At 44.1% G+C, this 227,367-nt stretch overlaps 1 protein-coding gene across 6 annotated transcripts; it reads left to right on the top strand.

Annotated features, from left to right (window-relative positions):
• Nucleotides 1-34,542: 34,542 nt before the first annotated feature.
• On the top strand, nucleotides 34,543-221,203 carry LOC137563688 (suppressor of tumorigenicity 7 protein homolog). Of its 6 annotated transcripts, none has more exons than XM_068276445.1 (15): nucleotides 34,543-34,742; nucleotides 142,806-142,888; nucleotides 153,026-153,185; nucleotides 155,979-156,033; nucleotides 164,864-164,979; nucleotides 169,393-169,468; nucleotides 170,737-170,891; nucleotides 174,784-174,881; nucleotides 186,871-186,985; nucleotides 189,848-189,920; nucleotides 191,214-191,316; nucleotides 194,194-194,329; nucleotides 210,069-210,161; nucleotides 214,374-214,513; nucleotides 220,876-221,203. In XM_068276445.1, the coding sequence occupies exons 1-15, from the start codon at nucleotides 34,592-34,594 to the stop codon at nucleotides 220,969-220,971; spliced, it is 1,650 nt and encodes a 549-aa protein (XP_068132546.1). In that variant the 5' UTR covers nucleotides 34,543-34,591; the 3' UTR covers nucleotides 220,972-221,203. The 6 variants fall into 6 exon arrangements, with proteins under 6 accessions (XP_068132546.1, XP_068132544.1, XP_068132548.1 ...); XM_068276443.1 differs by having other exon boundaries at nucleotides 34,544-34,742; nucleotides 194,194-194,344; XM_068276447.1 differs by lacking the exon at nucleotides 34,543-34,742 and adding an exon at nucleotides 89,237-89,563 and having other exon boundaries at nucleotides 194,194-194,344.
• Nucleotides 221,204-227,367: the final 6,164 nt, after the last annotated feature.

Here is a 227,367-nt window from a genome sequence, read left to right as displayed (position 1 = left end):
AACCAATAACTTACGCAACATCCATCACCATATAACCAGCGAAGAGAAAAACAATTCCAAGAAATAGGCCAGAAAACCATACAGCAAAGTGGGCTGAAGGAGAAAATCCCACCAAACTAAGCACTTCATATAAGAACCAAGCCACATTACCCAGTGTAGAATTGGCGATATTCTACTAATGGCTTCACCAGGTGCCCCAATTTTCGAGTGCATTTTTCCCAGAGAGGGCTTTTAAAAATAAAGGAATTCCTGAGAATCCCCCATGAAGAGGTGACCTAGTGCAAAACCTGTCAGATTGCTTCCCCTCTGGAGTGAGAACCATCATCACATCTAGAGATGGTCCAAACTGTTTGATCACAAACTTATTTGCGCAAACATTTCTGGTTTGCGTCAAAACGTGAACTTTATGGCGAGTTCGACCAGCCCCTATACTACATCATTAGGCTCAACTTTGACCCTCTACATCAGTCAGCAGACACATGGTAGCCAATCAGGCTACACCCTCCTGGAGCCCCCTCCTTATTTAAAGGAGAACTGTAGTGAGAAGTATATAGAGGCTGCCATATTGATTTCATTTTAAGCAATACCAGTTACCTGGCAGCCCTGCTGAGCTATCTGCCTGCAGAATCACACCAGAAACAAGCATGCAGCTAATCTTGTCAGATCTGACAAAAATGTCAGAAATGCCTGATCTACTGCATGCTTGTTCAGGGTCTAGGGCAAAACGTATTAGAGGCAGAGGATCAGCAGCATAGCCAGGCAACTGGTATTGCTTAAAAGGAATCCAATATTGCAGCCTCTATATACCTCTCACTACAGTTCTTCTATAAGGCAGCTGCGTCGGCCATTATCCTCACTCTGGCCTGGTGCACACCAAAAACCGCTAGCAGATTTTGAAACGCTTTTTTTTTTTAAAGATTCTTTATTTATAATTTTCAAAAAGAAATAAGACAATAATACAGCATAACAAGTATAAAGGATATAACCCATCTAAATGTTGCATTGTTTACAAGATGAAGTGCTAATAAAGAATTATCATAGGAACCCCACAGTGGGTCCCTATTTGGAGCCAGTGCTATAACAATGGAGGGAAGGACCAACGTACTATCCTTAAGGCAGAGAAGCCTATGGCACATACGAGAGGTATATACAGATATAGAAAAAGAACATATTCTACTTTCTCTTTTGATTAGATGTAAACACATAGCTGCCCCTATGTGTAGGGAGGTCAGACCTCAGCCCATCACAAAAGAGTAAATTCCGAGGTGGAGGTGGGAGCACCAGGGCCCATAGGGAACATACACCTAGCGAGCCCGCCTCCACCCTCCTATAGATGGAGGTCCAGAGTATGTTCAGAGAGAGCAGTAGAGACATTAGTACTCAATCGAAAGGGTGTATTTATAAAAAAAAATAACAAAAGAAGACACTACAGAGTAAATAAAAGAAGAAGGAGACCAGGAGCAGGGAGGAAAGGAAAAAAAAGGGGGGGGGGGGGGGAGGGAAATATAGAAAAGAGAGAGGAAGAGGAAGAAAAGAGAAGCAATCCGGACAAAGCACCCAGGGCCTTTAGGAGGGAAAGGGAATGCTCCCTTCCTCCCCTTGGGAGGTCAGCAATAGATCTAGAGAAGAATCAGCACCATTTCATAGAGGGGTATCAACGTCAGGGAGACCAGAAATTGTTAAGCTAGGTTAGGGGTCATTAAATTTTTATATAGATCAGTTTCTTCAAACTCCCACCATGGTGTCCAGGTACGATTAAATTGTTCGAATCTGTCATGGAGGGAATGTGTGAGGTCCTCCATATATTTGGTAGATTGTATCTCTCTTAGCCACTCTACGATGGGGGGAGCTTGAGTTGACTTCCAGTGGCGTGCAATAATTAGTCTAGCGGCATTAATTAGGTGTTTTGAGAGGGATTTTTTATACTTGCCCAATCTTCTCGGAGTGTTGTGCAGCAGGTAGTATGAGGGGTCATCTGATGCCTCCATGTCTGTGATTTTAGTAATGATAGACTTCACAGCATTCCAAAAGGGCACAATGACTGGGCAGCTCCAAAAAATATGGAGCATAGTCCCCTTGTGTGCAGAGCAATGCCAACATAGAGGGCTAGAGTTAGAGAACATCTTGTGAAGTCTATCTGGAGTGTGGAACCATTGTGTTAGCATCTTTTACCCAGATTCTTGAATGCGCGCCGATATGGAAGATTTCTGGGACAGTATTAAAATCTTTTGCCACTGGGGGTCAGTAAAAGTTTTACCTAGGGTGGATTCCCATTTAGAGCGCAGGGAAGAGGACAGTCCCGAGTCATTAAGGAGCATTAGGTAAATTTGTGAAATTCCTCGTGTGACATGGCCCTCCCCGCTGCACAATCTCTCAAAGGGAGATAACGCTCTGGAAAAACATCTAGCATTACCCAAACCTGATAAAAAATGTATAAACTGTAGATGGGACCAGGCATCCAAGGAAGGGGACCGAAGTCGATCCCTCAGAAAAGATAGCTCGGCCCACCTAGAGTTCTCAAGAAAGTGGAGTGCTCTAAAAGGGCTTAAGTTTCTCCAATGTTTGTATGCCCCTTTGTGCATGCTCGGAGGAAAGTCAGGGTTATCAAGTAGTGGGATCAACGGAGAAGGTCGAGAAAATAGGTGAGCAGATCTATTCATTTTGTTGAGAATCTTTACAGTGCTCTCAGTCAATGGAGAGGCCCTAACCCGGGGGGGGGGGGGGGGGGGGGGGGGTAATGCTCCCGTAGACCAAGGCAAATACTGCAAATTAAGGGCAACTAGGTCACTCTCCATACCAACCCTTGAGAGCACCATGGCGATGCCAGTCAATAATTCGTACTAGGGTCAAGGCCCCATGGTAGAGAGAAAGGTCTGGGATCGACATGCCTCCCTGGTTTTTAGGCAAAATTGTTAGTGTATATTTAAGTCTAGGGGGTCTGTTTTTCCAGATGAATTTCTAGGGGGTCTGTTTTTCCAGATGAATTTCTGAAATAGTTTCCTAATTTCTTTGAAGTATGACGCGGGTGCGGATACAGGGAGGGCCTAAAAGACATAGAGGAACCGTGGTAAAACATTCATTTTAATGATGTTTGTTCTGCCAAACCAAGAGAATTTTGCAACGTCCCATCTCCTCAGATCCGCCTTAATCTTGGAAAGCAGAGGGGCGTAGTTAAGGGTAAAGACTTCACCAAGATTATTTGGTATTTTAGTGCCCAGGTAGGAAATTGCTTGTGGTGACCAAGTAAAAGGGAAGTTGGATTCTAATTGTGCTTGTAAATTAGGAGGGAGGCCGACATTTAACGCCTCACATTTGCTGGAATTTGCTGTAATTTATTTTGAAATTGGACAGGTCACCATATTTGGCAAATTCTTGCATAAGGTTAGGAAGTGATATGTGTGGATTCGCTATATAGAAAAGGAGGTCGTCTGCATAAGCAGCCAATTTGTGCTCAGCAGATGGAAAATGGAGTCCACTGATATCGGGGTTGGCTCGGATGGTACGTAATAAGGGCTCCAATGCCAGAGCGAAGATAAAAGGGGAGAGGGGACAACCCTGGCGGGTGCCATTAGCTATGGAGAATGGGTCTTTACCTTAACCCTAGCCGAGGGGGATCCATAGAGAGCCATAATATGGTCTAACATATTTTTAGGAAGGCCGATGTATTGTAAGGTGGTTCTGATAAAATCCCAGTGGACACGAAGGCCTTCTCCGCATCTGTAGAGAGGAGCATCATAGGCGAGGCCTTCGACCGTGCCCAGTGGACCGCCAACAAGGTTCTAAGGGTGTTGTCCCTGGCTTCACGGGTGGGTATAAAGCCAACCTGGTCAAAATGGATCAGGTTAGTCATCCAGGGAGAAAGCCGATTCGCAAGAATCTTAGCATAGAGTTTCAGATCAACGTTAAGTAAGGATATGGGCCTATAATTAGAACAAAGGGAAGGGTCCTTACCTGCTTTATGAATAACTGTGACGTGAGATAATAACATATCATTAGGAACGGTGTTGGAGAATCAGTGTCTGCAGTGGAATTGAGGGCCCTGAGTAGAGAGGGGTGTAGTAAAGACAGAAATTGCTTATAGTAATCTAGAGAAAAGCCATCAGGGCCCGGGGCTTTACCTGAAGGGGTCTGGGCAAGAGCAAGTTTAAGCTCTGATAGGGATATAGGGTCCTCCAGTTCCTCCATAGCTTCCTGAGGGAGTCTAGGGAGACCTGACTGCCTGATATATTCCTGTATGTTCTGCAATGAACTGTGGTTTGTCTGATTGGGTCTCTTACCTGGGAGATTATATAATGATTTATAAAAGTCCCGGAACACCCGGGCAATAGAGGATGATCTGTGATGTTTTGTGGCAGTGGCATCATTTATATGGGGGATATAATTGGCATTCTGTTGGATCCGAAGGGCTCTAGCAAGGAGGTGACTGCATTTGTTACCAAATTCGTAATAATGTCGTTTACAACGGGAGGCAGCATATCTAGCCTTAAAATATAAAAGGGATTTTAATTTTTCCCGCTCATTAGTAAGTGCCTCTAAATCTGCTCAAGACATGGAACCCCTGTGGAGCGCCTTAAGCCTGTGAATTTCCCCTAGAGCCCTAACGATTGCCTCATTTTTTTCCTTTTTTAGCCTGCTACCTTCTTGTATCAGTACACCCCGGATTAGGCACTTGTGGGCAGCCCATAGGGTCATAGGAGACGTTCCCTCTGTGTCATTGGTTTGAAAATAATTAGTGATAGCAGTGGCTACTCTATTTGCTATGTCTTTATTCTTAAGGAGAGAAGCGTTAAGTCGCCAGGAGAATGAGCCCCGTCTACCCTCAAGGACATCAATCAAGTCCGACACGAAGGAGTGGTCTGAGAAAGGGCAAGTATTAATCTGGGCTGCTGAGGCAAGTGACAAAAGGTTGTGGGACACATAAATATGGTCAATACGGGAATAAGTCCCATGGGGAGAAGAAAAAGTGTTATCTTTGACTGAGGGATTAAATATGCGCCAGATGTCAACCAATTGCCTGGAACGAAGTGAATTTTTACATTTATGGACTAGTCTGTATGGGAGGGCTGTCCTACCGGATGAGGTGTCAAGGGCAGGATCCAAAGCCACATTCAGATCACCACCGATGATTAAACTCCCCTCAGCAAATGAGTCCAACTCTCGCAAAAAACGCTCCAGGAAACTCTGTTGACCCGAGTTTGGCGCATAATATGATCCAAACGTAAACATTTGGTTATTAATTTGACCTTTTACCATAATAAACCTGCCCTCATTGTCTTTGCAAACCTGGATCTGGGATATAGGGACATCTTTAGATAATAATATCGCAACCCCTTTGGATTTAGAGTTGGGGGAATTACTCAGAAAAGCATTAGGGAAATATTTATTGTCTATCCTGGGGTGGTCAGTTCCGTGTAGATGCGTCTCTTGTAGGAAAGCTACATGTGTCTTAGTCCTACGGAGTTCAGAAAGCATGGCGGATCTCAGCTCAGGGATGTTTAGTCCCCTAACGTTAAGCGTCTGTATTTTAAGTGATGCCATTAGTTGGTTTTGGTGTTGAGTATACATGACCATCCCAGGCCCCCGATGCTAACCCAGACCGCTTAGAGGAGAAAGAGATAGAGAATAAAGAGAAACGAGGAGAAGAGGAAATAGAATAAACATAGAGATAAGGGGAAAATCCCCATAACCGTGTTGCGTAGAGAAAAATCTCCACACACCACGTCACTCTCATTAGGCCAGACCTCTCCTTCAAAATTGAAGAGAGGAGAAACGGTGTACTGGCCAGAGAGAAAGGGAAGGAGAAACGAACCACCATCACGGATGGAGTCCATTACTCCCGACCACACAGTTAGAAGTGACATATAATAACAATGTTGGTTATAAACAGACAGATATGATATTGGTAGTGTCCCCCAGCTAAAAAGGAAAAAGATTATCCTATGAGAGACACAGCATATATCAAGTACGACCCCGTCTACAACTATAATTAAAGTTAAGCTATGCGGGTAGTCCCATAGGGTGCCCCCCCCATCTCAGGTCCCCACCGTTATCTAATGTCCCCCATATCCTAAGTTAGAGCTAACTAAAGTTCACCCATTCCTCCCTCCACCCACAGCGATCTCTCAACCTCACCCTTGCTTTAAAGGTGGGAATATAAACAGCTGTATAACTTTGGTAGTATGAACTATACTATCAATATAAACATGTAAAAAAACATAACATCTTTCAACGGTAATAAGCCATGTGTAAAGGGGGGTCGCATATTGTACATCAAGGGTAATAACAGGGGGGAGAGAGAGGCTCCGAGTGAGATCCAGAATAAGGAGGAAAGTGAGTACATATCTCCGGAGGGGGAGAGGTAGGTGCCCCCACCAAGTCTTTCAATAGTTTTTTATTAAGGATTTTCAAAGGAAATACAGTCACAGTAATGACATTTAGTAAGCTTAGTGAAGCAGTGAATCTAACATTGGGTATATACAGACCCATACATTGTGTATAGATGAACTAGTAAACAGCATAATAGACAATAATAATAATAAACATTAATTAATAATGCACAGAACATGCGTATTTGCAGTAATCTGTGTTAACAACTTATGTCCATTTTTCTCGAACTAGTTGCGCAGTGACTTAGTTATAAATGATAATTATAGAACAAAACAAAAATAGGTCTATGTGTGTTGATTAGGTAATGAATATATGTTAGTGTATGGAGATACCATACATCTACACATATCTGTTCATTTGGTGTTGCTCTGTTGCATCATGACATTATAATTGTATAATGTAAGGATCCTCTCGACCTGGAAAATGGGGACTGAAAAGCCTCCCGACAGAGATTCCAGGGAGCGGTTCCATGTTATTATCTATCATTCATGACCATTCGTTATAGTAGCTTCAGGTAATTAATGAGCTTCAAAATCCTTTGGAATCCTTTAGGAATATATAGTATGGTAGTAATATTTAACCATATAAGGTAATTAACCAACCAACAAACAAACTAGTCTAATCTAACTAATCTATACTACTTGCGATGATCGAGTTGTGAGGTTCTCAGGTGTCATAATAGAATCTTCGTGTTTATTAGTAGGCATCCATCAGGTTTTTGTACTTATAAAATTGTCATAGGTTGTATTTTGATTTTTTCCCTGGTAAGAGGTCTAGGTATTTTTAATTCTTGGTATGTGTGTATATGAGTATCCTCTCAAGGTATGGAGATAAGGTGTTTCTAAATTCTTAAAATTCTTTTAATGCAGATTTGGGGTATAAAGTGGGCCATAAACTTGCCCTGCTCATAAACGACCAAACATTACCACACCTGATAGCCCATGATTTTTCCGCTAAAAGATTGGATTCTACCGTTTTTAGTATTTCATTGATTTTGGGGACGTATAAGGATTTCCAATTACTTGCTATCATATGTCTGGTGGCGATGAATATATGGTTCATTAATAGTCGTTCACAAGGGGGCAAGTCCAGGGTTCCCAGATGGAAAAGGAACATAGCAGGGGGAATAGTATCTAATGAAACAGGAAGTTTTTTGAGACAAGTTTCTATATCTGACCTCATATTTTTAAGCTTGGGGCATTCCCAAAAAATATGGAGTAGTGAGCCGGTTTGATTGCAGCCTCTCCAACATAGGGAAGAAGTTGTGTGGTCAAATTTACTAATTTTTTCTGGTGACATGTACCATTGCCAGACGCACTTCACATAGGCCTCCTGGTGGGTAACACAGTGGGAGGATTTCCTTAATGATTTACAGGCTAATTCCCAATCTTCTTGTTCGATATCTAGTTGAAGGAGCTCTTGCCAAGATTTAAGTTGCCATTTAGGTATTTCATCTTTAAATTCTAATAGGGTCTTGTATATAGTGGGTATGCCTTTTAAATTTGTTTTTTCGGGGGAAAGTAGTTTTTTTATTTGTGATGGTAGCACTAGTGGGGTAAGGGGATGTTTAATTAAAAATCTATGTATTTTGCGATATATGGGTTCATCTGATTTCGGGATGTTATAATTTTTCATTAGTTCGTCAAAGGAGAGAAGTTTGGAGTTAATTAATAAATCTTCTATGTTAATAATGCCGCATGAGGACCAGTATTCCAGAGTTGTTTCTATATTCCTAACAACCGCATTTAACGTTGATAAAGGGGTAGGAACTTCAACAGCTAATGAATCTTTCTTAAATGTTTTCAACATTCCTTTCCAGATTCGAGTCATATTGGCTGAGACTGGATTTTTTATTTTCTGTTGTACTTTCCAAACTAATCTGGATGTAAGAAATGATTTATATGATGTAACTGGCAATTGTTGTTCTTCTATTTTTCACCACTGTTTGGAGAAGTCATTCATCCACACTGTTCTGGATTGGTCTATTATGGTCGCTTGGTAGTATTTCTCCAGATCTGGGGAGCCAAGGCCAAGGTTGGAGATGGGAAGAGATAAAATTTTATTAGAAAATCTAGAATGTTTATTCATCATGATAAATTTGTTTAATAATTTTTGTAAGCTGCTGAAAAATTTTTAGGGATTCTGATAGGGAGATTTCTAAAAAGATAGAGTAGCTGAGGGAGTATCATCATTTTGAATGCGTTAACTCTGCCTAACCATGAAAATTCTAATTTGGCGAGGTTATCTAATTGGGTTTTTACTTTGCAGAGCAATGGGTTATAATTTTCTTTATATAATTGGGCAATTGTAGGGGTAATTTGAATACCTAAGTACTTGATAGATTTGTCTGTCCAGGTGTATTGGCAAGAGCTTTTTAGTTTACCTAATGTGGATTTTGATACATGGCAAGGGAGGATGACTGTCTTGTTGTGGTTCAATTTATAATAGGAGACCTTTGAGAAAAGCTCTAGTTCTTTGTTTAAGTTGGGGAGAGAGGTGAGGGGCTTCTGTAAATAGAGTAGGATATCATCGGCGTATAGGCCGAGCTTGGTATTGGATGTTTTGAGGGCAAAACCATGAATTGAGGGGTTGTCCCTAATCTTCTGAGCTAGAGGTTCAAGGGTTAAGATAAATATTAAAGGTGAAAGTGGGCATCCTTGACGGGTGCCGTTGCTTATATTGAAAGCTGGAGACACCGAACCCGAGGAGGATACTCTGGCAGAGGGTTAACCGTATAATGCTGAAATAGCCTTGTGTAGAAAGCCTGATACACCAAATTTTGATAATACCTTTGACAAATATACCCAATTGACTCTGTCGAACGCCTTTTCTGCGTCTAAGGATACGAAGAGGGTAGGCGTCCGACAGAGTCCCAGTTCATGCAACAGAGCAAGTACTTTTCTTGTACCATCGTTGGTTGACCTGCCTTTGACAAAACCCACTTGGTCTGGGTGGATTAACTGTGGTATCAGGGGGGAAAGTCTGTTTGCAATGACTCTTGCATAAATTTTGATGTCCGTGTTCAGGAGTGATATTGGCCTGTAATTTCCCGGGTCTGTAGGGTCCTTTCCTACTTTAGGTATTGTAGATATCATGGCAGAAAGGTTTTCTTTGGGGAAGGCACCAAGGGTTGCTACCTCATTGAACATGTCAGTAAGCGGTCTGACAAGGGTGTCTATGAATTTCTTATAGTAAGTATTGGTGAAGCCATCAACCCCCGGTGCCTTATCTCTTTTTAAGGATTTTATGGCTGATTCAATTTCTTGTTGGTGGAAAGGTACTCCTGTATATTTCTGCTCAAATTCAGATAGAGATGGTAGACTAACACTTTTAAGGTAATTGTCTATTTCTATTGGGGAGGGTACATGGGTGTTGGAGTCTAAATCAAGATTGTATAGGGATTCATAATAGGAGGATAAGGCTTCTACGATGTCTTGTGGGTGGTGTACTACGATGTTAGATTTGGGATGTTTTATTTTAATTATACGCTGATATATTCTTTTGCCTTTGATTTTTCTGGCCATAGCTTTGCCTGCCTTGTTTCTCTCATAGTAAGAGGTTTCCTTTAATATCGTTTGCCATTTATCATAATATGAATATAAACAGTCAGCTAACTCAAGGCGTGTTTCTTCTAGGGTTGGGATTAGTTCTTTTTTCTTTTGGTTGTAAATTTCAGCTTCTAAGGATTTGATTTTCCCGAGTAATTTGTCTGTTTTTTCCCTATATTTTTTCTTTTGTAGGGCACTATGTTTAATAAATACTCCTCTCATGAATGCCTTATGGGCGTTCCAGAGGGTTAAACGAGAAATTTGTTGAGTGTCGTTAAAATGAAAATATTCTAAGAGTTCTGATTTAATTTGGGGGAATGAATGTTCTGAATTTAGAGTATAATTATTCATTCTCCAATTTCTGAAAGAATGAGGGGAATTTTGTAATTGAATTTTCATTAAAAGAGGAGAGTGGTCTGACCAAATTCTAGGACCTATATCTATACTTTTAATTAACGATAATGAGAACCTGTCCACCAAGCAATAATCAATCCTAGAGAAAGTTTTATGAATGTGGGAGTAAAAAGTGTAATGTTTCTCCATAGGGTGGAGACATCTCCACACATCAAAGAGCTCTGCTTTAACTAAAGTAGGTTGTATAGTAGCTGGGGGTCTCTTTCTATTGGATGTGGAATCAGCTTGTAAGTCAGCCACTGCATTAAGGTCGCCCGTAATGAACAGATGGCCTTTTTTGACTTTATTTATTTTGGAAAGTTTCTTATTCAAAAAATTCACTTGGTGAGAATTAGGTGCATAGATGTTAGCTATGGTTATTTCTTGTGAATTAATTTGTCCGTTTATAATTACCATTCTACCATCATTAGATGTGTGTACTTTTTCGACCACTAATCCTACTGAATCCTTAACAGCAATAAAGACTCCACGTTTTTTCTTTTTTAAGAGGTTGGAGTGATGGATTTGTGAGAATTGGAATAACTTAAATTTTTCTACTCCTAGCTTATTTAAGTGGGTTTCTTGGACACATAATATATCAGTGTGTTCTTCTTTGGTCAATTTTTGTAATAGGAATCGCTTCCTATGGGAGTTTAAGCCTCTTACGTTTAGGGATAAAATGTTAAGGTCTAGTGACATGGGTGAAGAATAAGATTCGCTTAGAAATTAATACAATAAACCTGTGGACAGTAAAACTGAGACATATAATAACATTAATTTTAAAGAACTTTGTATAATAACCTTTCTCCAGGTACCTGTCCCGGAGAAAGGAGAACGAAGAATGAGACACCTGTGAAACATCGCAATAGAACCAAAAACTTAAGTCCGAATATGTACCTGTAGAAATGAGAAGTGAGGTTAACAAAGGGAAAACAACAAAAGTAGCGACAGCAGTGTCATTCATGATGACACTGTCACTTAGGAAGTTTAAACAGTTCAGGACCTAATCTGGAGTAATACTAGTCCAGATAAGTATGATCTAGTAGACCTTGACCACCAAAGTGGATCAGATCAAAAAACAGTTCTCCTCAGGGGGAATAAGATGATGGGACTCCCTAAGGAAAAAAGTTTCTGTGGGGGGAAAAAGAAAGTCTGTGGCTAAATACCCATCTGTTTAAGAAGAAGAGGTAGCTACTCCGGAGTTTTCTTCATCTCCTTGTGTTGGAGACTGAGTGGTGTCCATCTGTTGATGTGTGACATTCCTGGGAACTTGTCTTGGTGACGACAGTTGTTTAGACATGGTAACCTGGTAGATAGGTTTGTCTTTCCTGGGGTCCCTCGGGATGAAAATCGGAATTTTCCACTTAGCCAAGAGGTCACTTGCTTCTTCTGGACTTCTGGCAACATATGTCTTTCCATTATCCAGGATCAAGAGCTTCGTTGGGAATCCCCAGGAGTAATCTATTTTGTTGTGCCTTAGTGTGGTGGTGACTTGGGAGTAATTTCTCCTAGCCTGAAGGGTTGCCTGTGAAAGATCTTGATAGAGCGCAAGATCCTGGTAGGGTTGGGGGAGCTTCTTCCCTCCTCTGGTGGCAGATAACATTTTTTCTTTTGCGTGGAAGAAGTGCACGCGGGTGATGACATCGCGTGGTGTTTGGGGATGTGAGCGGGTTTTGGTAGGCGATGAGCCCTATCTATGGTTAGTTCGCTATCAGTCAGCTCAGGGTGAGTAGTTTTAATGATGTCTTTTACATACTCTTTCAAATCATTATTTCCCACTGATTCCGGAACCCCTCTAATTTTCACGTTGTTCCTACGATTCCTATCTTCATTATCAGCGATCTTGTCCTTCATCCATTTGTTTTGGTTCAGGATTTCTTTGTTTTGGTTCCGGAGATTTTTGTGTGCATCAATGAGGTGGTTGTGGGCTATTGCCATTTCATCCATACGCTTTTCTAAGTGGATGATTCTAGAATCTGTCTCTCCAGCGAACTGTGATACATTTCCTGCCAATGACTGCATATCACTTCTAACCGCCCCGATATTTGCCGTAATGTTGTCCTGTATCACCGATCTGAAAGAAAGCATAAAATCCTTGAAGAATTGTTGGGTGATAGGCTGATCTGTCGCGGGGAATGTTGATAAGGGGTCTGGAATCTGGTTGGCAGATGAGAGTTGAGTAGAGGGTTGAAACAGAGGAATTACGCATTGGGATGCATATTGTACGCCTTGAGAGTGCAGCAGTTCATTATGTACGCTTTGGGTCAATGCGTCCGTTTTTACGCGTTGTTCAGGGTGTTGTACGCATACGGTAGCGGGCAATGCGTAATTATGTACGCGTTGGGTAGCGGGATGTACGCGATCACCTACCCGGGCGTCTTGGTTCTCCTGATCGGGCTGAGGCGCTACTGTGGGTCCCGGCTTCAATGGGCTCCGCTCCCGCGATTTTTTGGCCTGCTGCTGGCGCTGAAATTCTTCTTCATCACTATCTTCCTCATAAGTTGCCTGATGTCCCCTGGGGTATGGGGTCTGTAGAAGGGCAAACCTGTTCCTCTGTTCTAGTGGAGAAGGAGTGTGGAAGGGAGAAGCTTCCCTGTCCTCAGAGCGGTGGCCATCTTGTCCATCTGCAGCATATAAGGTGGACAGCTTTTTCAGGGCTGGGGAGCTGTAATTCCTCCCAGGTTTTGTCCTCCTGTGCTGCCAGTCGTTCTCTAGATGTTCAGCCATCTCTCAGTATAAGAATGGAGGCTCCTCAAACTGCTTTTTGTAGCTTTCCAGGGTATTCAGGCAGAGAGCTCTGGTCTCAAGCAGCCATTAAGCTCAGCAGCCAGCCACGCCCCCCCAAGTCTATCACTCTCAACACCCGTGAGCATATAGAGCCAAGTATATGTTATAAGATCAGTAGTCTTATGTGTGAGCCACATGGTGAAAAAGCGAAAAATGAGTGTCCGAGGGATAAAGGATGGCTATAAGGGGACAGCTTCCAGGGGGATTGCTGAGTGAGAAAACAGTATGGGGGGATGGGGGAAACCCGTGCTCTTGGAAAGGGTCATCAAACACTGTGGCCCGGGGGTCTTACCAGACATTGTTCATATTGGAGGAGAATGAAGATCTCTGCACTGTTCATGATGCTGTGTCGTTCGCAGAGGAGGTAGAGGGTCTACGTCGCCTCACACGAGGTGGCTTAGGCACAAAGATGGCGTCTGGATCCCATTCAGGTACAGCGACCTGAGCAATATCAAGGGTCGAGAAGAACTCTGGGAGATCCCTAGGGTGTCGTAGCGTAAAAGAGGCATCACCCAGGCTTGCGTAGAGGTAGAAAGGGAAGCCCCAGCGGTAAGTGGCTCCTGCTTGATGAAGGGCCGAGATGATTGGCTTCAGGGCGCGGCGCTGGGCCAGCGTGGAGGGCGCCAGGTCTTGGTAGAAAGTGATAGTCGCCCCATCGAAATCATACGAGCCCGCCGAGCGTGCTGCTGTCATGATCGCGTCTTTGACAGGAAAGTCATGTATCCGGCAGATCACATCACGGGGGGGATCGGCGCCACGAGGTATGGGACGCAGCGCCCGATGCGCCCTGTCCATTTTTATAAGGGTATCAGCCGGTCTATTTAGTAAGCCATTAAAAATGGCCTGCAGAGAGGGTTGAAGATCGTCCTGTCTTGTAGCTTCTGGAAGTCCGCGTACTCTCACATTATTGCAGCGGCTACGATTCTGGAGGTCTTCCAGCTGGGCTCGTGCGTAACTCTGTTGCAGGGTCTGTTTGTCTCGTGATGCTTTTAACCACTTGCCGACCGCGCACTCATAACGCGCGTCGGCAAAGTGGCAGCTGCAGGACCAGCGACGCAGTACTGCGTCGCCAGCTGCAGGCTGATTAATCAGGAAGCAGCCGCTCGCGCGGCTGCTTCCTGTCAATTCACGGCGGGGGGCTCAGTGAATAGCCTGCGGGCCGCCGATGGCGGCTCGCAGGCTAAATGTAAACACAAGCGGAAATAATCCGCTTTGTTTACATTGTACGGCGCTGCTGCGCAGCAGCGCCGTAAGTCAGATCGGCGATCCCCGGCCAATCAGCGGCCGGGGATCGCCGCCATGTGACAGGGGACAGCCTGTCACTGGCTGCACAGGACGGATAGCGTCCTGTGCAGCCCCGATCTCCGGGGGGGGGGGGAGCAGGTAGGAGAGGGAGGGGGGAATTTCGCCGCGGAGGGGGGCTTTGAGGTGCCCCCCCCGCCAGCCACACGCAGGCAGGAGAGATCGGACCCCCCCAGCACATCATCCCCCTAGTGGGGAAAAAAGGGGGGCAATCTGATCTCTCTGCCTGCTACCTGATCTGTGCTGGGGGCTGCAGAGCCCACCCAGCACAGATCACTAAACACAGCGCTGGTCCTTAAGGGGGGGTAAAGGGTGGGTCATCAAGTGGTTAAGGAAGCCACCTCTGTCTGCAGTGTTTGCACTATGGCCTCCAGGCCTGAGACACGTTGTGTCGTAGCGGCAATGTCCGTGCGCAAGGCGGTGATTTCTTCCCTGGTGGAGCGCACTATTTGCTCTGTCTGCTGAAGCATATCAACTTTAGTTGGCATACCTCTCAGGTAGTCCCATATGTCTTCTAGTGCGGACTTCCTATCTGAAGTGCCCGGAGAGCTAGCCGGGGAAGTGCCCGAGGCCGGCGTGTCAGCCATCTTGCGGGAGCTGCTCCGAGTGACTCGCTGGGGGGAAAAGTTGTCTAGGGGTCCTCTCGTTGTCCTCTGAGTATTCCAACGTCTGCCTTGTCGTTTGGGCTTACTTGCCATACCCCGTTGGGCCGAAAAGGTAGTGTTTTATGGAGGCAAAACCGGTTAGAAAGTAGCATGTGGCCGGGAGCTCTGAGTCCACACGTCCTCACGCGTCCATGGCTCGCTCCGCCCCTTGAAATGCTTTTTCTTATTTTTCTGTAGCGTTTCACCTAGCATTTTGCGGTTTTGGGAAGTGTTTTTGGTGTAGTAGATTTCATATATTGTTACAGTAAAGCTGTTACTAAACAGCTTCTGTAACAAACGCCTGCAAAATGCTCTGAACTGCCGTTTTTCAGAGCGGTTTGCGGTTTTCCTATACTTTACATTGGAGGCAGAAACGCCTCCGCAATCCAAAAAATGCCTCACCCCGGAAGTATGCGTTTTAGCAAAACGCCTCCCGCTCTGGTCTGAACCACCCCAATGAGATACATTGACCAAGCGTATCCGCAGCCGCAAGCGCCAAAACACTCGCTCGGTGTGCACCAGCCCTCTGTGTGGCTGCAGTAATTAGAGAAGGGTCAGTTTGCTGCAGAGACATAGGGAAAGCTTAGTTAGGCTTGTTAACTTGCTCCTTGCTGATACTTATTGCTAAAAAGCACCCCACAACAGCCCTTTTGAGAGCTAATGTTCTTGTGATCTGTTTTTTTTTGTGTGTGGCCCACTGACACTTGCATATACAGCCCTGTCAGTCAGTTGCAGCTGGCCCTTGCTAATTCCTATACTGTGCAAGGTCCAGCACATTGTGACTACCTTTTCACTACACGTGTGTCACAGCTGCACATTTGTAATACCAATCCGACCGTGCATACCTGTTCACGGTACCTGTGTGTGTGTGACAGGCAGCTGCACATTGTATTGATACCAGTCACTGCATACCTGTTCAGTGCACCTGCGTGACAGCACGCAGTGTTATATAGCAGTCACTGCATACCTGTTCACGGTACCTGTGTATGTGACAGCTGCACATTTGTAATACTAGTCACTGCATATCTGTTCATTGCACCTGTGTGACTGCACATTGTATTAGTCAAGTCAGTGCATACCTTTCACTTCATCCCCCACCCAATATGGGCAAAACAGGCAGAGACAGGCCACGCGGCAGGTCTGTTCGAGGTCGTGATTTCGTGCAGCCCTGGACCAAAGTACAGTGTTCAGAAGGCACGTGCCATCAACTTCCAAGATTGTCAGGACGTAGTTGACTATTTAACACAGAACACCTCATCTTCCTCACGGAACTGTGACATATCTTCCTCCTCCTGCTCTGATTCTGGCACCCCACTTAACACTCAGTCGGCCGCCACCAACAAAGTGCCATCATCCCAGGGCTCAGCGGTGTGGAAATTTTGTGTGTGTCTGCCTCAGATGAGAACAATGCCATCTGTACTCTGCCACTAAAAATTGAGCTGTGGAAGGACCAAGACCCGCGTAGGGACAACTTCCTTAGGAAGGCACATGATGACAAAGCACAAACTGCAATGGGATGACCACCTGAGGAAAAGCCGCACACAAAAGCAAAGCTACACATCGCAGTGGAAGATACCAGGCCGCAATTATTTCTCAAAAAAGGGGATACCCAAACTGTACCGTCATGTTGAAAGGCAAGTGGTGTCATCTCTGGCACACAGCGTTGGGTCAAGGGTCCATCTGACCACGTGGTCTGCAAAGCACGGTCAGGCCTGCCCGAAGACTAAGTCAGTCCCCACACACAGCATCTCTGCCTGCACGCCGTGTGACTGCCTGCCCCAAGACTTAAGCTACGTACACACATGCGACAACGATAGTTCGTTGTGAACGATGAACAAACTTTTAATTGACGAAAGAACGACCTAAGTAAAGTTAGTTTTTAAAGGTGTGTAACGATGTGATCGTTAGAACGAACGTTACATCATGTAAAGCAACTATTGCGCTTGCGCATAAAAATGAAAAGTTCCATGGAGAAATAGTGAAATGCGCATGTCAAGCCTAGTACGAACAACCGTTTCTAACGGTATACTACTTTTGCAAACGATCATCGTTGGAAAAAATCCGCCAAGATAGATCGTTCGTTTTTAACGATCTAGCTCGTCCGTCGTTAGACTTAATGGTCGTTGGCTGCTTTTTTTTTTTTAAACGATCGTTGTTTGAAATGATCGGGGAACGATCGTTTCAAACGACTATAGTCGCATGTGTGTACGCATCTTAAGTCAGTCCCCAGTCCCCCAAACAGCATCTCTGCCTCCAGGCCACTTGACTGCCTTCTCAGCCGCCACCAACAGGGTCCAAGACTCCAGGAATCCCTTTCTAGGGCACAATTATTTGCTCAAATACCGTGAGGCAGTAAGATCAAGTTTGCAGGAAGGAACTGTTAAACTGGCATAATGCAAGATCATTCAGTTTCATGGAAATTACTATCCTCCATTTTAACAACTTTGGTAGTGATTTACGGCAATCACAAAGCACCTGCGATTTGCTAAATTGCAGAAGTGCCTCGATTTCACGGTGTGATCGAGATTTGATTACTGTAGCCACTGACATGATTGCCCGAGGATCGCTTTGTGATCACAACAATGCTACAGAAACCAACCCTATAGCGATCTACTGGCGAAGCACTTTGCGGATCAGCAAGTGCTGCCAAAGCACTCTTACTGGACCCCAGCTCTTAGGGCTCATTCACACTGCAGGCATTTTTGAAAAAAAAATGTAAGCGCCTATGATTTTTCAAAATCTCCCTGAAAGTGCTTACACCATGCAAGGCTTACACTATGCTACGCTAGTTCAGATTAGGGCAATCCATCCACTTTACGCTCAGAGAAGTGCCGCATGGACCGTTTTCGGGGCAATTTTGCTATAATGGAAGGTATAGGAAAAACACAAAAAAAACTCACAAAATTGCTTTGTGCAGCGCTTGCGTCAAGAATACATTGTATTTATTCTTCTATGGATCAAAGAATCGCTCTGCAAAAGCGCCTACAAAAACGCTTACCAAAAACATCCAACAAACAGAAATCGCTGGGAAAAATAAAATAAAATCGCTTCAAAAACCGTCCAACGCTAACGCGATCTGAACAAGGCCTGTGTGCTGATCTGATGACTTGTTGCCAAATACTGCTTAGAAGTACAGTAGGCTACTAACTCATGTACATGTGGATGTGAGTGGTTTTATGTGGTACTTCTTAGACCTGGAACCCACTGGAGCAATTTTGTGAGAGTTTAGTGAGCGATTCAAACTGCTAGGGATTCCCCTAAACGCTCTGCTAATGCTAATGGATGGGCCAAATTCCACTGGAGCGATTGCGATTACCAAAACGCAAAATGCAGAACATGCAGCAGTTTTAGTGTTAAGCGTTTCTGCAATGCAAAGTATATAAAAGCTGGCATAATCGCTCGTCAAAACCTACACAGAGCGATTTTGCTAGCGTTTTGAAGTTACTGCACACTGTAAAATAATTAAAATTAATTGAAAGGACCAATCAGAATTAAAAACGCTAACAGAACCTGGCACTTTAAAATCGCTGCCAAAAACGCTCATGAAATCGCTTACAAAACACTCACACAAAACGCTAGCGATTGCGATTAGCGATAGCGTTTTGTAGTGGGTTCCAGGCCTGAGAGCTGGTTCAGAACTTACTTGGCAACCACGTCTTGACATGTCAGAGCTGTATTGGTGGATATGGGCTCTTTTCCACTATGCTGCAATTTGCAATCAGATTCCAATCGCTAACAGATCACACACCGCAAGGTACAGTTAAACTAATGGAGACAACACAAATTGTTTCCATGAGTACAATCTGTATGCAGTGTGATTTTCTCCCAAGCGCAATCATCCTGCTGTGTTTTGGGTGCGATTAAGCTCTTATGCGGATTAAAGTAGCTCAGTTGCAGTACTGGAAATTAGGAAAAAAACGTTTCCTAGTGGAAAAGAGCCCTGTTTACACATTTGAGGTTTTAATGTTTTGCTGGATCAGTGTGTCACGGAATGTTGCAGTTAAATGCCAGCAGATCCTGGCCCTCATCACCCTGGATGTCCCAGACTTTTATAAATAGATAGCTAGGTTGGCTTTAGTTAACTACAGCTATAAAAAGCTGTAAGTTAAATTCCTTTAGGGGCATATTTATAATAGTTTCTGCAGCCTTAATTTTGGGAGAGTGCTGAATACCATCCAGATCGGTTGTAGATCACCTTCTGTGTCTGACAGCATGAACATTTTTATTATTAATAGCTCAGGTTCTTTTGATTCATATCGATCTGCAATATAGGTCTTTGGAAATGAACATCAACAAATGGGATACAAATTGGGACATCAAACTTGGAGCGTTAGGCCTCCTTTCCACGGACTGTTGAGCTGTGTGCTCGGCAATCAGTTACCAGGCAGCAGTGAGCAGTTACCAGGCAGCAACAAGCAGTTGTGAGGGTTTGAGAGGCATTTCACTGCCTATCAACAGTTTGTGGAAAAGAGGCCTTAGGCCTCTTTTTCACAGACAGTCAGGCCTCTTTTCCACAGGTAGTTGATAGGCAGTGAAATGCCTCTGAAATGCCTGGTAACGGTTTGCTGCTGCCTGGTAATGGCTTGCTGAGCACACAGTTCAGCTGTCATGGAAAACAGCCCTTAACCACTTGAGGACCGCCCCCAGCCGATGGGCGGTGGCAAAGACCGGGCCCAAACGACCGCAATACGCCCATCGGCAGGGGCGGCATCAGCGGTGGCTGTGCAGCGATCGCGTCATCAATGACGCGATCGCCGCCGGCAATAGGCTCCGCCCACCCTGCTCGGAAACCCACCGGCCAGTTAGCAGCGCCGGCGGGTTTCAAATGCGGCGATCCGACCAATCAAAGGAGTATAATACACTTTGTTATTGTAACAAAGTGTATTATACTGGCTGCCTCCTCCGCTGATGGTCACTCGTCGTGCGACCATCAGAGAGGACGGCAGCGATCAGGATAAGTGTAGCAAAACACTCTTTGCCCCACACAGACCACCTGATCGCCCACCCCAGCCCTCAGAACCCCCCCTGACCACCCCAGCACACCAGTATCTGCACCCCACCACCCACCTAAAAACCCATCAATCACTCCCTGTCACTATCTAGGGACGCTATCCCCTAGATTAGGTCCCTAACTGCCCCCTAGGGTCCCCTGATCACCCCCCCTACCCTCAGATCCCCCCAGACCCCCCACCCAGACCACCCCCCTGTATGCTGTATACAGCTATATAGCTGCCTTACCCACTGATCACCTGTCTATCACCCCTTGTCACCACCACCCATCAGCGCAGACCCTAAACTGTCCCTTGGGGGCACCTGATCACCCACCCAGACCCTCAGATTGCCCTCAGCCCCTCCCCCCCTCCTGATAACCTCCCCAGTGCATTGTTTACATCTATTCGCCCCTGTAATCCCTCACTGATCTCCTATCGTCACCTCCTGTGTCTGCCACCCACCAGATCAGGACCCAGTCTGCCCCGTGCGGGCACCTAATCAACCCCTACACCCTTAGATCGCCCTCAGACCCCCCCCCCCCCCCCCCCAATCACCTTCCCAGTGCATTGTATTTGATTGTGCTGCAATTGTATTTGATTGTGCTGACATTCAATTGCATTGTGCTGACATTCAATTTGATTGTGCTGTAATTGTATTTGATTGTCCCGTGATTGGCTTTGATTGTCCCGTGATTGCCCTTTGATTGGCCTGTGATCGGCTTTGATTGTCCCGTGATCGGTTTGATTGTCCCGTGATCGGCTTTGATTGTCCCGTGATCGGCTTTGATTGTCCCGTGATCGGCTTTGATTGTCCTGTGATCGGCTTTGATTGTGCCGTGATTGGTTTGATTGCCCTGTGATTGGCCTGTGATTTGCTTTGATTGGCCTGTGATCGGCTTTGATTGTGTCGTGATTGGTTTGATTGCCCTGTGATTGACTTTGATTGTCCCGGGAATTGAGTGCCCTGTGATTGGCCTGCGATTGCCCTGTGATTGCCTTTGATTGTCCTGTGATTGTTTCTGATTGCCTCCGATTCCCCACTCGCCACCACCCCCCTGTCACTATCCAAGTGATCTAAAAACAGTGAAAACTGTCACTTTTTTAGTATCACTAGTGTTAGCAGTTAGGCCAGTTAGCTAGGCCCCTTTGTAAGTGTCAGTTAGTGCTCAGCCCACTGCACCACAGTCACTAATTAGCGTCATCACTGTCGCTAATCAACATTAGTACTATATAGTATCTGTAAGTGATCATTACTGATCGCAGTCAGATCTATTAGGGTCACTAGGATCCACAAAAAAACGCAGTGTTTGCCCGATCAGGCCTGATCGTTCGCCTGCACTTGCGTTCAGCCCGCCCCACGGCAGTGACAGAATTTTTTTTTCTGATCACTGCAAAAAACACTGTACAATAGCTGTGGCACTGTAAACATCAGTTTTGATTTTTTTATCAAAACTTAGTGACCACAGCTTTCTACCTCTCAAATACTCCCTTTTGCTAGGTAGGTGCTCTTTTTTTCTAGGTAGTCTCAGAGGAATACCCACTAAATTTAGCAGCCCACCATGGCAAGAAAGGGGTATTCCGATGATGAGGTTCTCAGGTACATGGCCCAGTCGGATGAGGACGATTGGGACGCCTCATTCGACGAATCTTCCGGGTCAGAGTTTGAACCTGAATTGAGCAGTGGCTCACTGACCGATAGTGATGACGAGGTTGAGGTCCCGGCTAAAGCCAGGCGTACCACACCCCATGTTGGACCGCAGGTGGCGCAGGATCAACCTCAAGGGCAGCAGAGTGGTGTTCGTGCTGGTCTGAGATTTTATGGTGGGGCAGGCACCAGCAGCACAACATCTCCTGGACCTAGCACCAGTACTTCCGTAGACCCTGGTGAAGTGGCGAGCGCCAGCATGGAAGTTGAAACTGGTTCGGTGGCACGTGCAGTAAGATCCCAGTCGCAGCCACCAAGAAGACGGGCCCGTACTACCCCTAGTTTACCAGAGGTGCTGGCAAACCCAAATTGGCAATCCCCTGATTCCGCCGCACCCGTACTTCCCCCTTTCACCGCCCAGTCTGGAGTCCAGGTGGAGACAGATAATCTAGGATCGGCCCTAGACTTTTTCTATCTGTTCTTCACCCAGGATCTCTTAGACTTAATTGTGGCAGAGACCAACCGTAAGGCCACACAATATATAACCGCCAATCCGGAAAAGTTCCTTGCCCAGCCTTTTCGGTGGAAACCAGTCCAAGTTTCCGAAATGAACATTTTTTTGGGCCTTCTCCTTCACACGGGACTAGTAAAGCAGAATGTGTTGCGGTCTTATTGGTCTACGGACCCAGCACATCATGTTCCCCTGTACTCTGCTGCCATGTCCAGGACACGATTTGAAAACATCCTGCGCTTCCTGCACTTCAATAACAACGAAACCTGTCATCGAAGTGACCACTCTGCTTTTGACCGGCTCCACAAAATTCGACCCCTCATAGACCACCTGTCATCCAGATTTGCAGATGCTTATACCCCTGACCAGGACATCTGCGTAGACGAGTCCCTCATACGCTTTACCGGGCGCCTTCGCGTCAAACAGTACATCCCAAGCAAGCGCGCCCGGTATGGGGTGAAACTGTATAAGCTCTGTGAAAGGGCCACAGGCTATACATCTTATTTTAGGGTCTATGAGGGAAAAGACTCAAAATTGGAGCCGGTCGGATGCCCTGACTACCTGGGGAGCAGTGGAAAGGTTGTGTGGGACTTGGTGTCACCCTTGTTCCAGAAAGGGTACCATCTTTTTGTGGACAATTCTTACACAAGTGTGGCCCTCTTTCAGCACTTAAAAATAGAAAAAATCCGATGCTGTGGCACCGTGCGGCCTAGTCGCCGGGGTTTCCCCCAACGGCTCATTACCACCAGACTTGAACAGGGGCAGAGGGCCGCCTTGTGTGCTGATGACCTGCTCGCGGTGAAATGGAAGGACAAGAGGGAGGTTTACTTCCTGTCCACCATTCACGACAGTTGAAATTCAACGGCGAACTGAGGTCATTGAAAAACCCCTTGTCGTCCATGAGTATAATACTAACATGGGAGGGGTGGACTTCAATGACCAGAGGTTAGCGCCCTATTTAGTTGCCCGAAAAACAAGATGCTGGTATAAAAAAGTGTCTTTTTACCTCATTCAATTGGCAATTTACAACAGCTTTGTTCTCTACAGTAAGGCTGGGAGAACTGGATCGTTTATTCAATTTAATAAACAGATCGTGATGGAACTCCTGTATCCAGGAGGTGCCGTGGCCCAACCCCAAGATGCAACTAGCCGGCTGCATGGAAGGCATTACACTTATCCAATTCCGAGTACCCCAGGTCACCGAATCCGAAGAAAACGTTGTCGTGTCTGCAGCAGGGCTGGAATAAGGCGTGACACCACTGTTTATTGTCCCACCTGTCCTGACCAGCCTGGCCTATGCCTATAGGAGTGTTTTGAGAGGTACCACGAGTACAGGTACACTATTAGAGTGTAGGGAACTCCACACACAGCGGTAGGCACACAAGGGTCTCTCAGTGCTATTTCACACTGCTGCGATGCGTTAGGGCAAAATGCCTAGCAAAAGTCACACTTTGCGGTCCCCCCCTACGTCGGAAGTGCTTGACTCAACGCTAGTGCATGCCTACGTTACTGCGTGGCTTCTGTGGCAATATCGATCGGCCCGGAAGTCATGTTAGTCTATGGCGACGCAGTTCATTACTAGGCCGAATGCTACTCTTGTGGTATTGCCTGAAGGTCTGTTTTGGACAATATGGTGCGGCGGGCTCGACCCACCGGATATGTCAATATGCAGTGTGAAACCAAACATCGGGTTTCCAGAGACCCTAATACACAGGGCTGCCAGAAACCTCTCCTTTCACTTGGGACAAATTGCGTAATGTACTTCGCCACAACTCTGTGCGATTTGCACTTCGCACATTGTTCCATGGGGGAGGAGAGGTTTGTCCTCGGGAGGTAAGTTAAAAAAAAAAAAAAAAACAAAAAAAAAAAAACAGGTAAGCAAAGTAGTTAATGTTTGGTTTGCAATGTTAAGGTTTTTATTAAAAAAAAGTTCAAAGTTTATTAATGTTAATGAAGCAATTGCTTTGCTGCTTGCTTGTTTTTCGTTTTTTTTTTGTATTATTTTTCTCTTTTTCCATCCAATAACCTTCCAGGTGGACCGAGCGAACAACTAACCAGCTGCAGCACTGATGGTGCATCCTGACAGAACATTGCACGTCTGTCAGCTTACACACAAGTCGGTGCATGCAGCGCTGCAGGACGAGATTTCTCCTCCGCAGTCAAAAAGATACGTTTGCCGAGGCATATGGGCCGAGGAGTGGTGTTGGGGATTCATATACTTTGGCAAGCACTTTGTATCAAAAAAAAACTCTGGCAATGATTTGTTCATCCACATCGATCGGTATGAATGGATAAATCCGGTTTGCCAGGGCATACGAGCTGGTGGGTTTGGATTTTTGGGGCGGCAGCTCCTATGTCCTGGCAGACGCCTTCCCCTCTTTATTTTTTTCAAATTTTTTTGGCAGATATTTTTTCATCCACATTGATTGATTGATTGTTTGACGTTCATTTTTCCTTTCAGCCCAGAGTGCATTACCCTTATGCCCAATATAAGGAGTATAGCAGAAACTCCTAATACTGGCCATACATGTAATGATTGCAGAGACCCTAAAATGCCAGGACAGACCCCACGAATGATGCCATTTTGGAAAGAGGACACCCCAAAGTATTCCGTTAGGTGCATGGTGAGTTCATAGAATATTTTATTTTTTGTCACAAGTTAGCAGAAATTGTGGTTTGTTTGTTTTTTTCACAAAATGTCATTTTCCGCTAACTTGTGACAAAAAATAAAATTTTCGATGAACTCACCATGGCCCTCATGGACTACCTTAGCGTGTATTCTTTCCAAAATTGGGTCATTTGTGGGGTTTGTTAACTGTCCTGGCAAGTGGGGGGGGGGGTGCTAAATTGTAAGTACCCAAGTACACATACCCATGCTGGGTGGGAGAAATATCTCTGTAAATGACAATCTTTTGATTTTTTTTACACACAATTGTCCATTTACAGACATATTTCTCCCACCCAGCATGGGTATGTGTAAAAATACACCCCAAAACACATTAAACTACTTCTCCCGAGTGCGGCGATACCACATGTGTGGCACTTTTTTGCACCCTAACTGTGCTAAGGGGCCCAAAGTCCAATGAATACCTTTAGGATTTCAAGGGTCATTTTGAGACATTTGTTTTCAAGACTACTCCTCACGGTTTAGGGCCCCTAAAATGCCCGGACAGTATAGGAACCCCACAAATGACCCCATTTTAGAAAGAAGACACCCCAAGGTATTCCGTTAGGAGTACAGTGAGTTCATAGAAGATTTTATTGTTTGTCACAAGTTGGCGAAAATTGATTTTTATTGGATTTTTTCACAAAGTGTCATTTTCCGCTAACTTGTGACAAAAAATAAAATCTTCTATGAACTCACCGTACTCCTAACGGAATACCTTGGGGTGTCTTCTTTCTAAAATGGGGTCATTTGTGGGGTTCCTATACTGTCCGGGCATTTTATGGGCCCTAAACCGTGAGGAGTTGCCTTGAAAACAAATGTCTCAAAATGACCCTTGAAATCCTTAAGGTATTCATTGGACTTTGGGCCCCTTAGCGCAGTTAGGGTGCAAAAAAGTGCCACACATGTGGTATCGCCGTACTCAGGAGAAGTAGTATAATGTGTTTTGGGGTGTATTTGTACACATACTCATGCTGGGTTGGAGAAATCTCTCTGTAAATGTACAATTGTGTGTAAAAAAAATCAAAAGATTGTCATTTACAGAGATATTTCTCCCACCCAGCATGGGTATGTGTAAAAATACACCCCAAAACACATTATACTACTTCTCCTGAGTATGGCAATACCACATGTGTGACCCCTTTTTGCAGCCTAGGTGCGCTAAGGTGCCCAACGTCCAATGAGCACCTTTAGGCTTTACAGGGGTGCTTACAATTTTGAACCCCCCAAAATGCCAGGACAGTAAATACACCCCACAAATGACCCCATTTTGGAAAGTAGACACTTCAAGGTATTCAGAGAGGGCTATGGTGAGTCCGTGGCTGATTTCTTTTTTTTTTTTGTCACAAGTTAGCAGAAATGGATATTTATTTATTTTTTTCACAAAGAGTCTTTTTCCGCTAACTTGTGACAAAAAATAAAATCTTCTATGAACTCACCATGCCTCTCAGTGAATACTTTGGGATGTCTTCTTTCCAAAATGGGGTCATTTGGGGGGTATTTATACTATCCTGGAATTTAAGCACCTCATGAAACATGACAGGTGCTCAGAAAAGTCAGAGATGCTTTAAAATGGGAAAATTCACTTTTGGCACCATAGTTTGTAAACGCTATAACTTTTACCCAATCCAATAAATATACACTGAATGTTTTTTTTTTTTCAAAGACATGTACCAGAATAACTTTCACGCTCAAATGTATAGGAAATTTTACTTTATTTGAAAAATGTCAGCACAGAAAGTTAAAAAAATCATTTTTTTGACAAAATTCATGTCTTTTTTGATGAATATAATAAAAAATAAAACTCGCAGCAGCAATCAAATAGCACCAAAAGAAAGCTGTATTAGTGACAAGAAAAGGAGGTAAAATTCATTTAGGTGGTAGGTTGTATGAGCGAGCAATAAACCGTGAAAGCTGCAGTGGTCTGAATGGAGAAAAAGGCTCTGGTCCTTAAGGGGCGAAAATACTGTGGTCCTTAAGTGGTTAATAGGCAGTGAAATGCCTCTCAAACGTACACAACTGCCTGCTGCTGCCTGGTAACTGCTTGCTGAGCACACAGTTCAACTGTCCGTGGAAGAGAGGCCTAAGGCTCAGTACACACATCCAAATTTAATCTGCAGATGATGGGCCACTTTTCCACTGCCATGTAGTATGAGGGTCAACAGATTTTGAATACTATTAATAGACTGTGTAAGTATGCTCTCATACTACATGGAAGTGGTAAAATTGGCCAGTCATCTACAGATAAAAAATTGATGTGTGTATGGACATTTACTTGGGAGCACTGATGAACAACAATTAGGCCTCTTTTCCATGAACTGTTGAGCTGTGTGCCCAGCAAGCAGTTACCAGGCAGCAGTGAGCAGTTGTGAGAGTTTGAGAGGCATTTCACTGCCTGTAAAACAGTTCGTGGAAAAGAGGTCTTAATCGTATTCAATGCCAAGCAGCTGCAGCTAAAGCAAATACAATTTTGGGATGTATTAAAAGGGGGGGGGGGGGGGGAAGGACTTGGGATGGTAGCATAATACTCCCTGATTTAAAAGACAAATGTAACTATAGGTATATAGAGGCTGCCAGATTGATATCCTTTGAAACAAAACCAGTTGCCTGGCAATCCTGCTGATTTATTTGGCAGCAGTAGAGTCAGAATCATACATCTGAAACAAGCATGCAGATAATCTTGTCAGATGTGACAATAATGTCAGAAGCACCTGATCTGCATATGCTTGTTCAGGGTCTACAGCTAAAAGTATTAGAGGCAGAAGATCAGCGGGATAGGCAGGCAACTGGTATTGTTTAAAAGGAAATAAATATGGCAGCCTCTATATCCCTCTCGTTACAATTGTCCTTTAGGGCTGGAACCCACAAGAGCGTTTTTTTGAGCATTTTGGCAGCGCTGCGATACGCTAGCGTTTTGCCAAAACGCTCAGCTGATGTTAATGGATGGGGCAACTTCCACAGGAGCGTTTGCGTTTCCCAGAAACGCAAACGCAGGACATGCAGCATTTTGGGAGCGTTAGCGCTTCAATGTAAAGTATTGAACCGCTAGCGGAAACGCTCAGCAAAACCTAAACTGAGCGGTTTTGCTAGCGTTTTGCGGTTCAGCACACTAACAAAATGAAAAATAATTCACAGGACCAATCAGGATAAAAACGCAAAACGCAAAACGCTAGGCACCCGCTGGGGAAAAAAATACAATGTTGCAAAACACAACCCAAAACGCGCATGAATCCGCTTGCAAACCGCTCAGACAAAACGCTAGCGGTTGCGTTTTGCGTTTGCGGTTTTCAGTGGGTTCCAGGCCTTAAGGTGCCTTTTTCACGAGGAGTTAATAGGCAGCAAAAAGCCTCTCAAACTCTCACAACTGCTTGCTGCTGTCTGGCAACTGTTTATGGCTGCCTACTAACTCTGCTCACTGCTGCCTGGTAACTGCTTGCTGAGCACACAGATCAACTGCCCGTGGAAATGAGCTCTAGTAAACCGCATCTGGAATATGGAATTCAGTTCTGAGTGCCACATTACAGGAGGGACATCACAGTTTGAGGGCAGGTGCAGAGACGAGCAACAAAATTGACATGGATAGAAGGTCTCACCAGCAAATGTTAGATAAACTGGGCTTATTTAGTATGGAAAAAATAAGCCTTAGTCCTCTTTCACAGTGCGACATTAAAGTCGCCCGTTAGAAAATGTTTTAATGCAGACTAACGCACAGCAATACTAAGTCTGTGGGACATTCACAGTGCACACGTTGCGTTTGTGTGTAACGTGTAGCGTTATTAGAAAGTGCTGCATTCTGTGCGTTATACACATTATTAGCTACGTTAGACTGTTTGCACATGCTCAGTAATGACTTGGAAGCATACTTTTCATTGCCAGTATGCTCTACTGTATGCAACGATAACGGGGCATTAAATTGCGTTGTGACTTTTTTGGGGGGCGTTGCGTTGTGACCTTGACGTCGCATGAAAACGCAACATCCAACTGTGAAAGAGGCCTTAGAGGAGATCTAATTAACATGTATTTAAATACATCAGAGGGCAATCTAAAAGCAGGAAAGCAGGATTTTGTAAAAAGGACTAGAAGAGAATTTGCATATGGAAGAAAAAATGTTCACAATCTATTTAGGAAGGTTTTTTTTTATTACAGTAAACAGTTACAATGTGGAATATCTTACCACAGGAAGTAGCCATGTCAAATTCTACATCTGCGTTTAAAAGAGGCTTGAATGCTTTCCTTGCACTTAAGCTTCTTTCCCACGGTCTGTTAACCTGTATGCTTAGCAAGCACTTAGGGCTCATTCACAATTAAAAGCGCAAAACGCCAGCGATTTTTGCCGGCGTTTTGCGGGAGTGATTTTCCCGCAATTTCCCACGGAAAAAAAAAATCACTGAACACTGCGGCTATTTTAGCGCTTCTATAGCACTGAAACGCGATTGCTGGGAAATCGCCTGAAAATGGTGCAGGCGATGCATTTGCGTTTCACGTTTTTGGGTGATTTGTGGCGATTAGCGCAAATCGGCCAAGTAAGAACAAGCCCATAGGGTTTTATTACACTAGCACTTTTAAAAAGCTCTAGTGTTTGAGCGTTTTGCCGAAATCACAGCAAAACGCTCTAGTGTGAATGGGCCCTTACCATACAGTAGTGAGCAATTGTGACAGTTTGAGAGGCATTTTACTGCCCATCAACAGTCCGTGGAAAAGAGGCCTGAAGGACATCCATGGCTATAATTACTAATTCCTGGTGGCGTTGATCCAGGGATTTTATCTGGTTGCCTTAAGCCGCATCTACACGCGGCCGAGATGTTCCTTATCAATCGAGCCTCTGATGCGGCTCGATTGATAAGATCCGACAGGACGGATCTCCCCACGGCCGATTCCCTGCTCGCTCCCCGCGAGGGGACAATGGCAGGGAATCGAGTGGAAGATAAGCGGCGCCGGTGGGGACGAGCGGGGAATCGAATGCGGCGCACGCGGGGACGCGGAAGAGGCGATCCGGCGGCTAATCGAGCATCTACCCGTGTAGATAAGGCTTATGGCCTCCTTTCCACAAACTGTTGAGCTGTGTGCTCAGCAAGCAGTTACCAGGCAGCAGTAAGCAGTTATCATGCAGCAACAAGCAGTTACTAGGCAGCAGTGAGCAGTTGTGAGAGTTTAAGAGGCATTTTACTGCCTATCAACAGTCTATGGAAAAGAGGCCTCACTTACCTGTACTGCATGCAAGGGTAGCAAATATCACAGGACAACACAAAAAATATAAGGCGGTGGACAGGCAGTGCATTGGCCATGCAGTAGTAGCACTGCTGTGCAGCATATGAAGCTAAGCTAAAGCCGGCTCATTTACACCGTACACAGAAACATACACCCTCGTGTTAGTCCATGCTGCCAAAGGTCTGAGAAGAGCAATTTCACTATTACCATACAGCCATGGTGAAAAATCAAGACACCAGTTCACTTGTAGTACTTTGCTCGACGTATGCTGACTAGAGTGGGGCCGAACCTCCGATTTTAGGTTCGCGAACTTCCGCGTAAGGTTCGGTTCGCATAAAAGTTCGCGAACCGCCATAGACTTCAATGGGGATGCGAACTTTGAAATAAAAAATTATGCTGGCCACAAAAGTGATGGAAAAGATGTTTCAAGGGGTCTAACACCTGGACCCCCATGTGGAGGAGTGGGATACATGCCAAAAGTCCCCGGGAAAAATCTGGATTTGACGCAAAGCAGCGTTTTAAGGGCAGAAATCACATTGAATGCTAAATGACAGGCCTAAAGTGCTTTAAAACATCTTGCATGTGTATACATCAATCAGGTAGTGTAATTAAGGTACTGCTTCACACTGGCACACCAAACTCACCGTGTAACGCACCGCAAACAGCTGTTTGTGTAGTGACGGCCGTGCTGGACTGGTGCGCACCATGGCGAGAACAGGTATGCAGTGGCGGGTTCACTGAACAGAACAGGTATGCAGTGGCGGGTTCACTGAACAGAACAGGTATACAGCGGTGGGTTCACAGAACATGTATGCAGTGGCAGGTTCACTGAACAGGTATGCAGTGGTGGGTTCACTGAACAGGTATGCAGAGGTGAGTTCACTGAACAGGTATGCAGAGGTGAGTTCACAGTACAGGTATGCAGTGGTGGGTTCACAGAACAGGTATGCAGTGGTGGGTTCACAGTACAGGTATGCAGTGGTGGGTTCACAGAACAGGTATGCAGTGGTGGGTTCACAGTACAGGTATGCAGTGGTGGGTTCACAGAACAGGTATGCAGTGGTGGGTTCACAGAACAGGTATGCAGTGGCGGGTTCACTGAACAGGTATGCAGTGGCAGGTTCACTGAACAGGTATGCAGTGGCGGGTTCACTGAACAGGTATGCAGTGGTGGGTTCACTGAACAGGTATGCAGTGGTGGGTTCACTGAACAGGTATGCAGTGGTGGGTTCACTGAACAGGTATGCAGTGGTGGGTTCACTGAACAGGTATGCAGTGGTGGGTTCACTGAACAGGTATGCAGTGGTGGGTTCACAGAACAGGTATGCATTGGTGGGTTCACAGAACAGGTATGCAGTGGTGGGTTCACAGAACAGGTATGCAGTGGCGGGTTCACTGAACAGGTATGCAGTGGTGGGTTCACTGAACAGGTATGCAGTGGTGGGTTCACTGAACAGGTATGCAGTGGTGGGTTCACAGTACAGGTATGCAGTGGTGGGTTCACAGAACAGGTATGCAGTGGTGGGTTCACAGAACAGGTATGCAGTGGCAGGTTCACTGAACAGGTATGCAGGTACTGAACAGAACAGGTATGCAGCCAGGAACAAGCTAAGCCTAACTAATCTTTCCCTATGAGAGACAGTCTGCAGCAGCTCGCCCTACTCTCACTAACGCAGGCACACGAGTGAGCGTAATGGCCGCCGCTGCCTGCCTTGTATTAGGGGGGGGGGGGGGGGGGGAGTGGCTCCAGGGGCTAGTGTAGCCTAATTGGCTACACTGGGCCTGCTGACTGTGATGTAGAGGGTCAAATTTGACCCTCATGGTGCATTATGGGGCGAACCGAACTTCCGCAAAAGTTCGCCTGCGGGACGCGAACGCGAACCACTGAAGTTCGCATGGAACCGTTCGCAGGCGAACCGTTCGGCCCAACTCTAATGCTGACTACAGGAAGGGATAGTTTATATCTCACCCAGTCTGGTGTGTATACTTCACACTGGAGTTCAAGTGGTTGCTGGTCGCCACTCCAATAGGCTGTTAAACCACATGTATATCCCGGTATGGTTGGGTATTTTATCTGATTGCCATCTGGAGTCAGGAAGGAGGGTTTTCTCCTTCCTCTGGATTAATTGTGAGGGTCCGTTGCCACTAGCGTGGAAACCGGGCCGAATTCTGAAAGTTTCCACGCAGGTAAACCATGCGGGGAAACTCTGCCATAGGAAACAATGGTGCCGCCGGCCGAATCGCTCAGTCTTTAAAGGGATACTGGGGGGGGGGGGGTCAGGGGAAAATTAGTTGAACTTACCCGGGGCTTCTAATGGTCCCCGCAGACATCCTGTGCCCGCGCAGCCACTCACCGATGCTCTGGCCCCGCCTCCGGTTCACTTCTGGAATTTCAGACTTTAAAGTCTGAAAACCACTGCGCCTGCATTGCCGTGTCCTCACTCCCACTGATGTCACTAGGAGCGTACTGCGCAGACACAGACCATACTGGGCCTGCGCAGTATGCTCCTGGTGACATCAGCGGGATCGAGGACACAGCAACGTAGGCGCAGTGGTTTTCAGACTTTGAAGTCTGAATTTCCAGAAGTGAACCAGAGGCAGGGCCGGAGCATCGGTGAGTGGCTGCGTGGGCACAGGATGTCTGCGGGGGACCATTAGAAGCCCCAGGTAAGTTCAACTTATTTTCCCCCGACCCCCCTACAGTGTCCCTTTAAGCTTAGTGAATTGAGGCCATAGTAACGCAACGTGGGCACTGTGAACAGCCCATTAATTTTTCATTACTGTGCGGTGGGGCTGCGTTACAGGCTGCACTAACGTGCGCCTGTAACGTCTTAATGTGAAAGCAGCCTTAAGGTTCCCTTGAAGGACGGATGGTCATAGCACTGTAATCTTTTTTCCTTCTATTTTTAACACCGTGGGTGCTGATCTTATTCGAATTATGAGAAGGTTCATATCAGCGCGGGTCGTGCGCGGTGTGGCTGGGAAAGCGATGCATGTTCCATTTTCGGGGCAATTCCACCTCAATGGAAGATATGGTAAAATCTGCAAACGCATACAAAAACATGCATTAAGGCGATTGCGCTCGCATTGTTAAGAATAAATACTTTTTTGGGTCAAAGAGTTCACTTCCTGACTTACGTTAGGGAGTGAATTACAAAACCGCCCGGAAAGAACCCTTAGAATACCGCTAAGCACAAAAACGAATCGCCCACCCAAGTGTCAGGAATCGGGGGGGGGGGGGGGGGGGCGGGTAAAAAAAGACACCTCAAAAAAAACAAAAAACCAACGCAGACGGACACGCAGACGGAACGCAATGTGGACAAGGCCTTAGGCCCGGTTCACACTTGCGTTATTTTGCGGACCGCAGCCGGCCCGCAAACTGAACGGACGATTAAGGGTCTATTGTTAATCAATGGACCCGTGCGCACTCGGTCCGGAGTTTTCCAACATGCTCCAATTTTCCGGACCGGTCCTCCGTCCACCACCGCCGGACTGGATCCGGACAAGAAGTCCAGCACAGAGGAACTGATGAGAAACGGAAGTGCACAACACACTTCCGGATGTAAGCCGGACATCCTACCCCACTTCCTGTGGGGTTCTCTATGGTACAGGCGGCCATGTGGATGTACCCTTGCGCCGGACAGCCCCCAGCCTCTCCACAGCCACCCCAGAACACAGCGGAGGACAGGGAAGGACCCGAAAATCCAGATGCAGGGCCCCGCGGGACGAGGAGGATGATGTCCGCACAGCAGGCTCTCCCCAAGAAGGACTCCAGCGCTTTTCCAGACCTTCCAGGCCCCTCTTTGAAAACGGAAACGGATCCAGGACGCATGAAGAACGGAAGAAGATCCGGATGAAAACTGAACGTGACCTGACCGAATCCTGATGGCGAACGGATGTTCTCAGAATGGACCGGACCCGTGCCACCGGTAAGTATTTGATCAAAACACAAGTGTGAACCGGGCCTTAGCATTGCTAATAAATTTGCTAACGTGCAAGTAACGCACATGCCTATAGTGAAAGAAGCCTTAGTGCACAGGTCAACTGGTTTATTTTATTTTTTTTAACCCAAGTTTTTCAGGTACAGTTAACATTGAAATGTTGTATTTATTTCAGTGTTAACTGTGTGTATCTGAAAAACTTGGGAATAAAAAAAATAAAATAAACCAGATGACCTGTGCACTAAGGCTTCTTTCACTATAGGCATGTGCGTTACTGCATGAGAAGTGTAATCCCCCTTCCTTCCCTCTCCTATTTGCCCACCAGTAATAGGCGTGCAGAGAAAGCTGCAGTCTGTACAGCACGACAAGGAGAAGCTGGAAGATCCCCGGAATATCCAGAGAGTGAGTTTTGGATGCAGCAGCAGACCTGTCCATTGGCTGCTGTGTCTTCTTGCCTTGTAGTGGGGGGAGGGAAGGTACCTTTCTCCGAGGATTGGCTGCAATGAGTCCTCCCAGGCTGCACACACACGCAGTGCTTGGGGCAGCAGAGAGCAGCTCGCACATAAAATATGGCTGAAGCTGGGACAGGCTTCCTGGAACAGCTCAAGTCGTGCATGGTCTGGTCCTGGACCTACTTGTGGACAGTGTGGTTCTTCTTCATGCTCTTCCTGGTCTACATCCTGAGGGTCCCGCTGAAGATTAATGACAATCTGAGCACAGGTAGGAGGAGGGGAGACCCTGCCACGTTTTCCGCACAGGGAAGGGGGAGGGAGGAAAACTTTCTGCGCTATGTGGCTGGACGTCCACAGCTCTGCTGCAGTCTGCCGTGGGGCACCCGGGTTTCCCTCTGTGGGGGGCTAGCAGGGGGTCCCCACACTTTACAGCTTGCTTTCTTCATTGTTTTTTTTTATGGAGTTTAAATGGTCGGCTGCCGGGTCCTAGCGCCGCAAGGTGTCGTTTTCTTGGCTTCTGTCGGTATTCAGCAGCCTTGAGTTTAGGTTAGTGAGGCACTTTCTGCTTTTCACAAAAGTTTCAAAAATATAAAAATAAAATACAAGTACCAACCGATGTACTGTATATAAAAAAAAGTTTTTTACTACACAGAACATGACTGTCAGTGATGTCTGACCCTGTCCCCATCCTTATAGAAATTGTAAGTTTTTATTTTCCCTTGATGTTTAAAAATCAGTTTATTTATATAGCACCAACATCTTCCACAGCACTGTACAGAGTATATACAGTAGTCTGGTCATGTAACTGCCCCTCATAGAGGCTCCCAATCTAATCACTACCATAGTAATATGACTATTGTATTCTAGGGACAGTTTTATGCTGGATACACACGGTGCGTTTGCGCACTCGATTTCCCGCTTGATTCCCGTCGATTCGTTTATTTCCAACATGTCCGATTTGGATTTCGATGGATCGTTAGGTCGATTTGGCATACTTTGCATGTGAATCGATCTAACGATCCATCGAAATCCAAATCGGACATGTTGGAAATAAACGAATCGAGCGGGAAATCGAGTGCGTGAACGCACCGTGTGTATCCAGCATTAGGGGGAAGCCAATTGACCTATCTGTATGTTTTTGGGGATGTGTGGAGGAAACCCACTCAGACACAGGTAGAACATACAAACTCCTAGCAGATAGTGCCCTGCCTGGAATCCAGCACTGCAAGGCAAGAGTGCTATCCACTATGCCACTGCACATCTTTCTGTTAAAACCTGTATTTGTATAACATTGTAGTCTGAAGTTTTATCTGGATGAAGGAAGCATTATGAAAATATTGTAACAACTCTGTGTTGATGTTTCAAAAACTTTGTTACAGTGTGTAACTTGTACTATATACATGGAAAAAACATGCTTTCATTATGCAGGTATTTCTCCCAACCTTTTGAGATGAGAGACCATCCATGGCAAATGTTTTGAGGCTAATTACGCACCCACCACACCTCTAGAATAAAAGACATATGGCCCTGCTTTAAAGAGAATCTGTATTGTTAAAATCGCACAAAAGTAAACATACCAGTGCGTTAGGGGACATCTCCTATTACCCTCTGTCACAATTTCGCCGCTCCCCGCCGCATTAAAGGTGGTTAAAAACAGTTTTAAAAAGTTTGTTTATAAACAAACAAAATGGCCACCAAAACAGGAAGTAGGTTGATGTACAGTATGTCCACACATAGAAAATACATCCATACACAAGCAGGCTGTATACAGCATTCCTTTTGAATCTCAAGAGATCATTTGTGTGTTTCTTTCCCCCCTGAGGGGGGAGTGCATAGCAGAACCACAACACTGAAGAACTTGGCAGCCTTCCAGACACAGGCTGACAAGTCTGACAAGGGAAAGATACATTGATTTATTACAGAGACTGTGATAGTACAAAGTGCTGCAGTAAGCCAGAACACATTAGAATAGCTTTTGGAACTTGTAGGATGATAAAAAACAGGATGCAATTTTTGTTACAGAGTCTCTTTAACCACTTGAGGACCCACCTTTTACCCCCCCTTAAGGACCAGCGCTGTGTTGAGTGATCTGTGCTGGGTGGGCTCTGCAGCCCCCAGCACAGATCATGTAGCAGGCAGAGAGATCAGATCACCCCCCTTTTTTCCCCACTAGGGGGATGATGTGCTGGGGGGGTCCGATCTCTCCTGCCTGCATGTGGCTGGCGGGGGGGGGCACCTCAAAGCCCCCCTCCGCGGCGAAATTCCCCCCCTCCCTCTCCTACCTGCTCCCACCTGCTCCCCCCCCCCCCCCCCCCCGGAGATCAGGGCTGCACAGGACGCTATCCGTCCTGTGCAGCCAGTGACAGGACGTCCCCTGTCACATGGCGGCGATCCCCGGCCGCTGATTGGCCGGGGATCGCCGATCTGCCTTACGGCGCTGCTGCGCAGCAGCGCCGTACAATGTAAACAAAGCGGATTATTTCCGCTTGTGTTTACATTTAGCCTGCGAGCCGCCATCGGCGGCCCGCAGGCTATTCACGGAGCCCCCCGCCCGAGCGGCTGCTTCCTGATTAATCAGCCTGCAGCTGGCGACGCAATACTGCGTCGCTGGTCCTGCAGCTGCCACTTTGCCGACGCGTGGTATGAGTGCGCGGTCGGCAAGTGGTTTTAAATTGCACCAATCCTTTTCTGTCATCATTACTCTTCCTTAATATTGGCATTTGAAAATGAAAGTTCTGCACAATGTAATAGTTGACAGATTACAATAGTCCAGTTGTAATATACCATAGCTGAAGTGGGAGTTTTTCTGTTTATATTACCCCACAAAGGGTGACGCTAGTATAGCTGATGTGACCCGGGGGGTGGGGGGGGGGGGGGAGCAGCATAGCTAATTGTGGCTATAGCGGCGGCCAGGGGGTATGGTCATTTGGGTCAGTTAGGATTAAAGGGGCACTATGGAGAAAAATTCTAAAATTTTAAATATGTGCAAACATATACAAATAAGAAGTATGTTTTTTTCCAGAGTAAAATGAGCCATAAATTACTTTTCTCCTATGTTGCTGTCACTTACAGTAGGCAGTAGAAATCTGACAGAAGTGACAGGTTTTGGACTAGTCCATCTCTTCGTAAGTGATTCTCAGCAAGGCTTTTATTCTTTATAAGGGCCTGTTTCCACTGTTGCGATGCGATTCGCCGGCATTCCAACGCTTGTAAAAACGCATGCGGATGCGTTTCTGCATGCGTTTTTACCCGCGATTTCGCATGGCAGGGTGCCATGCGAAATTAACCATGACACTGCCAGGGCAAAATAACATTGGAAAAGGTGCGAAATCGCACGCGAATCGCGGGTAAAAACGCATGTAAAAAACACATGCGTTTTTACTATTAAATACATTCGCGGCAATTCGCACGGATTCCCGACGCAGGCGAAATCGTTGCCTCTTTTGTGCGTTTTTTCTCCGCAACAAAAAACGCACAACGCCACCGCAGGAGTGGAAACAGCCCCATCCACTCACATTACATGTGCGAATCCGCATGCGTTGGACGCATGCGGATTCGCCAAAGTGGGAACGAGCCCTAAAGATATTCCCTAAAAAGGATTTAAACAACGATGCTGGCAAGCCTCCCTGCTCGCTACACAGTTTTTTGGCAGTTGGACAGAGCAACTGCCATTCACTAAGTACTTTTAAAAATAAACAGATCCCTGAGAATCACTTATGAAGATATGAATTAGTCCAAAACCTGTCACTTCTGTCAGATTTCTACTACCTACTGTAAGTGACAGCAACAGAGGAGAAAATAAATTTATGGCCCATTTTACTCTGGAAAAAATGTACTTCTTATATGTATATGTTTACACATTTTAAATTGTACAGTTTTTCGCCATAGTGCCCCTTGAAGCATTGATGGGGGGGGGGGGGGGGTGTTCAAGGGACAATGGGGATTGGTTTAGCTATAGTAAAAATAACTGATGTTCTGCAATCATTTTACCCATTGCCTAATAGTAGAATATCGGTAATTTTACTGATATTCTGCTAGCAGTTATCCTTGGTGCCAAAGTTACAGCTGCACCCTTTTGAAAGAGACTCTGAAGCGAATAAAATTTTCCATTTTTACCTTGTATTTCACGTCAGAAGTCTCAGTAGAGGTAAACTGCCACGTCCCTGCCGCAAAACGAAGGCTTTAGCCCCCCCCCCCCCACCCCCCCCCCCCCAAATTTCCAGGGGTCAATTCAGACAGCACTTCCTGAAAGAGGCACAGCTACCGCAGAAAGCTCTGCCTCTTTCAATTGCCACTGATCGCCGCCTCTCCCCACCCCCTCACTCTTCCTTCACAGAAAGGGTCGGGGAGAGGCGGAGATCCGCACGGCGATTGACATCAGTAGAGGCAGAGCTGCAGCTGAAGGCTCTTCCTCTCAGGGCAGCACAATCCACAACCAAGATGGTTGTGGATGTTTGCCCAGTGATTTGGGGGGTCTAAACCCCTCGTTTTGCGGCAAGGACATGGCGGTTTACCTCTGCTGAGACTTCTGAAGCAAAATACAAGGTAAAAATGGCAAATTTTATTCGCTTCAGATTCTCTTTAAATGTATGCCAGCGGAAAATTCTGCTAACGTGATTGATTCATTTTTCAATTGTTCTCCAATGACAGCAACCTCTAAAATGTTTACGGTTCAGCGAATCGCAATGCTTGTTAAAGTAGCAACTCATCGCGTTAGCAGAATTTCCCTATGAGGTCTCCCACTGGGTCACCTCAGCCATACTAACACCCAAAGGTGTTCCATAACCGTGTCTTAAAAGTTAACCTGCACTGCTGCATTTCCAAGAAACCTTTTTTGCCTAGGTGTGATATATGCAATGCAACTTTCCCTAGACCTAGATATTGCATAGACACCCATGTTTGTAGATCTGGTCCCAGTACTTATGTCCATGCGGGCCACACATAACAGCCAGAAGAAAGATGCTACAACACTTGCGGTGTAAGGTGTTTATTATTTTTTTTTTTATTATGGCAGTAGGGTAGAGGACTTTTATATTTGGACTTTAAAACTTTCATCTTGAATGGAATATCAGGTGCATGCACAGACTGTTATGTCCTGAAGGGATGAAAACTTGACTGTCAACAGTTCAGGGGCTGAGCATTGTAAAGATGCTGGAGTTAGTATGGTTGAGGTGAGCCACTGAGAAACCGCATGGTGAAAAGTTCTCCAATCACAGCAACCTCTAAAAAGCTTTTTATTTGGCTGAATAGTGAAAGTGTGGTTATTACTACTATCTATCTGAAACCAAAAATTTCTAGGAAGTGCTGTCATTGGAGAACTGTTGATATAGCACCCAATCACCAGAACTTCCCTATGAGGTTTCCCGGTGGGCCACCTCAACCATACTAGTGCCCCGACTCCTTCCTCTACTATAGCAGAGCAATGTAACTGTCGCTGTGGAGGGGGAAGGAGGGATGGCTCATGTTGGAGTGACTTCTAGTGGAAGTGGTATGAAGGAGAAAATCATTGTGTTTGTGGGTCGCTGACGTTTAAATATTCGGCATTCCGTAACTTTAAATGAACTTGGGTGACCTCTGTACACATGCTCAATTCTCAGCGAAGGCAGCCACCTTGGTTGAGTTGCACCTAGCACGTGTACAGACCTTCAGAGCCGCTGTTCTAACTCTTCCTTGGAAAGTATCATAAAGTCTGATCAACCTGAAACTTCAGGTTCAGCACTATGGAGCATTATTAGTGGCTAAACCATAACTGCAAGAGTGCCCATGCAATACTGGATATTTTGCCCAGTTCGAACTACTAATTCAATAATTTTAGCAAATTGTAAGAGAATCAGTCCTGCAACATGTCTGCCTGATCTATTTTTCAATTAATTTTCGGCTGAAATCAGTTGAATGGAACGATTGGGAATGCTAGTAAAATCTCAATCACAAGGGCTCAAATCAGAGCCAGATTAAGACCACACAGGGCCCCAAACAGAGCAATAAATTTGGGTTCCCCCTCCTCAGCCACCCTGTTGAAAGGATGCCCCCCAGTATAGGTGACCGGATGTCCCTGCAGTATAGGTAGTTGGATGTCCCCCTACTATAGGTAGTAGCCAGATGTCACCAGCCCCCCGAATAGATAGCAAGACAACATCCCAGTAAAGGTACCCAGATGTTCTTCCAGTATAGGTAGCCAACTGCCCCCCCCCCCCCCTCCACTTTAGGTAGCCAGATGACCCCCCCAGTATATATAGCCAGCTGCCACCCCCCCCCCCCCCCCCCAGTATAGGTAGCCAGATGTCAACAGATGTATGGCCACTTTATTTCCCCAAGGCTCATTTCCCCCCCCCCCCCCCCGCACACACACACACACACACACACTTATGTCCTCCCCTTCCCCACCATCTCTACTAATCCCTCAAATATGCCCCTCTTCCATCTAGGATATCCCCTCCCTCTTTACCAAACCATCTCCTTTAGTCACGTAACACATCTTTACTGACCTCCCTTCTGGCACCATGATCCCTGCATCACTAATGCTAATTTCCGAAGTTTCTGTACCCCTCCTTCCATCATTGTTTTCACTCCAATTCTCTCCCCCCCCCCCCCCCCCCCGGCCCCTTTAAAATCCATGCCTTTTTGGTGGTCAGTGGCAGTGCATCACTGCCTGCACACAACCCACTTCACTATAGTATGAAACCCTATAGGCCACATCCATACTCAGTACTGACAGGTGGAAAAGACATTATGATTCGATCATAGTGAAAGAATCTGCCTGTAACAATTGATGCATGTATGGCCCACTCTAGATTATGTTTTCTAATAGCAAGATTGGAGAGAGGAGAGAGCAGGCAAAGCAGGTGGTTTTGGTGCACGGCGCTCAGCACCGGTTACCCAAACCAGGAGTACCATAGAAGCAATACTATGCTGTGTGGGGTGCGTAAGGGAAATTCGGGGCTCCAGTGATCGCCGTACCCCAAATTACACCTCCCTCAGAGTTGCGACGACTTGGAGGGGGAATAGTATTTAACGCCGCCGGGGAGTTTAGTGGCAGCAGGAAGAGCAGTCATTCGGCGCTCCCAGCGCCCAACTCACCCGCAGCGTACAAATACTAAGGGCTCAGACACACTATAAGCAATTTTCTGAGCGCTTTTAGACATCCGAGCTTTCTGATAGCTTTTTAAAAAAACACTGGTATTGACTTACTTTAAAATCATGGTAAATTCGCGATCGCGGTAAAAGTCGCTCAGAAAAGTGCTTCTAGTGTGTCTGAGCCATTATGCAGAGAAGGGGAGAAACGGTGAGGAGAGAAAAGCTGAAAGAGAGGGAAGAAGATATTTGCCTCACCAGGATTGCACTTTTATTTAGCTTTCCTGTATAACAAGAAGACACAGCCAGCCAGCACTAGGAGAAGAGGGAAACAAAGGTGAATGAGAGAGGGCTGGTGCACACCAAGAGCAATTTGAAAAGCGCTTGGCTAATGATACCCTATGAGGGTGTTCTCACAGCAGCATTGTGATTTTTTTTTTTTCAAAATCGCAAGCATGCTGCATGTAGCTTTTTTTTTTTTTTTTTTTTTTTTTTTTTTTTTTTTTTTTTTTTTTTGGAGCAATTTATTCAAAAATCGGTCAGAAAACCGCTTCACAAAATTGCACTCAAATTGCTAGCGATTGCTATTGCAATTTGGCGCGCACTAGCCAAGAGAGAAGGATTGGAGACTGGAGAGAAATTGAGAATAGCCTGAGATGGAGCAGAGAGCTTCTCTGTATTGCAGTCCCACATCACACAGAGGCTACTTGCCTGTCAATTTCTTGCACAAGTCAGAAAGCAGTCATCCTGGAGTCTAGGGACTGTCAAAAACTTTTCAACTTGTTTAACACCTTATCCACACATGCAGTCATTATAACAATGGGCAGAGACCAGACAGATTTTTGCCCACAGACCCTCCAGGCAAGCTCTGCATCATGCTGTGTATATTTACCAGCTTGCCTGCCCTCTAGTTGCACTTTTATCAGCTAGCCTAGTGTTTCACATTGCCTTACAACAACAAATCTGAATACACCAGACCAGCCCTAAATCACTGAATGAAAGGTCTGGGGGAAATCCCCCCCCCCCCCTTCCCCCTGTAATATATACTTTGCGCCTCTCTGCTCACACTCTGCAAATTGCATCTTTTTTGCTGCCGGGTAATGCCACAGTGTGTCAAACTATTACAATGTGTCAAGACATTTTTATTAGTGGAGAACGCTGTACAGAGATCACACAAATAACATTAGTCATTCCAGACCCCAGCCTGGTGTCTTCTTATATATGTTATGGAGAGCATTCCTGAAGACTGTTTTTAACGGACCATAAAGTGTTACATCAACAGGGGCAATAAATCTTTATTGGGGCTGACGGGCCCCTGACCTTTCAATAGATCAAAGCAACTGCTTGTGTTGCCTGGTGAATAATCCGACTCTGGCTCAAATGGGTGCATGTGGTAACATCTTTTGATGTCACAGTGCTTGACGGACCCCCGGACGCTGTTCCCTCCCCAAATGTAAAGTGAAAATTTGATTTCCTTTCACGACTATCAATAAACAGCAATGTGTCACATCTGGATCAAAGAAAGTTGAGGAGTTCCGTGTAGCTGTCAATCTGAGGATTCCATGCTTTGATTAGCAAACAAAGGCTTATCCTTCCTCTCCATACCTTTTTAAGGGTACCTGAAGTGAAAGGAACAACGAGAGGGCCATCTTTGTTCCCATATAAACCATGCCAGTAGCCAGGCTGTCATATTGAACTTTAGTCTTTTAAATGTTTTTGTTGCACACCTGCTTCAAGCATGCAGCCTGTGGAGTCAGACCGGCGTCAAAGCATCTGATCTGTATGCTCATTCCGGGCCAGTGACTCAAAGGATTAAAGCCCATAAACACACCTGACTAAGGCGGCCAGTGATGACTGATCCACCGCCTCCGCCAATAGTAAGGCTTGTGTACAACAACCGCCAACCCCCAACCTGTAAGTGGTCTGCGTGGCAGATCAACTCACCCCGCGACGGCCAGACCGCCGCTCCCCCATCACGCACTTGCCACTTCATTGTCTCTACACCCCCGCATAGCAACAGAATGCGCTGTCAGCTATATAGCTGCCATGCATCTGTACAGGCCGGCCAGCGATATCCCCCTACAGGATTCTGTAGGGCGACATTGTAGGCGAAGTCAAGAGGTACGCACCTTTAGAAGCATTAGCACAGAAGTCAGGCAGCTTGCATTGTTTTTAAGGGAATTAAGATGGCAGCCTCCGGATTCCTCTCCCTTCAAGTTCCCTTTAATGGTGAATCTCCAGCAAACAGCAGATAGAGCCCAGTATGGCACTGTTTTCCGTGGAAAGATTTGTTTGCTGTTTATGATTGAAATGCTTCCAAATGGAAGCACAAACTGCAGTTTATTTTCCAAAAATGCTGTACTGTAATCTCTTTTTACACTATCCAAGATTAAAGAAAATGTTTTGGGGATTGTGGTGGAAGCACAGTGCAGACGTAGAAGGCAGTCAGACATGAAGACAGGATCAAACCACCTTCAGGTCACTAGTGCTGGCGGCTGCCAGAGACTCGTATGAACACGCACCCTCAGCAAAGAGATTGCAAGACAGCAGGCCCTGCAGCTCAATAGCAGGTAAAATGATCCTAGCAGGCCACTTTTTCTCCAAGCTCAATAATGCCAAATTACCAGGAGATGCTGTTACAAGTACCAGATAGCTGCACAATCTAACCATACATTGAACATATGATTAAACAGTTTGCCAACCACACCGTGTGCTATTATGTATAGCAAATGACTATTATTTTACTTTCATTATCCAAAACTCTTGTTTCTACCCAGAAATCTGTACAGGAACTGATGTTTAATTCAGATGAACAACATCCTGTGGTGAGGGAATGGGGAAAGCATCACGAGGCTGTGGGCAGTAAGGCCTGAGACCCACTAGCAGCACTTTTCTAATCTGATTTGAAAAGCTCTTGCTAATGTAAGGATATGGGGGATTTTAAAAAAAAAATCACATTGCTCAAGTGGGAGCACACCCATAGCATTACATTAGCAACAGCTTTTCAAATCACAAGCGCGTACAAAAGACGTAGAAAAGCACTGCTAGTGGATTCCAGGCCTTAGGGCTCTTTCAAGCTTCCAATTGCAGAATGCTAGTGATTAGCGTTTTGTCACTGCATTTTTTTTTTTACGCAGCAGTTGTGTATTTTTCACTGTACACTTTCACAGTTTTTGAGTCATCGACCAGCGCTTTTTTAGCATTGCAATTGCGCTCACTCTAAAATTCACAAAAAATTATGCATGTAGTACATTTGTGTTTACCACTAATCGTGAATTGCCAGCGATCGTGCCAGTGAGATCATTGCCATATAGTTAACATTGCACTAGCGCTTTAAAAAGTGCTAGTGATTGCCGGCGATTAGCGGTGAATGCCCACTGCCCAGTAATCACCCAAGTCCACAAGGTAGAGAAAAGAATGTGATGGAGCATCAGTGCTGCTATTAGGGCTTATTTCCACTATTGCGGTGCGGAATTGCCACATATCACCGCTGACGAAATCGCATGCGGATGCGATTCCGCATGCCTTTTTTGCCGCGATTTCGCATAGGCAGGGTATATGCGATTTTAACCATGTCACTGCCTGTGTCAATTTACATTACTTTCAAAGCGAAATCGCACGCGAAATCCCGGGAAAAAATGCTTGTGATTTCCCTATTAAATACATTGCCTGCGATTCGCCTGCATTCCACACGCATGCGAATTCTGCGGACTCTGGCGTGCAGAAAAATCCTGCACAGAAAAACGCTGAAGAAAACTGACAAGTGGAAACAGGGCCATCCACTTGCATTGGTTATGCGAATCCGCATGCGGACAACGCATGCAAATAACGCATGCGGATTCGCTCTAGTGGAAACGGGCCCTTAAGGTTTATTGCGATCACGTAGGCATAACAAACCAGATAAATGAAGGGTGGAGGTACCGGCCTGACAGCCGATTTGCGGCTACTACCGCTTTCTCAAAGGCACAAGCGGTATCAATCATTATTGGGCAAAGCAGTCAATATACATATTGCATATAATTACTCACCACACACCCTCGTCTGTGCATAATAGATTGGTAACGCACCGCCAGTTACAGCGTCCGCATACGCTTCCGGGTAGCTGCCCGCCCGCCTCCAGGGTTACGTGACTTAATGAACCAATCGGCGCTCAGGAACGACGAGCCTATCCAAAGCCTAGGATAGGCAGCCAATCCGCGCTACGATGGCTAGACGTCACGGCGAGCGTCTATAGCAACGCCAATCACTATGCATATCAGACGATAGGGGTGTGTTCCTGCAAGAACCTTGTGGATTTAATACATCTGAAAGGTGAGCACGGTGGCTGAAGGAGCGTGCACGTGGAGTTCACTGTCAGTTAGCATCTGGTGCCAACCACACTCATCTCTTGTTTCATATAAATCGCCCAAGTGTGGCCCTTACTGTTCATCTGAGTAATGTCAGTTGCAGAGGATAAGGAACACTTTTTACAGACTTATCACTCAGATCAAGCATGAATGTTTGTTTCAGGTAACAGGAGTCTACTGTGTATATAGCCCTCGTTGTTGAATTCATAGATAAAGCCGTGTTGTAAAAAAAAAAAATTCATTACAGTAGTCCCACTCAAATAATATAGATTTATAACAGGGTTCGTTTAACTCAATTCTGCTGTAGTAAGTCTATGCAATAGTTGCAGTGGGGGCTTCTTTACTCCAGATCCATTTGGGATAGACTCTCTGTGGAGTTCTTCTAAAATTGGAACTGTGGAGTGCTGCAGTGTATAATGGACACTTAAGGTGGCGGTTATACACTGGTCGATTTGCCATCAGATTCGACCAACAGATAGATCCCTCTCTGATCGAATCTGATCAGAGAGGGATCGTATGGCCACCTTTACTGCAAACAGATTGTGAATCGATTTCAGCCTGAAACCGATCACAATCTGTGGCGCTGCCGCAACCCCTCCCCCCCCCTGCATACATTACCTGTTCCAGCCGGCGCGAGTCCCCTGATCCCCGCTATCTTCTCCGCTCCGGGCTCCAGACCGTTCCTGCAGCTACTGAACTTCCTGTCCAGGGGAAGTTTAAACAGTAGAGGGCGCTCTACTGTTTAAACTTCCTGCCGGGACAGGAAGTTCGGTCTAGCTGCAGCCAGTCCGGAACCCAACGCGGAAAGAAGACAGCGGGGACCAGGGGACTCGCACCTGCCGGAACAGGTAATGTATCGACGCACTCCCGACCCGCCGGCGATCGAGAAAAATCTTCTGCACGGACGGATCGACGGGAACGATCTATTTCGGACGGAAATGGATTGTTCTGTCAGCGGTGTGCGCGGCGATTTCACAGCCGATTCGATCACTGTGATCGAGTCGGCCAGTATCGGCGGGAAAATCATTAGGTGTATGGGCCCCTTTAGACCTGAACTTTGGATGAGTTCCCCTCACAAACACAATTCCTTACATACCCTTTTCTACAGCTGTGCTCAGAAGATTTTTTCATTTTCAACTTGCATAGTGAAAAGATGTCCCATGTCAACAATTTGGGGATATCGGTGCAGAGAGAGGGACCACGTGGTGGTTACATGTAACAGCATAATGAGGGTTAGTGTTATAGAGGAGGTTAGGAGAAGAGTTTGATGTGATCAGTACTCGATTGATAGTTTAATATCAGTAGTATAAAATTACCAAAGTTAATACTATCGGCTGCTCTCGTCAAACTCCTTAGCACCTATAGTAAATGTATGTGGACAGATATGCACTTAGCGGAACCCTTCTTATCACTCTCCACACCTCTTGATGTGTAGGCAAGTCGTAGTGAGTCTGCATTAGCTGCTTGTATCTGAATACCCATTTGTAGGTATATACAATTATAGATGAACAAAGCATTGCACAGTACTGCTAAAGGCCCATACACATGCTCAACCAAACTGCCTGATCGTGGTCTGACTTAAAGGGAACCTAAACTGAGAAGGATATGTTTTTTTTTTTCCTTTTAAAATACCAGTTTCCTGACACTCCTGCTGATCCTGTGTCTCTAATGCTTTAAGCCACAGCCCCTGAATAAGCATGCAGGTCAGGTGCTCTGACTGAAGTCAGACTGGATCAGCTGCATGCTTGTTTCAGGTGTGTGATTCAGCCACCACTGCAGCTAAAGAGATCAGCAGGACTGACAAGCAACTGGTATTGTTTAAGAGGAAACATCCATATCCCTCTCAGATTAGGTTCCCTTTAAGTCTGTTGGACGACAATCAGGCATGTGTACGTGTACAAACAACAAGATGAGCAACTGATAGTAGGCAGTTTGCCTGATCCAAATGTCGGATCTACTCACACGACTGTTGGTCAGATATTGTGCAGTTGATGGGTGTGTACAAGCTGTTTGAACGACTTGTACTTTGATTTGAATGTGTAGTCCGTCATTCCGCTTGCGTGCGCTGTTTGAAAATGAGTTAGGCTAAGTTCACAGTGGGACGTTAAAGTTGCGCGTTAAAACAGCATTTAACGCAGAATAACTCACTGCAATGAAAAATCAATGCCCTGTTCACAGTGCACACGTTGCGTTGGTGTCTAACGCTGCACGTTAAGTAAAAGTACTGCATGCAGTGCGTTATACACGTTATTAGCTGCGTTAGACTGTTTGCACATGCTCAGTAATGACTTGGAAGCATACTTTTCATTGCCTGTATTTTTTACTGTATCTGCTGTATGCGACGGTAATGCTGCGTTGCCACTTTTTGGGCGCGTTGCGTTGTAAGCTTGCGGTGCGACTTTAACGTGGCATCAAAACGCAACGTCCCACTGTGAATCTAGCCTTAGTCATTTTGCTATCTAGATGTGTGTACATACAGGTCGTGCGGTTGGTCAGGGGCATGTTGTGCACTTGTTGGAAGTGTGTACGCACCTTAAAGAGGAACTCCAGTGAAAATAATGTAATAAAAAAGGTGCTTCATTTTTACCATAATTATGTATAAATGATTTAGTCAGTGTTTGCTCATTGTAAAATCTTTCCTCTCCCAGATTCACATTCTGACATGTATTACATGGTGACATTGTTACTGTGGGCATGTTATGTAGCTGTTTCTAGCTGTTCTGGCTGTTAGACAGCTCTAAACAGCCATTTCCTGTCTGTGAACATTGTTACATTGTGGCAGTTTGCCAGGAGTACCGCGGTATTCAGAGCCTCTAGTGGGAGTGGTTTCAGCACAAAATCGGTCACACAGCGCCCCCTGATGGTCTGTTTGTGAAAATCATTCTATTTCTCATGTAAAAGGGGGTATCAGCTACTGATTGGGATAAAGGCACAAACTGTCAGATTTAACAAAAGCACTTTCATTCTCCGAGGAGCTTAAAGGCAGGAATAGCCCCTTACTATTTGAAGTACCTTTACCTTACTCTTTACTTAAGCCTCATACACATGCCCCCCCCCCCCATGCGCACGCACTGGCACGTCAGCGAGCAATACACATGGAGGATCAACTTGACCAAGTCTCCTGATAATTGAGCCCCATTGTTCTTTGTTTACCTTACCACAGAAAAAAATAGGCCTTTTATAATGTTGATACCTTGGTTAACTCTAGATATGTTTTATGTTTATGTCCACAGATTAGTGTTTATTCAAGGGACTCCATCATTGTTCCCTTACTCATCAACAGTGAGGATCAAGAAATTTTGCAAATGCTAATAATCCCCACCCACTGGAGATTGGCAATTCACAGCTTCTTGCATCTGATTCAGTTAACTAGTAGCTACCTTAGCTGTCCATTAATTTGCTATCCCCAACTAACCCCTTTCCGGTGAAGCTGATTTGCAAGTTAGACTGCTCACTGCACTTCAGCAGTCCACTGAGTTGGAAATTCCTTGGCCTACTGCTAATATGTTTCCTCCTCACAGATGCGTCCATATACATTCTCTGCTCGTAAATTTGGCTTTGACAGCTCAGCACTGTGTATTTTCATTGCAAGCTCTCAGTATTTTTCTTCTAGCATAGCATTAATGCTTTATGCTCCGTAATGCATGCGCACAGTGGCCTGTATCACAGCCTGTACTGAAAAAACAAATAGACAACCACCTGTTGGTAAAACAGAGGACATTACTCTCCCAAAGTACAGCAGTGTTTCAGAGTGTTGCCAGTTTACCATGAAATAAGTTCTGATGAACTGGTCACTTCCCATGCCTGTCAGCAAGCAATGGAATGCAAAGGGTTATAGCAAACCTGTAGTGGGGTGTACTTCAGCAGTTGGAAGCCTCTGGATAATGCAAAAACTTGCCGGACCCTCATAGAGCCCACCATTCCAGTACAGGCCCTCTTCCACTCTTGGCCAATGACCTTGGATGAGTACCTACAGGCTCACTGTGTGTGCACGAGCGCTTCTTCCTACTGGGCATGCTCAGGCCTTACTAGTGCACACCCAGTCTGGAAGGCAAGTGCTCCTTAGTGGCCAGCAGCATGGTCACATTAAACCTATCCAACAAGCTTTTGTTTGATAGGTTTAAACAGAGCCTGCGCAGTAATGGTGGGCTGTAGGAGAATCCAGGAAGCCTTTTTCCTTATAATGCAAGTTTTTATTCAAGCACGTTTCATGAACAGTAGAAAACATACCATGTTAGTTGTACAATCATAAACCAATGACAATAACATTATAAAACATGCATGTCATTTCATGAAAGATGCATGAATACTGAAACAAACATCAAGCTGTATAATAACTTTATGCAACAAACGAAGGGTCATCATCATTATTTTGATAGAAGCACATAAACCCATAGACAGAGATTTTGATAATAGATTATCCAAAATCAGATAAAACAGTAAATGGGACAAAACAAGGACATGCCGTAGGCCTGAAAGTGCCAAACCACATGCAACATCATTCAACTTGAAATGAAAGAAAACTCTAAGGCTCTATTCACACTTGCACTTTGCAAAACCAGCGTTTTGCAGGAGTGATTTTTCCGCTATTTCAGGCTGAAAAATCACTGGACGGTGCGGCGACTTTGGCGCGATCGCGTTTTGCGCTTGTATAGCACTGAAACGCGATCGCCGGGAAATCGCCTGAAAATGGGCGATTCCTGCAAATCGCCCAAGTAAGAACAGGCCCATAGAGTTTCATTACACTAGCGCTTTTAAAAAGCACTAGTGTTCGAGCGTTGTGCCAAAATCGCGGCAAAACGCTCTAGTGTGAATGGGGCCTTAGTGACAGGAGGCAGCTGAAATATGCGACAGTTTCACTGTAAGGATACTCACAATAGGTAGGGTATAGCGGGATAGAAGCGACATATCAAGAAGTTTCTTGCACGGCGGACATGATAGGCAAGTACGTTTCCTTAGATTGGAAGTCAGTCCATAAGACCCAGGTAATATGTTTATCAAAAGTTCTCTTCTGGAGATGAGTAATCTCTTCATACTTCATAATAGTTGACTGCAAGAAACCATTCTTTAATCGTGGGAATGTGGGGTGACTTTCACCGCTTTGGCAGCATTTAAGATGAATGGAACGATGGACCTCTTGTACCCCTTAATACTACAGCTAGTTTTGTGAAACAGAACGACTCATGGGGTCTGTAGGTAGAGTGGTGTCAGTGATCAGTTTATTTAAATCCAGCACCTTATTCCAATATATAGCTAACTTTGGACAATTCCACCATAAGTACAAATGTGTCCCTAACTCCCTACTCTTCCACATCCCCTCCAGCACTTATCAGAAGACTCCAGATCGAATTTAGAGAGAACATAGGGAGTGTAATACCACCGGGATAGTAACGTATAATTAGACTCTTAATTTTGAACTAATAGATGTCACATGGGCCAGCTCCAGAACCACATTTCTTTCCTCATCAGTTAGAGTGGATCTGATTTCTGATTCCCAGTTAGTGAGATAATTGGGATAGTCTTTATGTAATTGGTCAGTAATGAGATCATAAAAAAGAGGGATACCATGTTGAGGCCTAGATCCTGAAGTAATAATTTTTGTCAAGGGAGAGGGGGGCAGTTATCAAAGTTCTTGAAGCAAAAAGAGTGGAGATAAAGTGATGGAGATGACCCCCAATTCCACATTTCAAATGGGAGGATACCCGCACGAGCTCTAAAGTATGCAGTGGGTTGTCGTTTATTATCAGACGTGAGGACATCTGTCAACCTCAGTGTTCCTATCAGCTGTACCCGACCATTTTTGAAAAATCGAGTTACTATGTCCTGGGGGGACGTGCAGGAAACCAGAGAGGGGGAGCAGAGGAGATATTATTTAAAAAAAAAATAGTATGTGTTTATATTTCTTTAGCATGTGCCTTTTCTTATCTCTTCTGCAGACTGAGCTATTTTTCTTTTGTATGTATTTGTCTTACAGCTGGTGGAGTGATGTTGTTCTCTTGACTTTGTACCGTAATTGCCCATTTTTTCACTAATTGTGTAAGTGTGAGAGTCTGTTGCCCCCTTTGATGTGTGTGTGTGTGTGTGTGTGTGTGTGTGTGTGTGTGTGTGTGTGTGTGTGTGTGTGTGTGTGTGTGTGTGTGTGTGTGTGTGTGTGTGTGTGTACTTAATGTAAAGGTTCAGAACCCTGATAATGTGCATAAACATGAGAGCACTCATAGACCTAACAATCATTAGTATGCATTTATATAGATTTAACACCTTTTCAGTTCTTTACAGAGTGTGTAGTGAAATCACTGACTGTTCCTCACAGGAGCTCAGTCTAATTTCTATTATGTTCTAAAAACCATTTGGAAGTGTGTGATGGGCTTTGGCAGGGACCAATTAACTTAAAGCGGGTGTGTTACCATAAAAATCAAATTTCAACAGCAACTGTTCTGAGTGTATTAAGTGATAAAGATGCTAATCCTGCATTCAACACTTTCAAAACGTTTTCTGCTGTTATGGTTTGGAGTTATCACATACTTTAGGAGCACTGGCCCTAGTCCGTGCCAAACAGTTGCATGCTGGGGGTTCTTTTTATCTATTATTTATTTCCCTGCCTAGCTGTCTATCTGAAACAGATCCTCTGCTTACTTGTGTTTACAAACAAGGCTGTGGTGACTCATCGATTAGAGGAGAAAAGAAAAAAAAGTTAAGGGCGTAAATGACATCAGTATTTAGCCTCAAACTGTGGGCAAAAAACATGGTTCACACCAGGAACAGAATTCTCTTCATTTAAAGGGATATTGTAGGGGGGTCGGGGGAAAATGAGTTAAAGTTACCCTTAGGCTTCTAATGGTCCCCCGCAGACATCCTGTGCCCGCGCAGCCACTCCCCAATGCTCCGGCCCCGCCTCTGGTTCACTTCTGGAATTTCAGACTTTAAAGTCTGAAAACCACTGCGCCTGCGTTGCCGTGTCCTCGATTCCACTGATGGCACCAGGAGCGTACTGTGAAGGCCCAGTATGGTCTGTGTCTGCGCAGTACACTCCTGGTGACATCAGGGGGAGCGAGGACACGGCAATGCAAGCGCAGTGGTTTTCAGACTTTAAAGTCTGAAATTCCAGAAGTGAACCGGAGGCGGGGCCAGAGCATTGGTGAGTGGCTGTGCGGGCACAGGATGTCTGCGGGGGACCATTAGAAGCCCCAGGTAAGTTCAACTTATTTTCCCCCGACCCCCCCCCCCTACAGTATCCCTTTAATATATAAAATTCACTGAAATAAAAATGTGGACAGTACAATACATTTGTTATGTAAGTAGATCAAGTATTTATCTACTTTATATATGTGGGTTTTTTTTTCCCTGGCATAGTATGGCTAATCCTTCTGCTTTTAAAGAGAACCCAAGCCGAGCCTCAGGTTCACAAACGCATACCTTTGCAAATACCTCACATAACAATTAGGCAGCATGCTATCCCAGAATGTAGGAGTTAGTGCATCAAACATTACAATTAGCAGCAAGTCCCTAAGGGCCCGTTTCCACTAGTGCGGTGCGGAATCGCCGCATATCACCGCTGACAAAATCGCATGCGAATGCGATTCCGCATGCGTTTTTTGCCGCGATTTCACATAGGCAGGGTATATGCGATTTTAACCATGTCACTGCCTGTGTCAATTTACATTACTTTCAATGCGAAATCGCGGCAAAAAACGCATGCGATTTCCCTATTAAATACATTGCCTGCGATTCGCCTGCATTCCACACGCAGGCGAATTCTGCAGGGTCTACCGTGCAGAAAAATCCTGCACATAAAAACGCAAATGAAAACTGACAAGTGGAAACAGTCCCATCCACTTGTATTGCCTATGCGAATCCGCATGCGTTGTCTGCATGCGAATTCGTGCTAGTGGAAACGGGCCCTAAGAAGAAAATCCCAAACAATACTGAGCAGAGTGTTGGCTCCAATCAATATAAGGGCCAGTGTACACTTTGCAATGCATAGGTGTACCTATCACAAAATGTTGTTTATGCACCATCCCATGACTCTGAGTATCACAGACTGACATGCATTGCTTACATTTACTCAGAAATGAGACAGTTTGCTCAGACCCCTAGGCAGCAATTCTTCTCCAAACACAATTAGGTAAAGTTTTCCCAACAAAAAAAACCCTATTAGGCAGCATTTGCTCCCCACAAAATACATAATTAGGCAGTATGTCTCCAGCAAAATGCATAATTGGGCAGCATTTCGTATAAATTGGCAGTGTCCCCTAAACATAGAGTCCTTCAAAATCCTAGCTGCCACAGGAAAGTCCAGAGGCTTCCCATGTCCTTCGGTACCCTCTTGCTCTTTGTGGCGGTGCTCCAGACTGTGTTAATGCGCAGCCGTAGTGTGCAGGAGCAAGTACAGAAGCACAAAGCTGCCTGTAGAAAAGGCCATGCATGAGCAGCTTCGTGCTACTGTGCAGGCGTGGACCATACTTGAACATGCACAGTACGGCCACACTGTTACAGGGATGGCACAGTTTGTCTCATATGCTTACAGGGTCCCGGTGCTAAATCGGTGGGTTCGAGATGATGGGGGAAGCCTCTGTAGCGTCATTCTACTGAGGTATCTAACTTTTATGCTAGATGCACACAATGCAATTTCTTGTTCAATCGATGGGTAATCTGACTGGGAAATTGTATCATGTGCTCATGTCCAAACTGCTCCCCATAGATAACGGGATTGATTTTTCAATCATTACTTCACAAAATTATTCACGTTATTGATTGGAAGCAGAAATAATCACTTTGATTCTGTCGTTTGGGCGGGAAGTTGCATCGTGTGTACCCAGTGTGGTGATATATTGGGGTGCTGATGCTGTTAAGGATAATAACAGAACATATTTCTGTCCTGTTTCTGTCTAGTACTGGGTAAAACCTCAGATGTGTATTGGGCTTGGGAGTAATTGGTCACCTGGCCAGAGTAAACTGAAGTCTAATGTAATTCTGTATGTAGATGTCCATTACCTCTGCCCCATTGTCCAGCAGGGGAAACTGTGTCTACTGCTAATTAGCTGCCAATTGAGGAAGAATAGGCTGGTCGGCATGGCTTTTGAGTCTGGTGTCAGCCATTGTCCCATTATACAAGGAAAGCCTGCTAGAGTCTTGAGGAAAAGGGGAAGCTGACACCTGAATGTTTGAAATGTATTTGACAGCCTACTGGAAATTATTGAAGGGGTGAAGACCTTTTGATACCATTTTCTACCTGTGGAAATTGAATTATTGGTGGAGGTGCAAACTCCTTATCTTTGATCAGCTAGGAAGTACTGTCAACAATGGGGTTGTCACCTGTAACTTGGACTAGGGAAATCTTTTCATGTATGTGGATCTCTGGAAATCCCATTTATGTCTGAGATTTAATTAAAAACTAGTTCCTCCCCTCCCCAAGGAAGTTGCAGCCTCCAGGCGTATTTCATAGTATAAAACCGCAGCTAGGATAGCCACAACTTGAAGTTCTTGGAGGTAGCTCACACGGCTAGAACTAACCTGGTTCCTGACCAGAAGTGCGTACCCCCCGCAACAACGCCAGATCGATACGCTGGTACGTTTATTTCCCCGTTTATTTTGGTAAGCAAAATCGCTTTGTGTGTTATCTTTGTAACCTCTTATTTTTGTAACTTTTATCTTGTAACATTTTTACTTTGTCTTTTCGTAATCTTTTGTATATATTAAGTTCTGCATTGTTCTATGTTTTTATGGAATATTAAATCATTATTTAATAAGCTTGACTTCTGCTGTACTAAACTAACACTCATAGCCTAGAAGAGACTGCAGTATAGCTGTGTATAAGTCCGTGCCTAATTGTATGCTTGAGCAACACTACCATATGAAATTGTAATTGCATTGTGTGTGGGGGCGTTTGTCATACGTTGGCCTAAAGCGCGCAGCTGACCCAACGTACGAAACACCAGTGCGAGTAGCTAACAGTATCGTTCGGAACGACTGTTCGTGGTTTTGTGTCACTATAGTGTAAGATTGTAACGGTGTGTGTGTGCGTGGCGCTCTCGTATTTGGCCTAAGCGCAGAGCTGACCCAAATACGAAAACGCAGATTGCGTATTGAGCACTCGATAGCTGAGTGAACGTGTCTAGCAACGCTAGTGGTGGCAGCGGGAAGTGTTTGAGGGGTTCCAGCCTTGTTTGTAGCTTAAATAAGGCTGTTCCCCGCTTAATCTGGTCAAACCCGCAGTCGGGAACCGTATACGCAGGCGTGCCGCGGGCCGGTTCCTGACATAATTGGCTGGCAGTGGTGGGATCGTTTGGTACATTAGTACGCAGTTTAGCTCGCTATTCTGAGTACTAAAGGCTGGAAGCTTGCTAGAAGCAACTAGCCTACAGAAGTCTACTCAGTGCAGAATCTATATACGTTTTTTTTTTTTTTTTGGTTCAAAGATACACACTTGGTATTTTGCTTTCCCTCCCCCCCCCCCCCCCCCCTTTTTTCTTTTTCTTTTGCAACACGATGGCTCAGAAAGCATCCAGCTATGCAAGGCAAAGCAAAGAGATACTACTCAACCTGTGTGAGCACAAAGGCATCGAGACGGTGAGCGGCCAGACTAAGGAGCAGTTCGTGCGCTCGAGGAGTATGATGAGGCAGAGCAAGCCCGTGCTTCGACGTCAGCGGATGCAGCTCACGACACGCCAGAGGAGGAATCGCTCCCGCTGCAGAACGCGAGTGGAGACGATGTCCTGGACAATCTGCCGAACACGGAGATGACATCTCTGGAAGCCGATCTACAGCTACTGAACTCAGCGGATCCTGAACTGCGCCTAAAACTGATCCTACTGCACCGACAGGCAGAGAAGGAACAAGCGGCACAGCGACACCAGGCCGAGAGGGAAAGTGCTGAACGGAGACACCAGCTGGAGCTGGCTAAACTTCAGCAGCAGAACCGGTCTGCTGGACCCGCAGAACGCGAAGGTGAGCGAGTCCACAGAATCCCCCTGGATAAGTTCCCCGCTATGGACAAGGACTCTGACATAGACACTTTCCTACAGGGGTTTGAAAGGACTTGTCGGCAGTATGGGGTGCCCCGTGAGCAGTGGGCAAGATACCTCACACCAGGGCTGAGAGGCAAGGCCCTGGAGGCGTTTGTGAGTCTCCCCCAGGAGGAAGAAACAGACTTTGAGGCGATTAAGAAAGCCATTATTGCGCGATACCACCTCACGCCAGAGGTGTATCGCAAACGTTTCAGGACAGTGCAGCGAGGTCCTAATGACAGCTACCTGGATCACGCTTGCAACCTGCGCACTGCCTTCCAGCAGTGGGTAAAAGGACTGTTGGTTGAAACCTTTGATGCCCTGCAGGAACTGATAATAAAAGACCAGTTCCTCCACACTTGTCCTGTTGAGGTCCGGCAGTTTGTACGGGACCGAGAGCCGAAGACCGTGGATGAGGCCGCAAAAGTTGCTGATGCCTACACGTCCAATCGAGCATCTGACTTTCGAAGGACTACGGCGCCCAGCTGGAAGGGAGAAAAGCCTGCGAGACCTTCTCCTCTGAGCACCCAGCGAAGCCAAGTCCCGCAGCCGCCTGGAGGTAGAACAGCCACCGTTGACACTCGGAGATGTTTTGCCTGTAACAAACCGGGTCACATCAGTGCTACGTGCCCAGAAAAGAAGGAAGCCCCAAACTCTGGCGGGGCCCGAAATGCGTTGTGTGCCACCAGGAATGCAGGTAGCTATGCAGAGAATCTGCAACCTGTCACGGTTGGGGATACGGTTACCACCGGTCTAAGAGACACTGGAGCAGAGGTGACTCTAGTGCACCCCCAGCTTGTGAACCCTGAGGAGTACATTCCTGGCAAGACTATGGCTGTCAAAGGAGTTGGGGGTGTCACCCCCGCCATACCCACCTCCTTGGTCCACCTGGACTGGGGGGCCGGCAGCGGAATGAAAGAAGTGGGGGTAACGGATGCCATCCCCACGAACGTTTTGTTGGGTACTGACCTGGGACGGTTAGTGGCCCAGTATGAGCCTACTCCAAACCCCATGGAGCCTGCATCCCCCGCAGAAGTTCAGGACTCTTGCAAGGTACTGTGTGATAATGCTGTGCAAGCGGGGAGTGCTGGTGAGGCCCCAGGGGCTACGGACTGTGTACTAGGAGCCAGCCCTAGTGCGTCTCCAGTGCCCAGGCCTGGAGGAGGACACGTTGTTACCATGAATGCAGATAATGTTGATGTAATATGTGATGTGTTGCATGATGACATGTGTACAGTGAACGCTCCGTCAGCTGCAGTGGTGACCCGCAGTGCTCACCGGGCTGCAGCAGACGAATTGTCCACTGAAGGGGCTGATGTCACTGGGTCGGGCTCTTCCACTTCAGAGCCTGGCTCTCAGGACCCAGAGGCCTCTCAGTTTGCCACCTCCCTGGTGCCTGTGGCCGACAGCGCTGAGTTCTCCGAGGCTGTGCGACTTGATAGCAGCCTGGAAGAGCTCAGGAGTCTGGCGGACAGGGCACCGGGGGAGGGCGACAAAGTGAGGGTGTACTGGGAGCACGGCAGACTGTACAGAGAGGTTATTCCCTCTGAGCCGTCTGAAGTGGAGGAGGCCGACCGGCAGTTGATTGTCCCCCACAGGTACAGGGAGCAGCTATTAAGAATAGCACATGAGGTGCCCCTGGCTGGTCACTTGGGGATCCGCAAGACCAAATCCCGGCTTGCCCACAATTTTTATTGGCCCCACATGGGGACAGATATTGCTGATTTTTGCCGGTCTTGTGTCGCCTGTCAGCGGGTCGGCAAAGCAGGTGACACCGACAAAGCCCCACTGAGGCCCTTACCCATAATAGAGGAGCCCTTCCAAAGGGTTGCTGTTGACATAATTGGGCCTCTAGCAATACCCAGCAGCACAGGGAAACGTTTCATTCTTACGGTGGTCGATTATGCCACTCGCTACCCTGAAGCTGTAGCCCTGAGCTCCATACGGGCAGACAAGGTTGCGGACGCATTGGTGCGCATTTTCTCACGGTTCGGTTTTCCCCGTGAAATGCTCACCGATCACGGCCTGCAATTCATGTCGCGCCTAATGGAATGCCTCTGTAAACAAATGCAGGTAGAACACATCATGGCCAGCCCTTACCACCCCCAGACAAATGGGTTATGTGAGCGGTTCAATGGTACTCTGAAACAGATGCTAAGGGTGTTTGTTGAATCGCAAGGGAGAGACTGGGAGCGATACCTGCCCCACTTACTGTTTGATTATCATGAGGTGCCCCAGGCATCCACCGGGTTCTCGCCCTTTGAGCTCTTATATGGGAGGAGGGTACGCGGACCCCTAGATCTCATTCGAGAGGTCTGGGAGGGGCAGGATATGGGTCCCGGGGTCTCCATAGTGGAATACGTTCTAAAGTTCCGGGAAAAGATGGACACCCTGGTGGGGTTAGTGCGAGAGAATCTTACTCAAGCCCAGGCCACCCAGAAGCAGTGGTATGACCACGGGGCTAGGGAGAGAGTTTGAGGTAGGTCGCAAGGTATGGGTCCTAAACCCGATGCGACAGAATAAGCTGCAGGCCGCTTGGGATGGGCCCTATACCATACATAGGAAGATTAGTGATGTGACCTATGTGGTCGCGCTGGATGACCGAGGTAAGCAGCTGAAAACGTACCATGTCAATATGTTAAAGGAACATCATGATAGAACCGCTTGCGCTCTCCCTGTCTGCAGTTTGCTACCGGACGGTGAAGCAGAGGCCCTGGTTGACATCCTGGCCTCCACCCAGGAAACCGACTCTGTTACCGAGGTGCAGATCAATCCGGAGTTGACAGCAGAGCAGCAGGCTGGGCTATCTGATGTGCTGACCCTTTACCGTGGTACCTTTGCAGCCCGCCCTGGTCTGACCAGCCTGGCTGTACACCATGTTGACACCGGAAATAACAAGCCGGTTAGACAGTCAGCCTATAGAGTCTCCCCTGAGGTTCAGGCCCACATCAGCAAGGAGATTGAGGAAATGCTGTCACTAGGGGTGATCCAACGGTCGCACAGCGCATGGGCATCACCTGTAGTGCTAGTACCCAAACGGGACCAGACCACTCGGTTCTGTGTAGATTATCGAAAACTAAATTTGATAACTGCGTCAGATGCTTACCCAATGCCGAGGGTCGACGAATTGTTAGATAAGCTAGCTGGCGCGCAATATCTAACAATCGTGGATTTGAGTCGGGGATACTGGCAGGTCCCTCTAACAGCGGAGGCACGGGAGAGGTCTGCCTTTATCACCCCCTCAGGTCTGTTTGAGTTTAATGTGATGCCTTTTGGGATGAAAAACGCCCCAGCCACCTTCCAAAGGGTTGAAAATGGTCTCCTGGAAGGTTTGGAACACTGCGCTGTCGCCTACCTAGATGACATCGCCGTGTTTAGCGCCAACTGGAACGACCACTTAGCACAGCTGTCACAGGTTTTGGGGCGCATCACTGCAGCAGGACTAACAGTCAAGCCTAGCAAGTGTCAGATAGGTATGAAACAGCCAGGTACAGTACCTGGGACATGTGGGGGGGGGGGGAGAGCTTCGTCCAGATACTGGGAAGGTAGATGCCATTGTGTCCTGGCCCACCCCCCAAATGAAGAAGCAGATTCAGTCCTTCCTAGGGACTGATGGGTACTATAGAAAGTTTGTCCCCAACTACAGTGCCCTTGCCAAGCCATTGACAGATCTCACCAAAAAGAAGCTGCCCAAGCAGATTCTCTGGATGCCAGAATGTGAACAATCATTCACAGCTCTGAAGAGGGCCCTAGCCAGCCCTCCCGTGTTGCAAGCGCCAGACTTCAGCCGACGGTTTGTGGTCCAGACGGACGCCTCAGCCTTTGGCCTAGGTGCTGTGTTAAGCCAGGTAAACCAGACTGGGGAAGAACATCCGATTCTGTATTTAAGTCGGAAGCTGCTACCCCGGGAGGTAGCCTACGCCACCATAGAGAAAGAGTGCTTGGCAATTGTATGGGCCCTACAAAAGCTGCAGCACTACCTCTATGGTCGCGTATTCACGGTCGTCACCGACCACAACCCTCTTAGTTGATTACATCGGGTTTCTGGTGACAATGGAAAATTGCTGAGATGGAGCTTGGTTCTCCAATATAGCTTCACTATTCAACATAGGAAGGGGAGCAATCATGGGAATGCGGATGGGCTGTCCCGTCAAGCAGAACCAACAGTGTAGGTGCTGGCAGGATGATCTGGGAAGATCGTCTGCCTTGCACCAAGTTAACGGTGGAGGTGTGGTGATATATTGGGGTGCTGATGCTGTTAAGGATAATAACAGAACATATTTCTGTCCTGTTTCTGTCTAGTACTGGGTAAAACCTCAGATGTGTATTGGGCTTGGGAGTAATTGGTCACCTGGCCAGAGTAAACTGAAGTCTAATGTAATTCTGTATGTAGATGTCCATTACCTCTGCCCCATTGTCCAGCAGGGGAAACTGTGTCTACTGCTAATTAGCTGCCAATTGAGGAAGAATAGGCTGGTCGGCATGGCTTTTGAGTCTGGTGTCAGCCATTGTCCCATTATACCAGGAAAGCCTGCTAGAGTCTTGAGGAAAGGGGGAAGCTGACACCTGAATGTTTGAAATGTATTTGACAGCCTACTGGAAATTATTGAAGGGGTGAAGTCCTTTTGATACCATTTTCTACCTGTGGAAATTGAATTATTGGTGGAGGTGCAAACTCCTTATCTTTGATCAGCTAGGAAGTACTGTCAACAATGGGGTTGTCACCTGTAACTTGGACTAGGGAAATCTTTTCATGTATGTGGATCTCTGGAAATCCCATTTATGTCTGAGATTTAATTAAAAACTAATTCCTCCCCTCCCCAAGGAAGTTGCAGCCTCCAGGCGTATTTCATAGTATAAAACCGCAGCTAGGATAGCCACAACTTGTAGTTCTTGGAGGTAGCTCACACGGCTAGAACTAACCTGGTTCCTGAACAGAAGTGCATACCCCCTGCAACAACGCCAGATCGATACGCTGGTACGTTTATTTCCCCGTTTATTTTGGTAAGCAAAATCGCTTTGTGTGTTATCTTTGTAACCTCTTATTTTTGTAACTTTTATCTTGTAACATTTTTACTTTGTCTTTTCGTAATCTTTTGTATATATTAAGTTCTGCATTGTTCTATGTTTTTATGGAATATTAAATCATCATTTAATAAGCTTGACTTCTGCTGTACTAAACTAACACTCATAGCCTAGAAGAGACTGCAGTATAGCTGTGTATAAGTCCGTGCCTAATTGTATGCTTGAGCAACACTACCATATGAAATTGTAATTGCATTGTGTGTGGGGGCGTTTGTCATACGTTGGCCTAAAGCGCGCAGCTGACCCAACGTACGAAACGCCAGTGCGAGTAGCTAACAGTATCGTTCGGAACGACTGTTAGTGGTTTTGCGTCACTATAGTGTAAGATTGTAACGGTGTGTGTGTGCGTGGCGCTCTCGTATTTGGCCTAAGCGCAGAGCTGACCAAAATACGAAAACGCAGATTGCGTATTGAGCACTCGATATCTGAGTGAACGTGTCTAGCAACGCTAGTGGTGGCAGCGGGAAGTGTTTGAGGGGTTCCAGCCTTGTTTGTAGTTTAAATAAGGCTGTTCCCCGCTTAATCTGGTCAAACCCGCAGTCGGGAACCGTATACGCAGGCGTGCCGCGGGCCGGTTCCTGACACCCAGCATCACGGTTTTTCTTCTTACACGTTCACTTAACATAACACATTCTATGCTTTCCTCTGGCGTTTTGCACTTTGCTTATCGCCGGTGATCAGCAGAGCACTGTAGCACAGGTAATCCTATGAGATTACTCAGACTGCCGCAATTGCAATTTCCCCAATTCACAAACGCGCTACGCATTTTCCGGGCTACTGCCTTGTGATTCTCATTCTTTGGAATGGGAATCGCAATATGCAATTGCGGAAAATAGCAGTAGTAATTTTGCAATTGAGTGTGAACAGAGCCAAAGGGTGTGACAGCTGATTTATCTAGGTCTAAAATTTGTGTTTTCAGTGATTGAAAGATTGCTGAAAACAGCATATTTTTTTTTTCCCCTATGTTGCTTATACATGTGTATTTTAAATTTTTCACGATGGTGGTCCTTTTAAACGTAAAACAGCTGGGAGTGTTTGCCACAGCCATCGTCACAAAAGAGCTGACAATGATTCCTAAGCTGTAGTATAGCAGTTCACTGTGGGAGACTGCAGGGGGCATAAAACCCAAACAGCAAATGTAAGTCACTTGATAAGAAGTGCCTTAATAAGTGATCACTGTATTTGCCTTTTTTTTTATTTCTCCTGGTACATGCCTGACACGACAGAATGGGGTTTTTATCGCAGGGGTTTAAAGTCTTCATTCCTTTTTAATTGGGGCACATGAATTCCAGCTAAAACATGTTTTTAAGATTCAAAAGAGTAGAGAAGAATTGAGTATGTTTTTACCCTTGCCTATATCTCTGTTGTGTAGATGTCATGCCTCTATGACAGTGGGCATCTGGATGAACAGGGAAGTGACTGCTGATGTTGCAGAAACCTACATTTGGATTTATCACATAGAAGTGATAATTGTTTGAAATGCCAGCTGTCAAAGGGATCATTTCTGTGGATATTTTTCTGACTTCCTGTCGTGTGTCCATGGTAGGAAGGAAAGAAGAAAGTATGGATTTTAATTTTTGAAGGTATTTGACAAAGACAGCACCTTTACAATGTTTGCTGTGTATTGGGAGGCATACATATAGAATAGTCTGGGACGACTCCAGTAATGTTAAGCCTTGTACACACTCTAGATCAGGCCTGGGCAAACTTTACTCAGCCGCATGCTGCAGACCATGGGCCACATTCTTAAAATACTCTCCCTTCCTCCCGACAGAATCGTGAGCGGGCGATAAGAGTGGGTTAAAATCTATTGATCACTGATTCCAGCATCCCGTCTCCATGGCCACAGGGCGTCACGTGACATGCCGGTGTGTAATACGCTAACACGTTCTGGCGGTGTGTCATGTTACATCCTGTGGCCATGAAGGCGCTACTCTGGAATCCTCAGTCAGGTGAGTTTTAACCCACTCCTATCTCCCACTCGCCACTCTGCAGAGAGGAAGGGGATGGGGAGGAATCCAGCCACCTATTGGCAGGCCGAATTTACAACACATGTAGTTTGCCCAGCGCTGCTCTAGAGGGTTCTCGGCCATGGCGGGCAGTTGGGACCAACTCTGCTAAGCAATATACCAGCAAGATATCTGGACTGGCAGATCATCTCAGCCAAGCACAAATGGACTCTATTGTTTTCCTACTCAGCCTGCCTGCTCTGTGTCTCACCACTGAGAAGAATGGCTCAGCTGGTAGCCAAACAACCTGTTTGTACAGCAATCATTTCATAACAGATGCCTGAAATTATTTCTATAGATCATTTTGGGCAGCAGATCAATTTAGTGTGTACTTAGGTTTAGACACCGATACAGGAATTTCTATCTAGTCATTGAGCTGAGGATGATCAGGTTTAGCATGGTAGTTGGGTTGGTGGAGAGTCTGCAGACATCTGTAGACATCAGCAGAAATCTCTACTAGTACCCAGTGACCATTTGTTCAGGGATCCAACTCACACACACGCCTCACCAAGATGACAGGCTTTCTTACAAATGTGCAGCATGGCATGCTAGGTCAAGCTGCAAGTAACACAGTATTAGACTGTGGATATGCATTTCTTTCAGCATTACCCACCTGCCATTAAAGGGGCACTACAGCAAAAAACTGTAAAATTTAAAATATGTGCAAACACATACAAATAAGAAGTACATTTTTTTTCCACAGTAAAATGAGCCATAAATTACTTTTCTCCTATGTTACTGTCACTTACAGTAGGTAGTAGAAATCTGACAGAAGTGACAGAGGTTGAACTAGCCCATGTCTTCATAGGGGATTCTCAGCAAGGCTTTTATTCTCTATAAAGATATTTCCTAAAAAGGATTTAAACAATGATGCTGGCCAGGTTCCCTGCTTGCTACAGTTTTTTTGGCAGTTGGACAGAGCAACTACCATTCACTAAGTGATTTTGAAAATAAATATATCCCTGAGAATCCCATATAATGAGATGGACTAGTCCAAAACCTGTCACTTCTGTCAGATTTCTACTACCTACTGTAAGTGACAGCAACATAGGAGAAAAGTAATTTATGGCTCATTTTACTCTGGAAAAAAATGTACTTCTTATTTGTATGTGTTTGCACATATTTTAAATTTTACAGTTTTTTTTGCTGTAGTGCCCCTTTAACTAAATGAGAATGTACACAGGCAGCTGAGTTTCATAGTGGTGGGTGATGTTAACTGCACTGTATAGATTAACCTAGAAATTGACGAGTCATTATCAATTAATCAAAACAAAAGTTAATAGCCAGTAAGAACATTAACACCCAAAACATATACATTAACAGATGACCGTAACCATCCTGAGAATCAAGTATATACATCTATCAAACTACGGTATTATAAATCACCTTTTCATACAGAGTCCTACAGATAAGATACTTTCAAGGTATCCAGTCTTTGATATCTTCATAAAAATGTCTCTGCTCTGTGCTCTCTGATAGCCAGGATTGGTAATGCTATGAAGGCTGTTACAGCTGCATGCACTGTTTTAATAAAGGTGATTCAGCTCAGCCACTAGAATAGACTGTGAATATTTGGTAGGCCATATACGACCAATCTCAATATAACAGGCAAATGGATAGCTAGCAATGGCGTAACAATAGGGGACACAGAGGTAGTGACCAAATCATGGCCCTTATACCTGAGGGGGCCAAATGGGTCCATTCTCCGGTCAATGCACTCGCTTTTTATTGATGCTATAAAGGTATGATCACCAGGCACGTGCGGGGGGGAGGGGTGTGTGTGTGCTCTGGGTGCCCAGGCACCCCCAACCCATTAAAATAATGATAAAAAGGCCGCTTTTCCTGCATACAAGCCCCTCCCATATGGGAAGCTCCACCCACCACCTGTGGGAAGCCCCTCCCCATCTGGAACACTTTGGAGTAAAGAGGTCCCATACAGGAATCCTAGTGTAACCATTCCCACAGCCGTGTGGGAGCAGGTAAGATGGTGTCTCCCTCACAGCAGTGACCTCTCCCTCCCCCAGCATTCAGTGACCTCTACCTCAACCTTGCACCCCCAGTGACCTCTCCCTCCACCTAGGACCCATACTGACCTCTCCCTCCCCAGCATTAGCACTGCAGTGATCCTGCCTCCCCAAGCACCCACATTGACCTTTCCCTCCCCCAACGGCACCTTTCCTTCCCCCAGCAGCACCTAAACTGACCTCTCCCTCCCCAGCACCCCCAGTGATCTCTCCCTCCCCCAGCATCCCAAATGTCTTCCCCCTTCCTGTATCACTCACACTTACCTCTACTTCTCCCAGCATCCACCCACACCCCCCCCCCCCACACTCCCCCATAGCTGGTACCCAGTACTCACACAACACCAAGTACCTGCACTCAGGCCTGACATTGCACCCAGTACTCATACTTGCACACAGCCTCCACATGACACACACTATCTGCACAAAGCACCCACTTAAGCAGTACCTGCACCCAAAGTACCTCTATTTAAAACTCACGTGACACCCAAACCCCACCCATAGCCAGCACCTAGTACAGGCATGGCACCAAGTATTCGTATCCATGTCACACCCAGTACCTGCACCCACATGACATCCAGTACACGCATTCAGATCTCACATGTCACTAAGTGCTTGTAATCAACACCCGCATTACGCTCGCTACCCACCCATAGCCAGAACCCACATGGCACCCTGCATCTGCATTCAGCACCCACATGACAACCAATACCCACCTAGCCAGAAACATAGAGGAGGGGGAATGTGCGGCCACCGGTGACAGGTCTGGCTGACTCCACACCATTGAATGCAGCCAGCACCTCTGTGACTAAATTCATGCGCTCAGGGAGATGGTTTGGGACAGTTGGAGAGCTGGGGAGTGAGGGTGAAGGTCAAGTCACTGCAGGACAAGGGGGACGACTTGTAGGTACTACTGTGCATTTTGGGGGGAAGGCAAGACCCCTTTTTTAAATTTGAGCACCCCCCACTTAAAGATCCTCTGCATGTCCCTGATGATCACCTCTGTGTACATTGCATAGTGTTGTCCCTAGTTGGTTGTTTTGGTTGTCTTTAGTCTGTGATTAATACACAATTTGCACTGCGGCCCATGGCTCTGTATCTATGCTGCTGATAGAAAGAGCAGTTGACATACAGCAGAGAGACAGGGCTAAGAATGGAAACTTTAACCATTCATGTGAATGATCCCTTTCTCTTGATCCCCTAATTGAATGTCCTGGTTCAGTTTAAGTTATTGATATAGGATATACAGGTGCATTAAACTCTCTGTAAATGTGTTTGAATTGCTGCCAGAATCCCACATAAAACCTTATTATCTAGTAGGCTGATAATATTGTTTTAAGCTTCAAGACCTCTCACTAATAGCTCAGAACGTGGACTGACTGAGAATATGCTATAGGTTTCTTTAGTAGGTTTTGTATTGTTCTCTTGTTATTGAAAGCACTGCGAGATTACTTAAAGCATTTGAACAGATTATTAAAGCATTTAAGAGAGTGTGGTGACTGATGATGACATTAAGATGTTGATTGTCAATACAGTAGTATTTTTCTTTTGCCCCACTCAGGATTCCATCTGTTGGTTTTTGGTTTTCTTTAATGCTTGGTACACACCATGCAATTTCCTATCAGATTGGCTGGTTGAATCGATAATTTTAAACAAGTCCAATCTGTTTTCTAATCATTTTTCCAGAAAATCGAATGAATGGGATCTGTCCAATTAAAACAAAAAAAAGTGCAGTGCTGTAGCTATCTTCATTGTTCAGCTGTTACACAATAACATTGTTACAGAAATACAGGATGCCTTGGTGTCCTGAGGAGGCGTGGCATCACGCGACACAGGCGTGTTTGTAAACCTGTTGTAACCTTTTAAACCGTGCTTTAATAAATCACCTCTGCAATTGGAGTGCCGGAATCCGTCCTCTTTCTTCATATTACATGGAAATACAGGATGTGCTGATAGTTATTGCAGATAATTTTTTTGAATATCTAGTTCCCTTTACATAATAATCTGCACGATCTGAAACGGTTATCGAAGCCTGTTTCTATATTTTTCTCTGACGTAAGTTGAACGAGTAAAAGCCTGTGTACACGCTAGTGTATTGACCAGGACTGTCTCTGAGCCTTCCCTAAGGGGGTTTGTAAACTGTGTGCAATTTTTGGGGATAAAGCAGACATTTACTTTTTAGGGGACTGCTCCGTATCTCCCCTTGTCTATTCGGATGCCTCCATTCTCTCTCCTCTATACTGCAGGTACAACAGTTTTGTCCTATGTCCCCGACAGCTGTGATGCATGCTCTGAAATGTAGACCCCGTTGATTCGGTTGCACATGTATCCATATCAATGGGAACTTCATATCCCAACATGCATTGCAAGGCTGGGGACATACGAATAACCAGCAAGAACCTCACCCTGGGGAGAGAAGATGGGTGTCCAAATAAAGTGTGTTTGTGTGTGTGTGTGAGTTGGGGGGCAGCCTCAGTAATTAAATGCCTGCTTTATCCCTAAAAGCCCACATAGTTTACGTCCCTCCCTTTAGGAGGAAGTTTAAAATTATTATTTATTTATTTTTTTAAATACTGTTTAGATCTCTTTTATTATTATTATTATTATTTATTTATAAAGCGCCAACATATTCCGTGGCGCTGTACTATGTAAGAAAACAAACAAGGGATACATAATAATACAGACAATGATATACATCAAATATAAACACTGATACAAGATACAGCACTGCTGATTACAATTTGATTTAACATGATGACTAAAATGTATAAATGTCTAACAGTGTGCAAGCAATTAAATTAATAACAGTCCATGACACAAAAGGGTGAGAGCCCTGCCCTTGCGAGCTAACAATCTAAAGGAATGGGGTGGAAACAAGAGGTGGGGATGTATACAGTATATGTACAGGCAGTGCATAATTAGGTTATTTAGTGGGTGCATGGCCTAAGCTAGAGAATATGCTTGTCGGAAAAGATGGGTTTTGAGGGAGCGTTTAAAGATTTCAAAGGTGGGAGAGTGGAGGATGTGTTGTGGAAGGGCATTCCAGAGGAGGGGTGAGGCACGTGAGAAGTCTTGTACACGTGAATGTGAGGAGGTAATTGTAGAAGAGGATAGAAGAAGCTCATGTGCAGATCTGAGATTGCGGTTGGGTTGGTATCTGGAGACTAGTGAGTTGTACAGGGGAGAGAGATTGTGGAGAGCTTTGTAGGTTAGGGTTAAGAGTTTGAACTGAATCCTTTCATTAATTGGTAGCCAGTGAAGAGCTTGACAGAGAGGGTCAGCAGAGGAAGAGCGAGAGGAGAGATGAATGAGTCGAGCAGCAGAGTTCAGTACAGAATTGAGCGGTGTTAGTCGATTAGTTGGAAGTCCACCAAGCAATATATTGCAATAGTCTAATCGAGATATAAGAGCATGTACTAACATTTTGGTTGTGTCATGGGAGAGAAAAGGTTGGATACGTGCTATGTTTTTCAGTTGGAAATGGCAGGAGCTGGTTAGGGGGTGATTGTGAGGAGTAAATGAGAAAGAAGAATCAAATATTACCCCCAAGCACCGTGCTTTGGGAACTGATGTTATAGACGTGTTGTTAACATTTATTGTAATATCAGGCAAAGGGGTGGACAGGGATGGTGGAAAGACTATTAGTTCAGTTTTATTCATATTAAGTTTTAAGAAGCGAGAGGACATGAAAGAGGAAATAGCGGACAGGCAGTCAGGAACCCGTGTGAGGAGGGAGTTAAGGTCTGGGGCCGAGAGGTACAGTTGTGTATCGTCTGCATATAGGTGGTATTGGAAACCAAATGAGCTGATTAAGTTACCAAGACCGTGCATGTAGATGGAGAAGAGGAGGGGACCGAGGACAGAGCCTTGAGGTACCCCTACAGACAGAGGATGTGAAGAGGAGGCCTGATCTGAATAAGAAACAGTGAAAGACCTTCCAGAGAGGTAGGAAGATAAGGTGCCCATACACTCGTCAGATTGGCAGCAGATAGATAAGAAATGCATCTGATGATCTATCTGATGCGTTTTTAGAACATTTTTTACCAGGATAGAATTCCAATAGATTTCAGTTTGAAATCTATTGAAATTCGATCTGATGGCATTTTTTTGCCATCAGATTTCCATTAAGGCCAATGCAAACTGATAAGCAATCTCATCAGATCGACCTAAATTTTCCACCCTGCAAGTTCGATGGAAATCCATCGAAATCGATCAAAATCGGCCGTCGATCGGTCGATTGGCCAACCGATTTGCAATCGATCGATCGGGATCGATCGGTCGGCCAGAAAATCGGCTGAGTGTATGGGCTGCTATATCCAGGAGAGAGAGAGGTCCTTTATTCCTATAGATGAAAGGATCTGTAGGAGTAGTGTGGTCGACAGTGTCAAATGCTGATGACAGATCTAGAAGGATGAGTATGGAATAATAGCCTTTGGATTTAGCTGTGAGGAGATCATTAGCTACTTTGGTGAGGGCTGTTTCTGTGGAGTGGTTTGCCCGGAAGCCAGATTGGAACTGATCAAGCAAGGAATTTGCAGATAAATACTGACTTAGTTCAGCATGAATGTGGCGTTCAAGTAATTTAGATGCAAATGGAAGAAGTGACACTGGGCGGTAGTTAGGAAGTTCAGTGGGGTCTAGAGATGGTTTTTTAAGTAGTGGTGTTACAACAGGCCTCTTGAGTGAGGATGGAAAAATTCTGGTGGAGAGGAATAGGTTAAACAGCGATGTTAGGGCAGGGATGAGGGATGTGGATAGCTGTGGAATGAGATGTGATGGGATAGGATCCAAAGAACAGGTGGTTAGATGGGATTTTGAGATAAGGGAAGAGAGCGAATGTTCGGAGAGTGGAGAGAAACTGGAAAGAGAGCAGTCAACAAGAGGAGTGGAGATGGAGTTTGATGTCTGCGTGGAAAACACACTACAGATTTTTGCAATTTTATTTGTAAAATATGTTGCAAATTCTTCAGCTGATAAGCATGAAGGAGGAGGAGGGGGTGGTCGGAGAAGGGAGTTGAAAGTACTGAACAGGCGCTTTGGATTGTGCAAGTGGGAGGATATGAGGGAGGAGAAGTATGATTGTTTTGCAGGAGAGAGAGCGGTTTTAAACTTGTTCAACTCTTTTTTGTAAGTAATGAAATCCTCATTAGTATTAGTATCTCTTTAAAGTGGATCTGAACTCTTGCACAGGACTGAAGAAATACATAGAGAATTGCACCCTGTAGGTATTTAGAGAGTTTAGCCTGTGTACTTCCCCCTCATTTGTGTCTGATCACAAGTTGTAATCTAATCTCTCCCTTGTCACATGACGGCCTATGGCAGATGAGGCCATTTGAAAGCACAGGAGGTTAACAATATGTCTGCTTCCATGGAAGCAGGAAGTAGAAACCGTGCGGATTTATTTTAGGATTTGTATCAGCTGTAACAAAGAAATGGTTTTTTTTTTTTTTTTTTTTTTTTTTTTTTTTAAAGGTATTATACTGTTGTGCATCTTTTAGAGCAGAGAGGACATTCTGCGTTCAGGTCCACTTTAATCCTCCACTGGAAGCTGCTGCGGCATGCGCCATGCTGTTGTCTCTCCTCTACTCTTTTTATAGAAACAGAACCTGTTGTGAGACTATAGTCTTGTAATGGGAGTGTAAGGAACTCTGCCCTAAGCCGTCTCCGGTATTGAATCCCAATCCCTGTGGGTGACAACCTTTGTGCGTGTGTACACAGCTTAAAGTGGAACTGCAGTGAAAATAACGTAACATAAAAAAAGTGCTTACTTTTTACAATTAATATTTATAAATGATTTAGTCAGTGTTTACCCATTGTAAAATTTTTCCTCTCCCTGATTTACATTCTGACATTTATCACATGGTGACATTTTTACTGCTGGCAGGTGATGTCAGTGGAAGGAGATGATGCATTTTTGGCAGTTGGAAACAGCTGTTATTTCCCACAATGCAACAAGGCTCCAACAGTGTGATGTCAGAACCATGGTGTTTCACCACAATATCAGCCACACAAAGCCTCCTGCTGATCTGCTTGAGAAAAGGAAAAGATTTCTCATGGGACAGGGGGTATCCGCTACTGATTGGGATGAAGTTAAATCCTTGGTTACTGTTTCTCTTTAACCACTTGAGGACCCAGCCTTTACCCCCCCCCCCCCCCCTTAAGGACCAGCGCTGATTACTGAGATCTGTGCTGGGTGGGCTCTACAGCCCCCAGTACAGATCAAACATTAGGCAGAGCGACCAGATTGCCCCCCTTTTTTCCCCACCAGGGGGATGATGTGCTGGGGGGGTCTAATCGCCCCTGCCTGCGTGTGGCTGGCCGGGGGGGGGGGGGAGACCTCAAAGCCCCCTCCACCGCAGGATTCCCTCTCTCCCTCTCCTCCCTTCCTGCCCCGGAGATCGGAGGCTGCACAGGAACGGATCTGTCCTGTGCAGCCTCTAACAAGCTCCTGCCTGTCATGTGACAGCGATCCCCGGCCGCTGATTGGCCGAGGATCGCTGATCTGGTACAACGCTGCTACTGTTAGCAGTGTTGTACAAATGTAAACAAAGCGGATTATTTCCGCTTGTGTTTACATTTAGCCTGCGAGCCGCGATCGGCGGCCCGCAGGCTATTCATGGAGCCCCCCGCCGTGAAATGACAGGAAGCAGCCGCTCGCGCGAGCGGCTGTTTCCTGACTAATTAGCCTGCAGCCGGTGACGCAGATGTGCGTCGCTGGTCCTGCAGCTACCACTTTGCCGACGCGCGTTATGAGTGCGCAGTCGGCAAGTGGTTAAAGCGGGTTTGTCACCATAAAAATCAAATTTTAACAGCAACTGGTCTGAGTGTATTAAGTGATAAAGATGCTAATCATGCATTCAAAACTTTCAAAACTTTTTCTGCTGTTACGTTTTGGAGTTATCACATACATTATACTAGGTACACACTATGAGATATTCTGGCTGATTTACTGTCAGATCGATTATTTCCAACATGTCCGATTTGCTTTCCGATCGATTTCCGAGTATTTTCCGATCGATTAAAGTTAACGGAAATCGATCAGAAAATGCTCGGAAATCGATCGGAAAGCAAATCAGACATGTTGGAAATAATCGATCTGATAGTAAATTGGCCAGAAAATCTCAGTGTGTACCCAGCATTAGGAGCACTGGCCCTTTAATTGACATCGGCTGGCAAAACAGTTGCATGCTGGGGTTTTTTTTTTTTTAATCTATAATATATTCGTCCTCTTCCCTTTATTTCCCCCCTCCTTCTAATGAAATTAGACAGTGCACTTACTAGTATAGACCTCAGTGGGAGTGTCTGAAGACTCTGGGAGGAGGGCGGGTAACGAATACACAATTAGCAAGAGGAGAAAAAAGAGTGAAGGAGAAATGTCAGGATTAGCTTCATTTAAAGGTAACCAAGATGGAAATTCACAGGAATCATAACGTGGACAGAGAAAATACTAGCTCTACTTAACAGATGTATTGATCTACTTATATAGGTGTTTTTAATTTGTAGGTTAGCATTAGTGTCACTTGTTCTGTAAGACACCTGGTTATAGAAGGATGCTAAATAATTTCACATCTTTTGGAACTCTAGCTATACATATTACAATGTGAATTTATGGTTGCTTCAAATGTTTTTGTATTTCATTAATACACATAATGTGAACAAATTTTGATCTATTGCTATGTACAACCAGATCAGAATTTTAATACAGAAGTATGAATTATGAATGAGGATCGGTTAATTTTTACCCTGTATGTGACAATTTTACTTACCTATACCAATGCTTCTTGCTAGTAATGAAATCTTCAGCTTTTGTTTCCCGTCATCGCTAGACTTAAGGATAGTTAGGATGCATTTTTGACTCAAAGAAAAGCTTTGTTGCCATTTTTTTTCCAGTAAAAAAAGAACTGTTCTTTTGTGGTAATATCACAAGAACCATGTTCTCTACACCTTAGTCTATTAATGGGTGGTGACAGTTAGTGGCTTGATCTGGACTTCCTCCTGTGGTTGGTCTCTGTAAGTCAAGATGTACACTGCATTGACAGCAACTGTACTAGAAATTCAGTTACCGGTATGTTGGCTCTTACAAAAACAAATGCTGTTAATTTAAGTTTAAATTTTAATTCTTTACTTTTGTATTCAGTCAGACACTTGTTTTGTTGTGTAAATGCACAGCTCATATGCCTGCAGTAAAGAGTTGTGTACAGAGTGGAGAATAGTGAGAAACTGACATGCTGATGACATACTTATCTGACATGCTGATGGATTACCAAAGTACAAAGTATGTTAAGCCTTGTATACATGTACTAGTTATGTTGTAGGTATGTTGCCCAGAAGGAATCGTGAATCTCTCATGACATTGCAAGCGCTAGGCAGTACAGACTCGTCCTTATCCTGAAGGCTAGCATCGTGTTCTGTTACAATTGAGGGGGGGCAGCGTTTAATATAAATAACTCTCGAGGGACGCTTGAAATCGGAGAGGACAAGACCAACTACTTATATTAAAATGGCTGTTTGGAGGACAGAAGGGGAGAGTTTATGAATGTCGGGTTGACGGAGACAATGCAATTAAAAATGTATATAGTTAGAAAGGTTGAGTGGTGATTTGTGGATCCTGCCATGATGGATGATATATGGGTTGTCCTCTTTGTTCAGCAAATCTGGGGTCCTGGGTGAAAGCACCCTGATGGACACAGGACACCCAAGCCACCTATGGGTCTTTGGACATAAGGACTAATGATGTTTACACGTGATGTTTGTATACCATCATGTGATAGAGAAGGGGGATGCACTTGTCAAGTTTTATTGTTTGCTGAAATCATAACAGAAAAATGAAAACTGCAGATTACATCTTGTGCATATTTGTCTATTGATAGACATGCTGTACTTTATCCTCTGATTGTTCTCCAATAAAAATGAGTTAAAAAAACCAAAACATAACCCTCGAGCATACTGTCTGTGAACATGTATGGAGTACTGTTTCCGACTACACTTATTTTATTAGGGCATAACCTACACTTCTGTATATACTGTAATTTTGACGTTGTTGCTGACATAAATAATATACATTCATCTACTGTGTTTGTTATATGGTACGTAAACATTTCCTTATGACCTTGGTGAAAGTTGGACTGAGAGTGAGTTTATTAGCTGATATGAACCCCAGTATCACATGCCTGCTGTCCTTGCTCTACTTGGTGAACATCTTCAGAACTTTGGACTTGAGTTGAAATCTTAGGAATTTGTTATGATGGTGTGCAGAAGTGTCACAGCCCACAGAATCTATTTATTTCTACAGCTTGAATAGCACAGGGGTTTAAAATGCTTTGTTTTTCCATCAAGACAAGATGATCTCCAGGACCCTAGTGGAGAAAAATAAGAAAATGTTATGCATGTTGTGCTTGGCAAATGTATGAGTCTTTGTGTGTTTTCATGTTTGAGGTTTCACTTCAATTTTTTGGGAATCGTCCAATACTTTGTACAGATAGGCCTGGTGCACACCAAAAACCGCTAGCAGATCCGCAAAATGCTAGCAGATTTTGAAACGCTTTTTCTTCTTTTTCTGTAGCGTTTCAGCTAGCGTTTTGCGGTTTTGTGTAGCGGTTTTGGTGTAGTAGATTTAACATATTGTTACAGTAAAGCTGTTACTGAACAGCTACTGTAACAAAAAACGCCTGGCAAACCGCTCTGAAGTGCCGTTTTTCAGAGCGGTTTGCGTTTTTCCTATACTTAACATTGAGGCAGAAACGCATCCGCAATCCAAAATCTGCTGCAGCCCGGGAGTATGCGTTTCTGCAAAAAGCCTCCCGCTCTGGTGTGCACCAGCCCATTGAAATACATTACCCTAGCGGATCCGCACCCGCAGGAGGATCGCAAACCGCAGCGGAAACGCTCTGGTGTGCACTAGGCCTTACAGTGTACTGTGTGCACGGAGTACATGGGTTACTGCACATCATTGCTCTTTACTGTAACGTGATAAATACAAAAATAGCAGTCAATCAGAGATCATACAGCTTTACACCAAGTTAATTTGCAATGCAGAAACAATTTTGTGAAGTTCAAGGTACATTAACTTCATTAGTTAGTGTTCCTTAGTGTTTTGTGAGCTTTACAATTTTATATACTTTACATTTTCTAATACTGAGATATACATAAAACTTGGCACGTCCAATATAAAAGTACTGATCTTACAATTTTGTTCTTATTTATTCTTTAACCACTTGAGGACCACAGTCTTTTCGCCCCTTAAGGACCAGAGCCTTTTTCTCCATTCAGACCACTGCAGCTTTCACGGTTTATTGCTCGCTCATACAACCTACCACCTAAATGAATTTTACCTCCTTTTCTTGTCACTAATACAGCTTTCTTTTGGTGCTATTTGATTGCTGCTGCGAGTTTTAGTTTTTATTATATTCATCAAAAAAGACATGAATTTTGTCAAAAAAAATGACTTTTTTAACTTTCTGTGCTGACATTTTTCAAATAAAGTAAAATTTCCTATACATTTGAGCGCGAAAGTTATTCTGCTACGTCTTTGATAAAAAAAAAAAACATTCAGTGTATATTTATTGGATTGGGTAAAAGTTATAGCGTTTACAAACTATGGTGCCAAAAGTGAATTTTCCCATTTTCAAGCATCTCTGCTTTTTCTGAGCACCTGTCATGTTTCATGAGGTGCTAAAATTCCAGGATAGTATAAATACCCCCCAAATGACCCCATTTTGGAAAGAAGACATCCCAAAGTATTCACTGAGAGGCATGGTGAGTTCATAGAAGATTTTATTTTTTGTCACAAGTTAGCGGAAAATGACACTTTGTGAAAAAAATAAATAAATAAATATCCATTTCTGCTAACTTGTGACAAAAAAAAAAGAAATCAGCCACGGACTCACCATAGCCCTCTCTGAATACCTTGAAGTGTCTACTTTCCAAAATGGGGTCATTTGTGGGGTGTATTTACTGTCCTGGCATTTGGGGGGTTCAAAATTGTAAGCACCCCTGTAAAGCCTAAAGGTGCTCATTGGACGTTGGGCCCCTTAGCGCACCTAGGCTGCAAAAAGGGGTCACACATGTGGTATTGTCGTACTCAGGAGAAGTAGTATAATGTGTTTTGGGGTGTATTTTTACACATACCCATGCTGGGTGGGAGAAATATCTCTGTAAATGACAATCTTTTGATTTTTTTTACACACAATTGTCCATTTCCAGAGAGATACCCACCATGGGTATGTGTACAAATACACCCCAAAACACATTATACTACTTCTCCTGAGTACGGCGATACCACATGTGTGGCACTTTTTTGTACCCTAACTGCGCTAAGGGGCCCAAACTCCAATGAGTACCTTTAGGATTTCAAGGGTCATTTTGAGACATTTGTTTTCAAGACTACTCCTCACGGTTTAGGGCCCCTAAAATGCCAGGACAGTATAGGAACCCCACAAATGACCCCATTTTAGAAAGAAGACACCCCAAGGTATTCCGTTAGGAGTACGGTGAGTTCATAGAAGATTTTATTTTTTGTCACAAGTTAGCGGAAAATGACACTTTGTGAAAAATCCAATAAAAATCAATTTTCGCCAACTTGTGACAAAAAATAAAATCTTCTATGAACTCACTGTACACCTAACAGAATACCTTGGGGTGTCTTCTTTCTAAAATGGGGTCATTTGTGGGGTTCCTATACTGTCCGGGCATTTTAGGGGCCCTAAACCGTGAGGAGTAGTCTTGAAAACAAATGTCTCAAAATGACCCTTGAAATCCTAAAGGTATTCATTGGACTTTGGGCCCCTTAGCGCAGTTAGGGTGCAAAAAAGTGCTACACATGTGGTATCGCCGCACTCGGGAGAAGTAGTTTAATGTGTTTTGGGGTGTATTTTTACACATACCCATGGTACCCATGACAATCTTTTGATTTTTTTACACACAATTGTCCATTTACAGAGATATTTCTCCCACCCAGCATGGGTATGTGTACAATTTTGGAAAGAATACACGCTGAGGGCCCGTTTCCACTATAGCGTTGCGGAATCGTCGGCGAATCACCGCAGGCAAATCGCATGCGGGTGCGATTCCGCATGCGTTTTTTCCTGCGATTTCGCATGCGATTTCGCATAGGTAAGGCTGTATGCGAATTTAACCATGTCACTGCCTGTGTAAATTAACATTAATACCTATGCGAAATCGCATGCGAATTTGCGGCAAAAAACGCATGGGGAAAACGCATGCGATTTCCCTATTAAATACATTGCGTGCGATTCGCCTGCATTCCACACGCAGGCGAATTCTGAGGACCCTACCATGCAGATTTTTTCTGCACAGAAAAACGTGCGGGGAAACGCACAAGTGGAAACAGTCCCATCCACTTGTACTGACTGTGCGAATCCGCATGCGGGCAACGCATGCGGATTCGCGATAGTGTAAACGGGCCCTCAGGTATTCCATGAGGGCCATGGTGAGTTCATAGAAAATTTTATTTTTTGTCACAAGTTAGCGGAAAATGACATTTTGTGAAAAAAAAAAAAAACACAATTTCTGCTAACTTGTGACAAAAAATAAAATATTCTATGAACTTACCATGCACCTAACGGAATACTTTGGGGTGTCCTCTTTCCAAAATGGCATCATTCGTGGGGTCTGTCCTGGCATTTTAGGGTCTCTGCAATCATGACATGTATGGCCAGTATTAGGAGTTTCTGCTATACTCCTTATATTGGGCATAAGGGTAATGCACTCTGATTGTTTGACGTTCATTTTCCTTTCAGCCCAATCAATCAATCAATGTGGATGAAAAAATATCTGCCAAAAAAATTTGAAAAAAATAAAGAGGGGAAGGCGTCTGCCAGGATATAGGAGCTGCCGCCCCAAAAATCCAAACCCACCAGCTCGTATGCCCTGGCAAACCTGATTTATCCATTCACACCGATCGATGTGGATGAACAAATCATTGCCAGAGTTCTTTTTTGATACAAAGTGCTTGCCAAAGCATATGAATTCCCAACACCACTCCTCGGCCCATATGCCTCGGCAAACGTATCTTTTTGACTGCGGAGGAGAAATCTCGTCCTGCAGCGCTACATGCACCGACTTGTGTGTAAGCTGACGGACGCGCAATGTTCTGTCAGGATGCACCATCAGTGCTGCAGCTGGTTAGTCGTTCGCTCGGTCCACCTGGAAGGTTATTGGATGGAAAAAGAGATTAAAAAATACAAAAAAACCCGAAAAACAAGCAGCAAAGCAATTGCTTCATTAACATTAATAAACTTTGAACTTTTTTAATAAAAACCTTAACATTACAAACCAAACATTAACTACTTTGCTTACCTGGTTTTTTTTTTTTTGTTTTTTTTTTAACTTACCTCCCGAGGACAAACCTCTCCTCCCCCATGGAACAATGTGCGAAGTGCAAATCGCACAGAGTTGTGGCGAAGTACATTACGCAATTTGTCCCAAGTGAAAGGAGAGGTTTCTGGCAGCCCTGTGTATTAGGGCCTCTGGAAACCCGATGTTTGGTTTCACACTGCATATTGACATATCCGGTGGGTCGAGCCCGCCGCACCGTATCGTCCAAAACAGACCTTCAGGCAATACCACAAGAGTAGCATTCGGCCTAGTAATGAACTGCGTCGCCATAGACTAACATGACTTCCGGGCCGATCGATATTGCTACAGAAGCCACGCAGTAACGTAGGCATGCACTAGCGTTGAGTCAAGCACTTCCGGCGTAGGGGGGACCGCAAAGTGTGACTTTTGCTAGGCATTTTGCCCTAACGCATCGCAGCAGTGTGAAATAGCACTGAGAGACCCTTGTGTGCCTACCGCTGTGTGTGGAGTTCCCTACACTCTAATAGTGTACCAGCTCGTGGTACCTCTCAAAACACTCCCCTAGGCATAGGCCAGGCTGGTCAGGACAGGTGGGACAATAAACAATAGTGTCACGCCTTATTCCAGCCCTGCTGCAGACACGACAACGTTTTCTTCGGATTCGGTGACCTGGGGTACTCGGAATTGGATAGGCGTAATGCCTTCCATGCAGCCGGCTAGTTGCATCTTGGGGTTGGGCCACGGCACCTCCTGGATACAGGAGTTCCATCACGATCTGTTTAAATTGAATAAACAATCCAGTTCTCCCAGCCTTACTGTAGAGAACAAAGCTGTTGTAAATTGCCAATTGAATGAGGTAAAAAGACACTTTTTTTATACCAGCATCTTGTTTTTCGGGCAACTAAATAGGGCGCTAACCTCTGGTCATTGAAGTCCACCCCTCCCATGTTAGTATTATACTCATGGACGACAAGGGGTTTTTCAATGACCTCAGTTCGCCGTTGAATTTCAACTGTCGTGTCTGCGTGAATGGTGGACAGGAAGTAAACCTCCCTTTTGTCCTTACATTTCACCGCGAGCAGGTCGTCGGCACACAAGGCGGCCCTCTGTCCTCGTTCAAGTCTGGTGGTAATGAGCCGTTGGGGGAAGCCCCGGCGACTAGGCCACACGGTGCCACAGCATCGGATTTTTTCTATTTTTAAGTGCTGAAAGAGGGCCACGCTTGTGTAATAATTGTCCACAAAAAGATGGTACCCTTTCTGGAACAAGGGTGACACCAAGTCCCACACAACCTTTCCACTGCTCCCCAGGTAGTCAGGGCATCCGACCGGCTCCAATTTTGAGTCTTTTCCCTCATAGACCCTAAAATAAGATGTATAGCCTATGGCCCTTTCACAGAGCTTATACAGTTTTACCCCATACCGGGCGCGCTTGCTTGGGATGTACTGTTTGACGCGAAGGCGCCCGGTAAAGCGTATGAGGGACTCGTCTACGCAGATGTCCTGGTCAGGGGTATAAGCATCTGCAAATCTGGATGACAGGTGGTCTATGAGGGGTCGAATTTTGTGGAGCCGGTCAAAAGCAGAGTGGTCACTTCGATGACAGGTTTCGTTGTTATTGAAGTGCAGGAAGCGCAGGATGTTCTCAAATCGCGTCCTGGACATGGCAGCAGAGTACAGGGGAACATGATATGCTGGGTCCGTAGACCAATAAGACCGCAACACATTCTGCTTTACTAGTCCCGTGTGAAGGAGAAGGCCCAAAAAAATGTTCATTTCGGAAACTTGGACTGGTTTCCACCGAAAAGGCTGGGCAAGGAACTTTTCCGGATTGGCGGTTATATATTGTATGGCCTTACGGTTGGTCTCTGCCACAATTAAGTCTAAGAGATCCTGGGTGAAGAACAGATAGAAAAAGTCTAGGGCCGATCCTAGATTATCTGTCTCCACCTGGACTCCAGACTGGGCGGTGAAAGGGGGAAGTACGGGTGCGGCGGAATCAGGGGATTGCCAATTTGGGTTTGCCAGCACCTCTAGTAAACTAGGGGTAGTACGGGCCCGTCTTCTTGGTGGTTGCGACTGGGATCTTACTGCACGTGCCACCGAACCAGTTTCAACTTCCATGCTGGTGCTCGCCACTTCACCAGGGTCTACGGAAGTACTGGTGCTAGGTCCAGGAGATGTTGTGCTGCTGGTGCCTGCCCCACCATGAAATCTCAGACCAGCACGAACACCACTCTGCTGCCCTTGAGGCCGATCCTGCGCCACCTGCGGTCCAACATGGGGTGTGGTACGCCTGCCTTTAGCCGGGACCTCAACCTCGTCATCACTATCGGTCAGTGAGCCACTGCTCAATTCAGGTTCAAACTCTGACCCGGAAGATTCGTCGAATGAGGCGTCCCAATCGTCCTCATCCGACTGGGCCATGTACCTGAGAACCTGAGTACAGATACTATATAGTACTAATGTTGATTAGCGACAGTGATGACGTGGCGCAGTGAGACGAGACTGTGGTGCAGTGGGCTGAGCACTAACTGACACTTACAAAGGGGCCTAGCTAACTGGCCTAACTGCTAACACTAGTGATACTAAAAAAGTGACAGTTTTCACTGTTTTTAGATCACTTGGATAGTGACAGGGGGGTGGTGGCGAGTGGGGAATCGGAGGCAATCAGAAACAATCAAAGGACAATCAAAGGCAATCACAGGGCAATCAAACCAATCACGACACAATCAAAGCCGATCACAGGCCAATCAAAGCAAATCACAGGTCAATCACAGGCCAATCACAGGACAATCAAAGCCGATCACGGGACAATCAAAGCCGATCACGGGACAATCAAAGCCGATCACGGGACAATCAAAGCCGATCACGGGACAATCAAAGCCGATCACGGGACAATTAAAGCCAATCACGGGACAATCAAAGCCAATCACGGGACAATCAAATACAGCTACAGCACAATCAAATTGAATGTCAGCACAATCAAATACAATTGCAGCACAATCAAATACAATGCACTGGGAAGGATTGCCGCATTTGAAACCCGCCGGCGCTGCTAATTGGCCGGCGGGTTTCCGAGCAGGGTGGGCGGAGCCTATTGCCGGCGGCGATCGCGTCATTGATGACGCGATCGCCGCACAGCCACCGCTGATGCCGCCCCCGCCGATGGGCGTATTGTGGTCGTTTGGGCCCGGTCTTTGCCGCCGCCCATCGGCTGGGGGCGGGCCTCAAGTGGTTAAGCTGTCATTTCATCGAGGGCCCTTTCACACTGGCACGGTGCGTCACTGCAATTTACCGCACTGCTACCGTAGGGCAATGAAAGTCTATGGGTGTTTCATTTTATATGCGGTGCGCCGGAAGTGCTCAATTTGCCGCGTATCTGCGTCGATGTGCGGTGGACCAGAAGTCATGTAAGTCTGTGGTGACGCAGGGGTTTGAAAAATGTTGGCGGCAGCGACATTGCGATGCGCATGCGGGGAAGCGTATTTTTACAACATGCTTCCGTGTACCCGAAACAGGAAATGACTGCAAGTGTGCGTTAGTTCCTGATTGGCCAGATGCCAGAAGGGGAATACCGCATACTAACGCACTTTTCCGCGAAGGCTTGTTTTTGGCGGTGCGGCTGAATCTGCATCAGTGATTTCATAATCCCAGGGCTGTGGAGTTGGAGTTGAGGCGTCAGAGCAATTTTACGTACCCGGAGTAGAAGAGGGTAGTTTCATAAACTGAGGAGTCAGATATTTGAGTCAAAGTCGAATGATTTTTGTACATACTCCACAGCCCTGGAGAAAAGTGATTTAATGTTATGAGCTCCTACACAGCTACATCTTGAACTACTGAACTTTTTATCTGTTCCGTTTATTTAGAAGTGTTTACTTGCCATTTTGGAGATTGTTGACCTCTAATTAGTTATTCCTTAAGGTGCCCACTATCAGTACAATTTTCTTTCATTAGATGCAATCTTTCGACGCTATTTGATGCAGTACTCCTTTTTTTTTTTTTTTTTTTTTTAATATTGAAATAAAAAATTGGATTGTATAAAAAAAATCGGAATCGCATGCAGTGTGCAAGAGGCCTCATAGTTTAAATGTAGTTAACTATTGTATTTACTGTACGTTACAGCATTTTTTCATAACCGCTCAAAATGTTCTCAAAGTAAGCACACTTTCAAAAATAAAGCAATTAATCAGTATTTATAAATTAACATTACATTTAACAGAGCTGAAGCAAAAAAAAAAAGCCTGATTCAAAGGTAGGTGGTTCCAACCATCTAAAGGTGGCCATACAGTAGTCAAAACAAACCTGGCAACTCCCCTAACAAAAAAAAAATGAACAAAAGATTAAAAGTTAAACGAATGCCTCACAGAAGTGGTCTGGTAAAAACACAAAATGAGTTAGTATGTCCCTTCTGAAGTGATTAAGTACCTAGGAAATTGTGCATGGTTGGTCTTGTTTGTGAGTGTCTGTGTGAAGTCATGTGGCCTGGTTCTAGACTATTAAATTGTGTGTGTGTGTACTGAAGAAATGGCTGCCTCTGATGAAAATAGATTTCATGCATTTGCTTCTATATGGCTTCGGTAGATAACTTTTAAGAAAATATGATGAATTTGCCCATAGGTTGACATAAGTCACAAAGAAACCTTGATTCTAATGCAGGGCTTGGTAGGAGGGTTGTGGCCAGGACGAGGTCTGATGTTCAGCCACATCTCTGAGAAAATGTAGTATGTAAGGCCCCGTTCACACTTGCGGTTTTGTCAAAACCGCACCGGATGTCCGGACCGCACCGGAGCCGGACCGGACCTGATCCGTACGGTTCCTATCCGGATCCGGTCCGGATCCGGTCCGTTTGCATCCGGTTTCCGTGCGGTGTGAACACGGTTGCGGTCCGGATCCGGTTTCTTAAGGAGATACCATCCTGTAAATACCTGGGGTCTGGGAGGTCAGCAGAAGGGTCTGGGGTCATTGTTGGAGACAGGTGGACGTGTGGAGACCATCCGTGGATACAGAGACTGCAGTTGGGACCATGGATCCAGGCATTTTTTACTCGTAAACCTGGGAATTCTCTCCTTCCTGTTGTTCGCCTCCTCGTTATCAGACATCAGACATGTTGCTGCCAAAACGAGCTCCAGCATGAAATCACTGCTGCCCCACTCTTTGAACGCTTGGCCCATGTGGTCCCCATCCAAAATGCATAGGAAGTGGGGTAGAACGTCCGGTTTTTGTAGCCAGTGTGTTGTGCGCTCTCCGGCTCTCATTGCTTTGTATTGGCCGGATGGTGCAGTCCGGCTCCGCTCCGGATACGGCTGCCGGAGGAGCCGGACCAAAAAATAGCGCATGTTGGAACGGACGCCGGAGTCCGGATCCGGTCCGGATCCGGTCCGGCTCCGGTCCGGCAGAACGGACGCATGTGAACGGACGCATAGGCTTTCATTGCTATTGCCGTGCGTCCGTTCCGTCCGTTCTGCAAGCGGTCCGGCTCCGGCACGGCGATTCCGGACGGCCACCGCTAATGTGAACCGGGCCTTAGAAAGATTTTCAATGTGCATTAGTTACCATTCTGTGTCAATATGCGGTCATTAGCTTGCCTCCAACAATGCAGCTTTGTGGTCTTCAGGGGATATTGTGTTGGGCACAAACATTGACCCTCTGCACTGCGCAGGACAGGAGGAAAACTTGCAGCATGCGGCCCGATCCCGAAGAGGTGAATGATCCACAGGCTCCACCGCTTCCTAACTACCTATACTGGGTGGGTGGGGGGAGCACTCTGGCTTTGTGCACTGGGGGGGGGGGGGCCTCTTTGACTACCTATAATGGGAAAGCTTTTTCTGGCTACATAAACTGGAGGGGGGCACTACCTGGCTAACTAAAAATGTGAGGCGCTCTGCCTACCTATACTTTGGGGACCTCATTCACTATTTATACTCAAGGAGGTAGGCCACTTTCTGGCCTACCCATAATGGGAGACACACTCTGGCTACCTGTAATGGGGCTCTTTGTCTACCTAGACTAGCGGGGCACACTTTGGCTACCTACACATGGGGTTCACTCTCTGGCTGCCTAAACTGGGGGGGGGGGGGGCTCTCTGGCTGCTTATACTTAGTGGTCTGATTCTTTCCAGAGAAAACATTGCACAGCTTTACAGCTTTTAGGAAATAAACTCTGGAAAGAATCATACTGGTAAGGAGGTTAATTAAAGTAATTGTAATTAATGTAAAGTAATTGGATTGTCATCTATTTTATAAAATATTCAAATGTTCCTTATTTTTATGATTATTTTGTTTTGTCAATCACCCTATTAAATGAGTCTATGTTCAAAAATGGCTGTACTTCCTAATTTGGTCATACAATATTTTTTGTTAAAGGATACCCGAAGTGACATGTGACATGATGAGATAGACATGGGTATGTACAGTGCCTAGCACACAAATAACTATAGTGTTTCTTTTTCTGCCTGAAAGCGTTAAATATAAGGTATGTAAGTGGCTGACTCAGTCCTGACTCAGACAGGAAGTGACTACAGTATGACCCTCACTGATAAGAAATTCCCCTTTTTATCTCTTTCTTGCTCTCAGAAGCCATTTTCTGCTAGGAAAGTGGTTTATAGTTGAAATTTCTTATCAGTGAGGGTCACTGTGGTCACTTCCTGTCGGAGTCAGGACTGAGTCAGCCACTTGCATACCTGATATTTAACTCTTTCAGGCAGAGAAAGAAAAAAAAGGAACAAAGCATAGTTATTTATGTGCTAGGCACTGTACATACAAATGTCTATCTCATCATGTCGCATGTCACTTCGGGTATCCTTTAAATTCTTGAAGTCTACACTGCAATCACATTTTGGTTGCTTCAGGGGAAATCTATCATGAAAGCATGCAGAGCTAACATTAAAGCAATTGTCTATCGCAATGCCTAAGTAATAAAAGACTAATTATTGTAATGCGTACACAATTCTGCTGCTCTGGCCCATGTTGTCCTAGGAAACGCCTCGCTCACATGCTGTAATTGTTTTAAAATTCTGGGATGAGAAATGTTTTGGAAACATCTCATTACTGCTTTGCTGTGAACTATAACAAATATTAGGTCTTCAACTTGTGTAAAATGTTCTATACATGGAAGATAGATTGTTGGGGATATTACAATCAGCTGTAGCTTTATTCATAATATATCAGTGTGTGTGGAAAATCATGAGCAGGAAATGGAAAATTCAGATTGCCTTAATTTTGCAGTACTCAGAAAGTTAGATGACTCCCTGTAAGACCATGATAAGACATTGTGATCCTAACACTGATATGGGCTCTGCTTTCCTGTGGTTAGCTTTTTGCAGTATTGTTTTTCATTTTAGAATATTGTACAGGCACTTTATGCTATTATAATATGTGTGTGCTATAAGATACGGCAGTATTTTTTCCTCACACAAGAATGTACGTTAATGTGAACATACATTTTTGCTTACTAGAGCATGCCTACTCTAATGTGTACAAAACTATTTCTCCCATTTGGCTTATTGGATTGCATACTATGTGTACGCTACAATATCTGCCTGCTAAATCAATAGTATAAATGTAAAAGTTGGTGCATATAATATTTTGGAGTCAGGGACATACACTGTAAGGCTATCTTAAATCCATTGTCCTATATGATGCCACCTTTACAATGCACAATGCAGTATGTAAGTTGGTTAGTACTTACACAATAAGATGTGTACAGACCTACAATTGCTGTTGCCCACAGGGATCAGGATTCAATCCCTCGGCCAACAGTTCAGGGCCAAGATCTGTACAGAACTCTCCTTCCCCTGTGGTCCATGGAGTATAAGAATAAGTGGGTCAGCATGTGCTTGGACGAGACAATCTCCCAGTCTGGGGTTCTCATACACTCTCTAGATTCTCTGCACTCTTTAAAATAGAGTTCAGCTGACTTTGACTTGCTTCCGCTACATATATCCTGGATAATTGAGGACCTTCAAAAGTTACAACACATCCAATTTTGATTGGCCAATCACTGACCAGTTTTACCACCCCATGTAGTATGTGGGACTTTGAATACTATGAACTGTGTGTGTGCGTGCGCTTTCATACTACATGGAAGTGGTAAAATTGGCTAATCAACATTTAATGTGTGTGCTAGGCTTTAAATTTCTGCCACTGAAATATATTGCTACTATTTTTTATTTTTTTTTAGATTAAATCTATAGTTCTTGGTAGCCTCCTCTTAACCTATCGGCCCTGCTGGAAAAACCTTGGCCAGTGCTATTGTTGGACCACTGCAGGGCGCCCTCAATTTACTCCACTCCTCCTTTCTCTTTAGAACAAAGCATACTATTCAGCAAATATTTGAGTAACATGTCTGTACAACAATCCTCAACATTTGGTGGAAACAATCAGGAATAATAATTTAGGCAACAGATTTACAAGGTGGATGTACATTAATTGTTCATATCTAAGCCTGGTACACACTTTCAATTATGATTAGTCAATCACTGCCCAATTATACCACCTCTATGGAATATGATGATCAACAGTTATTGAATACTATGAGCAGAATGTGTAGATAAATCCTCATACTACATGGAGGTGGTAAAATTGGTTAGTGATTGGCCAATCATAATTGATAGTGTGTACCAGGCTTTACTCTCCTCCTGTGTGTTGGTAGATGCAGGTTAACTGAATCTCTTAGTCTTTTTGTGGCTCCATTGGTGAGAACTTCTTACTGTTTTCCAATTCTTCCATCTTCACATGAAAAACTCAACCTCAAATGTTAACTTATTCATAATAGTTCTGGCAGTTAGATAGGCCTGTAAATCCTTGTGCATGGCTCCTGCCAGCCTATAGAAGGCAGTGGGTGACAATGACAAACCACCATACATAGCAGATAAGACTTCACCGTCAGAATAATGAAAATACCTGCATGTGGCTTGTTCCCTTTAGGGTCAATAGCTTAAATATGCTGATCAACTGTAAGCCCAATCTACACGATACAATTCTATTTACGATTTGATTATGATTCTATTTACGATCCGATGAAATTCGACATGTCCGATCAGAATTCAATTCAATTCGATTTGCCATTGCAAAACAATGGCAAATCGAATTGAATCAAATCCCGATCGGACACGTCGGATTTAATCGAATCGTAAATACATTTGTAATCATACCATATAGATGGGACTTAAAGGTGGTTTTGCTGGAGGATAGGTGTGCAATCTGTAATATTTTGCAAATCTCTAGCACAGTTATCCACTGAAATCGCTACCAGCAGCCACTAGGAGCTCCGCAAACTTCTGCTGCAGCAGCCACAATTCCAAGAAGCTTCACATTGCTGCTAGCATGACTAGTATCCATTGGATAACATTAGCACCAACTGTGACAGAAAATTACTAAACAGGGGGCGGGGTTATGTCAAATATCAGCAATTGTGTGTCCTACACAGATATAACTTTTTATTTTTGCTTCAGTGAATTTAACACAGAATGTGTTTTTGTTTTATTCTTTTATTGAAGCAGTATGTATATTCTTATTTGTGATATGTATTTGCATCTTAGTAGGTTGGCTTGAAAGATCTGTGATGTGCATCATACTTTTTTTATTTTTATTTTTTTAATTAGACTTTTTAGTCCACTTAGTTTTTCATCCAAGGTGTATTCCCTGCTAATAGCATCTCATCTGCCATGGTACTTGAATGCACAAGTGCAAGGCTACTGTTGGTTCATTGCTGTCACTTAAGAAAGGGGATGTCTTATTTTTTTTTTTTTTTTTCTTTGTAGCTTTGGTGACAAAGGAATTCCTATTTGAATTACTCTGCTTTATCCACCCCCCCAGCCTTTGGTTAACAGCAGTCGGTCATTGCAGTGTCCTGACGTCATTCAGTGTGTGCATAAGCTGTGCTATTGTCTTACGAGAGTAGGGCTGTGGACTGCAGTATCTGGTTTCTGCTACCTATTTCTGCCTCGCTGCATCATACAAGAGGCACACATTGGCCTATGCTTGCCTATTGGACTGCAGATAGAAGCTCATGATTTTCTCTCTCTCTCTCCGTCAAGAGGCTTCTTTCTGTCTCAGTGAGAGTGCTCTGCAGCTTTCAGTTCTAGAGAAAGGTATCTGGCAGCTGGATTGCTGGGGCTGCATTGTCTGCATTCATGATCCCTGCTGTGTGAAAGCCTCCTATATTTCCTCCCTCATTTCTTTGTAATTTATTAAACTCCTATCTGAGGCCAGCCATGTTTGGTACAGAATCCTCATGTAAGTAAACGCATTTCTATTTCCATTTCTATGTATCCAGTGTATGTCTACAGATCTGTGCTGTGCTTAGCTTTGCTGTTCACTGTATAGGATGTACAATCTGTGATTTATTGCGTTTCTGGCAGCCGGTTTGCAAGCTTCTTGTAGGCAGACGGCTTTCATCCCTGCTTGATGCAGAGCTGGGGAGAGGAGAGAGAGGGAGAGAGAGAGCAGCAGCTCTCCCAGCATCTATTGACAGAGTGAGACATGTCAGTGATTCCTCTGTGGCAGTAATGGATACTTCTTTGGATCTGGTTTTATACCCCTGTGCTCAGAGACACACACCACCTATCCTTTGGGAGGCAAGCAGGATGAAGATGCTACTGGGGTGTAAATGTAATAGCAAAGCTGATCTTGACACCTGTCCATGGACCACTGCATCCTTCCCCCTACATATACAGATTTCTAGCTGATCATACTGATAAAAAATAAATAACACTGGCCTCAATTCACGGAGCTTTATCAAACACTTTATCAAACGTTTGATAATTTACCTCATGGGTAAAATCTAATTTTGAATTCACTAAGGTGTTATAGATTTATCGAATGTTTTATCGATGAAATGATCAATAAATATATAACACCTTAGTGAATTAAAAATTAGATTTTACCCATGAGGAAAATGATCAAACGTTTGATAAAGTGTTTGATAAAGCTCCGTGAATTGAGGCCATTGTGATCGCTAGCACTTATTTAACTTCTGTTTTTTTATAACCTTGTTATCTAGTTGTATTAATGATTTAAAGCAAACACATTTATCATCCTGTTATTAGCTTTATGTAAAGCCTTATACTGAACGACACAGGCCACAATGCTTCCTTTGCAGCTCATAACCACACAAAGCATATGCATTTTGAAACTTGTCGTGTGACACGTGTATTGGTGCACATCTTCTAGCTAGAAGTAACGTATAGGCGGGAGGTTCCTGTGTTCTATCGCTGGATTCATGGAAGAGAAGTATTTGCAGACACATGTAAGGGTTCCACTGAATAAAGCCATGATTATTCTGGTGATAGAGCCGTGTACAAGGTTCACAGTGTGGCTTGCTGCTGCAGGGACACACGCAGGTGCACACAGCCTATTGTGTGTTCCCAGCCTCAGACTTCCCATTCAGTCAGTGTGCTGTGACCTTGCCACATGTCTATCATTCTAAGAAGCCTCACACTCAGAGCAGGGACAAGGTCCTCCAGCACCCAAGGCTGAGACACCAAAGTGAGCCCCTCCATCCCTCCCACTCCAGCTGTCACACACTGATTGCTATTAGACTAAGAGGGCCACAGGGCCCACAACCTCCCCAACACCTTAATATCTAGTTATCTGGCTTGCAGTCACGGCTATGTATCCCCTTTTCTTATTTCTTTCTGCTTCATACACAATTAGGAATGACAGCTGAATGAATTCTGCGCCCCCTCCTACACTGCGCCCTGAGGCTGGAGCCTCTCCAGCCTATGCCTCGGCCCGGCCCTGCTCACACTCATGCATCCTATAGCTGCAAATCTAAACTACTGCCGCTTCTGTTTAGGGTTTACTTTAAATACGTAAAGCATCTTGCAAAGCGTAAAAGCCAAAATGTACTGCAACAATGGTTTGTTTTCAGTGTGTTCTCATAAATCAGCCAGTTTTTGACAAAATTCCCCCCAGTTTGGGTAACTATTTAAAGTACTCCTTGACTCATGCATTATAGTGGCAGCGCACATTAATATAGTGAAAAATGCTTTTAATATTCTGTAATGCAATCAACATACTTAATCTGTTTAGTTTATATATGACTTCCTATCCTATAATATTCAAAACCTATTACAATGAATTGACTGTGACAAGCACATGTACACTTTCACCCTGGATGAGAACCTAAAGTCATTAGCCGCAAGTGCAGATCAGTCATTCAGTATTTATTTTTCTTCTTTGAAACGCTATCTATGTTCTTTGCTTCATTAGTGTTCTTTTTTTTTTTTTTTTTTTTTATTCATCTATGGCTACATTTGGTGCTTAATGGCTATTATTTGTTATAATGTATGGGCCACAGTGTGGCCAATACACTATTTGCAAAGAGCAGTGTGGGAAAAGTGAAATAGTTTTCCATAGCAACAAATCTGATGATGCCTGTTATATAAAATAAGGTTTCTGATTGCTCCACGTTGCCTTTTCACTCTTTTCTCTACTTTTCTTTGCACACATGTTTTGTAGATTTGCTCTGCAATATGTTTAGAGAGTTTATTGTAAGGCTTCATTACTCACTGCATATTTCAAGTCTTATTGATTGTTGTTGTATGGAGAATTAAGTCATTGTATCATAAGTCATTGACAGGAAGTTCAAAAAAGGTATGCTTCACTGAGTCCATCTTTTGTTTGGTTATTTGTATTTTTAGTTCTGGAGAAAATAGAACGTCAATGCCTTATAAAAAAAAAAAAAAAGAGTGAGAGAGATAAGTACAGACTCTATTACCCAGTCCAATAGTAGTGATGTTTATACATTTTATTTATTTTTTTCATGAAATGTTACGGAGGTATTTCCAACAGAGTCTCTGTGTTGACTTCATGATTGCCCTCGAGAATATGTGCAACCTAAATTGTGGATAATTCCTTTGACTGTAGTTTGCCATGCGTTGCTCATTACCTTTGGAAAGGGTGTTCCCTTTATCTTTTGCACATGGTTTTGTAATAAAGCCACAGACATACTATCTGTTTTGCTCTCAGCTGCTGGCTGCTTTTGTTTCCATGGCTACCAGATTACTAATAAAAAGGAGGGGGTTGCCTTGTGCTCATTCTAGCATGGCCGCAGCAGAAGGATTGAGATTGGGTGAGAATTGAAGTGGAATACCTGCCTTTTTCACTACTGTGATTATCATCACTCCAGAAATCATAAAAACTGCTAAATATAACAATGAATCGCTATATGAAGAGAAGGCCACATTCACATTTTATATTATGTCTCATATTTTCATTCTTTTACTTAACCATTTTATTTTTACATCACTGGTATACTTTTAGCTGTTCAGAATCTGAAGTCCTACAAGAGAATGAATGTGTTACAAGGCCAGAATATAATGGGCTTGATGTATGTATCCGAGGAAAGCCAGCGTAATTGCTGCCTTTAGAAGATGATTGACTGCCGCGGATGACATTATTGGCAAAATGTGTATTCTGAAAGATGCATTAAGGCAGTCAGGATTGTTGGTCTGTATAGACAGAACACAAGGCTTAGACTATATGGCACTGTGTGAACTATTTCCAGACAGAAATCACAGAGAATGGTAGTAATAGCCCTTTGGATTTGCTTTGACTGCAGCTCCCATACCAGTGACTGTGGTCGACTCCTAACTGTTCAACTTGTGAACTTGTGGATGGGTGTTTTGAATTACGGTAGATACATGTCTGCAAATTTGAAAGCGTACCCATGTCATCTATCAAGTACTCCCCAGAACCATTTCACTCATTACCAAGTGTTAGTAATTAAGATTGTAGTGGCCTGAGATTTTAGATGTTCTCTATTTGCCGAGACAGTTTTTTTATTTTGAAATTATAACCTTGTAGTGGGGATAAACTCTGTATAAGACTGCATACTCTGCAGCCTTGCAAGCTTACCTGCAAAACAGGCTCTGGTGTGCAACCATTCCTGTGACCTGTCTGGGTAGCAAGCATACATATGGCATCTGCCCACACCATACTTTGGAATCCATACAGTGGCTTATTAGTAGGGGATGCAGAGCTTGTGACTACACCTTGGCCCCTGGACCACTGTTAGCTCTTCATCAATGCTATATTGGTAATAATCACCTTCTATATATGCTTTAAATAGTGGCACATATGGCATCTGCCCACACCATACTTTGGAATCCATACAGTGGCTTATTAGTAGGGGATGCAGAGCTTGTGACTACACCTTGGCCCCTGGACCACTGTTAGCTCTTCATCAATGCTATATTGGTAATAATCACCTTCTATATATGCTTTAGTGGTAATCATTAACTGCCCCTCCTCCCAACTCTGCTTACCCCTCTGACACTGCAGCTGTCCTTGACAGGTTTTTGCGTTCCATATCAGTTGTTGAGTATTGAGTGCTTGGGTGTTCCCAATGTAAGACTTGCACTGGAGCTCACATTGTCATAGTTACACCAATGTCGGAGCATGGTGAATGTGAATGCCAGCAGTTGGGTCATAGCCCCAGGAGACTTATTTAACTTCCCCTCAGGTTACAATTGCAGCCCTGTTATGCAGAGTAAATTGTACAGGCTCACTTAAACATCCATTTTGTAAAATGCAATGCATGGTTACCTTTTGTAAGCTGTCATGTCAGCTGCATGTCTTTTAACTTGCTCACAACAGTCATTATTAACTTCTTAGTATTTGTGGCCATCAGTTTGGGTAAAGATTGAATGTCCCATTCCATAACTTACAGATTTCCTCATTTTTATTTACCGGTAATCCACCTGTAATATTTTTGCTTCCTCTAGATCAGGGGTGTCAAACTCAAATACAAAATGGGCCGAAATCGTACACTGGGACCTATTCGCTGGCCATCCTCAATGTCTACTGGCCATCTTCCTCCCTTATAAAGTTCTCTGGTGTCTAGTGGTCCTCCCTCCCAAATATAGTCCCCTAGTGTTTAGTGCTTTCCCCCTACCTCCCCATATGGCTTTCCTGGTGTTCTAGGGCTTCACTTCCAATTTAGCTTCCCTGGTGGTCTAGAGTGGGCCATACATAATGCAAAGTGGGGAAACCACTTGAGGGCCAAATTTAATGGCTCAGGGGGCCAAATTTGACCCGCGGGCCAGAGTTTGACTTGTGCTCTAGATAATCTTATTTTCCTTTTGAATCAAACATGCATCTGATATGTTTTCTAGAAGTTTACCATTGCTATTACAGAAGCTATTTATCACATTCATATGCAACTATTCATAGCTAACTAAACAATATACTGCAACTTGTGTAGGTCAAAATATTTTTGTTCAAGAACAACTGGCTGTCCAAGCAAGACTGGCTAAAGATAGATCAAGAATGTAACAGTGCTGTTCCCAACAGATATTCACCAATCAGTATGGTGATTGATAAATATACATTGCACTATATACTGTATTCTCTGATTAGATTTCTAGTAGCTGCTGCTACAGTGTTTTTGTACTGCCCAATTCAGTTCAGTTTTGTTAGAAGCGCTACATAACTTCACGTCATTGCTGTTGAAACATTTTTTCGATGCTATTAAATGACTATAAATACTTATTCATGAATAAGTATTTCTAGTCTAATCTCAAAACTTAAAGTGGATTAGAGATAAACTTTTACTCATTTCATAATTGTTCCTTTCATTTAGTTTATAGGGCATTCCTCAAGCCCAATATTTTTTTTGTTTTAATACTCTACTTCCCTATAAACTAAACCAGCCTTGCCCACAGCTTCTCCAGTGCCTTGGTACTCTCAGACTCGTGTAGGGAGGGCTTATAGGAGCTCAGACTGGGCAGGACGAGGAGGAGGTGTTACTAGCCAGATTTCAGAGGCAGAGGGGAGGAAGAGAGGGGAGTGAAGTTTTCACAGGCTGAGGGCTGAAGATGCAGATCGGCTTGACTGTGTGTAATGATTACAAACAGAACATGGCTGCCCTCATTGTATCACAGGAAGAAATAATCCTATACTGTTGAAGCTGTTTGCAGCTAGATTTGCTGTGTAAACTATCTAAACTTTAGATAAGATATATAGACAAGTTACTTGTTGTTATAGTTCGTTTTTCATCTCGGATCCGCTTTAAGGTGGCCATGCATTAGACAATGGCCACCAGATAGATTCCTCTGATCGATTCTGATCAGAGAGGAATTTGCCATTTTGAATGATAGTCTCCCATGACTGAGAACCAGTCAGACCAGTGTGTACAGCAGCCGCACAATGTCTGCAAATGATCTGGCAGTTGAGAGTACAACTTTGGTTATTTGTTCTCTGCAGGTGAACATTGCGCTGTTATAAATATTCAGTTTGTTCACACCACCAATTATGTTGACCATTAACTAAATAGCTTACTGTAATTTTATTTCTGTAATGGGGAATGCACTTCTCTGGGGAATGCACCATGCTTCTGAATCCACCACTACCGTCCTGCACCATACTCCCCATATTGAGAGTATTGTGGAATGACTTATTATATTTTTCTCAACTGTTCCATGGTCAGAAAGACCGCTATGTTCTGCAAGCAGAATGCTGGAAAAAATAGACGCAGGCAGTGTAATGCCTGGTACACACCATGCAATGTTCTGTCAGATTTCAGGTCGAAGCAATCATTTCCAACAGGGCTAATGTGACTTCCGTAGATAAAATGTGTGTGTGTGTGTGTGGGGGGGGGGGGGGGGGGAGGAGAGTTGATGCACACCATAAGGTATGGCCCAATGGTTCCTGGGTGCTCAGACCAATGGCTACCGGAAAACCAATATGTGGTCAGAGTGGTCAGCACTCCAGATATAAGATGTAGCTTAACCACTTGAGGACCGCAGTGTTAAACCCCCTAAAGACCAGGCCATTTATCACAAAAAGGGCCACCGCAGCCTTAAGGCCTCGCTGCAGGGCCGCACAACACTGCACACAAGTGATTCCCCCCCCCCCCCCCCCCCCCCTTTTCTGGTCTGATCACTCCCTCAATGTGTTTTTTTTTTTCTTGATATTTGTTAGATTTATAATTAAAATTGTGTATTTTTTTTTTATTTACACTGTGGCCCCGCCCTCCCTTCGCCGCCCAGCCTATCACTGTGATCGGCTGTCATAGGCTTAAGCCTATGACAGTAGATCACCTCCGAGCCCACAGAGGGGGCAGCCGTGTCACACAATACTGGGGCTGTCCCCAGTACAGCGCTGCCGTGAATCGCAGTGCTGTACAAGCTAAACCACCGTCTACCAGTCTCCTAGCGCGATCGTCACTGGGAGGCTCTGCTCCGCCTACCAAGCGGATGCGCGCGCGATCTCCAGCAACAAGCCCCAAGGATTTCACGCTGATCGGCGTTAAGCGGTCCTGGGGCTGCCGCATATAAAACATTCCAACATTTCGAGACAACAGCGTGTCTCTATCTCAAGGACAACAAATGCCAAATAAATCTGAAAAAGGCATAAAACCAACATGATTTGCACAAAAATACATAAATCCTTAAGATTACGTATTAGGATTTATGTATTTTTGTGCAACTCATCATTGGTTTTGTGTTTATTTTCAGGTATATTTTCAATTTGTTGTCCTTGAGAAAGGGATACACTGTTGTCTTGAAACATTGGAATGTTTTATATGCAGCAATAAAGATAAAGCTGCATCTTATATCTGGAGTGCTGACCATTCACTCTCTGATTTCTGATCATTTTTCTGATCAATGTTTTTCCTATCACTTCTGTACAAAATCGGATCTGTAAGAAATTATCGATTGGACCCAAAATCTGATGGGAAATTGCATGGTGTGTACCAGGCATAAGAGGCGGAGCCAGGGCACAGCTGCCTTGCATGGCTATAATCTGTAAACTGGAGTAGGATTAAACCAGAAAAGACGGTTACCATTGTGACTGAAATATGAGCACAGACATTATCCCAACAACTGTTCTCCTCTTGAGTGACAATTGTGTTCCCAAATGACTATTCACTGTAGTGCTAATTAGTACTTGCTTGCCAAGACTGACTTCTATGCAGACTAGTTTAGAATTTCTGTAATTTACCTGAAAAGGCATTATTATTTTTTTTTTTCATGAAATCCCTAAGTGATTGTAATACACACCTTGTTAGCCCAGCTTTGCAGAGCTCTTGCTGCATTGGTGAGAATGCTGTTAATCTGTTTATCTGCAGTAGTTTAGCTGTGAGCTAGCTGGCTGTGAGCTCAGTCTACCTCTGTTTTCACAGGACATGCGGAATCTACAAGGAATACACATCTATCAGCTGCACAGGGCTGTCCTATGCTAGGAATACACGGCTCGATTCTGAGCTGATAAGATGGTTAGATAATTTCCGACATGGCCGATCACCGTTCAATCGGTTTGCCGCTCGATTTATCATTGAAGTGAATTGAAAAAAGATAAGAAAAACAAGCGGAAGATAAGCAAGTCGTGCGGGCAAAACTATTGGGTGCAGAATCAACCCGTGTATTCCCAGCATTATACTGAAATTGGTGATTTATTTATGTAGTTTACATCCATTTAGGATGCCACTTACCCTGTTGTCTGATTGCAATCTGCTTTGACGTTGGGTAATGATAAAACTGTGCCCAAAGTTCCCTGCATTTAAAAAAATAAAACTTTACTTGCACCCAGTGCATCCAGATATCTGACATTTGTTAGTTTTGTATCTATGGTCATCTGATGGGAATCCTGTTCTTTGATTTGTAGTTACAACACAGCAGCTGCATCTTTGCTTTGCTGTTCTGTTCATCTTCATCTCTTCTCTGTATTTTTAGTCTGATTCCCCTTCCATAAACTATGCTAATTATTTTGGGGTCACTTTTCTCATCTGTAGCTTTCATAACTCAGATCTCCTGACTTCCCTTTGCTGAAGCTGGCCATATATGTAATTACTGTGCAGATGGTAGAATGGTAAGCACGTTTAGACAGACCACTAACTATAATAACCTTTTGGCCCGGTTGCAACAGAGAAACTTGCTGTATGCCACAGATGTGGTGATACAACCTTGGTCCATTTATTGCTGGGTGACATTACTATAGATACATAGCACTAAATCCACACTCGGGCCAAAATAGACCATCCCAGGGAATCAAGTTTTCAGCCATGAGAAATCATTCCATTAACTATGTGTAGAATGGTTTGTGCAACAGATGGTTATTTGAAAGAGTGATATAAGAAAGTAGTTTTCAGAATTGTTACAGCAAATGCATGGCTTAGTAAGACAGATATGTTTAATAATGTTGCACAGAGCATGTTAATGTGTTGTAATGAGGTAATGACTTGTAACTAGTCCAGTACTAATGAGCAGTGAAGTTTGGCAGCTGTAGCTTACTGCATGTCTTTCTGCAAAATTAAAGAGGCACCGTAACATCATATAGTTTGATATACTACAGTATAATCTTGTTATAATAAACTCTGGTATAGTAAACATTCGGATATAGTAAACTGTCTCTCCAGGTGCCGGCCAATCTCTTATTATAAGTATATGGGAACAACACCTGGTATAGTAAACCCGGACATTATAAAACTTCTGTTATAGTGAACATGTGTTTTTTGGTCCCTACATGACACTGACTCTAGATATAGTAAAAAGTGGGTGGCGCGTATCATGTGTCAATGAAACACATGGTTGGCTCTTCAGGCTGGTTGCAAGTGAGTTGATGCCTGATAATAGTTGTTTGAATGCAGTACAGGATACTTTCACTTGTAGTGCAGATCAGAGCTACAAAACGAAGAAGATTAAGTCCCACCATGGAGGTATCGGAGCCACTCACAGGAAGTGAGTGGCTGCCTCTATTCAGTGACAGCTGCAATTTTTTATTTTCTTTTTGTGAAGGATATGTCCGAGGTAAAGGGAAAAAAAAAGATCTACTTACCCGGTGCTTCCTCCAGCGCCTGGCAGCCGATCTGTCCCTCGCCGCAGCTCCTGTGTCCCGGGATCCCCTCTGTTGGAGATGCCGACCTCGCCACTCGCAATCACTCTAATGTGGCCTAGAGTCTTCTGCGTACGTGCAGAAGTACTTTGCCTGCGCAAAACACTCCAAGAAGTTCCTGACGAGGTTGGCATCTCCAACGGAGGGGACACCGGAGCTGTGGTGAGGGACTGATCAGCTTCCAGGGACTGGAGGAAGCTCCAGGTAAGTAGATTTCATTTTTGTTTTTTTTACCTAGGACATATCCTTTAAAGAGCCCTGGATAATGTACCAGCAATTTGTGCCGCAATCTGAGGTATACTTAACCTTGCAGTCCACCAAATGTGCAAGTTGTTGTACTGTACCAGGGCATGCTGGGCCATTTCTAGGACAATTTCTGATATTGTAAACTTCTGATATAGTAAAACCCTTTTTCTAGTCCTTTGGAGTTTACTTTAACGTGATGATACTGTACATTATTCAAGATACACACTTCTACATAAATTATCCTGGTGTCAACATCGGAAACCAACTCTTCTTATATCTATATATTGCTGGTATGTAGCCAACCCATCCCAGTGATGTTTAGCCTAGGCCATTTAGTTATGCAGCCTTCTCCTCCCGCTGCCCTCTAGTAGCCCAGTGCCCTTATTCAATCCCTATTTTTTTTACTAAGTTTTCTCCTAGGAGATAATTTTTCATCTTATGGTTAAAATAACTTCTTGTCACCTTGAAATTGAAAAGGTACCACATTTTATTGATGGGTGTGAAAATCTCACCTAGGAAAAAACTTAGAACACACAATGGAACACTTTGGAGCACACAATGGAACACTTTGGAGCACACAATGGAACACTTTGGAGCACACAATGGAACACTTTGGAACACACAATAAAAAACATTCCACAGTGATGCACCTTGCCAGCACTAAAGATGTCTGTAGGTGTGATAAATTGAGGAATACAAATCAGAATGAGGAATGTTTTGACAGTGGGGCAAAGTAAACTTGTAAAATATAACCACTTTTAGGCTACTTACACACCAGGACGTTGCGTTTAGGGGACATTATAGGGCACATAACGTGCCCCTAACGCAACGCCTGGTGCTCTCTGATGTGGACGTCAGAGTGAGCCGCGTTGTGCAGCTCAATCTGGCGTCCGTGATGCGTACTCTTGGACGCATGCGGCATCACGTGGTCCCGCCTGGCCAATCGCCGTACAGAGAGGCCGCTCCAGGAAGTAAACACTGCACGTCGCACCGTGCAGTGAATATTAATTAGCCATGTGCCTGGCCGCTCTCCACTCCTCCCCAACACTACTGAGCATGTGCGCACAGTCTAACGAGGCTTAGCCACGCATAACGCACAGCATGCTGCACTCTCAACGGATGTGCTGCGTTGCAATGTAACGCAGCGTGGGCACTGTGAACAGCTCATTGATTTTTCATTACTGTGCGGTGGGGCTGCGTTACAGGCTGCACTGACGTGCGCCTGTAACGTCTTAATGTGAAAGCAGCCTTAATCAAGTTATAGGCAGTAAAGTTCCTCAAAAGTAGAACTTGAAGAATTCTATTAAGCACTCAATACAACTATCGCCTCAATTAAGGTAGCCATACATCTAGTGATTCTGATTCAATCAACAAAGCACTCAACTTTATTGGGGAATAGTCTTCAGTATAGTTGATCGAAAGTTGATCGACTAGTGACCCAAATACTTAAAGCGATTCACCTTCACTAATCGATCTGACCAATGTTGTATTTCCATGCTCTGAATACAAAAGTTGATCGATTGATATGTGAACAGTAGCCGATTCCTGTGTGATTGACTGATATCTTGCATCCTGCTCGATCGAGTAAGCTGGTTGATTCGACATATCAGCCATTTTTCATCGATTGGGAATTCTGGAACACACTCTATTCTCTCTCAATTAATAATCGAGTTGAATGGTCGATCGTAATGCAAAATCGCAAGATATATGGGCACCTTTACAGTTATGTCAATTACATTAAATGAATTTAACTACCCATTTTCTCTAGCTTGTCACATGGTTTAAGAGGTCACGGAAAACCAGATGTTTTGTATTTTTGCCAGCTATGTTTTGCTTCAACTCTGAGATGGGTTTGTCCTGCCTTCTGTTCCTAAAGTGCCTTATAAGCATAGATGAGCAGTTTCTATCAGTCGTGTCTATTCTGTTGTCTTCTGATTATTTTAATTCTACACTGTTAAATTAGTCTAATTATTGAGCACCTGTCTTGACTAAATGGCTAATAGCTAGGCAGAATTGTTTGAAGTATAAAAAGTGTAGTTCATTACTTCAAAAGAATACAAGTGTGAAATGGTATACAGGATCGTCTCAAAAAATTAGCATATTGTGATACAGTTCATTATTTTCTGTAATGTACTGATAAACATTAGACTTTCATATATTTTAGATTCAAATACACACAACTGAAGTAGTTTAGTAGTTATTGTTTTAATATTGATGATTTTGGCATACAGCTCATGAAAACCCAAATTTCCGATCTCAAAAAATTAGCATATTTCATCCGACCAATAAAAGAAAAGTGTTTTTAAAACAAAAAAAAAGTCAACCTTCAAATAATTATGTTCAATTATGCACTCAATACTTGGTTGGGAATCCTTTTGCAGAAATGACTGTTTCAATGCGGCGTGGCATGGAGGCAATCAGCCTGTGGCACTGCTCAGGTATTGTGGAGACCCAGGATGCTTCGATAGTGGCCTTAAGCTCATCCAGAGTGTTGGGTCTTGCGTCTCTAAACTTTCTCTTCACTATATCCCACAGATTCTCTATGGGGGGGCAACTTTTACATGTCAATCGGAAATCAATGTGCCAGAGTCTGGAGGAAGACTGGGGAGAGGGAAATACCAAAATGCCTGAAGTCCAGTGTCAAGTACCCACAGTCAGTGATGGTCTGGGGTGCCATGTCAGCTGCTGGTGTTGGTCCACTGTGTTTTATCAAGGGCAGGGTCAATGCAGCTAGCTATCAGGAGATTTTGGAGCACTTCAAAGTCTTTCACCTGCAATAAATATGCCGATCTGCTGTTCTCACTACTTGTAGCAGAGTAATGACTCCAGATAGCATTATAGGCAGATGAATAGCATTTTCATGAGATACATTGGTTGATGTGGCAAACCGATACCTCTCAAATCATTATCTGATCAGAGAAAGATCTATCTGATTGAATACCTCCACACACTGTACACAGTTATTCAATAGATTTCAGCATTAAACTAAATTGAAAATCTGTACGCACTACAGGCCAGTTCTTCCCATCTATGTCCCCCCGCCCTTCTCCTTCTCCCACTATGAAGAGCGTAAGGGCTGTAGAGCTTCTCTCGTGTCCACTGGCACAGATTTGGTGAGGCCAAATACTAGGGGCACTCTGGTACGTACCTTACACCAGGGGTCCCCAACCACCGGGCCGCGACCCACTGCCGGTCCGTTGGCAGTCTCCTACCGGGCCGCGGCGTGTCTGGCCTCTCGCCCCCATCCCCCCCCCCACGGCCACCGCTCCTGTTGCCTTATGAGCGGCGGCCGCTTCCTTCCTTATAGTCCCCCAGGCGCCGCTCTCCTCTTATCGGCAGCATCTTACAGCAGCGCATATTGCGACTGCTGTAAGGAGGGAAGGAAGCGCATCAGCGGCTTCCTGTAGCGGCGATGTGCATCGCCGTTACCATGGGAACCGCTGACGCGCTTCCTTCCCTCCTTACAGCAGTCGCAATACGCGCTGCTGTAAGATACTGCCGGTAAGAGGAGAGCGGCGCCTGGGGGACTATAAGGAAGGAAGCGGCCGCCGCTCATAAGGTAACAGGCGCGCGGCCGTTTGGGGAGAGGGGCACTACCTACACACCCACCCATACTAGGGCGCTACACTGGACACTCACCTAGCTATACTGGGGCGCCATACTGGGGAACTATACTAGCCATACTGGGGCGCTATACTGGGGCAAAATACTAGCTATACTGGGGCACTATACTGGCTGCACTGGGCACTATACTAGCTATACTGGGGCACTATACTGACTGTACTGGGCACTGTACTAGCTATACTGGGGCACTATACTGGCTGTACTGGGCACTGTACTAGCTATACTGGGGCACTATACTGGCTGTACTGGGCACTGTACTAGCTATACTGGGGCACTATACTGGCTGTACTGGGCACTATACTGGCTGTACTGGGGCACTATACTGGGCACCATACTCGCTGTACTGGGCACTATACTAGCTATACTGGGGCACCATACTGGCTGTACTGGGCACTATACTAACTATACTGGGCACTATACTAACTATACTGGGCACTATACTAGCTATACTGGGGCACTATACTGGCTATACTGGGGCACTATACTGGCTATACTGGGGCACTATACTGGCTATACTGGAGCACTATACTGGCTATACTGGAGCACTATACTGTCTATACTTGGTGCACTATACTGGCTATACTGGGGCACTATACTGGCTATACTTGGGGCACTATACTGGCTACACGGGGCACTATACTGGCTATACTGGGGCACTATACTAGCTATACTGGGGCACTATACTGGCTACACAGGGCACTATACTGGCTATACTGGGGCACTATACTGGCTATAATGGGGCACTATACTGGCTATACTGGGGCACTATACTGGCTATACTGGGGCAACTATACTAGCCATACTGGGGCAACTAAACTCCCTATCTCCCTATACTGGGGCAACACCCCCCCCCCCCCCTAACCCACTGCATATGACACTGTCCACTAGGTCGCGCATCGCCGCCGACCCCTCCCCCCCAACCCCCTAACCCCCCGGTCACCAGAGAAAAATTTGGTCAGAAAGCGGTCCCCGAGCCGGAAAAGGTTGGGGGCCCCTGCCTTACACGACCACTAGGGGCCTCTAGTGTTTGGCCTGTAGTGTTTGTCATGTGACACACCGATTCCCGGGAGTGAGGAGACAGGAAGAAGAACCAGCAGGTGGAGAGAAGACATGGAAGAATGTGTGAGTAGCTCCGCTGCTCCATGGGTTATCCCGAAATTGAACACCGCTAATGACGCACTCCTAACCCACCGGCAATTAAACAAAATCTTCTGCCCGGCGTGATTGGCTGCCACTGCAGTTAGCTTTGACAGGAAGTGCTATAGTGTTTGGTCCTAGGGTAATGAGCAGACAAATCTATACATAGAGATGTATAGCCACAGAGGTCAGATTCTTGAAAACTTATTGCAGTAATTTTAACTACAGTTTACGACTAGTCTTAAATGGATTGCTGCTGAGGCAGAGACAGGAAAAAACGCACGCACGCACGTATATTCTGGGAAGTGAGCGAGTATGAGTTTAATATTTTTAGCACTTTCAGAAAATTGGAGAATGCTACTGACTGAAATGCAGGTTTAATTACATTAATTTGCAAAATGGTTTGTGTATAAATTATAAATATCACATTTTCAAGGAAGGAGGAGTTTTCCCGTAAGAATCAAGTTATGCAGGACATGCATTTATTAATAAGACAAGTGATTTAATATGCAGCATTCCTAATATGTTGGCCCTTTTATAAATAAAAATAATGCCCAATTTGACAATGTAGCAAAGTGGTTCATCTGATACTTTATCGCGTTTGGCTCATTTCGCAACCTGCCTGCTGAGGCCATGTTCACATTATAGGCGTTTTTTGTTAAATTTTAAGCGCGGGCGATTTTCAAAATAGCCCTGAAAGCGCCTGTGCAATGATTCTCTATGAGTGAGTTCATATCAGAGCGGGTGGTTTGCGATCCACTTTGAAAAGCGGTGCTTGAGCCCTTTTTTGAGGTGATTTGCCTCAATGGAAGGTATAGGAAAAACGCAAAATGCTCACAAAATCGCTTTGGCAAGCAATTGCATGAGCTTTTTTTTTTTTTTTTTTTTTTTTTTTTTTTTATTTAATATTTTGTATTTGTTTCTGGATTTTTTTCCGGAACAAAAGACGGAAGCACTCTGTAAAAGCCCTTACAAAAATGCCCACAAAAACGAGCGAACGTGCAGAAAATTGCCGGAAACCGCTGTAAAAAACTCGGAAAAAAAGCCCACTGCGGACTGACACGCAAGCCAAACGCAATGTGAACAAGGCCTGACAGTATGCTTTTCTGTGGTGGATAGCAGATCACAGCACACACTGTCGCACAGGCCCGCTAACATGTCTACTTCAAATCTGCACTATATGGCAGGGCACAAGTTTTCTTATAAGCAGAGTGTGTTGCACATGGCCCCAGATGTGTGTGTGTGTGCGTGTGTGTGTGCGTGTGTGCGTGTGTGTGCGTGTGTGTGTGCGTGTGTGTGTGCGTGTGTGCGTGTGTGTGTGCGTGTGTGTGTGCGTGTGTGCGTGTGTGTGTGCGTGTGTGCGTGTGTGCGTGTGTGCGTGTGTGCGTGTGTGCGTGTGTGTGTGTGTGTGCGTGTGTGCGTGTGTGTGTGTTTGTATGTATGTATGTATGCATATATGTATGTATATATTTTATACACATAAATGCAAGCTTTTTGTCCTGTGAATGATTCAGTTGTCAGGCGTCAGGTGCATGCACCATTTCCGCTCTATTCGTCTTGTTTGCTAGCTTTGAACTTGACCCTGTAGGTGACATTGCAGGGCACCAGTGCTGAACAGATGCGTCACTAAGCAACAGCCAAGTAACATGTCCTGTGTCTATGAAGAAGGGAGCAGGGACAAGGGTGCTGGAAATGAGTGTTTTAGGTGGACGGGGTATGGACACTAACTGATAACTATTTTATATACTTCCTATACCTGTTTATGGTTTTGGTACACCTGGTGTGTCATTTTAGCACAGTTGATATTGTGTACCTTTTTGTACTATAGATAGATAGATAGATAGATAGATAGATAGATAGACATATAGATTAGACATATAGATTAGACATATAGGGGTATGGACAATGGACTTGGCTCACCAATTGTTGCTTAAAGGGACACTTAAGTCAAACAAAAAAAAATGAGTTTTACTCAGCTGGGGCTTCCAATAGCCCGCTGCAGCTGTCCGGTGCCCTCGCCATCTCCCTCCGATCCTCCTGGCCCCGCCGGCAGCCACTTCCTGTTTCGGTGACAGGAGCTGACAGGCTGGGGACGCGAATGATTCTTCGCGTTCCTGGCCACAATAGCGCCATCTATGCTGCTATAGCATATATCATATACCATATAGCAGCATAGAGGGTGCTAATGTGTCTGGGAATGCGAAGAATCACTCGCGTCCCCAGCCTAGTCAGCTCCTGTTACCGAAACAGGAAGTGGCTGCTGGCAGGGCCAGGAGGATCGGAGGGAGACAGCGAGGGCACCGGACAGCTGCAGGGGGCTATTGGAAGCCCTAGGTGAGTAAAACTCATTTTTTTTTTGTTTGACTTAAGTGTCCCTTTAAAGATCTCCATGGGTGTCGTTAAGGTACTTTGGGACACCTTTGGAGACCGCTGGTGCATTAAAATAATCAGCCTGAGCATTTCGGAGTTTATAGGTGTATCGGTGAGTAGTTTCTATTGCTTTTACAAAGATTTCTTCAACCCTACACATGACTTATTACCTACTGCTTTACTATCTCTGTAAACGTTTGTTTCAAAAAATTTTAATTTTTTTTTTTTTTTTTTTATTTTACATTTTAATTTACAAAAATAAGCATGATCTACATACATTTTTTTTTTTAATTGTCTGGTATTGCCAATAGAGCTGAACCAGCCAGCATGGGCTCTGCTGCCTGAACAATATCTGCCTACATGGTCCTTGACATTTTACCCCCATCCTTACAAAACCCACTTGTCATGTCAAGGACAAGTTTTACATGTCCACCTTAGTGACCAGTAACTGCCCTCGCAGGGGCGTAGCAATAGGGGTTGCAGCGGTAGCGACCGCATCGGGGCCCTTGGGCCAGAGGGGCCCCAAAGGGCCCTCCCTCAAATGCAGTATTAGCTCTTTATTGGTCCTGTGCTCATAATAATCACTTCTATAGATACTTTGAATAGTGGTAATCATTAACACACTGTTCCCCATCCCCTTCTTGCACCTCTGACACTGTAGTTGCCATTGGCAGGTTTTGGTGCGTCGTATTAATTGTTATGTATAGAGTGCTTGGGGGGCCCCAATGTAAAACTTGCATCGGGGCCCCCAGCTCCAAAGCTACGCCACTGTAGCCCTCACACATGTGGAGATGACACCCAGGTGTCACTTGTGGTGTAATCCAGTACAAAAAAAGGGGAATGTGGGCACCAATTAAAATGCAACCGCTGTGTTTATTGCCAACAACCAGTTATCACAGACAGTTCAGTGCTATACTTCACCTCTCCTGGAATCACCCAGCACAAAGGACCACCAGTCGACAATTGTTTTGCATTTCTAATGCATCATCACAGACCTCAGTGTTTCTCTGCGGCAAGGTGAAAGAGAAGGGGCCGCCCTTTCAAACTCGAGTTGGAAACTCCTCCTAGCTGCCATGTTTTGCAGGCAACCTCACCTATGCACAGGTGAGGTAATTAGTGTCTCAGCTAGGTGGATTCCACATAGCTGAGACACTAATTACCTCACCTGTGCAATCGGTGAAGTTTCCTGCAAAACGAGCACAGTTGGGGAGTCATGAGGACAGGTTTGAGAAACATTGGTGTAATCTGAAAGTTCCACATAATGGGTCTCCTAGATTTGCCCCTCACCCCTACAGAAGTTTGGAGTTTTGGAGTTAGTACAGAGGTATATTCTCGGGGGTCTTTTTAGTTCTGCTCAGGCAGGATTCTCATTGATTTAGATCTATAGGCTAATGTGGAACCCTGAGAGTTATAGATGCTTATGCCAGTGCTCAGGGCCGGGACGAGGCATAGGCTGGAGAGGCTCCAGCCTCAGGGCGCAGTGTAGGAGGGGGCGCAGAATTCATTCAGCTGTCATTCCTAATTGTGTTTGACGCAGAAAGAAATAAGAAAAGGGGATACATAGCAGTGACTGCAAGCCATATAATTAGATATTAAAGTGTTCGGGAGATTGTGGGCCCTGTGGCGCCTCTTAGTCTAATAGCAATCAGTGTGTGATGGCTGGGGTGGCAGGGATGGAGGGGCGCACTTTGGTGTCTCAGCCTTGGGTGCTGGAGGACCTTGTCCCAGCTCTGCCAGTGCTCCACCAAGACCCCAGAGTATTGTATTGCAGGGTAGACAGCTGTTTGTAGGAACTGATGAGAGATATCACCCCTAAGTCACCCCCCTCCTACCCAGCAGCTGCCCAACAGTATATGGGGACATTGAAGAAGCCCCAGTTATGGCAACCTCATAATTTATTTTCTTAGTTCACATACCCTTCGAGGTCTGGAACCCACTAAAAAGTGCTATCACAATCGCTAGCGATTTGTGATATCGTTTTGCAAGCGATTTTTGGAGCGTTTTTTCCCTGCTCCTGTACAATTCATTGGAATGGAAACGCTCCCGAAATGCTGCATGTCCTGTGACTGCAATTTCCTCAATCGCAATTGCACTAGTGGAATCTGTCCCATCCATTTACATTGTCAGAGCGTTTAGGGAAAATGCTAGCAAATGAAAGCTCTCCCTAAACGTTCAAAAAATGCTCTAGTGGGTTCCAGGCCTGAAGCAGGTGAAGAGTTTAGTGCTCAACTGCCCTCAGTTTTTGTGTTCAAGTTCGTCTCTCACTTTAAGCATACCGGTACTTAAAATGAAATGGATATACAGGCTGACCTATTTATTTCCTTTAAAACAATGCACATTGCCTGGCTGTCCTGCTTTTATCTTCTACTTCTAAAGGTGGGAATACACGGGTCGATCCGGCGGCCGATTAGCCGCCGGATCGACCCCAGACGCATCCCCGCTCGTCCGCACGTGCACGCGGATCGATTACCGCTCATCCCCGCCGGCGCTCCTTATCACCGCCGGCGGGGGTCGAGCAGCGTGATCAGACCAGCTGAATATTATCAGCTGGCCGGATCAGCTGCTCGACACACGGTACAGAAACGTACCGTGTATCCCCAGCATTATACCCTTAGCCACAGATCCTGAACAAGCGTACAACAGATCAGGTGCCTTTGAGTGAAGTCTGGCTGGATTACCCACATACTCGTTTCAGGTACATAATTCAGAACATGAAAGATCAGCATGATGTTAAGCAACTGGTTTTGTTTAAAAGTAAATAAATATGGCAGCCTCCTTCTCCACCTCACTTCAGGTGTCCTTTAATTCACTAACTGACTCGGGAGAAAAGAACATTGAGACAATAAAAATATTAATTTCTCACAAGCACATTTTCTTTGTTCATATGGCCACTGGCCAGACAAGGTAATTCTAGCACATTTTGCTTATTTGGATAAGGTAAATATAAACTTGCGTGCATTAGGCTATCACTAGCCCCGTAGCTATTATTGTAACTGAATAAGACGCACTGTATTTCCAATTCTAGATGCTTTGCAGCCATGGTCATTTTGCGCAGGATGTGTGCACAGCGCATCAGGAAATACTGTATTTTGCTTCACTACTATTTTTCAGCGTGAAGAAATATTGCCTTTGTGTAGAACCTTTTATGCATAAAATCTCCATGTTTCATCTTGTGCCAGCCAGTTTCATCAGTGTTATGAGGACACTGCATCACAGAGCCCTGCAGAGGGCTGAAGCTCTAGATCTATTTATAATTGTGTAGTGGTCTCATAAAATTGCATCAGAAGAATAAATAATCCAAAGTACCATCTGTTCTGTTTTGTTTTTTCCCCTTCTCTAATTCACTCGTGTCTTTATGTAAAATGAAAATATTCTCATTTCATTTGCATTTCTGATCTTGTTACAAGCAAATGAGGACAGACGATGAAAGTTCACGGTATAACATACAACATGCACCATTTAATCAGGCTTTCATTCATTTTTGGTCCTCCATTAATTCTGATATGGTCTCTTACTTCAAAAGCATCAGTAGCAGCCAGCAGAGCACAGAACATTTTAAGCTCCATTGCACAGAGCACTGGCCAATACCTTTGTATGGCATGTGCTTACTAAAATCATACGTATATTTGCCAGAAATCTTTATCACATGAGCAAGGTGCACAAATCAGAGGTGCTTGTCATCATTTGTTTTTATAGGAAACATGCTCTCTGTGGAACATTTCTGTATAATACAGGCATCAAATTGCAATTGTATTAGATCATAGACAGAATATAGGTTAGCCCTGCAGGTGGTCGGGTCTAAGCAGTACAGAAAATTGTTCTACAGCTAAAATGCCAGGTTAAGTTAATTAAAGAGAATCTGCACTCAGAAATTCTTACAATAAAAAGCATACAATTCTATTTATTATGTTCTCCTGGGCCCCTCTGTGCTATTTCTGCCACTCCCTGCTGCAATCTTGGCACGTAATTGCCAGTTTTAGGCAGTGTTTACAAACAAGACATGGCTGCTAACCAGCTTGTGATAGGCCCAGATGAGCTCAGTCTGTGACTCATACAGAGCCTGCAGGGGGGCCTGGAGAGGGTGTGTATAGCTTCTATCCTATCACAGCAGAGCAGCAGATTCCTGCCTCAGCCGAGAAAGCTGACAAAGGAAAGAAGATTAGATTAGATAACAGAGATATTACAGCGACTGTGCAACTAGGAAAGGCTGCAGTAAGACAGACCACATTAGAACAGGTATAGGAACTTCTAGGATAGAAGAAATAAGGCTGACATTTTTTGTTAAAGAGTCTCTTTAAGTATGATATGTTGGTCGTAGGAGATCATAGGCTTAATTATAAAGTACGTGAAATGCTTGGTTGTATTAGAACACTGCTTCTGTTAACAGTGCTTTCATGATAGGTTTTATGATGTAATGAATGAAGAATGTTAGTGATTTCTGTATCCTGCACCACCATGTTTGCTGATTTGCAATAAGCAGGCTTGAATGACAAATTATTTATCTTTATTCAAGTGGCACAAGACTAGCCTGAATATTATTGATTTATAAAGTGCCAACATGTTCCATGAGGCTGTACAAAGTAAGAAACAAACAAAGGGTATAAAATAATAGACAGTGGTATACACCAATATACAGTTGGTACAAAATACAGAATTGGTGATTACAGTGACAAAAGCAACATGAATAGAATATGTGTAACAAATTTAAAGACAAAAGGGTGATGTAGTGCTGCACGTACAGCCGAGAAGCATATATTGCTCAATGGAGAGAGGATGACCAGCAGGCAGCAGCACACAAGTAAGCTGCTTCCAATTGGACAAGATTGGTTTGAAAACTAGTCAGCTAGCTTATCTGGAGGCATGTCTAAAGACTGTTTTTACAGAGGGCATGATGAACATTTGCCAGTCGAAAAAATCCAGCAGGATGGATCACGCCTGACTCCTGATATTGGTCGTTTGATGCCATTGTAGACCGTTGGTTGTGTGCATCTGTTCACCGATAATCTGACGAAATACCACTAATCAGTGGTTTTACTAGGGTTCAGGCTGATTTATATCTAATATGTGTACGTAGTATGCTTGATTTTACTACAGTGCTAGTAACAAGCTAGCATGCTGCATTGTGCAGATGGCTTATGTATTCATTTGCATGTGTGAAAACTCTTTAGCACAAATAATTATTCACTAACCTTTCTGGAGTGGTCTGATGTGACCCAAGAGAAGATTGCAAACTTTTGCCACATAACAGCAGGTCTTTAAGAAGAAAACTGACATTCTCCAGCTCAGGAGTGCCTTTAGTAAATCAGCCTTATTATTTTTGCATGTGCCTAGATATTATTGAATTGGTGTGTTTTCTAATAATGCGTGGAAAGTGCTAATTAGTGGGCAGATATTTAAAATGTAACATTATATTCTGCATAGTTTCACATGATTTGTTTCCGCTGGACTTATAATTGCATACATTAACCGGTTGGGGAAAACTATGCCACACTAGTGGCTGCCTAAGCCTGATACAGCATAGTTTTAACTCCACCCGAGCACTGGATGCAATAGGCAGAGCAGGATCATCCACAAGGCAACCTAGGTAGGTGCCTGGGGCCTTGTGGGTGCCTGGGCCTTGTGGCCCAACTGCCACTTTTTTTCTCTAATCATTCTCCCATCTTGGAACCATTAGGAAGAGCAAAGCTACTACCTTGCCTAGGCCCCATCCCATCTTAATCCATCTCTTGCAATAGCGTGTCCCTGAAGGCACAGAAAAAAAGCTGTCAAAGAACAGCTGAGCTCTTTAAGTCCGGAGCCGTTTTCATTGGTTCCTGACCTCCTGATCAATGGGGGCCAATCTTGGTGATCAGGAAGGGTAAGGGCTCGTTTCCACCATAGCGAATCCGCATGCGGCGACGAGATGCGGATTCGCTTGTTACACTGAAGTGGCCGGGGCTGTTTCCACATGTGCGGCGTGCGGGAGCGATTTGGCGGCGGGCCAAATCTGCACGACGGGACCCACAGAATTCGCCTGCGTCGGGAATCCGTGCGAATCGCCGCTAATGTATTTAATAGTAAAAACGCATGCGTTTGTTACATGCGTTTTTACCCGCGATTTCGCACCCTTTTCAATGTTGTTTTGCCCTGGCAGTGTCATGGTTAATTTCGCATGGCACCCTGCCATGCGAAATCGCGGGTAAAAACGCATGCGGAAACGCATCCGCATGCGTTTTTACAAGCGTCGGAATGCCGGCGAAATCGCGTCGCAACAGTGGAAACGGGCCCTTCAAAGAAAAAAAGGCTCTTTTAATTAAAGGAACTGCAGTCCAAAAGTAGTTAAAGCTACACCGTGAATGAGTGATATGGTTGGGACATGCCTGGCCAAAGTTACTTGATGTTTTCCAATGTAGTGACTATTTTGTGCTGAAACTGTGTACTCCTCACCTATGATTTGGAAGGATTGGGAATGGGGGGCTTCCTGTTAATGCTCCTGTTACCAAGGTGGTTTTGCAGTCATGTGACAAGCAGTGCAAGGCGAGGCAAGATTATCCTGACAGATGCAAGTCTCGTTACATTGAAAGAATACCTTGCGTGGCAGATAAAAGCTAATGACTGTCACTTTCTGGACAATCCTTATAAATCCACAATATTAATAGTAAAAATATCACCTCCACATATTTATTTAGGACAGGTAATATGCAGCTACTTTTAAGCAATAAGCCGTTATCCCACCTAGTCTGTTTAGTTCTTTGCTCACAGATGTAAGAACTTAGACGTTGGTTGCTATGGGCAACAACACTACACCTTCGTTTAGCACCATATCACAGGAAGTGTGATAACTCGACTCTCATCACAGCAACAGCATAGGAGGTAGAACTTCTTAGACGTTGTCAACGTTTCAGGAGTTTATTCAGTAAACAGATATACAGATGCTTATCTCTACATGTTCGTTACACCTCAGCGAAGCAATTGGTCTGTAGTAAGTCCTTTTTGCATTACAGGCTCTTGGTCCATTCCTTTTGAATGGCAACCAGGCTTTCTCTTATGTTACATCTATACTACGTTGCACTTAGGCCTATATACAGCATACAGTTAGATAAGATGACAAGACATTACAAAAAGAGTTTATTTATCTCTAAGAGAAAATCTCCTTAAAAGGGCCCTTTTCCACCAGCGCGTTTGCGCTGGCTGAATCGCAAAAACGCAAACCGCTAGCGATTTTACAATCGCTACGGTTTGCTTTTTAACATAGGAATCGCGGTAGGTCATTTCCACTACCGCGATTTGTTTTTGCCGGGAACGCGAACGCGCAGCGGAGCGATATTTGCCGCGATTTTGCTATGCAGTGCATAGCATAGCAAAATCGCGGCCACGAACGTCGGGGAATCGCCGGTAATTGTGATTCAGCAATCGCTAGCGATCAGCGTGAACGCTAGCGATTGCTAGTGGAAAAGGGCCCTTAAGGAAGATTCTACACATCACGTCTTTTAACTAAACTCAGTTAAAGCGGTATCGTCACCATAAAAATCAAATTTCAACAGCAACTGGTCTGAGTGTATTAAGTGATAAAGATGCCAAGCCTGCATTCAAAACTTTAAAACTTTTTCTGCTGTTATGATTTGGAGTTATCACATACTTAAGGAGCACTGGCCCTTTAGTAGTCGTGCCAAAGAATTGCATGCTGGGGGTTCTTTTTATCTATAATCTATTCCTCCTCTTCCCTTTATTTCCCTGCCAACTTCTTATCTGAAACCTAATCCCCTACTTACTTGTGTTTACAAGCAAGGCTGAGGCGACTCAGCGATTGGAGGAGACAAGAAAAAAAGTAAAGGGCAGAAATGACATCACGAGTTAGCCTTAACTGTGGGCAAAAGACATGGTTCCCACCTGGAACAGAATTCTCGTAATTTACTATATAACATTCACTGAAATCAAAACGTGGACAGAACAATACATGTGCTATGTAAGTAGATTAAGTATTTATCTACTTATATATGTGGTTTTTTTCCCTGGCATAGTATGGCTGATCCTACTGCTTTAAAGTAACTGAGGCTTATGAATTCAAGCATATAATACTTAAATTCTAACAGATGTTTATGCACAGGTTATTCAGGTGCTTCCCCAGTTTTCTGCCTTCACAAAATGGTATGACACAGAAGTGGGAGAAAGAGGCCTTTGGTTTGTTTCACTTATCAACTTGTGATTACTTGGCTTCTCTGTATGCTGAGCACATGGTGTGCTCATCCAGCCCATAGTTCTACTTTTCCATACCTAGGTAACCCTTCTTGTGGCTCCTCTTACATGTGCAGTAGCCCCTCTCCCTATCTATATGCAGCCCCCTATTCAATGTGTAGAATCCGAGTACTGCAGCTTCCTTATTCCATTTGCAGCTTCCTTTTCCATGTCCAGCAACCCTCTAGGGATGCCGCTGTCCAAGGCCAGGCCTTTGTGGACATTGCAGAAATCAGTCCCTGGACTGTTTATGGATCTACACGCTGTCTTCCGCTGCAAAGATTACCTGTAGCCAAAGCAGGCAAGGTCAGGACAAAAAGTCAAATATTGAGAACACAGTCATTATTTGAGCTTCTTTTACTGGTTTACTAATAAAATAAGCAAGACATTTTGTTGCCCTAATATAGAAGTCTTCAAGAGGAGCTGTCAGCTATACTATCTCAAAAAAAAAAAAAAAAATTAAGCACGCACGTGTGTGTGTATGTATATATGTGTATCTATCTATCTATCTATCTATCTATCTATCTATCTATCTATCTATATATCTATATATATATATATATATATATCTATATATATATATATATATATATATATATACATATATATATGTGTGTGTGTGTGTGTTTAATTTTTTTTTTTTTATATGTATGTAGATAAATAATTGCTCTACGTACATTACATATTTATTGCACTGTCCACCTTTTGATTTCAGTGAGTTTTATATAGTAAATAAAGAGAAGACTGTTTCAGGCATTTGCTATTTTGGAATACCTGTGTCTGAAGACAGTCCTGATGTCATTTCCTCCCTTATTCTGGGAGGAGGATGGCCAATGCAAACACAGACAGTCTTCAGACACTCCCACCCAGCTCTGCAATAGAAAGTGCATTGTCATTGTGTGACTCTGTAAATATTGGCCAATCAGAGAGGAACAGAGGTGTGGGAGGGGAAAACAGGAGGGAAAGAGGCTTCAGCCAATCAGGCTGCATTAGTTAAAGTGGATCCGAGGTGAACTTTTACACATTGCATAATTGTGTTCCTTTCCTATTGTTTATAGGGCATTCCTCAAGCCAAATACTTTCTTGTTTTTTTTTTTAATACTCTAATTCCTTATAAACTAAAAAAGTCACGCCCACAGGGTTTCAGAGAGCCTTGGCAGTAGCAAGGGCTCATGGGAGCTCGGTCTGGGCAGGAGGAGGGAGAGGTGTTACTAGCCATTGATTTCAGAGGCAGAGGGGAGGAGGGAGGAGGAGAGGGGATTAGGCTGATGGCTCAAGATACAGATAAGCCTGCCTCTGTGTAATGTTTACAAACAACATGGCGGCTGTCGTATCACAGGAATAAATAATCATATTCTATTAAAACTGTTTGCAGCTAGATTTGCTGTGTTAACCATCTAAACTTTAGATAAGATATATAGACAAGTTACTTGTTATAGTTTGTTTTTCATCTCGGATCCGCTTTAAGTCTGAGGGGAAAGTAAAAAAGCAAAAAAATACAACCCAGCATGCCCTGCAACTTCCTTTTGTGCGACAATGTACCAAATAACAGCCAGGTAAACTGGGGAATGATCTTTTATCAACAACAAAAGTAAGAGTGATTTTAAACTTTTGGATTGCCTAGTCAGCATCCTTATTACTTGTTTGGCTTCTTGCACACTACAAGCAATTCAGATTCCGCTTTTTAATCTGTTTTTACTTCCGATTCAGATTCAGATTTGCAGTTTACTCCTTGCACACTGCAAATCTGAATCTGAATCGGAGGTAAAAACTGATTAAAAAGCGGAATCTGAATCTGAATTGCTTGCAGTGTGCAAGAGGCCTCAACCAGATAAAGATAAAGAATTGATTTTTGATTTTATGCCTGACTGCTAGGCTTTAAGCTACATACAGTGATGTCCCCTTGATGACAATCATTAAGCGACGCCTCTTCCTGCTCGTGATGTCACAGGACTACATGATGGGCAGGAGCAGGAAGTAAGTGATCGTGGTACTTTGCACAGAGTTGTCGGGAAGCTTAACTATTTGATCAGTCGCTTAACAATGCGCAATCGGCGTGGGGGAAACCTCATTTAACATGCTTATGTTATACAATGTGGCCCGACATCAGGTAACAGCTGCAAGTATTGTTGGGTGGGTACGAGGCTTATGTAGTGATCTGTGCACCAACCTTTCTGGTAAACACAACAATATGCCATGCTTGCGTTAAGTATCCGGTTTCCCCCCTCCACATACCACCCTGTAGAAATCCAGGCTATCTGTAGAAGTCTTGGAGGTTGGCATTTTTTTCTATGCAGTTTGTATAAGCCAGTGTTTGTGTATTCTGGCCAGCTTCTGCATTAAGTTCTAATTACGCCTGGAAAAGCATGCGTGTAAATATTTCTAAACACTGAGAATATACAGTAGCTTATTTCAGTGATGGAAAACACTGTGGCGATAACGAGCAGTGTTGGCCGTTCCTGATTTCCACTGATCTTGTGCTTGGAGTTCATTTATACCTTGTCAATTATTTTGTTTATATCTCTGCACAGCTTGTACTGTAGGCAGGCTGGCAGTTCTGAGTTGTACAGATAATGCTATCCTGCATATTATTTCTTTACAGCAGACCTGTTGCGATAATTGTCACATGGATCTTTAGGTGACTCATCTGCAACCTAATGGTATTATGCTTTTTGATTGAATCCTTTGTTTGACCTTAGGGATGGTCAATGGGATGTAAATTGTTCCGAGTTGATGCAGGATTATGCAGCTTGAAAATTGACCAATCATACTCTACTTTGTGGGATTTTATTGGACCTTTTTTAATCTTCATACATTTGCATTAGAAATTTACCCACCCTACATCATCTTGGAACAGTTTGCATCTCATGGACCATCCCTATTTGCTGTGAGTTAAGGAAATAAAAAAAAATCTGAAAACATTCAACTTTTTTGCCTGGGGACCAGTCGGATATCAGTGTTCAGATTGGAGTACTGCAGCCTGAGCTACATTATTTGTAATTGGCTGGGATGAGTTTTACCATTGTCACATTGCTTTTGCCTGTGGCTTATGTCTCTGTCCTATAAACAAACCCCTCTGTTTCATATTGTCTATTACCTGTTTTCATTTCCTACATTTTTCAGGAACTGCATACTGTTTTATTACATGGTGAACACACCTATTTATTGGCTTTACTTCCCCTTGCATGAAATGAAATGCCAACACAGGCAATGGAAACAAAGGCAGCCCACAAGGCTGGTAGAGATAATAAATACAGCCCCAGTGATCCGATTCAAATGAGCTTTAGAAACAGGCACACAGGCCTTGTGACTAGCATTTTTAAGTGTGCAAAAAGATACTTGGGCATTATTTGTTTCTGTAGGACTAAGAAGGTAGTTTCAGCAGTACTGGCTGTCATTGTATCTTCAGCTGGATCCAGCTGTCAGCTGCTTCTACACAGAGTAGAATTGAGCTCAGACTATTGGTTACAGTATAGCCAAGGTTTGACAACAGAGTATAAACTAAGTGCATTTGCCTGAGATGTTGCTTGACTGTATAATAGCCAAATGCCATTGCCCAAATAATACTTTTGCTGTTGATATCCAGTGTTTAGCTATATTGTAGTCAATGATGCTGTTTAGGGCCCAGTGAATTCACTAAGATCATGCTGGAGATAATTAGGCAAGAGAAAACTTACCTCCACACAGTAAGGGCCCTTTTCCACTAGCGCGTTTGCGCTGGCTGAATCGGAAAGTCGCAAACCGCTAGCGATTTTACAATCGCTACGGTTTGCTTTTTAACATAGGAATCGCGGTAGGTCATTTCCACTACCGCGATTCGTTTTTTACAGGAACGCGAACGCGCGGCGGAACGATTATTGCCGCGATTTTGCTATGCAGTGCATAGCATAGCAAAATCGCGACCGCAAACGTTGGGAAATTGCCGCAAATTTTTGTAATTTTGCGATTCGGCAATCGATAGCGTTCAGCGTGAACACTAGCGACTGCTAGTGGAAAAGGGCCCTAAGAGAGTTATCTTATCTCTTCATTCCTTACGTTACCTCTTCTGTAGTTAGTTTACCTCCTCTGTAGTTAATTTACCTCCTCTGTAGTTAAGTTACCTCCTCTGTAGTTATTTTCACACGCAGTTCATGAACAGCCTGTCTTTAACTCTGGAGTTATCTTAAGGATTGCAGAGTTAACTTAAAGACAGAAGAGTTAACTTTAGGTTTGCCTGAGGTAAAATGTTTCCTGAATACTACATGCCTTATCACCATGGTAACAACTCTAGAAGAGTTATTAAAGACAGGAGATAAGCTTAGTGAATTGAGGCCATTGACAGCTTGTGCACAGCTATACCTTGCACTCAAATGATTCACCTTCCAGCCTTCACTATGGGCTAATACTGTGGAAGATGCGTGTCATTTAGTATTAGAAGTCAGTGTTTGTCAATAAATTTTAAGAAGGCAAAATTGCATTTAGCATTACTTTTTGATAGAGAGCTTTTTGGTCTGTTTAAGCCCTTTATACCTTCCAGGTGGTTCTGGGTCACCATGAGCTGTCTGGGAATTCTTTATTACTGGTGCAAGCCCTATCCCATAGAGCCCTATCTATCCATACCATGCACTGATAAGGACCAATAATGGTACATACACACTTGAGATAAAAGTCTTTGGAAAAGGCAAGATCCCAGATACATTTTTACCCAATTCCATGTAGTACTCTACACAGTCTATTCTATTGAGCTGAACTCCCCATCAGATAAAAATCTTTGCAAGATGCTGTACACAAAGATGCTGTACACATGCAACAGATCTGCAAAAGATCAGTTCCTGCAAAAGATCCTTTCTTGCAAAATGAATTCATAGTCTTTGATATCTGCAGATCTCATACACACTTTGTTTAACAGACATTCATCTGCAGATCAGACAATCATCTGCAAATCTGAAGATTCATCCTGGTGGATCTGATCTGCAGATGATTATCCATTAAACAAAGTGTGTATGAGATCTGCAGATATCATAGACTATGAATGCATTTTGCAGGAACGGATCTTTTGCAGGAACTGATCTTGTGCAGATACTGATCTGTTGAATGTGTACAGCATCTTTGTGTACAGCATCTTGCAAAGATTTTATCTGATGGGGAGTTCAGGTCAATAGAATAGACTGTGTAAGGGCTGGTTCAGACGGACGTTTGGAGGCGTTGCGTTTGCTGGCGTCGCGTTCAGCAGCGTTCGTGTGCGTTTGGATGCGGTCGCGTTTTTTCTTCCCCTAGGGGGACATTAGCCGTCGCGGTTAACCTCCCCTGGAAGCTACATGTAGCTTCCAGGAGCTCCTTGAATGCCAGGGAAAATCGGGACCCAAACGCCGCGTTTGTGTAAACGCGCTTGAAAGCTTGGTACAAACGCTCCCATTCACTTGAATGGGAGCGTTTAACACCAAGCCCTGAACGCTGGCTGTAAACGCTCTGCAAGCGTCCGTCTGAACCAGCCCTAAGTACGGCTCTCATACTACATGGAAGGGGGTAAAATTGGTCGGGGATCTTGCCTTTTCCAAAGACTTTTATCTCAAGTGTGTATGTAGCATAAGTCTTAAGCATTCTGTATGTATGTTGGACTGGTCTGGATCTGTAAAATATATTAGCTACAGGCTCACTATACACCAGTGGTTCTGGATGTGCAGCCTTGCTTTCAAGGGCATAAAGAGATGATTTGTATATGCATGCATCATGGGAAATCACAGTTGCTCACTCACAGCTGAATTATGGCAAATCTCTTCTGTTTTAAGTAGGCAAAATTACATTTCTAGTTTAGAGAGTTGGTGCTAGTGCAAAAGGAAGGTTTAGCTTCAACTCTAAAGCTAGGTACACATGGGGGACCGTTGTAGGTGGTCGCTGGCACACCAGGCACGTGTGCGCGACAGCTCGGCGACAGCTCATCGCCAGGTCCCTCTATGCAGCAGCCGTACACATGGCGCACAGAGGGACAGAGATGCGGCGCAAGCTGTCTCTGAAGGTTCCTTCCCCCTGCCGGAAGCTCCGTGCTCCGGCTATGAATTGCTGTCGCTATTCCGCATACACACGCGGTACGCGTGGCGGACTAGCGACAGTTGCAGCGACAGCTGTTGCCGGCGATTGGCCTCGCCAATCACCTGGCGATAGCTCTTATTAGTGACGGTTCGTGGTAGCGCGTTGTGCACACGGGGGACCTGTCGCCGCAACACGCACGTGCCACGTGGTTGCGGCGACAGTTGTAACCCGTGTGTATGTACCATTAGTGCTAGGAAAGGGTTTTTTTTAGGCAAAGGTTAGGTTTAGAGGTCATTAAGTGGATATGTGAAACCTTGAAATTGGTCCTTAACTGGGTGCAACTGTGAGTAGTCATGGGAGGGAGCAGACACACACACACACACAGACAAAATCAAAGACTTGTCAGCGGGCGTTCATAAGTTGTGGATTCCCTGCCTTTGCCATATAAGGGATTTTTTTATCCCCATTTTTTGGGGAGAAAAAGTGCATCTTATACAGGGGGAAATACCTACGGTACCTTCAGCTCTGACCAGCCAATAACCCACACATTCCATGCGGCAACATATTGACAGATGCATCAGACAGATAATAGGGAGAGACAGACAGCCAATAGGGAGAGCTACACAGCCCTTCTCTCTTGATTTGGTCTGATCCCTGGAGGGCAGGACTTCACAGCGGCAGAGCAGGTAAAGGAGACCTTTTTAAAGAGAACCCGAGGTGGGTTTGAAGAATATTATCTGCATACAGAGGCTGGATCTGCCTATACAGCCCAGCCTCTGTTGCTATCCCAAACCCCTCTAAGGTCCCCCTGCACTCTGCAATCCCTCATAAATCGCAACCACGATGCTGACAAACAGCTTGTCAGAGCTGGCTGTGTTTATCTCTATAGTGTCAGTCTGCTGCTCTCCCCGCCTCCTGCAGAACTCCAGTCCCCGCCTGCATCCCTTCCCTCCCTGCTGATTGGAGGGAAGGGACGGGGGCAGGGACCGGAGCTATGCAGGAGGCGGGGGAGGAGCTGAGACTGACACTACAGATGTAAACACAGCCTGCACAACGAGGCTGTGATTTATGAGGGATTGCAGAGTGCAGGGGGACCTTAGTGTGGTTTGGGATAGCAACAGAGGCTGGGCTGTATAGGCAGATCCAGCCTCTGTATGCAGATAACATTCTTTAAACACACCTCGGGTTCTCTTTAAGGTTTTTCCGCATCACCTTTAGATGTGAATATCTATATACAGTGGTGTGAAAAATTATTTGCCCTCTTCCTGATTTCTTATTCTTTTGCATGTTTGTCACACTTAAATGTTTCTGCTCATCAAAAACCGTTAACTGTTAGTCAAAGATAACATAATTGAACACAAAATGCAGTTTTAAATGATGGTTTTTATCATTTAGTGAGAAAAAAAACTCCAAATCTACATGGCTCTGTGTGAAAAAGTGATTGCCCCCCTTGTTAAAAAAATAACTTAACTGTGGTTTATCACACCTGAGTTCAATTTCTGTAGTCACCCCCAGGCCTGATTACTGCCACGCCTGTTTCAATCAAGAAATCACTTAAATAGGAGCTATCTGACACGGAGAAGTAGTCCAAAAGCACCTCAAAAGCTAGATATCATGCCAAGATCCAAAGAAATTCAGGAACAAATGAGAACAAAAGTATTGTAATTGAGATCTATCAGTCCGGTAAAGGTTATAAAGCCATTTCTAAAGCTTTGGGACTCCAGCAAACCACAGTGAGAGCCATTATCCACAAATGGCAAAAACATGGAACAGTGATGAACCTTCCCAGGAGTGGGCGGCCGACCAATATTACCCCAAGAGTGCAGAGAAAACTCACCCGAAAGGCCACAAAAGACCCCAGGACAACATCTAAAGAACTGCAGGCCTCACTTGCCTCAATTAAAGAGAACCAGAGATGAAGCACCCTCATGTATTTAATACATTTATCAGTGGGAACATGACAGTAAACACCTACCCTGCTTTTAGTTTCATTGTTATCTGCTTAATTAGTCTATTAGCAACTGTGATAAGAATCCACCGACTATTCAGTCGAGGTTTGACCTGGAATCATTATAGCTGAGTCACTCTTCTGTGGAGTCCTTTCAAGCCCAAGCCTTCCCCCTCCTGGCTTAGATCTTCTGCTTTGCATACTGAGAGCTGTGATGATATGGGAGGGGCTGCTCCTGAGAGAGAAGCTCTGTGGCTGTAATATGATCCCTGTGTGCTCTGTGTGCACTAGATTCTCATAGGAATGAAACTGCAGTTATCAGTGACACTTCCTACAGGCAGATTATACCAAAATGAAAGCACACAGATGAAAGGCTGCATAAGCCTAGATAGCAGCATAGTCTCATATAGCCTAGACAGCACATCCAGAACAACTCATATAACCCGGAAGGAGAAGGGATATGAGCCGGCGGCCATATTTGATTTTTCCTGGAGCAATAATGGATAAAAAACACTAAAAAAGGCACACCAGAGCGGCAAAATTATCAGGTAGAGCATTTATTCTTTACAAGCTATCAACTGATATGTTTATTTTGTGTGAAACGTTCATCTCTGGTTCCCTTTAAGGTCAGTGTTCATGACTCCACCATAAGAAAGAGACTGGGCAAAAACGGCCTGCATGGAAGATATCCAAGGCGCAAACCACTTTTAAGCAAAAAGAACATTAAGGCTCATCTCAATTTTGCTAAAAAACATCTCAATGATTGCCAAGAATTTTGGGAAAATACCTTGTGCATCGACGAGACAAAAGTTGAACTTTTTGGAAGGTGCGTGTCCCGTTACATCTGGTGTAGAAGTAACACAGCATTTCAGCAAAAGAACATCATACCAACAGTAAAATATGGTGGTAGTGTGATGGTCTGGGGTTGTTTTGCTGCTTCAGGACCTGGAAGGCTTGCTGTGATATATGGAATCATGAATTCTACTGTCTACCAAAAAATCCTGAAGGAGAATGTCCGGCCATCTGTTTGTCAACTCAAGCTGAAGCGATCTTGGGTGCTGCAGCAGGACAATGACCCAAAACACACCAGCAAATCCACCTCTGAATGGCTGAAGAAAAACAAAATGAAGACTTTGGAGTGGCCTAGTTAAACTCCTGACCTGAATCCTATTGAGATGTTGTGCCATGACCTTAAAAAGGCGGTTCATGCTAGAAAACCCTCAAAGCTGAATTACAACAAGGATGAGTGGGCCAAAATTCCTCCAGAGCGCCGTAAAAGACTTGTTGCAAGTTATCGCAAACGCTTGATTGCAGTTATTGCTGCTAAGGGTGGCCCAACCAGTTATTAGTTTCAGGGGGCAATTTCTTTTTCACACAGGGCCATGTAGGTTTTGAGTTTTTTTTCTCACTAAATAATAAAAACTATCATTTAAAACTGCATTTTGTGTTCAATTATGTTATCTTTGACTAATGGCTAACGATTTTTGATGAGCAGAAACATTTAAGCGTGACAAACATGCAAAAGAATAAGAGATCAGGAAGGGGGCAAATAATTTTTCACACCACTGTACTCTTATACAGAAGAGGTCTTCCTGGTAGAAGCAGCGCATCTAAAGTGATGCCGGTGATGCACTGGACAGGAAACCCTGACACTTGCACATAGCTTCCCTCCGGACCACTGACCTGCTTCACAGGTGGTAAGTGAGACTAACCGAGCAAGGCTAGTGAATTGAAGCATGTTTGTTTGGTAAATTACCAAACTTTTTACCGCATGTGGGAAATCTTAGTGAGTTTGAAAAAAAAGTGTTCAATACGGAATGCAGTATTTTTTACCAAACTAAAATTATTTTACAGAACTGTACTTAGTGAATTGAGTCCATTGTGAACTTTCATATTAAACCAAATGATACAGTATATCTATTTTGGTACAGATATTTAAAACTGGAGGTGTGTGCAAGGACAGAATCCTTCTCCATCCATAGCTGATCCTATCCCTGTACACATCTTCATCACTACATAGTTTGGATGATGACTGCCTAGGAACAGCAACCAGAGTATACTGTTTTCTTTCAGTGTAGCAAGGGCTGGGAACAAATTGTTGGCAATATTTCTGATGGCTGTTCTGACTTTCAAATGATATTCAAAACCTGTTCTTTGAGAACCTCACTTTATTGCAGATGGAAGGTTTTGGACAGCTGACTCAATTTGGCTTAGTCATTGCAAGAGACGGTATTACTTTTTCCGCTGGTGTTACCTTTCTTGTAAAAGCCTTGGTTTCAGAATCTGTGTAAATTTTCCAGACCAAAGTGTCTACTAGAAATGACATGTAAAGTTTCACATTTACAGGCCTAGTAAAGTATACCGTCCAGCATGTCGCAAAGTCACAACATTAAAGGACACCTGAACAGAGAGGGATAGGGAGGCTTCCATATTTATTTCCAGTTGCCTGGCTGTCCTGCTGTCTGTGCAGTATGATTTTTGGCACACACTGAGGCAGTTGGACGCAGACGCCTCTGCTTTTATTAGGTAGGATGTAACATAAAATCAGCTATGTTTAGAATCAGAATCTTTTATTTTTGCCAAGCACGAATGGGTCGTGCCCTGAATTGGACTTGGCACGTACAGCATACAGGTAAGGTAGGGTACGTAGAATACATCAAAAAGGATCAGCACTATATCAGACATTTCATACAGAGAAAACATTGAAGCAAACAACACTCAATTTTCACTACCAATTTACAAATTCCAATATTGCATATTTACAAGGCACTCAGGTGTATGAAGGATATGTGTGGCGGGAAAAAACATGATCACGTTGTGGTGGGGAGTGCGTGGTGAGAGTTTAGTGAGTTTACAGCTGAGGGGAAGAAGCTATTTCTGTGTCTAGTGGTCCTGGTGTAGATGGACCGAAACCTCCGGCCCAAAGGAAGCTGGCTGAAAAAACGGTTGCCTGGGTGTGAGGGGTCATTTACAATCCTCAAGGCTCTGGAGCTCAGCCTTGAGTAGAAGAGGAGGTCCAGAGCGGGTAGCGGTTTTCCTATAATTCTCTCTGCTGATCTGATGACTCTCTGTAACTTGTGTCTGTCGCTGGCGGAGGAGCTGGCATACCAGACTAGACAAATAAGACAAATAACATTTATATTGCGCTTTTCTCCTTGCAGACTCAAAGCGCCAGAGCAGAGCAGCAGCCACTAGGGCGCGCTCTATTGGCAGTAGCAGTGTAAGGGAGACTTGCCAAAGGTCTCCTACTGAATTAGTGCTGGCTTACTGAACAGGCAGAGCCGAGATTCGAACCCTGGTCTCCTGTGTCAGAGGCAGAGCCCTTAACCATTACACAATCAGCCAACTGCCACTAGGATGGAAGAGCAGAGGACAGATGCAATTGTGGCAGAGTAGAAGCTGGTCAGAAGTTTCGGGGACATGCCGAACTTCTTCAGTTGACGGAGAAAGAATAAACTCTGCTGTACTTTCCTCTGGAAGGAGGTGGTGTTTGCCTTCCACTTCAGGTCGTTGGAGATGGTTGTGCCCAGAAGTCGGACACAGGGAACTCTTTCAACTTCTTTGTCATTGATACGGATTGGAGGGGGGGGCGCTGGCGTGCTTCTTAAAATCAACAACCATCTCAACAGTTTTCGCCGTGTTTAGGACCAGCCCGTTCTCCCTGCACCAGTGGCATATGCTCTCAACCTGGTAGTGGTATGCTTCCTCATCATTTTTAGTGATGAGGCCGACAATGGTGGTGTCGTCAGCGAATTTGATCACTTTGACGGAGTCCGCTGTGGATCTGCATGCATTCGTGTACAGGGAGAACAGGAACAGCGAAAGGACGCACCCTTGTGGTGCTCCTATATTTGTAATCCGAGGTTGAGAGGAGATGGTGCCTAGCTTTACGACCTGGGATCGGTTGGTGAGGAAGTCTGTGATCCACAGGCGTAGAGTGGGGTGGACCCCAAGTGAGGCGAGGTTCTCCTGAAGTATTATGGGGCTGATGGTATTAAAAGCTGAGCTGAAGTCAAGAAGGAGGATCCTGGCATACGTGCCAGGTTTGTCCAGATGATCGTGGATGAGCTCCAGGCAGATATTGATGGCGTCGTCGGTGGACCTGTTTGCTCTGTATGCGAACTGGTGCTGATCCAGCAGGGCCTCAGTGGTGAGCTTGAGGAGGGGGAGCACCATCCTTTCAAGCATCTTCATGATGACTGATGTAAGAGCCACGGGCCTGAAGTTGTTGAGGTCGGTGACGCCTTGCTTTTTGGGGACAGGGATGATGGTGGACCTCTTGAAGCATGCGGGGACTTTCCCGCTCTGAAGGGACTTGTTGAAGATGGAGGAAAGAATATAGGGGTGAGCTGTTGAGCGCCGGATTTCAGGCAGGCTGGTGACACACCATCCGGGCCCGAGGCTTTCCTGGCATTTATCCTTAACTAGTGTTTCAGAACATCTGCCTCGTTCACTGGTGGAGGGGGCGAGTTTGGTCTCGGGGCCTCAGGGGCTGGGGGAGGTGCCCGTAGCTGTGGGGGAGACTGGTTCTCAAATCTACAGTAGAATTCGCTGAGATTCTCGGCGAGCTCAGCACTCGGTGTTGCATGCTGCGGGGGAGGCTTATAGTTGGTGGCAGCCTTGAGCCCTTTCCACACAGCTTGCGAGTCGTTTGAGGAGAGGTTCTGTTCCAGTTTATCCGCGTAGCCCTTCTTGGCAGCCCTCAGTTCTCTGTTCAGGTCATTTCTTTCCCTTCTGTATTCATCTCGGTTTCCTGACTTGTGCGCGTCCTCTTTGCTTCTGCGAAGTTGCCGTAGTTTTTTTGAGAACCACGGTTTGTCGTTCGGATAGAGTTTACAGGTTTTCGTTGGTATGCAATGATTCTCACAGAAGTTAATGTATGAGGTAACATTGTCAGCCCATTCATCCAAGTCTAGGGATTTCAGGGCCTGCCAGTCTGTGCAGTCGAAGCAGGCCTGAAGTTGTAGCTTCGCTTCGCTTGACCACACTTTGGAGGTTTTGAGGACCGGTTTCGATGTCTCCAGGCGTCTCCTGTAAGTTGGTATCAGGTGGATGAGACAGTGATCAGATGAACCTAGAGCTGCCCAAGGGGTGGCTTTGTATGCATCCTTCAGGACCATGTAACAGTGGTCCAGTGTGTTGGCATTTCTGGTGGGGCAGGTGATATGCTGATGGTAGCGGGGAAGCTCTTGGCGGAGGTTGGCCCTGTTGAAATCGCCCATGACGATGAACAGTGAGTCCGGGAGGGCCGTCTCCCACTGCGTGACAGTGTCGCTGAGCTCGCTCAGGGCATTTTTTACCTCAGCATCAGGTGGGATATACACACCAGCGAGAACGAAGGAGGAGAACTCCCTGGGAGAGTATGTCGGCCTGCAATTTACCAGGAGGAGCTCTAGCTCTGGTGTGCATTTCTTTGCAAGCACGGTGGAGTTGGAGCACCAAGCAGAGCTAATGTAAAAACAGATGCCTCCCCCTTTCTTTTTCCCCGTGAGGGTGCTGTCACGGTCTGCGCGGATGAGGCTGAAGCCTGGGAGATGTAGTGCGCTTTCAGGGATGTTCTCGTGGAGCCATGTTTCTGTAAAGCAAAGAATTGGGGTGTTTTTACCAAGTTCGAGATTGTCCCCGAGGAGTCTCAGTTCATCCAGCTTGTTGGGGAGGGAGCGGACATTTGCGAGGAGGGCTGCAGGGACGGCTGATTTTCTGGACGTGGCTCCATACGGAGTTGGACAGGAAACTGTCCTCTGGGTGTGGGGCAACAGTATGTTCCCATGTGAGGACCTGTGCCCTAGAGTAGGTGGTACGTGGGGGGTGCCTCGTGGGATCCATGAGTGTAGAACCCGCTCAGTGGGAGTCTACAGAGTGGCAGTGCAATACAGTGTCTAGCATCGAGAAAACAAAACATACATGCCTAGAGTGCAAACACAGTCCGTTTCAGGCAGAGCAGCTCGGGCTAGTACATCAGTGCACTACGGTCCGTACCCAGCAGTTCGACCCAGGTAAACCCAGTGGTGCGATACAGGTGTATACAGTGGACAGGTAGTAGATCGCTGCACAGCCCATATACAGGTTCACAGACCATATGCCTCGGAGCAGTTGAATAACAGTCTGTATGCTACAGTGCAGTTAAATAGTTAAATAACAGTCCATATGCCGCAGTGCGGTTAAATAACAGTTCATGTGCCACAGTGCAGTTAAATAACAGTCCATTTGCCCCAGTGCAGTCAAAATAACAGTCCATATGCACCAGTGCAATTAACTAGCAGTTCATAGGCCCCAGTGCAGTTTAATACAGTTCATATGCAGACCATATGCCACAGAGCCGTTAGATAGACCATGTGCCCATTACTAGGGGCAGATTCCGCAGTGTACCTTTGAGCAGTGAGCCTCTGAGCCAGAGCAGAACATGTGGGGGAGCCGGCACATGGAAACATTATCCCCCCATTTATAGCCTGTTTAGTTGCAAGAAGTATCATGACCAGGGGTCTAGTCCTGGGAAAAGAAGTGAGTGGACTCACCTAGAAAACCCATGCGCTGCCAAAAATGGGCGTGGCCAAACATACTGTGGGCGTGGTCATGGGTGGGGCCAAATATACATGACCTTAGCAGTGATGTAAAAGGAAAAGGTCTGCCGTGGAAGTTTGAGCTCTGCGGTAGTGTATCCCCCCAAAATAGATGTAATCTGACAGCATTTCACCAAAAAGACACATAATCTGGTAGATGTTCCTCCAAAATACAGATAATATGGCAGTGGTTCCCCCAAAATAGATAATGTGACAGCAGCAGTTCCCCCAACATACACAATTTGGAAGCAGTTCCGCAAAATATGCGGCAGTGGTCCCCCAAACATACACAATCTGGCAGCATTTTCCCAAAATACGCATAATCTGGCAGCAGCCGTTCCAGTACCATACACACAATCTGGCAGCTGTTCCCCAAAATACACGTAATCTGGCAGCAGCCGTTCCCCCTAACATACACATAATCTGGCAGCCAGTTCCCCAAAATACATAACAGCGGTTCCACAAAAATGCAGATAATCTGACAGCAGTTCCCGCAAAATAGGTACCCCCAGCATAGGTATCCAGGTCTATAGGTGTCCCCAGTATAAGTAGCCATGAGTATAGTAGTCCCCAGTAGTCCCCAGTATATGTAGCCAGAGGTATATGTGCCTAGTATATGTAGCCAGGGGTATATGTCCCCAGTATATGTAGCCAGGGGTATACGTGCCCAGTATATGTAGCCAGGGGTATACGTGCCCAGTATATGTAGTCAGGGGTATATGTCCCAGTATATGTAGCCAGGGGTATATGTGCCCAGTATATGTAGCCAGGGGGATATGTGCCCAGTATATGTAGCCAGGGGGTATATGTCCGCAGTATATGTAGTCAGGGGGTATATGTGTCCAGTATATGTAGCCAGGGGGTATATGTGTCCAGTATATGTAGCCAGGGGGTATATGTGCCCAGTATATGTAGCCAGGGGGTATATGTCCCCAGCATATGTAGTCAGGGGGTATATGTCCCCAGCATATGTAGCTAGGGGGTATATGTCCCCAGCATATGTAGCTAGGGGGTATATGTCCCCAGTATATGTAGCCAGGGGGTGTATGTCCCCAGTATATGTAGCCAGGGGGTGTATGTCCCCAGTATATGTAGCCAGGGGGATATAAGTCCCCAGTATATGTAGCCAGGGGGTGTATGTGCCCAGTATATGTAGCCAGGGGGTGTATGTGCCCAGTATATGTAGCCAGGGGGTGTATGTGCCCAGTATATGTAGCCAGGGGGTGTATGTGCCCAGTATATGTAGCCAGGGGGTGTATGTGCCCAGTATATGTAGCCAGGGGGTGTATGTGCCCAGTATATGTAGCCAGGGGGTGTATGTGCCCAGTATATGTAGCCAGGGGGTGTATGTGCCCAGTATATGTAGCCAGGGGGTATATGTGCCCAGTATATGTAGCCAGGGGGTATATGTGCCCAGTATATGTAGCCAGGGGGTATATGTGCCCAGTATATGTAGCCAGGGGGTGTATGTGCCCAGTATATGTAGCCAGGGGGTGTATGTGCCCAGTATATGTAGCCAGGGGGTGTATGTGCCCAGTATATGTAGCCAGGGGGTGTATGTGCCCAGTATATGTAGCCAGGGGGTGTATGTGCCCAGTATATGTAGCCAGGGGGTGTATGTGCCCAGTATATGTAGCCAGGGGGTGTATGTGCCCAGTATATGTAGCCAGGGGGTGTATGTGCCCAGTATATGTAGCCAGGGGGTGTATGTGCCCAGTATATGTAGCCAGGGGGTGTATGTGCCCAGTATATGTAGCCAGGGGGTGTATGTGCCCAGTATATGTAGCCAGGGGGTGTATGTGCCCAGTATATGTAGCCAGGGGGTGTATGTGCCCAGTATATGTAGCCAGAGGGTGTATGTGCCAGAATAGGTAGCCAGGTTTCCCCCCCCCCCCCCCCCCAGCAGGAGGGGAGCAGCGCAGAGAAGACGGAGAGCTGTGAGCAGCAGTGGAGAAGGGGGCCATCTCCCCCCCTCCCTTCTCTCACCTCGGGGCTCTCCTTCCCTCGCTCTCCCCTCCACAAGTAATGTGCGGGCAGCCAGAAGCGGGCGGGACTTGCCTCTCCTCGTCGTCGGAACACCGGATCTGCATGCCGCAAGTCTGGTCTGATTCAGACCAGAGCAGCGGCACGCAGATCCGGCGCCGGAACGAGGAGAGGTAAGTCCCGCCCGCTGCTGGCTGCCCGCACATTACTTGTGGAAGGGAGGGCGAGGGAAGGAGAGCCCCGAGGTGAGAGAAGGGGGGGAGATGGCCCCCTTCTCTACCGCTGCTCACAGCTCTCCTTCCACTGCGCTGCTCCCTCCACACAAGCCAGCGTGGACGGCATCCACCCTAGGGAAATAGTAAGTGGACGCCGTCCACGCGCGTCCACGCCCCACTCGACCCCTGATCATGACATTGTATCTTCTGCTACCCCTGGCCTCTGCCAGCACTTCTGGGTGGACACTAAATTTCAGTCCATTGTCTCTGTGCTCTTCTTGCAAAAGCTGTTATGAGAGTGGGTGTGTCCCTGACTGCTTGTATGCTGGAATTTTGTTTGGCAGTCTATGAACAGGAAGAAAAGCAAGGTCCTATGACTGCAGCTTTTTGTAACAACAAAAAAGAGGCATATGTAAAAAAAAAAATCTTTTTATAATTTTATACATCTTTAGTGCTAGAACTATAGACTATTACAAAACAAAGGGATACAGTTAATACACAGTGGAGCATATAACACATCAGTGAAAAGTGAGCCCTGCCTAATTAAGACCACATCCTATGGGATTAAGGGGTAGAACTGGATAGGGGTAGCTGTGTACAAGGTGGTCAGTTTGATGTCCTAGGTGAGATTATGGAGATTATGTGCTTGCTGAAGAATGGGTTAGAGAAGCAAGAGGAGAGGTAGATGAATGGTCTTGCAGAGGTCATGATGGATTGGATTGGGGACAGTTGGCTTGCAGATAGGCAGTGGCGGCTCCAGGATTTTTTTGGTGGGGGGTGCTATGCATGTGCTGGACCAAGTTCTATGGTAGCTGATGACCCACGCACCGAAGGATAAATGGGCGTGGCCATGACCAGATGAGGGCGGAGCTAACTGTAATTTAAAGTGAACCCGAGGTGAGAGTGATATGAAGGCTGCCATATTTATTTCCTTTCAAATATTACTAGTTTCCTGGCAGCCCTGCTGATCTATTTGGCTACAGTAGTGAACTGAATTACACCAAAAACAAGCATGCAGCTAATCTTGTATGATAAATAGAGGCGCCCCTTAAGGATACAAAAGAAATCCTCTTCCTTTTCTCTCAAAGCAACCACCTCTGCAGCCGTGTTACAGGTAGGACCCTCTCTCCTCCACACATATGATGTCAAGATCAACCACAGCCCCAGGAATTACGTTGCCACACAGGTCTTCCAGTCCACTTCCAGAGGCCCCTCCTATATCTTGGGTGCTAGCTTGTGAGCTCCATGCAACCGTCATCAGGTATCCCCTGATGACGGCGAGAGGCCGAAACTAGTCGGGACGAGAGTGGGCTATGCATCTTTGATCGTTTTTTGCTGCTGAGTACCACAAGGGTGGGAAGCGCATAAGCCGGAGAGGGTCCTAATTGGTTTGGGACCCTCACTGTGTGAGTGATTGTATTTATTTTATTCTGACCACTTCCAATAAATTTTGTCTCACATTTTATCCACTGAGAGTACCCTTTTCCTTTTTCTGTTGATATTGGGTTGCATGGGAGCTCACCAGCTAGCACCCAAGATATAGGAGGGGCCTCTGGAGGTGGACTGGAAGACCTGTGTGGCAACGTAATTCATGCAGCTAATCTTGTCAGTTCTGACAATATTGTCAGAAACCCCTGACCTGCTGCATGCTTGTTCAGGGTCTATGGTTGAAAGAATTAGAGGCAGAGGACCAGCACGGCAGTCCGGCAACTGGTATTGCTTAAAAGGAGATAAATATGGCAGCCTCAATATTATTCTCACCTCGGGTTCCCTTTAAAAGTGCAATGCAAAGACAGTGGACCCAAGTTTTGGTGACCCTTTCCCCAGAAAATTTACATAATTGTGCAGGTTTTCTCAAGAAAATACATGTAATGTGAGCAGATTTGCCCAGAAAATACGTTCAATCATGTTGGCAGATTTGCCCGGAAAATACGTTCAACCATGTGGCAGATTTGCCCAGAAAATACGTTCAACCATGTGGCAGATTTGACCAGAAAATATGTTCAACCATGTGGCAGATTTGACCAGAAAACACGTTCAATCATGTGGCAGATTTGACCAAAAATCACGTTCAATCATGTGGCAGATTTGACCAGAAAATATGTGCAGTCATCATGTGGCAGACTTGACCAGAAAACACTTCAATCATGTAGCAGACTTGACCAGAAAATATGTTTAATCATGTGGCAGATTTGAGCAGAAAACACAATTGTGGCAGACTTGATCAGAAAACACTTCAATCATGTAGCACACTTGATCAGAAGATACACCTGCTAATAATTAAATAAATAATAAAAAAAAAATTTACTCACCTGCTGAGGAACTTCTGTCCCGGCCTCCGTCTGGCGCGCAGCTCCCACGATCCTCAGCCAGCCAGCCAGCAACTGAAACTCCCGCGCCGAGAGCAGGGCTACGGGAAAATGGCACCTGAAGCCCTGCACTGCAGACTCGAAGTCTCCAGAGCAGGGCTTCGGACGACATTTTACCGTAGCCCAGCTCTGCGAGAGCTGCAGGCTGCTGCCGGTGAACTGAAAGTCAGTTCACGCTGGGGGGTGCTTTAGGGGTGATTGGAGAATTTTAGGGGGTGCTTCAGCACCCAAAGCACCCCCCTGGTGCCTCCACTGCAGATAGGCCATATCAAACACATAACCAGGATATGCACACGTAATTTGATTGTGCCCTGGGTAAGAAAAGTATGAATGTATGTAGGTGTAAATGTATGTTCATACTTCTGTGATATGTAAATAATAAATTGTTGAATGAAATGAGTCACTGTAGTAAACACTGAGTGTTAGAATAGATGCATAAAAGGTAACTGTCTGCTTTATGGGAAGTCCTGCAACAAATCTCATGCAATTGTCGTCAAGATTTCACTTACAGAGTTTTTTAACTGAACAGAAGCAAAATTGGTTACAGTTCAAAATACAATTTGTATGGTTTCCATCACTGCCGATTGCCGCTGCTCTGTCCCTGTACTCTGCTCAGAGGCCAGCAGAAGCATGGGGCTCTCTATAGGCTGCATTCGACCAATTCTTCCTAGCAACAGGGAGAATTTTCATTGGTTTTTCCATTACCCAATGAGAATTCTCCCTGTTGCTGAGGATTCCCATTGGTCTCTTGCAGCCCAGTGGAAATCGTTATGTTTCTGCCAGTCTTCAGCTTGTCTACTGGGACAGAGCGATGGCAAAATACGTAGCCCAGAGCAGATGAGCTACCCCCATAGGCTATATTGGGGAACACATCCACCTGCCCGGGATTATCACAGACTGCACAGAAGTGCGTTCCGCTTACTCCAACGAATTCCACTGACAAGTGTGAACCATTTACGGTCAGTTTAGCAATGAGCTGAGAACAGATGGGAGCACAGCCTTCCAATCTCACCTTTTTATAATGACACAGTTGTGTTGATATTGTTGATAGACATTTTGCACAGCTCTTGAATTTGCATTCCCTCATTATGCTGCAGTAGGGCCTAATAAAGGGAGTCCATGCAAAAGCTTGGTACACAGACCAACCTGCAGCCTGCTTATCATCTGACTTTAGTCTGTTGATAGGATGATAGATAGATGGTTCGATAAATTCCGTCATGTCTGATTTTATTTCTGATTGTTTTTCTAGTAGATTTCTCATAGAAGTGAATGGAAATTGATAAGAAAAGATAAGCGAGTCGAGCGGAGAAGCAATCGGACGAAAAATGACCGAAAAAACGCATCATGTGTACCTAGCAATAACACACTAGTTGGACCAGTGTGTCTACAGAGGTGCAGTTATAACTGAGAGCAACTGATTAAGGCCTCTTTCACAGTGCGACGTTAAAGTCGCACGTTAGAAAATGTTTTAACGTGGACTAACGCACATCAATATTAAGTCTGTGCAACATTCACAGTGCACACGTTGCGTTGTGTGTAACGTGTACCAATATTTAAAATGTGCTGCATGCTGTGCGTTTAGCAACAAATCTGCTGCGTTGTGTGTGTTGCACATGCTCAGTAATGTTTTGCTTTTTTTAAATGTAACGCATGCGCGGTTTTCGTTCCATCACTGTGCAACGAAAACGGCGCACCAGACGCAGGGCTAAAGAATGTACTATGACGTCCAAGTTATAGTCTTTCAATGCGTTGCATTAGGGGCACGTTATGCGACCTTAACGTCGCATCAGACGCACCGTCCCACTGTGAAAGAGGCCTGAGTGTAAAAGGACCCTTATGGAAATGTTATATGCAAATATATGCAGCTTGGAAATAGAACAATTAAATTCAAGCAAGATTTGATTGGCCCACTTTTACGTAGCATAAATTCCCTAATTCTTAATATTTGATTGAATGCATTGAAATGAGCAGAATCCTAAAAATAGGAGATAAGACTGGTGCTAAGAACACTATGGAAGTATAGTTTGCCGGAATCATGTGTTACTGACTGACTCTTAGTCGGTGTTGACTGGCATTTTCCAGTGATTTCACTGCCGCACATTTTCTATTGATTCTTCTGGATGTCATAGAACTAGCAACTATTACCAAAATGCAAGCAGCAGGATATTTGAAAGCTTTAGCAAGCATGAAGTGTGTGGTATGAACTAAGCTTATTGATCACTATGAACTTTAAAGAGAACCAGAGGTGACGCAAAGTTACAAAAAAAAAAAAAGAAGTAAATGCTTACCTAAGGAGAAGGAAGCCTCTGGTGCCTCCAGAGGCTTCCCACACAGTCTTCCGTTCCGGTCCCCCTGGGGGCCGCGCTTCTCTTCTGGCACGATTGTAGCTGTGCTGCACCCATGAGAGTACAGTCCCCCTTGCATGTTTAAACTGTAACATACTGCTACATATTTCCAGTTCAGTCTGCAGTTAGTGATGGTTTTCTAGCCGTGATGATTTATGAATCCATACACCTTTGACAACAATATAATTGTTAGCTTGATGGAATTCTTCCAATTTTTAATTTGCATCCTCATTTCCTTCTGCACGGTTACTTTTGTGCAGGTTGAGTTATTCCTATTTAGCTCATGTGCTGCAGCCACACCCAGTTGAGTTTCCTGTCCACACACCTGTGCTCCTAGCAGAGATGCACAATGGAGAGAGGTGAGCTAGATTAGAAATGTGTCCTGGAGGGAATTGTTTTATGCTTTCTTGTAAAGTGGAGTTCCTCTTTAAGTGCTGCTTTTCGCTGCACCGCTCCCGTTAGTCTCCATTCACATTGCATGCGTTGCCACCCGGATTTCGGCAACGCTTGTAGGAGGAAGACACGCACGACATCAGAAGTGCATAGACTGCACTGTCTGATGTTCACACTGCATGCGTTCCGGACCAGTGCGGTCCGCGAACGCCTGCTGCACGCATTTTTTCCCGAACGCGCGGCTGACCCATTCACTACAGTGAATGGGTATCAGCCATGCGACGCATGCAAACACAGATGGCGTGCGTTCGTACACGTTGCGTTCCAATCGCACGGCCATCTGCATTTGGTAATATGAACAGGGCCTTAGTAATTCCATCCTGCTATGTTTCTGCTATCATGGCATTGATTGTTCACCCAGCATACGTATCTGTAACAATGAGGTGAAAACGCTATTACTTTGTGTTGAAACAAGCGCCTTTAACTTTTAAGAAAAATATGACTTCCAAGATTATTACTTATTCTGCAATCCTTTAGTCTGTGATTATTTTCTTTAGGTCAAAGTGTAATTCAAGCCTGAGCAGGAACAATATGTCACAGAGCTATCATTAGGCCTTTTTCATGGATGCTCTTTTCCGTGAAATGTTTTCATTCTGGTGATTAATGGAGCACTTTGTGTTGCCCTTGTCTGTGTCATTGCACTAAACTTGCAATTGTGAGGTATGTATTAATGGTAGCATATGGCAATAGTGCCTGTCTCTTTGCAGCCTTGTTAGGTAACAAGGCCTGTACTTTTTCACACACAGAATATATTTACAGTCTTAAGAAAGACATATGGTAATAAAAACAAAATAGCTGACCCTTTAGAAGTTCTAAAAATACATTGTCTAAACGCACACGCACATGCGTGCACACACACACGATCACACACTCACGATCACACACTCCATCATGATGTCCTTATTTAACAAAAGTGAAGTGGAGATGGCATGTGAGAGAAAAACTAAGTACACCCATACTTCAGTAGCTGTAGATCTACCTGTAATAACTAGAATACCTACAATAACTTGAAGCAATCATTTTTCTATAACTATTCGAGTCTGAGTCTCTCACATTATAGAGGAGATTTGGCCCCAGTGGTGAAACTGTAGGGTAGCAGCACCCACAAGGCAGGAAGGGGAGGAAGGCAGAATCCAGAGAGGACACCTAGCTGAAGCGGGACAGGGTAGGCTAGCCCGAAACAGCTCTCTCAGTTGGTGTCTGTCACTGTTACTGTGAACATGTACATTGCATGATCCTTATTGTTGATGCTGCTGTCCTGTGAGAGGTTGGATTTCTTTGGATGATTATGACGGCACTTGCTGTTTGATCCTATGGTGGTATGACACATCAGCTCACATCTTTGTATCACAATAAATGACGTATTTTCAGGAAGCATATTGAAGTGTAGAGTGACAGTCATTTGGAATATGCATGTGCTGGAGATAATACTTACCTGTCACTGCTCCAGCTCCGACACTGGTGTCACCCCAGAAACTTTGTACCTGCTACTAGAGCTCCAGGCGCACTGCAGTCTCTTGACAGTTAGACTGGAGCTCTAGCAGCAAGTTACTGTATAAGGCTCTCAACCCTTGCTCTGCCTTGGGGCTATAGCCACACACTAGGGGTGGGTGGTGTTGGCCTATTGGCAGGTCATTGAATTTTACACATTTTTGTAGGCCAAAAGTGGGGGTGGGCTTAACTATGAGTGCAGTTTTCAGTTCAGCTGTGGCTGGATAGTGTACAGGCTCTGCCTCTGACACAGGAGACCAGGGTTCAAATCTCAGTTCTTCTTGTGTAGTAAGCCAGCACCTATTCAGTAAGGAGTTCTTTGGGCAAGACTCCCTAACACTTCTACTGCCTACTTAATACTCTCTAGTGGCTACCTCACAAGTGCTTTGAGTCCGACAGGAGGCAAGCGCTATACAAAAACTGAAATTATTCAACTCATATGGCAGTCTTCATATCATTGTCACATGGGGTTCCCTTTAAAATATTGATTATTTTTTTTTTCTAACTATGGCAATTGCCTGGAAGCCCTGCTGATGTTTTTTCACATCTAAAATAAGCATGCAGCTAATATGGTCAGACTTTAGCCAGAGCTCCTGGTCTGCATACTTATTCTGGGTCACTGGTTTAAAGTATTAGAGGCACAGAATAACCAGGACAGCCAGGCAATTGTTCTTGTAAAAGAAACTCAATGTGATAGCCTCCATATCCCTTTCATTAGAGTCCGTCCCTATGAGAGTGCCAATAAAGGCTTTAATCCCTGGTACACACCATGCAATTTCCCATCAGATGGACTGGTTGAATCAATAATCTTTGTCTTGTCTGATCTGCTCCCGATCAAGAACGGAATCGATTTTGTGCAGCAATGATCTGAAAATCAATCCTGTACTTGATGGGAAGTAGATTGCATATGATAAGTTATTAATTCAACCAATCGATCTGATGGGAAATTGCATGGTGTTTACCTGGTATAAGGTGCATACACATGTACAATGGTTGTTATCCAAAAGGATCAGGACTCTATCCCTCAAGTGACAGTTTGCCAATCACCATCCAGATGCCTCACTCCGCTTTAGCAGAGCAATGCATCTTACTAGTCTCAGCTAGTGCAGCGATTGGCCAGAATGAGTGAGCTGTGGTCCTGCCCTCAGCGCCACCCACCTGATTGGCCGTAGGGCACCTGAAGGGGCTACATTACTTCCTCACATGCTGCCACTCCACGTCTCGGAGGGTGAGTGAGCCACTGGAGGACAGTGAAAGGGGGAGGCAGGACAGACTGAGGGGGAGGCAGGATGGACAGAGGGGGGACAATGGATAGAGAGAGGGGGGGCACAAAAGTCACAGGGGGAACCCAAGAGGTACAAGGGAGACATAATAATTTAGGGATTTTGGGGGATAAAGGTTTATAAGATGCCCCTGCACCATGGACACACCAAGATTAGTATATATATATTTTTTTCCCCTTATTTTTGTCCACTAAACCTTATGCGTTTTATGGACCGAATAATATGGTATGTGGGCAAAAGGACAGTAACGTCCCCTTAACTCAAGTACGTGCCCCAAAAATGAAGATCCAATGAATGGGAACAGCATGCAGATGGTTAATACACCGTATAAGCTGAAAGAGCTAATAAAAATGTGAAAAAGCTACTTCTCCAGGAGTAATTGTGGACTAGCATTGTGGTACTTAAACCACTTTAACAAGAGCCTAAGTGCCAGTGGGTGCTGTTCCCATCCACTGGATCTTCACTTCTGGGGCACATTCTTGTTGTTATGGGCAGGCTACTAGTCCTTTTCCACACAGAATATAGTGAAATAATATTACAATTATATTCTCAAAAAATACCTCTAATATACCTGCTTAGCAGGCAGAGCACATTTTTTTTCAGGAACCACAAAGATATATGTACCAGCATTTACTTATAAACTGTCATTATTTCTGCATACATATAATTGCATTTTGTTTTCATGTAAGCAGAGGAGTTACTATTGACTTTTAATTGTTTTTATTACTGTGATGCTTATGATATATGTTCAGTAGAAATCACTTTTTGTACAGTCAGCGGTGTTACTTTGTCAGCCTTATGTTTTGGAGCTAATTCTTTGTATAATCTTTAGCAGTAAAAATCAGATGGGACAATACTTTCCCATGGAGACTTAAATCACATTTTAAATAAAAATTCATGAGAAAAAACCCTTAAAGCAGAAAAGATAGCTGCCGATTAAAAACAAAAAGCTGCTAAATACCTTTTAAATAAACCCCCTGGATAATGTGGTTTAGTAATTGGCTTACACGTTAATTGAGCTTTAAACCGATTAGAACTTAAAGGCTTGGACGCTCCTATGAAGTAATGCACAGGCTAGCCTATTAACTTTGTACAATGTGCAATACCTGTCAAACTTTCTGCAGCCCAATCCATCAGCTGGCTGTAGCAACCAAATACAGGATCACAACTAAAAAATATACAAAAGCCTTTGATAAAGCTGATCAACACAATATTGATGGTAACAATCCTATTACAGGTGCTTGTAGACACTGTGCAATAATTAGTATAGAGAACAAGGACTATATGGAGATGAAGGCCGTAGCACAGTATTTGCAATTAGCCAATATTCACTTTTGTAGGAGCCCTTTTAAGCCCCATCTACACCATACAATTTTTTGTTCGATTCGATTCAATCTGACATGTCCGATCATCCCGATCGGACATGTTGGATTGAATCAAATCAATTAAGCGAATCAAAATGGACAAAAAATTGTATTGTCTAGTAGGGGCTTAAAATAATAATTGACCCAGAGGGTGATCTTTAATATATTATGTATCTATACAGGTTGTTGCACCCCCTAATGATTTTTAAAATCTATAAATTAATATTTAAATAATGAGCAATTTTATTAATTATGTAGTTACATTAAATTAGTTGTGACTATGGAGAATGGAAAAAAACAATCTGGACTGGATTGTAAGCAGAACCAGAACAATGATTTTGCACGACATCAAGCAGGGCAGTTTTCTGTAGTAGTGGGTTCTGTTTATTGGCATCAGATACATGCTCAGATGTAAGGCTGCAATGTTTCAATTGCAGGGCACTTTCTAGGCTAAATAGCTATTAGGGTGGTTGTGTAAAAATTCTGCCCCCTTCCCCACCAAATATCAGAATGATGTAAACGCTACCCTTAAATTGCCTCACTACCCACAAAAATGCAGAGCAGCAATGGAGCATCTCCCTAATCTTGCAGAACTGCACCCTCCTCCAGCAAGCAACCTTCTCCAGTCTTCAGCAGCACTAGCTCCTGGTTTACCTGCTATGGTGTGATATCTACATCACATGGCAGCAGATCATGTGAGCTCCAATGCTGCGGGAGCCATGGAGATGGAGACACCGAAGGCAGGTGGAGGGTTCTGCTGGATGGGTGAGTTAACATCTTCTGCAGCGCATTTACGGCGTGTGGACCACCTTTACCCCAGGCAGTAACCTGCCTTGCCCACTTGTAAAAATGGGAATGTTCCATTATTCAGTATCCATAAAGCAATGTTTTTATTGAATAGTAATGATGGGGAACAGGATCACACTGTTCTGTGTGTGGCCATCTCTAGGTCTTAAGGTACATACACACGTCTCATTTTTACAAACGACCGGCCTTTCGGACTGGTCGTTTGGACGTCAAATTGGGCGTGCGTACAAACGGTCGTTCGGCTGATAAGGCTAGTTTTTTTAACATCAGCCTTATCAGCCAAATGACCGTTTGTACACACGCTTGATTTGGCGTCCAAACGACCGGTCCGACGACCAGTAATTTGGAAAAATCAGACGTGTGTATGTATCTTTGCACTGTACACTGATAAGTTCTGTGAGGACATTGTAAAAAAAAAAAATACAACATATGTCACTGACTATGGTTCTAATGAAGCTAAAGAACAGTGGAGAACATCACAGAACATAGGAAATCCAGTCCAGAGTTACAGAATCACTTAACATTTTCTTTCAGTTAAGTACAAAAGTTTAAAACCAGTCAACTGGTCTTGAAATTGCAAACAATTCTTAGATGACTACCATGCAATTCTCACGATTTTCTGAGAGGGCCCAGGTGAAAATTCCAAACCTCTGTCACATAATGGATAAGTAATAATAATAATTCTGACATTTTGTATAGCGCTTTTCTCCTCTCAGACTCAAAGCGCTTGAGAGCTACAGCCACTAGGGGCGCACTCAGTAGGCCATCCCACAGTGCTAGGGAGTCTTGTCTGAGGACTCCTTACTGAATAGGTGCTGGCTTACTGAATAGGACGAGCCTAGATTCAAATCCCAGTCTCTGGTGTCAGAGGCAGAGCAACTAACCATTACACTATCCAGCCACTAGATGATTTAATAAAAAATCTTTTTTTGTTTTGCTGGTTTGCTGTATCACTTTTGTTCTCAAGTGCTCTCCAGCTCAGGGGACCATGAGAGCATCAACCCTAATGGCTAGCAAGTAGATTACTTGGCTATACGTGAGATGATTAGTTACGAGGACCAAAGATCCATTTTGGGGATAATTTTATAGCTGAAAAGTAGAGCATGAGCATGTGAAGTTCTTCTGGAGAAAGACTAAAAGTACATATTATGGCTAAAAACATAAGAGAATTGAATTTGCCCTGGATTTATTTTGCAATCTTCTTTTTTTTTTCTCTTTCAGTGAGTATGTTTTTGAACACATTAACACCTAAGTTTTATGTCGCTCTGACGGGTACATCCTCGCTAATTTCAGGACTTATATTGGTAAGTACAATTTTTTTGTAATTATTCTTTGGCAATTCTGATGTTTGTGTTCAGTTTTATTGTAGAGAGTAGCCGGGTGCAGGAAATCATGACTATATTGTTTCTGATGAAGTGAATGTCTCTCTTCGCATTTATATACAAGCCTGTAATGAGGCAGACATTTAATGCAGATCACAGGGTTATGTATGAACTGTGGATCCAGAGGAGTTATGCAACAGCTAAGCTTGTTGGGGAAGGGAGAGGGATCAATACAGACAGACAGCACTGTGTATAATAATATTATTATACTTATTGTTAATTCTATTATTCATTTTTAAAACTGCATAATTTGATTAAAGGGGCACTACAGCGAAAAACTGTAAAATTTTAAATATGTGCAAACATACAAATAAGAAGTACATTTTTTCCAGAGTAAAATGAGCCATAAATTACTTTTCTCCTATGTTGCTGTCACTTACAGTAGGTAGTAGAAATCTGACAGAAGTGACAGGTTTTGGACTAGTCCATCTCTTTATATGGGATGCTCAGCAAGGCTTTTATTATTTATAAAGTTATTCCCTAAAAAGGATTTAAACAATGATGCTGGCCAGCATCCCTGCTTCCCACACAGTTTTGTGGCAGTTGGACAGAGCAACTGCCATTCACTAAGGGCTTTTGAAAAACAATATATCCCAGAGAGTCCCCTATAAAGAGATGGACTAGTCCAAAACCTGTCACTTCTGTCAGATTTCTACTACCTACTGTAAGTGACAGCAACATAGGAGAAAAGTAATTTATGGCTCATTTTACTCTGGAAAAAAATGTACATTTTATTTGTATGTTTGCGCATATTTTAAGTTTTTTACAGTTTTTTGCTGTAGTGCCCCTTTAACCCATTAATACTGTGTTCTGCATCATGTTAAAGTAAACCTCCAGACGAAAAATCTACTTAGCCGTACTGAAAAGGCTTGGTGTTTCTTTTAAGGGCTGGAACCCACAAGAGCGTTTTTTTGAGCATTTTGGCAGCGCTGCGATATGCTAGCGTTTTGCCAAAACGCTCAGCTGATGTTAATGGATCGGGTAACTTCCACAGGAGCGTTTGCGTTTCCCAGAAACGCAAACGCAGGACCTGCAGCATTTTGGGAGCGTTAGCGCTTCAATGTAAAGTATTGAAACGCTCAGCAAAACCTAAACTTAGCGGTTTTGCTAGCGTTTTGCGGTTCAGCACACTGTAACAAAATTAAAAATAATTCACAGGACCAATCAGGATAAAAACGCGAAACGCAAAACGCTACACAACCGCTGAGGAAAAAAAATACACTGTTGCAAAACGCAACCGAAAACTCGCATGAATCCGCTTGCAAACCGCTCAGGCAAAACGCTAGCGGTTGCGTTTTGCGTTTGCGGATTTCAGTGGGTTCCAGGCCTAACAGTTTTTCACAGCATCAGAACTTTGTTTTTCTTACCCAAGCCTCATTTTTAGCTACACAAAAGAAAACTGCCTGGGCATTTTTCCCCTGATGCTGTGCAAAGTATGATGGGATTTCTGATCATGATGTTCTCGTTCTGCTGTTTTGGTGCAAGTTTTTTTATTTTTAATTTGAGATTTGAAGCATAGCGCGCGCAGCTGGGAGGGGGTAATCAGGACACAGGACAGTTGGAACTGTGTCTCATGCTCCATCACATCCTTTCAAGATAAAAGCTGTTTTAAAAGAACAGGCAAATGTTTGTGATTTCCTGGGGCAACCAGAGTGGGTAAGAGATTAGATTACTTATCTATTTTAATTACCATAACTAATGTAACTTAATGACAGTATGTTTGTTTAGGCTGACGTTCCCCTTTAACTCTTGGTTCACACATACAAAGGTGTCCTGTCCTGTCAGTTTTTGACAGTTTGTATCAGTTTTGTATGTGTTTTTATGGCTGTGTTCACAACCTCACACACAAATCTGTACATTTCCGGACAATGAGTGTTGTATAAGTTTTGTATGCATTTCTATGGGTGTGTTCACACATAAAAGGTGTACATTTCCAGTCCAGTCAGGTAAAACTGATGAAAACTTAGGCAAAATGGACAGGACAGTACTGGAGTGGAAATGTGCACATTTATGTGTGGACCAAGCCTAAGTGTCATTTTAAGAAGTCTGAACACTTACTCGGATTCTGGACTGCTTTACAAAATAACAGTTCTTGGAAAGAAAGATGATATCTGACTGGAGAAATACAAGAAGTTCTTGAATATATTTTCATAAATAAGGTATTCTGTATTTTTTTTTCACACATTTCCCAATAAACCCTTGTGTCTATACTCAGGTTTATTGGGAAATGTGTTAAAGAATACTGAATATGTGATGTGTAGGTGTACCATTATATACAGTGTTTACAGCTAATGAGCAGTGTAACTGTTTAATTGATTCTCTGCGGATCCTCAAAGCAAAGCATGCATCTCCCCAAAGATGATCACGGTTTAAAAATGAGCATTTCCTCTGAGGGTAGAAACGCAAAGTGATTCTTGTTTCTGTTGATAAATCTGCTGGTCCCTATTGGTCTAATCACAAATATGGTAATTACGAAAGGCAGTTAGAGTTGTGAGGTAATTATTTATAGCTTTTACTTTGTAAAGGAAATGGTGGGGTCCTTGTTTCAGCCCGAGCAGCATTCGCTGTCTGGTTTTCTGGTTATCTGCTATTACATTACATTACATAAGTCATCTTGATATCTGGTGCACAGAGCAATAACAGTAGTCAGTTAAATTTGCTGGGATGCCGTAGCAAGTGCAAGGGGGTGGTGGTGGGGGGGGGGGGGGGGATTAATATCCAAAAGTCTCTCCAAAAGGAATAATCACAAAAGGTGAGACAGCCTCTAGATTCTTGTGGTGGAAATATTGGAAATATTACTGACTAATCCTTATACAGATGAAAGTGAGTTTCACTTATGCTCTCCATGAGTAAAAACTCTGTCATTTCCTAGATTACATATGTTGATTTATTCCCACAAATTTTATCAAGTAATTATAGAACATGTACAGTTGAAGGAAAACTCATTCTAAGCTGGCTCAGGCCCGAAACCCACTAGGAGAGCTTTTCTGAGCGCTTTGTGATTTGAAAAGCTTTTGCTAATGTAATGCTATGGGTGTGCTCCCACTTGAGTGATGTGATTTTATAAAAAAATCCCCATAGCATTGCATTAGCTAGAGATTTTTGAAATCATTAGCGCTTAGAAAAGGCTGCTAGTGGGTTTGAGCCCTCATGGTGATTTCCTTCAACCTTGGTAGTGTCAATAGTTATTGTGGAAAAGAGTAGTACATCCCTATCCATGACTGATGCTATTTAAAGAACAAGCGACACCCATGCTAACCTAGAAATAAAAAACACGTAGATAAATACTACTTCTACTTACATAACACATGTATTGTGCTATCCACGTAATGATTCCTGTGAATTTTATAAAGGAAAAGCAGAAAATCCTATTCTAGGCAGTGGCCAACTTGCCAAGCTAATGCTGACATCATATCCTCCCTCAGGCCTGGAACCCACTAGCAGTGATTTTCTGAGCGCTTTGTGATTTGAAAAGCTCTTGCTAATGTAATGCTATGGGTGTGATCCCACTTGAGTGATGTGATTTTATGAACACCCCCATAGCATTGCATTAGCAAGAGCTTTATTCAAATCACTAGCGCTTAGAAAATACTGCTAGTGGGTTTGAGCCCTGACTCTTGTTTTCCCCCCCTCCCTTCTCTTGCTCGTGTACTCATTAGCTGCCCTCCTCCCAGAGTCTTTTTTTTTTTTTTTTTTTTATTATTATTTACACATCCAATCACTGAGTCACCTCAGCCTTGCTTGTAAACACAAGTGATCAGCTAGGCAGGGAAATAAATGGAAGAGGAGGAATATATTATAGATAAAAAGAACTCCCAGCATTCAACTTTTTGGCACTGTTTGGCACTAAGGCCAGTGCTCCTAAAGTATGTTGATGACTCCAAACCAAAACAGCAGAAAAAGTTTTGAATGCAGGATTAGCATCTTTATCACTTAATACACTCAGACCAGTTGCTGTTGAAATTTGATTTTTACTGTGACAATACCGCTTTAAAAGGTAGGGTACTTTAGTAAAAACAATACTATCCTCCAGTTTTGCAAAAAACATAAATTCTTTATTTTCAAAAAGCATTCAACAATTTCTCAACTAGTGGCTTGGTGTGCACACAGGTATGCTCCAACAATTTTAACAAATACTGCAACGGTGAGTGTCCCTTTTGGGCTTCTACTGGCCCTTTTTCAAGCACAAACTGTATAATTTGTATAAATGGAACCATCGGTTGTATAGATTCTGCTACATGGAAAAGGCCATTAAAGTTGCTACATGCATATCGTCCGGCGCAAACGATCCTGACGCTGTACAAAGGCCACCAATGTAGCACTTGCCTTTTGAGTTTAGCAATAGCCTTAATACCTGAAATGGGGCTCAGGGGGCCCAGTTTTTCCTTATTTTTCCTTATTCTTTTTCCACATCTCCTTTTATTTTTGCCTACAAAAGATTGGGAAAGCAGCGCCGCACGCTATGCTCACATTGCTTCCGGTTTACTGTTACTACGTGCATTTAGCGATAAAGCACTGCATACATTGTGTTACGATAACGCAACCTGTTCTACCCGCCACACTGTGAAAGTCACATTTTCAGCTAAGATTGGTGTCATTTAGTTTTGACCATTTTGGATCCGTAACCTGGGAAGGGTTAAGTGGCTCCTTTTTTGCCTAGTAGGATATTAATACACAAAGCGGAGGTGCACACCTGCCTAGAGGATAAATGAGCTGTACTTGGCAATAAATATCATGCAAAACTGATGACTGGGAAAGTGAGTAGCACAACACTTATCACATTCCGGTGGCAGGAGATCAGTGGAGCAGACCTCATGAGGGTTCTAAATGTACGATTACAGCAGCAATTGTGCAAATTCTGTTTTGGCTGTGCATGTTAAATCTTTTTGTTTTCTGTTCACTTTGCTTTTTATCATTCTTACTACTGCTACTGCTACTACTTCTTCATTTTTCAGTCCATTGTTGTGCCACTACCTACTGTAGATATATGTAGAGATTTGTGTGTCTGTGTTCATTATCTAGAAAATGTAAATATTAATCCTGAAGGACCTATTGATTTTGCGTGTTTGTTTATGCACTGTTGTACAATAGATTTCTTATTTTTTATAACAGAAAAATGTAAAATATGGTTTGCAGCAACCACCAGGTGTTGCCCCAATTACCAGTTGTGTTTTTCTAAAATTAAGTGTTGTATTGCTGTTGAGAAAGACTCCTTGTCACCTAGAATAAAATACTAGTATTGTTGAGGAAAAAGATATGCCCTACAGTTTCGCTCTAAGCATAGCAGGGGTTAATGGCAAACATGATTTCAGCTTGCTTACATACAAGCATGTATAAGGTGTGTGTAATACAATTATTCCACTGAGTTTTGTGCAGGCTGTATGCGTTTGCTGTCAGGCAGTGTATTAGGTGTGGATAAGTTCTGATTTAGTGCAGCCAGTTACTCATGCAGGAAGATGGAAAGTTTATAGGCTGTCTGTACTACATAGAAGTTTTGAATCTGTATGAGATAGATAGATAGAGATATAGATATAGATATACACCGTGGGATGCGAAAGTTTGGGCAACCTTGTTAATCGTCATGATTTTCCTGTATAAATCGTTGGTTGTTACGATGATAAAGGTCAGTTAAATATAATATATAGGAGATACACACAGTGATATTTGAGAAGTGAAATGAAGTTTATTGCATTTACAGAAAGTGCACAATAATTGTTTAAACAATAAACAAAATTAGGCAGGTGCATACATTTAGACACTACGTGGCTCTGTCTGTGCTTTGGGTGGAGAAAAAGCTTTCTCTGCATCACTCTCGCATACAGCATCTTCTTGTGTAAAGTGCGCCGAATGGTTGAGCAGTGCACAGTGACTCCATCTGCAGCAAGATGATGTTGTAAGTCTTTGGTGCTGGTCTGTGGGTTGAGTCTGACTGTTCTCACCATTCGTCGCTTCTGTTTATCCAAGATTTTTCTTGGTCTGCTACTTCAAGCCTTAACCTGAATTCAACCTGTGGTCTTCCATTTCCTCAATATGTTCCTAATTGTGGAAACAGACAGCAGAAATCTCTGAGATAGCTTTCTGTATCCTTCACCTAAACCATGATGAACAATCTTTGTCTTCAGGTCATTTGAGATTTGTTTTGAGACCCCCATGTTGCTACTCTTCAGAGAAAATTAAGAGGAGGAAAACTTACAATTGACACCCTTAAATACTTTCTCAATAGTGGATTCACCTGTGTATGTAGTTCGGGGGTCACTGAGCTTACCAAGCCAATTTGAGTTACAATAATTTGTTCTAAAGGTTTTGGAATCAATAAAATGACAACAGTGCTCAAATGTATGCACCTGCCTAATTTTATTTAAACAATTATTGCGCACTTTCTGTAAATCCAATAAATCTTCATTTCACTTCTCAAATATCACTGTGTCTCCTATATGATATATTTAACTGCCACTTATCATTGTAACAACCAACGATTTATACAGGAAAATCATGACGATTAACAAGGTTGCCCAAACGTTTGCATCCCACTGTGTATGTATGCACAGTGTATACACACACACACACACACACACACACACACACACACACACACACACACACACACACACACACACACACACACACACACACACACACACACACACACACACACACACACACACACACACACACACACACACACACACACACACACACACACACACTGTTTGTATGTGTATACACATATATATATATATATATATATATATATATATATATATATATATATATATATATATATATATATATATATATAATTTTTTTGACTAACTTAGAAGTTCTCACGTCTACCGCTTCCGCCCCCCCCCCCCCCCCCCCCATTTCTCTGTCTCCCTTCCTTTCTTCCGAAATCCTCCGCCTAGGTTGCCAGAGTCGCCCGGTGCACGAAGGCACGATGACGTAATTGTGCCTTCGTGTGTATGTGCAGAGCGCTCCTGGCAGTGCGCACTACCGCCCAACTCCAAAGACCTGGCCTGAGCCGCGGCGGAGGATTTCAGTAGAAAGTAGGGGGTGGACATGAGGACTGCACCTAATACATGGCTGCTCCCTGCCCCCCCCCCCCCTTCTCCTCTTGTTTTCAGTATATTATTCGGCTCTGGTATCCTTTTAATACATCAGGAGGGTCTCAGAGGATGCTAGCTAATTTGTGACTAATAGATAAGGCCACTTGTTTGTTAGGACATCACACACCACAGACTCTGGGTGATGAGGAGACATAAAACCAGTAAGAATTTTGTCAATTAAAACCCAACATAACAGCCCAAGAAATTACAGTTTTGAACCAATGTATACATTTTGTCTCTTCAGTCTTTCTTTATGCAATTTGAAGCCACCCATTAATACAGCCTCAAGAAAATCACTTAACCTGTGTCCACGTAAGCAGAAATGTGTGTATACTGGGAGATCAGTATATTTATTATTGTTTTTTCTGTTGTTTATAGTGACCTTTGATGATTCATATGCTGATGTAGAGTTTGCCCTGTTTCTCCCACATAAATTCCTTTGGGGCATTTTGTGCACATGGTCAGATATACCATATTACATGAATCACAGGAAAAGGTGCCTTGTACATTGTATTCCTGTTATGTACCTGGTATTGGAATCCTGTTGGTGGAATGGATGTGTTTATAGGTCTCGCATCTTTTCTCTCGGCGGGGAAATGTTCCATTCTGTTCTGGCCTAGTCAAGGAACTCCTGACAATCATCTGTTTATGATTGGGTGGCTGTCAATATGACAGGAGAGGGGGGGTTCAGGGAATATCTTTCTCAGTCTCTGATCCTTGTGTAAAACAGAATGATTCAGAATGTTCCTTTGAAATCTTTCTTAAAAGACAACTGAAGTGAGAGGTATATGGAAGCTGCCATATTTATTTACTTTTAGGCAATACCAGTTGCCTGGCTATTATGCTGATCCTCTGCCTCAAATAATTTTAACCATGCTGATCCTCTGCCTCAAATAATTTTCACCATAGACCCTGAACAAGCATATGCAGATCAAGTGTTTCTGACATTGTCAGAACTGACAAGATTAGCTGCATGCTTGTTTCTGGTGTGATTCAGACACTATTGCAGCCAAATAGATCAGCAGGGCTGCCAGACAATTGGTTTTGTTTAAAAAGAAATGATTATGGCAGCCTCCTTATTCTTCTCACTTCAGTTTTCCTTTAAGATGTATAGGTGTGGGTTGTAGGTAACCACCAGTGGGACACGGCTCTCTTTCTGGTTTTGCTTGTTTTTCAGGAGTTGAGTCCTAAGGATTGTGTTGGCTTTCTTGATTTGGAACTTGGCTATTAGGGGATAGTATCCTTGTTTAAATAAAGCTCTTTTTCAGGTTATCTCTATCACCCCTGAACAGATCTGATTGCATCTTATTGCTTGGCTGTACATTTTGGAATTCTTTATATGCTTGGGGTGGAAACTGGCATAACTAAGGGATGTGGGGATGGTCTGTAGGGTTGTGGTACGGAGGTGTTTGTAAGTACTCCCCCCTGATGTATATAGTGGTGTCGAGACCTTTAATCTCTGTGTGTGACTAGCTTAGGTTGTTTGATTGTGGGATGGAAAACATTCCTGTGGAATTTGATAAGATCCTCCTCACTTGCAGACCAGATGATTAGAATATCGTCTATAAAACTGAAGAAGTCGTGGGATTTATATGACTAGTATCAAGGTATTCCTCTTCAATCTTTGCCATGTAGAGATTTGCGTACTGCGATGAAAATTGTGAACCTATTGCCACTCCCATCTGCTATACATAGAGGCCCTGTCTACAAGTTAAATACTTATGGGTGAGAATGCATCTCCTCAGTACAGCAAATGGCTCTGTAGATGACCAGACCTTGAAGATTTGATAGGCAGCAATACCACCTTCATGGGGGGAAGTTGGTGTACAGAGACTCCACGTCCATCATGGCAAAAAGGGTGCCCTCAGGCAGTGGGCTGATGGCCACCAGGTGGTTCAGAAGGTGGGTAGTATCCTATATGTAGCTGGGTCTTTTACAGACCAGAGGTTTCTAAATGTTCTCCAACCACCCTGAGATTTTCCCATGAGAGTTCCACTACCTGAGATGATGGGCCTGCCTGGGTTTTCCTTTTTGTGGATTTTGGGAAGCATGTAAAAGCAAGGTGTTTAATTGCATTCCAGGGATAAGGGTCTGTACATGTTGTCTGGAGTTTGCAGGCAATTTCTTTACCATCTTATTTAAAGTGACATCCTGTTAGGGCTTGATGTGACTGAATCAGGAAAGGCGAGGTTCATCAAGTAGAACATATTTCTCAATTTTTCCATCCATCCTAAACAGTGACATGGATATGGTCCTTGTGGACTAGAGTTTGACACCTGTGCATCACAGCATTTGATTCTGATCAAGTTTCGGCTATAATCTCAATGAATATTGATGCAGTTGATTTTTCTGCTAATTTCATACTGCTCGAAGGAGCATACCATTATTCAGCTGTGAATCGATCTGCTGTCATAGCAACAAAAAATAATTGCGGATTCTAATCGATAAACTTGTTAGTTGGTGTGAATTGATCTGATAAACCGTGAAAAAATTACTTCCAGATTTGATTTAAAAAAAAAAAAAAGTGATTGAGCCAGACAAATTCATCCCTGTAGTGCTGCCTCTAATTTTTGTGTACATGTGTATGCGTCGCCAGCGAGTTGCGTGGAGGGTGAGCCGAATGACTGCTCTCCCTGCTGCCACAAAAATCCCCGGCGGTGTTAAATTCTATTCCCCCTCCAAGATGTCGCAACTCAGAGGGAGATGTAATTAGGGATCTGGCCACCACCGGAACCCTGAATTACCCTTACGTGCCCCGCGCAGCATAACATTACTGCTATGGGGCTCATTGTTCTGTTGCTGAGCGCTGTGCGCCGAAACAATCTGCTTCACAGACTGAGACATTTTCTGTACTTTAATTGCACCAAAATCAGCTGGATCCATTAAATGTCTGTTCCATGCACGGATTTGTTACCCATCTAAACAATTAACTATTTTTTTCTTTTTCTGTTAGATATTTGAATGGTGGTATTTTCGGAAGTATGGCACATCCTTCATTGAACAAGTCTCCGTAAGTCACTTGCGCCCTCTGTTGGGAGGTGTTGATAACAGCACACCAAGTAATTCAAACACTAGTAATGGGGATGCTGATTCAAGTCGACAAAGTGTCTCAGGTATGAATTGATTGATTAATGGCTCTTAATGAAAAATTGTGATCCTTTGTGCTATAGTTAATGCTTTCTTCATCGGGTTGTGTGTTAAATTTGTGCCTACAACTTTTATGTTTGAATGACTGTGGCCAGCTAGTACATAAGGGAAAGTGACTATTGGTTTTCTGCTTGGTGCTGACATTGATGTATACAATGGTGGCACCTCCTTATTTGTATTACTGATCTAGCACCGCCAGCTTCCATCTGTAGTGCTGTACACAGTGATGACATACATGGGTTATAACAATTTTGCTGTTTCTAATTGTGTTGTTACTATCTGGTACTTGTATATAGATACCTATTAAAGTCCCCCAAACCCAGCAATGCTCTTCTGTTTCTTGTTGGATCTCATAACTAAACGTGTTGGTACCCCATACCTACTTGAACAAGTCTAATTTACACACCCCTTTCCCTATCCTCTCACCTCTGTTTGCAGAGAGGAAACATACAGAGTGGCCTTCCCAGTGTGTGTGTGTGTGTGTGTGTGTGTGTGTGTGTGTGTGTGTGTGTGTGTGTGTGTGTGTGTGTGTGTGTGTGTGTGTGTGTGTGTGTGTGCCTCCCTACAGACAGATGTCAGAGGAGGACATAAACCGCTGCCACTTCTCGCATTGGCCACAATAGCCTACCCACTTCGGCCATCGGCCGGCCAGATCCTGACATGGCCAAGTTTGGGATCTGGCCTTATGTATTTTAAGCTTTACACTTTTTCACAGTAGTGGTCTAAATTTCACAACAGAACATGTGACGTTTGTTTGGCATCCATCTGCTGCTTTGACTGACAAGCTTTGTAAATTTTAGAGACCTCATTTTGTAGCTGTTTACGAAAGTTTATTGAAGTTAGCGGCTTCAAAAAGAAGTCTGCCCAGTCATGAGTCAAATCTAGGAACTTTGTTTTAATATGCTAGCCTTCTTTACTGCTGCACACACCTTTACTGCGGTCAATATGGTAGATGGCGTTAAAAGAAATATGTCCATTATGTTTCTAATGAACAAAAATAGTTTTGAAAAAGTGTGCTACACAAACTAAATCCAAACTATACCGGTCTCTTACTTCCAGAGCATACAGGTAAGTGTTTGCTATCACTGGCTACCACCAGCTGCAAGTATGTAACTATGCATCCTTTGTGCTTGTTGTGACCTGTATTGTCACTTCCTCTTTTAGTACATCTGTGATTCTATGGAACTTCACACTCTTTGGAAATTCTTTATACACCTTCCTGTCCCTTCTCCGATCAGCATCAAGTTGAAACAAGCAACTTGCAGATACCTAAAAATAGTGTGTATATATATATATATATATATATATATATATATATATATATCTCTTGATAACCTCATAATTCTAGCCTTACTGCAGTTTACTAGTAGCAAGGCTAGTTTAAGGGGTTGCGGGTTGCTGCTACAGCCTGCATCATGTGCCTTAATCCTTGTCCTGCATTGGACAAAGTACTACACTTATCATGATCCCTAGTAGTGATGGTAAAAGCCCCATACATGCACTAGATTAAACTCAGTAGATAATGACCGCCTCTGCCAAGAATCTAGTGTGTGTACAGTGCCACTTAATGCTCCCCCACACCTCGGCCTATGATTAACACTGCTGAGCTTTGGCTGAAAGCATTGTTCTTCCCACTCACTCTGCCCACCATGTGTTGTTACTCCTGTGCCGATCCATTGGCCATCCTACCCCTGCATAGCAACAGGCTAACATGTTTATACAGCCTCGGCTCTATGGTGTTACGATCCCTCACAGGTGACACACTTCATACTTGTGTACGATGCTTAAGTGCATATGCTCGGCTGAGAATGTTTAATACTGATAACTTATGGCTATTTAATTCTGCCAATCATCGCAAGACAACAAAAGTAGTCAGAGAGGAAATATTGTACACCGTTGTTATCCTGGATGGATGGATATAAAATTCTTCAGGGTTCTATATTTGGAGTAAATGACATCACCGGAACACCAGTCACAAACCATCTACCAATCCCAATGTTTTAGGAACTTGAGACCCCCTCTCTCAAGGAAGACAATTCAAAGAGCAATAAAGTCATATAGGCTCATACACACGTCACAACAATCTGCCCAACTATCTTTTAAACTTTGATCTGTTGGAAGATAGTTGGGCGTGTGTTCAGCTGGCAAACAGACGACCAACTGATAACAGGTTGTTTGCCAGATCCATCTGGTGGATCAACCTGCCCAACTCTGATGCAGGTTGGAATGTGCGTACAAGTCTTTTGGACAACTTTGTTGGTTTTGAGTGCAGTTTATAGTTTGCATGCATAGTATTTAAGTTAGTTGTTTTTTTAGTTGGTGTGTGTGTACGTACTTGTCATGTAAACAACTTGTCGTGCAGTTGATGATGTTGTGCGGTATATATAAATATACATTTATTTTTGTTTTATTGCCTTTTGCATTTGTTGAGTAAGATGTCTTCCATGTCTGTTTTCTTGGCAAATATTACGTTTTGAGCATCCAGGCCTTCTTTAAATCTTACTACTATACTACTATTAAGCTTTTTGGATGAAAAAACACACTTGAGATACCATGCCAGTGCTTTAAAACTCTACATTTCTTTGCCATTTGTACTTGTGAGTGATAACCTTACTTCTTATGTCCGCATCTTCTTCTTTATTTTTTTTATGCCATTCTGTGAGATTGATTCGAAATTATCTGCAGTATTGTAAAATCTGAAATGCAAAAGGTGCAATATTCAATTTAGGACCTAATTTGTCTTTGTTTATTCCTACCAGAATGTAAAGTATGGAGAAATCCATTAAATCTGTTCCGAGGAGCAGAATATAACAGGTAATGAAATGTACTAATGTATTGTCATTACTTCACAATTGTAGAAATTGTAAATGTGTACCGGTATATGGAATTTACAGTACTTATAAACCTTTTGTAGTGTCTATTCTGACATAGTAACTCCTATAGCCTGCATGTTGGAATGTTTCACAGTCCCACTGAGACAGTAGTAATAGCAATATTACAACTTACTACTACTGTCATTTAGCAGATCAAAGAGCATTACATAAATCTCCTGAATTACTTACCTACATGATGTTTCTCTTTTAATTCTTGGCTGGTTTTGGTGGTGCTTTCTAGGCTTTTGGAAAATGAAATAAAAGTGATCTGGCTTTATTCATTGTTTCCCTTTAATAAGCAGTAGTAAATATGCAGTGTTTTGCTATTCTAAGCAATTCCCATTCACAGGTGACCCATGATTCTCTGTTTAACGGATTGTGGATGACAGCCTCTGGCCCCTTTAATCCTTTAGCAGCCAATTTATTTAGATTCTTGCAAGTGCTCCAGGTCAATATATTTTAGCACATTTTGTATTTCTTGTTACATTTCCCTGCTTCTAAGTAGTACTACTGTAATGTGTTTTTATGGCCACTTGTCACTAGGGGGCAGTGTGAGACAATAACAGATGGCTTCTGCTTCCAGTTTCTATATTATCTGCTGGTAGAGAGAGAGATCAAAGCATTCCCAGGATTTACAGCACAACACGTTCTGCATACTGAATTCAACAGCAGTGCACTTATCTCAAATGAGATAACTCTATTGAAGTTGCTAATGGGTTAAGGACCAGAGGCTTTTCTTTCCTTTTTTCACTTCCCAATCACAGTGATTGGCTCGCAGTGATCAGGAGGTCAGGAGCCAATGAAACCGGCTCCTGACCGAGGTACGTAACTCATCTGTCTTTAGACAGCTGAGTTCTGTGCCAGCGGGGACGCACTATTCAAAATTCAATAGTGACTATTGCATCAGATCAGGCAGTGTAAAAACTAAGATGCATCAACCTTTGGCAGCCACAAGTGCGGCATAGTTTGAACTATGACCAGTCCTATACTTTTTCGTTTAAAAAAAAAAAAGCAATGTCCCATCCGTTAAAATCTATACAACACAAGGAATTTTTTCATACGTCATTTCAAATTTGTTACCTTGGCTGTTTCTTCAGAGACAGCCACAAGTGTAGCTTAGGCTTTCTGCCAGCAGAATCAGTATTGGGTGTGTCAGTTTTCTGATTCGCAATCAGTGGCATAGCTAAGGAGTTGTGGGCCCCGATGCAGGTTTTACATTGGGGCCCCCCAAGCACTCTATACATAACAATTCATACGGTGCACCAAAACGTGCCAATGGCAACTACAGTGTCAGAGGTGCTAGAAGGGGATGGGGAGCAGCTTGTTAATGATTACCACTATTCAAAGTATCTATAGAAGTGATTATTATGAGCACAGGACCAATAGAGAGCTAATACTGTAGTTGAGGGATTGCCCTTCAGGGCCCCTCTGGCCCAAGGGCCCCGATGCGGTCGCAACCTCTGCAACCCCTATTGCTACGCCCCTGTTCACAATGGTATAGTAACAGTCCGCACACCAAATGTCAATATGATTTCTCTTGCAGGTTCCCTTTGTCAAGGCAGGATGAGCAATACAGATCAACTGTATTATTCATACTGTATTGACAAAGGGGACCCATAAGGGCGTCAAACCAATTGTTGGCTTCAACTTCACTTATGCAATAAAGGATTGGAAATAGTATTGACATTTGGTGTGTAAACTATACCGCTGCAGAGATCACTGATTGCATTCGGGATCGTACAATCCTGCATCCATCAAAGGTGTGCAGCTAACTAGAAATTATACTTTTGAGTTTTCTGATTAGTGCAAGTGGTGCTTCTCCGGAGATGCAGTGCAGCCTGTTGTCTTCAGCCAATTACATTTGCAGGAAGTGGAGGGTTCTTGGGGCAAGTTTTTTGGCAATCTGTATTTTATGCAAAACACTTTTTTTTTTTTTTTGACAAATATTGCGATTTGAGCATCCAGGCCCTTTTTAACTATTACTACTATGCTACTATGAAGCTTTTTTGAACAAAAACCACATTAAAGATGCCATGCCAGTACTTTAAAACTCTACATTTCTTTACCACCTGTACTTTGTAGGTGATAACCTTACCTTACTTAATTCTTATGAATAGCAGAAAGGACACACAGTGATGGGCTTTAGTCTGCTTTCTCAATGCATAATCATTTATGAAGCAATACATTATTAACCACTTAAGCCCACAGGGATGACATTTTTTTTACATCCGAGCAACTTTCACCTCCCATTCATTTGCCAATAACTTTATCACTACTCATCACAATGAATTGATCTATATCTTGTTTTTTCCGCCACCAATTAGGCTTTCTGTGGGTGGTACATTTTGCTAAGAGCCACTTTACTGTAAATGCATTTTAACAGAAAGAATAAGAAAAAAACGGAAAAAATTCATTATTTCTCAGTTTTCAGCCATTATAGTTTTAAAATAATACATGCCTCCATAATGAAAACTCACATATTGTATTTGCCCATATGCCCCGGGTATTACACCGTTAAAATTATGTCCCTATCACAATGTATGGCGACCATATTTTATTTGGAAATAAAGGTGCATTTTTTCAATTTGCGTCCATCACTATTTAGAAGCCCATAATTTATTAAATCACATTGATATACTCCTTTGACATGCATATTTAAAAAGTTCAGAGCCTTAGGTAACTATTTGTTTGTTTGTTTGTTTTTATTATTGTAATTTTTTTTTTATTTAAACTTGTATGTGGGTATTTTTTGGTGTGGGAGGTAAACAGGTTTTTTTTTTAATGTATTTAAATGTTTATTTAATACTGTGTGTTTTTGGTGTAATTTGCTATTTGGCCACAAGATGGCCACAATCAAAAAGTCCTGGGAGCGATCGATCTCGCTCCCAGGCAGAAGAAAGGAGACCAGAGCTCAGAAAAGCCGCAGCGCCTGAAGAGACGCTGTCGGCTTTTCCCCGGGGGGTCCGATCAGCGAAAGGGATTTATAATCCCTTTCACTGATCGGTGGGCTAGCGGACAGCAGCGGGGGCGCGCACGGGGGGCCCGCGGGAGCACGTGCGACCCGCGGGAGTGCGCGCAGCCTAACTGGACGGAAATTTTCGTCCAGTTAGGCTTAAGTGGTTAAGCTAACATCTGTCAAGTGCTCTCCTGCCATAGGACTAAAGCAGGCATGGGCAAACTTGGCCCTCCAGCTGTTAACGAACTACAAGTCCCACAATGCATTGCAGGAGTCTTACAGCAACAGTCATGACTCATAAAGGCAAATAAATTGTGGGACTTGTAATTCCTTAACAGCTCCAGGGCCAAGTTTGCCCATGCCTGGACTAAAGTGTTGGAACAGCGGAGTAGCAGCCAAGTGTGTGTGTGTGTGTGTGTGTCATAGTCTAGGGCCCATTTTTGAGGAAGCCAATAAAACTAACGGTGTGATTTTGGGATATCACTGAAGATTAAATTGCCTGGAGGAATCCCAGGTAAACACTGAGAGAACTTGTAAACTCCATGTGGCTAAGCATCTAGGCTGGTAAGCAAGCCTGGAAAGTTCGCACTGCAAGGCGAGCGTGTTAGTCAATATGTCAGGAACCGGCCCGCGGCACGCCTGCGTATACGGTTCCCGACTGCGGGTTTGACCAGATCAAGCAGGGTCCGCCTTATTCAAGCTAAAAACATGGCTGGGACCCCTCAAACACTTCTCATTGCCACCACTAGCTGTTGCTAAACACGTCCACTCGGCTGTCGAGTGCTCAGAGCGCAATCAGCGTTTTCGTATTCGGGTCAGCTTTGCGCTTTTGGCCGAATACGGGAAACACACACACACACACACACACACACACACACACACACACACACACACACACACACACACACACACACACACACACACACACTACAGTTGTACAGTAACGCGGCACAATCAAGCACTGACTTGTAATGCAAGTTACACTGTCGTGCAGAAGAACCTCTAACCGTCGTTCCGAACGATACTGTTAGCCACTCTGCTGTCGAGCGCAACAGTGCCCATACACACAATGCAATTAGAATCTCATATGGTAGGGTTGCCCAAACGTACAATCAGGCATGGACTTGTACACAGTTACACTTCAGTCTCTTCTAGGCTATGAGTGTTAGTTTAGTACAGCAGAAGTCAAACTTATTAAATAACGATTTAATATTCCAGGGAAAAGGTGGAAAAATGCAGAAAATAATATATACAAAAGATTTACAAAACCGTAAAAGTTACAAAATAAAAGTTTCAAAAATACATACAAGGCTATTTGCTTACCCAACATAAACAGGGATCAAGATAGAAGAACCTTGGACTTGGTTTTTGTCTACGGTTGGACCAGGAGCCACTTAGCTTGGACCGGGAGTCCAGCTTCAGCTACCATCAGTGGTGGACAGATTTTAGGTATCTGCCCCTGCCTTTTATGCTGGGATATTTGCCTTGAGGCTGCAAGCCCATTTGGACGATGGAACTAGTTTAATTAAATCTCAGACATAATTCAATTTCCAGAGATCTAACTTCCACATGTAAGAATTGTATCAAAAGGACTTCAACCCTTCACCCATTTCCAGTAGGCTGTCATGTAAATTTCAAACATTCCTGTTCCTATTCACCATCACCTTCAGATGAAAATGTAGTGGTCATTGACAAACAGACCATCACACCTGAGACAGCAGATGGGCTAGAGGCCTAATGAGCCATTTCCTTGCCCCAAGCTAGCAATTCCAGGTAACAGCTTCCTTCTAGCAGACAATGGTAGAGTTAATTTACATGTACATACAGAACTCCAGGAAGCCAGCTGCTAGCCTGGCATGCCTACATCTCTGACCTAATACACAGCAGATAGAAAAATGATAGAATATGTTCCTGTATTATCCCAACCTCCATAACTAGCAGCTATATCATGACACAATACATCACCATACTGCTCATAACTTAAAGAGGAACTGTCGCAAAAATCTTAAAATTTAAAACACATACAAATAAGAAGGGTGTTTCTTCCAGAGTAAAATGAGCCATAAATTACTTCTCTCCTATGTTGCTGTCACTTACAGTAAGTAGTAGAAATCTGACATTACTGACAGGTTTTGGGTTAGTCCATCTCTCCATAGGGGATTCTCAGCATGACCTTTATCCTTTATAAAGACACTCCCTGAAAAAGATTTATACAAAGATGCAGGCCAGCCTCCGTGCTCACTGTACACTTTTTTGGCTAATTCACTAATTGCATTTTAAAAATAAAGAAATCCCAGTGAACCCCCATGAGGAGATGGGCTAGTCCAAAACCTGTCGGTTCTGTCAGATTTCTACTACCTACTGTGTGTGACAGCAACATAGGAGAAAAGTAATTTATGGCTCATTTTACTCTGGGAGAAACATACTTCTTAATTGTATATGTTTACGTATATTTTAAATTTTAAAATTTTCACGACAGAGGTCTTTTAACCTCCCTGGCATTCAGTTTCTGCTGGGCTTCTGTGAAAAAGTTACAATTAATTTTCATAACCCTTTTTCTTTTAACTTACCAAAATGTGTCAAGCAAGGGTCTATAATGCATTGTGAGTATAATAAAGGCTTAAAACACAAAATCAAATCAAAACTAAAATGTCAAAATTACTCCCTAAGTCCCTTTACACTTCTGAGCTACAGCTGCTCAACCTGCTCTAATATGAATGTAAAGGAAGCCATACACACCCTATCCCCCCCCCCCCCCCCTGCAGTTTATTTTAGAGGAAGAGGGAGTTTCAAAGACACCACCTATCTGCGATCATCTGCGTGCTCACAAAAGTAGTAGACAGATCCTCAATATGGATCCACTGAGAAGAAACATAAGACTTTCCAGGCACTGCAGTGACTTGTGATTTATTCAGTTGTCAGACTTCAGGCATTTTCAATGCAAAAGGTAGGTTCAGTGGTTATAAACAGTTGCTCCATATTGGAGTGACATTTGTATCATGGCAATAAGAAGTAGAAGTCCTACCATATTCTGGGTGGTTGGCAGTGGGTGCAGGGCATAAAGGGGGTAGCCTAAAGGCTGTTTCGCACAGCATTGCTTATTCCGAGTTTCACCTGGAACAGCCTCGGAAGAAGCACCGCCGTGCGAAACAGCCGTTAAGCTACCCCCTTTTTGCCCTCCTCCACCCTCTTCCTCTCTCCGACTCTCTGATGAAAAGTCATACATCTACGACAGTAAACATTATAGTGCCGGCCACTACAATCTCCTTGAACTGATTAACCCTCCTGGCGGTTTGTAAAAATCCGCCAGGGGGCAGCAAATACGTTTTTTGTTTGAATTTTTTTTTTTTTTTCATGTAGCGAGACGAGGTCTCGCTACATGATAGCCGCTGCTCGGCGGCATCCCCTCAGCCCCTCCGATCGCCGCCGGCGATCGGAGATCAAGAGATCCCGTTCAAAGAACGGGATCCCTTGGAGGGCTTCCCCCGTCGCCATGGCGACGGGGCGGGATGACGTCACCGACGTCATCGCCGTCGTGACGTCAAAGGGGACTCCGATCCACCCCACGGCGCTGCCTGGCACTGATTGGCCAGGCAGCGCACGGGGTCTGGGAGGTGGGGCAGCTGCGGCGACGCGTATAGCGGCGGATCGGCGGGTAGCGGCGGCGATCGGACACTGCACGCAGCTAGCAAAGTGCTAGCTGCGTGCAGCAAAAAAAAAATTATGCAAATCGGCCCAGCGGGGCCTGAGCGGTGCCTCCCGGCGGCATAGCCCGTGCTCAGCACGGGCTTACCGCCAGGGAGGTTAAGGAAAAACCTAGACCTTTCACCTACAAGAAGAGGTGGACCCACAACTGCTATTAACCTCCTTGGCATTTAGCCTGTAATGGTGACGGGAAGGAAAAAGAAAATCAGTTGTATGCCCGTCACCATTATGGGCACGCAGTAACAGGCACTTACCACATACAATCACAGCACTTTTCCTGGCTCCGTCCGCTTCCACTGGGCATTAGGGGGGCCTAATACAGAGCCACTGTTTATAACCACTGAACCTACCTTTTGCTTTGAAAATGCCTGAAGTCTGACAACTGACTAAATCACAATTCACTGCAGTGCCTGGAAAGTCTTCTCTTCTCAGTGATCCCCTAGGTTTTTCCTTAGCCATGGTCCAACTTTTTATGGTATTTTAAAGTGGTATGAAACTCCTTTCTTTTTTGCTCTGAAAGAATATTTATAGCATAAAATTTACTTACCAGAAACAAAAATGGTAGCAGAACAGCATTCAGTTCAACACAGCACTTTCTTCTTCAGTGGGAAGCTTAGTGCTAATACAGAGGAGATTACATTGTCTCTTGCTTAAATTTCCTTATCAGCCACAATTAGTCAACAGCAGCAGCAGTGCTGAAACTCAACTGCACACATGACAGAAGGAGAAAGGGGTGAGAAATGATCACTAGATAGATTTTAAAGCGGAATATAACCCTGCATTTCAACTTTGCTCTAAAACATTATTTACAGTATATTATATGCAACCAGCATTTTTTTTTTACTAGTCAAGCATTGGAAGGGTTACACAGGGCTTTAACCACTTGAGGACCCACCCTTTACCTCCCCTTAAGGACCAGCGCTGTTTGTTGGGATCTGTGCTGGGTGGGCTCTGCAGCCCCCAGCACAGATCAGGGTGCACGCAGAGCGATCAGATCGCCCCCCTTTTTTCCCCCCTATGGGGATGATGTGCAGGGGGGGTCTGATCGCTCCTGCCTGCAGGCATGTTGCAGGGGGGGCACCTCAAAGCCCCCCTCCGCGGCGAAATCCCCCCCCCCCCCCTCCCTCTCCTACCTTTCCCCCCTGGTGATCCAGGCTGCACAGGACGCTATCCGTCCTGTGCAGCCAGTGACAGGACGTCCCCTGTCACATGGCGGCGATCCCCGGCCGCTGATTGGCCGGGGATTGCCGATCTGCCTTACAGCAGCAGCGCGGTACAATGTAAACAAAGCGGATTATTTCCGCTTGTGTTTACATTTAGCCTGCGAGCCGACATCGGCGGCCCGCAGGGTATTCACAGAGCCCCCCGCCGTGAATTGACAGGAAGCAGCCGCTCGCGCGAGCGGCTGCTTCCTGATTAATCAGCCTGCAGCTGGCGACGCAGAACTGCGTCGCTGGTCCTGCAGCTGCCACTTTGCCGACGCACGGTATAAGCGTGCGGTCGGCAAGTGGTTAAAGTTCCTGGAGATTTCTGCAGACGCATCCAAAGCTGAAATAGATACATTTTGTTTACATAAATGTATCTAAGTGTTGAATGTGACTCATCTCTCTGACTGAGAAGGAGCTTGGAGGACAGCCAAAGAGTGTGTAACATTTATCAATAGATACATGTAACTAAATAGAATGTATCTATCTGAACTTCTGCATATCTCTCCACGGAACTTTAAACCTCTGTGTTTAACCCTTCCAATGCTGGTCTAGTAAAAAAAAATGCTTTTTGCATATAATATGCTGTAAATAATATTTTAGAGCAAAGTTGAAATGCAGGGTTATATTCCGCTTTAATATATAAATATAGCAGCTATGCAATAAATGAAATGGTGGAATTCAGAGCAGATAAACTGTACTTTGAGAACTTGTAATTTGTAAACAGACAAAATTACTTGTGCACAAAGCAAATATGGTAACTATGGGTAATACAAAGTAGAAAAACACATTTTTATTGAAGGTTATGCCTGAATTGTATCCCACTTTAAGTTTTGTCACTTTGTCTGTGATGATTGTCTATAATGTGAAATTTAAAAAGGTGTACTTGTCTTCCTGTATTACAGATACACATGGGTAACAGGACGGGAGCCGTTAACATACTATGATATGAATCTTTCGGCCCAAGATCATCAAACATTCTTCACGTGTGATACGGATCATGTGCGGCCAGCAGATGCTAGTAAGGAGTGCTTTACGTAACAATGGTTTCAGTTGCCACAGTGCTGCACAGGTGTTTTTCAATGTTTGTCTAGTCTTCTTTTGGACATTGGTCATGGATGGATATTTCTTAAAGGTTCTCACATCTGTGTTCCAACCTTTTAATGGCTTGTTATAATTTAAGCAACCCACATGACTTGGATACTGTACTTATTCACTGTGATCTGGAGATCACTCATGAGTTAAGCGCCATATAGGCCTGTGTAGGCCGAAATTATATTTTGTGATCACTTCGGTGACAGGCTGCCCAACAGCCTGTAATAGAAATGCATAGTTGCTTCACCTGAGTGTCATGTTCTGCACTATGAAAAGGGGAAGGGGAGATTAAGTAGGAGGTGCCCGTGGATAATAACAAAGCAGTTGGACAAAAACGTCCAGTGTCAAGCGTAAAGAGGTTATTTGAAAATTGAGATTGTTTTTTTTTTTCATTTGTTTGTTTTTTTTCTTATGAGATTATATATTTTTTTTCAGTGGTTTTAATTTCTATTTAATGGGCCAAATGCAGCACCTATAGCATCCAAACTGATTGCCGTATAAACTGTATATTTACTCAGTAGCTGTGACCTAAAGACAAGGAGGCTCCTACTCAACACTAGTTTTCAAATTTTGTTTTAAAAATGCTTTTTACTGTAATTGGACCCATGCAAATAAGACTCCTACAAATAAAGTAACCGTTTTTGGAATATTTTTCCTACATAAGTGGTATAAACACGTAAAAGCAGATGTATATTGTATAGTCCAATAAAATATGTGACAACCACTAAAACAAAAGTTTGCTTTCTTAAAGCGGAACTGTAGAGAGAAAATAAACATTGTTTCACTTACCTGGGGCTTCCCCAAGCCCCCAACAGCTGTCCTGTCCCGCGCTGCTTCTCGACGAGCCTCCCTTCTCCCGCCGCCAGCTACTTTCGGTTCCGCCGCCGGGCCACTGCGCCTGCACGGCTATGGCCACACGTATCCTTTCTTCGCATTCCCCTCTATTGCAGAGGGGAACACGAAGAAAGGATACTCTTGGCAGGGCTGCGCTGGCATCGACTTACAAGTCGAGGTACGGGACGGAGCGGCGGAGGAGAACGGAGGCTCAGGGAGGACTGGCGCGGGACAGGACAGCTGCTGGGGCTTGGGGAAGCCCCAGGTAAGTGAAACAATGTGTTTATTTTCTATCTAAAGTTCTGCTTTAAAGAGACACTGAAGCGAAAAAAAATTATGATATAATGAATTGGTTGTGTAGTACAGCTAAGAAATAAAGCATTAGGAGCAGAGACCTAAGTCTAATATTTGTTTCCAGTGCAGGAAGAGTTAAGAAACTCCAGTTGTTATCTATGCAAATAGCCATTGAGCTCTGCGACTTTGAAAGTGGTGGAGAGCTCTGACTTCTGATTAGGTCATCTCTCCTGTATTGTGTTTTTCTTTTTCAGAAAACTGTTCAGGACAGGTCAAAAGTTCACTGCCTGTTCTGCAAAATCTTTTAGAATGCTGAGTAATGTGTAAACTGCAAGTATTAGAGAATGATGCAATGTTATAAAAAAAAGCTGTATAACTGAAAATAAAAATGAGAATATTTTTTTTTGCTACCAAAGTCTAGTAATTACCCCTACTACACAACCAATTCATGATATCATAATTTTTTTTTTCCGCCTCAGTGTCTTTTTAAAACAGAAAGAATTTGCAATAATTCAGGTTGGAGTGAGCTCTGAGATGTCTCCCAGTGCATCACTGCTAATTATATGCAAATTAACCATTGTTATCCTTAGAAGCTAAACACACCTCCAGCTCCGCTGGAATGCAATGATGTGTCTTGCTTGTAATTAGTACAGAGCCATAATAATCAACATACATACAGACTGTTTCAGATTGGTTGATCCTCATCAGTGTATGGCATGGATTAGTTTTGGCTCTATGGAGTAGGACTTGAAACACCCAGAGGTACAGACTAACCAGCAATATCATGGTGAACCAGAACTCATTGGAGTGTGTACGGGGCTAATGGTCCAAAAAGCCACCCTTGCTAAAATGCATGGAAAACAAAAGTTTGCTTTCTTAACCACCCTGGCGTTCTATTAAGATCGCCAGGGCGGCTGCGGGAGGGTTTTTTTTAAATTAAAAAAAAACTATTTCATGCAGCCAACTGAAAGTTGGCTGCATGAAAGCCCACTAGATGGCGCTCCGGAGGCGTTCTTCTGATCGCCTCCGGTGGCCAAAAGTAACACGGAAGGCCGCAATGAGCGGCCTTCCGTGTTTTGCTTACTTCGTCGCCATGGCGACGAGCGGAGTGACGTCATGGACGTCAGCCGACGTCCTGACGTCAGCCGCCTCCGATCCAGCCCTTAGCTCTGGCCGGAACTATTTGTTCCGGCTGCGCAGGGCTCAGGCGGCTGGGGGGACCCTCTTTCGCCGCTGCTCGCGGCGGAGCGCCGCAGAGCGGCGGCGATCAGGCAGCACACGCGGCTGGCAAAGTGCCGGCTGCATGTGCTGCTTTTTATTTGGTCAAAATCAGCCCAGCAGGGCCTGAGCGGCACCCTCTGGCGGTAATGGACGAGCTGAGCTCGTCCATACCGCTAAGGTGGTTAAAACAGAAAGAATTTGCAATAATTCAGGTTGGAGTTAGCTCTGAGATGTCTCCCAGGGCATCACTGCTGAATAAATGCAAATTAATTCATATATTGTAATGATCCGCTCAGCTGCCTGCGCAGGCAGGCAGCTTTTTGACCACTGTTCAGGTCTGCATTCTGCAGGTCTCTGGAAGAGAGACCTTTTGTCAGTTTTGCAGCTTGCAGCTTGCTGCTGCTGAGGAATTTGCATACGTTTGTCATGCAAATTGCCTAGCCACATCCTTTGTAGGCTTGCTCTATATATACCATGTGATTCCACAGTACGTCGCTGGTCATAAGGGTTTGTCCTGTGAAACACTCCTGGAGTGTCAGCCATGCCTATTGTTTGAAGATTAGCTTAGAGTAATTCCTGGGACTGCGCTAGGCATCCTTGCTAGAGCAGTCAGGATTGTATTCTTTGTATTGCCTGTTCTGTCTCTCTTGCTGTACTTGGATCTCACTTGCTCTGGCGGAAAGAGCAGTGGATTCAGCTCGCTCTGTTTCTATACTTGGATCACACTCGCTCTGGCGGAAAGAGCAGTGGATCCCGCTAAACTATCTTGCTGTACTTGGATCACACTTGCTCTGGCGGAAAGAGCAGGGGATCCTGCAAGCTCTGTTGCCTTACTTGGATCGCACTCGCTCTGGCGGAAAGAGCAGTGGATCGTATCTCTCACTTATTCCTGTTTTCGTGTATCTGTCTTGTCTGATACGAACGCTTGCTGGAGGCTCGGTGAGGTAACCGTTAAGCAAGCGCTCACGTCTTATGTTTCATGTTTGTCTGTCGGTGGTTAGTTAGGCGTGCTTGTCTCTGTTGCGCTTAACACGCGGAGACCGCGCAGTAAACGCGTTCGCTGTTGCGAATGAGTGCGGTGTTCGCGTTTAGTTAGCGTTTGTTATTTTCCTTCTCTTCTCATTGTATGATTACTGTTCCTTTGCTACTCTCGTGCCCTGTCTTGCTTAAGCCTTGTGTCACCTCTGGCAATCGCCGCTCTCGCGATTGCGTTCCTACTTCGTTTCTGCTGTTGTGTGTGCACCGTCGCGGGTTGGCGACTAGATTGGGGCACATACATACATTCTGTCCCTGTGCTCATTCTCTTTCGCAATCGCTCCTCTTGCGATTGCGTTCTCACTTGGTTTCCTTTGTTGTGTGTCCACCGTCACAGGTTGGCGGCTAGATTGGTGGACATACATACATCTCATCTGTACTTGTTCAGTCTTGTGTTGCTGTTAGCAATCGCCATCTCGTGCGATTGCCTTCTCACCTGATCTTCATGGTTGTGTGTTCATCGTCGCAGGGTGGCGACTAGATTGGTGGACACACATACCCTCTGTCGCTTTGATCTCTCTCTTTCAGGGCTATCTTGCCCTGCGTTTCTTCCCTCCGTACAATTCCTGTCTGGCGTCAGTGGCAGGGCAGAGGATCTGTTCCGACAGGAATTTCCCTCTACAGGTGCTTTGCACCTTTTGCTGGGTTCTCTCAAATTATACGCTTGTGATGGATTTCTGCAGTGTCAGCGCACGTCCTGTGCGCTGACCACGGAGAGAATTCCACAATCATTACATATATACAGTATGTTCAGCAGTGATGCACTGGGAGACATCTCAAGCTCACTCCAACCTGAATTATCGCAATCGGTGTTTGGCACCTACTAAAACTACTACTAGGATGATTTACTACATTAGTAAAGGGTACAGTAAAATATGATTAAATATCAATACTTTTATAAATGGTTATTATATACGGGTTATGTATTGATTTTCTGTGTTTTATTTTTAAACAGTAATGCAAAAGGCATGGCGTGAAAGAAACCCACAAGCCAGAATCTCTGCGGCACATGAAGCTTTAGAATTAAATGAGTGAGTAGTCCTATTCATCAGTTTAAAAGCATTGGTCCATAATCAAGGCCAGAAGGATGCCTATAGTTAAACATCTAGTATCCCTTCCCCATGCTTCTTTGTAGTCTGTAAAAGAAAACCTCCAAATTGGCCTTTCTTAATACTTGTGTTCTTTCTAAATGATTTAGTGCCATATTCAGCTGATGTGAAATGGGAGCAAAGATCAGTGGTTGGCAGTTGAATATCCATTGAAGTGAAGAATCAGTTTATGATTGGATGTGTTTCCCTTTCAGTGGATGTTATGTGGTCTCTAGCAGTTGATTTATTGACCATATTTCCACTTCAGGCAATTTTTCATGAGTTAAAATAGGTTAGGGTAAGTTAGTGTTTGGGCTTTGGGGACAGTTAGAGGCAGGTGTGGCTAGGCCACGGTAATATGTGAGAGTTAAGGAAAATGTGGTTTAATTTAGAATTAATGATTGTCTTAAATATAAATTAGTGTTAGACACCATTTAAAGAAATGAGGCAAAGGTGAAAGGGCACTTGGCAAGGATAAGGTTAGTTTGAGTGAGTGAGTGAGTGAGTGAGTGAGTGAGTGAGTGAGTGAGTGAGTGAGTGAGTGAGTGGCTAAGGTCAGGCTTGATGGAGGGCTTAGCAATAGGTCACGGGGAGTCAGGATATATCTTAAGGTTTAGATATATCCTCCCGATAGTTAGCGCCTAAATGAATAGATGGCCACAGTCATTACAGCAAATCCTGCCGAAAAACACTTCAAAGGAACTCTACATCTCCTATTGATGAAGTAGAATTAGCCGTTTCATTCCAGGGTATTATGTTTGGATGCCTTTAACTAATACAGTATATGTTTGTTCCAATTAATTCAGAGAAACACATTTATACTAAGTGTTCCTTGTTTGTCATTGTAATCAGTACAAAATGTTATGTTAGCCTGCGAAACAGAATGTCTTTCTTTGGGAAATTGGGTGTGTATTGTATTGGGCAATGTGACTCCTGCAACACATTCGGAATAAGCACTCACATAGACTTTGAAAAGTGTTTTGGACCCTGATTCTGTGTTTTTTGAGAAAATCTCACACAACAGAAAACAGAGGAATGTTTCTTGAATCGGGGTCTCTGCATCAAAGCATTCTCAGAAATGCAGCATTGTCTGCCAGGAGACTACTGATGGTGGCATCAATCACTTTATTCACTCGGTCTCATCGATCTAAGATATAGTATTATATTTCACTCATTCATTGCTTGTTTTTCTTTTATGTTTTTGATTCCAGATGTGCTACTGCATTTATTCTTTTGGCTGAGGAAGAGGCAACTACTATTGTGGAGGCAGAGAAACTGTTTAAGCAGGCACTGAAAGCTGGAGAAGGTTGCTACAGGAGAAGCCAACAGTTACAGCACCATGGTGCTCAGTATGAAGCACAGCATAGTAAGAGATAACTATTTCATACGGATTACACACGCAGCACTCTGTACAGTTGCATCCAATTCACTTAACTCAAACTTCAGCTTCAGCTTAAAAAAATGCATATGAAGAAGCTAGCACATCCAAGAATTATCTTTATTGTTATCTTGCAAATAAGCCAACATTTCAGAGCCACACAGGGCCCCTTTATCAAGTCACACATTGCTCTAGGCAACAATCTGTCTGCCGCTTCAGGGTAAACCTAAAAAGTCAAGTGGGGACTCTCTGCTCCTTTTCGCACTCACTCATGTGATATGCATCCAGCAGGCGGCTACAGCCTGCAGGCAATCAGAATTGTCGTAAAATATGTTTAAAGGACAACTGAAGTGAGAAGGATATGGAGACAGCCATATTTATTTCCTTTCAGGCAATACTAGTTGACTGGCTGATCCTCTGCCTCTAATACTTTTAGCCATAAACCCTGACCAAGCATGCAGCAGACCAGGTGTTTCTGACATTATTGTCAGATCTGACAAGATTAGCTGCATGCTTGTTTCTGGGCCAAATAGATCTGTAGGTCTGCCAGGCAACTAGTATTGTTAAATGGGAAATAAATATGGCAGCCTCCATATACATCACTACAGTTGTCCTTTAAGGTATCTGTCTTTCTCTTAACTGGGTCAGAAGTATTCATGTTTTCTGCCTCATCTATTATACAACCTGCATGCAAGGCAGTGTTTGTATAATGATGATGTAATGGCCCAGATCGCTACAAAGCTTTGCATTATAAATTGTTGCCCAAAAGGTATATATAAAATGTAACTCTATTTGCTTACTGTTAGATAAACAGACACAATTAGTTAAAAAGCATCAGTTCTTGAGGACTACCCAACAAGCCTAGCCTCATCTGCCACCAGAGGAGGCTTCCTCAAAATTGCCACAAGTGGGAGACCACAGTTATGAGCAGGTTCTACCTGCCCAATGCTTTAGCGCAGTGTTTCTCAAACTTGTCCACATGGCTCCCCTACAGTGCATGTTTATCAGGCAACCTCACCTATGCACAGGTGGGGTAATCGGTGTTTCAGCTACATGGAATCCACCTAGCTGAAACTAGTTACCCCACCTGTGCATAGGAGAGGTTGCCTGCAAAATATGCACTGTTGGGGAGTCACAAGGACAAGTTTGAGAAACCCAGCTCTAGCATACTCACCCCATTTTACTAGACATAGGACCATATAAATATAGATTTGTTGGTTGGTAGTACCATGTAAGTGTGGATTATATATAGCATGAGAACTCCATAAAGGAGGTATGAGATGAGAGGACATGGGCTATCCTGCAAGCATTGAGGAGAGTCATCGTGGGGAGCAACTGGGGAATGCACATAGCACGGTCATATATAGTGTTAAGTTGTTGGAGACGTTGGTACCCTAAACCCTGCCCTGAACTTTAGTTTGTAAGAACTCATTTGATACCCAGAACCGAAGCAGGGAATTTGAACTTTTGCAGCTGATGGTAATTTGGGTGCTGCCATAGACTACAATGTTAATTGCAGTTATCGCAGTACCCAGTGTATAATTTATGCAGCTCAGTTATTATATAGCCAAACTCTGGCTAACAGTTACAGTAGGACTCAGTGGCACATGAAGTTGACTAGCCGAACTCCAGATAGCGGTAAAGATGGTGATGGTGCACAGAGTTTGACAACCATGTAGCCAAACACTAAATAGTGTCAGAGGGGTTTAAGTGTTTTAAGGGGTTCGGCTATTTAGTAGTCAGACTCTTACTGTCAGCGGGGGGAGTCACAAAGCGGCTCACAAAGTTTGGCTACTGTGTACTGACTAGTACTGAAAGGCTGACCCACCACCATTTGCAAAAGAAAACCTCTGAATATGATGCTGTGCACATGCACTCAACTTCTTTGGTGGACTGTGGCAAGGCCTGTTCTGAGTGCAACTTGTCCTGTTAAACCACTGTATGGTAATGACCAATGTGCTGCAGCTCAGTTTAAGGGTGTTGGTAATCCTCTTATAGCCTAGGCCATTAGGTCATCTTATGTACAACAACGTGTTGTTGTTGTTTTTTTTTTTGGGGGGGGGGGGGGGGTTGTTTTTTTAATCCTCCGTTTTCTGCCATGAGGTGCCATGTTGAACTTTCAATTACTAGTATGAGAGCATGAGAGCAACAAAAAAAATTCAATGCACCTGCTCCCCCATTCACACATATATCTTCATTGTTGTGTCATGAGAAGGATATAATAAAATATTCATAAAAATGTGAGGTGTGTGGGATACTGTATTTGTTTGGTAACCTATCATGTTTTTTTTTCAAAGCACCACCGGCATTCACATTTATACAGTTAAGAATCCTCTAAATAAAGCGTATAAAGTGTAGAAACCCCCTAGAAAAACAAATCCTTACCAAGCTGGTGTGGTTTCATAATGGATATATACTGTAGGTTCTGTAGACACTTTTTACAGATAACATGCAAATATACAGTAGGTTCCTTATTTACTGGGCACAAGACAGTAAAGTATCTTAAAGAGACTCTGTAACATAAAAAAAAAAACCCTCTGGGGGATACTTACCTCAGGAGGGGGGGAAGCCTCAGAGTCCCAATGAGGCTTCCTCCTCCCATGTAGGTTCAGGGAATCCAGCGCTGGCTCCCCCGAATGCTCCCCCAATCCTCCCTCGACAAGCCTGACAAGGCTTTTGATATATTTACCTCGCCGGGATCCAGTGCAGGTGCAGTAGCGGCTCTTTGCTCGGGCTAGGCGGAAATAGTCAAGCCTGATTGTATCCGCTCTACTGCACAGGTGGAAGAGGACTAGTGCCTGCGCAGCAGAGCGGATCGATCGGGTTCGGCTATTTCCTCCTTAACCCGAATGAAGAGCGGCTAGTGCGCCTGCGCAGGATCGCGGTAGGTAAATATTTACCTCACCGCGATTCAGGGGATTCCCGCAATGCGCTGGAGGACGATGGGGGAAGCCCTGATAGGATCCAGAGGCTTCCCCCTCCCGAAGTAAGTACCCCCAGGGGGCATTTTTTTACTTACAGATTTTCTGTAAGTGTCAAAATGTAAGGAGTTTGGCAGAATGAACAATGTTAACGTAACGTAAAACAATTCTCTGATTGTAGCCTTCTTCTGACCGTCAACATGGCATTTGCTTTAACAACTTTGTTCCAGTGAAAAATCTTTTTTCAATTACTGCTCCATCCCCCTGTCAGCACTCTGTCAACAGAACACCAGACTTGGTTGTGCCTCCTCTCCCAAACTTTGTCTTAAGTTGTAATGCCAGGCATACACGGCTGCGTTTATGCGCCGGATCGAGCCGCTGGCTCGATGCCGGCGCATCCCTGCTCGTGCGCGGCTCAATCCCCGCTCGTACCCGCGGGCGGCTGCTAATCAGCCGCTCGTTTTATTCTATTGTTCTCCCCGCCGGTATCGAGCAAAGTATCGATCCGGCGGGGTATCGGACACGTCGGATATTATCAATCGAGCCATCAGGCTCGATTGATAATCCTCCCCAGCAGCCGTGTATGCCCAGCATAAAACCTCTGGGAAGAAGACTGAGCAAATATCTAATGGTATTGTTCCCTGAACAGGGGCTTTAATGCTAGGTACACGCAATACAATTTTCTGTTAGATTTACCTGCCAGATCGATTTTTTTTTCCAGCTTAATTTCGATCGATTTTCAGATCAATTTCCATTAAAGTGAACGGAAATCAATCAGAAAATCAATCAAAATTAAGATCGGACATGTTGGAAAAAATCAATCTGGCAGGTAAATCTAACAGAAGATTGTATTGTGTGTACCTAGCATAAGAAACACTTAACATGTTGTTTGTTCTGCACATGTATATCATGTATATTCATATGACATATGTGATTTCTAACTTTGTTTTGCCTTTCAGGGAGGGACACAAATGTACTTGTGTATATTAAAAGGAGATTAGCAATGTGTGCAAGAAAGTTGGGCAGAACAAGGGAAGCAGTAAAGATGATGAGAGATGTAAGTATTTTTCTTAATTCACAGTTCTTTTTGAATTGCTCATTTAGGTTGAAGTTAGCTGCTATTAATGGAACATATCAGCAGCAGCCTTCCTTACTGAATCATGTTGCTAATATTAAGAGAATTGAGCACATCCACTGAATCTACCAGCAATGGATTCAGACAAAACTGGAGACCTGTTGAATGGATGCAGTACTTGTTGAGAAAGACCTTGGCGTGTCAGGATATACACAGTATCCATTCCCGGAGCATGGTGGTCAGCACATATGCCATTACTGCCCATCAAAGGCACGCCGACATTCACAGCCCTCTGCAGCACCACCACTACCACCAGTGCAAACAGGCAGCCAGCTCTGTAAAATAGTAAACCTTAAGGTAGCCATACATCTAGCGATGTATGGGCAGATTCGACCAGGGGACAAGTCTCTCTCTAATCGAATCTGTTGACAGAGAGATCTGTCAGCTGCCCATACACCACAGGCCGTCGCCTGATGTAGGGCCACCTATAATTGGTAATAATTACTGCTTGAATAACCATTTTCATACAATTTTGGTCTGTAGCTCGGTATTGGGTCAATCAAACTCGACAGGAAGTGCATGCGATTAGCCCAGTTCCAAACTGCATGCAATTTGCATGTAAGCTGCAATTATTGGCAGGCCAATGAACACATTTAGGAGCCTACTTCTAACGGGTGGGAGAAAATGACTACAAATAATTTTTTCTATACTTTATTGTTGCAGTTAAAGCAGCCAGTGATTGCAGATTTACCACATGCTGTTTGATAATGTTTGTTAACGTGAACCTGAGGTGAAAGTGATATTGAGGCTGCCATATTTATTTCCTTTTAAATAATGCCAGTTGCCTGACAGCCCTGCTGATCTATTTGGCAGTAGAAGTGTCTGAATCACACCAGAATCAAGCATACAGCTAATCTTGTCAGCTCTGACAATATTGTCAGAAACAACCGATCTGCTGCATGCTTGTTCAGGGTCTATGGCAGAAAGTGTTAGAGGCAGAGGATCAGCAGGACAGCCAGGTCACGGGTATTGCTCGAAAGGAAATAAATATGGCAGCCCCCATATCACTGTGACCTCGAGTTTACTTTAAAGCTTATAAGTAGTGACAGCCATTATGTAGTTAGGCAGCAATAGGGATGATCGAAAAGGGTGATTTCGAAATTCCGCCAGAACGAAATTCTGTAACCGTTACATTCCGGCGGTATTTCACGGAATTCCACGTTCCGGCGGAACAATTTCAGTAATCTCATTTGAAACCTCGTTTTTGAAACATCGTAGGCCATGGGACCTAGTGGCGGTTCCACCGGTTATTTTTTTTTTTTTTTTTTGGAGCAGCAGGAGTTGTCATAGGCCATGGGACCTAGAGGTGGTTCCATGGCAGTCATTACATTTTTTGTTTGGAGCAGCAGGAGTTGTCGTAGGCCATGGGACCTAGAGGTGGTTTCACAGCAGTCATTATAATTTTTTTTTTAAAGCAGCAGGAGTAGTCATTGGCCAAAAGCACAGGGTTAGTGATATTACGTCGGATTGCTGCAAAAACAGAATTTTTTTGATCTTAAAATGCAAAAATATGTGATGGTAATGATAGGCAGCAGAGTTTGAGAGGGAGAGCCTTTGAGGCTTGAAAAACAGCACATTGTAATTTAGTCTAATCATCATCATGAATCAGTGAGAGAGGCCTTGTAATTATCACTGATCCATGACTCGTTCATTTTTATGAACGTTAATATGCCCACATGGTCTGTGGACAGACTGATTCGTTGGTCGGTGACCACCCCACCTGCAGCACTAAATACTCGCTGAGAAAGAACACTGGTGGCGGGGCATGCCAGAATCTCCAGTGCATACTGAGTGAGTTCAGGCCAGGTATCCAGTTGTTTTGTCCAATAGTCCCTGGGGTCATCATTACTCTCCATATTGTCTGGAGCACTGGCCGACCCCAAGTAATCATTCACCATACGGGCCAGCCGCTGGCGGTGACCACTTTGTCCGCTGGTGGTGCTTCTGCTAGAAGGAGTATCTGGCATTGGCTGATAAAATTTCTTCAACATACTCAGTAGGTTCACAGATTGGCTATTGGTGCTGCTGCTGGGAGTGGGACCACCAGACCTTTGCTGAGTATGATGAGGCTTGGTAGCTTGGGCCCGAGATACAGGTGCAGGAAACACATCTTCTACCCAACGAAGAAGGGCATCCCGGATCTGGCTCATCCTGGCGTCTGCTTGGGAGGGGGGTATGTACTGCTGCATTTTCCCCTTGCGTCGGGGATCTAAGATGGTGGCCACCCACATGTTGAGCCTTGATTTTAAAGTTTTAATCCAGGGGTCCTTATGGAGGCACTGGAGCATATGCGCAGCCATAGGGAAGAGATGTCTGCCATTAATCATCTCTTCCTGGCTGTCAGAACTGTCGTCATGCTCCAGCTCCACATCACAATCTTCTGCCCACCCCCGGACAATGGGCTCTTCCGCTTCCACAAGCTCTGCCTTCTCATCCAGGACTTGAGCATACTCACTCACTCCCCCACTTGACTGACCACTGTTCAGTAGGGCTTCCTCCCCCTGTTCGAACAGTTTGTCAAGAGCCTTGTCCAGCATGAAGGCAAGAGGGAGCACTTCTGATATTCTGCAGTGCTCCTCACTGACCTTTTTGTTGCCTGCTCAAACGGCTCCAACACTTTGCACACCTGTCCAATCAGCTGCCACTGGTCCCCAGTAATGTAGTCCAGTGGTCTTGTTCTGGAGGAAGATGTCTGAGACAGGTATAGCCTGACCGCCATTTACTGCTCCCACAACCTCTCCAGCATGTGGAGGGTGGAGTTCCACCGCGTTGTACAATCGGAAATAAGCCTGTGCTGCGGCAGGCTATGGCGGCGCTGCAGCAGTTTTAAAGCCATGGTGGCAGTTGCGGAGCAACGAATGTGGGCTGGCACCTTTCGTGCTGAGGCCACAGCGTCCTTCAATGCATCAAAAGTGCGTAAAAATGTCTGCACTACAAGGTTGAAGACGTGGGCCAAGCAAGGTAAGTGAGTGTAGTCACCTTGCGAAATGGCGGCCAGCATGTTGGCACCATTATCAGACACCATTGCACCTGTCTCCAGTTTTCGGGGGGGGGGGGGGGGGGGTCAGCCTTTGACGAATCTGATCTTGTAAGGCTGCAAGGATTACAGATCCGGTTTGCCTGTTCTTGTCCACGGATTCCAGTTTCAGCACTGCTTGGCATCGATGGTGCTGCAGACCAGTGTAGGAGTGGGACCACTTGCTGGGAGGCTCAGCAATGGCAGACTGGCCTTGGACAGAGCAGGAAGCAGAGGGAAGTACAACAGGCCTCCCCTTCAACCCACGTGGCGGCACCACCAGCTGAGATGCCCCAGACCTTGCACCCTCCTCAACCGCACCATAGAGGGTGACCCAATGGGCGGTAAAAGTTAGATACTTTCCCTGCCCATGCCTGCTGCTCCAGCCATCTATAGTGAAGTGCACCTTGCCACAGACAGCGTGATCCATAGACCGGCCAACACACTCCACAATGTGCTGGTGAAGGGCAGGGATAGCATTCTTGGCAAAATAATGGCAGCTGGGGATCCGCCATTGTGGAGCAACACTGTTCATCAGTCTGCGGAAGGGGGCACAGTCCACAAACTGGTAGGGCAGTAGCTGTTGGCCCAAAAGCCTTGCCAGGAGCGCATTAGTTTTCACAACAAACGGATCACTTGCAGGGAGCATCCGCTTCCTCTGCAACATTTCTGGTACAGAGGCCTGACGCTGGAACACTTGCCGAGGTCTGGACTCTCTGGAGCCCTCTTCCAGCCTGGCATGCAAAGGGATTTGAAGTATAATGGGACTGAGCAGGTTGGATAGGGACAGGACGGCTAGAAAAAGAAGAGGAGGGGCCTGTGGCGGCTGCTTTTCCTCCACCCATCTTATTGTAATTTTTTACATATTCGAACTCCCGTCTGTGGTGGTTGCGCAGATGGCTTATCAGCCCTGAAGTGCCGAACTCGGTACCAGATTTGCCTCTGCTCACCGATTTATGGCATACAGAACAGACTGCAATGGATTCATCCTCTTCCAGAACATTATAATAATTCCATGATGGGGACGTGCGTGCACGTGGAGCAGTGGTGTGACCTGTTCTAGCACGTCCATGCTCAGCATTGGACTGGTGGGTACTGACAGACTGGAAAGCACTTGCAGGCTACTGGCCAACCGTCTGCTCTGTTTCTCCATGCTGCTCATGCCTGCTAGTGCCTAACCCACCAGATGGCGACCACGTTGGATCAGCCGCCTCATCATCCAAAATATCATCCAGTTCAACCAAAGCACTGGAACCCATAAGTGACTCTTCTGGACCCTCCACCTCTCGACCAAACACCTCTGTAGTTGACTGGTGGTGATGTTGACTGGTGACACTGGATGAAGAAAACACAGGGGCCATTTCTGTCACCACAGAACCCACCACTTCTTGGGAGCTTGGTCCCAAGGTCTCCTCCAATGCCTTCTCCCAATCCTTTTCCACATCTCTCTCATCGACGTAGGTGTGCTTTACTTCTGGAGGAGAGTACTGGGAGGAAGCAACCTCGTCAAGAGAAACAGCTGCGGTCGGGTTCTGGTCATGAGGAACCTGGCCACTACTGGTGCTGCTGTAAAAAGCTTCAAGTCCCTCAGACTGGGTAGAGGGTTCCTGATCTAAATAATTGACAACTCTCTTCGCCTGCTGCTCTGTCAAAATTTTCCTGCGTGCGAACACAGGGAAGACATGTCTGACCAGGGGGGGGGAATGCTTCCTGCTGCTGCTGCCACCCTCAACCTGATCACGTTCTTGACGTGATCCACCAACACCACCATCACTCCATTTTCTTTTAGGAGTGGCAGGAAATTACTGCTGCTCTCGCTCCATTGTTTTGGGGCCACAAACTTTGTTGGGGAAGGGGTATGAGCGACAGAACAGATAAGAAAATAAGGAGGTGAAATAAAGAAAATAAATAAAAAAAACTAAATACAGAAAACTAAAAACAAAAATTAACTTAGAAAACAAAAAAAATTGCACTGCACTCAACTAATCAATCACCTCTCTCGCTCTGTCAAACACCTAAGCCTGCGGCCTGGCTGGCTCTGTCTAACCCTCTCCACACAGCAACTACTAGCACACTACACTACAATCTATCACTCAAACTAACAATCTTGAAACCCACAAGCTTCGTGCCTGTCACAGCTCTCTTATATACAAAATGGGTGGGATAGCTGATGATAGGTAGCTAGGGAGCTGGTTGCTAACGTAGGATTGGTTGTTTTTTGTTAAGACTCTAATTGGTGCTGAAATTCCGATTTTTCATGCAGCAATCCTGTTGTTTTCACTTTTAAACTTCTGTCTAGGGTCTTCCTTCTGATTGACTTAAAAAATCCGCATTCCGACGGAATTCCGAATAGCAATTCCGGAATTACCGTATTTCGTGCCGTATAAGATGCTCCGAAATATAAGACGCACCCAGGTTTAGAGGGCAAAAAACAGGGAAAAAAATATACTCAACATGGTGCGTCCATATTCCAGGGGCGTCTTGTACATGTTATCCCCCAAATGGTGTCTGCCCATGTGTCCTGTGTGCCCTTTCTCCCCCATGTGTCCTGACTGCCCCTTTTCCTCATATGTCCTTCTGTGTCCTGTCTCCCCATGTGTCCTTCTCCTTCATGTGTCCTGTCTCCCCCATGTGTCCTTCTCTTCATGTGTCCTGTCTCCCCCATGTGTCCTGTCTCCCCCATGTGTCCTGTCTCCCCCATGTGTCCTGTCTCCCCCATGTGTCCTGTCTCCCCCATGTGTCCTGTCTCCCCCATGTGTCCTGTCTCCCCCATGTGTCATGTCTCCCCCATGTGTCCTGTCTCCCCCATGTGTCGTCTCGATCTGGTAAAATGCCGGCGGCGGCGGCAGCTTACCAGATCCATTTCACCGGGAGGACTGCAGACACCCGGCTACTCCATGTGTTTCCTCTACTTCGCGGCTTGTACTGATTGAGTCATCAGTAGCCGCGAAGTAGAGGAAACACATGGAGTAGCCGGGTGTCTGCAGTCCTCCCGGCGAAATGGATCTGGTAAGCTGTCGCTGCTGACACTAGGGAAATGTATACAATAGGGATGCGAGACATGCAGGGGGGGGGGGGGGGCTGGGCGGGAGAAACGCAGGCATGGGGGGGGGGGGCAGGAAGAGATTAGATGGGGACAGCTGTGGCACACGGGGAGAAGCTAGGCACAGCGGGGACACAGGCAGGGAATCCCCAATGGCGGCGTATCGGCGGCGATTCCCTGCCTTTGCCGTATAAGACGCAGGGACTTTTTCTCCCTATTTTTTGGGAAAATACGGTACCGTTTAGCGCTATGGCAATTCCGTTCCGATGTGACGGAATGGAATTGCCACATTCGGAATCGCGGAAATCTGAATTCCGCGGAATTCGGTGAGCATCCCTAGGCAGCAGATGACTAACACAGCTGCCAGCCACTTGACCATTGGCTGTTGGCTTTAGGCCGGATTCACACATGCATATTGGTCAAATGTTTTTCTGCAAAGTGGCAGAAAAGTGTTTGACAGCTTTCGGTGGCTTTCGATCTGCCTTTTTCTTCCCCACCATGGAGGTGCATCGGTAACAGCCCTGGAAGCAACCTTTTGCTTCCAAGGTCACTTTAAATGTCGGGAAAATAGGGGTCAAAACACGGGCATTTGCGCAAATAATGGTACCGGCACTGCCCAATCATTTGAATGGACAGAGCTGAAATGACGAGTGCTGCATCCATGTGAACTGTGCCTAAATCTGCTAGTCAATAAGTCCTCTTCCCCGAGAGAGAGAGAGAATTTTATTATTTAGTATTTTGTATAGCGCTGACATTTTGCAGCGCTGTACAGAGTACATAGTCATGTTGCTTAACCATACCCCCCAACCGTCCCGTTTTCGTCGGGATTCTCACGATTTGGGGGGGCCCTCCCGCTATCCTGGGCCCCCCCTCTTGAATCCCGACGGATGGGCAGAGAATGGAGGAAGAAAAAATGATCGAGGCTCCAGCCGCGGTAATGAGGGATGCGGGAGCCCGGCTTCATTACTTCCTCCCTCCCTCCCTCCCTCCCTCTCTGAATACCCCCCTGATGTGTCTGTCCCCCCCTCCTTGTTAGCAGAGTGAGCGCAGCGGAGCAGCCAGTCGAGTCCTCTTACTTACCGCTGATCCACTCGTACTGGCATCGGACCACCATGTGCTTCCTGTTTACTATGACGTCACAGGAAGCACATGGAGGTCTGATGCCAGTACGAGTGGATCAGCGGTAAGAGGACTCGGCTGGCTGCTCCGCTGCGCTCACTCTGCCTACAGGGAGGGAGGAGGGGGGACACAGACACATCAGGGGGGGCGTTCAGAGAGGGGGGGGGGGGACAGACACATCAGGGGGGCGTTCAGAGAGGGGGGGGGGGGACAGACACATCAGGGGGGCATAGACACAGAAACCCATGGGCACCCTCACCCTTCTCCCCACCATTTTTTAATGACAATTGCATGCATGCATATATATATATATATATATATATATATATATATATATATATATATATATATATATATATATATATATATATATATATATATATATATAATCTCTGCAATTGTGTATATATATTTTTTTTGACTAGGGGTGTGTCAGGGGGTGTGGCTGGGGGGGTGTCAGGGGGTGTGGCTTATGTCCCGGTTTCTCATCTCAAAAAGTTGGGAGGTATGCTTAACTGTCCATCACAGATGCTCATAATCGAATCCCAACCATAGTAAAATTTCTATTGTTGCCTAGGGCCAATTTTAAGGGGGGAGACATTTACCTTATCTGCTGCATGTTTTGGGAAGTGGTAGGAAACCCACGCAGACATGGGTAAAACATACAGACTCCAATCATGCATGAGAGGAAGTGCTGGCTAGCAAACCAAAAGTACTATGGTAATCAACTGCCATCTCATTTATAATCCGTTATTTTTTTATTTTATTTCGTAGCTGCCTTTTCCTCTGTGTGGCCTAGTGCACACCAGAGCGGTTCGGCTGCGTTTTGTGATCCGCTTGCGGCTGCGGATACGCTTGGGTAATGTGTTTCAATGGGCTGGTGCACACCAGAGCTGGAGGCGTTTTTTGGATTGTGGATGCGTTTCTGCCTCAATGTTAAGTATAGGAAAAACGCAAATCGCTCTGAAAAACGCCTGTTCAGAGCGGTTTTGCCGGCGTTTTTGTTACAGAAGCTGTTCAGTAACAGCTTTACTGTAACAATATATTAAATCTACTACACCAAAAACGCTTCACAAAACCGCAAAACGCTAGCTGAAACGCTACAGAAAAAGAAAAAGCGTTTCAAAATCTGCTAGCATTTTGCGATCTGCTAGCGGTTTTTGGTGTGCACCAGGCCTCTGTTTGGTAGAGGTGTGCCATGCTACTCCACTCTGCACTACTCATAAAAGGTCATATTTATTTCTTTTTAAACAATACCAGTTACCTGACAGTCCTGCTGATCTATTTTTCTGCAGTAGTTTCTGAATTACACCAGAAACAAGCATGCAGCTAATCCTGTCGCATATGACAATAATGTCCAAAACACCTGCTCTGCTGCATGCTTGGTCAGGGCCTATGGCTAAAAGTATTAAGGGCAGAGTATCAACAGGCCAGCCAGGAAATATGCATAGTTTAAATGGAAATAAATATGGCAGCCTCTATATCCCTCTTGCTTTAGGTTCCCTTTTAAAGGAAATATGTATGGCAGCCTCCTTATGCCTCTCGCTTCAGTTGTCCCAAGTCATTATGGTAGGCCCTGTACTCAAATAAACATAAAACCTGGCGCTCCTCACTACCTCCTTGCTTTCCTCTCTCCTATATCAATCTGGTTCGCTTACTGCATAAAAAGTGTGTGTAACACTCACAAAAATATTAAAAACATAAAAACAGAGCGATCAACAGTAACAAGAACTGCAACACTAATGTTGCTAAGTAATCAATGTCCTCTTTGGCGTAAGCCTAATGCTGGCCAAACAAAGTTCATCCACATTTGATAAGTATAGGCTCTTCACTGTAAAACTTCCTCCAAAGAAATTGATAAATTTCTGTCACAGCGCTTATCACTATACGCTCACCAGATCGGTTGGCCAATCTTTTCAGATCAGCAGTCAGCGTTTTTGGCCTTGCCAGCAAGAGATTCCTCCGATCACTTCACCAGCCTCTCCAGGCATCCGACCATAAGCTCAGAATAAAACAAGGGAAATGCAATAGTGTGATACCATTTGGATAGAGCTTAATATTATCACCAGTGCACCCCTTTTCCAGAACAGTGCCACCAACGTGCTTCCACCATAAACAGATACACAAGGCGCTCACCAGATGCACTGGCCGACCCGCAACAGACCAGCAATATAGCGTGTTGTTATAACTTCAGTTTTTGGGATAAAGGACATCCTAGGACTCAAACAAAGCCGACCATAGCATAATTCCGTTTGATTTTAATAAGTAATAAAAGTAGTGCACTTACAAATTTGCAGTAAAACATGCGCATATAAAAAAACGTAGCACAGGATCCTCCAGCGTCTCCTCAGCTCCTTAGGCTCCGCCCTACTAGTTTCGTCCAATGACTCATCAGGGGCTCAGCCCCTGGTGAGCGCCTTGTGTATCTGTTTATGGTGGAAGCACGTTGGTGGCACTGTTCTGGAAAAGGGGTGCACTGGTGATAATATTAAGCTCTATCCAAATGGTATCACACTATTGCATTTCCCTTGTTTTATTCTGAGCTTATGGTCGGATGCCTGGAGAGGCTGGTGAAGTGATCGGAGGAATCTCTTGCTGGCAAGGCCAAAAACGCTGACTGCTGATCTGAAAAGATTGGCCAACCGATCTGGTGAGCGTATAGTGATAAGCGCTGTGACAGAAATTTATCAATTTCTTTGGAGGAAGTTTTACAGTGAAGAGCCTATACTTATCAAATGTGGATGAACTTTGTTTGGCCAGCATTAGGCTTACGCCAAAGAGGACATTGATTACTTAGCAACATTAGTGTTGCAGTTCTTGTTACTGTTGATCGCTCTGCTTTTATGTTTTTAATAGGCCCTGTACTCCCTCTGGATTTTAAAGCTTGTGTTGCATCGGTGGTCACGCAAATAAAGGCACCATTTAAGTAAGCCATGTAATTCAGTAAACCTTACTAAAATATGTTAGTTAATAGAATTAAAAGATGGATGTATTCTCTTGCATGATATGGTTCAAGTTCACTTGCCTCAGAACATCACCTGATTGCTTCTGTCATCTGTTACAAAGGCAGTTGTGATATAACATACGTTTTGACTACACTAAGGATAACAATGGAAACTTAAAGGACAACCGAGGTGACGTGACACGATGAAATAGACATGGGTATGTACAGTGCCGAGCACACAAATAACTAGGCTGTGTTCCTTTTTTCTTTCTCTGCCTGAAAGAGTTAAACATCAGGTATGCAAGAGACAGTTTCTGCCTAGGTCAGACTATAGCATAACCCTAAATGATAATTACAGCCATAAACACATTTCTGTCAGTAAATGGCTTCTGAGAGCAGAAAAGATTAAAAGGGTCAATAATTCATAGGTTTGAGCTCTGGCATACTTCAATGAAGGTGTGATTGAGCAGATACAAGGAAACAGAAAAACTTAAAAACTCGATTTAAATATAAAATAAAAATGTGGGATATCTTAAAAAAAAAAGAAGTCATTTTTAGTAGGAGGAGGATAGATGCAATTGTTTTTCTCATCCGTTTATTTTCACCTTGGATGTCCTTTAACCTAATGGCTGTATATTCATTAGGCAACCATTATACCAAAAGTGTATCATTACAATAGGCATGGTTGCTGTTATTTTACCACTACAACTCGCTGGTGGTGTTTCATTTTTTTATTTTTTGAGTTTCTGCATTATGGAACAGATAAGAAAAGAACCTCTATGTACAGGGCCGGTGCTACCATAGAGGCAAAGGAGGCAGCTGCCCCAGGGCCCCAGAGCTTGTAGGGGTCCCCAGTGGCTACAAGAGGGAAAAAAATTTCAAATCGACCTTATAGGTTTTGAGAAAATCGATTTTAAAGTTTCAAAGGAAGAAAAATACAAATTAAAAAACCAGCCGACTTTAATGGTTAATAGCAAATCCACCTTAAATGCTAGAAACCCTAAATTTGCAGGATATGTTAAGGAGATCATTGGGAATAAGAGGAAAAAACTATTTTTCAAAAAGACCTTATAGTTTTTGAGAAAATCGATTTTAAAGTTTCGAAGGAAAAAAGTATACTTTTAAATGCGGTAAATGTCACTTTTAGTACCTAACGGTAGTGTAATTTTACATGTATCAAAAGAAAGAGCAATACATTTCCTGAGGGGGTTTCCAGGGGGTCCATACGCAGCCGCAGCGCTTTGGTCAGGGATCGCTATACAGCCGCAATATGGCTGTATGAAGATTTCTGGCATTTTTTTCCTATTTTCCCAATTTTTTTTTTTATGTTCAGTGTGTGTGAATTTTTTTTTTATTTTTTTTTTTTAAATTATGTGGGGTCCCCCCACCCTGAAACGTTTTAACCCCTTGTCCCGCATGCAGGCTGGGGGAGCCAGACTGTTGAGCCCCGACCGATTGGGGCTTCAAACCCTGACTATACCAGCTGCAAAAAAGGTCCCTTAGTGCCAATTTTTGCTCCGGGGTATCTGTTGGGGGGGGCCCTATTGTTGCTTAAACCGGACCTGTCTATGTAGAGTTATCTCCCATATTTCTGGCATGCTGGTCGGCCTTTCAGATGACGAGTTCTGTGTCTTTGTTCTGTTCTGAGCTTCTTTTGTGACAAGATATTCCAGAAGTAATTTGCTGTAATAGGCTGCTGTACTGAGCTGAACTGTGGAGTTATTCTCCAGTGTACAAGTCAGGCAGGTCTCTACACTAATAGAACTATGTTCTGTCCTATTTCTTTCAGTTAATGAAGGAGTTTCCACTGCTGAGTATGTTTAATATTCATGAGAACTTATTAGAAGCTCTGCTAGAGCTGCAGGCGTATGCAGATGTACAGGCAGTTTTAGCAAAGTATGATGGTAAGTTCAGTTCTGTTACTTCCCTGCATGCAATAGCTGTATTTTTTAATCCCACTGCTATATTTAGATTACTGTGTTTTTTTTTCGTGAATTCCACGTTTATGGCTTTGTTTGCTCTTGCAATGTGAGCAGTCATCCCTGTGTTGGTATACAACAGGTTGCTTATAAACTAATACTTTTTTTTTTTTTTTAGAGTTACAGTAATGGACAAATGTTTTCTTGACAGGACTTTTCTCAGCCATGCTCCAGTGTAGTGTAAGGGAGCAAAAGAGCATCATAGATTGTAATGTTCGACACCCGTGTTTCCCAAACATTGTTCAGTAATGTACCACCACCACTGTGTATATAGTCCAACACATTCACACTGCTATAAACCTGTCCAATTACTCTTCTTCTGCACACTGGTGGTGTGAGCAAACCTCAAGACCATGTAGCTGTAATGGCGGGGTCCTCTCACTATTACTTGTGTGCGTAGATAGTAATGGGCAGCACGGTGGCCTAGTGGGTAGCACTCTCGTCTTGCAGCGGTGGGTCCCCGGTTCGAATCCCAGCCAGGTCAACATCTGCAAGGAGTTGTCTGTGTTGGTTTCCTCCGGGCACTCCTGTTTCCCCCCACATCCCAAAAAAACATACAGATAAGTTGATTGGCTTAACCCTATATTGACCCTAGACTATGATACATGCACTACACGATACATACATATGACTATGGTAGGGACTAGATTGTGAGCCCCTCTGAGGGACAGTTAATGACAAGACATTATACTCTGTACAGCGCTGCGTAATATGTTGGCGCTATATAAATACTAAAATGTGCAAATATTCAGATCCTTCCATCCATAAAATAGCACAATGCTCTTTGTATCTTTGTCAAAGTGTCACACTTACTGTTCCAAGGTGCTCTGCCCTGTCACCCTGCCGCTCTCATCATCACCTCATCCCTGTGATGGACGGACTCAGCATGTAGCGGTGTCTTGTGTCAAAGCTATCTAGTCTGTCTATGTCTAGCTAGCTAACTAGCTCAGCCAGGATAGAAACTTGTTAGACACAACTTTTTTTTTATTTTTTTAACTCCTGTTATTTTTACAGACTTTGTGTGAGCTTCTTAGTAATGAGATTTATAATCCCACTTGTTTTGCAGATTGGGATCATTTAAACATGTTGTCCTCCTTAGGCATGTGTAACCAGAACTACAACCACATAACCACATTTTACTGTTTCATTTTTTTACCTACAATTTGTTACTGAAGCCATCACTTCAGATCATAGTAATGATTCTGTTGTGTGGGTATTGAATGAAAGCTCCACAAATAACTGTCTGCCAACTAACATATGGCTATATATTTTTTTTTTTTTGGGGGGGGGGGGGGTAACTTTTGTTATCTTAGATACCTGTTTGAAAATAAGGTTACATATTTTGATCTGCCCCAAGATTGAACATCAGATAGATGCCTGTATTGGAAATTGTCCTAGCGCTGCTGCTTGCCTGGCCCCACCCGTGTTCCCACTGCATATACAATTTGCATTACTTTTGTATGCTGACTGAAAAATGTGTACAGTATCTCTCTGACCATCTCTATTGACTAATTAAACGCTGGAGAGGTTCCAACGCTTCACACTCTGTTTAAAAGCCTTAGCTAAACTTCAAACTAAACAAATTCTTTGGTTACTTAACTGGGACAAAATATGTATATTTTTATCATGGTCTTAACCACTTTACCCCCGCGCGTACGTATTTCTCCGCCCCTTTTTCCATCCTTTAAAAACCAGGGACGGAGAAACACGTACTTTCCGCGTTCCCGACGCTGTCCGCGCTCCCGCTCGTAAACACGCCGCCCGCCGCTAGTAAAACCGCCGCCGCCCGCTCGCCCGGAGATCAATGAACGGGAAAATCCATTCCCGTTCGTTGATCTAAGCCCCACAATGACCCGCTGCTCTCCTATGGGCAGCGCGATCATTGTGAGAAGAAACTCACGTGTCCAGCCTCCTTATTCTTCCTCCAAGCTTCCGGAAGGAGGCTTGGAGGTCGCAATAAAGCAAAAAGTTACTGTGGCCATCTTGTGGCCAAATAGTAAACTACACCCTACACATTTTTCACATACAAATAAATGACTTTTACACAAAAAATTAACTCATTACCTCCCACACTCCCCATTTATTTTTTTTTTTGTAATTAAAAAAAAATTCAAAAATTTACAATTAAAAAAAATACATAATTAGTTACCTTAGGGACTGAACTTTTTAAATATTTAAGTCAAGAGGGTATAACACTGTTACTTTATAAACTATGGGCTTGTAATTAGGGATGGACGCAAAACTGAAAAAAATGCACCTTTATTTCCAAATGAAATATTGGCGCCAAACATTGTGATAGGGACATAATTTAAACGGTTTTATAACCGGGACAAAAGGGCACATAAATTTCATGGGTTTTAATTACAGTAGCATGCATTATTTAAAAACTATAATGGCCGAAAACTGAAAAATAATTTTTTTTTTCCCCACATTTTTCCTATTTTCCCAATAAAACACATTTAGAAAAAAATAATTCTTGGCATAATGTCCCACCTAAAGAAAGCCTAATTGGTGGCGGAAAAAACAAGATATAGTTCATTTCATTGCGATAAGTAATGATAAAGTTATAGACGAATGAATGGAAGGAGCGCTGAAAGGTGAAAATTGCTCTGGTGGTCAGGGGGTAAAACCCCTCAGTGGTGAAGTGGTTAAATACACATCAGTCCAACAATTACCATTATTATTATTATTATTATTGATGTTCTTATTGGTTTCATTTGTCAGTTGGCACTGTATACCCGTTTCACAACCTTACACTCATCTATTGGTGGTTCCTTCTCTCTACAGATATCAGTTTACCAAAATCTGCCACAATATGTTACACAGCTGCACTACTCAAAGCCAGAGCGGTGTCAGACAAGTGAGTACGTCCTTACATGGCTAGGCTGCTGCTGATATCCAGCCAGCATCCCATTCTTTAATAATGTGTTTCAATCTCGTTTTCTTAAAAATGCTTGAGATCAGATATTGGCAGACTGCATTTAATGGGTGGTAGTGGCACACCACTGATGTTCTTACAACTTTGGGTAGTAAAAAGAAAGTGGCGGCCTGATCAGTATTAGAAACAGTTTCTGTTGCAGTCTTGTCTGATACCAAACCGTGCAAAGAGGTAAAATAGATAAGATATCAATATCAGAAAGATGTTGATTGTTTACAACATTTTCTGGGAATCCTATAGTGTGTACCAACCTATACACCTAACAGGCAGCTTGTGACAGCCACAGTGTCAGAGGTGTAAGCAGACGGAAGTAAACAGTTTAACTATTGCCACAATTCACAGCAGATATTGAGGTGAGCATTACCAACATAGCACTAATGAAGAGCTAATAAAGTGGTTGAAAGAGGGTCTGTGGTGGGCCACTCTGGTTCTGAGGCCCCAGTGATGTATCAAATTCGGCATCCCCTATTGCTAGGCCACTGATTCTGCTAGTGATCATATTCAGGCACCTTGCTCCTAAGTGCACTCCCACAACAGCACCAAGTACACCCAAGTAGCTCTTCTAAGCCTAGGCATAAAATATGCTTTTTATTGAGAACATCCCTCTAGTGAAAATATGGTGTTTGTAGGCGTTAGGCTTGCTGTTAGGAATGCTATTTAGTTTGTGCTCTTTTGGAAGTACAAGTAATTTTTCTTGCATTTCTCTTGTCCTGTAGATCCAACAATACCTGCAACATCTTTCCTCCCTACACAGCGACTCCAGCTTGGGAGGGCAGGGCATTGGTTGTCACAGCTTTCCCTGTGGTGTTTGCCTGCCAAGTACAGCACTGGAGTTTGCCGTGAGGTGAGAAAGAGATTGCATGGTCTGGTTTATTTCCAATATAATGGGGCAGATCCAGTGCCATGGGCACCGGTGATATGCTGGATTAGCAGACTACATACCAGCATCTCTTGCTGCACTAGACATCATTACCATTATACTTAAGATTAAAATATGACTAGAAGCTCTAATGATCCTTGTGTAATTGGTGACCCTGTAATTGAACTCTGTACAATCTTATTTAGAAGCCGATGGTTAGTATATACTATAGAAAAAGTTCCTGTGCCCAAGTAATTTTTGGCTTTGCTGTGGACTGAAGTATACATACAGGCTAAATTTACTTTTTTGTACATATTTCATTTTAACACGTTTTTTGTTTTGTTTTTGATTTTCAGATTTTCTCCAGAAGCCGCATCTCGGCGAGGGCTCAGCACAGCAGAAATGAATGCTGTAGAGGCCATTCACAGAGCAGTGGAGTTCAATCCACATGTGCCAAAAGTAGGTCTACGTGGGTAATCCTGTCTTCTGAAGCCAGAGGTGTTACATTGGTAACCTGAAACTCCAGTGCCACAGTTACTCTACAATCGCACCTTCCACCATATCTGACACTATTCAACTCCAATCAGTACAACTCATTGCAATTTTTTTGAAAGTTTGGATAAAGTGGGAAAGGATAACTTCGATGAGGGTAGAGAGATTCCCTATGTAGCATGTTTATGGTGACACATGCAGAAGCTGGAGCAGAGTTCCCCCAACGCTGCCCTCAAGGTCCACCAGCAGTGCATGTGTTCTTGGAATCCACAGAGGTAGTTTATCTGCACTGCAGAGACACTAATTACTTTACTTGTGAATAAGTGCAGTTTCCTGCAATACATGCACTGTTGGAAGTCCTTGGTGGCAAGGTTGGGAAACACTGAGCTAGAGAATATCTCAAATAGTAACAGACAGTATTGAAAAGGCTTCTTTATTAGGGATAAAAATAGAATTCTAACCTTAACTAGGTTTTTTCTCTTGGCTTTTTTACATTGCTGAGGTTCACTGACTTTCTGTTACTGGGGACAACTGTGGTTAAGATCTGCCCAACAGAGATACAGCCACTTATCTAAGCCGGACAGAGGTTCTAACCGTTTCATGCTCTATTTAAAATATTTGAGTGGAGTTCTACTTTAACTATCACATCTTTCTATGAATGGTGTCTATCTGATGCTTCTTGTACCTAACTCTCCAATGTATCAAGAAGTAAATATAAACATATTCCATTGGCCAGCCTTCTCCTGCTGATTATTACTGTAATTATTTAGGTTGAATGAAGTATCTCTGTCCTAATGTGCTTCCTTATTGCTTGTAGAAGGTTCTCCTGGGATCTATCGGTGCTTGTCTGAATAGAGCTTATTTTTTGCCTTTGTAGTTTATCCTTGTTTTGAGCTAAGGAGAACATGGCAAGCACTCAGAGCAAATGGTATCTGACTTACTGGCCTATGAAGGGTATAGGATGGGGCTGCCAGTTAGACCGTAACAGTGGAATTATAACCCAGCACAATCCTATCAGGAACCATAACACACATTCCTATCTCTAATATAAAAAAACAATGGTTCCAAACATTCCACATGGACACCTTCCTAAGCTTTAGGCTGGGAACACACTAGGCAGAAATGCTAGTGTTGTGTAAAACGCAGCATTTATGCATATGTTAGTCAATGGGCCGCATAAAAAAAACGCATATGAAAACTGCATTTGCATTTTATATGCGTTTTTAAAATATGCGTTTTAAAAAAAACCGCTAGTTTTGTTGCATATTTTCAAAAGCACACATAATGAAAGTCAATGGTGACACAATGTAATGCGTTTTGTATGCATTTTTTATGCATTTTTTTTAATATGCATTTTGAAAAATTGTTTTCTGATGTAATTCCCCTTCCTGTTGACTTCCTAATGATAGGACTGGTGAACACCGCTCTACTCCACAAATTTGCTGCAGTGCTGGACCTGGGCAGCAAGTCCAAAATCATCAGGAAAAAAGGGAGAAGATCCGCACTTGTCAGCTCAACAGCTTTATTAATGGACGTATCCCCAACAGCAGGCATCAAACCTTGATGCCTGCTGTTGGTGTTACTAGATACGTCCATTAATAAAGCTGTTGAGCTGACAAGTGCGGATCTTCTCCCTTTTTTCCTGATGACTTCCTAGTGATTTGAATAAAATGCAATAGAAAAACGCATATGCGTTTGGATAAGAGAAACACAAACGCATCAAAACGATACAATTATGCATGTGCGTGAAAAAACGCAAATGCACTTGACATAAAACGTGACCTTTCACGCACTGGTCACCTTGGGGAACATATCTGTAATTTCCCAATTATTTTGAACTGTTCCCTGTGCTTTTTCTTTAGCAGACTCCCTGCGGTGTGGTGGTGGGTGAACCCCTGAGTAGTGGTGGTTGTATATTGAAGCTACCACTGCACCCCTTGTAGGCCTCGTTACTCTTCCAATAATCTGGCTTCCAAAATGCACAGCATATCTGTTCCCACTGGTTGATGGCTCTCCTGAGAGGTTAGCACAGAGATTGCTGTATTGGAGTGTACCTGTTTAGCATGTATTTGCAAATGTGTGGGTTCAGTGTCTTTTTTTTTTTTTTTTTTTACGTTCGAGTTGGGCATTTGGGCTCGTGTTATGGATCCTGGTATGATTGTACTGGAGAAAAATTGTGCAATTTGTGACTTTAGATGGCTGAGCACTCATTGGTGTAAGAGGCTCGGCCAGTTTCTTATTTTAACAGTACTAACAATGTAGTTTCCAGGACATGATGAGAAGGATCATTAATCACTCAACGTTCTCTTCCATTCAGTTTCTAGAAAGCTCTGTCAGGTCTGGGACCCACGGAGAGCACTGTTGCAGTGACTGCTGATTGCCGGCAATAGGAAAGTGCTACACCAGTGGATCTCTATGGGGGTAGTCACACTAGCAGCATTGTAATCGATGCAGATCCCAGAGCAAGCGCATCAGTGGCTACCGTAGCCAATTCGTGATCGCTCTGGGAAACACGGCACTGCAATTTAGCAAATCACAGGCGCTTTGCGATTGCCACAAAGGGCCTATACTAGGTCCTAGTTCTCATTGTGTAGCAGTTGTGCACTTGTAGGAGAACCTGCTGAACCATTTGAGTTACATTTTCACTGCAGCGAATACAAATTTACAAGTATTTGGCCAATATGTGTTATACCCCATTATTTTGTAACAATGCAGTTTATAACTGTTCAGACTGTCGTATAACCTGATGCAAAATTGGCCTGGAGATCATGGTTGTCTCTAAAATTAACCTAAATGTTTTACCTGTTTTTCTTATGCTTCTTCCCTTTTTTTCTATTACTGCAGTATCTTCTTGAAATGAAGAGTTTAATATTGCCCCCTGAACACATTTTGAAGAGAGGGGACAGTGAAGCAATAGCATATGCTTTCTTTCACCTTCAACACTGGAAGAGGGTAGAGGGAGCCTTAAACCTCTTACATTGTACGTGGGAAGGGAGTAAGTACTTTGTTCTTTTCTAAAACTTACTGCCTGCAGGCTGTCAGTATAATACTGACATCTATTGTATTTCTGTTCTTTTCTCTCTACTTGGACTACAATTCAAGTGCAGTATATTTTCTGCAGGGCTCTGGTCATTCACTCTGGGAATAATCTTTTTTTTTTCCCCTGCTAATTTTTTTTTTTTTTTTTACAATAAACTAATACTAATAGTACATTGTAGGAGCAGTGCTGCCTCTTAGCATGTGCTATATTTAGACCTATTTCAAGCAAGGCACAAGTACTCCAGTACTTGAGGGAAATAGACTGGTGTATGCTGCTTTTTTTCTGCAGGAACTGCTGGAATGGGTTCCACACAAGAGGGTCTCACCTGTGAGAATCAAGCAGAAAATAAGTCAGCATGGAGCCACCATTACCTCTTAAGTGCAGCTCTTGATATGTTCAGTCACCATTAGCTCTTCATAGGTCTAGCCACCATTATCATTTGATATGTGCAGTCACCATTACCTCTTGATACACGCAGCCACTATCTCCTGTTGATACGTGCAGCCGCCATTACCACTTGATACGTGCAGCCACCATGTCCTCTTGCTATATGCAGCCACCATGTCCTCTTGCTATATGCAGCCACCATGTCCTCTTGCTATATGCAGCCACCATGTCCTCTTGCTATATGCAGCCACCATGTCCTCTTGCTATATGCAGCCACCATGTCCTCTTGCTATATGCAGCCACCATGTCCTCTTGCTATATGCAGCCACCATGTCCTCTTGCTATATGCAGCCACCATGTCTTCTTGCTATATGCAGCCACCATGTCCTCTTGCTATATGCAGCCACCTTGTTCTCTTGATATGTGCAGCCACCATTAGCTCTTGATTTGTGCACCATTACCACCATTAGAATAAGTGCAGCATTCCATCATATAAAACAAGTGGGTCATTATCACATATGCATACCTTCTTATAGCTAATCTAGCTTTAGAACTAGTGTGGTCATAATCTCCTCCTTCAAGGGGAAAAAATGCAAATGTTAAATACTTACCTCAGTAGAGGGAGGCCTCTGGATGGTCCAGAGGCTTCTCCAATCCTCCTTAATCCTTGTGCATACAAGCGTGGCAACACTGCGAAGGCATGATGGCCTGCGGCTGCACAGTAGTACAGCACCGCTCGTGCTTGAAAGAAAAAAATGTGTATCAGCAGCTCCTGTGCAGGCTGTCAGTGTGCCTGTGCTGGTACATGTACAGGAGTGTGGCCACGCAAACATTTTTTACAAGCTTTTGTCGACTATGTTAAGAGGGTCTCAGAGCGGGATTGGTGGGGTGAAGGAGGATGGAGGAAGCCTCAGGAGCCTCTTATTTCTACTGCCAAGCCCTAGCTCCTCACCCGAATCATTCGTGTTCAGTGGTAAAAGGGAGGAAAATCTATTTATCACATCTGGGGCAGTAGGTCTTTATTTGGCCACTACATGTGCCATCGCTGTATCCAAGCGAGCCTGCAGCTCCCTATTTATCTGAACTCTCCATGCCAAGCCAGACTTGAAAGGACATCTGAAGTGAGAAGGATATAGAGGCTGACATACAATATGTATTTCTTTTTAATTGTTCATGTTGCCTGGCAGTCCTGCTGATCATCTGCCTACTTTTAGATGTAGACCCTGAACAAGCATAAAGATCAGGTACTCTGACTAAAGTCTGACAGAATTAGCCACATGCTTGTTTCAGGTGTGTGATTCATAATCTACTGATGCCTGAAAGATCTGCAGGACTGCCAGGCAACTGGCATTGTTTAAAATGAAATAAATAGGTCCGCCTCCATATACCTCTCACTTCAGCTGTGTTTGGGTGCATCACTTGACAGCTCATCAAAGTCTATAATATCATTGTACTACCTGGTACTCAGAGTGGGGAAGGGGGACTGGGATTATTTTGTCCCAAGGTATAGCCACAAATGGCCTAGAACCCTAGTGCAAAACCCTGATTGGGAAATCCTGATGTAGTTTTGTCTTACTGAATATTTACAATAAACATTACAAAAGTAATGATGTGCAGTCGCAGCAAACATCAGACGAATAAACCAGTGGAAAATTATATGATTGATTTTCCCTAGGTAACTGCATTGTGTACTAATAGTATTATGGCTGGACTCCTCATATTAGTTTCAGCTGTTCTATATGTGGGAGCTGTAATAGCCTCTTACAAATGATGCCTGTGTTTAAAGCCCTACCATTTTCATAAACTAAACAAAAGATCCAAGATAGTACGCGCCCTTTATTCCCCTACTGCCTGCATGGGGCTCCGAATTGTGGGGTTTGTTCTTTTAGAACAGTAGGCTGGATTTTTGCCCTGCTTAGTCCAACATGCTTACAGAGCTGTGCTCCATGTAGGTCTCTGCCCTCAGAGCTCACTGTTCATCATTAGCAAAAACCCCTAATAAGGAGCAGGCCAATTAGATGTTAATTGGATATATAAAGTACAAATGTTACCATATTTAACTCTTAATGCTTGGCTATTTATCTAGATGTTTACATTTCTCTGAATAAAGATCAAATGGAAAACCTCATATATTCATTATTAAGTAGTTATACAGTATGATCCTACATCAAAAAGTACACTAGAACACGATGAGTGCAGTACTCAAAATTCAACACATGGTGGCAGTATCACATCACTTAGTGGCTATGGAAGCACAGTATAGCAGTGAAAGGACACACATTGTTTCTGATTTTACAATTTATTGTACAAAATAAACTAAAGTGTAATGGGTATTATTTTTTTTCTCTCGCCTGTGGATATTATAAATCCTGTCTTTTTCCATCACTTTGTGAAAGACATTCACACCAGAACTCCTAGTGCATCCAAATACTGTATCTACAAAATGATCAGTTAACCGTAATATTATAAAAAAAAAAAGTAAAACCGGAAATAGGTGAATTCTTGTGTTCACAGTTTGTGTTCTTTGAGGTTTTGCGGATTGGACAATATTTTTCTTTTTTCTCCTAAGATGGTATTGCAGCCCCTTTGCAGTTGTTGGCCATGGTGGGGTTTTCCCACAATTTTGCTCACTTGTTCAGTCACTACCTACTTACTCCTCTGTGCAGGGAGCAGGAGGCTGAATGAGTGACACACACAGATGTCTCGCAAGTTGCCCTGTGGAGATGACATTTGGGGCACCCCTAGAGGTGTAACTACAGGGTGTGCAGCTCCTGCAACCACAGGGGCCCCAAATATTTTGTGCCAACTTTGTAATGGGTGGGAGATCATAATGGTCACACTTTTTATATGACCCAGGGAAGGTTAGCACAAACTGTGGGGGGCACCAAAAGAAAGGATGCAGAAAGGGTGTGATCAAGGTGGAGGGCACCTCTGGATGTCCCCTCTGTTTTGTGTGGGGGATGCAATGGGAGGTGGGTTCTCCATGTACATCAGTGTGGCTCCATGGAGGTTGATAAGGAGAAGTTTCCATGCAATTTGCAGAGGGTGTTAAGTTAGGTTGTTGTACTTTATAGGATTTGATGCATCCAAAGAACCTGGTTGGTTGCAGAGAAGGCCATCAGGCAGTGAGTACTTTGCTGTAGAAGGTCCCATAATTTTTTGACTTGCATCTGCATTGTCTAGTGAATTGCTGCTCCCTGGCTGTGACCTCTGAAACTAGCACGTCTGTGTTGTGGAAATGAATATGTCTCCAGATGGAAAAAACTGCTCTTTTTTCCCGCACTGCATGCCTTTAGGAGCAGGATCATTTTTCACTCAAAAAGATGCATCACTGACAACTTATTATGTTGAAAAATCCACCACGTTCCTTTGAACTTTGCCTTTATATACAAGTGTGCTGGCTATTTTGAAGGCTTCATTTCGCATATTTACCTGCATCCTGAGATCTTACAAAAATGTAAAAATGGTCTTCATCACCCCATTCAGTGCATAAAGATCCAACTCTGTGATGCAGTATTAATCAAAGCCACACCCAGCTCAGATATTAACAGAAAAAAGCAAGGTAGGCACCAGGACTTTAATACTTCTAGCTTACTTATAGAAAATGTGAAGTAAGATTATAAAAAAAAAAGTCCGATACGTGCCTATGGAGAGGAAAGGGCTCTTCCTGTTCCTCTCACGGTCACGGTTCCAGCGCTCTCACCCCCTGTTCAAAGCTGCTGCCACTCGTGGTTTTGGAAGCCCGAGAATGAAGATGCCAGTCTCCAGATTGCGCAAGTGCTCGCCAAAGTGTTTTATGTGCTTGCGAAGTACGGAGCGGCCCGTCTTCGGGAGCACTAAGGCTCTTGAAGCCTCCAGAGGATACTCTGCTTTTTCACCAATTGATAGAATACTGCTCTCTTGCGAGGGTGACAACGTTGGAATGAGGGGAATGTGAAAGGAACAGGAAGGCTTTATTAGATTCCGGAGCCTTCTCTCTCCATAGATCAGTATGTGTTTTTATTATTTTAATTTCACTTCACATTAGTTTTAATCTCTGCACACATGTAGAGCAATGGCAAACTTTGTGGTTATGCCAAAAATGTGCAGACCAGTGACGTAGCTAGTTGTGCCACTACTTGTGCCTCCCTGCTGCGAGCGCCCCTCTCAATCAGACCACAGATTAACGGCAACCGGAGAGAGGCAGAGCAGGGTGCACACTACCCGAAGACGCTGACCCTTCAAATGGGAAAGTAATTGGTTACTTCCTGCATGTAAAGTGTACCGCGCCCGGGGAGGTAGTTTGCTCTGCCTCTCTTTGGTCACCGCTGACCTTAGGTCTGTGTGAGTAGCCAGCCCTCTCGCCCAGTACCACAGCACTTAGCAGTCCCCAGCCAACACCAAGCACAGAAACCAGCACTCCCCAGCCAGCACCAAGCAAAGCACTCGGGTAGGTTGCAGCACCTAGCGATCCCTAGACAGCACCCTGCACTCCCTAGGCAGCAGTGAGCACCAAGCCACAGCCAGCACTCAGCCAGCCCTCCTACCCACCCCAACCAGCACCTCCCTCCCACCCACATCAACCAGCACCTAGCATCTCTCTACCACCCAGCCAGCGCCTAGATGCCCCCCCCCCCCCTCCAGCCACCACCTAGTTGCTCCTTCAAACCCCCCCACCCCAGCAAGCGCCTAGATGCTCCCTCCCTCCCATCCCTGCTGACACCTAGATGTTCCCTTCCTCCCAAGCCAGCGCTTAGATGCACCGTCCCACTTACCCTCAGTCAGCGCCTGGATGCACCTTCCCACCCACCTCAGTCAGTGCCTGGATGCACCCTCCCACCCCAGCCAGCACATTCATTCTGTTATCTGGGGAACATGGCTACTTAATTCATATATACAGGGTGCACTTGGTTACTTAAAGGGAACCTAAACTGAGAAGGATATGGATTTGTATCCTTTTAAAATATCAGTTGCCTGACTCTCCTACTGATCCCGTGTTTCTAATACTTTACACCACAGGCCCTCAACAAGCATGCAGATCAGGTGCTCTGACTGAGGTCAGACTGGATTAGCTGCATGCTTGTTTCAGGTGTGTGATTCAACCACTACTACAACCAAAGAGATTGGCAGGGCTGCCGGGCAACTGGCATTGTTTAAAAGGAAACATCCATATCGCTCTCAGTTAAGGTTCCCTTTAATTGCTTTCTTGATGCACCTGGCTATTTAATATATTTACTGAGAGGTACTATTTAAAGAGGATCCGAGATGGAAAAACTAACTATAACAAGTAACTTGTCTATATATCTTATCTAAAGTTTAGATAGTTTACACAGCAAATCTAGCTGCAAACAGCTTCAACAGAATATGATTATTTCTTCCTGCGATACAATGACAGCTGCCATGTTGTTTGTAAACATTACACACAGGCAAGCTGATCTGCATCTCCAGCACTCAGCCTGTGAAAACCTAATTCCTCCCTCCTCCCCTCTGCCTCTGAAATCTCTGGCTAGTAATATCTCCCCCTCCTCCTGCCCAGACTAAGCTACCATGAGCCCTTGCTACTGTCTGAAAATGCCAAGGCTTTCTGAAAAGCTGTGGGCGAGGCTCGTTTAGTTTATAGGGAGAGTATTAAAACTAAAACAAAAAGTATTTGGCTTGAGGAATGCCCTAGAAACAATATGAAAGGAACACAATTATGCAATGAGTAAAAGTTTCTCGGATCCACTTTTTTATATACTGTATTAGACATAAATACTGCACATGCAAGCGGAAAAGACATACTGCACTACAGGCGCACATTCAGTAGTTCAAACAACATTGTGCAGAGGTGGCCAACTCTACGATATCTGCCTGACAGTGGTTTGAGTTGATCCGCCAGGTAGATCAGGCAAAATGCCCAATGTTGGTCGCTCGGCATATGGCTACATTTTTGCACACAATTGTCCGATACCGCAAAATCTGTCATTTGTCGGACATGTCAAAGCACTTTAGTTTAGCATGTGTAAGCTTTCGTTTCCGAGCAGAAGAAACTTGGTCATCTCTGCTTACCTATATACATGTGGCTTTCTGCCCACAAGGAGCAGCTCCTCCCCTATTTGCAGTGTTGTTAGTGTTGGCTCATTCTCCAGAGAGTTTCAGAGAAATCAGTCATAATTGTTTCCTTAAGCATTTCCACCTTGATGTCCGTTAAGTGAAGACAGTTCTCTTTTCCTAATGACAATCTGGAGGGAAATCTTTTGGACAAGCAACTGAATTAATTTAAGGTGTGCACATTATTTAGTAACACAATAGATCTGTTTACCTGGCATGAACCAAACTTCAGTCTGCTTACATTAATACATTTTTGAAAATTATGTTGTCTCTGTGCCAAATTCCCATGCGGTTATGACTTTGAATGTGGTTATGAGGTACTGCATAAGAATATTGCCATCTTGTGATGATTAATGCTGATCAGATTTTATATGGCGACACTGTAACCTTATTCATCTTAATGTGAGGATATTGTTTCCAAAGGCCAACTTAATACAATATTGATCACAAATTCTGATAGGTTGATAGGTAAACATAAAATGCGGTGGACAGAATGCCTACCACTGTGACTCATTTCTTAACCGCTCTGGTTTAAGCTGGTTGGCAGGTCACTCAGGTAAACCATATAACTCACAAAATGGGGGAAAATAGACCCAATACTGCTTTTCCCATGATCCCTACATTACTGTAAAAGCCATGTGTCTGCTAAGAATATGAAAGGTTCAATTCCAAGTACAATACTTATGATTTACAGGCCCGTCTCTAGGGCCGTGCGGCCGCCCTGAGTGCTGAGGGGGCGCCGAGATGGAGGGGGAGTCGCAGCTGCAGGGAGGGCAGCCCGACCTCTCCCGGGCCTCCCTCCGATGCAGAGTGCAGCAGGAAGCATTCAGTATAGAGCAACTCGCCTACCTGGTTCCAATCGCCGCTCAGTTGCCGCTGGTCTCCTCCTCTGCATAGCCGCTGATACACACTAGACTTTCTGCTAAACAGGAAGTTTGTGTGCATCAGCGGCTATGCAGAGGAGGAGATCAACGGCAATTGAGCGGCGATCAAAACCAGGTAGGTGCGTTGCTCTACTGAATGCTTCCTGCTGCACTCTGTATCGGAGGGAGAGCACGGAGGTCGGGCCGCCCTTCTAGCAGCTGCGACTCCCCCTCCACTATTATGGGAGGGTACCTACCTATCTAGCATATACTGGGGGTACCTACGTATCTAACCTATACTGGGGGTACCTACGTATCTAGCCTAAACCTCAGGGTACCTACCTACCTAGCCTAAACCTGAGGGTACCTACCTGTCTAGCCTAAACTGGGGGTACCTTCCTATTTAACCTATACTGAGGGCACCTACCTAGCTAACCTATACATGGGGGCACCTACCTAGCTAACCTTTACTGGGGGCACCTACCTATGTAGCCTATACTGGGGGACCAACCTATCTAACCTATACTGGGGGCAGCTACCTATCTAACCGATATTGCGGGGCACCTACCTATCTAACCTGTACTGGGGGCTCCTTCCTATCCAACTTACACTGGAGGCAACTACCTATCTAACCTATACTGGGACAGCTACCTATGTAACGTATACTGGGGGCACCTACCTACCTATCTAGCCTATACTGGGGGCGCCTACCTAGCTAGCCTATACTGGGGGCAACTATTCTGGCTACCTATATTGGAGGCACCCACCTAGCTAACCTGTACTGGGGCACCTACTTATCTAACCTATAGCTGGGGCACATGCCTATCTAACCTATACTGGGGCAACTATACTGGCTACCTATACTGGGGGCACCTACCTGGCTAACCTATACTTGGGGGACCTATAGCTGGCTACCTATACTGGGGCACCTATGCCTGGCTACCTATACTGGGGAGACTTATAGCTGGCTACCAATACTGAGTGCAACTAGACCTGGCTAACCAATACTGCGGATACCTATACCTGGCTCCACGGGGGGAGCCAACCTTTTACAACCTCGCCCTGGGTGTATTTTTGCCTAGAAACTGCCCTGATGATTTACATAATTGAACACAAATACTTTTGAGAATTTGCCTTGTTTGACAACCCAACAAAATAATGGCTGCTGGAAATAATGTTTTTTTTTTCTTTGGGTGGGGTGGTGACATGTGTGGATGTATCTTTTTTTCCCTACAGAGGGGCTTAATTGAATTTCAACCAAAAAATATGATACAACACTAGTCTGCACCCTCACACATCCCATATGATTCCGAAGGCAGTAACCCTTACAAATCACATGAATCAAGATGGATGGTTCTCTCCAATATATATGAACCATCAAATGCATTTTTATAGGTGACTAGGGGTCTAAAAGGGTTTGTTTGCTGTAGAACAGGGACATTACATGGAAGAGGCTCTTACAAAAAGACCAGCAGAAGCTGAGGCCGAGCACCTACTGTAACTGGCAATAATTGCACCATTACATATGCAGGAGCAAGTTTGCCACTAGAAAAGAAAGTGTATTGCTTGTTGTAGCACGAGACCTTATTATTATTTGGCGATATCACTCTGTGAGAACAGGTGAAGGAAGGGGCATCTGTGTTTACTACATGAGCCTCTCACTGCAGGTAATTGGATTTTGGATGTTTAGATGATTTTTCCTCACGACTGGTGGTGCTTGGCTAATAGTGTCAAATAATAATAATAATACAATAATATGGTGATTCCCAGGATTCCTCCTCTTCCACCACTTGTGGATTTGAGGAGGGTCTAAAATCAATTCTTTATTTTTATCTGGTAAACAAGTAATAAGGATGCTAACCAGACAATCCAAAAGTTAAACATCACTATTGCTTGTTTTGTTGATAAATGACTATTCCCCAGTTTACCTGACTCTGATTTGGCACATTGGTAGTTGCAGGGCATACTGGGTTGTCTTTTTTTTTTTTTAATTTTACTTCTTTACATTCCTCTCAGACTTAACTAATGCAACCTGATTGGCTGAAGCCTCTTTCCCCCTGCCACACCTCTGTTCCTCTCTGATTGGCCAATATTTCTCATGCTGTCATGGTGAGACAATGCACTTTCTATTGCAGATCAGGGTGGGAGTGCCTGAAGACTGGGAGGAGGGCTGGCAATGCATACACAATCAGGCAGCAGAGAGTAAGGGAGGAAATGACATAAGGATTGGCTTCAAGATAGACAGTTAAAATGGAGATTCCATTCCTAAGAAGGATTTTCTTTTTCTTTACTATAGAAAAATCACTAAAATCAAAACCAAGTACAATATGTGCAGTATTCTCCCCAGAAATTTTTTCCAGCCGGGTGGCATGAAATAGTAGCCGGGTGGGGCGAGATGTGAATGCAGAGCCTTTACTTCTGTGAGCAACTCTGCTTACAGCATAGGAAGAGGTGAGCCGGGTGGTCACCAAAACTAGCCGGGTGTAGCACCTGGCTAAAAGAGCCTGGGGAGAACACTGATGTGTGTTATGTAAGTAGAGTATCTACTTATATACAATATGTGTCTTTTTTCTCTGAGATGTATGGCTGACAGCTCCTCTTCAATACAGAGGAGGGTTAGAGCCAGTTAGAGGGATTATAGAACTTGCAGAGAGTATAACAAATATAACATGACTTCATGCTCAATTACAGTGATGTGAAAAACTATTTCCCCCCTTCCTGATTTCTTATTCTTTTGCATGTTTGTCACATTTTCGTTTTCTGCTCATCAAAAACCGTTAACTATTAGTCAAAGATAACATAATTGAACACAAAATGCAGTTTTAAATGATGGTTTTTATTATCTAGTGAGAAAAAAAAAAACCTCAAAACCTACATGGCCCTGTGTGAAAAAGTGATTGCCCCCCTTGTTAAAAAATAACTTAACTGTGGTTTATCACACCTGAGTTCAATTTCTGTAGTCACCCCCAGGCCTGATTACTGCCACACCTGTTTCAATCAAGAAATCACTTAAATAGGACCTATCTGACACAAAGAAGTAGACCAAAAGCACCTCAAAAGCTAGACATCATGCCAAGATCCAAAGAAATTCAGGAACAAATGAGAACAAAAGTAATTGAGATCTATCAGTCTGGTAAAGGTTATAAAGCCATTTCTAAAGCTTTGGGGCTCCAGCAAACCACAGTGAGAGCCATTATCCACAAATGGCAAAAACATGGAACAGTGATGAACCTTCCTAGAAGTGGCCGACCAAAATTACCCCAAGAGCGCAGAGAAAACTTATCCGAGAGGCCACAAAAGACCCTAGGACAACATCTAAAGAACTGCAGGCCTCACTTGCCTCAATTAAGGACAGTGTTCACAACTCCACCATAAGAAAGAGACTGGGCAAAAACGGCCTGCATGGCAGATCTCCAAGGCGCAAACCACTTTTAAGCAAAAAGAACATTAAGGCTCGTCTCAATTTTGCTAAAAAACCTCTCAATGATTGCCAAGACTTTTGGGAAAATACCTTGTGGACCGTGTCCCGTTACATCTGGCGTAGAAGTAACACAGCATTTAAGCAAAAGAACATCATACCAACAATAAAATATGGTGGTGGTAGTGTGATGGTCTGGGGTTGTTTTGCTGCTTCAGGACCTGGAAGGCTTGCTGTGATAGATGGAACCATGAATTCTACTGTCTACCAAAAAATCCTGAAGGAGAATGTCCGGCCATCTGTTCGTCAACTCAAGCTGAAGTGATCTTGGGTGCTGCAGCAGGACAATGACCCAAAACACACCAGCAAATCCACCTCTGAATAGCTGAAGAAAAACAAAATGAAGACTTTGGAGTGACCTAGTCAAAGTCCTGACCTGAATCCTATTGAGATGTTGTGGCATGACCTTAAAAAGGCGGTTCATGCTAGAAAACCCTCAAATAAAGCTGAATTACAACAATTCTGCAAAGACGAGTGGGCCAAAATTCCTCCAGAGCGCTGTAAAAGACTCGTTGCAAGTTATCGCAAATGCTTGATTGCAGTTATTGCTGCTAAGGGTGGCCAAACCAGTTATTAGGTTCAGGGGGCAATTTCTTTTTCACACAGGGCCATGTAGGTTTTTAGGTTTTTTTTTCTCACTAAATAATAAAAATCATCATTTAAAACTGCATTTTGTGTTCAATTATGTTATCCTTGACTAATAGTTAACGGTTTTTGATGAGCAGAAATCTTTAAGTGTGACAAACATGCAAAAGAATAAGAAATCAGGAAGGGGGCAAATAGTTTTTCACATCACTGTATATATAAAAAAGGAAAATTGGTACATTTTACTTTACCTGTACATATTAGGAGACTGGTTGAGTATAATATCCTGGTACAATGTTTGTTAAACTTTAAAAGTATTTCTAGGCGAGAAAGACAACTGACTTGGCTTATGTTCTCCAGAACATGTTTGCACTGTGTGCAGCCCTTGCATTGGTTAAATCTAATCAGAATGGCCTGCAGTGATAACTTGGAAATGTGAATGATTCTTGGCAATAGGATCTAAAATGAGGGAAGCAAAATTGTTGTTGTCTGTCTTCAATTTTGGTGGGCGTGATGTAATTTGTTCCGTGAGCGGTAATTATGGTGGGAGCATCAGTCACACGGCAACTCTGTAATGTGCTGACATATCTGAGTGGAACAATGTGACTTTGAAGGCCGAGCATTGTATGCCTGAGATTGATGCTGTAAGCCAGTGTCCTGCATACCTGATATCCATTGTGACGAGACAACGTACATTTTCAGATTAATTCCATTTATATTCGGGATTAGGCAGCTGTAAATGATTAAAACGCATGCTGTTTTTATTGTTTTACATATACTTGAGACATTAGTGATTTATGTACCAAAATAAATGCCATGTGTTAGTGGGATCCTGACTTTCCCTATGATTCAGGATATTATGTCTTCGTATATTCATCATTCACATCTCTAGGCAAAAATACATCTACCTGATGACAGGCACTGTGGTAATACACACATCAAAGCTTTGACCTGGAACTGGTATTGTTTAAGATACAGTGCAGAGGATTCTATTGTCCAAACTTTCTAATAACCCCACAAGTTATCCCTACTTGTATGTTGGTGACTGATGGCAATGCTGGTTGATTTACTACAGACTCTCTCTAGAAATGGGACACAGTATTTTCCCCAGGGAGGACAAGTGATTTATGTTTCCTCCTACTGATCTACAAAGCAATCATCATTCAAGTCACCTATTTCATTTTCCACACTGGCAGTTTCAGGTGTACAAACATAAACTGTTATCAACTATTCATTTTTTTAAAGGCCTTGTTTAGCCTCACATTTTTATTTTTTTAAATGAAGATAATTTGCATCAATTTGAAATGCAGAGTTCTGTGCACTATACATGGGTACAGTTTGCAATAAAGATGTTATATGTACCTTTTCAGATTAAGGCCCGGTTCACATTAGCCGTTTTTTCCAGAATTTAACCGGAACGTATACTGTACAAACGGAACGGATGTTAATGGATCCAATGTTAACCTATGGATCCATTCACATGCGTCCGTTGGTACGGATATGTTCCGTATGTTCCGGTCCCCGGACTTAAAAATTGCTGCAGGCCCTTATTTTCCGGACTGTTCTGCTTAGCGGAACGTATCCGGACAAAAATGCAGCAGCATTGGGGCAATGGGAAACTGAACGTTTCTTCACACTAGTGAAGAAACGGACTGTTCCACGGGGGATGTGGGCATGGGCCGACGTAAATCTAGCGACGAGAGGGGAGGGTGCAGCAGCCGGGCCGGTGGGCTAGGGAGGGTTTATACATGCCTAATCTTCCGTAGCAGCCAGCGGTAGAGGCTTCCGTCTTCTTCCGCGTCATGTGACTACATGACGTGCTGTGTAGTCATAGCGGAAGAGGAGGAACCCTGTACCGCCGGCTGCTGCAGAAGATTAGGTATGCATTTCCTGAGTGAAAACTGATCCAATCAATCATTGATCAGATCCGTTTTCATATGTGAACCGAGCCATAGACTGAGCCATTTGGATCCGGTGAAGCGGAGACCGGATCCGCTCACCGGTTCCTTTTGGCTCATTTAGCAGATGTGAACCGGGCCTAAATCCAGTAGCTCCAGATTGCCAATAGAATGGATGTGCCTTCTCCAGCACCAATCACCTGACCCAATCAACTCCCTTCCAGATTTTGTGGGCAGCACTTCAACTACAGTTGAAGTACCCACTGATAAGAGTTCAACAAAGCATTTACAGGACCTCTATAACAAAAAATTGTAAAATTTAAAATGTGTAAACACATACAAATAAGAAGAAGGTTTCTTCCAGAGTAAAATAAGACATAAATTACCTTTTTCCCATGTTGCTGTCACTTACAGTAGGAAGAAATCTGACAGAACAGACAGGTTTAGACTAGTCCATCTCTTCATGGGGGATTTTCAGCATGACCTTTATTTACCTACTGTAAGTGACAGCAACTCGGGAGATAAGTTATGGTTCATTTTACTCTGGAAGAAACATATGTGTTAATATGTATTTAAAATTTTAAGATTTTTGTGATAGTGGTGCTTTAAAGTGAACCTAAAGCGAGGAAACTTACTTCAGGTTAGGGACCTACCTATTTCGAAGGAAGGGTCTGGATCACATAGACCCTTCCCATTCCTCACTCTGTTTTTTTTTTTTTAACCACTTGACAACCGCAGTGTTAAACCCCCCCTAAAGACCAGGCTCTTTTTTTGCTGCACTGGGCTGTGCAGGCTATTCAGCCTACTGCACAGCCCAGCTAAGAAGCATGGCGATCGGACTCCCCTCCTATTTTTGTCCCTAAGGGGACATGCTGCCGGAGGTGTCCGATCGCTGCTTTTTTTTTTTTGTTCTGCCTCATAGAGGCTCTTTCTCTCTCTGTCCCCCTCCCTTTCCTTTCCCTCTTCCTTCAGCCTACAGAAATGAACAGGACGGCGATCCAACCTGTTCTCCGCCTCTCATAGGCATCAGCCTATGAGAGGATGGCGCTCCCCAGCCAATTACAGGCCGGGGATTGCCGATCTCGTACAGCGCTGCTGGAGACGGCAGCACTGTACGGATATAAACAAAGGGGGTTTCTTTCCCCTTTCGTTTACAAACTGCCTGCTAGCCGCGATCTGCAGCTAGCAGGCTAATTATGGAGCTCCGCACTGTGAACTGGCAGGGAATGTTCCCTGGGAAACTGCAGCTCCAGGACTTGACGCCAATTGGCGTTAGGCGTTCCTGGGGCTGCCGCCGCGGTCACGCCCATCGGTGTGATGCGGTCGCTATGTAGTTAATTCATAATTTTTAATATGCTACTTTTACATTTTACAACAGTGGTTCTTTAAAGAGAATCTGTATTGTTAAAATCGCACAAAAGTAAACATACCAGTGCGTTAGGGGACATCTCCTATTACCCTCTGTCACAATTTCACCGCTCCCCGCCGCATTAAAAGTAGTCAAAAACTGTTTTAAAAAGTTTGTTTATAAACAAACAAAATGGCCACCAAAACAGGAAGTAGGTTGATGTACAGCATGTCCACACATAGAAAATACATCCATACACAAGCAGGCTGTATACAGCCTTACTTCTGAATCTCAAGAGATCACTTGTGTGTGTTTACCTTCTGTCCCCAGCTTCTCTCATGCACTGAACATTACAGGCTTCCTGCAGACAGCTCTGCCTATGTCGTTAATTCCTCAGTATGTGACAGACCAGCTCCTTTCACAGCCTCCAGAGGAGGATTTTTATCCAGCTCTCTTCTATCACTGATAAGATAGCAGAGAAGCTGCTGGCTTATGTAAATAAAACACACACTGGAGTGTGCATAGAGGAACAGTTCAACACTGAAGAACTTGGCAGCCTTCCAGACACAGGCCGACAAGTCTGACAGGGGAAAGATACATTGATTTATTACAGAGATGGTTATAGTTGTAATTTTTGTTACAGAGTCACTTTAAGCAATTTATGAAAATACATTAAACAGGCTAAAAAAGTTTTTGAAAACATTTATTGAAAAACAGGACTGATTCCTTCATCTGTCTAGAGTGCTACACAGCTTCTGTGTGTTGGTAATAAAAAGGGTTTATTCCATTATCTACGATCTTCTGCACAGATGTTACCATATGTGTTCTCTGTTGGCTTTGTCCATGTTACTTGATTGTAGAATATTTGCAGGGTGACCCAGAAGATGTGAGCACTGTAGTGTATGCATGATCATTATTGATTTATAGTGTTTTGCAAATGAGGACAATACTTTTGCTCATTTTTGGGGAAACCATTTTTTTAGGTTTCTACATTTCTGGAAAATATTTCTAGGTTTTTATTGATGTGAAATGGCTTTGCTTTATGTTCCAGCATTCAGAATGATTCCTTACCCATTGGAAAAGGGTCACCTCTTCTATCCATACCCCATCTGTACAGAGACTGCAGACAGAGAACTACTTCCTTGTAAGTACAGTATTGATGGATGCTGCTAGAATAACACATCTGTCCAATTTTTAAAGGTACAATAGAAACCAGTTATAAAGCACGAGCTTAGCTTGCCTGATATGTGTTCTTGCTAGTTGCTCCAGGAGTTAAGCAACTGGCGCAACCATAACACTAACATATTGTAGAATGGCTTTTCTGTGACACATACAGTGTCACATACAACATATACTGATGATTTTGTTGCGCTTGTTATAGCGAGTTCACAGTGCACAGTTGCACTGCAGAATAATTTTGCATGTCATCGCACTGCTAATACAATTCTATTGGTCTGTTCACAGTGCTGTGTTGTAACAGATCCCATTATTCTAATGCTGGGCATACACGGTGCAATTCTGCGCTGGCATCGAGCCGCTGGCTCGATGCCGGCGCGCCCCCGCCGCCGCTTTTAATCAGCGCTTTGTTTATTTCCATTGTTCCCCCCGTCGGTATCGAGCACAGAATCGATCCGGTGGGGTATCGGACAGGTTGGATCTTATCAGTCGAGCCATCAGCGGCTCGATTGATAAGAAGAATTGCACCGTGTATGCCCAGCATAACTCGCTGCATGCAGGCTTTGTATGAGGGTACTTTCACACTTGCCTTGTTTCGTAGCATCACGGTACTCTCCACCAACGCAGCTTGTCGCAACGGCAATGCTATGGCGACAATGCAGTGAGACGGAAGTAGCAAAATTGCTGCAAGCCTTCCGCAAACTCTACAGTGCCATCACACGGATTATGCAGAAATGGCAAGTGTGCATGAATCGGTGTGGTATGCATGCACAGAGCGACGGTAAGCCAGAGACTTGCTTCCTGTCCAGCAGAGACTAAGTCACTGAGAGGGGGGGCACTATGCATATTATCCTGTTGGCACACTGAGCCGCAGGGTAATGTGCACAGGGGAACAATGCGATGGTCCTGGACCAGGCTCTCCTGCCTCGGGACGTTCGCATGGCACAAATGTGAAATTAGCCTTAGTCTAGGTCCAATCTTCATTGCAGTTCACACTCCTAACGCATGCGTTACGCAACTGACCACTGAGAATCCAGCCTTACAGAAATGACAATAGGGAATGTCAGCATGTCCCATATAGTGGTCATTTATAGGTTGTGGCTAGCAGCAGCATTTTAGGCTCTTTTCTACAACAAATTCCAATCACAAAATTGAAACTTTTAACCTTTTATCTCAAAACTCTCTCAAATTGGTATGAGTATGACTTTTGATCCTGCTTTAGGCCTCTTTCACACTAAAATGCATCAGTGTGCAAAGGACAACTACAGTGAGGAGAATAATGGAGGCTGCCATATTTATTTCCTGTTAAACATTACCAGGTGCCTGGTATCCCTGCTGATCTGGCATCAGTAGTGTATGAATAACACTGGGAACAAGCATGTGGCTAATCTTGTCAGATCTGACAATGTCAGAAACACCTGATCTGCTGCATGCTTGTTCAGGGTCTATGGCTAAAAGTATTAGAGGCAGAGGATCAGTAGGATAGCCAGGCAACTGGTATTATTTAACCCAGGCATGGGCAAACGTGGCCCTCCAGCCGTTAAGGAACTACAAATCCCACAATGCATTTGCCTTTATGAGTCATGACTGTGGCTGTCAGACTCCTGCAATGCATTGTGGGACTTATAGTTCCTCAACAGCTGGAGGGCCAAGTTTGCCCATGCCTGATTTAACCTCTTGAAGACCGTAGGCTTACACCCACCTAGTGACCGTAGCCCCCCCCCCCCCCCCCCCTGTTCTGCCCACCAACCGAGCTTTCTGTTATGTATTTTTTTTTAATCTACTTTTTTTTTTTTTTAAATCCCTCCCTTTTTTTTAAACATCCCCCACCGCCCATTCACTGCGTTCGGCTGTCATAGGCATTATCCTATTGCAGCCAATCGCTCATGTGTCTCCCAGGGGGACAGCAGAGTGACACGACTGTCCCCGGTACAGCGCTGCCGTAGATCGCAGTGCTGTACAGTGTAAATAGACGGCAGTTTCGCCGTCTAATAGTCTCCTAGCGGCTGTCGCCGCTGGGAGATTGATGACCTCCGTCATTCAAGCGAGATGCACGCACGATCTCTTGAAAAACATGCCCTAGGACTTGACGCCAGTCGGCGTTAGGCAGTCCTGGGGGAACCACCTCGTTCAAGCCCATTGGCGTGACGCAGTCTTTAGGTAGTTAAAAGGAAATAAATATGGCAGCCTCCATATCACTCTTGCTTCAGTTCTGCTTTAACTGATCAGTTGTTCCATAGCAGTGCATTGTAAAAAGCTTTCAGTTAAAATGCATATAATGTGAACTGGAATGAATAATGAAACACTGTACTGCACTTCAGTTGTAACTGACAGCAACTGATTTAGTGTGAATGGACCATTCGAGTGGGAGTACTAATGCAGTGTGGCATTATTTAATAGATTGTTGAAGGTAAATGTGTGGTGCAAGGCCAACTATTACTATACAGGTGAGCCCCGACTTACGAACGACCTGCTGATACAAATGGCCTGATTCCGTCACTTCCGTGTGGGGGACGTTTGAACAAGTGGCTTTAAACTTCCCCAAAGTCCCGGTGCATGTCCCCTGCATCAGCAGCAGTGTTGGACTCGCCTCCAAACCGAGTCCAACGGTGTCAGTCGTCCTCCCTCTGTACCTAGCCAGCTCATGTGCATGGCATCGCTTCGCTTTCTGTATGTCATGTGACATACAGGTTGTACGCTAAAGGGAGCGGGAGGCTGAGTGGCTAAACTGACAACGCTGACCTCGGACTGGAAGGTGAGTCCAGCACTGCTGCTGCATGGAGAGATGGGGGCAAACGTGGACAGAGGCATTGAGGGGACAAATGCACAGAAGGGACATGCACAGACCGGACAAATACACACAGAGCGGACAACAGATGCAGAAGGGACAGAGGCACTGAAGGGACAGATGCACAGACCGGACAAAGACACACCGTCACCTCAGTGCCTGTCCCTTCTGTGTCTAAAGGGAACAGCCCCCTGATGATCCGTTTGTGAAAAGGAAAAGATTTCTCATGGGAAAGGGGATATCGGCTACTGATTGGGATGAAGTTCAATTCTTGGTTACTGTTTCTCTTTAAGAACAGATTCAGGTTAAGAGCAAACCTACAGTCCCTATCTCGTTTGTTAACTGGGGACTACCTGTAGTCTAATAAAAGCAGCTCACATTCACATTATTGATCTACACAAGGGTACAAAGTAGTGCAGAGAAGACCATTCATTACAAAGCAGAGGGGAAGGAACTTTTTTCCTTTTAAAGAGAGCATTGCAGTGAATGGGAAGCCCAGGGAGTTAAGATTGGTGCTTAGCAGTGTGTCCCACTTTCATTGTGAATGGAAACGAACACTTAAAGTGCCCATACACTTCCCCGATAGACAGCAGATTCGATCACTGTGATCGAATCTGCTGTGAAATCGATGCGCAAACGCTGACCTTTCGACTGATTTCCGCCCGAAAACGATCGATCCCGTTGATCTTTCTGCATGGAAAATTTCGCTAAATCACCAGCGGTCGGGAGTGCGCCAATAGTGGCGTTTGAATATTCGAAGACCGACGCTAGCGGCAATACATTACCTGTTCTGCCGACGCGTGTCCTCGCGGAGCCTTCTCCACGCTGGGCTCCGGCTGGCTTCACATACTTCCTGTCGGGGAAGTTTAAACAGTAGAGCGCCCTCTACTGTTTAAACTTCCCTGACAGGAAGTAAAGTGAAGCTGGAGCGGAGAAGAGACAGTGGAGACTGGTAACTCGCGCCGGGCGGATCAGGTAATGTATGCAGGGGGCAGTGGCGGCAGCCAATAGGTCCCTCTTTCATCAGAGGGATCTATCTGCTGGTCGATCTGGTGGCATAATCGACCAGTGTGTGGCTGACTTTGGCAGGAATAAGTGGTCTAATACCACACAGAAACAGGCTACACACAAGTTTACAGTCTTTAAAAAAAAAATACAATATATTTGTATTATAATGTCTAATACTTTGATGTTTTGGGCAGTATCCTTTCTTCAAGGACACGGACACACGCGGACACACACGCGGACACACACACACACACACGCACGCACGCACGCACACACACACGCACGCACACGCGTATAGAATTCTAAGGACAAATCTTGTAATTAACTTTAGACACACATTGGTGATTTGAATGATTAGGAACTTTTGTGTCTTCTCTGTTGCAGCATTTCATGAAGTTTCAGTATATCCAAAGAAAGAGCTTCCTTTCTTCATACTCTTCACAGCGGGATTATGCTCCTTCACAGCCATGCTGGCTCTCCTCACACATCAGTTCCCAGAGCTCATGGGAGTTTTTGCAAAAGCTGTAAGTATTTTTATTTTGCCTCTTCCTGCCTGAAAATTTTATTTAAAAGGAACCCAAAGTGAGAGATATGGAGTCTGCCATATTTCCTTTTGTACAAAACCAGCTGCCTTGCTGTTAATCATCCTGTGGCACCAGTAGCATCTGAATCACATACCTGAAACAAGCATGCAGCTAATCTTGTCAGAAACATCTGATCTGCATGCTTGTTCAGGGTCTATGGCTAAAAGGTATTAAGCCTCAACTACACGGTACAATTTTCCATCAGACAGATCTATTAGATGGATCTAATAAGAAATTGCATCGTGTGTAGATGTGCAAATTGTTTCAGATCAATTTTGCAATAGATTTTGTTTTGATAAATACCCAAAATCTATTGCAATATCTAACGCAATCCGGTTGGAAATTGTCTAATAGATCCGATCTAACAGAAAATTGTACCGTGTAGATGAGGCTTAAGATAATTTCCAACTAGTCCAATTGGATTGCGTTAGATTTTGCTTTGATAAGTACCCAAAATCTATCGCAAAATTGATCTGAAACAATTTGGATGTCTACACACGATTCAATTTCTTATTAGATCGATCTATGTAATAGATCATCTATTTGATTGAAAATTGTACTGTGTAGATGAGGCTGTAGAGGCAAAAGGGTCAGCAGGACAGCCATGTGCATTGTCTAAAAGGAAATAAAGGTCAGCCTCCATATAACCCTCTCACTTCATGTTTCCTTTAAAGGATGCCTGAGGCACATAAATAAATCTCTTTACTTACCTGGGCCTTCTTCCAGCCCCTAGAAGTCCTTTGGATCCATTGCTGCAGCTCCAGTCCCTCCTGATGAACTGCATGCTTGTTTCTGGTGTGACTCAGACACTACTGAAGCCAAATAGACCAGCAGGGCTGCTAGGCAACTGATATTGTTTAACCCACTTGCCGACCGCACGCTTATACCGTGCGTCGGCAAAGTGGCAGCTGCAGGACCAGCGACGCAGTACTGCATCGCCAGCTGCAGGCTGATTAATCAGGAAGCAGCCGCTCCCGCGAGCGGCTGCTTCCTGTCAAATCACGGCGGGGGCTCCGTGAATAGCCTGCGGGCCGCCGATGGCGGCTCGCAGGCTAAATGTAAACACAAGCGGAAATAATCTGCTTTGTTTACATTTGTACGGCGCTGCTTCGCAGCAGCGCCGTAAGGCAGATCGGCGATCCCCAGCCAATCAGCGGCCGGGGATCGCCGCCATGTGACAGGGGACGTCCTGTCACTGGCTGCACAGGACGGATAGCGTCCTGTGCAGCCTCGATCACCGGGGGGGGGGGGGGGGGGGAGCAGGTAGGAGAGGGAGGGGGGAATTTCGCCGCGGAGGAGGGCTTTGAGGTGCCCCCCCCGCCAGCCACACACAGGCAGAAGAGATCAGACCCCCCCTGCACATCATCCCCATAGGGGGGAAAAAAGGGGGGCAATCTGATCTCTCTGCCTGCACCCTGATCTGTGCTGGGGGCTGTAGAGCCCACCCAGCACAGATCACTAAAAACCACGCTGGTCCTTAAGGGGGGGGGGGTAAAGGGTGGGTCATCAAGTGGTTAAAGAGAAATAAATATGGCAGTCTCCATATTCTTCACATTTGTCATTTCACCATTTATGCCGCGCGGACGTAAGCTTCACGTCCGCAGCGGCAGCTGCTAGAGCCGCTGGGACTCGCTGCAGTTTGGGGGATTTGCAGGCAATCGTGCGGGCACATGATCGCGCTGTTACAGGGAGCAGGGGGAGACTGACTGCAGGGGACAAAAGTCCACTGTGCCAATCCGTACATTACCGCTGAGAATAAACCCTGTTTTTGTTCAAAAACGGTGTTTATTCTTACATAGAGCTGCCGTGATTTCCGCCACCCGATAATAACATTTATGAATGGGAACAAAGTTCCCAATCATTAATCTCCCTGCCGGTACTGTGATCGCAGGTTTCCATTGAAACCTTGCATCACTTCCCTAGTTACAATGTAGCAATACATTGTATCCTATGTAGCTACATAGAATTTTGCTCAGCAGGGACATTTTGTGGCCAAATAGTAAAATACACCTACTGACTTTAGCGTGAAAAAATATCTATGTCAAGAGGGCCTAAAACTAAAAATTAGTGATGGATGTAAAACTGAAAAAATGCACCTTATTCCCAAATAAAATATTGTCGCCATACATTATACTAGGGATATAATTTTAACATTGCAATAACCAGTACGAATAGCCAAATAAAATGTGTGGATTTTAATTATGGTAGCATGAATTATTTTAAAACTATAATAGCTGAAAACTGGAAAATGATTTTCTTTTTTCAATTTTTTTTCTTCTTATTCCCATTGTAATGCATTTAGAATAACATAATCCTTAGTACCACCCAAGAAAGCCTAATTGGTGGTGGAAAAAACAAGTTATAGATCATTTTGTTGTGATAAGTAAAGATAAAGTTATTGGGTAATGAATGGGAGGAGTGCTGAAATGTGAAAATTCCTCTCGTCCATAAGGTGAAAAATACCCGCAGAGTGAAATGGTTAAAGTGACACTGAAGCAAAAAAAAAAAAAGTATAATGAATTTTATGTGTAGTCCGAAACATTAATAGAACATTAGCTATATAACTGAAGATAAACATATGAGACTTTGCTACTGTTTCTCTATAACATTGGATTATTCTGTAATATTTGCAGTTTACAAATTACACTCTATTTTAAATGATGAAACAGAGAAGAGCTAATGACCTTTTAACCATTTATGTCACGTTGAGGCGGCTGCTCTGCTGCGGTTCCGTGCTTCGGCGCCCTCCCCCGTGCCATTCCCCGGTAGCCCTGAGATCAATGAACGGGAACATGGTTCCCGTTCATTGATCTAAGTCCCCAGCAGAAAAACCGACAGCCTCTTATAAGAGGCTGCAGTCTTTCTGAAAAAAAAACTTTTCCGTCCGAAGGACAAAAAAAAAAAAATTAACTACATCTACATACATTTTTCAATGTAATAAACACACAGTATTACATTTAAAATTAATTGTTTATTTCCCACACCAAAAATTACCCAAATAACATTTTTAATGGAAAAAAAAAATTACAATAAAAAAAGGGTCTGAACTTTTTAAATATGTATGTGAAGGGGGTATACTACAAACATTTTTTAAATTATAAGCTTGTAAATAGTGATGGATGCAAAATTGAAAAAAAATGCACCTTTATTTCCAAATAAAATATTGGTGCTATACATTGTGATGGGGACAAAATTTAAATGGTGTAATAACTGAGATAAGCGGGCAAATACAATACATAGGTTTTAATTATGGTAGTGTGTAATATTTTAAAGCTGTAATGGCCGAAAACTGAGAAACAGTGATTTTTTTTTTTTAATTTGTTTTCTTAATATTTCTGTTAAAATGTATTTATAAAAAATTCTTAGCAAAATGTACCACCCAAAGAAAGCCTAATTAGTGGCCGAAAAAAACAAGATAGAGATCAATAAATTGTGATAGTTATTAGCGAATGAATGGGAGGTGAAAATTGCTCTGCATAAGGTGAAAAATCCCAGCGGGCTGAAATTGTTAAATTTCCTGACAGAAAAACCTTAAACAAACAAAAAAATTGTGAAACCAGTTGAGATAAGTGCTTCAGAAAATTGCACTGCCCTCTGACTAAATTAGTCTGTGAAGCTTTTTTGCATAGATAACTGAAGTTTCTTAACTCTTCCTGTACTGGAAACAACATCTGTGCTACTTCTATTTCTTAGCTGTATTACACATACGTTTATTTTCACTTCAGATTCCCTTTAAAGGTGATTTCTTTGAATTGGGTAAGGAAGGAGTCTATGCAGCTAAAAATAAGTTCAGAAACTGAGTGCTTAGACATGACTAGGAAAATACTTGTAATTGACATGGAAGTTTACATTTGGTAGTTTAAATAATTTCTTCTACTAGTTCAGAATTTAAATATACTTATTAATATAATAATACTAGTTAATACAAAATGATCTCCCTGTATATTCTTGTTCTGGAATGTTAAAGTAAATGTAAAGCGATAAGGATATGGAGGCTGCCAAATTCATTTCCATTTAACCACTTCCCCTCCCCCAGGACGAGTAACTACGTCCTTGCAAAATGCCATAACTTCTTGCAGGGGCTATACTACGTCCTTCCCTACTGCAGGTTCCTACTCACCCTTCATGGTCGTTACTGCTGCCGATCGTTAGCCGCTAGATCAATGAATAGGAACAAAGTTCCCTTTCATTGATCTAAGTCCCCCTGTGAATGAATGCAGCCATCCATGCGACAGTGCTTCCATTCACAAAGACCACGCATCACTTCCTGAAGTGAGAGGGCTATGGAGGCTGCCATATTTATTTCCTTTTAAAGGAATTGTCAGGCAAAAAAAAGTTTCACTTACCTGGGGCTTCTACCAGCCCCATGCAGCCATCCTGTGCCCTCAGTCTCTCACTGCTGCTCTGCTTTTAAAGTGGATCCGAGATGAACTTTTACTCATTGCATAATTGTGTTCCTTTCCTGTTATTTATAGGGCATCCCTCAAGCCAAATACTTTTTTTGTTTTTGTTTTAATACTCTAATTCCCTATAAACTTAATAAACCACGCCCATAGGTTTTCAGAGAGCCTTGGCAGTAGCAAGGGCTCATGGGAGCTCAGTCTGGGCAGGAGAAGGTGTTACTAGCTATTGATTTCAGAGGGAGGAGGGGGGGGGGGGGTTAGTTTTTTTTTTCACAGGCTTAGTGATCAAGATACAGATAAGCCTGCCTCTGTGTAATGTTTACAAACAACATGGCTGCTGTCATATCACGGGAAGAAATAATAATTTTCTATTAAAGCTGTTTGCAGCTATATTTGCTGTGTAAACTATCTAAACTTTAGATTAACTATAACCAGCAACTTGTTTATATAGCTTGTTTTTCATCTCAGATCTGCTTTAAGTAATACCAGTTGCCTGGCAGCCCTGCTGATCCTCTGCCTCTAATACTTTCAGCCATAGACCCTGAACAAGCATGCAGCAGATGAGGCGTTTCTGACATTTTTTTATCTGTATTGCCAGATCTGACAAGATTAGCTGCATGCTTGTTCCTGGTGTTATTCAGACACTACTGCAGCCAAATAGATCAGAAGGGCTGCCAGACAACTGGTATTGTTTAAAACTAAATAAATATGGCAGCCTCCATATTCTTCTCACTACAGTTGTCCTATAAGGAAGCCAGCAGTGAGGACATCTTGTGGCCAAATAGTAAAATTACATCTACATTTTTTTCAATAAAATACCTATTTTTACCTTCTTTTACATTTTAATATAACCCCTGACCGCCCACATTCCCCAATAGTTACCTCAAAAATGTTTTGAAAGAAAAGTAAAAAAAAAATACATAACTAGTTACCTTTTCTTTTGAATGTGTACAGTATCTTTGTGTGCAGCATCTTGCAAAGAGTTTTTATCCATAGACTAGATTGTGTAGAGTATGGCTCTCATACTACATGGAAGGTGTTAAAATTGGTCCAAGATCTTTTAAGTGTGTACACACCATTAAGCCTCATCTACACGCGTAGATGAGGCTCCGATCCGGCGGCTCGATTAGCCGCCAGATCGCCTCTTCCGTGTCCCCGCGCGTACCCATCGCGTCCCCGCTGGCGCCGCTTATCTTCCGCTCGATTCCCTGCCATTGTCCCCTCACGGGGAACTAGCAGGGAATCGGCGGTAGCAAGATCCGAATCAATCGAGACGCATCAGCGGCTCGATTGATAAGCCACATCGCCGCCTCATCTACACGTGTAGATGAGGCTTTAGACTAAACATCCACTAAATGTGTTTAGCTACACCGGTTAAGCATTTAAGGTAGAATGGGTGCAAACCCCCCCCCCCCCCCCCCCAAAAAAAAATAAATGATATCCTGTCTAGAAAATAATAGCTGGGTGAGGTTATTTTATGGTAGCTATACATTGAAACATGCAGATCTAGTGATTTTACTAAAGTCTATCTGGATAAGCACCGTTTGTTTCAGATTTGTAAGTCGGACAACACTGCAGCCAAAGATCAGCAGCACTGCCAGGCAATTAGTATTTTTTAAAAGGAAATAAATATGGCAGCCTCCATGTCTCTCATGGCAGCTGTCCTTGAAGCCATAAAGCTCTCAGCTGACAGGATTAGTCCAGCCTTAACTTCCTAACCTACTGTACAACAGACGATGGGTGCAATCTTTTATCACTTAGCTATAAATTAAAATGTCAGCTGAAACACTTTTATAAATCAGACCCATAGTGTTTGCCTACCTGCAGAACTTCTAATAAGCCAGTCTTGAAGAGTGCAGTGTGCCTTGCGCTAATGTTATGTTGTATTTTATCTTGCAGTTCCTGAGCACGCTATTTGCACCTTTAAACTTTGTCATGGAGAAAGTGGAAAGCATCCTTCCTTCCAGTCTGTGGCACCAGCTCACCCGAATCTGAGACTCTTCCAGCACTACAAGATAGACTCTACATCTTAGCTGCTACAACACAGCATGAGTTTGACAAAGGAACAGTTACCTAAACCAATAGACTGTCTGTTCTCATAAACAAATGGTTTCTGTTTTTCACGGGGGAAAAAAAACATTGTTCAGGTCAACTATATTTTGCATTCCGGAGAAGAAAACAATTCTTTAAAATAAAGTTTTGTGTATGGCCACAAGATCTTTCATTAGTTTAGATCCTGGTTCTTTTCATCTTCTGTGGCGGATTTTCAAGTAGAACCTGGTACACAATTTACCATGAATATGGTACAACTTCTAATAAAATTAAAAATTCTGACATCAGCTTGAGTCAGCCACCATCATATGATGACTTCACTACTAACCGGTCCAGAAGAGGTCCTACAAGCTGAAACCTAGCCATATGACCCTCATTGTAGGTGGATTCCATCAATAAGCAATAACAGCTCTCTGTAGCATTCAGAGGGACATTTTAACACTCGCTTGCATTCTTGTACATGAACTAAGCAGTAGTCCCCACCCTACCAGGGAACATGAAGTACTACTACCCAGTACTGTCACAAGCATTACATAGGCACTGCATCTGTGGAACCGTGATATGGGGGAGTCAGAGGTCGTCAGGAAAAGTAATCATCTTTCCAGCAAAAGCATCGTTCTAGTACGATTTACTTTAGATTTCCTTATTTAAAGAAAAAAGCAAGCTTTAAACCCTAACACAGTTCTTTATATTACAATTTTACGTATACACAGGAATGAATATAGTAATGCATATGCTGTTTCCCATGTGTTATGCACATCTGTTCCTCTTCATTCATACACATGCAGAAGTAAGTATACATCAGTACATTTTTGCAGGTCCCATGATGCTAGTGTTTGAACCTCTGTGCTGCTTTCTAAAACTGAGGCGCAAAATGACAAATTCTACTTTCTTAACAGTTGTGTACAGTCTTGCATTTTTCAATGTGGTGCTAAGCATACAGTGCGCTTCCACTTATACCAGTAATAGTGTTTGTTTTGGTCCAATGTCAGTGGGTATTGTAAATTAGAATTTGGTATCCCAGCCTCTATGAACTAGAGGTCATTCTGGTTACCACAAATGCTGCAGTGACTTTCTGAACCTGCTGTGAGGCCCAGTGCACACCAAAACCTCTAGCAGATCCGCAAAACGCTAGAGGTTTTTGAAGCAGATTTTCAGAGCGATTCTAGGCATGTTTAGAGAGGTTTTCTAAACACGCCTAGCATTTTCTGGAGTGTTTTTGTGTAGCAGATTTCATATATTGTTACAGTAAGGCTGTTACTGAACAGCTACTGTAACAAAACCGCCTGGAAATCCACTTCTGCTGAAAACCGCTTCTGAAAAGCGTTTTTCAGAGCGGTTTGCGCTTTTCCTATACTTTACATTGAGGCAAAAACGCTTCTGCTAACCGCAAAAGTGCTGCAGGACCCATGTTTGCGGTTTGCTAAAAACCTCAAACCGCTGATGCGCACCGTCCCATTCAGATACATTAGCCAAGCGTTTTCACAGGCGGAAGCGGTTTGTGAAACGCTTCAAAAACCGCTCGGTGTGCACCAGGCCTGACACTGCTGCAAAAGTTTGTAATACTCAGAGAAGACTAACATTTCAGTTGCAGACACTGGACCACCTGCATGATACAGAATTTTATACACCTGTATCCAACCCCTATATGGAGCTGGCAAACCGCTTCCTATATATTCATAAACTGAACTAATACACATGTGGCCTCAATTCACGGAGCATTATCAAACGTTTATCAAACACTTTATCAAACGTTTGATAATTTACCTCATGGGTAAAATCTCACTAAGGTGTTATATATTTGTTAAACGTTTTATCGGTAAAACTTTCGATAAATATATAACACCTTAGTGAATTTAAAATGAGATTTTACGCATGAGGTAAATTATCAAACGTTTGATAAAGTGTTTGATAAACGTTTGATAATGCTCCATGAATTGAGGCCTTAGTAGTAAAGGGCAGACAATGTTTAAAGCATTAAGTAATGCAGACAATGTTAAATATTTAATATTGATGCTTGAGCAGTAGGGATGATCAATGAGATGCAAATATTTCTGAGTTTATGCAGATGTATATACATTTTTATGCAAATACATGCAGCTTGAAAATGGACCAATCAAGTCCCACCCAGGTTTAAATTGATTGGTCCATTTTCAAACTGCATATATTTACATAAAAATTCACAAATTTAGAAATATTTGCATCTCATTGATTATCGCTATTGTCCAGGTAGTGTATTCCAGAAAGCTGTATTCATTTGCATCCAAACAGGGCAGATCTCACTGAGGCCCAGTGCACACCAAAACCGCTAGCAGATCCACAAAACGCTAGTGGTTTTGGGTGCGGAGTACGAGATAAAGGCGCAGTGCACACCGAGCGGATTTGGATGTGATCTGCCGGCCGCATCAGCCTGTTAATCCGCGTGGCTAATGTAATTCAATGGGCTGGTGCACACCGGCGATTTGAGTTTTTTTTTGCAAACCGCAAACGTGCAGCAGGAGGCACGTTTGCTAAAAACCTCAAACCGCCGGTGTGCACCAGCCCATTCAATTACATTAGCCAAGCGGATTTTCAGGTGGATGTGGCCGGCGGATCCGCTTGGTGTGCACTGGGCCTTAAAGGACAACTGAAACGAGAGAGATATGGAGGTGGCCATATTTATTTCCTTTTAAGCAATGCTGGTTGCCGAGCAGTCATGCTGATTCTCTGCCTCTACTTTTAGCTATAGTCCCTGAACAAGCATATGCAGATCAGGTGTTTCTGACATTGTCAGATCTGACCTGATTAGCTGCATGCTTGTCTCTGCTGTAATTCAGCCACTACTGCAGCCAAATAGATCCAAAGGGCTGTCAGGCAGGCTCCATATTCTTCTCACTTCAGTTGTCCTTTAACCTGTACACCATTACCCACCTTCTTGCTATAGCAGAAGTTAATTTCACATGAAAATAACTGCCTCTCATCCTTAAAGGGCAATGGGCATTAAAAGGAAATAAATAGGGCAACCCCAAATTCTGCTCAGGTCAGTTGTCCTTTAATGCACTTGGGGACTGTATCCTAAGGGCTACAGACTTGTTTACACATTACACCTAGGGCCAAGCTTGCAAAGTGCCCTGATCTCTCACCTCTCCACACCTATTTTAACAGCAACTTGCCCTAAATATTCAATTTTAAGGCAGAATTCACACTTATTGCGAAAAAAAATGTTTGCTTTCAAATTTGCGTTCGTACGCAAATGTTTTCATTTTTTTGACCGCAGCTAATGAGTCAATGGGAGTTTGCTTGCAATGTGCATGTTTATGGTGAAATAATTTTTGCTTTTGCAAAAGCAATTTGTGAATTTTAGCAGAAATGATTCTTTATGGACTTTCATCTAGATGCACGGTGAATGCGTTAAAGTGGGTTATGCCTAAAACCCTCTGCACACAACCAGGAAGTGTGGAGTGCTTATCTCATGCAATGTGTCACACTGACATCATATCCAATTACAGGGCACAAGCATGAGGGTAAAGGTGCGTACACACATGCGACTATAGTCGTTTGTAACGATCGTTCCCCGATCTTTACCAACGACGATCGTTACAAAACACGAACCACCGACTATTAAGGCAAACGACGAACGAGCCAAATCGCTACAAAAGAAAGTTCTGTCTCAGCGGATTTTAACCAACGACGATCGTTTGCAAAAGTAGTACATAGTTGGAAACGATCGTTCGTACTAGGCTTGACATGCGCATTTCACTATTTCTCCATGGAACTTTTCATTTTTATGCGCAGGCGCAATAGTTGCTTTCTGTGATGTAACGTTTGTTCTAACGATCAGATCGTTACACACATTTTAAAACTACCTTTGCTTAGGTCGTTCTTTCATCAATTAAAAGTTCGTTCGTCGTTCTTAACGAACGATCGTTGTCGCATGTGTGTACGTAGCATAAGAGTGGCTATGCAAATCATTAAACTCTAAATTTTACAAATTTGCATAAACAAATCAGGTGGTCTTAAAATGGCAGTACTGGATTGGAGAGTCTGTCACAGTTGCCATTAGTGCTAACAGCTGGTGGTACAGACTAACCAGCAAGCTTATGGTGAACCAGAACTCATTGGAGTGTGTAAGGGACTACAATGGTCCTAAAAGCCCCCTTAGGGCCCTTTTCCACTAGCAATCGCTAGCGTTCACGCTGAACGCTAGCGATTGCTGAATCGCAAAACCGGCGATTCCCCCGACGTTTGCGGCCGCGATTTTGCTATGCACTGCATAGCAAAATCGCGGCAATTATCGCTCCACCGCGCGTTCGCGTTCCCGACAAAAGCGAATCGCGGTAGTGGAAATGACCTACCGCGATTCCTATGTTAAAAAGCAAACCGTAGCGATTGTAAAATCGCTAGCGGTTTGGCGATTCAGCCAGCGCAAACGCGCTGGTGGAAAAGGGCCCTTACTAAAATGCTAAGAAAAACAAAAGCTTGCTTTCTTAAAACAGAAAGAATTTGCGATAATTCAGGTTGGAGTGAGCTTGAGATGTCTCCCAGAGCAACACTGCTAAATATATGCAAATTAACCATTGTTACCCTTGTAGTCCCTTACACACTCCAATGAGTTCTGGTTCACCATGAGCTTGCTGGTTAGTCTGTACCTCTCGGTGTTACAAGCCCTACTCCATAGAGCCAAAGTAATCTATGCCATGCACTGATGAGGATCAAACAATCCGAAACAGTCTGTATGCATGTTGGATTACTCTGGCTCCGTACAAATTAACAAGCTGACACATCATTGCATTCCAGCGGTTCTGGAGGTGTGTTTAGCTTCTAAGGGTAACAATGGTTAATTTGCATATATTCAGCAGTGATGCCCTGGGAGACATCTCAAGCTCACTCCAAACTGAATTAGCACAAAAGCTTGCTTTCTTAAAACAGACAGAATTTGCGATAACAGCTGGAGAGGGATAAGGTGGTTCACAATTTTGTGCTCAAGTCCACTTTAAGGACTGGTTCACGCTGCAAACAATTTTTGAAGTACCAGAAATTTGTAAAGCCCTCACTATGTGTGACTTTTGACTTCAACAATATGATTTTTTTTAATTTATTTTTTTGAAATTGCACTGAGCATTACATTAAGAGACTATTCAGCCAACAAATAAACATGCTACGGATCAGTTTCTCGTAAAAAGTTAAAATCACTTGCACGGTCCAACAACTCTCCCCAACCCCCCCAGAGCCCTGTGTGCCCCAGCTTCCAGGACATAGCCCCACCCCCTTACAGATGAGTGCCATGGCATTCCTTGTATCAGAGAGTGCGACACGGAAGCACCACAGAATGTCTCTGAAAGGGGGCAGGGCTACGTCACTCTTCAGAAACCACTTTTCAAATCACTGGCGCTTAGAAAAGCACTCTTTGAACCAGCCCTTAAAGTGAACCGAGCACCTTTTTTTCACTCAGGACATTTCTATAGCCCATGAAAAATGTATGCCGACTATCTGTTTCATTATTAAAATAAACTTTAATTTTACCTTGTATTTTACATTCAAAGTTGTTAAATTGGCCTGTTTGAGCAGACCTGCCGACCGTCCCCATCCGCAGAAAGTTCAGTAACCTCTAATTGTTTTATTGCGCTAATTACCAAGAGGTAAACCATGCCTTTCATCAGCAAAGAGGGTGAATAATTAGGAGTGTGCTTTCAAAGCCATGGTAATTAGCGCAATAAAACAATTAGAGGTTACTGAACTTTCTGTGGATGGGGACAGTCGGCAGGTCTGCTCAAACAGGCCAATTTAACAACTTTGAATGTAAAAGACAAGGTAAAATTAAAGTTTATTTTAATAATGAAACAGATAGTCGGCATACATTTTTCATGGGCTATAGAAATGTCCTGAGTGAAAAAAAGGTGCTCGGTTCACTTTAAGCCTAGTACACACCTTCAGTTATAATTAGCCAATCACTGACCAATTTTACCACCTCTATGTAGTATGAGGGTTTACCTACACAATCTGTTCATAGTAAGTGTGCTATATCTGTTGACCCTCAACCTACATGGAGGTGGTAAAATTGATTAGTGATTGGCCCATCGTAATTGAAGGTGTGACCTAGGCTTAAAGGTAAATAAAGTAATATGTGACATGAGATAAACATGTATTTATAGTCTCAATCCTACTTAAGTATCAGTTTCTCGGCTGTTGAACTGTAGTAATTCTCACTGAGAAGTCATTACAGGCTGTAACTCTTTCTGTGGCCGAGAAACACACATTTCAGTAAGTTCAAGATTTGTCTTTATAAGCGCTACGGTAAATAACATTTTGACTGTCTCAGGTACTTGAGGGTTTTTTTGTTTTTGTTTTTTTTAAACATAG

This window comes from Hyperolius riggenbachi, chromosome 3 (assembly GCF_040937935.1).
Source record: "Hyperolius riggenbachi isolate aHypRig1 chromosome 3, aHypRig1.pri, whole genome shotgun sequence".
Taxonomy (NCBI): domain Eukaryota; kingdom Metazoa; phylum Chordata; class Amphibia; order Anura; family Hyperoliidae; genus Hyperolius; species Hyperolius riggenbachi.
Note: the sequence above shows the minus strand (reverse complement) of the source record. Positions and strands in the feature narration are given on the sequence as shown.

What these genes read in the sequence shown, in the direction of transcription:
- LOC137563688 (XM_068276443.1), top strand. Translation starts at nt 34,592, where the DNA reads ATGGCTGAAGCTGGGACAGGCTTCCTGGAACAGCTCAAGTCGTGCATG. An exon ending in TCAATCCACATGTGCCAAAA is followed by an intron (nt 191,317 to 194,193) that starts GTAGGTCTACGT and finishes CTATTACTGCAG; the next exon opens with TATCTTCTTGAAATGAAGAG. An exon ending in AGACAGAGAACTACTTCCTT is followed by an intron (nt 210,162 to 214,373) that starts GTAAGTACAGTA and finishes TCTCTGTTGCAG; the next exon opens with CATTTCATGAAGTTTCAGTA.